Below are 288358 nucleotides of genomic sequence, written 5' to 3'. Positions count from 1 at the left end.
CAATTGTCTGCAGCCAGAGGCTGGGGTGACTTTGTTTGTGGGTCTTGTAGATTGATCACTGGTACCTTTCTTTCCTTGCAATCTTGAGCAGCTTTGTCTAGTTCTATAAGGATGGTTCTCCCGTCACTGTAAGCTTTCTTTGCAGTTTTCAGTAACAACTTCTTCCAACTAGAAGGTGACTACTCTTCCTCGTTTACTGCTTGCACACTGCACTATCCCTGATATAATTTTATTTGATACTTTTCTCTTTTTTTTTTTTCGGAACTGGGGACCGAACCCAGGGCCTTGCGGTTGCTAGGCAAGCGCTCTACCACTGAGCTAAATCCCCAACCCCCTTATTTGATACTTTTACAGGTAGCACTTTTTTCTTAAACTATTCTCCATTGTGCTGATATCTTGTGATGTATTGTTCTTCTTAAATATTATATTTGCCTTGTCACTTACTGTGTCATAAATTTTCAAAACTTATTTACTGTTTCTATTTCAGACAATGTATACATTTTATTCATGTATAATATCCAATATATTTGTGGTCACCTGAATTAAGTACTAAATAATTATACTGAGAAAAGTAGATGATTGTGTGTGTGTGTGTGTGTACATAAACATAATTACATATTATAAACAAAACTAAAGGCATATCAATGGGAAATTGTACAAAACATTGTTTTCAGCAACAAGCCAAAATTCTGAAGTGCATTCTCCAGGGCTGCTCAGAGCTCTGCCAGTGGAAGTCAGCCAGCTTCTCAAGGTATAAATCAGATCAATAAAGGATCCTTAAACTGCCTTCTTCTCTTTGTTTGTTTCATCCTGCTCCTCTCTCACACATTCTCCATGTCACTTCACTAAACAAACTCAGTCTCTCCACCTTACATTAGAATCTGTTTCAAATCTATTCCAAAATAATACAAAAAATTCCTATATCAAAGTCATGTATTTCCTTCTGCATACTGACAATTCCTCACTGTACTAGTTGATATTTCATTTTGGTTTGTTTGAATGATTGTTTGACACCGAAATAAAATCCAGGCAGGATTTGACATTATTATTTTTCTGCTTCTGCTTCTGCTCTCTGAGGGCTGAAATTATAAGCTTTCTCAACATATCCTGCTTCATGTTTTATTTCTTAAAATGTAATCACTTGCCCTTAATTTTTATCTCTGACATTTTACCAGCATTCTTGACCAATTTTGAAGCACAGGACAGAAAACAAATGGTATGTGTTGAATGCCTTGATATGGACTCAGCAGCAGTGACTAAGGTAGTAAAAGTTCGAAGTAAACCTGTAAAGAATTAGTTGTTTTCATACCTATATTAATATTTCACTATGTTGTAAATATACTAATTTTATTTGAATATATATGCATATGGTTATTATAAGAGACTAAGAGAGTTCAGCAACCTGACCTGAGAAAGTCCAGAGTATTGCAACACAACTAAAACACAACACAAAGACCTGAAAATAAATTTTATAAATGTGTTAGAGGTCTTTAAATATGAAATGAATAAATCTTTTAGTCTAATTGATGAGAACATAAACAGCAAAGCATAATACAAGACAAATAAAATGGTTCACTCCTGAAAGTAAAAATATTCAGTAAAAAATAAACAAAGCAGACAAATAAATAAATATTGGGCTAAAAAAATTTAGGAGCTCAAACAGGAACCTCAGAGCCAAGACTCACCAAGAGAATATTCCCCTGGTACCTAATACTCCAAAAGCTAAATGTGCAGAATAAAGAATATTAATAGCTGCCAGGGAACCACACCAAATAACATACAAAGGCAAATCAAAACAACCTTGAGATTTCACCTCACACCAGTGAAAATGGCTAAGATCAAAAACTAGAGGTGACAGCAGATGCTGGCGAGGATGTGGAGAAAGAGAAACACTCCTCCGTTGTTGGTGGGATTGCAGACTGGTACAACCATTCTGGAAGTCAGTCTGGAGGTTCCTCAGAAAATTGGACATTGAACTGCCTGAGGACCCAGCTATACCTCTCTTGGGCATATACCCAAAAGATGCCCCAACATATAAAAAAGACACATGCTCCACTCTGTTCATAGCAGCTTTATTTATAATAGCCAGAAGCTGGAAAGAACCCAGATGCCCTTCAACGGAGGAATGGATACAGAAAATGTGGTACATCTACACAATGGAATATTACTCAGCTATCAAAAACAATGACTTTATGAAATTCATAGGCAAATGGATGGAACTGGAAAATATCATCCTGAGTGAGGTAACCCAATCACAGAAAAACACACATGGTATTCACTCACTGATAAGTGGATATTAGCCCAAATGCTCAATTACCCTAGATGCACAGAACACATGAAACTCAAGAAGGATGACCAAAATGCGAATGCTTCACTCCTTCTTTAAAAAGGGAACAAGAATACCCTTGGGAGGGAATAGGGAGGCAAAGTTTAGAACAGAGGCAGAAGGAACACCCATTCAGAGCCTGCCCCACATGTGGCCCAGGCATATACAGCCACCCAATTAGACAAGATGGATGAAGCAAAAAAGTGCAGGCCAACAGGAACCGGATGTAGATCTCTCCTGAGAGACACAGCCAGAATACAGCAAATACATAGGCAAATGCCAGCAGCAAACCACTGAACTGAGAACAGGATACCGGCTGAAGGAATCAGAGAAAGGACTGGAAGAGCTTGAAGGGGCTCGAGATCCCATATGAACAACAATGCCAAGCAACCAGAGCTTCCAGGGACTAAGCCACTACCTAAAGACTATTCATGGACTGACCCTGGACTCTGACCCCATAGGTAGCAATGAATATCCTAGTAAGAGCACCAGTGGAAGGGGAAGCCCTGGGTCCTGCTAAGACTGAACCCCCAGTGAACTAGATTGTTGAGGGGAGGGCGGCAATGGGGGGAGGATGGGGAGGGGAACACCAATATAGAAGGGGAGGGAGAGGAGTTAGGGGGATGTTGGCCCGGACACCGGGAAGGGGAATAACGTTTGGAATGTAAATAAGAAATACTCAAGTTAATAAAGATGAAAAAAAAAAGATGGAATCACATAGAAGTACACATGAAAAGGCAGAAGGGCCTGAAGAGATACGCTACAGACTCTAAGAGACCACCAAATCCAGCTGAAAATCCTGTAAGTAATTAAACTTTCTATTGATACACATGGAGAAAAGAAGACATGCCATGATAAAAACAAATTTAAGCAGGATCTGTTTATAAACCCAGCCCTACAAAAGATGCCAAATTAAAACTTCAACCCAGAGAGGCGCATCATGCCTGAGATAAAGAGAGGGAAAATAAAACCTCCAAAGGAAAAAAAATCAAACATACACTGCTCAATAATAGCCCTCAATATCAGTGGTCTCCATTCTAAAATGAAAAAAAATAATGCACAGACTAACAGAATGGATGTAAAACAAGGGTTGACTCTTCTGCTGCATCCAAGAAACACACTATAAATACCATCAAGCTTTAGATAACACCTCTGGTAAAAGATATTCCAAGAAAATAGACCTAAGAAACAAGCTTGTGTAGCCACTTAGGTATCTGACAAAACAGACTTCAAAACAGAACTAATCAAGAGAAGGGGAAGGAAAGGATACAACAGATTTCTCAAAGGAAAAATCCACCAAGAGGACACTGCAATTCTTAACATCTATGTACCAAATACAAGGATATTGACGTTCATAGAAGAAAATCTACTTCAATCACCTATTGCCCCTCACACACTAATAATAGCTGACTTGAATAGGTGGCTATTTTTGACAATAGTTAATTTATCTATAGAAAAACTGAACTGAGAAATGCTGGAGGTAACTGATGTTATAAACTAAATTCAACTACAGAACATTTCACAGGAGCGAAAAGGATATACTTTCTTCTCTGTGCCTCATGCAACTTTCTCCAAATCTAACCAAGCACATACTCAGACACAAAGCAAGCTTCAACAAATACAAGAAAATTGAGGTACTCCTGCCAACCGCACACCCTACTGAGTGGCCTGGATTAAACTTGAATATAAACACCAACAGAAAGTCCACAAACGCATGGGAACTGAACAGCAACTCCTGAATTTAAAAAAAATGTCAAGACAAAAGTTAAGAAAGAAATTTAAAATGTTCTAGAATTGTATGAAAATGAAACACCTCATACCCAAACTTACGGAAGACGATGAAGAATGGTCTAAGGGGCATGTTCACGGGCACAGAGTGTGTTCAAAAACATGGTGGGAGTCTCATACCAGTAAATTAGTGGAGATGACGGATTCATTCTCTGGGAGAGAGAGAAAGGGAGGAGCAACTTTGGGGATGTAAATAAACAAAATATTTAATTAAAATAATAATAATATGTAAATGTAATAATAAAAATAATAAAAAATGTAAAAAGTGTATACCCCAAACCTCTAGAAGGAAAAGAATAAATCACATCCCAAATGAGTAGGCGGTAAGAAATAATATACTCAGGGCTGAAGTCAATAAAATGGAAACAAAAACCTCAAAAAACAATACAAAGATATAGTGCAATGAGTGCTTTTCTTAGAAAAATCAGTAAGATTGAGAAATCTTTATCCAAATTAATTAGAATGCAAAGCCAAAATCCAAATTAACAGAGAGAAAGACAAATAACAAAACACAATGAGAAAATTCAGAGTACAATAATGACATACTTTCAAAACCTATATCCCATCAAATTGAAAATTCTAAAGGATATGAATAATTTTCTAGATACATAACACTTAACAAATTGAATCACCAGGAAGGCATCATCAATAAGCCCTAGAGAATTAGAAGTAGTCATTAAAACTGTCCAAAACAAACAAGCAAACAAACAAAAAAAGCCTGTAGCCAGAGGGTATTAACATAGAATTCTACCAGACTTTCACAGAACACTTAATGTTAATAATCCACAAATTATCCCATAGAATAGAAACAGAAAGAAAATTGTCCATTGTTTTACAAAAGACATGTACCCTGATGATCAAAACATATAAATACAGGACAAGAAAGAGAACTACAAACCAATTATTCTTATTAACATTGCTGTAGAAATCCTCTATAAAGTATTGGCAAATTAATCCAAAAGCACACACACACAAAAAAAAATCACCACGATCTATTATATTTCATCTTAAAGGTGCAGGGATGGCTCAACCTATGCAAATCTATACATGTAATCCAGCATCTAAACAAACCAAAAGACAAAATCTATAACATCATCTAATTAGATGCAGTTAAAAAAAGACTCAGTTAAAACTAAAGATCACAGGCCCTAGGTGAGTGAATAACACTGTTTGCTTTTAGATAGGCATGGCATTGAAGGAACTCACAGTGACTTTCCATTATAGCCAGAGATCAGTGCTCAGCCATCATCAGAGAAGTTTCCGCCTGCAGCACATGGGAACAACAACAGATATCCACAGCCAGACAATAGCAGCCATAAGTGTTTTCATCAAACCCTTCACCCCAGGACTCAGGGGACACTGTGAACAAGGAGATTCGAGGAGTTTAAGATCCAGAGGGTTTGGAGGGTACCAAGGAAACGAGGTCTGTGTGCATGTGTTCACATGAACTCACAGAGACTGTTCACAGGGTCTACATCGCATGAGGTCCTAGAATTGAAAGAATTGGACAAATACCCCTCCAATCCAAAAGCAATCTACAACTCACTACCACTTGCAAACAAAATTTAATTTTCTCCAAGGGAGTTTCATTGGAGAAGCAAATTGCTCTTAAGGCTAGGCAGCATGCCCAGTAGTAAGTAGACAGTCAATAGGAAACAAATGCCAATGACATTTATGGAGATTCTTTGTCTCTTAATATTGTGTCTGTGTTTCCTTTTGCAAATATGTTTTATTTCTTATTTTCTTTTTATAGGCATTCCTTTGCATATTTACTTTGGCTTTTGTTACTCTGCTTTTGTGGTATCCATGCAATTGAACCCATTTATTGTGCCTGTTTTTTGTTTGTTTTTGTTTTTTGTTTTTTGGTTTTTTTTTTTTTTTTGCTCTCCTCTTAGCTGGTTTTTCCAGTTTTGATTTTTTAATATTTTAATTTAATTACTTAGATGTCTGCTTGTTTTCTTAGGAAAACCTAAATGTGAGAGGATCCAGTTGAGAGGGAGTTGTACAGAGGATCTAGAAAGAGTAGACAAAAGGGAAATCATCTTCAGGATACATTGTAAGAAAATTAGAGCTATTTTATGTTGCATATAGTTTTATGCTCTACCCACTTTTACTGCCGGAGGTGTCTGGGCTACCAGTCCCCACCTGTCTTCCCTTGAATCCTGAGACAAAAGACAGACACACACTTGCCTTTTGGATGCTGTTATCTCCTGCCTGGAAAACCGTGCAGTTACCAATTTTTTTCATTGGCTTTTTCATTATTTACATTTTAAATGTAAAACAGTTTCTGGTTTCTCTTCTGGAAAACCCCTATCCTATCCCCTTTTCCCAGCTTCTATGAGAGTGCTCCCTCACCTACCAACCCACTCCTGCCTCCCTGCCCTGGCATTCGCCTTCAGTGGGGCATCAAGCCTTCACAGGACCAAGGGCCTCTCCTCCCACTGATGCCAGACAAGCCATCCTCTGTTTCATGTGCTTCTGGAGCCATGGGTCGCTCCATGTGTGTACTCTTTGGTTGGCATTTTAGTCCCAAGGAGCTCTGGGGTATCTGGTTCGTTGATATTGTTGTTCTTCCTATGAGGTTGCAAACCCCTTCAGCTCCTTCAGTCCCTTCTCTAACTTTCTGACTGGGGACCCTGTCCTCAGACCAGTGGTTGGCTACGTGCATCTGTCAGGCTCTGACAGAGCCTCTAGTTACCAATTTCTTATCTAGGTCTTTCTACCTGCCCTAAACTTCAGTTGCTAAATTCCCCAGACCACCCACCTGTAGGAGCAGCCTGTGTGGCCACTTCATTTCAAGATCTCACATGGTTGCCCAATTCTCCTCTTTTCAAAGCAAATCTGCCTCCTCCAGGGACCTGGAAGTTCTGCCTGTCCCTTCCCTCCAGCAGTTTGTTCACTGTTTCATTTACTGACAAATCAGGAACCAATTGGGGAACAGGACAGCATCAGAAGAGCCCCCAACATTTTCAATAAAAGAAAAAAAACGTGCATATTACAGATGATAGGGCAAACAAATGTTAAACCTCTTAGCTAGCTTGGTAGAATGAGACATGTCCAGAAATGTCTAACAGTGATTACATAGCATTTGTCCAGCATATGAGATACAAATCCCATGTGCTCTTATGATTTTAAAGCCTATGATACAAGAAGAATTCTTAGACACACAATCCCATGAATCTGAAGGAGGGCATTAAAAAGAGATGGACAGTGCCTCCTCATTTCTTATACAATCTAAGTTTCTGTACAATTTTCCTTAAAACATGGTTTTGTTGGAGTCCATCTTATAATGTTGAACTTATTATGTGTCTTTTACAATCTTGTATCATTTATAAACTATAAAATAAAACCATTGGAATCAGCGGGAAGACAGAATGCTAGGCAAGATCTTTGAGTAAAGAGGCATATACTTGTGAATTTGCTGTTTGGGATTTTAATTTAATAAATTTCAATCATCCATTGTAACCTGTGAGAGAGAGAGACCAGGATTGAGGTTCAGAATAAAATATTTTCTATTCAGTTTTTGAAGGCCATTATAATCTGCTGTCAACTCAGTAGTTTTGTAAGATAGAATTAACAATTACTAACATTTTTACCAGAAACAAAATGTGTCTCATGTTTTAAAAATTTGTTTGTACAACAGCAAAACTATTATTAATGAAAATATTTTTAGTTCATTTACAATAAATTAAATGATAAATATAAATTGTTTTTAGTGGCTTTATTTCTAATTTCTAGCTTTCATGTATGCAAACAAACTACAGAAATAAGAAATTATTTTAACTTTATTCAGATAATTTTTATAAAAATATATTTATGATAATGTACCTAAAGTAAACTTTTTAAAAGCTTGGAATGCATGATATTAAACCCACTAATATTGAACTTTCTTCCTCACACATAGATTTAAAAGTACATTCAAAACTCAGGTCATATTAAAACTCAAAGCTCCACTGAAATTCAGAGTACAATAAAACCAGTTGAGAACAAACCAAATAAATTCCATTCAGAGCCAACAGAAAATAAATAAACAAAACAACAGGTTCCCACATCATCAGAGCTGCACTCCTGAGCTGAGATCATCAATTACCCTTTAAAACATAAATTAAATGAATAAGAACTCAGTATAATTACAGAAAGAAAATAGCCTGACATTTCTGGGGAACCTATCGCCTACAGGAAAGCCAAAGTGTTTATCTGGAGTTTTAACCTGGCCATTAATGAACTGTTAACTTCTTAAGTATAGTATCAGGCTCATGAAACTCAGATTGTTGGCTGCAGTTTGAGTATTAGTTGAGCCCATCCTCTCTTGTGCTCGAAGCTTGGGCCATAGCTGGCAATTCTGTTTGGGGAAGTGGTAGAACCTTTAGGCAGTCTTACTGGAGGAATTGGGTCATCAGGTTGAACCTTTATATTTCATAGCCTGGTCTTAATTAACTTATTTTCTACTTTCTGCTTTTGATCATTCAGTGAGTACACAGCCTACTGCTCCTGCTATCAGAGGCAAGAACTCATGCTGCCATGCTTCTTTGCTATAATGACTGTACTCTCATACCACGAGGCAAAATAAAATCTTTCACTCTTAAATTGCTGGTCAAGTGTTTAGTCACAAAAACCAAACAAACAGACATAAATATTCACTGTCTTTCTATTTTAGTGAGAGTAGAAATGAAGTATAATGAAGACTTTAATAAAAAAGATAAACTTCTTAAGAAACAATTACAAGTTATTTCAAAATAGACTGGGAAAGCATGCAAATAATTTTTTAGGATGTGGCATCTACCTTATAATGTGAACACCAATTATGCCATTCTGTTGAATCCATATTAAAAGCACTTCAGACAATGTTATATGTGCTCAGGTTGGAGCCAAGAACCTGGGACAATTTTCAAATCAAAATTGAAATGATTCATTATGGCTAAAGCATAACGAATAAAACCCAGAGAACTGACACACCTGCCCATGGATTATATGTGTGTGTTTCCATGCACCATGGAGATGATGAAGGTAACATCCAGTTAAGTATTGAAGACATTTCCTTGACACAGCCTATATGGTTTGGGTCCTGCAACTTTAACTCAGAGCAATGAGGAAATGAAAAAAAAAAAGGACAGAGATATAGGCACACACACAGGAATTTTGTGTGTAATGTGGCAGATGTACTCAGGTAGCTTCACCTATTACCTCAGCCAACCTCAAAGCCCAGAAAATGGAAGGGGTCAATTACCCTCAGAAGGAGGTCCCTGTATGTGATAAGTCTCAGGTTGAAACACTTGTAAGAGGAAAACTGCAATTGCCAGGTTTAGAAGACAGTCAGTCAGTCAGTCAGTCAGTCAATCAATCACAACCCTTCATACTTGGATCTTTGAAGAAAGCTTAGCCATTCCTTGAGCCTCACCATGCAATGTTTTGCCACTCCTGTAGAATTGAGGCATTGGACTTCTAGACTTGGTCATACCTGTGGAAACAATGCCCAGTGCTTCAAGACTTCAGTCACTCATGGCTTCCTCTCCTCCCTTTAAGGGAAGGGACACATCATATGTGTGTGCTCCTTACATGGTGAAGGTGATTACAGTGGTGGTCAGCCAGGAACAAGAGGCATTTCAAAAGTGAAATCAGCAAATCAGTCAGAGCATTGGTGATCAGGCTTTGCACAGTTGTCATGGGACTCCAGAGACAACTGCATGATCATTTGATTGGAAAGGATGGTAGATAAAATAAAAGACAAATAAGCCAGCTTTGCCAGCACCTGTATATTTTGTTGTCGCACTATGAAAATAAAACCAAAGAATTGTAACTTAAACAAATTCTGAAACTGGGCTCAGGATATTTTAGACACATCTTTTCTTTCTTCCTGTAATTCTTGAAGCTCCATATGCAGATTAGTTTGAACTGTCTTGCTACTCTAGTAAAAATATGCTTAAAATTAAATTAATACTTCCTGTGTATAACATAAATTAAAAACTGAGATTCATTAAGTATTCTAATGCACCCTACTTCTAGTGTCAGTGATTTACAATGAAAATTATTTGAAAAATGCTGCCTGGAGTCATGAATAAAATATTTTAGCATAGGTCTATAAAAATATGTACTTAGAGACAATTACTGGAAATCCATATATATGTATTTATTTAATATATATTTTCTTAAATATAATATAAATGATAGAATTCAAGGTGTTACTATTCACAGATGATATGATTGTACACACAAGAGACGATCAAAATTCTACCAGAACTCCTACAGCTGATAAACAACTTCAGCAAAGTGGCCAGTTATAAAATTAACTCAAAAAATAAGTAGCCCTCCTTTATACAAATGATAAATGTGCTGAGAATGAAATTATCGAAAAAGATCCTTCACAATAGCCACAGATAATATAAAATATAATGTCGTAACTCTAAGTAAAGAAATGAAAGATCTGTCTTACAAGAACTTCAAGTCTCTGAAGAAATAAATTGGGACCTGAAGGAAAATGGAGCTATCATAAGGATAGGCAGAGCTCATGGCTGTTCTCAAAGGCATTTGAGAAGAGGTAAACACATATCATCAAAGCTAATGAAAATGGTTTGTAAATCTGCTCAATTTACTGAATTCCTTGAAGGAATGACCTAGTCTTTCCCTGTTCCCCTGAACTGCTCTTGTAAATTTGGCTTGATCCTTTTAGACAGGATTAGATGGCCTTCTCTCTGTCCTTGCTTTACAGATTCTTTTGCAAGCTTACCCATTGAGGGAACATAGCCAGCTCATGCACGTGCTTTGACACTTTTAGAGAATCGGACTTGATTGAACTGTGCATGCCTGTGAAGGAAAAGCATAAGTGGAACAGCCAGCAGCACTTCTTTTCTCAATGTTTGTCAAACAAGACAAACCACCACTTGTCAATGTCCAACACCTAGGGCAGAAGTAACCCCACGCATTCTAACTATTGTTTCCTCAGACTTAAGGGACAGTTTTACTTTGAGAGGAAATGCCATGTTCAATAAGTCATGGTTAGTTGACATATTTAAGGGAATTATTTTAATTCTTAGATTTCCTGTTTTTTTTCCATTCTTCTAATGATATACATGTCTTTTCTAACAGATCATTTGACCTTTTCCCATTATTCATTATAAATTGTATAAAATAATATGACATTTTCATATAATATACTGTGATCACATTTGCTCACTAATACCGTATTATCCCACCTCCTCATTCCTGGTGGTTCCCTTCCTCTTGATAAATACTCCACCTTCTATTTTCTGAATTTTATATATTACTTTAATCTAGATTTTACTGGTGGGATTCGACTTTTTCAATCTAGCTTATTTTGCTTACTTTGTTGAAGTTCAGAACTCCCAGTCTATTTATTTTGCTATAAATATGATTACCTTTTCTCTTTGTATATATCTATCTCTGATCCTCTAACCCCATAATATTTGTACGTGTTATATTGCTTTTTTTCCTTACTTAAGACTTAAATAAATCTTATAATATTCAGGAAATTACAGAATTTACATGTTTTCCTCAAGATTATAGCAAAACTAAATACTTGCTGGTAAAAGGAGACTTCCTAATCAGTTCAGCTGGTTCATGCTGTGCATGGAGCCCCAGGAATACAGACTTCAAGAGTTACCTTCTGGGATCTGGTAGGCTTCCCAGAAGCACACCTCAATTTGAATAATCCATAGATTTGTAAATAATCTCTCACCCGTATAATTGTAAGAAACACCATTAAATCCACTGCTCTCCTATGCTATGGTGGGGATATTTATTTGTTCTGTTCGTTTTCTAGGCTGAATAGATGTTGCATCATGGTACATGTATGTGCACCACATAGTCTTTATTCTTCCACTCTTAGGTTCCTTGTCTGAGTGTTTAACTTTGAGATTGTAAAATGTTCTAAAATAAACATGAGTATACAAAAATTAATATGCATAATGTATTAATGTTTATGGACTTACTGGAATTGTTTAAACATTGTATCTGCCAAATTTTTATTAAAACCTGTATTTTAATTAAACTCTTTAATTAAAATTTTATTAGGTTTTAAGAATTTCATCAAACGAGTTCTGATCATACTTGCCTATTTCACTTAGCTCTTCCCGGATCCAGGCCCCACTTCCACATCCTCTCAGCTATATGAATTTTTTTTTATAAATCAACGTCAATTTGTGAAGCCTACATATCCCAATGTGGCATTCCGCTGGAATTTAGTCAACTAATAAGGGTTACACTACTTATGAAAAGGGAATCCTTTTCTCCCAGAAGCTAACAATAACCAATAGCTCCATGGCTATGGGTGGAAAGTTTGCTCAACTCTGTTTTCCTTTCTTATTATTTATTGGATATTTTACTTTTTACAGTTCAAATGTTGTCCCCATGTCCATTTCCTCCATCTCCCATTCCCTGTCTCCCTGCTTCTATGAGGATGCTCCTTCCACCTACCCACTCCCACCTCAACACTCTGGCATTCCCCTACACTGGGAAAACTGGCCTTCACGGGTCCAATGGTCTCTCTCCTATTGATGCCCAATAAGGCCATCCTCTACTCTCTATGTGGCTGGATCCATGAACCCCTAGATATGTACTCTTTGATTGGTGGTTTAGTCCCTGGGAGCTCTGGAAGGTCTGGTTGGCTAATATTGTTGTTCTTCCTATGCGGTTGCAAACCTCTTCAGCTCCTTCAGTCTTTTCTCTAACTCCTCCATTGAGATCCAGTGCTCAGTCAGATGGTTAGCTGCAAGCATTCTCATCTGTGTCAGTAAGGCTCTGGCAGAGCCTCTCAGGAGACATTCATATCAGGATCCTGACGGCAATCACTTCTTGGCATCAACAGTAGTGACTGGGTTTGGTATATGGAATAGATCCCAGGGAAGGGCAGTCTCTAAATTGCCTTTCCTTCGGTCTTTGCTCTACTCTTTGACCCCATATTTCCTCCCCTGAGTATCTTGTTCTACCATCTAAGAAGGACTGAAGTATCCACATTTTGGTCTTCCTTCTTTTTCAACTTCATATGGTCTGTGAATTTTATATTTAAAATTCCAAGATTTTGGGCTGAGATCTACTTATCAGTGAGTGCATACCATGTATGCTCTTTTTCGACTGTATTACTTCACTCAGGATACTTTGTAGTTCCATCCATTTTGCCTAAGAATTTCAGGAAGTCATTGTTTTTAATAACTGAGTAGTACTCTATTGTGTAAAAATACCACATCCAATTTCTCTCTTGAATTACATCTGGGTCCTTTCCAGCCTCTGGGTATTATAAATAAGGCTGCTATGAACATAGTAAAGCTTGTGTCCTTGGAGTGGTTGGGCTGGGTCCTTAGGTAGTACTATGTCCAATTTTTTGAGGAACTGCCAGACTGATTTCCACAGTGGATGTACCAGCTTACATTCCCACCAAAAATGGAGGAGTGTTTCTCTTTCTCCACATCCTCAACAGCATTTCCTGTCACCTGAGTTTTTGATCTTAGCCATTTTATGTGAGGTGAAATCTCAGGGTTGTTTTGATTTGCAATTACCCGATGACTAAGGATGTTGAACATTCTTTAGGTGCTTCTCAACCATTTGCTATTCCTCAGTTGAGCATTCTTTATTTAGCTCTGTAACCCATTTTTAATAGGATTGTTTGCTTCTCTGGAGTCTAACTTCTCGAGTTCTTCGTATATATCAGATATTAGCCCTTTATCAGATGTAGGATTGGTAAAGATCCTTTCCCAACCTGTCGGTTGTTGTTTTGACCTATTGAAAATGTCCTTTGCCTTACAGAAGCTTTGCACTTTTATGAGGTCCCGTTTGTTGATTCTTGATCTCATACCATAAGCCATTGATGTTCTGTGTCTATGATCCACTTGGACTTGAGCTTTGTATTATGAGCTAAAAATGGATCAATTTGCATCTTTTACATGCTGACCACCAGTTGAGCCAGCACAAATGCAAGAACCTAAGCAACAGAAACCAAGGCTACTTGGAATCATCAAAACCCAGTTCTCCCACCACAGCAAGACCTGGATACCCTAACACATGGTAAAAACAAGATTTGCATTTAAAATTGCATTTCCTGATGATGATAGAGGACTTTTTTAATTGGATAATTTATGTATTTACATTTCAAATGTTATCCCCTTTCCCCTTCTCTCATCCTCTGTCCCCCACTCACCCTGCTTCTATGAAGTCTTCCACTACCACCCAGCCACTCTCATCTCAACACCATGGTTTTCCCCTACACTGGGGAAAGGGAGTATTTACAGGACCAAGGGCTTCTCATCCTATTGATGCCAGACAATGCTATCCTCTGCTACATATGTAGCCATGTGTCCCTCCATGTGTACTCTTTGTTTGATGGTTTAGTCCCTGGGAACTCTGGGGGAGGGGTCTAGTTGATTGATTTTGTTGTTCTTCCTATGGAAATGCAAACCCCATAAGCTCCTTTAGTCCTTTCTGTAACTCCAACATTGGGGTTCCTTTGCTCAGTCTGACGGTTAGCTGCAAGCATCCTTATCTGTCTCAGTAAGGTTCTGGCAGAGCCTCTCAGGAGACATTCATATCAGGCTCCTGTCATCTGGCACTTCTTGGCATCACCAAAAGGACAGGGTTTGGTGGCTGCATATAAAATAGATCCCCAGGTGAGGCAGTCTTTGGATGATCTTTCCTTTACTGTCTGCTTCACTATTTGCCCTTTATTTTCTCCAAAATTTGTTCCCCTTCTAAGAAGTACTGTAGCATGCACAATTTGGTCTGCCTTCTTCTTGAGCTTTATATGGTCTTCAAATAGTTTCTTTGGTATTCTAAGCTTTTGGGCTAATATTCACTTGTCAGTGAGGGCATACCGTGTTTGTTCTTTTGTGACTGGGTTACTTCACTCAGGATGATATTTTGTAGTTCCATCCATTTACCTAAGAATTCATGAATTCATTGCTTTTAATAGCTGAGTATTACTCCATTGTGTAAATGTACTACATTTTCTATATCCATTTGTCTGTTGGAGGACATCTGAGGTCTTTCAAGCTTCTGGCTATAATGAATAAGGCTGTTAAGAACAGAGCGGAGCATGTGTTCTTGTTATATGTTGAAGCATCCTTTGGATATATGACCAGGATTGGTATAGCTGGGTACTCAGGTAATACTATGTCCAATTTTATGATGAATACCAGACTATCTTAGACATTGGTTGTACCAGCTTACAATCCCTCCAACAATGGAGGGGTGTTCCTCTTTCTCCACATCCTCGCCAGCATCTGCTGTCGTCTGAGTTTTTGATCTTAGCCATTTTGACTGGTGTGAGGTGAAATCTCAGAGTTGTTTTGTTTTGTATCAAATGTTGACCATTTCTTTAGCTGCTTTTTGGCCATTTAATACTTCTCAGTTGAAAATTCATTTTTTTAATTTTGAGCTCTGTTCCCAATTTATAATAGAATTATTTGATTCTCTGGAGTCTAACTTCGTGAGTTCTTTGTATATATTAGATATTAGCCATCTGTCATATACCGTATTGGTAAAGATCTTCTCCCAATTTGTAGGTCGGGGACTAAAATCAGGGACTAAATAAGGTTGCTTATTCTCTCCCTATCTATTCAATATAGTACATGAAGTCCTATTCAGAGCAATTAGACAACAAAAAGGGGTCAAAGGGATTCAAATTGGAAAGAAAGAAGTCAAAATGTCACTATATGCAGATGATATGATAGTATACTTAAGTGACCACAAAAATTCCACCAGAGAACTACTAAGCCTGATAAACAACTTCAGCAAAGTGCCTGGATATAAAATTAACTCAAACAAATCAGTAGCTTTCCTCTACTCAAGGGATAAACAGTCTGAGAAAGAAATTAGGGAAATGACACCATTCACCATAGTCACAAATAAAATAAAATACCTTGGTAAGACTCTAACCAATTGTGTGAAAGCTCTGAATGAGAAGAACTTCCAGTCTCTGAGTAAAGAAATTAAAGAGGATCTCAGAAAATGTAAAGATCTCCTATGCTCATGGATTGTCAGGATTAATACAGTAAAAATGGCCATCTATAGACTCAATGCAATCCCCACCAAAATTCCAATTCAATTCCTCTTAAAATTAGAAAGAGAAATTTGCTAATTAATTTATAATAACAAAAAACACAGGATAGCAAAAACTAGTCTCAACAATAAAAGAAGTGGTGGGATCACCATCCCTGACCTCAAGCTGTATTACAGAGTTATTCTGATAAAAACTGCATGGCACTAGTGCAGAGACAGGCAGGTAGATCAATGGAATAGAATTGAAGACCCAGAAATGAATCCATACACATATAGTCACTTGATCTTTTTTTAATTAATTAATTTATTTTTTTAAAGATTTATTTATTATACAGTACACTGTAGTTGTCTTCAGACACCAGAAGAGGTTGTGAGCCACCATGTGGGCTGGGAATTGAACTCAGGACCTCTGGGAGGGCAGTCAGTGCTCCTAACCACTGAGCCATCTCTCCAGCCCTAGTCACTTGATCTTTGACAAAGCATCTACAACCATCCAATGGAAAAAAGACAGCATTTTCAATAAATGGTACTGGTTCAACTGGAGGTCAGCTGTAGAAGAATGCAAATTGACCCATTCTTATCTCCTTTTATAAAGCTCAAGTCTAAGTGGATCAAAGACCTGCATATAAAACCAAATACTCTAAAACTAACAGAGAAGGAATTAGGGAAGAACCTTGAACACATAGGCATAGGGGAAATTTTCCTGAACAGAACATAAATGACTTAAGCTCTAAAATCAAGAATATACAAATAGAAAATCCAAGATGGTTTCTATGAGGACAACATCTTGAGCTAAAGATACGTTAGCAATGCCGATGAATGGCTCAGTAGGCTGAATGAGGCTCAAGTGTATCTAGCTAATGAAAAAAACATTTTACAAAAAAACCTTAAGCACTAATGTTTACATTGATCTTTCATTCTTGTGTTCTGTCTTAGAGTTGACACTATAAGTAATAGTTTGTATCTTTTGCTTTTCATACTGGTGAAAGGCAACTATTAAAATGATACAACTTTCATTTCCTCCAAAAAAAAAAAAGAATATACAAATAGGATCTCATTAAATTGCAAAGCTTCTGTAAGGCAAAGGACACTGTCAATAGGGCACAATGGCAACCAACAGATAGAGGACTGAAAGAAGGACATAAATAGCTCACTTAACAAAATACAGGAGAACACAGGTAAACAAGTATAAGCCCTTAAAGAGGAAACACAAAATTCCCATTAAGAGTTATAGGAAAATACCACAAACAAGAAAAGAAATTGAACAAAATTATCCAGGATCTAAAAATGGAAATAGACAGGATCTAAAAATGGAAATAGAATCAACAGAGAAATCACAGAGACCACCCTAGAGATACAAAACCTAGGAAAGAGACCAGGAGCCATAGATGCAAGCGTCACCAACAGATTACAAGAGATAGTAGAGAGAATCTCAGTGGGAGAAGATACACTAGAAAACACTGACACAACAGTCAAAGAAATTGCAAAAATGTAAAAAGCTCCTAACCCAAAACATCTAGGAAATCAAGGACACAATGAGAAAACCAAATATAAAGATAATAGGCATAGAAGAGAGGGAAGATTCCCAACTTTAAGGGTCAGTAACTATCTTCAAGAAAATTATAAAAGAAAACATTCCTAACCTAAAGAAAGATATGCCATGAGCATACAAGAAGCCTACAGAACTCCAAATAGATTGGACCAGAAAAGAAATTTCGTCCATTACATAATAGTCAAAAAACCAAGTGCACCAAACAAAGAAAGAATATTAAAAGCAGTAATGGAAAAAGGTCAAGTAACATATAAAGGCAGACCTATCAGACTTACACTAGACATCTCAACAGAGACTATGAAAGCCAGAATATCCTGGGCAGATTTCATACAAACCCTAAGAGAACACAAATGCCAGCCCAGGGCACTATATCCAGCAAAACTCTTCTTAACCATAGATGGAGAAACCAAGATATTCTACGACAAAACCACATTTACACAAACCCACAAACGGTAAAAAGAATCTTTTAGTGCAAAAAGAGTATGTAAGTCCCATACTCTTAAAAAGAGAGGATTTCTGGAAAAAATACAAGAAAAAATAAATAATTATATAATAACAAAACAAATCAAATTTTCACACATAATAATTAAGAATTGAAGATGTTTTTCAGATAGTGTTTTTGCTCAGGTATTCTATACTTTCTGAATATAAGATTATCTTACATTCTTGGCCATGTGGGCATTCAGGAAGTAGATTCACACATAGGGTATTCAGTTTAGTATTTTGCACATGCTCATGCACTAAACGATACAGTGCCTTTTGTCAAAAGATAATAATGCAAATTTAGAGCTGAGCAGAGACATAATTTAAATAAGCAATCAAATTCAGTGTTTTTAAAGGGGAGAGAGAATCACGTCTCTAACTCAAATCTAGCTCATCATGAAAAATATGGGCTTTTTTAGACTCTACTCACATAAACAAATTTTATCATTCACAATAAAATATGAAAAAATATATGATGAGTGCTGGTCCTTCTTGAAAGCACAGTAAATAATCTAACACTGCACAGTAAAAAATGAGGACAGTTCATCAGGAAGGGGTGCTTTCAGTGGCTTATTGTAAAAAAAATAAATAAACTTGTTTTCTAAAGCTTCTCCACATGCTACAGGCTAATTTATTATTCATTATTGTTTACCTCCAGAATTTTAAATAGTATGGTTAGAAAAGATTTTGTGCTTATCAGGGGTTCTAAATCCTTAAATTTTCAGCGCTTTGCATTTTCAATTCTTCATATACTAAGAGAAATAATATGTTTCTGACTCTCTCCTTATTTTTGTTTCTGTTCAGAGCTGGTACAGAGGCTGCTACAGAAAGGATTATTGAAACATGTCCTGATTCTAAAGCATGGCTGTGATAGAGACCTGTGATTCAGGAGGAAATAAGAATAACTCCTGTGCAAAGCGCTTTTATTGTACTAACTGGGCCCATGTGATTATTATTGTGAAGAGAGTGTCCAGTCACCTAAATATTGAGTTTCTAGCACTGCTTTATTGAATAAATGCATTTCTCATTGTGTTTCTCAGAAGCTGGCTATAAAATGTCAGTGTATCTGTATCTCTCCTCCAGGGACGGTGGGTCACTGTGGCAGGAATGTTTGACTGTCAGACAATTTACAGTACACCTAGCAAATAACTTCACACTCCAAACTTTGAGGATGATCTGGACATTGAAATATCTATTTGAAGTAGTTTTTCATTAAAATTGACATGATGCTGCAATAATATTTAGAGAAATGTGCCTACTGTACAATGGCATATATTTGCAATTCTTTTTTTTTAATTAACTTGAGTATTTCTTATATACATTTCGAGTTTTATTCCCTTTCCCGGTTTCCGGGCAAACATCCCCCTCCCCCTCCCCTTCCTTATGGGTGTTCCCCTCCCAACCCTCCCCCCCATTGCCGCCCTCCCCCCAACAGTCTAGTTCACTGGGGGTTCAGTCTTAGCAGGACCCAGGGCTTCCCCTTCCACTGGTGTTCTTACTAGGATATTCATTGCTACCTATGGGGTCAGAGTCCAGGGTCAGTCCATGTATAGTCTTTGGGTAGTGGCTTAGTCCCTGGAAGCTCTGGTTGCTTGGCATTGTTGTACTTTTGGGGTCTCGAGCCCCTTCAAGCTCTTCCAGTTCTTTCTCTGATTCCTTCAACGGGGGTCCTATTCTCAGTTCAGTGGTTTGCTGCTGGCATTCACCTCTGAATTTGCTGTATTCTGGCTGTGTCTCTCAGGAGCGATCTACATCCGGCTCCTGTCGGTCTGCACTTCTTTGCTTCATCCATCTTGTCTAATTGGGTGGCTGTATATGTATGGGCCACATGTGGGGCAGGCTCTGAATGGGTGTTCCTTCAGTCTCTGTTTTAATCTTTGCCTCTCTATTCCCTGCCAAGGGTATTCTTGTTCCCCTTTTAAAGAAGGAGTGAAGCATTCACATTTTGATCATCCGTCTTGAGTTTCATTTGTTCTAGGCATCTAGGGTAATTCAAGCATTTGGGCTAATAGCCACTTATCAATGAGTGCATACCATGTATGTCTTTCTGTGATTGGGTTAGCTCACTCAGGATGATATTTTCCAGTTCCAACCATTTGCCCACGAATTTCATAAAGTCATTGTTTTTGATAGCTGAGTAATATTCCATTGTGTAGATGTACCATATTTTCTGTATCCATTCCTCTGTTGAAGGGCATCTGGGTTCTTTCCAGTTTCTGGCTATTATAAATAAGGCTGCGATGAACATAGTGGAGCACGTGTTTTTATATGTTGGGGCATCTTTTGGGTATATGCCCAAGAGAGGTATAGCTGGATCCTCAGGCAGTTCAATGTCCAATTTTCTGAGGAACCTCCAGACTGATTTCCAGAATGGTTGTACCAGTCTGCAACCCCACCAACAATTCTTTTTTTTTCTTTCTTTCTTTTTTTTCTGGAGCTGAGGACCGAACCTAGGGCCTTGCGCTTTCTAGGCAAGTGCTCTACCACTGAGCTAAATCCCCAACCCCTGAGCTAAATCCCCAACCCCATATTTGCAATTCTTATACAACATTTTCAGATGTGGTAAGGCATCACTGTGTGTGTCCATATCGAATTTGTTTGCTTGAAAGTATAATAACTGGGAAAAAGTATGAATTCTGATAAAAAAAAAGTAGTTGAAAATCAGCTTGTTTTGGAAACAGAAATAAGTTATAGTAAAAAAAAACTTTTTTTGTGTGTAAAGATTAAATTTGAATGCCAAGAGAGACCAAAACAGTACGACTAAGGGAATGAGTCAGCCTTTCAGATAAGAAGAGGGAATATTTTAACCAAAGTCTGAAGAGTCACCGGAAGTCAACTGTATTCCTTACTGGTCTATAAGAAGACATGTAAAAAGCATTCTAAGCCAAGACAGAACAGCATTTAGTACACAGAAAGATTAAATCTCCCATCCACTCTTCACTTGTTTGCTTGCTTCTCCAGTCATTTAAGACCTATTAACATGGTCGTGCTAGTTTTTCAGGCCTTACAGTTCTATGCATTGGAAGGTATTTTCTAGCATCTCTGGTTTATACTTGCGATGTCAGTAGCAATCTCCTCCTGTTATGGACACAGAAATATCTTTATACATTCTTCTTTAAGTCCCTGGGGATACAACAGCTGAGACATTGTATCACTCTATCTGAAGGAGTATATATTTCCAGATTTTTAGACACAAACCATTTAATGAGTTTCACAGAAGTACTATGTCATTCTTTTGTTGAATGGTAAAGCTTGGGAACTTCCATCTAGAGGGTTTAAGGAAGCTTGGTACACATACATCTTATTTGGCCATGACAAATTCATGAAGAACTTAATTAGGAATTCTATCAGGCTTGCATTTGAAACTTGAAATAAAATGATTGATAAAACTTGTGATAAATGCTGTCACAGGAAGGTATTCTGTTACACTTTTCTTGTGTTAATGTGAGTCTCTTTGCTACAAGCATGGGTTAGGGTAAATGTATATTGCTATCATAATTTTTTAAACAATATCAACAGTTTGGGTATTCTGTCTGTTGATTGTCTCTTGAAAATACTTAGCAGAAGGTGAGCAAAGTAGACTTGGGGACAATATCCACCTACTGTTGATTACAACAAACTTTAGACAAATCCTGCTCCGGATTCAAAGTGACTGCATTTTGTAATGTATTCAGCAAGCTTCAAATCCCAACATGTCCTCCTGACTATTCTGTTTCTGCCACTCTTCCTCATTGCTTTTCAGTGAATCCCAAGTGTTGTTCTTAATTTAGAAGCCATGTACCCTTTCGCCTTTCCTGTCAATTCCCCTGCAACCATAACCCCTTCACTGTTTGACTTTCTCTCTTCTGCTTTGGATGGAGTATCCCTATTCCAATTAAACCTGTCAGTTAAGTTCTGGATTAGACCGTCTAAAAACTTGACCACTACAATTATTTATCTCCTTCCTATTTCTCTGCAAGGAAACAACAGCCTGTACTAAGAGGCATGCAGATGCATGAGGAGTGTATAGATGGTGAATTTGATGAAAATATCAATTAGACTATATTATTTTATTTGTAAACAAAGGAAGAGGACACTAGCAAGTTGTCCCACATTTTCAGGCACCAAGAGCTGTTATTGACAGGATTGGTGAAAGGCAAAAGCAAATATGTTTGTAATTTTTGGTGTATTTATTTGAGGGATATTCAGAAGGATATGAATGACAGAGAAAATAATATCAGACTTCCTAGTCAGCTATGACTTTTCTCACAGGAAAGGGGTGGGGAGAAAAAGGACTGTGTAAAGCCAAACAACTAGGCTCAACGACAGAAAAATAGGAGAACCAAGAGGTCATATAAAATGCTACATCCAGATTAGATTCTCATCTTGGGTAGTTTCCTCATCCTGTCTTGATAAGAAATGTCTACTTTGTCAATAAAGTTCATTTTCTTTGTACTACCTTCATTTTGGTGTTCTTTCCCTTCCTTTGATCGTTTGTTACTTTTTCTAGACACTTTATTCTTTGGCTGTCCTCCGGACATAAACTTGCTTTACGTTAGGATCCTTGTTATAGAATCACATAGAAAAAATTACTACTTTTTGCCTTACTCAGCAGATGTGGGGAAGCCTTTGCAGCTTTCTCTGTCCAACAGGGCCCCATACATTAGCTGAGCCTGAGACATTAGCTCAGGTCAACTGGTTTCATAATGGAAATGCCATTGATAGTGTAAATCCCAGCGCATAGAGAGCAGCACCTGCCAAAACTAAAACAAAGACCTAATCCATCAAAGCCCATAGTTTTAGGAAAGTCTCTAAATTTACTAATTTTGATTTTGGCTTCTACCATTCTGCTTCTAGCTAACAGTTCTTGTTAACCGTAGTATGTCAATCTAGACAAACTTAAAAACTCACTTGGGGCTAGGTTTGGGGATTCTGAACACTGAGTGCAATTGCCAGTGGCTATTAAAAACTCTTGATTGGCTTTAAACCAAAGACTTGTGGGATACCCCACAAGACCTTCCCTTGTGTGTTCTTAGGCTTCCATAAGCACTTCAGTGGTAGTCTTTCTGGTGGGTGTTTACACTCCTCCCAAGACATAGCATTCGTCATTAGTTAGAATGGAGTTTTGTGCATGAAAATAATATCTGTGTTCTTGATGGTTCCCCCCTTTATGTTTTATTTGTCTTGTTATATATTGTTGCAGTTATCGTGGAGAACATAGAGAAATTAAAATATTATAGAATGAACATATGCATTATTATTAAGTGTTTCATATTAGAGATCTTATTAGCTCTTCCCAATTTATAATCAACTGTTTTTAAATGAGTGGATATATGTAGATGACAAGTGTATTACTGTTATATTCCAATATTTGCTTACTATCCTGTTACTTTTATTTAGTTTATTTATGTTTAGATGTTTGACTACAGAGGTGATTTAGATAATATCCCTACTTTATTGTGTTTACAAACTATTAGATTTATTTTTTTTATTTTCCTTCATTTCATTTTCTATGTACAGAACATTAATCTAGGATCCTATTCATGCTAGGCAAGCACTCAAACCCTTGCTCCTGAGTTATGTCTCCAGCCCTACTAGCAGGATTCCAGTTAATGAATAATAATAACTAGCTTTGCGTATCTTTTTTTTTTTTTTTTGGTTCTTTTTTTCGGAGCTGGGGACCGAATCCAGGGCCTTGCGCTTCCTAGGTAAGCGCTCTACCATTGAGCTAAATCCCCAGCCCCAGCTTTGCGTATCTTTACAGGATCCGCACAAGTTGCACTTGTCAACATTTCATTGTGGAAGTGAGAGGGGATCATTTGGGTTCAATCCTTCTGTAGGGACTGCTGAGAGTTAAATGGTGGCTGAGGGGGAAGAATGTCACTTTCTCCAGTGGTATCACCAATGGTAAGTTGATAATGCTCCAGAAAATAACCTTCACTTATGCTCATGGAAGTGATCACATAGAGTTCAAAAAACATACATGAAATTGGGAAGCACACTTATTGGCAAGGATATACTTTTCAACAAGAAAAATGGGAGGAGAGAGAATTTAATATGAGATGAATGGAACAAATATCCACTATGGAAATGTATGTATCAATGAATAAAATAATAAAAAGGCACTTGAAATATTATGATTGATTTACAACCTACCAACATTCTCAAGAATTGATATATGTCCACCATCTCCGTCAATTTGAAGCATGTAAGGAAACCTAAAATTAGTTTCTAGTAACTGTAGATATTTTATGAGTTAATAATTTTGAAAAAAAGCTTGGTTTTACACAGATACACAGATACAATAATCATACAATTTTATAAACTATGACTGTATGGAGTGGAAGAATTTATAAATTTAAATATATAAAGTCACATCCTTCTGAATAGAAAGATTAAGTTTAAAGCTCATTCGTGTCAACTTTATATTATTATATTAGAAATGTATCTAGATATGAGACTGAAAAAGGCATCAATGGAAAAAGGCATTATGTATTAAAATGAGCAGACTGAAAATACTTTAAAATATCTGTATCTGCTCCTCTCTGACTTACTCTGCATGAATGGATAACGATCAAGATCCTGGAAAGTTTTGTCTTTAAATTGGTTACTTCCCTCATGTGCCTATGTAAGTTATTCAGCATTGAACTTGACACTATTTGTACTCTACCTCAAATGAACTTGAAACTTATATTCTAAAGCTGAGCCTAATCAACACCCCAGATTTCTTTTCACAACGATGAGTTAAACTCCTTAATAAAGATCTCAAATTGTACTAAATACCCTCTTTACTACAGTTCTTTTCAAAATAAGGCACATGTATATTGTTCTCACACTACAACCTGACTATAGGATTCTGAGTAATCTTCATGAAAACTCCTATGAAAGAGAGAGGGAGAGAGAGGGGGAGAGAGAGAGAGAAAGAGATGATTTGAGATCATTAGCATAACTTTAGGAACATCACTTCAAGTCAGAACACCTCTGTGGAAGTGAAGGATAAATATAGAAACTTCATAAAGAATGCATTTTAGAATATTGATATCTTAAAATGTTTATACTTTAAAAAGTGAATGGTAAGAGTAACTTTAAATTATCATATAATCCAAGGAAAGGAAGTTATAAGTTTTCCGGTAAATATGTAATTTTAGTTCCAGCCACCACAAGGTTATTATTTAGTTACAGTAGCATTTTGAATCCCTTTCTTTAATATGTATTTATTAAATGGGTTAAATATTTTATTTATTTATTTAGTTGGCATTTATAAAGATTCTTGAATATTTAACTCAAACAATAAGTAATTTTATGTAAAATTCTTTCAATTTGTACTATCTCAGTAGTCATGTTAAAATATCATGTACCACTGGGCATATGTGTTCATTTCAATCACACAATCAACGAGGAGTTTTCAGGAACACTGACCCACCAATTAGTGCATAGAGTTTCATGCTCTACCACCAATACAAGCACTTCTTGCTATGTGACCATTATTCCATCTTTACAATTCTGAAGTTTTCTGACCATATATTGTTTAGTAAAATGTACCAGGAGAGACTTAAAGAACTATAGGAAACTAGTCTGTCAATAACGCTTGTCTCATGCCTACCAATAAGAAAATCTGCTATGTGATCAAATGCATGGAAAGCTTTGAAATTATTAAGGCAGCTCTCTTTGTGTCACTAAATACGATATTCTTTATTTATTGTTGAGTTTGCGGAGTTTCAATCTACAATGACCTTTGTATCTTTTCTGTTGTGCTATGTGATTTTGAACAATTGCAGAGAGCTAAATATTTATAATTTATCCTAAAAGCTTTGTTCAATATTACACAAAATACTATAGAATTGCCAAAAAAGGACAATAAGTTTATCCAGGTAAGAACTGACACTTGAATATAATTGGTTATTTCAAAGATATAAAATAATTTCAGATGTAACTTTTGGGGCGAAACATCAAGCTTACATCTTTTATAAACTTACCCCATGTTTTAAAGTAGGTGTAGTAACTTTAGGCTCTGACAATTTTAAAATTTCCAGTTTGTGAACCGTGTATATTTTCAAAGGCTCAGTTATTTTAATCTGCTTCATGTAAAGCAGTTTGCTCGGTCTTCTTGTAACATTCTCTGGCTTTCAAGATATGTGTTCTGTCATTTTTCTCTTTCATTTCTTGTTGGAATTTCTTGTATTCATACATAGGTGAGGATTATTCTCTTACATATACTGTAATAAGAATATATTTAATATATGAAGTATTTATTAATATTTATGAGAATGTGTTGCAGTTTGGCTCATACAGAGTTACTTCCAAGTATGTACAAAGTCATGGATTGGATATTTGACACTGTGAAGAAAATAGGAGAAAGAGACAGAGACAGAAATGCAGGAAGACAGAAGCAGAGAGAGAGAGAGAGAGACAGACAGACAGGGAGAAAGAATTAGATAAATGGTAGGTGATAGAAGGATAGAGAGAAAGAAGATAGAGAGCAATCTGAAAATCTATCTGGAAAGACCTTACCTTCCTGTTTCTCTAACTTTTGATATTGGCATATGATCTGGGTTCTCACTCTTAAATCAGTTTTAAAGTTTGACTACCTTGTAACACTGAGAAGTTACAATGACATATTTCAAAAAAGAATCTAAACACATAAAGAAAAGGAGATTACCTACAAAGCTATTGCTTAGAATTCAAAACTCCAAACCTTACACATTGCAGGCACTTTTCAGTGTGCTTCAAAAGGGGCTTAATTTTGTATGCATAGAGTAGATTCTATTATATACATTAAGCCAACTTTATGACAATAGGGAATATTTTTGGGCTTAAAAAATCAATAACATTTTTATTGGAACATAGTCCCTAGTTATTGTCTTGCATTATAGATGATGGTTTTAGCTATCTTCGGGTGAAGATGTGATTTATTATTATAAAATGGTCCTCACCGCAGCCTGTGCTCTTTAAAATTGATAGAAACTATGGTCCTGCAAGGAGAAAGTCTGTGTCTACTCAAAGTTCAAATGGCTACTGTTCAGGACTTAGTGCTGATTTGAGTGATGGAAGCAATTCCCCTCATGGAGAGTTGCTCTTTAGAGTGAGATCTATGTGAACTGGAGTTCTAAAATGCCAGAAAACCTTCAAGTGAATTTTTATGTTGTTATTTGACTTAACGCACCACTTAAATATTTAGACAAGCCACTTCTTGTACAAACAAATATGTCTTTGCTTATCTAGTAGTTAAAAATAATGCTGATCAGTAAACAGTGGGTACAATTGTTATGATTATTCTGTTGAGAGTTCTTCCATATATACTTGAATCAGTATATCTGAACAGTTCTTCAAATCTATCATAGCAGGAAACAGGTATGTTTAAATGTGGTATAAATAGATGAGACAAAAAGACTGCCCAATTTGACTTTATAAATTTTGTCTATTGTGGTGGCAAGATTTGAGCCTGTAGCTTGAATATTATAAAATTCAAGAGGTAGTCACATTTAGTCTTTTAAAAGAATAACTTCCCTAAACATGGATATATCTATCAGAGTAGACATGGCAATGTAGCCAACCTCACAGTGATACACAATAACCAAAGATGTGGTTTGATTAAGAGAACATTCTGTACATGATTGGTACACAGTGTGTGCATGAAGTAACCTGGGCAGGCAGATCCCAGGGAGATGGGGTATTTCATTTTAAACTAATGTATTTTTAGATCATACAAAGTTTCTCTAGACATTTAAATGTGTCTGTCAGTCTTTCAGCAGATCTGGTTTGCTGGCTTTTCTGAATGCTCTCTGATCATAGACTACAAAAAGTAGCATGAAAAGAAGATTTCCTCTAGTTCAAATTCCTTATGGTTTAAGAGAAAACTAAAGATCACTTCCATCAATACATCTCACTCCATACAGAGATAGAAATAAATATCACAATAAGAGTCCAATTTAAAATATGTGGATTTCCTCACAGTGTTTTCTTTCCCAGTTTCCATTCTAACCCTCTTTAGCTTATTAATGGGTTGGCAGCCACCTCTCACCTGAAGATTACATGAAGCGTCATAGGGAACTGACCTTACAATAATAGAGTCTTGGGTTTTGCCTCTTCAAGTCCACTCTGCTATAGGGATTCCACATTTTGATCTTGGCTTGTTAACCTCATTAGCAGTGATTCTCAACACCTGTGTTTATAGATAGTTGGGGACTTAAGGAGCATGACATTTTTGTATCTGAACCAGGCACCTACCCACACCCTAAAGATATCTATCATGACCCAATAAAGCACAAAAGGTGAAGCGATGACCTGAAATGGGGTAAGTATACACTAAGAATAGGTTGCTATGGGGAAATTACATGTATGTATTTTATATGGCTTCAAACAACAGAGGTTTGGGCATCAGGCAAAGGAACAGGAGTTGAAGTTAATTTCTTTTGTCTTTCCCTTTTCTCATAGTGAGGTTGATGGGGTTTTGTTTGCTTTCCTAATGAGCTGGTGATTTATGCATCTTGGAGAACTGCTATTTCTATGCCCTGTGTGTATGATTTTAGACTTGTAAATCTGATTTTGGTGCACATATGAACTCAAAACAGATGTGTGCAGCTGGGCAGACCCCTTTGCCATTGCTTTTCCTTGGGATGATAATCCACATGCCGAGATTTCAAATGAGTTTAATACACATTTTCTCGATTAATGGAAAATGGCAGAGTGTGGGAGACTGAAGCAGTTCGTGCTTTGCTTGATTAATTAATAAGGGACTCTCTTTTCCCAGCTTCGACTCATTATGCTAATGAAGTGTCATCAATTAAGGTTTTCCCTTGACTATTGAATCTGCCAGGTAGTGATCAGTGAAAATGTTGCATTCCTTCCCTGTCTGGGTGGAATTACACCTTTTTATGAACTGCTCCTGCCATTACCTGATGTTTGTTCTATTTTCTCATTATTGCCTCTTTTTCCTTGACCTTGAGAGAGGTGACTGGGAAGATCTTGGAATGACCAGGATAATGTGGTATTTGGAGGATGGGTCAGGAAAACGTTATAACAGAAACATATACAACAGTCTTCATTTGGAAGCTATTTGTAATTATTAATGCTAGAGTAAACAATTAATTTCAAGTTGATGTTGAATGTCCTAGAGTATGTCTTTGACTTTTTTACCAAACTGGAAACCTGGCTCTGAAGCCAGCCACCATTTGTTTTGCCATTATTTACATTAAGGTTAAAAGAAAAGATGTTTCTCAGAGAAAATATCCTCATAGACAAAGGGATACATTCAAAATGTTTTAGTCTCTAATGTCTCTTTTATGTTTTTAGTCCTGTCTCAAATAGAGGGGTGTGGGAGGGTGTGCCATAAATGTTTAGTCAGATCTCTGAAGATCATCTTGTCCATTTTTCTGCCTAATTACCCAGATGAGACTGAAGATCAGGAACATTGCATAATTTCACACATGTATTTTCTCTTTAATTATTTCTGGAACTTTTGTATATACTTTCCTCCTTTTTAAGATTTGCTTTGTAAGTGTGTGTGTGTGTGTGTGTGTGTGTGTGTGTGTTTCTGTGTGTGTCTGTGCACATGCGTGTGTTGTGGGTGTGTGTATGCATGTGTTATGGGTGTGTGTATATATGCATACAAGGTGCTGTGACAACCAGAGAGGGCATGGATACCCTGGAGCTAGGGTTATGGGCTGTTGTGAGCCGTCCATTGTTGAGATGGAAAACCAGCTCAGATCCTATACGTGAACAGCCAGCTCAGAGAACACTCTTTAAAAAAAAAGATGTATTTATTTATATGAGTACAGTGTAGCTGTCTTCAGACACACCAGAAGAGGGCATTGGATCCCATTACATATAGTTGTGAGCCACCATGTGGTTGCTGGGAATTGGACTCAGGACCTCTGGAAGAGCAGCCAGTGCTCTTAACCACTGAGCCATCTCTCCAGCCCCGCTCTTAACTGCTGGGTATCTCTTTATTCTTCCTATGTATAATTTCTTATTTTGAAATGGTAAATCTTACAGAATTATATGCAATGTTGTATGGCAGTAGAATCAGCATATCTCTTACATTTTGCTAAAAGGAGCAATCATATAGAATTGTACATAAAGGAGTTGAATCTGCAGTTTGGTTCTCAATTTCATTATGGAACCAAACCTCATAAGATAAACGACTGGGCGCACAGCTGGTGACCCTTTCATGTCCTTTGTAAACTGGTCCATGCCGTGGGGGATTTGCATACATCTGAAGCATTCTCAGGAATCTCATTCTGGCCCTCAAGTATTTCAGTTGAATTAATCTTGAGCCCTGGGTATAGGCTACTTGTCTGGATTTCTACTCTCACAGAATACTTCCAGAAGAAAATAAATCTTCTATTGACTTGTTCAAGAGTTTAGCAACAAAAATACCCCACTGATAATAAGTGATACCTTATTTCATAAATTGTCATATTTTATCATGTATATACAATCATTCACAGGGCTTCAGATGAGAAAATGAGGGCTGGGGAGATGGCTCAGCCATTAAAGGCTAGGCTCACAACCAAAAAGATAAGAGAAAATGATCCTAAAAGAGGCAACAAGGCCTCTTTTTTTTTTGTTTAAGTGACCACGGGGCATAGAGCTGTTAAAAAATAGATGAACGAGATAGTATAGCAGATATTGCGTTTCTTAGGAAGGGGCTCATAAAATGTACATGATAAGTCAATCAGGACTTCCATGACATACGGAAGCTCTAAGAGGAACAAACTGTAATAGAATTAACGCGTTGGGAAAACTTTAGCAGGTTTTGGTTAGCCATTCATGTGCTTCTTCCAGGGTGGGAGTTGCCGGGGACCTGTCCCTGGTGCTGAAAAGACTATGCCTCAGGTGTGCAAGGACGCCATGGAACTGTGGACCTTGTTTTCTTCTAGATTTCTGTTTCCAGGGGGCAGCACTGCAAATAAAAGTGATTATTTTCTAGATATTGCTTCTTTCTTAAGCATTTGGGCTTTAAAAATAACAGCTTTAGTGGTAGTTTGCACTACTAATAATTTGGCAGAGAGCCCGTGGGCAGCACCCTGCGAGCGAACTTGAGCCTCGGGACCACAGGTAAGACCAACTTGTCTGCTGCAAGAGAGCTGCCTGGTGAGATCGGGACACACAGAGGCAGAGTTCATCTAGGACCGGGCACGTCCTGTGTTTGCCGGAGGTCCCACGCCCGCGGATCCCAGCCAGCAGCAGCTCTCTGCTCCCAGACCCCTTGGGAAAAAGGCCTCACCGCCTGGTCAGGTGGGCACTCCTGAGGCTGCAGAGTGGAAGAGACCACCAAAACTGCCCACCCCTGCCCACATCCCTGGCCCAAGAGGAAACTGTATAAGGCCTCTGGGCTCCCGTGGGGGAGGGCCCAGGAGCGGCAGGACCCCTGCCTGAGACACCGCCGGAACCTGAAGGAAACAGACCGGATAAACAGTTCTCTGCACCCAAATCCCGTGGGAGGGAGAGCTAAACCTTCAGAGAGGCAGACAAGCCTGGGAAACCAGAAGAGACTGCTCTCTGGGCACACATCTCGGACGCCAGAGGAAAACATCAAAGGCCATCTGGAACCCTGGTGCACTGAAGCCCCAGGAAGGGGCGGCACAGGTCTTCCTGGTTGCTGCCGCTGCAGAGAGCCTGTGGGCAGCACCCCACGAGCGAACTTGAGCCTCAGGACCACAGGTAAGACCAACTTTTCTGCTGCAAGAAAGCTGCCTGGTGAACTCAAGACACAGGCCCACAGGAACAGCTGAAGACCTGTAGAGAGGAAAAACTACACGCCCTAAAACAGAACACTCTGTCCCCATAACTGACTGAAAGGGAGGAAAACAGGTCTACAGCACTCCTGACACACAGGCTTCTAGGACAGTCTAGCCACTGTCAGAAATAGCAGAACAAAGTAACACTAGAGATAATCTGATGGCGAGAGGCAAGCGCAGGAACACAAGCAACAGAAACCAAGACTACATGGCACCATCGGAGCCCAATTCTCCCATCAAAACAAACATGGAATATCCAAACACACCAGAAAAGCAAGATCTAGTTTCAAAATCATATTTGATCATGATGCTGGCAGACTTCAAGAAAGAGGTGAAGAACTCCCATAGGGAAACACAGGAAAACATTAATAAACAAGTAGAAGCCTATAGAGAGGAATCGCAAAAATCCCTGAAAGAATTCCAGTAAAACACAATCAAACAGTTGAAGGAATTAAAAATGGAAATAGAAGCAATCAAGAAAGAACACATGGAAACAACCCTGGATATAGAAAACCAAAAGAAGAGACAAGGAGCTGTAGATACAAGCTTCACCAACAGAATACAAGAGATGGAAGAGAGAATCTCAGGAGCAGAAGATTCCATAGAAATCATTGACTCAACTGTCAAAGATAATGTAATGCGGAAAAAGCTACTGGTCCAAAACATACAGGAAATCCAGGACTCAATGAGAAGATCAAACCTATGGATAATAGGTATAGAAGAGAGTGAAGACTCCCAGCTCAAAGGACCAGTAAATATCTTCAACAAAATCATAGAAGAAAACTTCCCTAACCTAAAAAAAGAGATACCCATAGGCATACAAGAAGCCTACAGAATTCCAAATAGATTGGACCAGAAAAGAAACACATCCCGTCACATAATAGTCAAAACACCAAACGCACAAAATAAAGAAAGAATATTAAAAGCAGTAAGGGAAAAAGGTCAAGTAACATATAAAGGCAGGCCTATCAGAATCACACCAGACTTCTCACCAGAAACTATGAAGGCCAGAAGATCCTGGACTGATGTCATACAGACCCTAAGAGAACACAAATGCCAGCCCAGGTTACTGTATCCTGCAAAACTCTCAATTAACATAGATGGAGAAACCAAGATATTCCATGACAAAACCAAATTTACACAATATCTTTCTACAAATCCAGCACTACAAAGGATAATAAATGGTAAAGCCCAACATAAGGAGGCAAGCTATACCCTAGAAGAAGCAAGAAACTAATCGTCTTGGCAACAAAACAAAGAGAATGAAAGCACACAAACATAACCTCACATCCAAATACGAATATAACAGGAAGCAATAATCACTATTCCTTAATATCTCTCAACATCAATGGCCTCAACTCCCCAATAAAAAGACATAGATTAACAAACTGGATACACAACGAAGACCCTGCATTCTGCTGCCTACAGGAAACACACCTCAGAGACAAAGACAGACATTACCTCAGAGTGAAAGGCTGGAAAACAATTTTCCAAGCAAATGGTCAGAAGAAGCAAGCTGGAGTAGCCATTCTAATATCAAATAAAATCAATTTTCAACTAAAAGTCATCAAAAAAGATAAGGAATGACACTTCATATTCGTCAAAGGAAAAATCCATCAAGATGAACTCTCAATCCTAAATATCTATGCCCCAAATAAAGGTAACCTACATATGTAAAAGAAACCTTACTAAAGCTGAAAACACACATTGCACCTCACACAATAATAGTGGGAGATTTCAACACCCCACTCTCATCAATGGACAGATCATGGAAACAGAAATTAAGCAGAGATGTAGACAGACTAAGAGAAGTCATGAGTCAAATGGACTTAACGGATATTTATAGAACATTCTATCCTAAAGCAAAAGAATATACCTTCTTCTCAGCTCCTCATGGTACTTTCTCCAAAATTGACCATATAATTGGTCAAAAAACGGGCCTCAACAGGTACAGAAAGAAATAATCCCATGCGTGCTATCGGACCACCACGGCCTAAAACTGGTCTTCAATAACAATCAAGGAAGAATGCCCACATATACTTGGAAATTGAACAATGCTCTACTCAATGATAGCCTGGTCAAGGAAGAAATAAAGAAAGAAATTAAAAACTTTTTAGAATTTAATGAAAATAAAGGTACAACATACCCAAACTTATGGGACACAATGAAAGCTGTGCTAAGAGGAAAACTCATAGCGCTGAGTGCCTGCAGAAAGAAACAGGAAAGAGCATATGTCAGCAGCTTGACAGCACACCTAAAAGCTCTAGAACAAAAAGAAGTAAATACGCTCAGGAGGAGTACAAGGCAGGAAATAATCAAACTCAGAGCTGAAATCAACCAAGTAGAAACAAAAAGGACCATAGAAAGAATCAACAGAACCAAAAGTTGGCTCTTTGAGAAAATCAACAAGATAGATAAACCCTTAGCCAGACTAACGAGAGGACACAGAGAGTGCGTCCAAATTAACAAAATCAGAAATGAAAAGGGAGACATAACAACAGATTCAGATGAAATTCAAAAAATCATCAGATCTTACTATAAAAACCTATATTCAACAAAACTTGAAAATCTTCAGGAAATGGACAATTTCCTAGACAGATACCAGGTACCGAAGTTAAATCAGGAACAGATAAACCAGTTAAACAACCCCATAACTCCTAAGGAAATAGAAGCAGTCATTAAAGGTCTCCCAACCAAAAAGAGCCCAGGTCCAGACGGGTTTAGTGCAGAATTCTATCAAACCTTCATAGAAGACCTCATACCAATATTATCCAAACTATTCCACAAAATTGAAACAGATGGATCACTACCAAATACCTTCTACGAAGCACAATTACTCTTATACCTAAACCACACAAAGACACAACAAAGAAAGAGAACTTCAGACCAATTTCCCTTATGAATATCGACGCAAAAATACTCAACAAAATTCTGGCAAACCGAATCCAAGAGCACATCAAAACAATCATCCACCATGACCAAGTAGGCTTCATCCCAGGCATGCAGGGATGGTTTAATATACGGAAAACCATCAACGTGATCCATCATATAAACAAACTGAAAGAACAAAACCACATGATCATTTCATTAGATGCTGAGAAAGCATTTGACAAAATTCAACACCCCTTCATGATAAAAGTCCTGGAAAGAATAGGTATTCAAGGCCCATACCTAAACATAGTAAAAGCCATATACAGCAAACCAGTTGCTAACATTAAACTAAATGGAGAGAAACTTGAAGCAATCCCACTAAAATCAGGGACTAGACAAGGCTGCCCACTCTCTCCCTACTTATTCAATATAGTTCTTGAAGTTCTAGCCAGAGCAATCAGACAACAAAAGGAGGTCAAGGGGATACAGATCGGAAAATAAGAAGTCAATGTATCACTATTTGCAGATGATATGATAGTATATTTAAGTGATCCCAAAAGTTCCACCAGAGAACTACTAAAGCTGATAGACAACTTCAGCAAAGTGGCTGGGTATAAAATTAACTCAAATAAATCAGTTGCCTTCCTCTATACAAAAGAGAAGCAAGCCGAGAAAGAAATTAGGGAAACGACACCCTTCATAATAGACCCAAATAATATAAAGTACCTCGGTGTGACTTTAACCAAGCAAGTAAAAGATCTGTACAATAAGAACTTCAAGACACTGAAGAAAGAAATTGAAGAAGACCTCAGAAGATGGAAAGATCTCCCATGCTCATGGATTGGCAGGATTAACATAGTAAAAATGGCCATTTTACCAAAAGCGATCTACAGATTCAATGCAATCCCCATCAAAATACCAATCCAATTCTTCAAAGAGTTAGACAGAACAATTTGCAAATTCATCTGGAATAACAAAAAACCCAGGATAGCTAAAGCTATCCTCAACAATAAAAGGACTTCAGGGGGAATCACTATCCCTGAACTCAAGCAGTATTACAGAGCAATAGTGATAAAAACTGCATGGTATTGGTATAGAGACAGACAGATAGACCAATGGAATAGAATTGAAGACCCAGAAATGAACCCACACACCTATGGTCACTTGATTTTTGACAAAGGAGCCAAAACCATCCAATGGAAAAAAGATAGCATTTTCAGCAAATGGTGCTGGTTCAACTGGAGGTCAACATGTAGAAGAATGCAGATCGATCCATGCTTATCACCCTGTACAAAGCTTAAGTCCAAGTGGATCAAGGACCTCCACATCAAACCAGACACACTCAAACTAATAGAAGAAAAACTAGGGAAGCATCTGGAACACATGGGCACTGGAAAAAAATTTCCTAAACAAAACACCAATGGCTTACGCTCTAAGATCAAGAATCAACAAATGGGATCTCATAAAACTACAAAGCTTCTGTAAGGCAAAGGACACGGTGGTTAGGACAAAACGGCAACCAACAGATTGGGAAAAGATCTTTACCAATCCTACAACAGATAGAGGCCTTATATCCAAAATATACAAAGAACTCAAGAAGTTAGACCGCAGGGAAACAAATAACCCTATTAAAAAATGGGGTTCAGAGCTAAACAAAGAATTCACAGCTGAGGAATGCCGAATGGCTGAGAAACACCTAAAGAAATGTTCAACATCTTTAGTCATAAGGGAAATGCAAATCAAAACAACCCTGAGATTTCACCTCACACCAGTGCGATTGGCTAAGATCAAAAACTCAGGTGACAGCAGATGCTGGCGAGGATGTGGAGAAAGAGGAACACTCCTCCATTGTTGGTGGGATTGCAGACTGGTAAAACCATTCTGGAAATCAGTCTGGAGGTTCCTCAGAAAATTGGACATTGAACTGCCTGAGGATCCAGCTATACCTCTCTTGGGCATATACCCAAAAGATGCCTCAACATATAAAAGAGACACGTGCTCCACTATGTTCATCGCAGCCTTATTTATAATAGCCAGAAAATGGAAAGAACCCAGATGCCCTTCAACAGAGGAATGGATACAGAAAATGTGGTACATCTACACAATGGAATATTACTCAGCTATCAAAAACAACGAGTTTATGAAATTCGTAGGCAAATGGTTGGAACTGGAAAACATCATCCTGAGTGAGCTAACCCAATCACAGAAAGACATACATGGGATGCACTCATTGATAAGTGGCTATTAGCCCAAATGCTTGAATTACCCTAGATGCCTAGAACAAATGAAACTCAAGACGGATGATCAAAATGTGAATGCTTCACTCCTTCTTTAAAAGGGGAACAAGAATACCCTTGGCAGGGAAGAGAGAGGCAAAGATTAAAACAGAGACTGAAGGAACACCCATTCAGAGTCTGCCCCACATGTGGCCCATACATATATAGCCACCCAATTAGACAAGATGGATGAAGCAAAGAAGTGCAGACCGACAGGAGCCGGATGTAGATCGCTCCTAAGAGACACAGCCAGAATACAGCAAATACAGAGGCGAATGCCAGCAGCAAACCACTGAACTGAGAATAGGACCCCCGTTGAAGGAATCAGGGAAAGAACTGGAAGAGCTTGAAGGGGCTCGAGACCCCATATGTACAACAATGCCAAGCAACCAGAGCTTCCAGGGACTAAGCCCCTACCCAAAGACTATACATGGACTGACCCTGGACTCTGACCTCATAGGTAGCAATGCATATCCTAATAAGAGCACCAGTGGAAGGGGAAGCCCTGGGTCCTGCTAAGACTGAACGCCCAGTGAACTAGACTGGTGGGGGGAGGGCGGCAATGGTGGGAGGGTTGGGAGGGGAACACCCATAAGGAAGGGGAGGGGGGAGGGGGATGTTTGCCCGGATACCGGGAAAGGGAATAACACTTGAAATGTATATAAGAAATACTCAAGTTAATAAAAACAAAATATATAGAAATAAAAAAAAAGAATCGACAAATGGGATCTCATAAAACTGCAAAGCTTCTGTAAGGCAAAGGACACTGTGGTTAGGACAAAATGGCAACCAACAGATTGGGAAAAGATCTTTACCAATCCTACAACAGATAGAGGCCTTATATCCAAAATATACAAAGAACTCAAGAAGTTAGACCGCAGGGAAACAAATAACCCTATTAAAAAATGGGGTTCAGAGCTAAACAAAGAATTCACAGCTGAGGAATGCCAAATGGCTGAGAAACACCTAAAGAAATGTTCAACATCTTTAGTCATAAGGGAAATGCAAATCAAAACAACCCTGAGATTTCACCTCACACTAGTGAGAATGGCTATGATCAAAAACTCAGGGGACAACAGATGCTGGCGAGGATGTGGAGAAAGAGGAACACTCCTCCATTGTTGGTGGGATTGCAGACTGGTACAACCATTCTGGAAATCAGTCTGGAGGTTCCTCAGAAAATTGGACATTGAACTGCCTGAGGATCCAGCTATACCTCTCTTGGGCATATACCCAAAAGATGCCCCAACATTTAAAAAAGACACATGCTCCACTATGTTCATTGCAGCCTTATTTATAATAGCCAGAAGCTGGAAAGAACCCAGATGCCCTTCAACAGAGGAATGGATACAGAAAATGTGGTATATCTACACAATGGAATATTACTCAGCTATCAAAAACAACGAGTTTATGAAATTCGTAGGCAAATGGTTGGAACTGGAAAACATCATCCTGAGTGAGCTAACCCAATCACAGAAAGACATACATGGGATGCACTCATTGATAAGTGGCTATTAGCCCAAATGCTTGAATTACCCTAGATGCCTAGAACAAATGAAACTCAAGACGGATGATCAAAATGTGAATGCTTCACTCCTTCTTTAAAAGGGGAACAAGAATACTCTTGGCAGGGGAGAGAGAGGCAAAGATTAAAACAGAGACTGAAGGAACACCCATTCAGAGCCTGCCCCACATGTGGCCCATACATATACAGCCACCCAATTAGACAAGATGGATGAAGCAAAGAAGTGCAGACCGACAGGAGCTCGATGTAGATCGCTCCTGAGAGACACAGCCAGAATACAACAAATACAGAGGCGAATACCAGCAGCAAACCACTGAACTGAGAATAGGACCCCCGTTGAAGGAATCAGAGAAAGAACTGGAAGAGCTTGAAGGGGCTCGAGACCCCATATGTACAACAATGCCAAGCAACCAGAGCTTCCAGGGACTAAGCCACTACCTAAAGATTATACATGGACTGACCCTGGACTCTGACCTCATAGGTAGCAATGAATATCCTAGTAAGAGCACCAGTGGAAGGGGAAGCCCTGGGTCCTGCTAAGACTGAACGCCCAGTGAACTAGACTGGTGGGGGGAGGGCAGCAATGGGGGGAGGGTCGGGAGGGGAACACCCATAAGGAAGGGGAGGGGGGAGGGGGATGTTTGCCCGGATACCGGGAAAGGGAATAACACTCGAAATGTATATAAGAAATACTCAAGTTAATAAAAAAAATTAATTTCTGAATATTTTATGCATAACTCAGTAGCCGTTAGTGAACGGATAAAGCTTTTGACTGACATTTCTATCTAATTTTAGGTCATAAACTTATATCTATGAGTAGTAATCCCTTATCCTCTGGCAAGCACAGAACTACCTTTAACTATGTAGATTTGTCTATTTTAGATATTTCACGTAGGGAGAATCGTTCAGTGTGGCTTTTCATGACGGGTTTTTTTTTTCCCAAATCATAGTTTGGGGATTTATTTGCATTGATGTGAACCAGTGCTTCACTCCTGACAGCTCTGTTGTGTGAACATATTGCATCCTGCTCATCTGCTCAGCAGCCAGTGGGCAGTTGGGCTGCTTCTGCTGTTTGGTGCTTTCATCCATGTGCAACTTCCCCTGTACAGACATTTTCAACTTTTCAAAGCCTGTGCCCGGGAGAAGAAATGCTTGGCTAGATGATGCTTTATACATCTACAGGAACTTCCAGATACCTTCCCAAAATAATGTTCCTAAGCATCCTTTTAGTTTTCCATCAGAGGATGAGGGCTTCGGTTTGTCCACATCCTCACTGGGCTGGTTAGTTTCTACTCTCAGCGTGGCACAATCTATAACCACCTGAAAAGAGACAGTTGGTGAATCATCCAGACCAGCTGGCCTGCAGGCATATCTGTGGGAACTGTCTTGACTGCCGATTGGTATCTGAAGCCCCAGCCCCTTGGTCAGGCCCTGAAATACATGTACAAGCGAGAACGAAGCCGGCGAACAGACAGAGCAGGTGGCAGGTGCCTTCGCTTCTTTCCACTCTTGACTGTGGGTGTGATGTGACCAGCTCTCTCAAGCTCCTACCCCTGGACTTCCCTACACTGATTGGCTGTCACCTGGAATACTACCCCAGCTGTCCTCCCCTGCGCTGCTTTTGATTCGGATGGTTTTTCTTGTTGTTGTTATTTTGTTTTGTTTTGTTCTGTTTTTAACCACAGTAACAGGAAGGAAACTGGAAACTAAAATACACCGGACAACCTAATATTGTGCGTAGAGTGTTAATGTTAGAGAAAAGGACACTTTTTAAACAGAAAGGGAGTTATAAAGTGGAAAACTTCCAGCTTCTTTGGAGACTCAGTTAGGTTATAATGGTGTTTTGCGGGGACACACAGGTGAAAAGAGTTTTTGCTAAAGCATGATGATGATCCGTGAAAGGATGCATGATGCTTAGAAGGAATAGTAAACGTGACCCCACAGAGCTCGAGCCTTGGTTCACGTTGCTCTCCCTCACTAGTTTGGCCAATGACATGCGTGTATTGGTTTGCCTTATATTGCATTGCTGCGCTCTGTCTGTAGTGACTTCATAGAGAGACTCCCAAAGAACTTTTCCTGAGGTCCCCGCAGCCTTTTGCTGCTTCCCCAGACTCTGCCAATTGGCCAGTTTTGTGATTTCTTCTGGACTGAACTGTCCTTGTTGATGCGTGTGCGGGGCCTTCCCAGTGGACTGGGCTGCAGCTCCGGATTCCTCTGTGGTGTTTGCTAGTGGATGGGACTGAGAACAATGAAGATTAGAATCACCTCAAAGAACTATTTCTAAGCAGGTCCACTTCCCTCGTACTTAACTTCTCTGTTACCTGTGGTGGGTGGTGGGCTAGAGGGGAGGTCGAACCCTTATTAACGTAGGTGGTAAAAAATATATAGCCACAACCTAACAAGTGTAAAGGTATGTCTCATCCTGGTTTTGATTTTAGTTGCCTTTCTCTAATGACTGATTTTTTTTTTTTAGCACCTTTTCTGGTATGTATTGGCCATTTTTATTTTCATGGTGAAATGTCCAGTTAAATTCTTTACTCATTTTAAAAAGTACTTGTTTTTTTTTCACTGTGAAAGTAGAAAAGTTATTAACATAGGCTGGATACACCTTCCTAGTCAGATACAGATTTCCCTACCCTTTGATGGGTTGTCTTTCTATTTTTTCATGGTGTGAAAGATGATTTTTAGCGTCCTTCCTGAATTTTTTCCAAATGCCTACTCCCTCAGCAATTGTTCAAGAGTTCATTAACAGACTGTGAGAGGAAGTTCATTAACAGACTGTGAGAGGAGGTTCATTAACAGACTGTGAGAGGAGGTTTGGGGCTCTGGAGGTGGCGCCTTCAGTACGGCCCTTGCTCTGAAGGCCTGGGTACCTGAACTCAGTCCTTAGCACCTACATTAAAAATAGCCTCACAGGGCAATGCAGACAGGTGATCCCAGCACTGGGGAGCAGAGGCAGGGAAATTCCAGGGTCGTGTTGGGCATCCAGGTTAGCCGCAGCGGTGCGTGCCAGGTTTCACTTGAGACCCTTTCTAGCAAGACAAGAGGGAATGCTCTTCAGAAAGATACGTGACCTCTGGCCTCCACTTGCACGCGCGCACACTTGAAATTGCGCAAACACACATTATCATGTATGCACATAATACTGCCAGAACCGTTGCTTTGAATAGGTTGTTACAGAGCAGTGGACTCGCTTCATAACATAATTAATGAATACCAAATGAAAGAAAATTCTAAGTACATTGACAGTAAATACGTACATTTGAGGCTAAGATGATCTGCACCCTACAGAAGAGGCACACATGCCTCTGTGCTTTGCCTTTGCCTGCACCAAGCCTGTCTGCCTCTCTACACAGAAATTCTTATTTAAAATGAAAGTGAGGAGCAAACCAAAACACAGGCTTGAGGCTGCTTCATAGTCCAAAATTTAAGTTTGTATTTTCACAATCTATTCTTGGTCAAGAAAATGCATTCATTTTACACATACACACCTTTTACTTATTCACGTTATATCTGGCTCACTGCCCTGCTCCCCCCTCCCACAATCCTTCCTCCACCCCCCTCCCCTTCCCCTCTGAGCACGTTGGGGCCCCATGGCACATCAAGTCTTTGTCGGGGCTAGGTTCATGCTCTCCCATTGAGGCTAGGCAAGGCAGCCCAGCCAGAACATAGCCCTTGAACAGGTCACAGCTTTAGGGACAGCCCCCACTTCAGTTGTTAGGAACCCATGGAGACCAAGCTGCACATCTGCCACATACACATACACACCTTTTTAATGAGGAAGATGTTGCCTTCTGTAAGGGTTGCCCGGTGTAACTGGATGGCTGCATGTAAAAGAATGCAAGTAGATCCATATTTATCACCATGCACAATTGGATCAAAGACCTCAACATAAAGCCAAAATGCACTGAATCTGATAGAAGAGAAAGTAGGGAACAGCCTCGAATGAATGGTATAGGTGACAACTTCCTGAACAGAACTCCATTAGCACAGGCACTAAGATCAAAAATAGGACCTCATGAAACTGAAAGGCTTCTGTATAGCAAAGGACACCATCAAAAGGATGAAATGGCAGCCTATAGAATGGGAAAAGATTATAATGTAATATAATAATATATAATTTTATGAAATATAAAATTACATAAAGAACTCATGAAACTGGATATCAATAAAACCAAATAATCTAATTTAAAAATGAGTGACAGATCTAAACAGAGAATTCTCAATTAAGGAATCCCAATGTCTGACAAAGAGTTAAAGGAATGTCCAACATCCCTCAGGGAAATGCAGCATCAAAGCTTTTTTGAGATTCCATCTTCTACCTGTCAGAATGGCTAAGATCAAAACCACAAGTGACAGCTCATGCTAGCAAAGATGTGGAACAGGGAACACACTTCAGTTGCTGCTGGGAGTTTCCACTATGGAAAGCAATGTAGCAATTCCTCGGAAACCTGGGAAATCAATCTTCCTCAGGACCCAGCTCTATCACTATGTACCCAAAGAGCACTCCATCCTACCACTAGGACAATTGCTAACCATGGTCATAGCAACTTTATTCATAATAGTCAGAAACTGGAAACAGCATAGATGTCTCTCAACTGAAGAATGGGTGAAGAAAATGTGGTACATTTACACAATAGAGTATTACTCAGCTGTTAAAAATGACATCATGAAATTTGCAGGCACTCATTCTGAGTGGGGTAACAGACTCAGAAAGACAAACACTGTATGTACACACTTATAAATGAATATTAGCTCTTAAGTAAAGGATAATCATAGTACAGTCCACTGACCCAAAGAGGCTACATAACAAGGAGGGCTCTAGGAAGGACATATGAATCTCCCAGGGAGGGGGAAGTAGAATAAATTCTGCAGGTGGACTGAGGGTGGGTGGGGATGGGAATAGGAGGGGTTGGGTGGGGGAGGACGTAGGGAGAGAGAGAGAGAGAGAGAGAGAGAGAGAGAGAGAGAGAGAGAGAGAGAGAGTACAGGGAGAGGCGACTGGAATTGGAGGGTGTTTGGGGCCAGGTGGAAACCCCATGCAATGGAAACTCGGAGGAATCTATGGGGATGACCCTAGTGAGGACTCACAGGAATGGAGGCTACGGAGCTGACCCAGCCATCTTCTGTTCCTAGGCGAGGCTTCCAGTGGTAGAATTGGGACACCAATCCTGCCACAAACCTTCAACCTACAGTCTGTCCTGCCTGCAAGATGTGCTGGAGCAGAGGTGACTGTGACTAACTGCAGAACTAATAGACTATTAGACTCTAATATGAGGCCCATGCCACAAGAGGGAGCCCATGTCCTACACTGCCTGGATTACCCAAAGCTGGAAAACCCAGAAACCTAGGGTAGAACCAAACATGACTGGCAAAACAAAACCAAAAAAAAACCAGGAACGAAAACGAACAAACACCCACGCGACAACTGAACAAGGAACAGAAACCAAAGAGAAGATTCCTAATGACGTTCTGCTGTATTCACAGCCCAGTGCCTTGCCCAGCCGTCTGTAGAAAGCCTTCATCTGAAGCTCACCGATGCCAAGCACAGCCAAACACTGGGCAGAGAGAAGGCCTAGGTGGGAGGTCTCCACCAGGTCCCTCTCCTTGGAACTCAGGGAACCTGTAGAAGAGAGGGAGGAGGAATTGTGGGAGCTAGATAGTCCTAGGACACCAGGAGAATGTGGCCGTTGGAAGCAACTCAGCAGGGCTCATGGGGTCTCAGGCAAACTGAAGTAGCAGTTGTGGAGCCCGCACAGGTCTGTGCAACATCTTTTGCATATATGTTATGGTTGTTGGCTTGGTGTTTCTGTGGGATTCCTGACAGTGGGGGTATCTGACTCTTTTGCCATCTCTGGGGGAACCTTTCCTCCTTCTGGGTTCTCTTTCCCAGTCTTGATGTCAGGATTTGTGCCTGGTCTTATTGTATCTTGTTGTGCTGTATTCTGTTGCCATCTCTGGGAGGCCAGCTCTTTGGGGGCTGGGGTGTGGGGTGGGGCAGGACTAAGGGTAAAGTGTATCTGGGGAAGAGGGGATGGGGGCTGGGAGGAGTGGGATGTATCATGTGGGAGAACAGGAACAGAGCTGTGTTTCCCTTAGTGTGAGGTGGGATAAGCAAACGGATCTAACGAGTGAACCAAGATGAGTGCCTTTCCCTTGAAAGTTTTGAGTGTGTTTATCCAGTCCTTATATCAGGTTGAGAAAGTATCTTTAACTCTTACGGTCCTTCACTGAAGATGTGTTTTCCAGATCATGGTTCCCACCATATGTTTAAAGCCAGGGAAACAATCTCCCTCTTACGAAGAACGCCCTTCATCTGCCCGGGTGCATAGACATGCTGCCATCACTTCCCTGTAGTCTGGAACCATGAACCAACTCTTCTATAAGTGGCTTCTTCGAGTATTTTTTTTTAATCACCAGGGAATTTTGGGTTTTAGTTTTACACTTGGGAATCCTCCCAAGTACTTCACTAAGTCATTCCAGGAATCTGGTGAGGTGTGCACCGGGCAGGGAACAGATGTTCCTCAAGAAAACCAGCAGCAAGACAGCAGCCCTGGGCCTCACTTGGAGCCTCCTGATCAGCACTGGAGGTTTTTTTGTGAAGGTTTTTTCCTCTACCAAATGTTTCATGGTAGGAAACTAGATAAATGAACTTCTAGGCTCTTTCTACACAGAAAGAGAAGTTTTGTCTGTGGTTCTTTATCCTGGGCTGTGCAAAAAAAAAAGGAAGGAAGGAAGGAAAGAAGGAAGGAAGGAAGAAAGGAAGGAAGAAAGAAAGAAAGAAAAGAAAAGGAGAGAAAAGAAAAAGAAAAAGAAAAAAGAAAAACAAAACAAAACAAAACAACAACAAAACCCCAAAACAAACCTTCATGCTGGTGTTTTTAGGAACCAGCCTGCAGAGGTCTTATTGTGCCACCTAGTGTCCATTATTTGAACTACTCACAAATAGGCCATATGTGCTCTAAAAAATAATTTACATAAGGGAATTGCCATGAGCTGGTGAAGTCGAAGGTTATTTTAAGCCTAATGTATTCTGTAAAACTGGATAGCCTTGTGGAGTGGAAAGATAAGTAGGTCAGAACAGTCAGAGAAGTTCAGGTGTGAACACAGCAGGACAGTATTTTAAAGAAGCGTCATGAACTACAAAGTTTGGGCAAATGTTAGATATAGTTACTGTTTTACAGTGACTGGTCCAGACCTTTGATACAGTGTTGCTGTGTCATAAGATGAAGTCCCACCCCAGCAAAAAGAATTCACAAAAAGCTGCACTGCTGAAGGAAGAGTCCTGTGGTCAGTCGTTTGCCATTTATTTCATCTTGGTGAGGGGACAGAACTGGCCTATAGGAGCCTCTTCTGCTAAAAAGATCCATAGCTAGACCAACAGGGTAACTAAAAGCAGGATGGATGCTGAGGTCTTTGGCTTTACTTTATGTCTGTCTTTATTCTTACAATGATGAACAAGGCTGCACCCTGAAGCAGAAGTGGTCATCTCCCGAGAACCAGAGTGAACTTCTCAAGTGAGGAGAGCCATGAGGTCTTCTCAGACCAACTTAGAAAACTAGAATTGAGGCTGCAACCAACCGACCTCAGGTGAAAGGCTAAGGCAGACTCCCGAAGGAACCTTTCACTGAAGCAGACACAGGTGAGAGGATGTTCTGCTAAAGCAAGCGTGTGAAATGACACACGATGAAGGATTCTTTGCTAACAACACACAGGTATTGGTCCACCTTACATTGAGCTGTGTTTGTTGGGACTCCATAGAGAGAAATCCACCCAAAAACTTATGGTGGCTTGCCCTGACTATTTTTTGCAGCTTCCACAGACTTGGGCTGATTGGCAGAGTGATGTCAGCTGAGATGGGTACGTGTACTGAGGCAAGTCACACGCTGTGTTAGAAATTCTACAAGTCTGATTAGACAGAGTTCCATGATTGTGGAGAGTTAGACTATCCTAGATACAGACCAAATTATAACAGGCTGGCTGCACTTCCCCAAATAGCCATTCACTGTTTACCTCTGTGTCTAACTTAACAGTTTTTCAACTACCAGGTAAAACTTCAAAAATGCTAACTTAGCAGACTACTAGTTACCACCAAGCCAAAAGCCAAGGATATAGTCAGTTGGCATCCGAGATCTGCTGCTGAGATTCCCTGCTTTGCTTTAACTTGCCCCTGGCATATTTAGAAAGTAGCTTGATTGATGAAGTGTGTGTGGGGGGGGGAGGTCAGAGGTCGATTTCAGATGTCCTTCCTGGGGAACCACCCATTTTAGTTTATCTGGTTGTATGCTCATTTGTTTGGAGAGAGCCACTGGGATTGGAGTTGCTGATTAGGCTAGACAGGCAGCAAGGCCCCCGAATCCACCACTGCCACCCCAGCTCTACACAGGGATTACAAGCACACACCTTCATGCCTACCTTTCTGCATGGACACTGGGGACTGAACTGAAGTCCTCCTACTTACTTACATGTCAAACGCATTACCAACTGAGCTGTCTCCCCACGCCATGCCTTCTCATTATAAAAGTTAATGCAGCCACTTACATGTTGAAACATGAAATTTGGGGCACATGGATTTCATGTTTCAATGGGTAAAGTGCTTACTGAGAAATCATGAAGATCTGAGTTCAGATTTTCAGCACCCAGGTAAAAAGCTAGGTAGGGGGCTGGAGAGGTGACTTAGTGGTTCAGAACACTGGCTGCTCCCACGTAGACACCAAGTTTGATTCCTGGAACCCATATGGAGGCTCTAAATCGGCTGTAATCCCAGTTCCAGAGGATCCGATGCCCTCTTCTGGCCTCCAGATGGCACCAGACCCAGACGTGATACACAGACATACATATAGGCAGAGTCCAATACACATTAAAAAAAAAAAAAGTTGTTGTGTGATCAGGCATGGTGTTGTGCTTTTGAAATCCTAATTCTGTGAGGCTCCCAGGGGCTCACTGGCTCTAATCTTGCTCTCTTAGTTACTTTTCTATTGCCATGACAAAACATTGTGGCCAAGGCAACTTCTAAAACAAGGGTTTTACTTTGAGGCTCATGGTTCAAAGGGTTAGAGTCCATGACCACCATGCGGGAAACAGGGCACAAGGCAAGCATATTGCTAGAACAGTAGCTGAGAGCTTACATTCTGATTCACGACCATGAAGCAGAGAGAGCTTAATAGGAATTCACACACACACACACACACACACACACACACACACACACACACACATCATAGTAATTTGCCATTGTATTATTTTAACAATTTTAGATTCTTCCAATTTGTTGAAAGAAAATTAGAAGCCATCCTTGCAGAAAAAAGAACATTCAGTTTTAGAATCAATCTTGTTTGCTTCTGAGAAGTGTCACCAACCATTTTAGTATCAACCTATAGTCCAAATAGGGTGCTAGGAAGACACACAGCCTTGTCATGAGTCTGTCACCCAGAAAATTAAGATCTCTTACTTTGTACCATGGTTTGTCCCATAGAGAACCTCAAGAGCAAGCCGTATGTCAGTTGAAGGCTGAAAACTGAGAGGTCAAATGGCTACCTAAGTCACACAGGTCTATTTCTGTTACACATTATCTTTACTGTGCCAGGCACAGTACATTTAATTGACATGTTAGTCAAGATATTTCATGTAAAGTTTTGGTACCTGTTAGATTCTAGCTGCCAGTGACTTTGAGAACAATGCTATGAGATTCAATTATATATTCATTTTATTTGGAAAAAAAAGAAAACCTCAACCAGATAACCTTCTAAGGTTCTAGACCAAGGAGGGAGTAATTGGACAAATTAATGTAAGATCTGAAGGGCTTGTTACTTTGTCAGAAATATCTTGGTATTATTTTTTTTAGAGACTGACAACTTCCCTTATCATCAGTGTATATTTTTGGAATAGTAGGTGGTGGGACTGGGTCACATGAGAGCCACCAACCTAATCCAAAGCTTTTGGAGGAGTTAGGGTTTCTGTGAGCAACTCAGATCTCCTCACCGTCATTTTCTTAGGAAATGGCTTCAGTTCGCACCTCCGGCTTCTTCAGAGTTCTAGTGCACAGTCTGAATCACGAACCTCGCTGCCACAGGAAACACACGTCTTATCTTTAAGTGTGAGTGCGAGGAACTGTATCTGGCTGCAGTTGCTGTATCAGTTCTCAGTTCTGTGGCCTGGAACTAAAACTAGGCTGATTCTACTATCTGGTAGGGTATTTCTTCTTGGTTTCTGGTGGTGTCCACTTTGCTGTGTCTTCTCATCATGGTTGAGAGAGTAGGCTCTGGTGTGTTTGTCTCTTGTAAGAAAAACGGCTTCATCATACTGAAGCCCCTGCCTTCTTTTACTTGATAATCTCAGTTAAATGTCATCACCTCCTCACACAGCCCTGACTCTCAGCAATGTCACGGAGGGTCAGGACTTTAGCATATGAATTTGGAAGGAGCCAACCCAATGCACGGCACGTACTCAGGTACAGGAGTATGAAATTTCATTTTAAGCTTTCAAATAAATCAAGATTATCTTCTGCCTAGAATTTCTAGGCCCAAATTTTGTTTAGGTAGACTGGTTCAATCTTTCTAGAACCCCAAGTCCATGAATTAGAATAACACCATTCTTTCCTTTATGTATGAAACTTTCATTTTCAAAATAAAATAAATTTCATTATGATCTATAGTTCTCCTAATAAAGACTCCTGGGGAAGTTTTGGGGTTTCCAGGTAAACGAATTCCATTTTCCAGGTAAACTGTTACAAGGTATTTTTTTTAATTGGACAATTTCTCGTCTTTTTTTTTTTTTTCTGAATGGTATTTTTCAGCCTCAGAACTACCAATGCACAGGTTTTTGTTTGGTCACTGGTCTTGTTTATTTATTTATATGAACATTTTATAAAGCTAATGAGGGGGGTCTCTCAAACTAATGAATGGTTATTCCTAGAATAGTTCATTTCTAAGTGAAGCTAACAGCACTTCCTGTTAGGCTGAGTATTGTACATCTGTGAAACAAGAATACACAAAAAGTACCTTTCTGGTCAGTACTTTAGATTTTGATGTACAGAATGCACTTAAGGTCTATTTTTTAATTGCTGTGGCTTTGGGGAAGTCCATAGACTACAAAATAGAGCTTTAATTTTGCAGTAAGAGTTTATATTGAAAAGAGTAGAGGGTATGTATCCAACATTTACTAAATTACTTAAAGAGAATTCGAAGGCCACAATGAGAACATTATAATGACCTAACAGCGTTCTGCGTGAACAGTAATTATAACTAAGGGTTGAAAATCTCAATGAAAAGAATTTAAAATCTTTTACAGATTAGCTATTCTAAGCAAGGCCCCTCGAGTAGCTTCATTAATTGAAGGTGAGTCCAAGTATCAGCTACTGAGTACTTACACATTATAATACAATCATATTACCTACAGTTAATGTAACCCAAAGAGAATACTGAAATAGGGGTCATCTTTAGCAATGATGTCATACAGGCTTTTACTTAAGGTCACAGTATGTTTATATCATTACTTATTCACCTTAGCAAAAGAATAAGACAGTTGTTACCACAGTTTATGGAACTTTAAAACACTTTAAGATTACATTTATTGGGCTGGAGAGATGGCTCAGCCGTTAAAGGCTAGGCTCACAACCAAATATATAAGATTACATTTATTTATCATACGTACGTGTGTGAAAAATGTGCTTGTGGGAGCACATGTAGACATCAGAGGACAAGTTATGGGAATCAGTTCTCTCCTTCTACCTATGGGTCCTGGGAATTGAACTCAGGTTCAATGGCAAGTGATCTTACCTGGTGAGCCATCTGGTGGTCCTGGCCTTTCTTCTCATGACGAACTCTAAAAAAAAATCAACTTATTTTTTTGACTTTTCTTAGTCAAAATCACATACAAACAATAATTTCATAATGTTGGTTAAAAAAATCTTGTCATCAACACTCATAAGAGTCACATGCATGCTTCTACACATATGTATTAGTCATAGTATAGAACACACACAAATAGAAATTTTAAAAGATAAAATGAGGTAACCAACAATTTAAGTTCTGAGCTGGGTGTCTTGGCAAATACCTGTAATCCTAGCACTTGGGAGACAGAGGCAACATTTATTTCCAAGTTACTCTTGAGTTACACGGTAGAGTTTGGGTCCAGCCTGAACTCCAAAAGATCCTGTTTCAAAAAGCTGAAAATAAATAAGAAATTTAAAGGAAGTATACAACAAGAACACAATGGATATGCTTTACTAGTTTGGAGACTTTGGGTTTTAACATTTTATGACACAGTTATTTGAGTTTGGTTTTTGAAAACACAATAGATGTAGACCAGCAAGATTGCTCAGTGGTTAATAAAGGTGTCTGGAGACCTGAGTTTGGTCCTCTGGGATCCACATAAAGGTTGAGAGCGTAGACTCAACCTTTGAGTCACCGAGTTGGCCACTGAGTTCCACATGCACGTGTGTCCCTACACATAATACTACCATGCAAATAAAAGTTAAAATTAAAAAAAATACAATAGATTTTAAAGAACTATTTTTTACTTACAAGAAATATGTATTTCATAGAGTTCTCATATGCTTCCCATCCAGTTTGCTCTAATGCTAAAATGTTCATGTTTGAATGTTACGTTTGCTATCATTAATGACCCGATATTTATACATAAGGTTCAGGGCCTGTTCAGACTTCCCCTGGATAACTGAGAGGGATCACAGGGATACTGCTGCATGTTTAGCTGCTTAGACTAGCTTTGGCTACGACAGTTTGTCGAATTTTTTTCTTTCGATCTTAACAGTTTTGAAGAGTTCTGTCAGCTTTTTAAGATTTATTCATTTTATTGTTTTGTGAAAGAGTGTTTTGCCTGCATGTATGCATGTGCACCATGGGTGAGCAGTGCCTGAGAAGCCAGAGAGGGCTTTGGATCCCTTGGAACTAGAGTTACCAGTGGTTGTGAGTCACAGGGTGGGTGTCAGGAAGCAAAACCGAGGGCTTTTGCAAGAGCAGCAAGTGGTGAGCTCTCTTTCTGTCTGTCTCTGTCTCCCCAGCCCCGATGGGTCAGATATTTTATGATGCCCTTCCTCTAACTGTTGTCTGAATCAACACCCCTTCCCCGTTATTTTGGGACTATGGAAAACCACAGAAGTGCAGTGTGATCATATCAACACTATTTACTGGCAACATGACTTGTCACTGAGGTCAGACCACAGAGTATCTATGTCCGAGTGTTCAGTGCTGACCAACATTCAGCGTTGAACTAAAACCGGAGTACTTTTCCACAGAGAATGCAGGGGCTTTACTCCAAGTGCTGAGTTTGTATTGTGATTCACCTCTCTGTGCCTGCCAAAGATCAAACAGTATCTAAATCTGCCAGTACCCCGTCAAGCACAACTGGATCTGCTAGATCATATGACTCAAGTGACACAGTGACTTTCTTACTAGTCTAGACCTGCTGAAGAGTCTTCTCTTCTCCCCACTGGGTACCAAGCCTGCTCTCTCCCTGACCTACTTTCTGTAGGAAGGGCCAGATGGAACCATTTATCTTTCACCTTTAGAAGTTGCATCCCAACATCCACATTTGGGCTCCCTTCCCTCTAGAGTTTCATCGAATTAGAATTTTGGAGATACTCCATACCCATGATATTGAAACATTACCAATAGGTCAAGAGTGGTTGCTATTAGCAAGAACAGGAGAAAGAAACTGGACAGGCAGTGTAGGGAGGCGTCTTGCAAAGGGGCAACTCAGTCTCTTGCCCTTGGCAAGCAGCTCAGAGCTGGTCAGAAGCTGGGGCTGTTAATAGTAGTTCTGTCATGGCTGGAGGCCAGAAATGTCAAAACCATTCAGGGGTCTTGGCTCATGTTCTGGTTTCTTAATCCTTTTTCTTCTCCCTTGTATATAATAGGGTGGTTCACTTTGTCAAGTTCATGTGATCTAGTATCACCTGGTAAGAATCTCAATGGAGGGCTGTCTAGGTCAGGGTGGTCTATAAGAAAATATGGGAGAGTAGTATTAATTATGCTAAATTATGGGAAAAGATATGCCTAAGTGTGGGCAACACCACTGCTTACGTTTGGATCCTGGATTGCAGGAAACATGATACAGTAACCCGAGTACAGGTAAGAACACATTCATTCTTTTTCTACTCTTAACTGCAGAAGAGACCGGGTGCTTCAGGTTCCTGCTGCCTCGACCACCCTGCAATGATGAGCTGTAACCCCAGAACTATGGTCCAAAAACCTCCCCCCGTCCCCAAGTTTGCTTCTTTTCTCTCTACCCCCACGCCCAGCAATAGGGAGCACAGCTAAGAGGAGTGCCAGCCCAAGGAGCAAGATCCCGGGAAGCTATTTGGTCTGAAGGTGACCTTCCCACGCTTCACCCCAGTAAAGCCTTACAAAGAAAGGCCTTGGTGGCACTCCCCTCCTGCCACACACGCCTCAGTCCTTTCTAGTCCCACCCTTAAATCCATTCTTCCAGTTTTCTGGAAACTCCTTGGCTTTGGTGCCTATTGGATTTCCAGGCCGTTAGCCCCCTTAGCTATGGAATGCTGAACTTAAGGACATTCCTCACTTTCTCCCCATTTCTCTACTTCCTGCGTATCGTCACCAGTTTGATGGCTATGTATGAGATTCTGTGGGTGGGAAAAGTGAATGTGGAAGCTGCTATGAGCTAACGCACAACCCAGAGCCCAAGGGCTAATTTAGTTCCACTGGGGCAATAAAGCTTATTTCTGGTCTTGCTGGTTAAAAGCAAAAACTCTTGATTTTTTTTCTTTTCTTTTCTTTTTTGAACAGGCATGGGGGAGGGGAGCATTTGCTAGATTCATAGTTAGAAAATTATTGATAGAACTATAAATGGAATTAATACACAATTGGGTTTGAGGCTTCAATGCTACTGTCCAGGATCCACTTGTGCTCTGTAGATGATAAATATGTGAGCAGACAGGGATATGGTAGGTAGTACCACTGTTGTAAATTTCAAATCTCTGGCAGGGCACTAATCTTTGCAATTACTCCTAAGGTGTTATTTTTCTAAGTTACTTATTGCCTGACCAGAATTCCATATCTTCTTTAAGCCTTTGGATACTTCCCATGGTATATCCATGTTGGATACTTCCCATGGTACATCCATGTTGGATACTTCCCATGGTACATCCATGTTGGATACTTCCCATGGTACATCCATGTTGGATACTTCCCATGGTACATCCATGTTGGATACTTCCCATGGTACATCCATGCTGGATACTTCCCATGGTACATCCATGCTGGATACTTCCCATGGTACATCCATGTTGGATATTTCCTATGGTACATCCATGTTGGATACTTCTCATGGTACATCCATGTTGGATATTTCCCATGGTACATCCATGTTGGATACTTCCCATGGTACATCCATGTTGGATACTTCCCATGGTACATCCATGTTGGATACTTCCCATGGTACATCCATGTTGGATACTTCCCATGGTACATCCATGTTGGATACTTCTCATGGTACATTCATGTTGGATACTTCCCATGGTACATCCATGTTGGATACTTCCCATGGTACATCCATGTTGGATACTTCCCATGGTACATCCATGTTGGATACTTCCCATGGTACATCCATGTTGGATACTTCCCATGGTACATCCATGTTGGATACTTCCCATGGTACATCCATGTTGGATACTTCCCATGGTACATTCATGTTGGATACTTCCCATGGTACATCCATGTTGGATACTTCCCATGGTACATCCATGTTGGATACTTCCCATGGTACATCCATGTTGGATACTTCCCATGGTACATCCATGTTGGATACTTCCCATGGTACATCCATGTTGGATACTTCTCATGGTACATCCATGTTGGATACTTCCCATGGTACATCCATGTTGGATACTTCCCATGGTACATCCATGTTGGATACTTCCCATGGTACATCCATGTTGGATACTTCTCATGGTACATCCATGTTGGATACTTCCCATGGTACATTCATGTTGGATACTTCCCATGGTACATCCATGTTGGATACTTCCCATGGTACATCCATGTTGGATACTTCTCATGGTACATTCATGTTGGATACTTCCCATGGTACATTCATGTTGGATACTTCCCATGGTACATCCATGTTGGATACTTCCCATGGTACATCCATGTTGGATACTTCTCATGGTACATTCATGTTGGATACTTCTCATGGTACATTCATGTTGGATACTTCCCATGGTACATTCATGTTGGATACTTCCCATGGTACATTCATGTTGGATACTTCCCATGGTACATTCATGTTGGATACTTCCCATGGTACATCCATGTTGGATACTTCCCATGGTACATCCATGTTGGATACTTCCCATGGTACATCCATGTTGGATACTTCCCATGGTACATCCATGTTGGATACTTCTCATGGTACATCCATGTTGGATACTTCTCATGGTACATTCATGTTGGATACTTCCCATGGTACATTCATGTTGGATACTTCTCATGGTACATTCATGTTGGATACTTCCCATGGTACATTCATGTTGGATACTTCCCATGGTACATTCATGTTGGATACTTCCCATGGTACATCCATGTTGGATACTTCCCATGGTACATCCATGTTGGATACTTCCCATGGTACATCCATGTTGGATACTTCCCATGGTACATTCATGTTGGATACTTCCCATGGTACATCCATGTTGGATACTTCCCATGGTACATCCATGTTGGATACTTCCCATGGTACATCCATGTTGGATACTTCCCATGGTACATCCATGTTGGATACTTCCCATGGTACATCCATGTTGGATACTTCCCATGGTACATCCATGTTGGATACTTCCCATGGTACATCCATGTTGGATACTTCCCATGGTACATCCATGTTGGATACTTCCCATGGTACATTCATGTTGGATACTTCCCATGGTACATCCATGTTGGATACTTCCCATGGTACATCCATGTTGGATACTTCCCATGGTACATCCATGTTGGATACTTCTCATGGTACATTCATGTTGGATACTTCTCATGGTACATTCATGTTGGATACTTCCCATGGTACATTCATGTTGGATACTTCTCATGGTACATTCATGTTGGATACTTCCCATGGTACATTCATGTTGGATACTTCCCATGGTACATTCATGTTGGATACTTCCCATGGTACATCCATGTTGGATACTTCCCATGGTATATCCATGTTGGATACTTCCCATGGTACATCCATGTCGTCCTCATACTTTTACTTCATGTAGTGTGGGCACTTCTGGGTGGATGGAGATTAAGTGAGGAATGGAATTTTACCTGGATCTGTCTCACAGTGGATTCCCAAAGCCACCAAGTTTAACATAACAGAAAATGATCTACTCTGTTTTGAAGTAAAATATTGAATCCAGAATCTTTATCTGTTAGACTCATTGCAAACATATTTAGCGTGGTAGAATTTTGAATATTCCCACTTTGAGCCTTGTTACTTTCCTGGGATTGTTATAATTAAATACAACAAGCCAGTGGGCAAACAACAGAAAGTTAAAGTTTTGGAAGCTGAAGTGTGAGGTGTGATTGCTGGTAGGACTGAGCTTTATCCAAAGAGTCTGTGGATAACCTTTTTTTTTTTTTTTGCTTTTTTTGCTTTTTTTTTCAGGTAACTTCCATCATTCCTTAGATTATAGTCACAGCCTTTCAATCTCTGTCTTCTTCCTCACATGGCCTTATTCCCCCTGCTGTTTACATGTCTTATAGTGTCTCCTCTCAAAACACCAATCATTAGCTTTACAAGACATCCTATCCAACATGATAACACCTTACTAATTTCATAGACAAAGATTCTTTCCCAGTAGTCAGATTGGGAAGTTCCAGATGAGCGTAAACTGGGTGGTGACCTACTATAATCCTACTTCCTTAAACTCTAAAATCAGTTTGCTTATCATTTTATGCCTTACATTATCAGCACCTGTGTTTCTTATCTTTTAAAGAAAAAAATAAAAGGAAAAGAACACCTCAGCTTAATTGTCTCAAAAGACATTCATTCTATAGTTTATCCTCTTATGTCCTCATCTATCTAACTTTATCTCCCAGGTGTCTTTAAAAGAACACAGCGCTCACCTGAAAGGGAGTAAGATAGTTTATTCTGGAGCCAAATAAATATGAGGCACAATGGTCAAAGAACACAGACTTGGCTTATCTCAAATATGCTGCAGCATAACAGCTCTCTTGTTTTGTTTTGTTTTTGTTTTTAAATAGTAACAGAATTAATAGTAACAGTAAGCCAAAGGTACTTCTAAAACGCACCAGGTAGACGGTAGAAATGTTTGTTCTAGGTCTCAGGTTTGTTCTAGGTGTGATCTGATGTTATTCTGGGCTTAAGAGTCTGTAGATCCCAAGGATTTATCTAATAGCCACAATGAGGCTGGCAATAAATGGTCATGAAGGAGAACTGAAGATAGCCCAAGGCAGTGCAGTTTGCTCCTAATCTGTAACATTGTAGCTTTCCATAATCAAGGAAGTTAATCAGTCAATCAGCCTTGTGGGATGTTCAACACTAGTGTACTTCCCTCACTCAAACATCAGTTTAGCCCTATCCTTTAATATTTAACTGCAGGCAAAAGTGATCTTTTATAAATGGTCTCATAAAGAGAACTCAACAAAGACCAAGTTCAAGCTTATCAATCTAACTTGGCTTTTTATGATCTGACTTCCAATTTTACCTATTGGTTCTGCCCCTGAACCTCTTGCAGGCTTCCGAAATGTCCCTGCCACACCACTGCTTCATACTTGGGTTTTGCCTCAAGGCTGGAGCCATGCTTACTAACTCACCCACTCTCCTTGGCTTCTTTGCCTCCGCTGTCAGATCTTGGAAGTTTATTGATGTCAGCCCATTGGGTTTATTCTTAAATAAAATCTATCACATGAGACAATATAATTTAAGCTGACGCAGAGGGCTGTGCTTGCTCAACTACGACCCCACAGCCCGGGTCAAGGCCACAGGGGCTTGGCAGGCCGCAATGGCACTGAGGAACTGAGGCCAGCCAGTCCCGAGGGTGAAGTTCTGAACCGAGGGAAGCAGTACCCGACATCCTAACTCCTTGGATTCCCTCACTACCAGGACCTTCCAACACACTGCCCGGCCGCCGGCCGTGCCCAGCCTTCAAAACACCCAACACCGGTCCCTGAAACCTGGGTGAAGAGCCGCCCTTGCAAGCAGAGCCCAGACATGCGCAGTGGGCACATGGCGACGGCTTTTCCAGGCTCTGAGGCTCACTCCGCTCTGCGCAAGCGTACTCCCTCTATTTCCAGCCCCGCCCTTCTCAGGTCCCCTAGCCTCTCGCCACGCCCCCTCGACGCAGGCCAAAGGTCGCGGGGCGGGCCACAGTGACGCTTACGGAAGAACTCTGCGGACCTCGCGAGGTGCGGGGCAGAGCAATCACGGCTCCAGACGGCGGGACCGCAGGGCCCTGCGTGGCCGCGAATGAGTCGGGGAATCATGCCCCAACCCGGAGCGTGGCCGGGAGCGGGCTGCGCGGAGACGCCGGCGCGCGAGGCAGGGGCTGCGGCGCGGGACGGCGGGAAGGTGACGGTCGGCGCGCAGCCCCGGGCCGCGACGCGATGCCCGGCCGAGCAGTGAGTGAGCGGGACAGGCGTGGGAGCGGGCTGGGGTCGCGTGGGTTTCCTCTATCTCAGGTCGGCGACCCCGAGCAGTAGGAGACGAGTTTGACAGAGTTGTAGTATGGAACCTGTCACAGCTCGATCACTCAGGCCGCCCCACTCCCGCTTTGACAGCTGTCCATCCCTGAAGTTAGGGAAAGCACTAGGAGTTTGGGAAAGAAAACTGGAGAGGCTTATTTAATGACCAACTAGCTCCCTGTAGCTCTTTTCCTCTAACCCAGCTCGGAGGAAGTGAGGTCGCCCCTGAGGTCACCACAGAACTGCCCCGCGATGCCACCACTTGAGTTTCCCACCTGTTGGACAGACTTTGGCCACAGGCTGGCCCGCTCCGTTTTACCCTATCAGACCCTGGCTAGGTATTCCTTCCACCGGTTGCTTTTAAACACAACACACACATACACACAGACACAGACACACACGCGCACGCGCGCGCGCGGTTTTAGAGCAGTTCCTTATTGGCTGTGAAGAAGAAAAACTAAGTTAAAAGCGATTACACTATGGAGGGTTTGGAGGTGTCTGCTGAGTTGGTGGCATAGTTATAGATGCCTTTGAACCTACAAAATTAAAAGTGCTGACAGTCAATTTTCTTATTGGCCCAAAAGTTAAAATATAAGGTGTGTCTAGATGGACCTTTAGAGCGCTTTTAATTTCCTAAGAAGGGGTCTTTCGAAGCCTCGTTAAAGAAGATGTGATTTAACAGCTCATTTGCGAGGTGCTTTGCGGTGGGGCTTTGGCCGCTTTCATTTACTGAGCGCCCAAATGTGATGGTAATTATTCGCGTAATGAGCTAATGGTTACTGGGGAAAGGTATAGAGTAGGGGCCTTAACCTTCTCCCAGAGCTAGACTACCAATTAGAGTCAGTGACATTGACTGTTAGCTTTGGGATTTGGAGAGCTTTTAGCTCTTTATTTGGATCAGCATTATCTAAGCTTTGGGCATAGTTGCTAGGTCTTCTGTAGTTAATCTAGATACCCTGGTTTTTGATGAAATGCCCTGATTCTTAAATAGGGACACTTATTTTTCATTATATTGAACTCCATATACAGGAACATGTGTGAGTTGGTCTAATCAGTGGCTGCCAAGTTGAAGCTGTCTAGGTTAGAGATGTTTCTTGCCTCTGCTCTTCCTTTGTTCCTAACTGTTCCTACTGCCAGCCTTCCTTCGATGAGCCTTTCCTTGATGCCCCACCTTTTAAGTCCCGCACCTCCGTCTTACCCTAGCAGTTTCACATGCTTTGAAAGATACCTGAACTTTTGAGGCCAAGTACACACAGTTGTTTGGTAGGTTTCCTGGTGTGGTGGTTCTCACGAACACCTTGGGGATTGGGCCTCAGAGGGAAGGAGTCTTCACACTGCTGTTAGTCTTAAAGCTGAAACCTAGGTTCGACATCTCACACTTGAGGAAGCAGGTGCAGACTCTGCAGGGGCAGCTTGTGCAGGAAGCCAGGGAGAGACAGGTAGATTTTAAGACCACATTTCCTGAGCCTCCCTCACTCCAGCCCCTTCTTTCTGACCTCCTCAGCAACACTGGACAGAGAGGCATGGTTTCTAAGGCCAGTGGACTTCCCACCCCCATGTTTGTAATCAGTATGTTATTAGCTCAGTTTCTTTTTTCCTTACCGCCTGTGTTGGCCTTAATTATCCCATTCTCTCTTGACTCTTCAGGTGGGGAAATGAGGCTAGTATAACTCACACATGTTACAGTTTAATACGTCACACCGCTAGCTTTGTCTTTCTGAATCAGCCTTTATGAGTAGCTGACTGGGCTATTTCTCTCTGTGGGACTTTCTTAGGGTCCTGTATCATAGAAACAGTACATAGTTGACAGTATAATATATGTATATCTGATATGTGCAGCTTAATAGTTTGGGTATAAATTTAATACTGTTAAGAATGTGCTTTTAAAATCTGTGTTAGGCTCTGGGGTCAGAACTTTCCTTCCACTCAGAGTTACTGAAAATATTTGTACCTTAAAATAGGAAATAATAAGACTGGATATGACTTGAGATACGCTGTGGAGTCATTTTTGTTATAGTTGAGGGGAGATTATGAATGTAAGTCCTAGGCAGTCTACAGGTGAATTATGTACTTGGGCTGTGACGCTGGAGGGTTAACACAGCTGTTCTGATTTCTTTTTAATAAGCTCACTGCATTTCACAAGAGAAGGAACTGGGAAAGAGGGACACCTAAACCACATGTATACACTGCCCGCTGCACAAGCCCCCAGCGATGGCCCACAGGAAAAGTTGGGTCCCGTTTGAAGAGGCCTTACATTACCAGATTAATTGACTTTTGCAAGCTCACTGGCTGCTCACAGGTCTCTTCTGCTCTGTCTGCTGCTCATCTCCCCATCCTTTCATGTTTGAATTCTGCTATGTCTGTGGGGAACCCTTAGACGATCTTACCACACTATCTTTTTCAAGGAAATGGCCCAACCAGAAGTGGTCAGGGAAGTCACAGGCTACTCCATGCACCTTCTCGGTCTACTTGAGGATGGAACTGAAGTTTACTCTGAGATTCATGGTGGCTGTGCTCTTGTGTGGAGGTATACCAGTAGTCTGTGAAGCCCTATGAAGTTGAGGGCAAATTTGTGTTTCTAAGCTAAGGTATAGATTCTTGAAGGGTCTGTGAGCTTGCTACTCTGTAAGTGCTAGGCTGTTTTCAGGGATTCCCAAGGCCACTTTTATGTTTCCCATCCTTGCCCAGCCTAGCTCCCAGAGCGGGGTAAGAATGCATGTAACTGAGAATATAGTGGCAGCCCTCTCCTTCCCTCACCCGAGGAAGAGCCCACTTAAGGAATTGTCCAGGATGTTTCCAGACCTCATTGATGAAGGTGGCCATATTGTCCTTACATGCTTCTGGAAATCACATGGAACAGCATGAGCTGGACATGGACAGTCCCCTGGCAGAAGTGGGTGGAGTTTGGCCTAGGTGCTGGTACTTTCCTGCATGTGCTGTGTTGTTTACCCTATCTGCAGCTACCAAAGCTGGAGAAAGGCTAGGCTGAGTAGTCTTTACTTTTCTGTGTCTGTGGGAAGACATGTTGGTGTCACATTGGTTGACTCCAATTTACCAATACTGTCTGAGCCATTAGTCGCCAGGACAGACCCAGTTAAATATAAACTGCAGGGCTCCAGTTCAGACCTGAATAGAGCTGCAGTCGATGTTCTCATTCTTAGACAACTAAGGCTGCCTTGTCAAATGCTCATACTACTTTGAAGACTGGAAAAATGGCTAGTGGTTAAGAGTACTTGCTGTCCTGGTTTAGGTTCTCAGCATCCACACAGTGTGGCTTGCAACCCTCTGTAACTCCAGTACCTGAGGATCCAGTACCCTCTCTGGCCTCAGGCTCTAGGCGCACACATGGCATACAGATATGCATTTAGGGGAACACTCATGCACATAAAATAGTAAGCATCAAAATAAATACTTCTTGTTTAAACAAGAAAGTATTGTCTTGTAAGCTGTGTGTATACATTAGAATTGGTTGCTTTCATTTCATGTCTTGAATCAGAAATTGAAAATGTGGCTTCATAGAAATCTGCTTCACTGAGCTCTGCCTTTAATTTTACAGTTTTTTTGGAAGTACTATAATTTTGTTTGCACTAACAAGCATTTGCAAACAAGTCTTAACTGGATTTAGTAGTTTATTCTTGTAATGCCAGCACTCCAAAGGTGGAGTTGGAGCAGGATCAGGAGTTCAAGGCCAGCCTCATCTTCATAAGACGCTAGCTCAGTCCCCCTTCCACAACACACACACACACACACACACCCCTTTAAGAATTGTTGATATGGAGATCTCTGAGCAAAATAAGAGTTACTAGTTATAATTTAGTGCGCACTAGAGCTTGCTCAATTTGGCGTGTTGGCTTCAGAATAGAGTAGTTTAGTTTATGAGGAAATGGGTAAAAGGTATTTATTTGGAACTTGAAAGCAGATCCTTTCAAATAATGCCATGGTGCTAAACTAAGGAAATCTCTAGGACTTATTATCATTTTGGTTTTAAAATTTAACTGTACAGTTGACGTGTAACTAGCATGTCTGGACATGGAGCCATTTTCCACGTTAGTATTTTCTAGCTGTCCTGTTTTATAGGAGAGAAGTTTTTGCTTTGGTGGTCATCTGAGTCTTTGGGGTTCGTGACCTCTCTTCCTTGCCAGAGTGGACATGTCTTTCCCAGTAGAAGTTGCCATTCCTTTAGCTCTGTCAGCATTGATGACCTTATCTTAATTAATACCCCTTTCCTTGCATTGTTTCATTATCTTTCCTTCCCATTAGAAAAGAGATCAGACCTCTAGCAGCTCCACATTCCCAGCACAGCTCTAATGCTGATTTGCAGTTGTTTTCAGCACAGCATTTGTCACTTCACACATCAAGACAGTAGAACAAAACAAAACTGACAGAAGGTAGCCCCAAGACAGATGGTCAGGTGAAGCCATTTTAATTTTTACAGTTCCAGCGAATGAATGCCAAAGACTTGGGCATGCTAGGCAAGTGCTCCATCCCTAGAACACTTTACATATACACCCCTTCCCCCTCTCTGTTTCTGTCTGGTCACCTTAGGTGGATGGATATCTCATCCTGGCTCTCACAAGCTTTCCTTTCCGACTGTGTTGAGCTTTATTACTTAAAGTTGGCGTTTATCTGTTCTCCAAGGACACACAGCTTTGGTTTCATTTTTGAAGGCTCACATTGCAGCTCACCTTTGGTGGCCAAGGAAATGAACAAATACTGGTGCTAGGATCTAGGTGAGATCTCAGGTTGCTGAAGTGAGTGGTAGATGTGGTGGGCTCTTTGGTTTCTGCTTTGCTCCTCTTGTGAGAACTGTCCTGAGTCACCGCTCTTTCTGCCCTCCGCCGTGCACTTGGCTCTCTTGCTCTTCTGCTCTTTCTGTTGGTTCTTTTCCTATTGCCCCGTGTGTGAGCATTTGATTTGTAAAGTGACTGTTTGGATTGCCTTCTCTGGGCACTGGGTTGTGAGGAGACAAAAGGGAGCTAAATGCTCATACAGGCTAGCCACAGAATTTGCCTGAAATGCAAATTTATCATGGGCGGTTAGGACTTAGCTGGAAGAGGAACCACAGATCATACAGCCTTCTCACTGAAGCTGAGAAATTTGAGGGCAAGATTGGGGAAGTGTCATCTGAAGACAGCTTCTGAGAATTTAAATATATTAAGAAAGTGATTTGTTTCAATGACTATTTTAGAGGATCAGAATTTCTCTGATAGGTGTAATTGTTGGTTTGACAGAAGATGTTATTAAGTTTATGAGAGGAGAATGAAAACACATGGTCATATTTTATTTTTGGCTTTTGATCTGTTGCTCCCACGCATCTGTTTGCTTTTAACTTTGGAACAAACTCTCTGAGTGATGTCATGCCTTTTGCTTTAAATGTTACTGGATCATATGATACTTGCTGTCTTACTATCACACCTATATGTACACACTAGAGAAAATAGGACAAGAACTGACCACTAGGCAACTTGTTTATTAGTACTTTCCACATTGGTAGATATATGAAAATTAATAGTAGCTAATTTTTTTGAGTACTTGTTACTTTAAATATATCTTTCTTACAGCAGTCCTGTGAAGTAAATACCCCAGGAACAGTTACACACAGAGGTAATAAGGACTGGGATGAAGAGCAGCTAACTTCTCCGTCTGACTGGGTACCCACAGTAACTGTTGCTCCCTTAATGTGCCATGAAGCTTGAGTCAGTCTACGTAAGCAAAGAGGCAGATCAGGATTCTGAGTCTGTTGGGACAAGAGAATGCCTGTAGCAGACCACCTGTAAAAGTGCAGGTAGTTGTGGTTAAGTGTTTGCACTGAATTCTGAGTAGTGCATAGGGGAATAATCAAATTCATGTTGGAGGGAAGGAGTGGGTAAGCTACATTCATATATACGTATGAATGACAAGGTCCTTCTATACTCCAGGCTGATCTTGATATCAAGATCTCCATTCACAGCCTCTTGGATTATAAGCATGTACCACCACATCTGCAGGGTGCAGATTTAGATGTTTATTCTCTCATATGTGGGAAACACTGGATGATTTCATGAGGTTCTTGTTAGATTTTCTCTGCAATTTGCTCTCTTATTTCCCTTCTTTGTCTGTCTCTTCTGAGACTGTCCTTTCTCCTAGCTCTATCTGCTAGGCCATGTCCAAGGATGACGAGATTGGAAACAGAAGTACCTTGCTTACTTACTTGGTTACATATATCTGAGCCTGGCACCTCTTCCTTCCTGGATTCCATTGTGTTTGAACCTCCTCTTTCTCTGATCTGCTGTGAGGATGGAGTAGTGTCATGGAAAATATGGGGAGTTGGAAGTCTGCACACTCATATGTGGCATCTCCTGCTTTTTAAGCTTGTGTTGATATTCCTTCAGATGAACTTGCTCTTCTGGTTCCTGACCCTCAGATGTCCCCCTGGCTTCCTAGCTTCCCTCAAATGGTTGCCTATCCAGCATCCAGGGCTTCCTTGCTTGTACCGTTTCCCCTCTGCTTTCTACTGGTCTTTCACATACACACTTTGTATCTGTCACCTTTATTGTTATTTTGGGGTGAATATTATTTTCAAGGTGCTGGGATTAATTGGAACATGCTGGGCAGCTCTAGCCAAGCCTGTAAGCCTACAAGGAAAGGGAGGAATTTCAAAGTGGGAGCCATATTCATTGTCTTTTTTTTTTTTTTTTTTCCGGAGCTGGGGATTGAACCCAGGGCCTTGCGCTAGTGCTCTACTGCTGAGCTAAATCCCCAAACCCCTATATTCATTGTCTTTGCTTAGAATTTTACCCCCTTCCTAATACTTGCTAGTTCACTGAAGAGACACTTTAAGAAGTGACTATAGTCTTAAAGAAGTTGTTCATTAACAGTAGCCATTAAAGCGTGTGGGAATGTAGCAGCATCTGGGTGGTTGGTTAGTTAGGGTGAGGGAACAAGAGAATCCTTGAGGAGAATTTTTGGCTTAGGGGGCTTGTAATAATTGATTCTCTCTTTTCATGTTCAGGGTAGTTGCTGTCAGATTTACTTGTAATATGTTATAAAAGTCAGCATTCTGTGTAAATGCTTCTGTCAGCACTATTTATGTTCTTGGAACATGAAGGAGTCATTCAGAGCTTCACTGATTAAGATGCATTACAGTAGATTTGAGTTTAAATGACCTTGGAGTCATATAAAGTGATGTATGAATGGTCTCACTTAAAGAAAGGGATTCTGCAGTAGAAGAAAGTGCTACGATAGAGATTCTAGGACCCATATTATCACCGTGGCATCCTGTATGTGAAAGCAGTTAAATTCCATGTCATAGCATTTCATAAGCAGCTAGCTAATGTCACACAATGGGAAATGTCAGTGCAACAAGAGTTTGAAAATATCTACTTTGGTGTGATTTCAGCGAGGAGGACATGTACCGTGCTGCAGATGAAATAGAAAAGGAGAAAGAATTGCTAATACATGAAAGAGGGATATCAGGTATGTGTGGAATTGTTTTGTCTGTAGACTTTCTTGTACATAGAAAACCTAGTTAGATCATCATGTCTGCTTTCATGAAATGCGGCCTGTAATTCCTACAAGTCCTCTTATACATCCAGTCTCTTACATGAGCTGCTCACTCTGCTGAAATAGACCTAGGGAAGACTGCCTGCACCTTGACTCTGCCGTCTCTCAGCTTGTTTCTTTGCATTCTCTAAGAGTTTGGATTTGAACACATTTGTCAATTTCAATTGCAAGATGTTTTGAGAAGTTAGCTGTAATATATCCTTGCAGAAGGCCATGTGTATCTAATGACTATGGCAGAATGACCATGTGCTTGAGAACAGCAGTCACTGTGTGACTGTGCAGTCTGTATTGCTCTGTTTGGCTTGGTCTTCTCGTTCCTGGTGTGCACTTGCTGCTCCCCATGGCTCCCTGGCCTGTGGTTACAAGTGAAGTGTGTCCTTCCTTTGCAGGTCGGCCTGCAGAGGCTGAGTAGAGATCTCCCAGAGTGCTGTGAATGGTACTCTCACTGCTTGGCTGGTTCACATGCTCTGCTTCAGTATTAGAACTGGCTTCTGTCCCTGTGGCTAACAAAAGCATTATTGTAATTAGGATACATAAGGTTTTGATAATGGTTTGAGTCTTCCTCCAGAGCTAGTCCATTTCCCCTATGAAGCCAGCAGGGATGTTCTATAATAATCCTCCTTAGAGCTTGGTAGGATGCTCAGTCTTCATGACTGTGCTGCTCCAAATTACTCAGGCCCAGACTGCTGTTTGGACTTGGCTCTCATGCTCTTCTCTGTTCACCATTTGATAGTGCTGAGACCCTCCTCTTCTCCTCCTCTACTCCTGAGCCTTGCTCGGTTTTGATTTGATTTTCTTCTGTCCAGCATTGTTCCCACACAGTGGCCAAACATTTTTGTGAGTCTGGTGAAGGGCAGCTTCAGTCTCACAGTGCTCCTCATAGTTCAGTCCTGTTGAGCTCACTGCCCTTCCTGAGGTGCTGTAGGAGCTCTGCCTCCTCCATAGCAGAGCAGAGTGCTTACTGAGACCAATAGGAATGGTCTGATCCTTTCTGTGAGTGAAAAGACATCTCTGTGTAACTTAGCTCCATAAAGGCTTTCCACACCTTGACCTGTCGCACTTTGTAAATACAGTTCTGCTGGAGCTTTTAAGTTTATGTTTGACTTGGTAGCTTTCATGCAAGCTGATAGTTGTGAAACCCTGTGCCCCTAAAACTCTGGTGATTTTCTACCAGACTTGTTGTAGAAGTTTGATATTCCAGTGCTAGTCTGTCCTCTGAAAGTTCCAGCTTCCTGGAGGAGCCCCAGTTTTGTTTTTTTCTTACTCTTTGAGGTCTGGTTATTATATTTGTTGTGTACATGAGGCTTAAGGACCGAAGCTTACTTATCTGAGTGCCTGCTCACCAGTCTGGTTTTTTTTTTAATTCCCTTATTTAATTTTTTTTCTTTTTTTGGTTTTGGCAAAAGAAATAGTTTTCTTCCTTGTAACAGCAATGGGAGCTGGTATAGTTTACAATTAGACGGAGGGTGTCGTACCCAGTGGACTGATGAGGTCAGGCACTGCGTCATGTTGTGCCTCCATCTCCTAGCCTAGTCAGCATGTGGGGATTGCTGTGTCCTCCCAGACACAGAAACCCAGTAAAATTCATAGATACTTGTATCTGTGCAAGTACTTCCTTTCTCCAAGCCTCTAACCTTATGCAGACCTCTGATCCAGGATAGGATTGGGCTTCTGGCTTGGCCTCCTGCTTTTATAAGACCCCTGGGCCAGCCTTAACTCTGTGATCTGAGATGGTAGGATTCCTCAGCCCTGCCCAGAGGTCAGGTCTTAGTGTGTCTGGGAGTGAGGACAGCAGAGGAGAAGGCAGGAAGGAAGACTTCTTGTCTGGAAGCCCTTCCTCTGCTTGTGAAGTACCTTCTCTCCAGGCTTACATCCCTCCCTGACAAGAACTTATGGCCCAGAAGGGTCCTGACTGCGTATTAGCAGTTCTTCCTGTTGGTGGGGGATGTGAGTGGAAAGGCAGATGCGTGAGTACTTCCTTATTCTAAGTAGCCTCCAAAAAAACTATCTCTTGAGTTTCAAAGATGAAGGGTGTTTAAGGGTTGGTTGTGTAACAGTACTCGTTTTCACTTCCAGATTAACCACAATGTATTCCACGCAGGAATCTATCTGTGCATGGATTATGTAACCTTTTGTAAAAGGTTGTTTTTTTCTTTGAGAAATGGTGAACAATGAGGTAGTTTTTTGAATAAGCAGTTTTTACTGTTTACTTAAAAAACACATTGCATTCCCTGAACTCTGGGGAGTCTTTGGTGTTCCTCTGTCACTGGCTTCACTGTGCTCTGGCTTGTAAGTGCTTGTATTCCTTTCCTCTTCGTCTATAGCATCTACTGGGGTGGAGTCCTGTCCTCATTTCCTCATATCTCCATTCCTGGCACAGTGTTTGACATGGTTAGAACAGTGAATTGTTGAATTGAGTGAAACACTTATGTATAAGATATGTAGGCTCTATATGTGTTTAGGTTCACTTCCTAAAGCAATTGCTAATATCTATATTCTTAACAGTTTAAAAAAGAAGCCAAGATGAACCTGAGCATTGCCCTAATTTCTTTTTGGAATAACAAACTGTCAAATGCACACATATACATAATCATAGGCATATATCAAGAAATCAAACCTTATCCACTAAATCAAGAAAAGTCTTACTTAAAGCCCTAGGTTCAATCCCCAGTACACACACACACACACACACACACACACACACACACACACACACACACAGAGTACACATACATACATAACACACATACACATACAGTATATACATACATAACACACACACACACACACACACACACACACACACACACACACACACACGAACAAAGAAGAGGTTGTTGGGAGGAGAAGTGAATATAAAGGCATTTTTTATAAAAAAGAAAATCCGTAACATTTGTTTGTACTAATTTTGGTGGACATCAAAGGTGCCTGTAGATTAACCAACACTGAGTGCTTTGATCCTTTCTGGCTTATAACAAAAACTAGTCTTTTAGGTAAATAGCAAATGGAATTTTTTGTTAAATGTTAGGTCTGTCTAATAGATATGACAGAGATAATGGAACTATTTTTCATGGTTCATATGCTTGCATCTTATTATTAAAGTGTTCACAGACACCCGTGGGTCCCGTGGGTCCCGTGGGTCCCGTGGGTCCGATGAATGTGAGCTGGGAGGTTCCTGCAGCTCCTTGAGCATGTGAGGAAGGACTGCCACCTGACCTAGGGTTTAAATGAACAGCCTGACTAGCTGTTGTGTAGCGAATGGTCTGGATGGTGTGGTGACAGGGGAGACCCATTAAGAGACCACTCTGGTTTATGGAGGTGACATGGGCAGTAGTGAGACTCAGGGATTTTCAAATAGAGAAAGTAAGGCATGAGGAGAGGACTCCCCTCAGACCCCGGAAATCAATACCTTTGTTTCCCTTACACTTTCCTTGGTTACTTGTTTCATTTCATTGTTGCTGTTTGATTTTTCAGCAGAACCCAGGTTAAGTGTGGCTCCTGAAATGGATATTATGGACTACTGCAAAAAGGAATGGAGAGGAAATACCGAGAAAGCCATGTGCATGAGAAAGGTACGGCCAAGGCACCTATTGAAGTTCTTCAACCCTTTGCCATGGGTTACATATCATAGCGGGGTTTTAGACATTGGTTAAGACAATGCCTATAGTAAGGCAATGCTGTAAATATCAGCGTTCTAATTTTAGAGATGAGGAAACACTGCACAGATAAGGACTTGTTTGGAGTCATAGTACTAATATAGAAGCAACATCAGCTCTTGAGCAACTTAATTCTCTGAAGAACACACAGCTGTGCTGTTGTGAGTACAGTCAGCCACTGGTGGCTGTCTTGGAGACAGTTGGGAATGCCCTTCCTAGCTGGTGCTGCACAGGCCTCAAGGGTAGGCAGAGGCAGTTTTACATCTTCTGCGCATGCGTCTGAGTCCTAGGTATCAGATCCGCTGTACTCTCCCTGCAGGGGATTTGAACCATTTCCTTCATTTAAGGTGTGCCAGGAGCTACCTTCACTTCATTCGATTGCATATACTGACAGCCCTAGAGAAGCCTCCAAGACTGTGATGTGGTATTGAAACTGCAGCACACCCTATGGGCTCTACCTACAGAATGTACTTATTATTCCTTATTGGTAGGGAAACTATGTGGCACTGTTTCTGTTTGACCATTCCTAAGCTAGTGACAAACTTGTACCTAGTACTTAAGGTTGTGTCTTTTCGTTCCTTTTTTTCCCCTTGGATTATTTGTATTTTGAATTTGAATATACTACTTGTATTTTAGAAATAATTGGCCAATCTTTTATATTTTTATCATTTATTTGTATGCGTATGGGTGTTTTGGTTCCACATATATGTGTATCATGTGTGTACACTGTCTGCAGAAGCCAGAAGAGAGGATTGGATTCCCTGAGACTGGAATTAGCTATGATTGTGAGCCTCTTTGTGGATGCTTAGAATAGGACCCAGGTCTTCTGCAAGAGCAGCCAGTGCTCTTAACTTTGGAGTCATTTTTCTAGCCAAATTTGATAGAATTTGATAGAATCATGTTTGAAAGTGTTTTAAATTTTTCAAATTTTAATTAATTTCCCTCATAGCAGCAGCGGTAGCTGCTGCTTCTCCTTTTCTTCCTCTTCCACCTTTTCCTCCTCTTCCTCTTCTTTCTCCTCCTCATTATTATTTTAGGAAATATTACTCATCTTTTAGAGTTCAACTCTAGTCCCCAAATCAGCCTTAACCCCAATTCTTATAAATCTGTGCTGTAGGCCCTTGCATGTGAACTACAGAATAGCTTGATTCTCAGTCACCAAGGCCGTCTGCTAGTCATGCTACCACCGGCTCAGGGTCTCCAGCTTTCCACCCAGAAATGCAGTGAATCATGAATATATTTTCTTACCTGCCCTAGAAATAGCATCACTAATTAATAATTTCATCCTGTTGTCTTAGTCTCTTTCAAAGATCTGTTTTAATGGTTGGCATGTCTAAGTTCAATACCGAAACACTCAGGTTACCCGGATAATGCCATATTTTAGAACTTACGGGAAAATCATTCGTCTGTGGGATTGGTTTCAGGGAAAGAAAGATTTGACCATTCAGTAATCAAATGAAAACACCCTATTTCCTTAGGTGCATTTCCTTAAGAGCTGTGGTGTAATCTGAGCATTTCCACTGCCTGTTAACAACTTTGACTCTTGATTTTATTTTAGTCCTTATTCACCTAATTGTCTGTGTTTTGATTTGGATATTTTTTGGGAAGTGTTTATAAATTCAGATTAATTTTTTTGAAGCATTAGATTCATCTCTGAAATACTAAGTTACGGATCTGTAAGATTCTAATGGACCTGAAGCTTTTGATCTCCTGCTGACATAGCTATGGTGTGTGTCAGGTTGTGGCACATCACTCTAGTGCTTGTCTTGAGGCTGTTATAAACAGACCTGGACTATCAGTCAGGAAAGCGCAGTGCATGCAGTCATGGCGTCATTGCACTTGATAGCTGCCTGTGCCACTGTTCTGTGAACAACAGTGTGCCGTGTTACGCCAGCAGCAACCTGGTACATCTCACATTCACTTTACCTCTTGATTGTATTGTCTCATACTTGGTTTAATACCTTTGTTTTCCATTGTGGCTAGTTAGCATGCTTCCCCTGCTAATACCCAGTAAGAGACTATATAGTCCAAGTATATAATAGGATATACCAGCTAGGTTTGTGCATGTGCACTCTGGTGTGTGCACAATGATGGCATTGTCTAGTGACATATTCTTAGAATGTATTACCATTGCTGTGTTACTTAGGCCTGTATGTGTACACATACACTTTGGAAACTCAGGATTTATGTATATTTTTAAAACTAGAGATAGAAATATTGCCTGCCTCCCTTCCCAGTCTCTTTATTAAATCATTTGGGATAATTAACCACACATTAAACCTTTCCGAATGTCAGCAGTGAGTGAGTGCTCCCTCAGATGCCTAGGAAGGGATCATGAGAGTGGCTAGTGCTGGACAACTGGTTTATTTTGTATGTCAGGTCTGTTGCATTTGTTATAGATCAGTGGTTCTCAAACTGTGGGTCACAACCCCCTTGGGGGTTACATACCAGATATCATGCATATCATATGTTTATATTACAGCTTATAACAGCAGAATGACAGTTTTGAAGTAATAAGGAAATAATTTTATGGTTGAGGGTCACCATAACATGAGGATCTTTATTCAAGAGTCATAGCATCAGGAAAGTTGAGAAATACTGTTATAAATGCTGAGATTTCAAAACACATCAATATTTTAAGGTAAATGGAATCATAATCAGAGATTGGAATGCCTTACTGAGCTATTCTTTCTTGTTTACCATTTCCCAATAATTTAGGACAATTATTTCCCATAGGGATGGAACTTTTCATGCTATCTTAAGCCAGTAACCACCATCTGAACTCTTTGATATTTTCTCCCAAGGGCTATGAGGAAGTTTCTCAGAAGTTCACTTCCATAAGGCGAGTCCGTGGCGATAATTACTGTGCACTGCGGGCCACACTGTTCCAGGCTATGAGCCAGCTGGCTGAGCTGCCCCCCTGGCTGCAGGACCTGGAGCTCATACTGGTATGTGGCTGCATGAAGTTGAGTCTCAGTGTTTCAGGAAGTTCTTGTGAGAAGACTTCTCTTTCTGCTCATGTTGCCTGATGGTATTATATGCAGTATATGGATTGGTTCAGTTTACATCTGTAAGATGATTTTATATGTATAAAAATGACTAGAAATTGTTGCTGTGAAATTATAAACAATGCTGTCTTTTATCCCACATTAGATCCGGTACCGTAGTGCTCCAAGATACCTGGTAGATATCTTCATCTCAGTCAGCAAAGCCTCTCACCTGCTTTGCTCTGTATCATATCACACTGCCGATGGCTTCTCTCTGAGCCTGGCAACAATCTTTCTACCCATCTAGTTCCCAAGGCAGGTTGCCACCAGGCCAGACATATACATCCCAATTCCATGGTGGCCTAGTCTCCAGCCACCACATACTCTCTTGAACTTAAATCACCACATGAAAGAACACACAACATAGTAATCTCTGATCCGATTGATAAGATATAATTTCCCACCTAGACACACAAAGCCCTGTACACATCCATCCCTTAAGAATATTCATAACAACCTGTAAATGTGCAGAGAGGAATCTTTATATCTGCCTCCATCTTCTCTCAGCTGTCTCTTCTCTCTTGGTTCCAGTCTCCTCCTCTCTCTAAAACTTTTCTCCCACCCATCCTTCCCTCCTATCCAATGACAGGCCACCCACCTTCACCCACATAATGACATCATTCTACAAGAAACAATGAGTATTTTCAAGAAGAAAAAAATGACAAAACTTAATACACTTAAGCTGAATTAAAGACTTAAAGCTGAATTAAATGTTTAGAATTCATAAAAAACACATAGAAAAACTTGACTTTATTTTAGTGTTTCTGTGAAGTAGGTTATATAATTTTTATTGGAGTCCATTCAGGTTTTAGAGGCATTCAAAAACAAATAATATGTTTCATGATGAGATGTTAGTGTTGCATGGAGAAACCTTTCCTGGACCTGGCTATCCTGCTTTAAGTCTACCACATGGTAGAGAGCCCCTGGGATCTATCCCAGCAGGCATCTTGATATAAGAAGGTCTCTTGCTGACGTTTTGTGTAGTGGTTTATGAAAGGAAATTCTTTAAGCTTGGCACTAGTGGCTTTGCCTTTCTTTATTTGCATGTGAGTTGAAGGGCTTTAGGGGACCGAGGGTGGACAGAGTCTTAACTCTAGCTCAGGCCGACTTCAAACCTGTGGTAATCCTTCTGCTTCAGTCTTGTGAGTGCCGGGATTACGAGCCAGCATGCCTGGCTGATAGAGCCATGGTAAAGCTGTTACTTCTGTGTGGTCTAATACTCATCAATAAGGGTTTCCTAGGGGAACAGAAGTGTCTGAAGTGAGCCTAGTGAGTGAGTGACAGTGCTAACTAATTCGCTTCTGTTGCACTTGGGCTTCTTACACAGGCATGGACTGTGTGCTTCCAGCACTTCCAATAGAGGGAATAAATGCATTTTACAACTTAACTAAAGAAAGCAATAGAAGTTTTAATCTATTTTTAGATGGTATTATTTTGAGAGAGACTTTGCCTATAATACTCTTAAAAAAACAAAAGAAAGTACTTTGAAAATTATTACCAAATCTGTTTGGTAGTTTTAAGCCTTTACCTTTGGGGGCTTTTTAGATTTCTGGGCTTATTTGACACTAATTTTACATTTTTATACTTTCTAAGAGTTTTTGGTGCAAATACTGTCCTAAGTAATTAAACATAGACAGTGTACCCCAGAAAAGTAAGCAGTGCCTCCTGCTAACAGGGTTGGGTAACATCACCTACCACATGTGAAATGGATCAGGTAAGCAAGGTAGGATGTGACATGCCTGGACTCCAGCACTTTTCATGCTGAGGAAAGAGGATTGTGACTTTAAGCTGTTCTGGGTTATGTAGTGTAGCCTTTTCTTGAGAGTGATCGGTTGTGTTTGATCTTGATCAGTATTAAAATGTGTTCCTTGTAGGAGTGATGAGGCGGTTGTGTGGTTGTCCTGGCCTAATTGGAGTAATGTATGGATAACTGTTAAATTCCCAGTGGCTCTGTGTGGTGTCCCCTTCTCCACAGCATCACGTGTTGGCCTTTCTGAGGCACTGTCACTGAGATTAGTATTCACATTGATTGGATTTTGCTTCTGCTCAATATCTGCTCAGGAAAGTACTTTTGTTCTCATGCCCTCAGAAACTTGGTGTGGTTTGGACCTTTCTTGGCAGTTTGTTTTATTGTTCCTAAGACTTGTGTGAAACACCGGCTTCCAACTCTGCGTTTGAGGGCGAGGAGGGGTGTACACAGAGATTCACTAACTGAGGGATGGTGCAAGCTGTCTGCTTCCACTTGCGGACTCTGTGACCTCAGTGCTGCCAGCATCAAAGGGAGATAGCTAGGTTCAGCACTAGTTGGTTGAGAATGACTCCTGGACAGGACCTTCTGTTCTGTTGCTGCTCTGGCCTTGCTGCTCTTGTCCTGCCTAGGCTTTCTGTGTGCTCTTATTCTGTCCAGAACCCAGCCTGTTTGACCAACCACAGGCAGGCAGATTATCTGACCGCAGCCCCAACCTGGACATAGCTGGTCAAAGCTGGAACAGCCCCTCAACCTGTGAAAAGGGAGGAGTATCCTGTATATTGGGAGCTTTTTAGTTTCTAAGTATTTACTGTATTTGAAAGATCTATGAATGGATGAGGTCTGTGACAGCACTTGCTACAGAAAGACACTAAAGCTCTTCGTGACTTCATTTTGGGGATGATGCTTTTGATACTTGCAGTTGCTGTGTTATCAAGATTATAGGTATTTGTTATAGACAACAGTCTGCTCTCTAGGCCAGTCACAAATGATGTGCTTAAACTACCTAGTGATCCTTAAACATTTACCACCATCATTTCTTGCTTTGGTCTTCCTCCTCCTCCTCTTTTGTTGTCTTTAGTTTTCTTTTCTTCCAGACAGTTTCTCTGTAACCCTGGCTGTCCTGGAACTTGCTCGGGAGACCAGGCTGACTTCAAATGCACAATCTTTCTTGCTTGCCTCTCTTAACTCGAAAAGAAGGCAGGCATGTGTGCCTACTAGAAAGGAATAATGATTTATGTGGACCCCATGTGACCTAGGAAAGCATTTAAAGTTATACTTACTACTTCTGAATAGATAAATCCAACTCCATTGTTCTTTCGTAATAGTTCCTTAAGCTTTTGTTATCATGTGTCTGTGTGAGCGTGTATATGCATGGATGCTTCAGTGAGTGTACGGAGGTCTGAGGACAGCTTTGTGGAGCTTGCTCACCTTCCTCATTTACATGGGTTCCGGGATTGAACTCAGGACAGCAGGTTTACATAGCCAGTGCTTTTTCCCCACTGAGCTGTCTTGTTGGTCCCCTTCTTTTCTAAGTCTTATTTTTTGTACTTTTTTCTAAGATTCCCACTTGTGGAAGTATACACGCTGTACCTGGATGATCACTTAACCAACAGACTGACCAGTGAGTGACTGAGATGAGGAAATTAACTTGTTTCTTCCAAAAGTAATTGAGTTGACTGTTGTACCTGATCCTTAGGTAACTGTCCAGTGTTAGAGATCCTGCAGCTCTTCTCCGGGCTGCCGTCTATGCCTTTCCTACCTTGTACATCCTGGACAAGGATTTTCTGTTGGACATAGTTCTTGGAGCCATGTTGCAATTTCACTTTGGTGCCACTTGAGGGCACATTAGATTCTGGTGATGAATCTGAAGACTAAATTAAACTGCCTGTCCATGTCTCAGGAGTGCAGAATGGGGCTGTTGCAGCTTTAGGTAAATGGTCATTTATCACAATAAGATATGATGGCTTAATGTCTCTCACCCTAAACTGATGTAGAGCCGAAAGCCATCATATGGCATCTGTGATTGTCATAGACTGAGAAAGTACAATCAGAATTACTGTTTATGAAAGAGTCTCAGAATCTTAGGTTCCTGTGGAACTGAACATGTCTTGTTCTAAACTGTTTATTACTGTTAAACAAGTTCAGCAGAGGGCATTAAGGATATGATTTTTTGACTCCAGGGGCGAAATCTCTCTCCCCCCATTTTTCCCCATTTGTTTGTTTATTCATTCAGTGTGTGTGTGTAGGTGTGTGCACGCGCCTCTTCTGTTGAACCATCTCACTGGTGGTAAAATCTTAGCAGTGTAGTGATGTGCCCATACCCAGCCCAAGTCAATGATTTTCATCCTGACACACCTAGGACTCTTGAGAAGATATAGTTTCTCATGCTGCCATCGATTGAATTGTGGCCTTCAGATTCCAGATTCTAATGATGTGTAGGGACAAATGAAATAGTCCAGGAACAGGAACAGAAAGTAAGGATCATAATAGTTGTCTGTGTCTCTCACATAGGAAGGTTAGTGCTCCCCCAGCCCCCACAGCTGTGGGTCTGACTCCTCTTCTCCATCTTATGCTGTGGATTAAGTGTGTGTGTGTGTGTGTGTGTGTGTGTGTGTGTGTGTGTGTGTGTAAATATTGCTTAACAGGCAGATCTTGTGATTTTAGTGGGTTGTTTATAAGTATCAGAAGTTAGGCTTTCCTGTTGTGTCAGGAAAAGGAGCAGCCTTTGATGTTTACCATGGGCCTTCTGTGCTTACAATCACCTTACTGAGCCATGAACTAATGCATGGTAAGGCTGCCAGAGTCCCCAGAAGCCAGAGTTACTATGAAGACCCAGTATGGATTCTTCCTTAGCTTATCCTCAGATTTGCCCCTTGTCTGTCCTTGTCTGTGGTTGGTGTTCCATGGGTTGGACTCTGTGGATAGCATTTAACGTCACACCCTTCTATGTGGCAATACTTTCTGAGTTTGTGACTTCCATGTTCACATTCTTCACCCTTGACCCATAGGATACACTTGCAGGAATTCTTGAAATAAAGTGGGTTTGTATGCAGTGTATGAAGGCTTTGTGGTGTCTTCTTTTAGGTAGTCTCAGATATCTTGCAACATTGACACCTCTTTATCTCTGTTTTTCTGATATTCCAGTTACCGGAAAAGCTGATAAACAAATATACCTGGATCAAGCAGTGGAAACTTGGACTGAAATTTGATGGGAAGAGTGAGGACCTGGTTGAAAGAATCAAGGAATCCCTTGCCCTGCTAAGGAAGAAGGTTTGACGCACGTAATTTTTTGTCTCTGATCAGTGCAAAGCTTTCTCTTTTGTTGCCTCAGCAGATTCAATGTTCTAGTCTTTCTTTTTTCTTTTTTTTCGGAGCTGGGGACCAAACCCAGGGCCTTGCGCCTGCTAGGCAAGAGCTCTACCACTGAGCTAAATCCCCAACCCCTCAATGTTCTAGTCTTATTGATTCATATTTATTTTTTAAGTTTATAAGGAAGAAGGGTCATTTTGGCGCATGGTTTTCTTTAGGGGTCAGAATTTGCCTGTTTCAGACAAAATAATTTGGGGCTGGGGGAATTGTATAGTCTATAAGTGCATGACAAGGAACTGAGTTTGGTTTCCCAGAATTTATATAAAACTGGCAGATATGGTGACATGTGATTGCAGCCCCAGCAATGGAGAATAAGGGGACAAAAGGATTCCTGAGGGTCACTGGCCATCCAGTCTAGCCTAACTAATGAGTGACAGATCATAGTCACCATAAGCATGATATACACATATACCCTTATACATGTGCACACATATACTTACACACACACTGAAAAAGGACACTTTAAAAGAATATTAATATTAATTCCTCTCATGAGTTTTTTGAGTAAAATGGAAAAACACCAACGTTCTGTTTCTTGGTGGTGGTGCTATATAGAAGTGTCTTAGATAACATTTAATTTTTCAAAGAAACCTTAATAAATATAATTTTTATTTTAAGTCAATATTTGTAAGTTTTAGGATTATCATTTAGTCCATATTCCTTTTAAAAGATTTGTTTGTTTGTTTATTGTATGGGTATATGTGTATATGCATATGTATATATGCACACATGTGTATCTGGATACCTATGGAGGCCAAAAGAGAATGTTGGTTTCCTGGAGCTGGAGATAAGGTGGTTGTGAGCACGGCATGGACATCCTCTGAGAGTAGCAAGTGCTCCTAACTGTGAGCGCTCTCCCATCCTTTATCTTACATTGATATTCTCAGTGAATACTGTGTATTTATGAAGTTCTTTCCAGTTATTCTCACCTTTTAAAAGTCTACCCATATGTGTTTAAAACTTTTTCAATAAGTAGATTAGTGGCTTGTCTTTTGAAACCATCATGATGTTGTCTGAAATAGTTCATGGATAGCTTGGTATTCTAATTTCCTGTGGCCTGGTGTATATAGTTCACCCTTCCTGTGGGAGAGGGAGCTGTTGTTCTCCTGGCCTATTGGAGTGTAGTGGTTGGGGGCTAGAAGCTGCTGGCCTGCTAGAGTGAAGGCAGGCTGTAACTCTTTGAAGGACGGACTGGTGAGTTTGTCAGCTTAGCTATAAGTTGTAGTTTTCTTTTCAAGATTTTTAAGGGTGAAGGTGTTAGGTTTTATTTTGTTTGTTTGGTTGATTGGTTTTAATCTGTGTTGACTGTAGCTGGACTGTCCTGGGGGAATGTGTTGTGATGCCAGTTTACAGTGACATTAACGTTGTTCAGTAATTGGTGCAAGCGGCTGTCAGCGCTTCTCCCTGTCATACTTGGCACTAAAAGTTGCTTAGGTTCTTCTTCCTTTCAACCAAGAAAGTGGGACGGCTGTGGCGTCATCTCTGTTCTGCAGCCTGCAGGGACACCCTGCAAAAGCCAGATCTCGTGCTCCTAGCCAGCACCATTAGGTATTGGAGAGTTCTGTATAGTCAGAATCACTACACTTTCAGGTTTAAACTTCAGACTGGTGTTTGAAAGCAATGCTAATTAGCACTTATTCATAAGGATTGGTATTTAAATTGACATCTGTCTCTTTTTTTAATGGTAGCTTAGCAGTACGCATATTTACAATGTTTTCTTGTTCATTTAAAGAGTTTGCCTATTCCAACCTCATAGATAGCAATGAATAGCCTAGTAAGAGCACCAGTGGAAGGGGAAGACCTTGGTCCTGCCAAGACTGAACCCCCAATGAACGTGATTGTTGGGGGGAGGGCGGTAATGGGGGGAAGATGGGGAGGGGAACACCCATATAGAAGGGGAGGGGGAGGGGTTAGGGGGATGTTGGCCCGGAAACTGGGAAAGGGAATAACAATCGAAATGTAAATAAGAAATACTCAAGTTAATAAAGATAAAAAAAAAAAAAGAGTTTGCTTATTATGTGAAAACCTCGATCTTTAATTAGTAGTCAAGAATTCCTGGTTGGATTTATTGATTAGACACTCATGTATATTTTTAAGACATTATGCGATAAGTTTAATAAATTAATATTCAGGAGACCCCACAGTCTCCCTTGGCAGTCTTCCAATTTGGAGGCTTGCCTGTGTTTCTGGGGTTTTTCTAAAACCTTCAGGTGTAGCAGTCTTTGCTGTTTGCTAGTTCTCACACACATACTCTGTCAGCTGTGTGGTTGTTGGTGTTGCTCTGGTTGTTTGGGAAGGCAGAGGATCAGCATCCGCTTCATATCAGAGAAGAAGCTAAACAGGGGCTTCATGTAGTCTGAAGAACACTGTTGCTTGAGGTGGGAACCTGAAGCTGTTCACATTGGCATGTTGCTTATGGCTCCATCTTTTGAAAACCATCTTGTAATGGTACAAAAGTTAGCGAGGGATTTTCAGACCAAAAGTTCTAATGGTGACAACTTTCTACTGTAGTGGGTCAGCCTGGCTGCAATGGAAGCCGCTGAAGCAAGGCAGACAGCCTGTGACGAGCTGTTCACAAACGAGGAGGAGGAGTACAGCCTCTACGAAGCTATGAAGTTCCTGATGTTAGCCAGAGCCATCCAACTGTATGATGACAAGGAAAAGGGAAAGGAAGTTCCTTTTTTCTCTGTGCTCTTGTTTGCCCGAGACACATCAAATGACCCTGAACAGCTCCTGAGGAACCACCTGAACCAGGTGGGACACACTGGTGGCCTTGAACAGGTGAGTGGTGTCTACTGTGCAGGTCTATCATTTTTCCATGTCTTCATGATGCTTTCATTATCGTTTAAAACCATGATGCACTTCACAGAACATGTGATTCATTGACTGTTAGCATGTTTCAGTCTTCATACATTTTCATTACTCCCAAAGAGAACCCTGTATTCAAGGTCAGTCCTCTGTCTTTTTGACTGTGTACAGTCTCACAGGTATGAGCCTCTAAGGGCTATGACTTAATGTGGTCATCGGCCACTCATTTATTGTCTTTGGAGAAATATCTTTCAAATATTTTCAATTTTAAACTGATGTCTTCTTATATACATTATTAAATTAACATTAAAACTTTCATGTTCCAAGTATAAGACCCTATCAGATATGTACTCCGTTCTTTATTATCCTTCTCTTTGACTAGGTTCAAAGGGAAGAGAACGTTTGCAACTAAGCCATTGCTACTCATTGTCTGGGATAGTGGATCCAGCTTGGTGTTAGGGCCCATCTTTTCCTGTGGGCTCCATCAGAACACTCATTTGCTTTTCCTTCCCAGGTTGAAATGTTCCTTCTTGCCTATGCTGTTCGCCACACCATCCAGGTGTACCGGCTGTCCAAGTATAACACTGAGGAATTCATCACAGTCTATCCCACTGATCCCCCCAAGGACTGGCCAATGGTGACCCTCATAGCTGAGGACGATCGGCACTATAACATCCCTGTCAGAGTGTGTGAGGAGACAAGTCTGTGAGGGACACATGTGAACAGCCAAGTGATGTGCATGTACAGCTCCTTTGGGGGCTTCAGATCTGCAGGTGTCCAAGGACAATCCGGGAGAACTCTTGGGCCCCTGGAGCCAACTTTGGACCATTATGTTCTGAAGACTAGCTGTTGATAATGAGAATTAATTAGCCAAGTCTTCACTCATTGTTCTGTTACGCAGTGTGTTTCACTGGGGGCTTCAGCATGTGCCTTTGGAAGGTGCAAACTATGTCTCCATAAGGCATATGCCTTTGGGTCAGAGGAAACTGTTTGGAAAGAATCTGTCCAATGAAAGTTCTGATGGTAAACTGGTTTTTACTTCTCTTTTTAAAACAGTAGTTTTGTTTTTGATTTTGATTCCTTTTCTTTGGATTGGTGGTGATGGGTCTCATTGCTGGTCTTCCTATGAGATATGTTTAAATGGTAGTGTCCTGGGATGAGTAGTTACAGTATCTTTTGATAGCCTGTTTTTGGAGGGATGGGCAGTGAATGTATATGCCAATTAATAGTATTTTGAGTAGATTGTCTCTTAGAAGACTAAGAACAGGGTCCCAGAATAGTTTTTTGAAAGCTGGAAGAGGTTCAGAGGAGAGTGGGGAGGAGTCTAGGCTCTGGTTGCTGAGGCTTTGGTGCCCTGGCATTGGGAGATCTCTCTGCACATGTGCTCTAGTGTTGGGGTTGTGGGTCACAGTGATTCCAGTGTTTATAGAGGTGGGAATCAAAACCTGTCACTTCAGTTCAGAGGTGGGCGCCCCTTTCATGCTGTTGACGATGCCATGTCCTGCTGGGCACATGTAACTCATCCTGAGACAGGATGTGACCCAGCTGACTATCTGGGATCTCTGATAAGTAAGTCAGAGCAGAAGCGCGTGCTAAGCTAGGAGGCAGCCGCCAGGTTGGCTAGGATAAGTTTGTGTGCATGGCATAAGCCATGTTCCTGACTTGAGCAGGGCCAACTGGGGAGATGTCCTGAGCATGGGCTGCCTTGGGGCCTTTATTTCCCTTTGGGAACGTAGCCTTTGTCCGTGGGGACCAGACACATCCTTCTTTAGGATATCATTTGTAGCACCTGAATCAGTTCAACATTTGTTGTTGATGTTATCCTAATGTGTTGAACTTATTTTGTGATAGTTAAAATTCTTAATTTAACTCAGTTTCATATAGATAAGCAACTTTTTTTGACAAACCTTTAAAATATGAATTTTTGTTTCAATAAAAATTAAGTCTTATGTATGAAAACTCAGGATATAAAAAGCAGTCAGACCCTTGTAGTATTTCTTTCATTGCCTCATGAGCAAAATCACCACATTTCATTAACTGTTTATTGATTAGAGTGCTGGCATCAAATGCTGTTCTGAATGTGTGTGAGTGACTATGCTGAGAGGCATTGTGTTGTCACTGTGAAATGCTGTGATGCCCTTACCTAAGAAGGCCCTGAGCAGCAAATTAAAATTAGGAATAATGACCTATTGTGGACTTTGACACTTTATTTTGTTGCTTGTAATTAAATAGCAGGTAACGTCTGCCATTCATGTTTGTACAGTTTTGGAAGAAGAACTTGAAATGTTTAGATATTCCAGCAGGAGTGACCTCTGCCCTTTGGGTGCCTTGAAACTGACCATTGGGTTTATATCACCATTGAAATTTAGTAATGCTCTTGGTAATAGTCACAATTATCTGCATTTAAAAGACAATGAACTTGAACTCATTTTCTGGGGAACTTCTTTATATTTCCTATTTCGTTCTTGTTTGTTATATTATTAGGTACAGTTTCCTTGTATTATGTCCCATGTCAGATCTTGCTCTCCTACACTGGTTGTGGATGTGCAGTACCCATGGGTTCACTCGTGCGTGAATTCGTGACAGCAGCATTAGTGCCTTTAACTTAGTATTTGGGTCTGTGTGAATGTGATCTGAGACAGTCGCATTTCCTTCTGTAGGCATAAGGACATATTCCCAGTGCACAGGGGTTCATCCTGTTTTCCTGTAGGCCTCAGACACTTTCCTTATACTACAGAGTAGGAATGTTTGAGGAGCTTTTTCTTAAAGGGAAATGGCATTGCATGTTCTTTGTTTATTTTTTCTTCCAGTTTCAGGACTTATTAGGTAAAATCTCATACAAATGTGAATTGATAAAGTTTTTGTTGTGGTTTTTGTCTTGTTTTTAATTTGGTTGATTGGTTCTGAGTTTTTGAGACGTAGTCATCCTTGCACTTGTACCTCCTGAGCGCTGTGATTATAGGCATGAGACACCACACTAGGTGAGTTTTCACTGTGAGTTCTTGTGTGTTACACACAGCTTTTTTCTTTTGATTCTCTAAGTGAATCTGTGCAATCTTCCTGTCCCCTCCCACTCGCCCTATGAAACAGTAGTCTTATTTCTGAAGGTCTGTTTGACATTTCTGAGGCGACGTAGCACTAATGATGACCCTCTAATGGTGGATGCATGCAGGACTGCCATACTTCCCGCCATGTCTTCTTTTGTGTAAGATATAGTTTGATCAGTTTATTATTTTCTTAAGCTTACTTTGCAGGTATTCCCCTTTGAAGGGCAGAGAATATTTTTAGAAGCAAAAGCCATGGAAGAATCTTGCTTGCGGGGGTATAAACTAGATAGTGTTGCTTTAAGATGTGCTGTTTCTTAAAAAAAAAAAAAAAGCAGTAACCACAGTAGAACTAGAAAACCTTCAATGTGTGCCGTTCATCTCAGAGCAACACCAGATCCCCAGAGCAGTGTCACTTACTGCTTTAAGAAAGTGTGATAAACTGTGAGAGGTGAGCTTTTAAAAGGTGAACTTTAACATGATGAATACCTTCATTTCTTCTTCTGTTACTATAACAAAAATCTCAGACAGAAGCAACTTACCAGGAAAAGGTTCTTTTAGCTCACTGATAAGGATGTCTACCATGGCAGGCAGGGAAGTCAGGCTGCAGGACCTTGACATAGGTAGTCACATGACACCCACCACCAGGAACAGGGCAGTGAGTGCAAGCTGCTGCCTAGTTCTTTGTCTGTTTACACAGACCAGCATCCCGGCCAGGACACGGTGCCACCACTGAAGGCAGTGAAGATAATCTGCAGGCGCCCGAGAGGTTCCTCTCCCATGTAAGTCTACTTCTGTTAAGCTGGCTGGCACTGAACACTAACTGCCACACCATGTGATCCAATAGATGCCCAGCCGACCTGTGCTTAAACATAGGCCTGAAGGAATGCAAAGTTACCGAGAATATATTCTATCAATTCCCTTCCCCAAATTTAAGTCCGTTATTTTAAAGTAAGTGTGATATTTAACACTTAACTGATTTTAAAAATCTCGTTTTTATCTCTTCAGAAGAATAGGGAGAATCTGGTCTTAGCTCTGCAGCAGTCTAGTGAATGTGTGAAGTAAAGACATTCATGAGCCATGAAAGCACCAAGGTCACATCACAAGGTCACTGGTTTAGTATACAGCTTATAGTTCTACACCCTCCTGCTGGTTTTCCCAGGTCATTAATACTAGGAGCCAGGAGGGCTTAACAAAGACGAGGGAAAGGCTGTTCGTGCATAGGGCAAGCATGCATACCAGCCTACAGGATGCATACAGCATGCCTTGGTGTACATGCCTTGTAACTAAACAGCTTGGGGAGTCACCATTCTGAGAGGACCGAGGCAAACTGGTGCTGTGTAAATGGAAACTCACTAGTGGAGAAGGTGGCATGAAGCACTTTTTTTAAATCCCACATAGAATGACTTTAAGTTAGCACCATTCGTTGGATTGACTGTCATGTCTAGGTCATTTATTAGATGTCTGTTTTAGGCCTCTGATCCTTCTGTATGGTTCTACATTTTGAATACTCATAAGGGCATGTTGGAACAGTAATTGAGGAAGAAACTGACTCAAGTTTTATCTCAGTATCATGATGTCTTGGGTTTAGTTTTGCATCAGGAATTAAACTGTTAAAACAAAAGTTAGTACAAGAAAAGGGCAGTGAGCTCAAAATATCCACTCTATCATCCTAATAACCGTGCGTACTTGAGCCTTAATGTGTCCTGTGAGATCGCAGCAGCCATTCGATGCTGTGACTTCAGAGTAGGCCGGGTGAGTGTAGGTGGCGAACTCCCTTTCATTTCTGTTCTGTCTGTGCAGGGCTTTGGCTTTGTAACCTGAGTTTTAGTAGCCTGGGGAGGATGGCCTCCCAGCTTTAGATTCTGCCTGTGGGGTAGGTGCTTTCCTTCCTGGGATCATCATGACGGGAGCTTGCACTATGACCTTACTGTGCTCTTGCCACCTTGATTAGCAGAGCCTGCTCTTTGCTCACTGGCACATGGCAGTGTTGGTCAGATGGTCACTGCCCTGAAAACATAACCTTGTGATGTGGGCGGTTTGGGCTCTCGCTTCCTACTGTGAACTCATCTCAGATGCCTGGCTGGTGGGGTGAGAGCCTCCTGTTGCCTGAGCCTTTGTTTCTGATCCCTTTAATATACTCAGATGCCAAGGATTATGGAAAGAACTAAAAATAAACTTAGAAAATAAAACTTAGAAGCCTGCTCTGTTGCTGTGGTTAAGTGTCTGCTTTTAAGGACTGTGACAGGATAGGACCTGCGTGTTAACTTCCTAGGATCCTATTGTAGGCCTGTGCTGTGCGGTGCGAGGCCAACTCTGACATCTTGCTGCCTCTGTGGGTAGAGGGATAAAGATTTGGTGTGTTACTGGGCAGCGCTGAAGTTAGAGGACATGGCGTGACCAGCACGGTGCCTAAAGGTGTAAGTTTTGGCTGTGGGTTTAGGTTGAGGGACGGTTGCACTACCCACTCTAAGCAAGAAGAGCTTAGCTTAAGTAAGCTACTTAACCCTCCTAAAATGGTTCTGTATGTCGACCTCGCAGTGTTTCTTAGGTGGTAGTGTGGACTCCATATGCTGCCAGGCCACAGATTTGGAGAGAGATGCCCTCTGCCTGTAGAACATCTTCCAACGATAATCCTTGTCAGGAGTCTGCTGAGGGAAGGCCTGCTGTGCACAGGCCGCCTTTCATCTGTCCTGACCATTCCAGTTGCTGGGAATGCGCCTGGAAGGAGGTTAGCAGCAAGAACTTGTGGGAGACTCTCACAGACAAGAGGTAGTGGAAGCCGGGGAATGACCTTTTTGACCTTTTAGGAATGGAGAAAGGGCAAGCCCCAGTGGAGATCTGTGTAACTGAGGAATGAATAGGTTTTGTAGTTTTCAGAAGGCCTGAGCAGTACTATGTTGCTAACAGGTAACAAGACAAAAAGAATGACCAAACTCAGTCTATCCTGAGTAAGAGAATGCTGTAACTCACTGCTGAGCTCTTTCTCTCTAAAGTTGGCATCTGAGGAAGGAGATGGGGCCGAGATCTTCGCTTATAACAGCTTACAATCTGCCCTACACTAGCCTCACCTCCCGGGCCAGGCCGAGGCTTAGCTTAGTTCTACCCCTCTTTTCCTCACCTTGTTCCCAGTTCAGGGCCTCTCATCGACAGCTGCCTTGATGTACTAATGTTTTACCTTGTCAGCGCCTCAGAATCCAGTGACACCCAGCGTTCTGATAGTGGAGCAGCCTGAAGATGACCCTTTCTCCCCAACCAGCCTTGTTTCCAATATGGCCAGGTCTGAGCCAAATGAAGACTTTTGCTACCAAGCCCTGTCCTACTTGGGTTCTGCCAGGCTGTCGAGTGCACTGCTATGAAGATCCATCTCCATGAATTCTCTTTTGTCCTTTTGTGCCCTCCTGGACATGAAGTGTCAATGAAAACTTTGTAGATACCCAGTGCCTAGAGTGGAAGGGCTGTCCCAGGAAAGCAACATGCTCATCACCTTAATGGACTCCAGAGCTTTCTCTGGTACATAAGGAAGGGGTGGAGGCTGCTGGCAGTGGGTGTGCAGGTTGGAGGACACAAAAACCAGGTGGTAACATCTAGTCCTGAGGCTATGTGGGCCTGGAGAAGAGCCTGTTCTGCTGCTTCTCTGGCATCTAGTTCACACCCTGCTTGATTGACCCACTTGGTAGGAGAGAACCAGTCCTTTGGTAAGACCCCTCAACACACACACACACACACACACACACACACACACACACACATTGAAAAATTAGTATATTTTAAAACAAAAAATAAGATTCCTGGGGGGTAACAGGAGTGGGAAAAAATACACCAAGTACCTGCCTTCCTCAGTGCTGCCCTTGGTAATGTCAGAAGAGGGTGGTTGGCTCCTCGGTGCCTGAGGCTAAGCCCCACAGGAAGGGATGAAGTGAGAATTAGCTGGAGGGTACAGGACTAGTGGGGCCTTGATTGTGAGTGTGTGTGCGCATGTAGGTGATTGATGCCCGAGACTCATCTAGACAGGCAGAGATATCATGGAAATGGGAGAGTGGTGCAGACTTACCCTGTGGTGTCCTCCTTCTCCAAGGAAAGCAACTGTTGGGTCAGTGCATCTCTATATTGCCTGTAGGATAGCCAGGTGACTAAGTGCACCTTGATGCTAGCCAGATAGGAAGACACATATGTCCCATGTGCCTTGGTGGAAACAAAGAACTTGACCTCTTAAGATTTCAAACATGCAACCGGCAGGATGATATGTGTCTATAATCAGCATTTGGAAAGGGAAGTCTTAGGAGTCTCAGGCCTTCCTTGGTTAGTTAGCGAGACTGAATTTCAAAAGGTGAAACAAAGCAAGGGAAATTCACAGCATAAGCCAAGTAGAAGATGTAATTGAAAGAACAAGGAAGAAGAAAACCTCCAGTCTTAAAGCAGAAGGATATCTATGACCACAGGGATTATGGGTATGTGATACTACTAATAAGACAATAAAATAAGAGGTATTTGGGTTAAAATGTCACATTTTGAAAAGCAGAGCTTTTCCTGAAAAGTCTGCAGCGTGAGCAAGGCTACAGAGGGCAGGGGTTAGAGATCTCTTCTCAGGCCTGACTAACACTGGGATTTTCATAGTATGAGTAGGGCAGAGAAGTTGGAGAGGGTTCAAAGAAGACCGGGCTAAGCCCGATGAGAAGTAAAAACCATCCATCATAATGCAGGAAAACAATCTGAAAAAAGTAAGATATTTAGCTATGACAAAGTAGGAGAAAACTCTCGAGCAAACTTAATGTCAATCTGGGGTGGGGAAGTCGTAAAGGTTAGGAAGTAAAGCGACTGTGAGTAAACGGACTGATAGTTAGAGTAAGAAAATGAAGACACTGGAAACAGCCTCACTTAGAAGCAGAACTGGAGTATGAAACCACCTCAACAGTGTTACTGGTAAAGTCCTCCCCAACCTCAGCAGAGCAGAAGCTGACTGTTTACATGGCTTCTGTTGACTTCCTCAGGGCAGGATTCAACAAGGACACGGAGCCTGCAGTGCTGCACATGTGGAGAAATGACTTCCAGTGGACTTCCTTCCACTGAAGCAGGGCAGTGTGGGGTCCTGTTAATGCTCTGAACCTAGGTCATTTTCCTTTTGTTTTAAAGCTAGATCACACATAAAGTCAGCATTGCACCAGGAAGGAGTCTAGACTAGGAGTGAGCAATGCTCAGAGGCCAGAGGTGTAAAGGCCTGTCCTGGACCCCAGGCCTCCAGGCTGGGAGTCAGTGAGCGAAGGAACGCTGGTGGGGACAGCTCTCTTGTATGGCTCTGTCAGGTCCTTGGAGCTTTGACACCTTAGTCACACCAGCTCTAGACAGTCCTCTCAGTGCGATACCACAGGGCAAAACAAAAGCATTGATTAAGTACAAGGAACAAGGTGCTTCAATAAATCTTGTGACAGCCCTGTAATACACCTGCTTTATGGTAACATGGCTGATCCTGTGGAGTGCTAGCTCCTGTGATGTGTGCCCTGAATCTGTTCTGTGACAGGAAGGTGATGCGAACTTCAGAAGCTAGCCCATGCAAGTCTGGGTTCACAGCCTTACACTGCAGGGAGCCAGAGTCCACCTGGCCTCATGCTTTCTCTCCAGTTGTAAATGCTGCCTATCCTGGACCCACGGTTGGAAACCAGTGTTTTGGGCTTTTATAGCACTTAGCACTGTGCGTGACACTGAATTTCCATGAAGTTTTATTTTGTATAACAATTGATACTGAGTGGGGTGTAGGAATGGGTTCATTTTCCCGCTTCTGGTGATTAAAGAATTAAAAGGCAGGAGAGTTTGAAAGTCAAAACCAAAGTTTATTTGAAGCACAAGGACCTGGAGGACCCTCTTGGGGTTCTTAGTCTCATTAATAAGAGTTTTATTAAAACGGATCAAGTAGAAACTCAAAAGACAAGTTTAGAAGCGTTTTAAAGGAAAAATCCCAGAGCAAGCAGGTTATAAATCTTAGGAGTTGCCTAGAGGAGAAAGGGGAGGAGAAAGGGGAGGAGAAGGGAGAAATCATGTTATTCTGCAAAAGGTGGGGGAGCTTTAGGCAAAAAGCAAGCAACCCTGAAATGCTAGAAAAGGCAGAGTTAGCCTCATGCCAGAATTTTAAAGAAAACAGTAAAAAGGAGTTGGACCGTTTGGAATAAGGACTTAGCTGAGCTCCATGGCAGCTGTGTGAGAGACAGGAATTTGGGGAAGTAAAAGTCTGTCTCATCAAAGGGATTTATTTTGCCAGATGGCTAAAGTTGAGTCTGCCTTCCTAAAGATGCTCCCACCTTCCTGGTGTGGTCCCTGGGTCAGGCAGTTGACATTCACTCCTCATGTTGGGTAACGTAGGTGTTAAGAGATTTTATCATCTTGACCAGGAGGAACAGTTTTCTCTTAAGGGGACTTTACTGCTGCTGTTTGGGAACTGTTTTTACCCGTTCTGCCCTCCTCCCCCTTCTCCTTGGACATCAAGGACTTCTTTCTGGAATGAAAAAGCTTCCGGTTCTTGTGTGTGATTTCAGCTTGTGTATTAGTTGACATTTGTTTCTACAGAAGTAGATGTTGTCTTGCTAGTAAGTGCACTCGGAGTTACTGGCCCAAGCGAAAAGAGGTACTGTATAAAAGCTAACTCTGTCCACGTGTCTGGTGGATAAAACATCCACTGAGTCTCCATGTGTGTCTGACTCCAGCTTGAAAAGTGCATCTCTCCTGGCCAGCTTTTGAGAGACCCTGTTTGGTTGGTTGCAAATGAAGGAAAGATCATCATTGGACTGGGGATGCAGCTTAGCAGTTCAGAGTGTTTGCTCTGAAATCACAAGGATGAGAGTTCTGATTCCAGCATCCATTTAGCAAGCCACGGGGGTCAGAGACAAGATGGGTGGGTCTTGATGGCTTCTAACTTAGCCAACAATATTTGAGCCCCAAGTTCAGAAAGGGACTTCATCTCAAAGGAGAGAAGACCACTTGATAGGACACCTGGATTCTCCTGGTCTCCACTGTGTGCAGTTTGTGAATCCCCACACTAAAGCATACATACACAAAAACACACTAAACAGAAATTCTAAAGAGTTATTACTAAGTTTCTGTAAGGTGCGAGTTACAATTCAGGAACCACTGTACTTGGCAAGAATTTGTTTTCTTTAGTGTAGGTGCTCTTCCCAGTAGGCAACCACCTCAGTTCACAGAGCTAATGGCCACCCTTCTGTCTTGTGGTGGGAAAAGTGAAGTTTAAGGCTTTGTCTTCTCATTATTTTCCCCTTTGAGATCAGGCAGTAAACTGCAGTTATGTTTCCTGACTTGTAAGTGGGGTTCAGGTTGTTGATTACAGTCCTCTCTCCCTCTTGTTTAGCTTTGCTGTGTTAATTTTAGTCACTAGCAGGGCACCCAGGCCTTTCTTGAGATTTCCACTACATCCTGTTTCATGTGTGGTTAGATCAGCGGATGAGTCACCTGATGTTTTGCTACTTCGAACGACGAAAATAGAGGCTCAGAAGAACCACACAAAGAAGCATCTCTCATGGCTTCCAGATACACTGCTTAAAACCATGCTTTTTGATGCTTCCAGTGCTTTTTATAAAAGAGCCTTGTGGAGGGTTGTGTGGAAAGGCAGACAAACTCTGGGTTTGCACAGATAACACTGAAGTCCCCTCACCTTCCCAGGTCCTACCAGAGACAGCATTATACCTTTGGTTACAAAAGTAAGTGTGCGGCAGCACTGAGAACATCCCTCTGCTGGTGGAGCACAGGCTTCATTCTGAGCTTGGTGGTCAGCTTTCCTGAAATACCCTAAGCCAGGCACCTGGCTGGGGCTCACACAGCAGCACGTGACGTCCTGGTCACACTCCATTCAGAGCTTTACTGAAGCAAAAAACAGTACAAGGAAACACTTCTCAAGGTAACACAATTTAATTAGAAGAGGCCAGATGTGGTGGTGCACACCTCTAATCCCAGCACTCAGGAAGCAGGCACATGGATCTCTGCAAGTTCAAGGTCAGCCTGGTCCACATAGTGAGTTCCAGGACAGCCGAGGCTATGTTGAGACTGTCTCAAAAAACTAAAAATAGATAATTACAATAATATTACTATTTCCTATTTTGTAACACATTTCTTGCTGTAGTTTGGGGAGAAAGTTGCTGAATCCAGGAAAAAGTTCCTTTCTATCTGTGATTTCAGAGGAAAACATCTCTAAACAGTACAGTTAGGAGGGTGGGAGAGCAGGAACTACAAGTGGAGTCTTTGTTTCCTCTCTGAAACAGGTACACACACCCAGTCACAGCGCACTGAGGGAATGATAAAACTCTTAGTTTAAAGATAAAATGCAGTAACTTTCCCCACGATCAAGGGCATTGTCTCAGTCTTGTCAGACCCAGAAAGGGGCTGCATTATAAGAATGCAACGGCGCTGATGGAGTTTAAAGAGCTTAAGTAACTACTGCGGTCCAGAGCAGGTGCTTTCGTTTCTCAGGCCCTCTGTGAACATTTCCAAGCCAAGCTATCAGTTAAGACCAAGAAACAGATGGTCCCAAACCAGAGAAGAGTGTCTTTGACTTGAGAGAAGCCCAGGATGGGCAGCAAGAAGAGGCTGACCAGCTCTAACCCACAGATGCAAACAAGCAGCTTTGCCAGTGAAAGGATCCTCGGTGGTGAGTTTCCTGCCAACCTCAAGCCTCTCACACCCCCGAGCCCTGCAGTGGGGAGACTTTGTCCTTCATGAGTCACAGCAGTCCTGTTCACTCAGTTCCAGGGTGCCTTAGAGAGGCCCTGTGTGCCTGGACCCAGTAAACAAGGGCAGAGCCAATGACAGGTGTGCACTTAGGAATGACCCTCGAGTGCCCCTCAGAAAAGCAGGCTTCTTTTAGTCCCTCAGAGAAAATCCTCACTCTAGAGAGGCCTCATTTGGGCCATCCCAACTCACTTCTCAGTATTTTGAGGAAAACCTGCCTTTGAACTTTAGGTTCTATTTGTCACTTAACCCCAAGAAAGCCATACCTGGTCTTCCCACTGTCCTCGAGGATTTCACAGACATGGTCCTTTTCAGTTTGTCAGCTGAACAAAATGTTTAAAAACAACCCTCAGCTGGTGAGGTAGAAAGGCTGCCCTTAATGCCCTTGGAAAGAGGAGAAAGGAACCCTTCCCAAGTCTGGCGTGGAATTCTTGGTTTGAACACTGAAGTATGCCAGCCCAGGGTTCTGCCTTAGGATGTCAGGTGACAAAACAGGCCCACAGAAGGTGTGTGTGGCGGAGCCTGCACTACAAGGGCAAGGTCTGCTGCCAAACTGCAGCTCCATTGCTGAGGCCTGGGCCTGGCACTCCATCCCAGTGGCTCAGGAAGTCTAATACAGCTGATGACCAGTCATCCTGATCAAGTAAGGTGGCCTAGGGCTTTAAGCTACATGTTCTAATTGCGCAATAAAGAGATACTAGCTGTTCTTGAATTTACAGGGAATACTTTTGCAATTTAATATTTAATCTCCAACCCCAGAAGCATGAAAATAGCCACACATTTTTAAAAAATATTGCTGTTTAATTTTCTAGTCATGTACTTTAAAAAGCCAATACAATTAAGACTTTCAGTTATCTTTCAGCTCTGCCCCTGAAGTCACCCACAAGCAGCTGCAGAAGCACACAGGACTTGTTCCCATGGTGGGCACATGTGAAGGGCATTGGGTATCTAGAAATGGGAATGCAAGCCTGTGTAGCTGACAGGCAGCCTCTGCCCTGACAGTCTTAACCTGAGGGTCACACGGCACCGAAGTAATAAGCACTCGAGGTCTGCCTTCTGCCCTTCCTCTGCCCTTCCTGCCTTTGCCTGTCTGCACTGGTGGGTCTGTTTTCTCCCGAGGTTGCCCATCATGAAAACTTGATTTCTTGGCATCTGTAGGCCCTTACATTCATACACAAAGGACGTGTAAAACGGCTGTAACATACAGCGGTCACTGGTACACACAAGTAAGCTGTAGGTATGTGGAGCACGGAGGCAATCACTGAATTGTATTAGAGACATTTTATTGAAAATGCGAAAATAGGAAATGTATTATAGCCTAAAATAAATTACATAACATATACAGCATATATTTATATCTTTAAAATATTTGTTTTGTTTAGGTTCTTTCAGTCTAGTTACTTTGACTAAATCAGGAATTTAGTGAACTGTATCCATAATTTTTTTAAAGGAAAAAACCCGCTTTCCAAAACTTAGAAAAATATACTGCACTAAGTGGATTTCCAATGCATTATTTCTGGGGTATCACATAGTGACTTTGATACTTGTTTATAAAATGTCTTGCTTTATGGTGTGGAGGGGAGTACCATATTGTTACCTGTCCTGCAGAGCTATGACTGAACGGCAGAAGCAGGTAACACGTCTACATCAGAAGTTACGAGACAAGAACCTGGCATTAGAATGCTAGATTACGACTTAAAGCTCTGCTCACTGTAAAAACGGAAATGGACAGTTAGAACGCTCCACTTCTCGCTCTAGTGCCATCTTCAGGGAAGGCGAGTAAAAGCAAGCCTTCAGGGAAACTCATGCGGAAGGAAGGATGCTGACACTGGCGCTGCACTCCCATGACAACGGAAAAGTCAGCTCATGTATATACACTGTGGGGCGTGGCAACTCAGCGAAACCAGGAAAACAATGAGATGCTGGCGATCAAGTCAGTTTGTGACTGATCCAATTTCTACAGGAGATTAAATTTCCCATTATGTTGGCCCAACATGGCTACCAGCTCTTCCTCTGGGAGCAGGGAGACTGTGGGCTGCAGCCTGGGGCCCACCAGTGGGCGCTGCAGACAGTTCTTGACTCTAGAGTGAAAAGGGGTGTGATGGCCACCGGGTCACGTGTCTTAGAGCCACATTATTGGGGAGCAAGTCAAGAGAGGCTGAGCTTCAACCTGTTGATTCTTAGGAGACAAACACGAACGGAAAAGAGTCTGGCCCAAGAGGCAGCGGCACAGCCCAAGTCCTTTGGTTCCAAAGTGGAGATTGTCCAAGGGGTAGAAACGTCGGCCAAGAGGCAGCTCTATCTTTTGGGTTTTGTGAGGCAGGGGCATGAAGTCAGCAGTTCTGAGTTACAAAGCGACAGTAAAGACCTTTCTTCAGGTCCCTGCATCGGTGAGCATACCCAGTATGCTAGAGAATTTATACGAAACCTCTAAATCAAGGCCTCTTTCATAACCAAGAATAAAAATTAAACAACAGAAAACAACTTGGTGGGAGGAGGAGGGAAGAGACGACTGTTGTCCTGACTGTCCCTGTAGTGCCCCTGGTGGCCCGTGCTTACTCATTTTCCTCTCTCATCTCTACGATGTCTGTCACCTCCTCTGCTGGAGGCATGTCGGTCATGGCCGAGTCTTCCCCCTCGGTGGCTGACTCATTCTCCATCTTCTTTTTCTAGATAAAAGAAGACAGGTCAGAGCACTACCGTGAGTAGGAGTCCCCTGTGGGGATGTGGACAGGACACACCACCACACTACTGTGAGCGGGAGTCCCCTTTATGTCCAAGTTGAATCTAGCTCAATATGTGCCTTTTACTGTGTGGTTGTTACCATACCTGTTGTGTGCTAGGTACTGTGGGGGACTCTGTCCCTCACCTCTTTGGAATGTAGCCTGGGATACCATCTCCCTACAGCCCTTTCAAATGGAGGCATTGTTCCTCCCAGCTCCTAAGCCCCAGCCCCCAAGCCACAAGCTTTGAATCTTATTCTCTAGTCAGTCCCCTGTGACAGCTCTGGCTTCACTCTGTCCTGTTGATTGCATATCCTTGTTCCTGATGGCCTTGTCATGTTGCTGCCATACAGGCTGTTGCAGAAAATGGCAACCTCTTCCAGCACTCTCTCTTCAGGACCTGATTCCCAGCACTGCTCTGTCTGTGCTCCTGTGGCTCAGCCTTCTGGACCCTCTCACCCTCCCGTATTGGCTTAATTGTAATGCCCAGCAGTTACAGTCATGTCCTTCCTTGCTTTTCTTGAGTCCTGTTACAAGATTAAACCTGGACCTCAGTGGGACCCGTAAGCAGGCCTGGGCTGTAGTGCCCACTGCAGGGAGCCATTTCCTCTGTGGCAGGGCTTTCAACCCTGCGTTTCCCCTGCTTGGTGCTCTCTGGCTTCCTCTGTCTGCTAGCCTTCCTGTGGCCCTTCTCAGGGACAGCCTGGTGTCTGACCTAACGACCCAAGCACAAGCAAGCATGAGAGCTCCATGACTGTCCCCAAGTGTAGTGGAGGCTCCCATCTGAGCGGCCCACTCCCTTCCGTGTGCACTGGTCAGTTGGCTGTGCTGTCCCTCCTCCCACTAGTGAGTATCCCGTTCATTGGGTCAGTCTCCAGGGCAAACACTGCGCTGGACTTTACCCCACTTTAATTAGTTTTCTGAAGTTTCCTTTTATAGCCTTCTGCCCATTACTTATGGCCTTCAACATTTTTACCCTTTTCTCCTGACCCCCAACAGCCATGGGGCACATGGGCAGGGTCTCCTTTACCCCTCAAAGCCACCCTTCACAATGAATTCCACCGTCTGTCTCTGTCTCTTAACAGTTTTGTTGCCTTCTTTGTCCCCACAGCCTAAAAGAATACACATCCGGGCTCTGCCGTGGGCCCCTGTCATCTGTCTCCACTCCCTGGTTAACCACATAAGAAACAGGGTTTCTGATCCCAGAGAACTCAAATCATGGAGAGGAAAAAATATTTCCCATTGCAGTTTGAAAAGCTCTGCCTTCAGGACAGACTGGCTCTGTGCTTTCATGACATGGAGTCATGTGGTGTGGTAGGGATAGGGTGGCCAAGCAGGATGAGAACAGACTTCCTGGAGGAGAGCTGATGAGGGAAATTACTTGTGGAGGCAGAGAGGTCCCGGTTGTCCCCAAAGCGGTTAGCATCGCTTCTCACCTGCTTCCGATACACATAGCATGCTGCGAGGGCAACCATGGTAGACTCTCCCACAAACCCTGCTAGAAGGGAGCCCACACCTAGTGTGGCTCCATGCACCCTGAAAAATGAGAACACAGACATATTTTGTTAGAACCAAGTCTGACATGATTATGCTGATGACAACTCAGTCGATATTGCTTAATCTCAAGAAGACTGCAGACCAGTGAGGGATGGTACAGTAGTACCCTCCACTGGCCTCAGGACAGTAGCTGATATTGATACCTTTGAGGTAGGCCTGTGCCTTTCTTCCACCCACTGTTCTACACATTCCTTACCACAGGAATTGAACCCGGAGCGTCTAGCGGTTTCCAGGCTAGTGTGGATCTCAAAGACTCAGTGGTGTGGGCAGACAAGCATCCTGAATTTCCAGTCTAATATGCTTGGGGATTTTACTTTGTTACACAGGGTATTTTACTAGCAAAGGACTCTAAGCCGTGTGTGTGTGTGTGTGTGTGTGTGTGTGTGTGTATGCATGTATGCCAAATGCCGGGAACACATACCCCAGGTAAGGCAGAACCACAAGGCTGGTGATGAGGACGATGATCCGCAGCACGGAGCTGGGTGCCAGAACAAAGGTTTTCTTAAGTGTCATCAACCATCCAGTGAGATGAGCTCTCACAGTCACTGTGAAGAGAAGGGTGTGTAAGCTGTGTGGCCTGCTTCCACTCTGCTCATCTACCCTTTTCTGCTGGCCCAGGATAGCAACTCTGAACACTAACTATGGCTTCAGGAACTCTAGCCTGTCTGGGACCCAGGGCTGGTCATTTGTCTCCCTGTGGTTGCTGATCCCTACTTTGGAGGCTAACTGGGGTCAGGCCCCATACCTACCCGGCTCCCTGCCTCCCCAGTCCTGTGTCTAGCAGGCCAGCTGCGGGCAGGTGCTTTGCTACACCATAATAACTGCCATTCTGGGGGCCTGGCTGTTCCCCATGATGACCTTTCCCCTACCTGCTATTCTTTCCCCAAGTCTACCTCTGACCACCTTCCTCTGGAGGGAAGGCTTTGAGAAAAGAGGCTGGGCAAGCACAACAGCTGGGACCAGAAGCCATCACTCTTCTGTTGTCTGTGGGAGTAGTGGAGAAATGAGAGTGGGCCTGTCCTATTTCCCACCATGCCTACTGAGTCAACCTTGACCACCTTACTCACTGGCATTTCCTTTCTTGCTCATGTCATGGTGCCACTGCTCACTTGGTGTGTCCCTACTGTACACTGACAGTGGACATCATATTTCCCACTCTGTTCCTTACCTGGCACTGGGAAGAAGGAGAAGATACGCAGAGGAATGACACAGAGTTCTGCAAAGGCGAAGTCCACTCCAATGATGTCTATCAAAATCTTCTCAGAGACGTTGGGGGTCCAGAACATTACAAAACAGAGCTGCAGGGTGGGGCAGGACAACAGTGAACCAGATTGGAAAAAAAGGGCATAAGAGACATGACATGTTAAACATGCTCACTGGGTGTCACCAGCACCTCAGGTTTGCAGCCACACATCCCTGCCTTGCTCTCATTTGCCAGTGTCTGGTGGGGACTGGTGGTGGCATTGGTCCATGTGCTGCACTTGTGCCAGAGGAATAGCCAGTGTGGCAACCCACTGTAGATGGCATCTGAATAAGTAACTGGACTAGGGAAGGAGACCATCTTGCTTTCACTGAGGCATAGCTAGGGTCTTTCATAGCTTGCTCCATCAGTTCTGGGCAGACATCTGTTAATACGGCTTTTACAGCCTTAGCAAAATAACCTGAAAGCATTTGGATGATTTATGCCACCCAGACATGTAGTTATATGCAGCTTGCTAATTTTTGATGTTGGGACGGCAAGGGAAGTAACAGCAGTCACAGAACCATGGGTAAATATGAACGCTTAGCAGACTCTAGAAACTGAAACCTTAATGTGACAGAAATGCAGAACTCAACTTCTGCTTCCTTTCCCCCAGTTAGGAAGTGGGGGAGTACAGCCCATGGAGGTCTGGCTAAAATCTGCCTGTAAGCAGTTCATACACTGCACCCCTGACAGCTTGGGATTGTGTCCCTTAAGCTATCATCAGATTCATCTCTGGATAAGGAAAACTGGTGCCTGGCAAGGCTGAGGACAGAATTCTGGGGACTCCAGGCAGGGGGACATGTTCCTTTCCTGAAAACACAGGAAAACAGCTGAGTCCCAGATGTTAGAGCCAAAGAAGGATCTGGAATTCCTGAAAGTTCAGGCTCCCCAAGAAGCTTTCTAACCAGTGAGACTCGTATAAGTGACATATCTTAGTCCTGTGTTAACACTGACAGCTGCCAGTGCCCTACTTATAAACATGAACTCACCACCAGTGGCCCCCAGACTTCCACAACAGCCTCCAGGTCAAAACCAAAGAACTTACGACAATGCAGAAAGAAGAAAAAACCTGTCTGTCATGCTGACATTCCGGACAGACGGGTGACGAGACTATTCATGAATCAAGAACAGAACAGAACTGTTCCAGAGACTCATGGAACAAGAAAGCCACGGATCAGGAGGATGAACATAGGCCTGAGAAGGGCATTAGCTGACATGGGGTCAGAAGTCAGCCGCGTGACAGAGCTGACTAATAAAGGTAGGAGAATGAGACTAGATTCTGATAGATAGCAAGTGTTCCAAAAAGAGGGAGCAGTAAAACTTTCAGAGCTGAAAGGAAGTTCAAGATGGAAAGGCTACCTTCAGGAGGTAGACAGTGCAGGCAGAGCTGGCAAAAGACCTCCAACAGGATTCAGGGAAGTTGACTTCTCCCCTAGAATTCTCAACCAGACCCACTGAGCGATATTTAAAAGAAAGGCCTTTTCACTGCTCAAGGCCTTGAGACGGTTGCCTTCTGTGTTGTTACTTGTCTTAGCTCCAACAAAATACCTGACCAGGGCCCCTTAAGGGTGGGTTCTTTTCGTTGGGTTTGACGGCACAGACCATCACTGGGGATGGCATAGGAAGAGTGTGAGGCAGCTGATCCAGTCAGGATCCAGTCATGCTCACGCTCAGCTTGCTTTCTCCTTTGTCATTCAGCCAGGGACCCCTCAGCCCACAGAATGATGGCCTACCCTAAATGTGTGTTATCTCACCTCAACTATGTAGACAATCCCTCACAGGCATATGCTGAGGTTTCCCTTCCCATGGAGTCTACATTATGCCACGTTGACAATATTAACTGTCACACCCTTCGTACACACTTTTCCAGAATGTACCATCTGCTAAATCAGGAGAGTCAGGGAAAGAAAGAGAAAAACACTTTGACAGGAAAATGGGGGAAACTCTCAGGGGAACTCCAGGGAAAGAGGAACAGGAGCAAGGCAATAATCCCAGGCAGGATGTGTGAGGTGCACAGGCTAGCAAGTTATAGGGCAGGTGAAACAAGAAACCTGCTGTGTCTGGATGCATTACAAGAGACTTCCACAAATATGCAACATGGAACTAAACAAGGGCTAAGAACTTGGAAGGCTAAGAAAATGATAATTATTAGTTGTTAAGGCGGGAAAGTGGATATGACATTTAATGGCTGTTTAAATATTAAGACTTGGCTATTATAATTCATCCAAAGAATTTCTCATAGTATCATAGTTCACCAGTTATAGTCCACCCAAAGGAGAAATGGGTTTAGGGTGGGGGTGGGGTGACATGCCTCTAGAAAAGAAGACGGGGCTGGAAAGGGAATGGATGGGGCAGTAGGTTGAGACATGCTAGTTGCGAACAATCCTAACAGAACCAACTTTAAACTTGTTGATTTTACAAGCCTTAATTTAAAAATGTAATGATATAACTTCAGAGAGCAATGTTCAAAACATGCCATTTCTAGCAAATATTTATCTCCTTTTCCTAAAATACAAGCAAGTCTTGTCTAAAATAAAACTGAATATATATTGGAGAAGGAGTTGCCGTCATGTGAAAATACAGAACCAAAATAAAGCATCATTTGCACTTGGGTAATTTAAGTTTCATGGGATTAGCCTGGCCACAATGAGACATTAAAAAAACAAAACAAAAGCCACCACCACCAAAGCCTTAGCAGATCAAGCAGAAGTGTTTGACTTTCCACATTCGATAGGCTTTTCCCGTGGGTTGTCAGCATCTGGTCTGTAGCAGTAAGCACTACTCAGTAGTCACACCACTCACCATAGGGATTCATACCATTCCGACTCCCTCGGATCTAGAAACTTGGAGCTTGGGAACTTTATTAGAAATTGCTGCCGTGTCTGGGCCGTAGACACAAGTAATATCACACAATTTAAAACCAGCAATGGGGAAAGGTGGCAGGCCACTTGTCCATGTTATTCAGGTAATAACTTCCAAATAGCACTGGGTATGGTGCTGGAGACAATTTATCCCCAGTCTATGTCACCTTCCCGCATCAGATCAAAGATTCCCTCCATCAGTGCTGCTTCATGTTAGGCCCTAAACACTTCCCACAGCAGTGAAGTCATAAACCACCCCTCAAGTCTACCACGGATGTGTGCATTGATCCCTCCTAGATGAGCCGTTCAGTGTTTCCTTAGTGGGTAGAATGTGTCACAGGAGCCATATTCTGCACAAAACTCAGACTCCCCAGAGAATTGTTACTGTGCTTTTTTTTTTTTTTCAGTCAGAGTTGACCTGAACATGAGACAATGCCTCAAATACAAGTTGCAAGCTCTCTGGGCTTTGCAAAAATCATTGTAAAGTGGCTTTTAAATCACAATACACCAAAGAAAAGGAGGGTGTAATTGCATGTCAGATACATGGTAGAAGCATGCTTGTGCAGCAAGTGAGTCAGGTAATTCTTCCCTGTGGCCTTCCCATGTAGACGATGCTGACCTTGAATCCCTTGCTGCCTTGTAAGCAGCGATCTCCCTAGGGGAGGGCAGTTACTAGGCGGGCAGATCAGAGCATGACCTAGGTGTTATTCGTGCACATGCAGGGTCTAGTTCTTTGTATTTTTAGGAATACTGAAGTTAAAAGTCATTGTTCCAGCTAGCAGAAGGCCATCAAAGAACAGGAACCCTACATTTGGGAAGCCTCTTTCTCCCTTTCTCTGAAGTCTCTGAAGCCGGGAACTTCAAGCTTCTAGTAAGAAAATGGTGCTTTGCTTTTCAACCAGTCTTCCACAAGGGAATATCTGCTGCACTCTTCGAAGGGGCCATGTAAACAACTCAGAAGCAGAGAGTGTTTGCTAAAAGCTAGGACACCAACCTGCAGGTCAGATTTCATGCTCTAGCATGATAATTAGACCCAGTGTTTCAGAACACAAGAACAGGGAGCTCACTCAACAAGGGGTATTTTAGGAAATGTCCTACCAAGTTCAACCAGCGTAGTCGTAACTCAGAACATGTCCTCCTGGTTGACCATGACACGCTGTGCTCATCAAATATTTGCACAGGCCAGTGACATTGACTTTTCCAAACCAGAATGAAAACCTAATGAACTCCTGACAACAGACATGATTTTTGCCCTGGAGTAGCTGCAGGGTTGGATTCTCTTCTGTAGTGTTTGCTGTCAATATCATCTCATTAGGACGGAGTTTTCAAAATGGAATAGCCCAACCCGTGCCCAGCCTCGGGTTGTGTATTGTCTGACCAAAAGACCCAGAGCTCCTTAGAGAAATAACTCAGTCTATGACTAGAGCTTAGAATAAGACGATCATCATCCCGGAAGATCTACGGTGCTAGGAAGTGAGGAAGTGCCCAGAACGCAAAACAATAGGACTGGAGTCCCCAGTAGCCAAGACAGGAATGTGAGCAGCTTAGTAAAATAGCTTTGCTATGACCTCAAGCATAAGGTGAGCATCTAAAGCCCATGCTGATAGAAACGAGTAAGGGGCAGTGGGGACTAACTTGGGAGGAATCCTAGACAGCCCCTTAACAGTTCTCTGGTGGAACACACCTTCCAGCCCATTCGGGTGGACTGACCAAGGACAAACCATGTCACTGCACACACAGAGAGGGAGAGCTGCCAAACATCATTACTGGGCCAAGTGATCAAGGTCAACAGTGGGGAAGTCTGGGTAATGGAGTTTAAGAGGCCAGCTGTTCCCTTAGCATGTCAATTCAGAGAACACAAAGCCAGGATAAGAGAGGTGCATCCCTTGATGGGTGTCTTCAGGGTTCTGCTCTTTAGTATTGCTTAGTGATATGGCTTTTGAATTTCCCCAAGCCAATGGTTCTACTTTTGAGGAAGTCACAAAGTTTTCTCCATGGCCCAATAATTAGGATTAGCAATGAAGGAGAGATTCTGATCTTTGGAAGTTAGAAAAAATAAAAATGTCCTGGAGTGAATTACCTGGTCCAGCTGGGCATGGTGGCACCCACTTTTAGTCACAGTGCTCAGGAGGCAGGTGTGAATCTCTGAGTTCAAGGCCAGCCTGGTCTACAGAGCAAGTTCCAGGATACCCAAAGCTATACAGAGAAACTCTGTCTTGAAAACAAACAACAACAAACCTGAACCAAGGCATCACTGTTATCTAGAGCATTTACCAGATATGTAGTGCAGGGTGCAGTGGGGTTGAAATCTCCCACTGTGAGGACCGTGCTTACATATACAGATCTGGTGTCACGGTGACTAGGTGTTTCCTGTAGCCAGAAGAGTTCAGCCCGCCTGGGGTGAATTCTTACCACTCATTCTAAATATTTTGCTTCTGGGCAAGAAGGCCTCATCTTCTAGATGAAACCTTGCCCTTTGCAGGACCACTGTGAGCACCACCCTCCTTAGACATATCTGTGTGCAGAGTTGGGACTGGTCCACACAGCCACAGTGTTTAACTGAGCAAGGAGATCAACGTGAAAGTGTAGCCAAGGACCTCTGTGCAGCTCGCTACCCTTGACTCGTCAGTGTCTGCTGCTATGTTCCTATGGCTTCCTGGGGGTCCAACTAACATCATAGTGGACTCATCTAGATACAAGTGAGACTGGGATTGATTTCATTTCCCTGTTCATATTTATCCAGTTTCCACAAAGCATATTGATGAGAATGGGTGATAGAATTTGGCTAGGCAGTTAAAGATAGGAAAGACCCTAAATAAAAGTAACCAGTTTCTTTCTTAGCCTCTTAGCTAGAGATGCCAGGAAAAGGAATGTCTACACCAAAAATGCCTTTGGTTCTGTCATGACCAAAGGTGTGAGAAGGCAGTAAGGGGTCTGTATTTCCTTATCTCTTTCCCCTAAGGGACTATTCTTTCCAGGAAAGCACACTAAAGTCAGGAGTGAAGCTTCAAGGCACTGGACTGACCAGCTCTACCCACCTCCATCCACCATATCCATAGCTATGTGGCTGGTGATCCTCCTTCCCAGGATCCTCCCCGCACAGCTCTGCTGCCTCCCTCGCTTTAGCTCCCTATGATAAACGCCTTCTTCCTAAAATCACCCCATGTGCTCTGTGAACTTCATTGCTCTAATTCACGGGACAAGGGCTGGGCTTCTCATCTTAAACTACACAGAGCAAAAGCTAAAAGGTGCTCCCTCAAGTTCAAAGACATCCTGATACTCCCATGTCCATCTCCCCCGCCCCTGTTAGAAACAGTTTTAAATACAACATGCTCCTGTTTACGTCCGTGCAGGGGGGAAAAGTGGGTCTTCATGTATGTTTTGTCAGGGACATGAGGAGTCATGTTTGGGAGGGAGCAGACATCAAAGGAGGCTAAAGGCTCAACTCAACAGCCAGTGTCCTATGTGCTCATCTCAGCTAAGAAGGAGGAAGCCAGCTATCTTCCAGTGTGGAAGTGCCGGGTGACAACAGTGTGTGAAAGTCAATGCCATGACTGGCTGCAGCACATCACTGTCAGAGTGACGGGAGCAAGGCTGGAGCGAGCCATCTCTAAAGGGGATTTATGAAAAGCCACAAGAGACAGCATCTGAAAGGGCGGTGGGAGAAGGTGGCTTCGGTAAGCACCCCGCTGGGAAAGAGAAGGATAGGACATAGGGAGGAAGACCCCAGGAGGAAGGATCACTGACAGCAACATATGGTGGGCAGATCAACCTGGCAAAAATCTCAGCCTGTGGAAAATAACGCCCGATTATATACATCATGGAGTAAAGAGGTCTTGCTTGGTTTTCTCTGCTGAAGCACTAGAAAAATCACATGGTAAGACTCTGACGTGGCATCTGATATTCTCCACTGGGCCTGCCGGCAAACACAGCCATTACACAGTTATTGTGAATAATCAGCCAAGGAGTTGATGCTACCATTTCCTTTTATAGTGTATCCACATGAAAATAAGCATCTTCAGATGTAGTTTTATGATACCTCGCTTTCTACAGAGTAAGGAGACAAAATCATCCCTCTGACTGAGGTCTGATGAAATGGTCAAGAACTCATTCTTCTTGAGAGCCCTGTTGTCATTTCTTCTGTGACCCCAGATTCCTGACAAGTCATAAAAAACCGCTTGGAAGAAAGATGACATTTCAAACAGCAGGGGGTGCCAAGCACCAACCAGAGCGGGAACTGGGTGTCACAGGCCTGCCAGCTCCACAAGGAGTATCTACAGAACGCTTGATTCCAGGTCTTAGCAGATCTGAAGGATGTCTAGAAAGTTCCACATGCTAGCTTCAGTGTAGTTTTTCAGTAAATTCAGAATTTGGAACTTAGGGGATGGGGCGTAACGAATACATTCAGTTGAATGAGAGTTCTGTGGATGGGAGGAGGTAGTGCAACCACAGGAATATACCTCACTGTAAATCGCAGTGGGCAAGACGGTAATTTTGTATGATGCATATTTTACTAGGACTAATACGTTTTCAAAGGGGGCTGAAGAGAGAGGACCAGAGGTCAGATAACCAGTGCCCATCTATGATTCTGTGAAGACTTGTTGACAACCTAGAGTCTCAGCCTTTGGGAGCAAAGACAAGGGATCTCTTGTGAAAGCTGGCTGACTAGACTGGTTGGGACTGGCCAGCTCCAGGTTCAGCAAAAGATCGTACCTCAAAAAAAATAAAGTAGCCTGTTGTGGTAGCACACACCTTTAAGCCCAGCACTCAGGAGGCACAGGCAATGACTCTTTGAGGCCAGTCTGAACTGCCAAGAGAATCCCACAACTACCAGGGCTATAGAAAGAGACCCAATCACTCAAACAAAACAAAACAGAAAAGCAAAGCCAAAGACCAAAGAAATGAACAAGAACTTTTGGGGGCTAGAGAGTTGACTTAATGGTTAAAAACACTGGCTGCTCTTCCAAAAGAGCCAAGTTCAATTCCCAGCACCCACACGGTAGCTCTCAACTATCTGTGAGTCCAGTCCCATGGGATCTGGTGCCATCTTCTGGCCTCTGAGGGCACTGCATACACGTGATGTACCGTAATATATTCAGGCAAAAACCAACACACATAAAACAAAAATAATAAAATAACCTAAAAAGTAAAGTGGAGCAAAACACTTAATGTCAACCTCAGCATGAACACACACGCATAACATGTCTGCATACACCTGTGACCCCACACATACAAGCACACATGTATAAATGCCACCAAATTTTGAGAAAAAGGAAAAAATTATAACAACGCAACATGCTTGAAGATCTGTTTTTTCAAAGCACATGTGGATATGTACAGTCTACTATGAGGAAGGTTTGGAGACCAATTTTTATAGCTTAAATGCTTCTGAGTCTCTCCAACCAATCAGGCAAACTCTCGAATCTGCAAGGGATGCCTAATTAACAAGCTAGACCCTGACAGCTTCCAGAGAGAACCAACCAGGCGGGGAGAGAGACAGTTCTGTGGGAACAAACTCTGAGCAGTTTGTTACCTCAGGCCAAGAACTTTCCATGTTATTTCATATAGTCCCTATACCACAGATCCTCTACGACAGGAACCCCTAACAGGCCCTCTCCCTATGTCCAGGATGCCCTAAGGCACTGCAAAGAACCCCACCCTGTGCTTTGGTATCAGAAAGCTTCGGCCTCTGTTCATTTACCTTCTCTCCCATTCCTTCCCCTACACACAAGGGAGTCATTTTCTTCTGCAGGACAACGGAACAGTGAGGCAACAGGCTCCACCTCATGGTGCGGGGGAGGGGCCACGGCAGAAACAAAGGCTGACACAGCAGCCTTTGTCCCAGACAAAGGGTCAGCATGGCACCAAGGCTAGGACCAGGCTGAGTGACAGCTGCACGGGAGGGTAGTTTAGCAACAGGGAGGAAGACTGGGTCATTCACAGGAACTCAACAGCTGATCAACAGCAAAGCCGCCACCAGAACAGAATCACCGATAGTGTTTTTTCAACAACTTGGGTGTTGACATTTTCTAGTGTATGGGGTCTCAGGAGAAGAAACAAGCTGTACTAAATAGCAGCTTCCCTGGAATAATGGGCAGGGGATTATTATAATTTTATTTATTTATTTTTTATTATTAATAACAGCAGGTGGTCCTGCTGTGGCCAGCAGGTGGCACACATTACCTGTTAAACAAGAGTAGCAGACAAAATGGGAGTCAAGTGAGGAGCCCTTGAATCACACCAAGCCGCTCTGAGAGGGGGAAACGGAAGACATGAGATACCTTGCAGACCTCGATTCCGGCTTTAGACCCCTAAAGATCCCAGCTGGGCATTTTTGATTCAGTGCCTCTTTATCAACCAGTGGTAGGTGGCTCTCCTAGGGAACAGACATGATGAATACCAGCATGTAGGTGACCTTGCTGCCTTTCAAAGGTGGAGGCAAATTGGGTGTGCAAAGGCAGAGCTTTGAATCCACTAAGCCCACCAGTACTGGATGACACAAGCCTATCAGCATTGGAAGTGATCTATGACTCAAAAGAGGGATCAACTGTCAAAGGGAGACCTGCGCAAAGATTCCCCTTTTGACTAAGACCTTCAGAAATTCAAATTCCTCCTCCGCAGGTCTGGGTGGCCTCGGCTGAGATGGCACTCAGACATCAGGGCCGACAGGCCAACTAGCTGTGGAGTGAGCACAGGCCTGGGATGACAAAAAAGACTACAGGGTCTCAGCAAGTGCCCGGCTACCCTCTCCTCTCCAGAGGCTCCAATATCTGTTCACCATAAACTGTTCTGGCTGTGGCCTCCTGCAGTAGCAGCCTGTACCAGATTAGGGCACAGCACTGCCTTAAAGCCCCAACGAGCACACAGACTGCATGAAAGGGTCTGAAGCCTCAGCAGACAGGAGGGATGCGGAACATTCTGTGATAATTAGATGTTCGGAGGCTCAGATCATGCTGCCAACTTGCTGAAAGATTCCCAAGTGACAGCCTAGGCAACGCCAGAGGCAGGAGTCCAGTAGGATCCCAAAGGAGGCTTCCAGGAGGGGCTGGCTAAACTGCCCAGGTTGTGGCTGCTTGGATCTTGCTGGGCTTGGGCTTATTCTGGTGCCCCACGGCTAATTTATAAACACCTGCAGCCTTAAATTAGTGACTTGGTCGGGTCAGACCTGTTTATAACTTGTGTTTCATTTTCTTACAAGAGTGACAAGGGAAAAGAAGAAAACACCATGGGCTGAAGGGCTGTTCTTTCACATTCTCCTGACATTTATGTGGTCCTCACAGAGGGTCCTGTGTGACATCGTGAACATGTAAGAAACATCAATATGAGCCTTGACTATCAGACTACAAAATGTATCTTTAGGACAATGAACGTGAATCTTTGTATTTACCTCGTCTTGTAAGACTTTATGCAAATGTTCAATCCTCCTCACCCAGTAAAATGTTTGTTTACATAAAAACTCTACACTAGGAATTTGACAGTCACAGTGACCCTTATCCCTTTGAGCAGTGACTCTCTTCCCCATTCCTCTTTCCTGGGCACAATTCTTTCCACACTAGCCAAATGAACAAGATTGTGAGATTGGACCTATCAGCCAATGGGAGAAAGGCTCAGCCACCACCTAACCAGCCAATGGGGAAAGGCACAGCCATCACCTGACCAGCCAATGGGGAAAGGCACAGCCATCACCTGACCAGCCAATGGGAAAGGCTCAGCCACCACCTGAGTTAGTATGCACTTCCTGTCTCAGTGTGCTTTCTTCCCAAGCACTCCTTGACCAAGAGTGAAGTTTGCCTTCATTTGGAGTAGTTAGTTCTTTCTTTGTGACCCTAAGTTTATTTCTAACAATGCGGGATCCATTACCCTCTTCCCTTTCACAGTGGCTACCCTTTGTCCACAAGGAACCTGCCCCAGGACTCTTGATGTATGAAACTGTGCACAGTACCAGATCCTATGAACACTTTTCCCTGTGCCTATACACCCAACACCGTACGATATATAAACACAAACAGCAGGCAAGTAACAACTCCTAAACTTAACTACACAGTGTATTCCAGCAACACACGACACGATTTATGTCCCAATGGTCTCTCTCACACTGTCTCAGTGAAGTGTGCTCACCATGTCATGGTGATGCCTAAACTCAGGACAGGTCTCATCTTCCTGCCTGCCTTCCTTTCTCTCTAGAGAATCCTACTTCCAGACACACCCAGGGGTGTGCTTTAATAACCACCCAGATGTTTCTCAAGCCACTGAAACTGACAAGATTATCCCTGACAGTGACTAACATGCGTCTAATGCATGCACAGCAGCAACACTGGACAAAGGGTAGATTCATGTCCTGGGCAGGAATGAACAAGATGGCACGGGATTTCACTGTGCTACTCAGAACTGTACTTACAAACTTTCTGGAACTTTCCATATCACTTTTTTTGGGCTGTGGTTGACCACAGGTAACTAAAACCACAGAAGGAAAATATGTGGCTAAAGAGGGACTACTGTACTTTATTTTTCTCTAAAGTACCTGTTAGTACCTGTAGTTGGAGGTAAGAGGACCACCCAGAGATAATATGCACCCCTTAATCCCCTCAAGCAGTAAATAGACGTTCTCTGGTAACAGGTGGGATTCAGTGAAGGACTGTGAAGCAAGTTTATCTGAACGGATCCGGAATGCTTCAGGTTCTTGCTGAGGGCCAATGCACTCTTCAGGGGTCAGTTAGGATCCCTCTCCACACAGAAGGAAGGGCCTCTGGCAAGCGGGTTTTCTTGTCATTTGCCCCATATGCTGTTTTCTAGTACTGTCATTCTTTGGGGGCTCAGAAGCGATGACACGATCCCCAAGAATGATTCTGTGGTACTGTTCTGACCTCGTAATTGAGTCTGAACAATTGGCCCATCTGATCCAGAGTTCTTAAAACAGAACCATGGAACAAAGCCCAGGGGAACTCCCTCCCCAGCCTGGATTCTAAGAGCAGTTGCACGGGGTCATGCTGAGGCCCTGGGAGCTCAAGCCAGACACCCTGTCTGCTGACCCAAGACAGTGCCGATTACTTCATAATGTTCCTAACCAAGGGATCTCTCACTTCAGCAAAGGTTCCCAGAGGCAACTTAGCATGGCCCAGACACTCTGGGCCTGTATTTGGGCTGGTTTTACCCTAAGCAGCTGAGGATGAGCTGACTTTCTGACCCTCTCTGTTTCTACCTCTGCAGTGCTAGAGTTCCAGGCATGTGCCACCATGCCTAGTTTATGTAGTGCAGGGGTGTGGCTCTGTGTGACTGGGGAAGCATCCCACCAAGTAACCACATCTCTAGCCCTGCATTTCCTGGTTTCTGTGTAGACAGGCTGGCTTCAAGCTCACGAGGAGATCTGTCTGGTTCTGCACCACCATGCCCAGCAAGATAATATTCCAAAAAATTTAGATGCATTCTATTTTGCTGGACCCTCACCTGCTCTGAGCAAGGAAATCAATCTGTTTCAGGCTTCCAAGGTGAGGAGAAAAGCTCTTACAAGAGCAGCCACTGAACCAGAAGCCTTGACACAAGACAAGCCAGGCACCACACCCTGCAGTCTCTCTGACAGTTCTTGGGGCTTCAGTGGGGTTGGACTCAGCCCCACTAGAGCTGAGAGCTTCTTCCTAACACTGTACTCTCATCAGCCTGGGTTTGGTTTTTGCATTTAAATTGCTCTAACAAAATATTTTTTGTCATGGCCACAGAACATCTTCAGGCATGCTTCCTGGAAGTATATTATCTTCCTGCTTCTTGCTCTGTGACAACTCAAGTGATTCCTGGTTTAGGTACTTCTCTCTATGATTATTCTGGTCTTCAGCATTAAAGTGAGGGTACAACAGAGCCTGCACAGGGGACTTGGTAGGTAGTGCTATGCCTTGGTGGCTGATGTATTGAAATGTAATCTCCATTGAGAGGTTTAACGTGGGTGGATATATAATCTGAACAGTGTTTCAGGAGGGGCTTTAAGGAGCTGATTAGTTACAGTGGACCCTGCTTGGAGAAAGACCAGACCCAAGCATAAATGTACTTCTAGCCTCCTGCCATTTGAGGACCCTGACCATAGAATCCCAAGCCCAAATAAGTCTCTTTTCATTAGAACTTATTAAATTTATGGACCATGTTATTAGCAATTGGACAAGTTACAATACATTTTTGTAAGTGTCAAGGTATCATAGGATTTCCAAGGACCCAGTAGAAGTACACTAAGTATTCAGTTAACCAAAAGAACAAAGCCAAGCAGTTTCCTAAATTGAATATTGGTGACTGTTGCTCTCAGATTTACACAAACCGAGACACAATGGAGCCAAGACACAATGGAGCTCTCAAGGGCAGTCAGAGTGCCTCCTGCAAACTGAGTGTAGTCCCTGTAAAGGCAGAGCCACCTGCAGTCTTAGCTAAGGGTCAAAGACGCCTCATGTAACTGAAGAGGTAGAGGGCTGAACTGTGGAGCTCTGATGAGTCAACCTCGTGGCCTCAGGTGACCACGAAAGGATTGCTTTCTCTTAGGAATATCAGTAGGTTACATTGCCAGGGTTACAGTGACTGAAGGTTTACATTTGGATGTCTTAGAGCAATAGGAAGGGAGAGGGGCCCAGGTATAAGAATGGAGTCAGGATGGGTGATGCCAGGCCTCCCTACAGCAGAAGAACCCATGGTAACACCAAAGGCTTCTTGTGTCTGTATCCAAATGTTCCCTTTTATAAGAATACCAGCCACACTGGATTCGGGGCCAAGCTTGCCATAGAACCTGAACCCCATTTCCAAATAAGGTGGCCTTTTTGGGACTGGGGTTAACATTACAACATCTGAACAGACGCAAGTCAACCTATGGCAAACAGAAGAGAAAATTCCAGGTGTGTTCCTGGTCTCCCTCCTTTCTATTAACTCAGAAAGTTAACAGAACGCCTAAAGTTCAAGAAAGCAACCTATCTAATACAGGTTCCTGCTTCAAGTCCTTGCCTTCACCAGGGCTCAGGCAGATCAGAGTGACATGATTCTAATGTCCTTTTGTGTGTGTGTGTGTGTGTGTGTGTGTGTGCGCGCGTGTGTGTGCAGCCGGGAGTGTATGTGCAGACACACAGCAGTAGTTGACGGACACGGTCTCTCATCACTCTCGACCTCTGCATTCTCCTCTCTGAACCCAGAGTGGCCCATTTGGCTACACTAGAGAGCTCCCCCACCTCTCCTCCTGCACTCCAGTGTGAGCAGCTGTGCATGGCTTTCACGTGGGTGAGATCAACCTTTGCTCTTCATGACTGTGTGGCAAAGCCCTTTAGCCACTGAGCCCTCTCCCTACCCCCTATTTTAACTTCTCGCTGAAGAACCAGACCCTCAATTCCAACAGATCCTGATCGCAGATGTCCCTGGATCTATATGCCATCCTTCTCCGTCTGCCTTAGGTGGCAGCTACACGCTCGGCCCATACCTGCCTTCTTCCCTGAGCGGCTCTGGCTAGTTGAAGCCGAGGGCTCGGTTCCTATGTGAACAATGGGATGCAGTGTGGAGGCCTGGCAGTCCTCCAACCTTGGCATGACCCAAGTGCCTTTTCAACCCTACTGAGAGCTGCATTCCACACTTGCATTCTTAACACGGGTCAGCTCACCAAAACCAACCTTAGCCAAAAACATTATGTCTAATTTACTGGTTTCTAAATTATACATCTTTATAAGTTCTTCTGAAGCTCACAGCCTGTACTGGAAAGGCTCACAGTGTCCCAGGGAGTAAGGGAGAGCTCCTGGGTTTGGGGCTCCTCACCCTGTATTATAGACACCTGCACCTCTGTCATTCTGTCTTTCTGTGGCAACCTCCCGTCTCTGACAGTCGACCCTTCCTCCATCTGTCTATCAGTTTGTCTCCTGTCCATGCTCCTTGATTTCTCAGTGTCTGAGTTCAGGGGATGTTGGGATGGCTGCAGAGGCTGTCCCCAGAAGTGCCTCACTGGCCCCACCTGCCAAGATCCATTTGGATGGCTGCCTCTTTCTACTGTGTACAAAGGGGTTAGAGGGCCTCTGAGTTAGCCAAATCCATGTTTTGCATAGATTTGTTTCCACTTCTCCTGGGGAAGGGGGCCCCATTCTTGGCGCCAGCTCCCCCAAACTAAAGCAGTGGGGAATCTAAGAGGAGAAATGCCCAGTGCTCTTAAAGGGCCCTTTGTGAGCTCAAATGGAAGCCGGTCCACTGTTAGCAGCCGAAGCTCTTAGAGCTCCACTTCACCATGATTTGTTGGGTCGGAAAGAGTTCAAGGGAGAAGGGATCCCCAGACAAGGTTTGAGTTAGTAAGAAAACCCTGTAAATTTAGCAGCCTGACTTACTGGCTTTTATTGAGCTGGCCTAGGTTCTGGAAACAGGTGCTCTGTCACCTTTTTGTGATACTTCTGCCACTCTACGTGAGCAACTTTTATTTCAGCCCTAAATCTAGAGCCCAGCAGGAAGTATGACAAGCTTCTGGGCAAGTGTATGGTAGAGCCTTGTGGGCACGCATGTGCTGGCTGCATGGGCATGTGTGCAGTAGGGATTTTCAGCTCACCAGTTCCTTCTCCAGCCAGAGAAGTCTCCTCACTGCCTGGTCCAGACCACCCTCTCCTCATGCTCACAACACCGTCTATTGAGACAAACAGCCTTCTAGGACACACTGGTTGTCACAGGACTTAACAGTCACAAAAGTAAAAGCAACTGTGGCTCTACAGGAAGGTTCTGGCAAAGTGGCCACTGCTCATGGCTACCTATTCTTTGAGTTTGGATCCTTATCTGGACAGCTCTGGTTTGCACTTCAGCCTCTCCTGTATGGCTACGGTACAGCACCCCCACAGGCAACCATCCTTTGACACAGTTCCTGTGAATTTTTGTCCTCTTTTCTTGTGGGGGATCCAGTCAACGTGCTAACCCCAGTCTACTCCCCCCTTGCTCTTAGGGGCTAATTATCTGGCGATCTACTCCTTTGAACTGGATCTTTGAGACCCACCAAAGATTCCAAACCTGCCTTTTATCTCACTGGATCAGGTGGTTTGCAGACGAGGCTGCTTTCCCATGAAGCATGATCTGAAGGATAAGCAGCATCAGATGCTAACATGTTACAACAGCAAATACTGTTTCCCTGCCTCACACTCCTCCTGAGTTCACTTCCTCACGAGGAGCATATGCCTTGGTGAAAGGTGGCAGCCGACTGATTGATTCAAGGGTTATCATGGATGGGTAACGTAGCCCCTAGGTTACGTACACTTGCTTGTGAATGGCTGAGGGTAAGAGGACCAGTAGATGTGCAAGAATTAATGTGTGGTGTGATATTACAAGGTATTAAATATGTACACACACTGACAGTCAAAGGTTTGGTTTAGAAAAATCTAGTTTCACATTTTCTATAAAAATTTTCACATAGAAAATTTAGCATCAATTCCTCCAGCCAAGGTGTTGGATCAATAGACTCCATTGAGCCACAGATTCACATACTGTAGCGTTTAATGCTGAAGAAACTCTGTGCTCGAGCAGAGTCACATCCTCTCGTCTGGGGACTGGGGAAGCTAATGGGACAGAGTTCAGGCAGCTGAGCTCTGGCAGGGCAATAGCAATAGCAGGGCTATTGCTGGGCAAGTGGGTGAATCACTTATTCTAAGTTGCTTCTTTTTCCAAAATTAAAGTCTTTTAAATCTTCATCTCCAAATCCCCTTCCCATAAGGGCTTCCACATCCTTATTTCTTTTTTTTTTAAAGATTTATTCATTTATTATATATAAGTACACTGTAGCTGTCTTCAGATACACCAGAAGAGAGAATCGGATCTCTTTACAGATGGTTGTGAGCCACCATGTGGTTGCTGGGAATTGAGCTCATGACCTCTGGAAGAGCAGTCGGGTGCTCTTAACCGCTGAGCCATCTCTCCAGCCCCACATCCTTATTTCTAAGGTGGACTCGCACCGAGACAGTTCCACTTATGTATGTTTTCTTGATCTGGGATTAAATATAAGAAATCAACATCTGCCTGGGAGAGAGATAATGGCATTTTTCCAGATCCTGCCATTATCTTAAACTTGCTAGAGATCAAATTCACTGAGATTCAAATTATTGGCCATGAATCATTGCCCTCTTCACTCAAGCCCAGCTATGGGAAGCTAAGCCCACATAAGAGGAGGCAGGTTGAGGAGCCTGGCAGCTGAGCCATCGGGCCCCGAACTGTTGGCTCCGAGCAGATGAGGCCCAGTCCCACAATCTGGCTTCCAGTCATCTTTTGACTCCAAGTCATTTAACAGCCTCCAAAAGCTGAGGTCTGTTCCTGGAACAGAAGCTTCTCTGGTTTTTTCCTAAAATACCCTCTTGAGTAGTTTCAAAGTTGCTCAGTGTTTTGCTAACATTTTAGGGAACTATGGAAAAACTGGCACACCATAGGAAGAAAGAAGAAATGCCAACAGGGGACCAGGTCACCTGGGGTCACTGGTCAACTCCAACTTCAGATGTAGTCAGAAATTCTCTCCAAGCTGGGAGCCTTGGGTTCAGTGTGTGCTGCCCCACCTCACAGGGACAGGTGGCTGCAGGGGTAGGGGTGGTGGTGATGGGGTCCAGGTTATGATGTTGTGGCTCAGTGGTCCCAAAGGCTTTCTGTGACTGTATGTTTTGTGTTGTCAAGCACGACTCAGCTGCTGGACCAGGTAGTAAGCTATACGTTTTGCCTGGCCACTGGGGGTCTGAAGCAGGGACCGCTTCTCGAGGATAATCAAGCTGAATAGTTCTGAGGACTATGGCGACAGGGCAGTTACTGTCCAGCTGTCCTCAGGAAGATACTTCAGCTCTTGGTCCTCTGTACTGGCTGTTAACGATGACTGCAGAACACACTCAGGCCATCAGTATAGAGTATGTATAAATGGAAATTAAGTTCTATGGGACTCTAGGAGTAGTACAGCTGCAGCAACAAGGGAAAACGGAGCTAAGTTCAAAAGGGCCACATTCCTTAACCCCTTAACAGTCCCGTGGCACAGCTGCTCTGCTGGTTGGCTTGTTCCCCTGCCTTTAGTAACCGATTAAACTACCAGTCTCAGATGGTACAGTGCTTCCTTTGGCTTTTACAGCATGTGCACAGTCCCTCACGTTTTCTGAAATTCTCTTCCCACATGGGAGCTTGGTGATACTAGGATGTGTTGTTGACTTAAGAATGTACACCAAGACTCCTGGGAGGCAGAGGCAGGCAAATCTCTGAGCTCTAGGCCAGCCTGGTCTACACAGTGACTTCCAGGCCAGTCGTGCTACATAGAGATAGACTGCTAAAAAGAAGAGGAAGGAGAAGAGGAGGAAGAAGAAGAAGGGAAGGAAGAAGAGGAGGAAGAGGAGGAGAAAGAGGAAGAGGAGGTGGTGGAAGAGGAGGAGGAAGAGGAAGAGCAGGAGGAAGAGGATATATATCCAGGCACCAAGAGCTCAGTGTTGACCACTCCCAGTCACAGAGTATCCTCTGCACTGATAGAGTTTATGGGACTCAGGAGAGGCCCCCATAGTATGGCCAAGTAAGTCAGCTGTATCAGAACAATGTAATCAGGAAAGGCATTTCTACCAGAGAAAATATACTAATGCAATTCTGGAAAGGGCGATGGCATCTACAAAGCTGACTCGAGGTTTAAAAGATGAACTGGAGATTCTATAGCAAGAGAGGAGCATTGGCTGGAGGTACAGCTCCCAGACAGAGAGCTCGTCTCTCACGTGCAGTGGGTGGCACGGGTATGTATGACAGCAGGTCTGCAATCCCAACACTCAGGAGATGGATCGATCCCGTAGGGCAAGCCGGTTAGCTACAGGAGCTGAGTCATGAGGACCCAGCCAGGTTAAATGAGAGACCCTGACTTAGTAAATAAAATAGAAAGGGGTCCAGGAAGGGGATAGTTACACGCACACGAATTACTCAAATTACAGTTGTCCTTGTTGATCATGTTTGTGGGTCTGAGAAGCAATGTAAAAACTTCCACTCCTAGAGTCAATGGTCTTGGACAACAGTCATTAATTAAGACAGTCAGGCACCACACTGTGGAATACAGGATTGTTTCCTTTAAGATCACAATCTCCCTCTTTGTGAGCACACCCACTCACGCCGTGACAGAGAGAGCTTGCGCTCTTCCCCATCCCCACTCTGCTTACCGTCAGTGACAGTGCCATGCAGACGAAGGTGAACTTCTTGATGTGGGCCGAGGTGACCGTGTTGTTCGTGTTGGCCAGTTTATTGCTGGGGTTATTCTGGGAAAAGAGAATGGCAGAGATGACAAGGCGGGCTTAACCTCGGCTGAGCCCCCAGATCACAAAGAGCACCTTGTTTTATCTGACGTGCCTCGAGTACTGATTTCAAGTGGCAGCTCGGAAGATGGCTGTCACACTGGGTCTCTAAAGCGGCTGTCGGGTTCATGCCCAGAAACATTAACCAGAGGGAACTCTGGGCTCTTTCAGTCCTCTGCCCTTGGCACCAGGCTGCCACCTCACCCTGAAGGGCCTTGGCTCCGAAACCTGCTTCCTGACTCATGTGTCCCCTTTTGGCTTCAGCAGACCCTGTGCCTGGCCACCAGAGTTGGTGTCTCCTTAAATGCCATGGCTCACTGACCTCTGGGGATCCTCTCTCTCTACCAGAGGAATAAAACTCACCTGAGCTCTTACAGACTGCTCTGGACCCCACAGTGCCCGCCCAGCTTTATTCCCACCTCAAACGGGCTCCCACCCATCCCCACATCCAGGCCTTTGTCTCTCCCCGCTGTTGGATTTCCTGGTTTTCAGAATATCCCTCCCCTGGACACACGTCACCTTCCCAGCCAACCCGCTTGTGACTTACTGACAGTTTCTTGGCCTCCCTCCTTATGATGCAGGAGCTGCCTGGGTAGACAATTATGTCCACATATGTTCAGACCCCTGTGCACCTCTGCAATGAAGTACTGCGCCCCTTGCCCACTCTCTAGCACCATCTTCCTTATGAGGGGCAGAACATCAAAGGGCATTGGCTACACTGAGCTGTAAGCCTGTAAGCAGGTGGTTCGTGTATCCTCTCACAGGACACCAAGAAGTACAGCGAGGGAGGAAGCCTGCTGAGGCTGTGTCAGCCCACTGCCAACCAGGCTCTTAGAAGAGCCTTACTCCGAGAAAATCAGAGAAGAACCCCGCTCTATAACAGATCGGATTAGCTCCAGAGCCTAGGAACAAAGGCTACCCATGAACCCTGGCTCCACCATAGCTGTATGGGGGTGGGGTGAGGCAACTTAGCCCATGCTGCCGGCCGGTATGAGAACTCTTCATGGGTAAGAGGACGACGCACCCACATCTCTGCAGCTATCTCTGCAGACGCAGCGGAAATGAACCGGCACAGCAGCACTAGACAAGCCTTTCATTTTATTGCCTGAGGAGCTCTTTGAGAGGCAACAACTAAAAAGAGAGAGACATTGCACACACGGCTTATATTTCACCAGAACCACTACAAGGCATGTCACACGTCTTAAATCTCTTCATCTGGAACCCACAGAGAGGTGGAAGACTCCAGTAGTCAAGACAGGGGATGCTGAAGCCCACACAGAGAGGTCTGAGGTACTGGTGGCCAGATGGCCTTCCCAACCATGGCTTGCACTGCCAACTGGAATGTGTGGCAACAATGGGTGAGGTTTTAGAAGGATCCCAAGTAACTCTAGTTTCTGGCCAGAGGTAGGCTCATTAAAAAAAAAAAAATCATAGCTTCTAACCTGTGATTAAGGGTAAGACAATGTTTGTATTGGGTGTTCTTGCTGAAGACAAACAGGGTGGTATTGTTAAGTTTTATTATTATAAGGTAGCCAAAAGCAACTTCAGATAGGACAGTTCCAGCCAACACCTCACCCATTTCAGTACCTGCTTTCTTGTCTGTAAGTTGCATTAAATAATCTTACTTAGCAAAGGGAGAACAGAAATTTAGCAAGGACCAACATCTGTGTTGTTTTCTAGGACTCACTACACACATGTTCCTTGAAATGAAAGCAGTGGTCCTATGTACAGACTACAGTAACTCCGTAACAGAAGGTCCAGCTCTTAAAGCAACTCGGACCTTTGTACTCAGGGGTCTGCATGAAATAACCACGAGTGTGCTGCATCCAGATGTGTGTAACTGGCAGTGGGTGGGAACCAACAGACAGCTGAGGGAAGGCCTCAGCAGCACTGTCCTGCGTAAGATCACTGGCCCATCTCAGCTTAGGACAACTGGGGGGCCCTGCAGATGAGAGGAGAGTCAGGCTTTGTGATGAGTGTGTGTACCCAAGAAAGGAAGGAGAGGGGAAAGGAAGAATGGCAGGAGGCTGGGCAGTGTGGAAGAATGCTGCCATGGGAGGTGAGAACAGAATGTGTGTGTGTGTGTGTGTGTGTGAGAATGTTCAGGAAGGGGGTGGGCTGATGATGATCTTTGTCTAGACTTGGGGGATACCCTGGACTTAGGGTGTGATGTGGGATGGAAGCACTCGGGTACCTGTCTAGGAAGCTGTATTCTACAAGTCTGGCCTTTGCATAGGAGGCCTTTCTGAAGCCGGCATTGTGAGCTCTGGCCTGGCCTTGTATGGCTTCATGAGTCTTTCCTGCCCACAAGAAGTTGGAGCGAGGGCCCAGGTAGGATGGGGAGCAGGTGCAGTGACAGTTAGGCACCAGAGCCCAGCTGCCCATTTTGACCTGCTGGAGCCCTTGGCTATGGGGCCTTTCTCCTCATAGTTACTAGCGGATAAGAAAAAATAGAGGTAGCAAAGGCTCTGAGCGACTGCTAGAAAAAATCAAGGCAGAACCTGCTACAAGTGTCAGGCTGGTCATTCCTCTCCCACTTTTCTCTTTGAATGCATTATATACCACCGTATAAAAATAGTATGCCTTGCTAGCCATTCGTTTCAACAAGAGAGGTATAATTAGGTAGACATCTATTAAATGACAAGCAGGACAGTCTCCACAAAGCCAAAGATGACATCAGAAGGGTTAGATGCCTCCCCTGGAGGGACCAGCAGTCATGAGCGGGCGGAGCTGCTGGCCACTGAGGGTTCTGGCTAAACTGGAGAGTGGAGGTACGGAGCTGGAGAGAGAGAGCTCCAAGCACCCACATCTGACGTCCTCTAGGCTCTAAGGGCACCTGCATGCACCTGGTGCACAGACTCACACGGCATATACATATATGTTGATAAGTATACCTTAAGAGAACCCCCAAATGGGAGGCAAGCATTCCTGCACAACACTGTGCATATCTCCCTGCCACAGAAAGGCAGCCATGTGACCTCACAGGAAGTCAAGCCCCTGCCTCACATGTCTACAACTTGGCCATTGAGTACAGCACCCACAAGGTACGGCACAGACTAGACAATAAGCCACAGGAACAAAGTCTAGTAAGCTTCATTTGGGAAGTTATTTACTTTCCCTCCTGAAAATACTGAGAGGAATACTGAGAGGAATAATGTGATGACAGGAAGATCAATATGGAAAAGCATTACAGAATCTACAGCAAGAGAAGCCTCACTCCCCTCTGTCATTCTCAGAGGAAAACACCCAGGGTTTCTCCTCGAAGACCCCTGCCCATCAAGTGACAGTGTTATGACATGTGCTTCTGACACCATGCCCTAGAGATCTCACCTTGTCAAAAGCAGGGTAGACAGCACGGATTTCTGTCAACCAGCCATATGGCATGTGACCCACGGGGTAGGTAGCTGTCAGAATGGCCACTGCCTGTAAGGGAAAAATAGACAGCATCAGTGTGGGCACCAGCAGGAAGTCCTCCAGGATCTGCCAGGGCACATGACAATACATCTAGCAACACATCTGTCCTTGTATTCACTAGTCACATGACAGTCTGACACAGAGAGGATGCCTGGCAGATAATGTTTCCACATGACTCTGATGAAGAACAGGCAACGTCTCCTTGCTTGAAAAGCCAAGGTTTCAATCCAGCTTCCTCAGACCCCAGAATCTTGGCTGTTCGCATCGGACCTAGGCAAGCCCCCAAGTCACTCACAATCTTACCTGTGTTTTGCATGTGTGTCTAGGGCACATGCGTGTGTTCACATATGTGTAAGTGCATGTGCTGCATGTGTGTGCATAGGTCAGATTGGCACTGGGCACCTTCCTCGATTACTCTGCACCTCACACACTGAGGGAGGGCCTCTCCCTCACTCATTCATTTGGCTCACCCATCTCGTCAACTTGTTCAAGGATCCCGCATCTCCACCTCCCAAGCTCTGGGATCACAGTTGGAAGCTGGTGACACGGACTCTGGTCCACACTGAGCTATCCCCTGAAGCCCAATATGGGTCCCAAAACAACACTAGGAACAGCCTTAGGTTGGCCCTGCTTCTCTTCCTCCATGCTGTCCCTCAGCATGGCACACACTTGCCTGTCAGTGACTCTGTGCTACCGTCTCTCCAATGCAACACATTTCAGGCTGCTTGGTCCTAGGGGTCCAACTGAACAGTTTTATTCAGTAAAATCAATAAATATTCCATGCAGGGAAGGCTCCTGACAGGTTTCCATGAGCAAAGGGTTTTCTCTTCCTGCGTGAATGGAAAGGAAGTCTGGCATCTAAGGCTAACCTCTGGCAGTTGGCGTTCTAACTCTGCGGAGGAGGAAGTCAGGCTCCATGTGTTTTCACGGACAGAGCAACTGTGCCCAGCACACGAGGACATGATACAGGCCACAGCTGTGTGAGGAAACTTGGCGTGGCGTGATGTGGCATGGCATAAAAGAGCATCATGGTTAGGCAGGCCTAGATCCAAGCCTCCCTTCTGCTCCCATGTGAGACGGGAACTTAGACTCCCCTCTCAGTTTCTCCACGGAAATGGCGCTGGTAATATTAATCACATAGGGCTGATGGGAAATGACTAAAATGCACATGAATGCCTAAGGTGTAAGCACACAGCACAGACCCATGAGCTCTTTCTCCCCTACCCCCTACCCCCGTTGAGTTTCTATGCCATAGCTGGCAATTTGGAAATGCCTAATACAAAATCTGTCCTCTTTTGGTTTATTTAGGCGAAGATGGGATTCTGGCACACAATCAATGGGGGTTCCATCGTTTTACTGGGGAAATCAGTATCTGACTGACAGAGCTGCTGTACTGTAACAGCCACCCAAGATGACATCTGTGACTCAGATACCAAAGTCCAGGAACAGACAGGGGCCAGAGAAAGCATTCTGCTTTTGATTTATTACAGGCACCTTCTCCTGGCCAACAGCAGCTCTTCCCAGGACATGGAAACTGGCAGGATGCTCGGGGCTGGGGCGCTGCTGCTGGTGCAGCCGAGGCCAGGTGTAAACAGGAGGCCTTAATGAGAAGCCACAAGCCTTCCTAAAGGATCAGGGGTGCCAGCAACAGAATTAATTCTCCAGAAGGCAATGGAGGAGGAACAAATGAGGTCACTCTGTTTGATCCCCGCTCGCAAGAAGGAACGGATGAGCCAACCCTTCCAGTGGAATGGCAGCCAGTTTCCAGGTCCATTTCTGGAGCTTTGAGTCAATGCACACAGGAGAGCCTCATCTTCAGGAGGGCTGGCTGTCAAAGAGCCCATAGGTGACATGGCCCAGGGGCAGAGAGGTGAGGATAGGCTGTGTCACTGTGGAAGCTCTGGGCACTGATAGAGTTCCTACAGGCTTGTCCCATCATCCTTTGCGGCCACAGTGAAGAGGCTGCATGCTGACACTATGGAGAGCTAGAAGGGCCGTGGGAAAGAGGTCAGGGAGCTAGAATGTTCTCACTGTCCCAGCCTCTAGCAGGTTCTGTCTTGTCTTTCCCTCTTATGCCTCAGTTCCTCAGGTGCTAAATGAGAAAGATGAAGATACTGTCTTCCACAGTCATAGAAATGGGAAATTTCTAAAGTCGCCCAATCACGGCTGCCTTTGTCATGGTGTCATATGATTTAGCACTGCCTGGGCTCTCGCGGTGAACTGGGAATGAGTACATATCGTTTCTCTCCCCTGACATGTGCTTACGTACTCACAAAGTTCCCTACCTCTGTAGCAGCAGAACTGCCACCAAGATCCCGGGACACAAAGAGGTTGACAATGGGCCGGCTGATGCGCTGCGTGGCCAGAATCAGAGCCAGAGGCCACCAGAAGCTCAGCATCTTTCTTATGGTTGCGTCGCCCTGTGTTGGCAAACAGAGGTCAAAGCTCATTAGGTTCCAGAAGTAGAACAGGAAAACAGCTCAAAAGCCAAAGCTTGTTCTTCAGACACCAATCGATAGCAACTTCACCATGCTTCACAGTAACACACAGAAAAGCCCCTGTAGGCATGCCAAGTTGAATTAAAACTAAATGTACAGTCTTATTAGAAATTAATCCAGACGGTTGGTAGCTGCCATGAAATCAAAGCACGCAGTGGATGAAGTCTGATGGATCCCGACCACTGTTTTCCATATGCAGAACCAGCTTCCACACAAGGTGGAGCCCAGCTCCAGGGCCTGAGAGAGCAGGTTTCAAGTGAGTCTCTGTTTATGTCATCACAGTGGCTGGCTTGAAGCCACGTCAGTAGGAGGTAACTCTGAGAAATGAAAGCTATCATAAATCTACTTTGGAATCAGTCAATATACACAAATGTGTCTAATTACCACAGAACTATTGAGTGCATTTACAGACTCCCACCTCCAGATCCTCCACAGGAGCCACACACACTGTGCAGGAGCCTAAGCGGAACAAATGCACACTGAGAGACAAGGCAGGTCTTAGGACGTCCACAGCCAAGGTGTGTGCTAACTTTCAAGCTTGGCTTCTATTTCGAAATGTAGGTTTTGTTTCTTAAGAGGTTAAGAGTTACGTCATGGAACCCTCTCAGGCATTTTGATTTCTTTCCCTTTGCTGGAGGCAGAAGATGGGAAAGGAAAGAGAGGGAGGGAGGGAGGGAGGGAGAGAGAGAGACAGAGACAGAGACACAGAGAGACACAGAGACAGACACACACACAGGGAGAGAGAGAGAGAGAGAGAGAGAGAGAGAGAGAGAGAGAGAGAGAAACAGAGAGACCAATTACCTTGGTCCTATCAAGGTAATTGTGGCTGGCCAAGTGGTAGAAATACCTAGGCAGGATTTCCATGACACCTCGACCTAGAATGAGGTACATGGCCACCGCAGTTACTGTTGTGATGTGGTGAAGGCACTGTATGGTTAAGCTGGGGCAGGGGGTGGTGGTGGAGGGTGGTCAGGGTTAGACATGATCTTTCCTGTCTGCCTTGGCGCTAGATGGAGAGAAACGATGTCTAATGTGCGTGGTAGGAGGAGTAAGCATGCACACAGCATAGTACTGCTCCTAACTTGTGACGGGACGTTTCTCCAAGGAGGCTTCCTATTCCACACCACCAAAACTGGAGACCTTCAGGTTCTCTGCAGCACAGATACTGTCTCGGACTCATTTAGTTTTTCGTTTGTTTGCTTGTTTTTGTCCCCACCCCCACCATTGCTCCTGTGTTGCTCTTACTTGCCTATCGAGTTAGAGGCCATATCTTAAGATTTTCCATCACACTGTAGTACCTAAAGCTCTGGCCAGTCCCGAGGACACGCTCAATTGAGAAACTGAGTGAGACAGGCCATTGCAGAGAATATATATAAACAGAGCCCGGGGCTACAATGTTTAAAACAACAAGACACGAGCACAGAGGTCCCATAAACCCTAAAACCTTCTGGACCATGAAAGAGATTTCTACAGAGGGTACAAGAAGGTCCAAGTGCTGGGTGAAAGCTGTTTGAAACTAGAGGCCATCTCAAGATTCCTGTCACAGTGTGGTGCCTAAAGCTCTTCCCAAAAGCCCTTGAGCTGACATGACACACTGTCTCCTCTTTGGTGAGGAGGAAGCGGGGTGGTCACTTCTACGGTCATTCCCGTCCCGAGCTCACACTACTCTGACTGCTTTCCCCTCAGAAAACCCCGAGCATGTGAGGTCTGGGTTTTCATTTCATGTTCTATGGGTCTTAGTCAGACTGGTTGAGCAGGGAAAGACTGCCCTGGGGGTTAGGCAGAGAGAGATGGAGGGTAGGGAGAATCAGAATAGGGCGACAAGTATGACCATCACTTGATACATGCAAATACAACAATTACACAGCGAGTCCTGTCCCTTTGTACAACGAGCATGCGCTAATATTTCAAACAGTCGAAAGGTGCACGCACCCCCAGCTCTGGGCCGCTCCTGTCAGGGATGATGTCGTGGATGTTCCTGTAGTAGCCCAGGCACAGCGTGGTACAGCGCACAAGTGCACCCATGTACAGAGACAGGATGGGGATGAGCAGCGGCTCTCGGCATTCCAGGTGACTGTGAAGTAAAATGGCTACGAACACAACCTGCGAGAGGGCAAACAGGGCAGGTGAGCAGAGCGAAGGCGCGTGGGCCTCGGTGGTCAGGCCATCCTGAACCCAGTAGCTGATGCAGAGAGCTGATCACAGGCTCTGACTCCATTCTGATCTCTCAGATGCAGATGCCAGGGGTGGACCAGGTTCACAGCCATGGCTCTGTTAGATCCACCACTGAGGCTCCTTTAAGGCAACTGCACATCCAGTCAAGATTACCAACTAAGAAATACCTAGAAACTTTGGCCTCTTATCTCCCTCTCCAGTGGCCACTGGAGGCTTTTTCCACACCAGAGCAAAAACCCTGATGCACAGGGCAGATGAGCAGGAACATTTACAGGGCAAAACTCTCTAAAATGCTGTTCTGAACACTGCTGGAAACGTGACGGAACAACCTAAATTGAAAAATACATAATTCCAAGCTGGGAAAGCTATTAAAATATCAACCACACGTGACTACAATGCCTGTTTGTTTATCCAGTTAGAGCCCTGGATGTCCTGTACTTGGAAGTAACAGGTTTTGTATTTACCATCTACAACAATCCAAACCACGGTGGTGATATTTAGAGGTTGAAAACGGGTTGTGTGGTTGGTAGAAGTGACCGTAGTCGGGAGAGACTGAAGTCATGATGAAGTGTAAATCTCTCTTGGATGGCTTCAGTCTCTTACAGTGCATTAACCTTCTCATCCTGCGGCTGCCAGAAATGGGGCCAACCTCAACACTGGGTCCTCAGAACATACAGGGCATGGATATGGGGCTAGGAGCAGGCACCTGAGAACATGGACTGAGACAGAGGCTGGGGAGGTGTTCACTCTCACTCTCTCGTTCCCCCAGGCTCACACACATTTGCCGTGCCAAGAGGACATACTGGGGAGTGGCGGAAGTAAGGACGCCATAATGTCCCCATGCTGCTTTGAGTCCGACCAAAGGCTCGGCAGCCTAGGTGAATGGGTCAGAAGCTTAGACATTTGGGGTTGTGGACACAATGCCTCCTTACTTTGTTAACTAGTCAGAGCTCTCCCGGATGCCCTTTTATGCACACTTGGAGTAGGTTATCTACAGCAAGCTCTGCCTTTTTACACTGTAAACCCTATGGTGATACGTAGAGCCTGAGACCTGGCTGTCTGGAGTGAGAGTGGGAAACTCAGTCATGTCCTCGAACCCTTACCTGTCAGGACAGAAACCTGAGGAGCAGGGCTGTGGACGGAGTACCTGAACAAGAGGGAGAGGGAAGTGTGCACCAGAGAGGTGTAAGCGAGTGGGGGTGACAAGATAGTGGTCCAGGGAGCACAAGGGTGATGGGTAGATGGGCTTGTCCAGGGGAGCTCCCAAGGCCAAGGTGAAGCTGCCGTCGTCAGCCTCCCCCTGAAACTGTACCAGGCTGAAGCATGCAGTCCAGCGCCTGTCACAGGCCTTAACTCTTCATGGCAGACCACATCACTTGCCAACTCAAAATAACACCTGTGCCCTCTTTATTCTAGTCCAGGACTCCAGTCCTGCATCTGACACGGCCACCAAAAGCATGTCGGGTCACTTTTGGAAGGAGGCTGCTGTGCTAGTGGGGCGTTCCCAGCGAAAGCATGTGCCCTGGTACCCAGAGTCATTCCCAGAGTGACTTCATGGGGCTGACAATCTAGTGGAGAGGACAGACATACTAACCAAACGACAGGCCAATGAGCACACACTGCCTGTCACAACAGAGTCCCTGCAGAGGGGGAAGCATGTCTGGGGGTACTGCCCTATCTGAGGCCTTTACACTGAGCAGAGGTGGGAGGAACAGGAAGGAGGTGGGGGGAACTGAGGCAGAATATTTCTTCTGGCCTGGAGAAGCTATGGTAGCTGGACTGTGAACTAGAGAGGAAGGTGGGAAGAGGACAATGCTAGGGCTAGACAGGCAGGGGTGTCTGTGGGGCTCCAGCTCCTCACCAGGCAGCCTGAGTTTAGGTTTGAGTTGCAGGCATCCAGAGGCTGAGGTGGTCAGGACCTTAGGGAATAAGAACAGCAGGGAGCCAGGGCTGCTGGGTAGACGTGAGTGAAGAGACCGTTCACTACTGTGGGCAGGAGGGGATGGCTTTCAGTCAGAGTAAGGGGCAGCCACAGAGGAGGCACAGAGAAAGGAAGAGATATTAAGGGCTAGGACATACATAACCCTTCATAATAAAGGGAGACGCCCCCAGGGTGGCGCCTACATCTCTCACCAGGTGACTGCACTCACAGACTTCTTGCTGTAGAAGATCTCCAATACAGGCTCTGGGTGTATTTGGAGGACCTGAGTGTGAGTGTCAGCCAGGGGCCCATAGGTAGCTTTGTCTGGAGAAGGTGAGGCTATGGATATTTAATGAGGGCATCCTGATCATGCTGTAGATGCTATGAACTTGGGAGACAACGTTTTTCTGTTCTATAGGAGGGCCTATTTGATGCAGATTTAGAGGCTGGGCATCCTGGACAGCACGGTGCAGGCTCCAGTGGGACCCCTCTGCCTGCCTTGGCTGTGTCACTGTATGGCCGATGGTCATGGAGGGAGTATGTGCGACAGGAAACTTGAACTCATGAAACCAGAGAGACTGGAATCCTACACTTCCTCCAGGGGCAGCCCTCAATGATCTAAGGCCCCACCTCTTACAGAGACGTCTCCTGTGTGGGAGACGGGCGGGAGCGGGTGGCAGACCATATCCAGACCTTCACAGGCATGAGTTAGTTTCCCTATGGACAGAATGAGGCCAGAGGTCAACTGTTTCCTAGAGAAGGAATCTGAAGTGAGGAGCTGCTGAGGTGTCTATGGGAGCATGGGGACTGCCTGCGGGGTCAAAAGGCACAAGGTCCTTAGGAAGAACATCTGGGGGGAACCAAGGGAGGCGAAGGCAGACCTGCGCAGGGAACACACAGAAAGGGAAGTAGGAAAACTTGGAGGCAGTGAGTGGAAACCGTCCTAAGAAGTGGCTGTGCAGTAACAAAGAGAGAGACAGGATGTGGCTCAAGAGGTACACGGGGCTCCAGAGAAAGATGCTTGCTGCTCTTGTGTTTTCCGAATCTGTGTATGTGCCCAGACAATCTCCAGAGGGACAGAAGGGTCACAGAAAACCAATTAACAACACTCCTGGGAAAGCAGGCTAGATCACAACCTCAGGTGCAAGCAGAGAGGGTGGCCCTGGAAGATCCCACCGCTCCAAACAAGGGGGCGTGGAAGCTGGAGGTTTAACTCCGTAGGACGCGGCCACAAGAAAAGAATGTGGTTGCTTGGATTTTCTCTGTGAAGTGAGAGCGGAGGTCCTCTCCCAGGAAGTGTACAATAGCACCCTAGGGTCAGCCGAAGTCACTGAGCCTGTACACTTTGCTGCCAGCGCAGGTACAAGGGTCTGGCAAGGTTAGGGTGTTGCCAAAGGCTTAGTTGATAGCGGTGATGCTGAGAGGGTTTTCAGATGACCTCAGAAGGCAAGGGTGGGCTTCAGCAGAGGGCAGGGCATGGGAGGTACCAGGAAGGACAAACAGTATCAGGAGAATTCTCACACTGATGCTGAACAAAGTAAAGCCTGGGTGATCACAGAATAAAACAGACCAGTAGCATTTTCACAAAGTCCCCAGTGATGTCACTGACTGGGACACCCCGAGTGGAGGTGGAGAGCAGGTCACATGCCTTGACTTATATGGTTGTGCGAACCCATAAACTCTGGGGAGATTTTTTTTTTAATTGGGAGTTGCTGCTAGAGTTCCGAGTATTATTAAGCAGTTTTTCTCACTGATTCATTCTCTCGCTCATTCATTCGTACTCTGAAAGCTCCTGGAAAATGCTGCCCCTTCCACTGAAGTTTCTGACTGCTCAATCAGAACTGCAGTGGCTGTGGAGAAGATGAAATATTGCAGGCCCAGGGCCTAATTACAATTTGTCCAGGGCTACCCTTAGCCTTGAAAATAGCCATTCCTTGCCCTCCTCTGGCCCTGCTGTCCTGACACTAACAGATAGAACCTTTTGGGATGTATTAACAAATCCCCGTTCCCACTAACTAAGGTATCTATGGCTTGCAGTTGGGTCCCCCCTTTGCTGTAACCCACCTACATACTCTTCCCCCCCAAAGGATTTATAAAGTATTTATGATTTTCTTTGCTGTTACTATAAAAACATCTTTAAACTAGTACCAAACCCAGCATGGAATTTGGGGGTAACCTAAGCCTGTATTCTTGGGCCATGGCTGCCATATTTAGCTTCAGAATAAACGATCTCTTATTCCCTTGGAGGGAGGGTTGTGTTTTTGCATTGACAACAGCAAGGTAGATAGCTCAGGATGCTCTGCCTGTGACCTATATGCAAATGATCTGATTAGGTTCCAAAGGCTTTTCAGGTAATGATCAGAGCAAAGCAGAGAGGGGCAGGGACTGGGGGGCCCGGGAAGGGGGCAGAAGAGAAGACTTATGAGTGGGAATTATATTTATCTCCCAAACAAACTGTGGCAGGAACTCAAAGAACAAGGTTTTAAATAACTACCAGGAACAGCCCGGGGCCAGACAGCATCTGAACTCAGCTCCCTTCCCTTCCCCAACCAGACTATAGTTTCCAGTAAGCAGGGGCCAGGATCAGGTTAAAAATGAAGGAGGAAAATGGCTGTAGGCGTGTGGCAAAGTCTTTTCCATAAGCATGCTTGTTTTGTTTTCCCTTCCCTAGATGCCTACTATATTTAACTCAGGCAGAGCTAAATGCCTTTTCCCCCTTTTGGCTTTCTTTTGTCTTTGTGCCTTTGAAACAACACACATCTACAAACCCCCGATGAACTGCTGCTGCCGTTTGAAAGTCGAGCTGTTTCTTTCACTTCAAATTAAATAACAAGTGGAGAAGACGGCTTAGTCTAGTTCTCTTTAATAGCTGTACAGGCAAATTAACAAGATATATCAAAGAAAGATGCTAGCTGGTATTCAGGCACATGCACACCCACATATGTTAGCAAGAATTATTTTCAATTACTTTTCCTAGTGATCTATGGAGTGCAATTAATTTGGAAATTAATTTAATTCTTGATCTTTAGGGAGGTAAACCTAACAGTTTAACTAGATGATTTCCAAGCAGTGGCTTAGCGATGGGGGTGTACAACCAAGAGGAACGCAGGCGCGGCCAGTAGGCCGAATGGAGAATTTTGAAGTGTGAGATGATGACAGTCTACCTCTCCCTCCAGACACACATCATTCTCAAGCCCTGCCCCACCCGCATAGTTGAGTTTGCGCCCACTGATGCATTGCAGGGGTTGTATCTTCTTCCCAGAAATGTAAGGAAAGGAATAGAAAGCCGGGGCGGGTGTCAGCCATGAGAGCTGCCCTTCCACTCAACCAATGTGGTCAGACAGTGGAATCAACTTCCCAGTTCGTTTTAAAATGTGGGCGTGCTGGCTAGTTTTACGTTAATTTGACACAAGCTACACTCATCTGAGAAGAGGGACCCTCACTTACAAAAGTACCTCCACAGCATCTGGGCTGTGGGGAAGCCTGTAGGGCAATTTCACAGGGATCGATGGGGAGGGCCTCGTTCATTGTGCGGGGTGCCACCCTTGGGCTGGCGGTGGTTCTGAGTTCTGTAAGAAAGCAGGCTGGGCAAGCCGTGATTTACAGGCCAGCAAGCAGCATCCCTCCATGGGCTCTGCATCAGCTCCTGCCTCCAGGATTCTGCCCTGAGTTCCCATCTTGACTTCCCTCTATGATGGGCCGAGGTGTGGAAGTGTAAGTCACATTAACCCTCTCCTCCCCACTTGCTTAGGTCTCTTGTATGGTGTTCCATCACAGAGATAGTAGCCCTAATAAGACAGTGGGGAAATGATGTGTAAGAGAGAGAACTTCGTGGGACCCAAACAAGAAACCATGTTTAAGAGTAATCCCAAGTGCTTTGGGGTTTGAGGCGGAAGGATCAGTGTTCAAAGTTAGCCTAGGCTATAGATCATATATATAACACATAAATGAACAGAAACCCAAACAAAACATCAAAGTAACAGGGCAAGATGGGCTAGTAGGTAAAGTGCTTGCTGCTCAAGGCTGGTGACATGAGGTGCAATTCCCAGAACCCAGACCAAGGTGGAAGGAAAGAGTTGACTGCACAAAGCTGTCCTATGATCTATCTCCACGTGTGCTTGGTACGTGTGCCCTACCCACAATTAGAAATAAAGTTCTAAAAAAAGGAAAGAGAACAGGGAAAAAGAATAATCCCATGAGTCCCAAGTGCTCACTCTGGAACTAAGTGACAGACTATGTTCTTTCGGGCCCTTCAGAGGGCAAAGTGACATGTATGACTGGCCCAAAACATGCTTGATATTACTCTGCTATCACTGTGTGTGTGTGTGTGTGTGTGTGTGTGTGTGTGCACCCTCACTTGTGTATGCACATGGTGGTGGGGCCAGAGGTTTCTGTGGATGTCTTTCTCCATCACCCACCATCTTTTGTTCTGAGACAGGCCTCTCACTGAACCTGGAGCTGGCCGGGATCCTCCCGTCTCCACCTCCCCAGTGCTAGGATCACAGACAAACACATTTTACCCAGGACTGGGGTTCTGTCCGCTGGTCCTCGTCCTCGCTCAGCAGGCTCTTTAGCCGTCGAGCCATCTCACCAGCGTCCTTACTAACCACTGCTCGTTCACACACCTCAGAAACGATGGTTCGGGCCTTACAAACTTAATTTGAGTCCACACAGCTTCCATCCTAGCAAGGCTGTACAGACTCTGATCACATGATATCACCTTCCCTCACTCATCAAGCCACCACCAGCATCCGTATGGGGTATGAGGCAAAGGCTGGGAAGCACCACCCTGACATAACTGTGAATATGGCTCCACACTCACTTCCGCCTAGCTGGTCATTCATCAGAAGGCCACTCTGAGAAGCTGTGACAGACACACAGACCATAGTTACCTGAGCTATGACATCTGAGATTGAGGCACATCCCACCAGGAAACTGTATTTGTGTTTTAAGAGAATGCCAGCATGAGTCCACGCCTGCCGGAAAGAACAGAATTTTCAGTGAGAGACATGGCTGGGATTATGGTGTTTCTTACATTATGGCTTCCTAGAATACTCTGTACCTCTAAGGGCCATAGTGGTGGTTTGGAAGTCTTTGGCTGGTATAAGTAACTTCGTGTGGTGGCTAGCTCCCTGTTAGCGTTTGAGTGGAGTAGATGGTAGCATGCATTTATTCAGTAGCACTGCTGAGGAGGTCGGCTGACCGGTTGGGTTGGTCTCTTTGACTAACAGGAGCGAGGACACAAGAGCTCCCCTAGAGCGCTCTTGATCCCCAAATGGCTTTTCCTTCCAGACAGCTTATTAGAACGAGGCTTCCAAGGTGGTTCTGAGAGAGTGAGGTCATCAGCTTGAGAGCAGATCAGGGCTCTGTGAGTATGTGGTCTCCTGGATCTGGCTTGGCTTTGTGTGTTTGATGGAGGGTAGGAGGAAGGCCCTAGAATAGGCAGCCCAAAGCTTAGCCAGCAGGAGGTGTGCAGGTTGATGCTCACAACAGGGTCTGTGTAAGAACTTCATGTGTTACTTCAATGGCTAATTGGACCGACAGAGTGTGCCGGTTAGATTTTTGTCAACAACTTGACACAAGCTAGGGTTCGTCTCCGAAGAGGGAACCTCAGATGAGAAAAGGCCTCTCTCAGAACTGACTACAGGCAAGTCTGTGGGGAAATTTTTTGATTGGCGATTGATACAGAAGGGTTTGGCCCATTACAGACAGTGCCATGCCTAGACAGGTTGGCCTGGGTGGTATAAGAAAGCGGGCTGAACAAGCCATAGGAAATAGGCCAGTAAACAGTGTCCCTCCATGGTCTCAGCTTGGTTCCTGCCTCCAGCCTGCCTTGGCTTGCTAAACAACAGACTGCAATCAGGAGTTGTAAGATGAAACAAACCCTTTCCTCCCCAAGCTGCTCCTGGCCATGATCTTCGTCATAGCAGCAGAACGCACACCAGAATACCAGAGAAGTAAGACGGCACCTGCACTGTACACAATGAGCAAATCACCGGGCCTAGGCTGAGATCCTGTGTAGCAGCTGCTGCCTTTACTGCTGTTCCCAGCTCCGAGGTCCCAACATGTCAAATGGTTTTTTGAAAAATGTGCTAACATTTGTACTTTGTAGGTTGTCTTGTTGTCTTAATGCCATCTGGGTGGAAAGTTTCATGACTTCTAAAAATTACCCCCCCCCAGCTAAGTTATCAGGATTGTGCTGCAGGCATATACATGTGCGTGTGCACACGTGCAGACGTGTGTGTAGGTGAATGAGGGAGATATGAGTGCTTCTTATAAATGTTCAGTATTACAAATCGATATCTAAGGATAGGTAGATGGATTGATGGAGGGATGGATGGAGAGAGAGAGAGAGGGGAAGAGAAAGAGAGAGAGGCCTAGAAGAATTCAGCTAGATATAGATATTAATAGATTGGTGGATGGATAGATAGATGGATGGATGGATGGATGGATGGATGGATGGATGGATTAGTGGATAGGCAGTTAGGTAGATAGATAACAAAGCCTAGGATAATTTAGATAGAGAGGGCGAGATGATAGATAGATAGATAGATAGATAGATAGATAGATAGATAGATAGATAGATATAGATAGATAGGGATGGAAGCATGGATGGATGGATGGTAGATAGATAACCAACCAGAGGTTGGGACCAAGGTCTAAATATAAAATTTGTGCTTCTTATACAAAAGAGTCTGAAGTAAGTCTCTCTATAGTATTTAAAATATTTTTGTGTATGAATCAGTTTCCCACCCATGAAATTGAGTGTATAATTTCCGAGATGTGGTACCATTCAGGGACCTTTTGGTTTTTGAGATCTAAGTCTGGGTTTCAGGGTGAGAGATGCTTAACTTGTACTGAGTTTTAAAAATGCTGTTGTGGCAAATAAAACATCTGGCAGGGGACAGAAGGCAAAGCATCTAAGAGTCTGCCTTCTATGAAAAGCCACGGGTTCTCAGAACTCACTATATAATTACCACTCTCCGTTTAGATCCTCACTTCCGTTTACAGGAAGGACAGAGTGACATCAGAGGCTCAGTCTGTCCAGCCTCAACTCCTTCAGCATGGAGACTTGACTCTAGGCTCCTGTGTAGATGCGTGGGGTGTGAGGACAGTAGAGTGCCTTTGACCTGTCCTTGGGTTCACCTGCATCAGCTCCCAGAGGCAACACAGCTGGCCAAAGTAGGGAAAGGAAAACGCAGGCACAGCTGTGCCCTGGGGACCCAAGCCTCCACCAACAGTAATTTACAAAGGAGCCAGTGGAAGACTTTATTATTAGGTATTAAATGTTGTTAACTCTGCATTGTCTCTATACCACCACACCAAAACGAAACTGGATCCATTACAGTTCTTGGTTTCGGTGCTAAGACTGGTAACTGAGTGATGGCATCTCCCGTCAGGATGTCCAGGAGAAGCACACTGTGAGACCAGCATGTTTGCACCACACAAGGGGCGAGTATATGAGAATGCTAGCCCTCATCTCCTAGTACTGAAGCCTATCATAAAAAAACACGTAATAACCTAATCAAAATGTTCAATTCTGCTTTCTTGCTGTCTGCAATAGCTTATGGCATATATATATATATATATATTTACTATAAATTGATGAGACACACTGGCTAACAAGCCCAAGGGTCAGTTGGAACCCAGCAAAAAAATTAAAATTAATTTAAAATTATACACACACACACACACACACACACACACACACACACACACACACCCCAGACAATTAGAAATCCCTCTCCTGGATGTGTACTCCAAAGAACTGAAAGGAGGGACTCAAAAGGCTATTTATATACTCATGCTCATAATTTTAATCACAGCAGCCAAAAATGGAGACTTTAAATGAGTAGATAGGCAAAATGTATTTTATCTATACAAGGAAACATTATTCTGACTTACAAAGGAACGAAACTCTGGCACATTCTGTAACATTGAGAGAACATTGACAATATCTAAAATGAAATCAGCCAGGCATGCGAGAAGGAACAATGCCTGAGTCCCCCTCGTGTAGCACCTTGATGCAGTCACATTCATAGAAGCAGAAAGTAGGACGTGGTTTCTGGGATAGGGCACTGAACAGCTTTCGCGTGCGACATAAAAGGCCCTGGAAACTGACTGCACAGAAACACGAACGCTCTTCTACTATTGAACCAGACACACTAAAACACCTAAAATAGAGAATTCTACAATTGACACGCTTTGCCGTTAAGGAGAAGGAGAGCCCACAGTTTCCTCCACTTACCATGGCATCCATAAAAGGGAAGGCAGCGAGATACAGGAAGGCCCTTCGTGTTTTGCTCCCCACAGACTCGTCCACATGATGTAGCTTGTTGATGATGTAGTACCCTAAGTCACTGTAGGCTGCAAGGGACCGAAACAAACGTTATTTAAATATTTAGGAAAGGGTAGTTTACATGAATTTTCTCTTAAAGCCTTAAAGTAAGTTTAAATGTCTTACCTGCCTTGTAGAAAGGTCAGAAAAGCTGTAAGAGAACCATGTATAATCTCATTCTTCTACGGGGGTGGGCGTGGCTTAGTTACCCAGTGCTTTCATTAGTGTGTGAGGTAAGCATTGTGCCTTTCACCATGCACAGGAGGTCAGACTACATACTCCCCTATAAACAGCTATCTCTGAACGACATCGTCTCACTCATCGAAAGATGCTTAGTGAACTGACTTCCTTCGTATCTGCTAAATACTGATTTACCCAATTTCTTATTATGCATGTGCGATAGTATTTGGTATTGCAACAGAATGCTTGATGGAAAATAAATATTTAAATATTATTAGGTATTCACCAAAAGAAAATTTATAGGATTTAGCATGTGTTTTCCACAGAAGTTTTAAAGTGAGCTTTTAACGCTTGCCAGTGCTCAATGCCACTTCTTGGGCCAATGCTGGAACTGTCCTATACAGTAGAAAGTGATATTCAGGAGGTGTTTTGGGGGTCCTCCTGTGTCAAGACGTCATGGTGTGAGGCTGAAGCACAGAGGGCATCCAACACATACATGTGATGGTTGTATACAAACCCAACAAGCCAGAGAAAGAGAGGCAGGACTTGAGGACCCAAATCCTCAAAAGGACAGGCTGTGCTAGCTTTGATCTCACAGACATAGGTTAAGACAAAATGAATCAAAGCTGTACAAGGCTTGCCATGAGCTCTGCCAGTAGATGTTCCCACGTAAGTTAACGCTCTCATAACTGTGAATGTGTAAACAGGTGATGCCCGGGCATGGCACTGACATTATACATACGTGAGCTAAAGGGAAAAAGGAAACCCCCATGTCAGAGTCAGGGGCAACCAATCGCCCCACAGATTTAGTCAGTGGAGATAATGCTCCTTCGTCAGGATCAGTCTTGGGTCACAAGGATTTTGTGGTAATGCAACCTTGAAAACGGCCTTTAGGAACCTGAGATGTATCACTGCGAACCTCAGAGCTCATACCGGGCAAGAGCTGAGTTCAGGGGGAAGGAGCTGAGAGGGTTCTGATGTCCAGAGAGCAAGGCAGGACTGAGTTGAGAACCAAGAGACAGCTTCAGAGATAAGAAAGGCATTGGAGAGTGGTGGCTCTGTCAAGGCCATGGAGGGACAAGCAAAGAAGCCCGGGGAGAGGACATTCTGAAGCAAAAAAGGAGCATGAGAAGAGGAGGCTTATTACAGCCAGGAATGGGAAGGAGCCAGCTGTGCTCCGACCTGTCACTTGGACCAGAAGCCCTGACAGAGATGAGAAGCAGACAGGTGGCCTGAACTGACCCTGGAAGGCAGCGTGAGAGATTTAGTGAGTCTGTAGTGAGGTAAGAGGCACATTCAGACCCATGCTCAGCTCATGGAAACTCTAAGCTGGAAGGCAAGAAGAGTCCTGTGTCTCTCACAGTCTACGCTGGGATCAGAGCCATGGCCTCTTTATGCCTGATGCTATTTACTTGTGTATGTGTTTCCATGCAGTCGACAAGTGTTCACTTGGGCAGGGTCTTGCAAGGAGACCCCCCTAGTCTGGAAGAAATGCCCGGAATAAAAAGGCAATGGTGGGCACATGCAAGAGCATGGGGCCGCTATGAATAGCTGCGAGTGAAAATCCCTGGTAAAGGTTACAGTCCACAGAGCATGCCAGCTGACAAGACCTGACTACAAGGCTGACGCTGAGGACTATGGGATAGGGGAAGGCTGAGGGCCAGAACAGTGGTGACATGAGCAAACCATGTTTCCCTGAAGTTCAAACATCAAAGTCCTAACCCCTCGATCTCAGAATGTGAACTTATGTAGCCACAGAATTATTGCAGATATAAGATGAGGTCATACTGGAGTGGGTGGGTGTCCAACCCAATATGACTAGTGACCTTGTGAAAGGGAGAGATTGCATACAAAGACCGCTATGTACAGGGGGGAAAGAGTCCTTGTGAGGGCAGAGACTGGCTGATGCAGCTCCATGCTGAAGGCTGCCAGGAAAGTCTCAGAACCAAGGAGCTGGCAAAGGGCAAGTTGTTCCTCAAAGTGCTCAGAAGAAAGCAGGCCTGTCTGTACTTTGATCTCATACTTGTTGCCTACAACCTGTGAGACTGTGTATTTCTGTCATTTAAGCTGCACAGTCTGGAGTATTTTGATACAGCAGCCCTGACCAATGACTACAGGTTGGTTCCGAGAAAGGTGTTTTCGTTTTAGACTCTGGTTGGGGCCGTGAATGTGTGCAGCTCACAACAGGGCATGTGATCTGCACCTGTTGCCTGGGCACAGGGAAACCAATGGGCATGAGCGTCCTGACTCTTGCAATGATGTATTTCGGCTAAAGAAACAAGACTGAGCCTTTTTGTAGGGTATCTGGGGTAAACATAAAACAGTTAATGATGGCTTAGGGACTGTGGGATTCTTGGGCCTGTCTCCCAGCTCTGTCTCTAGAATGTATGTACTGCCTTATTTTTCCAGCTCCAGGGCCTGCCCAGCTCCCTGGGCCCAGCTTCAGGAGCACTTGGGACTCAGGGGTCCGAGGGCTACATTTTTCTGGTTTCTACTTTAGAACCTTCCTGTTTCAGCTACTACAGAGAAAACTTGGAGGCCAAAGAAAGCTTTCCAACCTCAGGTTTCCTTATTTATCCTTTATGTTAGCGGAACCTGATTAAGTCAGCAGCTGTTTCCACTCTAGATATGGTGCATAAACCCCTGGAACCTGTTTGCACCCTATCTCTCCCATTCCCCAACTCCAGTTTCCTGTGCCAGCCGCTGAGCATTTCCAACCCAGCTGAAGCTGGAGGCTGTGGTGATTTGTGTAAGGTGCTTTGCATAGGGTCTCTAGTGACCACTCTAGCTGCCTCTCGGTAAGTATCAACTTCTAACAACTGCTTTACCAAGGTTGTTCTAGGGCTGGAGAGATGGCTCAGTGGTTAAGAGCACTGACTGCTTCCAGAGGTCCTGAGTTCAAATCCAGCAACTACATGGTGGCTCACAACCATCTGTAATGAGATCTGACACCCTCTTCTGGTGTGTCTGAAGACAGCTACAGTGTGCTTATATGGAATAAATAAATAAATCTTAAAAAAAGATTGTTCTGTGACAAAATTAAACAAAGCTTCTGAAGAGACACAAAAAGGTTTTATGACTGCAAACAGTAGGGGGACACTGGATTGATCTATGAACTGGCCAGAGGCTTTAAACCAGATCAAACAAAGAGAGGAAGGCCCAAAAATTCATAGATCCTACAACCCCAGCCAACTGAAAATGGCCCTTTCTGCAATCAGTGGTTCTCAAACTGGCAGGGCTAACAGTTACTGGCACTTATTGCAAACTATAAAATATTCACTTCAACAAAAAACAGCCTACAGAACACAGTCTCTGGGAACTGAGACCCCGTCCATTTAAGTAAATTATAATACATGCCTTTCCAGGATGTAAAATTCAGAACGCCCATTCTAATTCAAATTCCTAAGGTATCAATGTGTAAAAGTCTCCCCAGGACTATGTATTGACCCTACTGAGTCCTATTTAGGGAGTTTTTTGTAGGAGCTTGTGAGTCCATCCTGGTTTCTAATGTATGCATTGCTTCCAAAGAGTGTGTACTTACTGACTGATAAATTACATTTAAATCTCTTCAACAAATATGTGTTGCATGACTTATTCATATGAGGCACCGTGCCAATCACCCAGCTGTGAAGGGGCAGCTTTCTGCATGAGGGCTGGACACTGATATAGAAAAGACCCCACTGGATTCTGTATTATGCAGTGTTTATCTGGAAAGCCCAGGGATAGGAGGCACACATATGGATAAGGCCGTGGAGAAGAAAGATCCCAGGACCATGCATAATAATATAGACAAGTAAATATTAGGTTATCACATGGGAGTGAAAGCCTCAGTGGTATGACACTTGGCAAAGTGGGACTCACAAGTTACTCTGGATGTTGGCCTCTCACCCAACCGTATGTTTACTGCTGAGTGAAAAATTCAGATAGAACCCAGGTTTTGATAACTATGGATTAAAAACATGGATGAGTCCATCATGCCCCAAGGGAGTGATTGTATAAGTGTCCTAAGTTCCTCTTTACAGCAACACTATGATTTTTCAGTTCCCTTTACCACACACTATATTGTTTATATACACACCCTGTGGCCCTGGGCTGGCCAGCAATGTGTTGCAGTCAATAGGGTGCAAACGGCGTGGTGGTGTAGTGCCTCTGACTCCTGACTTCAGGATGCTTGCGTTTCTACCTGCCACCTGGAGTCCAGCCACAGCCATCTAAAAAAGCCAGGCAATGGGGCAAAGCGACCCGACAAGGACGGATGCACAGTGAGGAAAGGAGTTCAGCAGGACCCACTCTCGGCCACACCTAGAGAGTTCCCTCAGTATTAGTACACCCACATCCTGATTTCAACTGACAGCAGGGGTGTGGACCCAGAAAAGTCCGGAAGGATCACCCGCCCAGCCGTGATCTGGAGAACGAAAGCAAACTTTTGCTCTGTAAGTCACCGAGTTCTGGGTGGCTTTTGTTTTCTGTTCTGTTTGGTCTTGTTTTAAGTTGAAGTCCCAGGAGGTACAGCCTGGGCTCAAACTCACTCTGTAGTGAGGATGTCATTGATCATCTGGTCTCCCTGCATCCACCTCCCAAGTGGTAGGACCACAGGTGTGCAGCATCACATCTGGATGTCAGATCCAGAGCTTTGTGCATGCTTGGCAGTCCTCCACCTGAGCAACATCCCCTGTCCCTGCGGTGGGCTCTCAGATAATAAATGACACTGCTTATTCCTAACGCTCTGACTGATGTGGCTTCCCAGCAAGTCTTCATAAGGTGAGTCTGTGATTCATGAATAAGTGGGAAGTCCGAAAAGGTAAGACACAACCAACCTAGAAATCACTAGAGATTATTTTAGTTACCCATGGTAAGAGTCCATGTGTATTCCGTTCCCTGCTGGCTTCCTAGGCTCCTTCAGACCATGAATCTGGCTCCCGCTGGGAACAGACATACTGAAAGCTAAGTCCATAGCAACAGTTCCTCTGTCCGTATGAACGAGGAGGTCAGAAGCCTCACAAAGTCCTTGGAGGTAAAAATAACTGGGGCTCAGCCAACACTACAATATCAGGTCACCGACCTGTCCTCACGACAGGGTGGATATTACCCGCACCCTGACTACCAGGCTTAATTCAAGGATGGTGGTGGTGAACACTGTTTCTGCAGTTTTTAATAAGCGGAGCTTCTGGTGAGTCCAAGGAAGAAGTCACAGCTATGATTAAACTCCAAAGGGATGCTAAGTGGCAGCCACCCAACAAATAGGCTTGAAGTTCCTGCAATTCTAGCTAGAGCCAGGCTGTGGGTGTGTGTGGAGCTGACAGGAACTTGACAGATAAGGAGTCTTCCAGATTTAAAGCCTGCCAAATCTGACACAGTTCCAGCTGTCTACTCTTTCGCTCTGTGGGATGAGGCCTGAGATGGTTAGGTGCCGCTAAGGAAGAACAGGGACCATCTTTCCCTGACGAGCCCCGCTGTTCCTGGGGAACAGCCTATGTGGTTGGTAGAATCTGCTCCAGCTATGTCAGGGAACCGGACACGCATGTGCAGAATCGTCAGGGATGAAAACAACAAGTGTGGTACTCAAGGAAGAAGACGATGTTTTAGCTACTGCACATGCAATGAGAAGAACCCGCGACAGGTTCCTCCCTTTACTGGGACAAGAACAATTAATAACAGATGGTGCCACAAGAGTGTCTGGGGACCACAGTCTTCTAGCCACTAACTGGTACACAGAGATCAGGTTGAGGAGCCTATGGTGCCAGCTTTTCAGATATGGACATGGTTAAACCTGAAGCCCCTCTGAGGGAAGATGATCCCCGGGGGCTGGCAGATCACTAGCACCCGTACTCCAAATACTGCCATGTTCCAGGTCACTCAGCTGACAGTCACACTGGTTGTTACAGTCTCTGCAGTCTCTGGAAACATCACCGAGTGACACACAGTATTAAAAAACAAAAACAAAAAAAACCCAACAAAATAAACTTAGAGACCTGACTAAACAAGGTATCAGTTCACATCATGGACATAATACATAGCTACAAAACGCAGCTGATTTTTCTAAATTTGAAATAAGATTTTTGGAGACCGTGAGGTTTCAAAGATGCACATTTAGAACCTAGCAACCTCTGTTGGTTAAAGCTACACTTAACACACACAAACACCAGAGTAAACACGGATAGTCTTGGGGAGTCACAAAGGAGCCGGGGGTGATAGAGACATATGGGGTATTGGGCACCCCATCACACTTCCCTCAATGGCGTCCTCTCTCTTCACTGCTCTTCCCTGATGCCTGACCATCTCCCAACTCTCTCTGACTCTCTTTGGTTTCCATGTGTCCACTGGATCTCTCCCCAGGCTCAGGTTCTAGGCTCCTCTCCCTTGTTACCTGATCTGGCTCTAACGCCTGTCAGCCACCCCCTACCTGTTACATTCAGGTCTAGACTCAGTTTGCCCCATTTCCTCTGTTTTGTAAACACATGGCTATGACCACTTTCTCTTCATTTCCTTTACAAGCCCTTTGTGCTATTGCTTCCAGAAATCTGCTTATACCAGAACTCTAGAAATGGACACTGACATCACACACACGCACACACGCACACACACACACACACACACACACACACACACACACACACACGCTTTCCCACTGGCTACACCTACTTAGGGCAGGGTACAGCTGGCCATTGTGTCTTTAGTACACATTTCCTTGTAGTTATTTCGGGTTCTGGAATGCCAGTATGATCTACTCAGTACACATTCCATTAGGTACGGAGAGAGGTGGGACTGGGTCGTGAAACAATGGTAAGTCTAACTCTCATTCTTCTGCAGTCCCAGGAGTATAATTTATGGAATAATATCTCACCATGCAAAGAGGAAGACAGATACCAGTTACACAAAACAGTGCATTGCGCACAGGTAGAATGACCCACATTCCATTCTTAACACTGCCACATAGGAAAATGGATGACTCCGCCAGTGAGAACATCCATTTAGTGTAAAGGAGGCCTCGTGCTGGGGGTGGTGATGTCTTAAAGAGTGAAACCAACTCATAAAGAGCAAAGTGAAAAGGAACCATGAATTTGGCCATTAACTGAAAAGAGGGCAGAAAGGTATGGCAGGGCTGAAACTGAATCAAAGCTACACAGAAATAGTAGATATTAATAGACAAGAAAAGTGACTACCGGGAACTTAGATACAGCCAGCCAGCCCTCCCTCCCACCCCACCCCTTTCTCTTTCGGTAGTACTAGGGATTGAATTTAGCACCACACAAATGCTAGGCAAATGCTCTACTACTGGGCTAAATCCCAGGTTTAGTGACATGTTCGAGGAAACGCTCAAATTCTCAACTCCATTTTATATAGACAAATGAAGAAAAATGTAGAAAAAGTTATTTTCTAATAAATTCATCCCTTTAGAGACAGTCTATGAGAACTTCCCAGGCCCAACCTCAAAAGAAGGGACCCCTCCTGCTTGGTGCTTTTGGATGGCTTTATAAACACACACACACACACACACACACACACACACACACACACACACACACACACAGCTACAGACAGTGCCTTGCTGCTTCACAGACATGAACCCTTGAATTGGGATCCCCCATTAACATGTAAAAAGCTGTGTGGCACTGTACATCGATAGCACCAGTTGGGGAGGAGGAGTCAAAAAGATCCATGGAGCTTGCTGGCCTGCCAGACCTCACAGATCGGTGACCAAGGTTCAGCGGGAACTCCTATGTCCACATAAACAGAAAAGCAAACAAGCAAACAGTGTCAGGTGGAACAAAGGAAGATACCGCATGCTGACCTCTGGCTCCATGCACACAAATGCGTGTGCATGCGTGCACTCAAGCACACACATACAATGTGCATGTGGACACACACACACAAACATACAAAATAAAATGGGACTTGAGAGAGGTAGGTTCATTAGAGAAGAAACAACACGTAAAGAAACAAGCAGAACAGTTTTGAGAAAACAGTGTACAGAGAAATTGCATTTATGCCTGGACCTCTGCTGCAAATCTCTACTCCAGCATTAAGCCCAATGCACCGGGGCATGTGGCGCTCTCGCTGACATGTTGTACCCAGGGGAATGTATACGGTCAGAACAGACGCTCCCTCAGTGTTGGCCCCTGGCACGGATGACTAGGAAGGCTTGGGGATCACACCATGGCTTCCTCATTCAAACTGAGCTGACTATTTGAGGTTCTCACATCTCTGTCTGAGCTCCCTGTCATAAGCCTAGCTGAGGGATGACTGGTTACAGCCTCACTAAGAGGTGAGAGCTGGCTTTGTGTCCTCTACAACTGCAGGATACTGAGAGCAGAAAACCGTACAGGCGGGGATGGTCGCTGATGTGGGAAACAGTAACTCGTGGGCTGGGCGGGCAGAGGGAGAGCCGTGGTCCAGAACACGGAGGACAAGGAGACTGGGCAAGAGCTCACAGACTCGGAAAGAAGAACAAGGAAAGAAGATGCACAAAGATATGTGATGTACAAGGGCAGACACGGGACAGACCAACGCTCGGTTGCCAGTGAGGCAACGGAGGGAAAATCCCAAGAATTTCAAAGTAGGCGTTCAAAACCAACTGCTGTGTACTTCCCTGGAAAGTGGGAAAAGTGTTTGCTTGATTGAAAGAACAGAAGTATTAGCTCTAAAAATAGGTCAAGTGTAATAAAATAATTATTTTGTGTAAGGGGGATAAAGAAAGAGCACTTCTGATTTAAATTTAAGATCTTACCATTTTCAAATTTCCATTTTTAACATGGGGAAACCAATGGGCTGGGGCTATACCTCAGTCAGGAGGATGCTTGCCTGCCATGCTTGTACCTCTGTGGTTCAGCCCCATTGCTGCATAACCTGGTGGTACAGGCCTGTAACACCACAGACAGCTCAGAAGGGTAAGACCAGAAGTTCAAGGTTAATCTCTGCTATGGAACAGGTCAGAGGTGCTGTGTATTCCTGAGATCCTCTCTCGAGAATACAATGCAATACAAGACAATGGTAAATCTTAGACTCAACGTTTTCCTTATGGCTACCATTAACAGTCTGCTCGGCTTTTCTCTTCCCTGGTAGTCTCATCCAACTGAGGCCGAAACAGGGAAAGCTGGATTTATTTAGTGCACAAATAAAAAGACTGAGAGCAAAAAGAAATCACTCTACTTGTTTAGACAGGACCCTTGTTTTACAATGTATGGCATTTCTCAGTATATATTCTCTCATTGGAAATGACCCAGAGGCAGCAGCAGAAACGTTTTCTCCAAACACTCACCCTGAGGGCATAAGTGGATAGAAAGAAAGGCGCTGCCTGCTACTCCCTGAGTCCTTAAGCACAACTGAAATAGTCATTTCAGGGCCCAGCTGGGTACACCATCAGCCAGCCTCTCTCCTCTGCACTGCTCTTACAACAAAATCCTCTGCCGTCTTAGAAAGGAAAACCATGAAGGCCTTTCCCCTGTTGACTTTCCGATTTACAATTACGTGAGTAAACATGGGCTTTCTGCGAATGAATACACCGTAAGTGGTTTGGGTTAATCCTCTGGCTCCTTTACTTTGTGACATTCATCCTTCTCATACAACCGGCAACCATTTAAGGCACACAATGGGCTTAGGAAGCAACACTCGCACACGAAGTGCTTTGGGCAACCGGCTTCCGTAGCTGTGCCCTGCACATTTTATGCCAGTTAGACAAAGCTATTTTAAAGTTGGGATACTCTGAAACTGCACCCCATGAAGCTGTAGAACCACCCAGAAGGCAGCAGAGGAGGCTCCACCCACGTACAACAAGCTTTTCCGGGGTCTTCAGAAACCGGTACACAACTGCTGTATTAGGATCTAGCTTTCTTGTTCCACAGACAGGTTTTTAGTCATGCTTTTGAATAAAGGAGCACATAGGAACCCTGGAGCAAATTAATTTCAAAACCTGCCATTGACTGGCTCTCAATACTGAGAAGCATGAGTTCAAAGTAACAGCCACCATACCTTTGTTCTCTTGCTAATAATTTGGGCGTGTCTGCTATCTTGTTCACCTCCTAGGCACAGCCACCTATTGATAAAACCACTCACTCTCTCACCCAGGGCATCTGAGGCACAAAACTGCAGCATCTCAGAAAGAAAATGTTTGGAAATGCCACTGATCTAGGAGCGCAGACTCCACTCCTCCTTCTGTCTGAAATTTTCATGAGGAAGGTTTAATAATTACTAAGGAAGCCACTTAGCCTGTAACTGTATTTAAAGCAGTTTAGAAGAAAATGAAATGACCAAAGCGAAACGCTCAGATGGCAGGAGCCTTACCTATCAGGGTGTGGAAGACTGCAGCAATGGCACCGGCCACCACCATGCACAGGACAGCTTTGGCCCTGTCTCTCTTGCTGTTCACAAACACCAGGCCCACATTCTTGAAGTCACTCATGGGTCCCGTGAAGAACTTCATCAGAGAATACGCCAGCCCATAGCTGGCCAGCATCTCTACTGCATCTTCCTTGACTGCAGCAATGCCCCGGTTCAAGGCCTGGGAGGGAGAGAAGAGCCAACGTAAGCATGAGACACAGCACCACATCTCTGCAGAGACCCACCACCAACATGGGGCTTGGTGGATGTGCTTCCCAGGGAAATGATGGGCAGTGTGCAGTGAACCAACTCCTGAGTTTGCAGAAAAACTGGCTTTCTGGTTTTGTCCACCTGCGAGGTGATACCTGCCCACTGGGGAAAGTAATCGACCCAACAAGTGTTTGCTAGTGTCGAAAGATAGGTCTAAGGAGTATCATTTCAATGGTGATGTTTTGAAACTCCTAGCCTGGTGTAGTAACTCATGCCTGTAATCCCAACACACTGGAGGTTTTTGAGTTCTAGTCCAGCCTGGGCTACTTTGCTCATATTCTCTTCCGCATGCCCCCTTGACCCCTTTTCTCTGGTCCTCGTCCTCCTCCTGTCACGTGTGTGTGTGTAGTCACATCTGAATCCTCATAAGAGAAGCATGCAGCATATAATATGCTATCCTTCCTCTCTCTATCAATCACCCTCTCTTGTTCCCTGCTATCCCTCCCTTCTCACAACAGTTACCTGTTTTTGACAATAGACTTGACTGTTAGGGCAGTTTGAAGTTCTTGGAAAGATGAGTGAAAAACGACAGTGTCCTCCTTGTCCCCGTGCCCCATAAGCCCAGCGACTCCCCAACCATCAGCATCCTGGCCCAGAGAGGAACACTGGCTATAAGAGGCGCCCTGTATTGACACATGGCCAACAAGCAACTGTAGTCAACATGAGGAGTCATGCTCTGTGTCCTGATGACATCCATCTGCCACCACAGAGTCATCCTTTAAAATAATGACACCCTAAAGCTTCTACCCGTGTGCCCATGCTTCCAACAGACAGACGCACAGACATATTCATAAAAGCCATGTTCAGTCCGCTGGCTCAAAACAGAAGTGCATTCTCCCTGTCTGCCCCTACTGAACAGATAGTGGCTCATAATCTTCTCCATAAACAGTTGTGGCACAGCCTAAGTACCACTTTGTAATACTCTTTAAAGATGACGTCAGAGCACCAAGTGAACCAACAAGTTTGTCAAAGAAGAAAAAGCCAACCAAATCCAAGATGGCTCCTCAAACATATAATATTTAAGAATTGCCATACTAAATGCGAACAAAGCAACTCATTCAATGTTTCACTGGCTCTGAGGCTGTGAATTGTAAAGTATGCTATTTAATTTATGTTCCACTAAGCAGGGATGAGACCCTTCCAGTTATGATTGGACGTCAACTGCTTATGAAATGTATTCAGACCGCAGCCATGCTATGGTGGGTATGTGTGTGCATTCGCACAGGGGAGCACATGCTGGGGCATTTCCTCAGTCTCTAATAACACACACTATCTGTTTAGGCTTCGCAGGAGGACAGACGAAATGAGCAAGACTCCCGGGCTTCAATTCCTCACCACACTGCTTCATCATCATTACTAGGGATGCTGTTGAGGCAGGGGGTGAACACTTAGGGAGCAAATCATTCAAGTAAGGCACTATTGGGAGGTGGGAGATGCATTTGCAGGGAAATGCCACATTGTGAAAACAATTTCAGAAAACCTTAGAATAAGAATGGATGACAACTGTAAGAATTGATTCTTCTGCTGCCAAAGCTGGAATTATAAAGATAGCTTTTTTTAAGTCTTCTTCTTTTTTTTTTTTTTTCTTTTTTTCAGAGCTGGGGACCGAACCCAGGGCCTTGCGCTTCCTAGGCAAGCGCCCTACCACTGAGCTAAATTCCCAACCCCATAAAGATAGCTTTTGATGACTGTCCTTCAAATTCATTTCTTTTTCCTTGTACTTGAACTTTCCTGAAAGAACTGTTTGTACAACAGTGATAACTTTTTTTTTTAATGAAACAAACTTTTCCTTCTGTCAAAATGAATCAAATACCATCACACCACAGAGCAAACTAAAAACCAAGAGATGGACTCTCTGGTAAGGAACCTTGTGTTTGATACACGGGCTATTGCTGGGCTTCAAAGCTGACCAACTTGATCACCTACCCAGTTGGTTCAGGACGAATCCAAGGTGGATATTGGTGGTGCCCATCAGGTCTCATAGATCCCCAGGTGGCAGGAACCCAAGAACAGACAGGCACTGGTTATGAGGACCCGCACCCTGTTTCCACGGTCACTCCTGGTACAGTTCCCCACAGGGCCTGGAAGCAGACTCCAGCAGACTCCAGTCCTTGCTTCCTCTCCCCAGCACGCTATTCTGCTTGCTCCACCACTTCAGAAAGCGTACGCTCAACAATTCAGTGTGCAAAAATCCGTTCATTCAGGTCTTACACCACTAAAGTCAACTTGGAACAGTTTTGAATAGCTTTTTTAGCCTCCCAGAGCCTGTACAATCCAATGTCACACCACGGAACGCCTGCTCAGGTCTCATAATTGGCATAGTTGAAACCTCCCCCATCCAGCTTTCCTCAAGTCTATTATTTTGAACTTTTAAATGTGTTTTTTAAAACACATGTATTTATTTATGTATGTATGTGTATACACATGATAGTTTATGTATGTGTGTACACATGATAGTTATCTATTTAGATAGATAGAGGTAAGAGGGCATACTGCAGAAGTGAAAGGACTGAACCACACTTCTTAGGTGGGGTAGCAACACCTTGTCCTGCTGGGCCATCTCACCAGCCCGTGAACTGCCTGTTTCTAGAGCATAAAAATGTGTTAAAATTTAAATGACCTTATCTAGCACAAGTTTCAAACACACTTAGCAGTATACCTATATAATGAAGGAACAGACGATCCACGTGTTTTCTCAACAAACATTAGGTCTTTTTGTTAAAAAAACAAACAACAATCAGAACCCATCAGCCATGGCTGCACTTTACATTCCCACCAGCGCTTCCGATGTGAGTCTTAAACCTACAGCTGCAGCAGGCAGGAAGAAGGGCATAGCAGGGCATAGCTCACGACAGCTGTCAGCAAGGTCGAGTGTCAGTAAGGCCAACGACTATGGCGTGTTGAGGGAAGAGCACGGGGTTTGCACAGGCAGACTTCAGCCAGAATCTGCCTCTATTACTTAACTGCTGAGTGGGTTACCCGGAAGAGAGAGAGGCAGGATGTGCTCAGAGCACCAGGCAGTTAGTACACTAGAAGGGACACTGAGGCGAGGACTTGTAATTATGAGATGCTGTTGCCTGTGAGACGTCCTACTGATCTAATGTTGATGGTGAGGGGGTTAAATGCTTCGTTGAAACAAAACGTATCCTGATCCTAATATGAAAAATGCACAAAAAGTTCAGACTTAAGAACATGAGCTATGTTAATATTTCGGTGCTTTTTACTCCCGTTTGTAGCGATTTCTTCCAATCTGTTCAGTTTATTAACTTCATGATTTTATCGATCATGGAAACACTGCTGTGACAGCTCAGTCATTCCATGGACTTTGTTGTACAGGCTTTAGCCTTTGCTACTCTTTACCCATCTGTAATAAGATTATTTTGTTTCACTTTATGGCTTTGTTTGCACACTGGACTTTTTACTTAATCTTCCTCACTCTTGTGAGAGCTGGATCAAAATGAACTGTTCCCCTGAACAGTTTACATTTCTCCAAACCCACATACGGGACACACTATCCATCTCCATCTATTTGTGATGGCTTCTTACCATCCTTAGGCTTCAACATGTCCTGCAGACACCTGCTGTCTGTACATCTGTCTCCACCCCTCCTCCTCTATCGTTCCTTTCCAACAGGTGTACGCTCACTTGGCCTCTGTCTCCCTGAGCTCTGGGGAGCAAAGATCTGCATTTACTGCTTTGTCCCCAGAACCACAGCTTGGCAGGGTACCATGCACAGCAGAAGGATGGCCAGACTGGAGAATGAGCTAACTGTGTATGAAGTGTAAACATCCACTGAGTTGTGAACTGAAGAAAACCATTATGCCCGTGAGCTGAGCAGCCCTAGGAGGAACTCATCTAGAGAGGCCGAGGAACCTCATAAGGTAGTCATGCAGGTGACCCCAGGAGGAGGAGCCATCTGGATGAGGAGCATCAGGAAGGCTGAGTTCTTGGGGGAGGGGGCAAGGAGCTCTGAGGAGCAAAGAGCAGACAAGGAGGGTTGACAAGAGCAGATCACCCCAGATAGGTGGAAGAAGGTAGTTCTATGACAGGAGCAGCCTAGAGGGAGAAGGGCACAAACAGACCAAGACCTCTGACTAGAGGTGGCGGTGTGGAAATGTAAGGTAGTGCGGCCAGATAGAAGCACATAGTTTGGAGGCAGGGCATGGTCTTGAACCTGGGTGTGAGGCGAAGGGGAAAACAGATGACCGATGAGGTTCATGGTTGGAGTCACTGTTGAGCGGTGCGGTGCTCACTGAGATGGGGACAGTGGCTAAAGGAATTGGCTGAGTGGCAACAGCAGTTAAAGCTAGTAGACTGTGTGAGCTCCTCTGGGAAGGCTATAGATAGAAAGGAAGGGAAAGCCAAGATTCCTCCCTGTATGTCTATGGGGATAAAAACCAAAGCCTGCCAAGGGCTCGAAGGCCTGGGTCCTGCTGGCAGGTGAACAGGCTGCAATGCAGAGTGAGGGTAGGTCAGAGGCTTCTGGCAACGCTGCTTGGAACCCAGCGATATCTCAATCCAAGTCCAGAAAAGGCTGCTGCGGCCTTGAAATCCAGCTCAAAAAGTACCTAGGAGTCATCGGGATGGACGAGGCGTTCATGAAGACAGAATTAAGGTTCACCTGCTGGTTCCTAAACCTTCCCAGTTTCCCAAAGCAAAGGCACTTCAGCTTAGACTGCAGCCAGACCTAACGGTTCCCTGATACATGTAAAGGTGACACTGCTCTTTGTTCACAGTTCAGCCCTCGCCCCACTCGGAGCAGCCCTGGTCTTCCCTCATACTTCAGGCCCCAGCAACAGAGTGGAGCATGACCTACAGGCTTAGCAGCTTCTCAGAAACACTGGTGGGCTACAGGCACTTTCGTGTCTCCTACCATCGTCCAGACTCATGGCTGCCTATGTGCTGTTTTGCTTTGATACACCAAGTATGCCAAACCATGGGACATTTATTAAAAAGTAAAAACTCCTACCTCCCCATCACACCCCTGGGGAAATGCCTATAAAATCTCACAGGTCTGAGCAGACCTCTCGAGGATGAACTGTCTAGGACAGGAAATCCTAAAGTCCCAACATTGTTAACTTGGGATCTGGAGATCAGACATGTCTGCTAAGCTGCAGACAGCAATCCTTCAGGACAAGTCACCCACTCTCTCAAGCCTGCTGTCCTTCCACACCCACAACAGCTCAGGCAGTTCTTAACCCCGAGAAGTCGTCTGCAAATACCTCTGGGACTTAATGCTTGGCCATCCAGTCTACTCTTAATCGGGCGCCTGCAAACCTCAACCTGGAGAACTTCTGGAACCTACTACAGAACACAACGTGCTGCTTTGACAGCCTCAGCCTCCGTGGGGCTGAGCAGCTTGGCCATTTTCAATCCCACCTATGGGAGTCCCCACTCACTTTAGAAGGACCCAACCTCCAGTTCTTCTGTAATAAGGTCATCAGGTGAGACTAAACTTCTGACTGCTTGTTCCCTGACACAAGAGAACTGAACAAAACACTCGTGTCACTGGCCTTTCCTCACCATCCCACTGCTGTTACAATATAAAGGCCAGCCTCATCAGGTAGGTCAGGGGATATCTACCCAGGGCCTGGCTTGGATATCCTCTAAACTTCTGTGCAGCCTTGTTCATACCCACAGCTTTCCTCTCCTGTTTGACCTGGCTTCTCCCTATCAAAGTTTATATGTAAACATCTGAAAAAGAGACCTCTTGACTCTGTATTAGATACCCTCGTTTCTCCACTCCTCTCCTTCCTGCTCTGCCACGCTCTATACACAGCCCGGGTCCCACAGCTGCACAGACAATGTGCGCTGTGCTCACCTTGAAGCACAGTCTGACTGGGCTTATTTGCTATCGGTTTTCTTGCACATTCTTAATACCCTGAATGTCTGAATATAAAACAGGAACAAAGATTAAAGCTCTATATATGATCTCATACATGACCATTAATGGGTAAAATCCTAGCTTTGGGCATGTTTTTATAGGTTACAAAGGAAAAAACCAATAACAATTCTTGGTAGATTTATATGGGCTTAAAATATGCAATGTGATGGCAGGTAGATGGCCATGTCCTTGTGGTTCTGATATTCTCTGAGTAGACAGACAGGGTGTCCCCCGATAGTTCTGCCCCATCACACTCTTGCTCCACAGACTAGCTGGCTCTCAACTGCAGTCACAGGGACACAAATAGAATGCAGCACTGGGCCACATGATCAGCCTCCTAAGTGTAAAGCTCAGAAGCCAGTTTTCTCCAACTCCCCTCCCCCCCTTTCATTTGCTTTGGAAGGCTCTGGAAAACAGGGCAAAGTATTCCCTGACAGAGTCAAATCAGGCTGAGGAATTTAGTTATTTAAGAAAACCAAGCTTGGAGGATAAGACCTAGAGCAAACGGGAGAGCTGGCTGACAGCTGGATTGCTGGGCTGGTAGTCTGGGGTGGAGGTACAAGGTTCACCCAGTACACAGGAGACCTTGGTTCAACCCCTAGAACAGCAGACAGACCAACAAAAATAGAAGGCGAGTGTGCCATTGTGGATCTCCAAGTTCTGACGATGGGATGGGGGAGGGGACAGGGTACTCGAGAGGGATGGCTGCGAGTACCTAGAGCTCGGGGCTCAGACTGCCCTGAAGTCCAGGGTCTTATTGGAAAAATCAGCTTACTGTTCATTCAGAAATGGCTTTTAAAATTCTTCTACAAGGCTTCCAGTTGAGGTTTGATATTCAATGCTAAAAGCTTCATTTATTTTTTTTTTATGTATTTTTTTTTCAGTACGATGCGCCTCCATTTGTCTCGCCTTGGATTAGAGCAAGTAGTGGGGCTTACAGGCTAGACAGTCATCTGTTTTGGGTGGAGATAGCCCAGCCTGTTTTCTAAGCCCTTTGATAAAAGATGGTTCCTCTCTCTAAAGCTGCAGGGTGGTCTGTCTCCCCACCCCCACCTCCGTGACATCATGAAACTGTTTAAGCGTAGTTTAAGAATCTTTCCTGAATTCAACATCTTCAGGAAGGTGATATTTGCATAGGGCACAGCATGGCTAGGCACAGCCACCTGTGGGGTCAGCTTCTTCTAATTACTGGGATGGCCAGCCATTTGGGATGGTAAGTCTTCCCCAGGAGCCTGGGTTCCTGTATCCTGTAATTTTCCACTGTTATTGTTCTGTTTGTCTGTATTTTAAAAAGTGGTTTGGGTTAAATTGGATCATTTGTCTCCCCAGTAGTTTTCCAGATTCATTTTATTTTCTCAAGGATCTATACAGCTCTGTCTAGCTGGAGTTCCAGCCAAGAGCTTGACACCCACACATGAGGCTGTGGTTTGAAGGGGACAGTGGGCAAATGAGCCTAGTCTCTTCAGCAGCCAAGAGGGCTGTGCTCTGTATGGCCATACTTAGTACTTGCTGAGAACCCTGAGATGACATGGTCCAGACAAAAGGCGACACTGATGTCACTGCCCTTTGTGACCCATAGAGAAGAGCTTACAAAAAACAGAGTCCAATTTGAGAGGCAAAAGCCGGCAGATGCCTCTAAGTCCCTGGTCTATACAGCAAGTTCCAGGCTAGTTATAGCTATACAGCGAGAGCCTGCTTCAAAAATATAAATTAATGAGTGAATAGATGGGTAGATAGATAGACAGACAGATGCTAACCACAGACGAGGTACAGTGAAGTGTGATCTAACTCAGTGTGCTCCTGTCTATGTTCCCATAGGTCTGGGGTAATAAAAAGCACTTTTAAAAATGACCCTGTTAATATGAAAACACGATGGGACATATTTTAGGGTCTCAGAACTCTTTCCAGCTCTCCCGATCCTTTATTTAGATAAGAAGATCATCCGCTCAGCCGTATTTAACAGGGAAGTTTTGACAATGGAGTATTACTAAGACAGTTCTAGTGCTAGCTGTTTGCATGCCTACAGTCCCGGCCCCTGGCAGGTGGGAGACAGATGATCAAGAGGAGCCCAAGGCTATCCTCCAGCTACACGTTTATCTAAAAAAAAGAAGAAAAAAGAAAAAAAATCAGAAAAGAAAAAAATGGAAAATTCTAGGGTCCTTTTATAAAACACCAAAGGTTTCTTGTGCTCTTAAAAAACAAATCTTATTTTTTTTTCACCATGGTGTCACATGTTTATTGAAACATTCTTATATCCCTGCAGCTTTTTACATTATTCAGACACATTCCTGGTTAATATGTCAACAAGATACTCATTCATGCCAGATCTAAACAGTAGGAGGGCGGGGTCACTGTTCGGTTGGTAAAGCACCATGAGGGCCTACATAGCCCTAACATCTGAGCAAAACCTGCTGGTTGGGCGTGCACCTTTAATTCCAGGCTAGGGAGGAAGACCAAGGAGGGTCCTTGGGGATCGCCCATCAGCCAGGATATAGCCTATTGTCGAGCTTGGGTTCCTTGAAAGAAAGCTCTTGTGTGGAGCCCACGGCGCTCTAGTATCCTAAAAGTTACAGGGAGAAGCAAAGAGTGTAGACAGAACTGGAGGCCTGCGTGGTATTGACACCTTGCCCAAAGGTCGTAAGGCATGGGAGGTCAGAGGTTGTCCTAGGGAGAACGTATTGCTGCTATGTCGTCAAGGTGCTGTCTAAGTATCTGTACACATCAGTGCTGCCTGCAGCCGTCGTCAGGGAAGCCTCTGAGAGCAACTGACGCAGAGATTCTTAACTGGTCTCAAAGGGTTGAGAATAAGCGAGGATTAAATATTCAACCCTGAATGGAGCATCTATATTACCCCACCCCAAGGCTCATCATGGAAGAGGGGACAGACAGAATGTAAGGGCAGAGGATGGTGAGGAAAGCTGTGAAATGTTGTCCTCTGATTCATGGCCACTGTGCTCAGAGCTCCCAGGAGCTGTGCTTTGCTGCACAGGATTCTATGAGCCCAAGCCGAGCATTCTAGCAGGCAGTACTACCCCACCCCACCCCCAAGCAAAACAAAGAACAAGCAAACAGCAACAGCAAAGAAACCTAGGGAGGGAGGGGATACGGGTGTGTAGAAGGCTCAGTGGTTAAGAGCACCGTTGGCTCTTCCAGAGGACCACTGCCTTCAGCTAGCCGAAAGATGGATTGTCAGTAAGGAAACCCCGAGCCCCCAAGCCACTGTGGAAGGTTTAGCAGGGTATGAACTTCTGCAAGGGCACAGAAGATCTTCTGATCTTTATGGGCTGCAGAAACATGCAAATAGCCAAGACACTCACTCATATACAAAACTAAAAGAAAAGGAAAGAAGAGGACATGACCAAGGGAGAAAGGGATGTCTTTCTTGGAGGTGGTGACCCAGAAGAGTATGAGGGGAGAGATCAGGTTTTGCAAAGACACAGTGTTCATATGTAAGATATTGTTGAAGAATAGGTAAAAGATATTCTGTTAAAAATAAGGTGGACAGAGATTGACACACACACACACACACACACACACACACACACACACACACACACACGTGGGGGTGGGGGAGGAAGTCCGTCAAATAAGCAGAAAGCTAATTGTGGGTCTCTATGAGCTCTCCACACTTGCTCTGTCCCTGCTGGCCAGATTTTTCCTGATTACTCTGCCACTTTACTTTATCCACTTTATCCACTGAGTAGATAGCTACTCAGAGTCTCCACTCCCTGCTGTGGGAGAGCCCCCGTGGGGGACCCTGTTCTAAGGTCTTTTGTTTTTTCTGATAATTCTATGACTCAGAACCCAAGGTTAACATCTACTTCAGAAGACTGTTTATGGAGTTGTTATTGTTTTCTATTCTGCCTATGTGTTGGGGGAAGGGGGAAGTGTTCTTTGCATGTGTGTTCACGTATATGGAAGACTCAGGTCAGTATCAGGTAAACTTTTCAATCTCTTTATTTATTTTATTTTTCGAGTCAGGAAGGAACGGAGCCACAGTAGCTAGTGACAAAGCCCAGATCTGGTCACTGTTCTGAAGACTGGGCTCGGTGACTCTCCCAGGTTGACACTCTTTTAAACAGCACGGGCCATTGGTCCCTGGAAAAGGCACCCACAGAGGTTAGCACAACCCCAGTCAAGGCCTCACTGACTCCAAACAGAGGGAGACTGTGATGTCCCCAGGGATAGGAGGATGGTGGCTTGGCATCACCTGGCTACAGGGTGGTCTGTGGGTTATGGCCTGTGCCCTTGCAGAAGTTCATACCCTGCTAAGCCTTCCAGTCGGTGGGCTTGGGGTTTCCTTACTTTCAGCCCATCTTTCTGGCAGCTTGAAGCAAAGAACAGTAAAGTTCCGCTCAAGGCTGCCCTCTGCCCAAACAAGACTATTTCTGTCTTTACGGGTCCTGTGACATTGATGCTCAGATTGGACCCCAAAGGAAAAAGAGCTTACATGCAGAAGTGTTAAACCTCCCCAGGGAAAAATGGAGATTCCTCTAGAGAACCACTTAGGACAACAGTGATACAACTGTATACTAGAGAACAAGGCTCTCAATCTTCCTTAGTAAAACGTCTGTCTGTATCATGTATTATTTAAAACGGATCTGTCAAGAAAAAAGAAAGAAAGCTGAAAAGTGCATATTCTTTCTCTGCGTCTCATGGACACATGCTCCTGTCCTATTAGACTAACGAGCTCATTAAAGCTATATCAGACTCATAAAATATCTCTCAGGAGATGGTTCTTGAGAATACTTCAATTCTTAAAAAAAAATTCCTGTGAAATTCTTGCAAAAATTCTTGTAAAAACTCCCAGAAAATTCTTGGGAATACTTCAAACAAGTACTCTTTAATTTTTTTCCCCGTTGATCGATTTATGGACTGTGTGTGAGCACGTATGCCTGTGCCGCTCAGAAGATAAACGAGGAATCTGGCTCTCTCCTTTATACGGGGACCAGTACCAAAGTTGGGTTGTCAGGCTGGGAGGCAGGCGCCATTACCTCCTGAGCCATCTTTCCAGCCCCTAAAGCAAGAATTCCTCAATGAGAAAGCAAACCACGGTATTTGGCTCTTCAAGGACAAACAGTAAGATCCAAGCAAACGGAGAGCAGCAAAGGACAGCAACAGAAACCCATGCAAGATCTCGCAGGATTTATCTCTCAGTTCATGGAGTCAGAGTTAGAATCTAACAATTTGGGTTTTTATTTGGACCTAAGCCAGATGCTTTTTTTTTTTTTTACTTCACACAGGAGAAAAGACTAGAAACACACAGTGCAGTCCAGGAAGGAGCCTGATACCATGGACAGCCAACTGCAGAGAAGAAAACTCCAGAACAGATATCACTGGGGCCTGACCAGGAAAATTATGCCACACTCAATGGGAGTTGGGGAAATGAAAGAGCCATTGATATCAGATTAAAAACTGAAAACGACTGATGACATCTAGCCCTACCGAGATAAGGCATAAGAGGAAATTTTACACAGTGTTGGCAGGCGTCTGAACTGCCGTACCTATAAGGAAAAAGGAATGTGCAAGAAGTATTAAAATCGAGCTTGGCGAGGTAGCACAGGCCTGCAACTCAGGCACATGGAGCCTGAGGCAGGAGGATTGGGATTTGGAATTAGCTTGGTCTACAGAGTGAGACACAGTCTCAAAAAATGAAAACAGAGCAAACACAGAAAAGAGGAATAAACTTAAAAATGTTACTTACCGATCGATCCAGAAATGGATGCAAACCAAAGCCCTGTGGCAGAACAGCATCTCATAGGCCTGTCTGTCACAAGTGTGGAACTGCAGACAGCCGACAACAATATGACCAGCCACTGGGAGGGAAACACTAAAGGGTATGGTGGCTCCACCTTAGCGAGCACAAGACACAAAGTAGGATGGGGGAAAAGCTCAACATCTTGCGCCAGTAGCGAGTGTGAGCAGAAGTAAGCAAAACTCCGTGTATGAGCAGGGAGGGTTAGAGAGCGACATAGGACTAGCTGTGAATACTGGCTGATTTAGGAGAAGGGCCAAGTTATTTTAACTTTACTCATGATGGTTTGCATATGCCTGGCCCAGCGAGTGGCACCATTAGGAAGCGAGGCCTTGTTGGTGTAGGTGTGTCACTGTAGTGTGGGCTTTGAGACCCTCATCCTAGCTGCCTGGAAGCCAGTCTTCTGCTAGCAGCCTTCAGATGAAGATGTAGAACTCTCAGGTCCTCCTACACCATGCCTGCCTGGATACTGCCATGCTCCCACCTTAATGATAATGAACTGACCCCCCTGAACCTATAAGCCAGCCCCAACTAAATGCTGTCCTTATAAGATTTGCCTTGGTCATGGCATTTGTTTAACAGTAAACCCCTAACTAAGACACGTATTAAAAGACCAGAGGGTGCTTCCACTGGCTTAACCCCGGGGGAAAATACAGCGCTTTATCAAGGCACACAAAATCAGTGAGGTGCTTTATTTCCTGGCGTGCAAATGTAAACACTACCCTCCATCAAGCAAATGTTGATGCACTGTTGACACACTCTCAATGCTCACCTGGATGCTGTGTCTAAGTGAAGTCCTCCCTGTTCAGCTTGCTCAGAAAGCACCATGATTTCTGACATCTGAGGCTAAACCTAGGAACTGTGTGCTATTGCAAAGCCTGCAGCTCCTCGGACCCTGTTCCTTCTCTTTCTGGCTTTAGGGCCTAAACTGTGATTTGTCTAAGTCAGGTAAAACAAGTGTACACAAGTGTAAAACAAGTCTCGAGAGCACAAAGGTATCTGGCAAAGCCAGCCTGCAGGTCAACAAAGGCTTCCCAGAGTCCTACAAATTTTACAGAGCTATCAGTGTTGCCTACATGGAAACTATGAGAAACCAGGTATGATGGCTCATGTGTGTCATTCCAGCACTTGAGAGGCAGGAGGACTGCCATGAGTTTGAGGACAGCTGTACTACTTAGTGAGTTTTGCAAACTAGCCTGGGCTACAGTGAAACTGTCTACAAAAGCAAGGTATGGTGGCCTGCACCTGCAATAGCAGCATTCGAGAGGCAGAGGGATTACTGCAAGCTCAGGGCCAGCCTGGTCTATAGAATAAGATGCTCCCTCAAATGAACACATAAACGTACACAAACCAATAAAAAACACTACCACCAAACAAACATAATCGATCTGTGAACCCCACTCTTTGAAGATCCTTAGCTGTCTCCCAGCTCATCTGAGGAACAATGATGGCTTCCTCTTATCTTCTGGGAACACAGTCAAGTTGTTCTCCCTGCAACCCCTCTAACCATTTGGTGCCCAATGACTACTTCTGCCACAGTGATGGTTGGCAAATTTGATTCACTCATATAAGTATTTCATTCATTAAGCTATACTTAATGACTAGGCCTATGTGTCTAGCATCAAAATCATGTTTGCCACAGACAGAGAACATCTTATCTTTTTATGGCCAACGGACCATAAATAAGCTGGGAGTCAGGAAGGCATACTGTGTACACTAAATGTATATGCATCTTTCTTTGGTTGCTTGGTTGGTTGGTTCGCTGGCTGGTTGGTGTCTTGAGATATGTATTCCAGGCTGGCCCTGAACTCCCTCTGTAGCCAAAGATGACCTTGAATCCCCATCTGTCTGCTGCTACTTCAGGAATGCTGGGATTGCAGACACGAATCACAACTCAGCCCATTCTGTACATTTCTTTATAGATCTAGCAAACTTGAGAGCCAGGAGCACATTTACTGAGGATTACAGCATATCTGTAAGACACTAAGGAGGACAGACTCAGTGAGTGATGAGAAGCCAGGGGAAGGGCAGAGGGAAATATACAAGAGGCACAAGCATTGATCAAAGAGACAGATGTGGACATGATAGCTAGTGGAGACCCACAGTCAGGATTGCAGCTCTCGATGACTGGAATGGGCAGGATAAGCCTTTAGAACAAAGGTCTATGGAATGTGCCCAGAGCAGCTGTGCAGAAAAAAAAGAGTGTGTCATGCTTTAAGAGGTCACTGGGGCTGTGTGGGTGTGACCACATCTCAATCCATCTGGTATTATATACATAAAACAGTATTTATTCTAAATGCAAGGAGTATTCCAACTCAGCGTTGACATGGTTTAACTAGCATCACTCTAGAGTCTTCTATGGCTTAATTGTAGTCTTTAAAGGAAACTTAACAGCCTCTGATGACATTCATGTTTGGGGCAATTAGTCAGACTCCTGTTGTATTTCCACAGTCCTGGGACTGGACGGCCGAAAGAACCTCCTTTCTAAGCTATCTACACCCTATTTGGCCTTCAAAGCTTCTTTTGTATGTATACGTCCTATATGTGCAGGTACATGTATGTGTGTATGTCTGTGAATATGTGTGCACATGTGTGTGAAAGCTGGTGGTCAACTTGTATGCATCATTCCTTAAGCACAGGCCACATTATAAGAAGGTTTGTGCGTAGGGGATGGATATGTGCTGAGGGGGAGGGACTTTGCTTGTACATGTGCATGTGGAGGCCAGAGGTTGGCTTCAGGTGTCTTCCTCTATCAGTCTCCACTCTGTTTTGGGGAACAGAGTCTCTTACTACACTGGATCTCACCATTTCAACTAGAGTGGCTGGCCAGTGGACCCTAGGGACATCTGCCTCCCTAGCCCCAGGACAGCTAGTAGGCACCACCAAGAGGAACTTTCAGTTCAATAGTATAGGACCCAGCAGACTGTCGCAAGCTCAAATGCACCCAGATCCTCCTATGGTTCTAAATATACAGAACTAAACTGTCTCCCCCTAGACATTTGCTCCCATTTCAAGATGGAAACACAGTACACAGAATACAAGCGACAAGCTCTCTTATCATCTAGTTTTAATCCCCACGAAAATGAATAAAACCTGAGTCTTGTCTCATATGCCCTGCATTGAGTGTTTTCTTGGGTGGTGCAAAAACTGAAGAATTCGCAGAGAAAAACATGGATCAGGAAAAACAGGAAGTCCCAACTTTGAAAAACATCCAATCTACCTTCTATGCAAACCACAGAAAGATTAGACAAACCAAGTACTTGTTGACATTGGCTGTAAACTCTGCAAAAAGGATACAGCCTTAAAATACACCTGGAACAAGACCAAGTCACCTCCTCACTGGCCTTTTCTATCCCTTTGTAAATTGTATTTTAAAGGAACTGCTATGCAGGAATCTAAAAACAGCCCTTAAACAAACTGTAGGAAGATGCCACTGATGTCAGGTACCTTCCTATGCGTGCTCAGGGGTCTAGCTGGGCATTTCTCATGAGTTACCGCATTTAATTAGATCCTTCTGAGATGCTAGCAAGGTAGTCAGACTTGGCCCCTGTGAAAGGTGGGAAAGGGAGTCTTAGTGAGGAGAATAATCTCTCAAGGCTGCAAAGCGTCTAAGAGGCAGGATTAGAATTTCAGCCATATGCTTCATTTACAGTCACAAGCTGGGTACTGTAAGTGTGTGACCTTTTTGAGAGTAAGCATCCTTAGCCTCATATACAACGGATTTGGGGCTAACCCATTCAGTGACGGTTTGAATGAGAATGACCCCCATAGGCTCATGTGTTTAAATGCTTGGTTCCCAGTTGATGGTTCCCAGTTGGGAAGGATTAGGAGGTGTGGCCTTCTGGGAGGAGGTATGTCACTGGGTTTGGAAGCTTCTAGAGCTCATGTCATTCCCATTTGCTCTCTTTCTGCCTCACGGTTGTGGATCAGATGTAAGCTCTCAGCTACTGCTCCAGCACCATGCTTGCCTGCCAGCTGCCATGTTCCCCACCAGGATGGTCATAGACTCCACCCAACTCTCTGGAAATGTGAACCCTCAAACTAAAACTGCTCTCTTTTGTAAGCCACCTTGGCCAAGGTACTTTGTCCCAGAAATGGACAAACAACCAAGACACATGCCTTTCACCTTCTTGTTCTTCCCGAACAAGAACAGTAGACAAGCGAGGGTTTGAGGCAAGACTTCAGAGTCTAAACCCTGGCACATGGGAATCTCAAGGCCCTGAGCAGAATTCAGTGTGTAACTATGCCTCAGGGCTGACTAAATACTAGTCACGAAGACCTGTGGCATAAAACCACAGCACACATCTGCTGGAATTAACTTCCTTTTTAGACTAGCTATAGGTGATAGCCAAAGTCAGACCACAGGCCATATGGGTCACATTGTCTAACTCTTAGTGAAATCCTGGGTGGGTGGGTAGGGTTTGAGGATGGGGTAAACCAGACAAGCTGGGTCTTCTAGAAGGTACCATTCTGCTCTAAACTGCCTGAGACGTTAGTGATTCTAGTCCAAGAAAGGAGACAAGAACAGAAGAACTAACTAGCTGCTCTGTAATTTCCATGAAAAAGACTAAACTTGAGAGACAGAGACCTCGATCCTGCCACTTCGCTGGGGCCCCAGAGGTAGTAAACATATCCTTATTTGATGTTCTTCTTTAAACATCGTTTCCTTGCTCAGTAACAGTAAAAACTGGGGACAGAGAGATATTCAGCAGTTAAAAAGCACTGACTGCTCTTCCAAAGGTCCCCAGTTCAATTCCCTTGTGGCTCACACAATCTGTAATGGGATCCGATGCTCTCTTCTGGTGTGGCTGAAGCCAGTGACAGTGTACTCATATACATAAAATAAATAAAATCTTAAAAAAGAAAAAAAAAGAATTCAAACTGGTTTTGAGTCAATGCAGCTAGGAGCCAACAGCAGTGAAGCATCTCTCACTCAACAGTAACCCTCTTCAGTAGGCCTGGGAGAAGGAAATACACACAGTATTTGCGGGCACATTGGTGGCTCACACCTCTACTAGCATTCAGCAGGTTGAGACCAGAGGACTATCGCAATTTCAAGGCCAGCCAGGAGTATATAGTGAATTAGAAACCAGCCTGAGCTGGAGATCGAGATCCTGTCCTGAAAGAAAACCCAAACTAAACCAAATCAAACCTGTTTCCTTCCTCTGGGGTCCCCAAAAATCTCCATAACTTTTGCTGGGGCCTCCTGCCTGATTCCCTCCACATCAGGTGAGGTCAACACCCAAGTGCACTAGGAAGGGACCTAGATACGTGCAGATACGTGTCAGACCCTGTACCTGCTTCTGTCCAAAGCGAGGGATGTGGAGCTTGGACAGGCTGCCTAAACGGTGCTTCCTGCCTTCTACGAGGCAGCGTTGACATAGAACACAGGAAAGACGCTGGGATGTTGGGAGCATGCTCTGTGCTCAGGGAAGGATCTTTAACATAGAGAGAGGGTCGTAGAGAGGAGTCAGAGAGCAAGTGAGGTGAGGGGTCAGGAAGGGAACAAGGAGAAAGAGTTCTGGGGTCCAGGTGACAGTCCTGTGGCCCAGGAGGGAGTATTTAGCCAAAAACGGGGTACAGAGAATATAGGCTAAAAGTGGTACCCATGTTGACCTCCCATCCTTGAAATTATGTAAGACAAAACAGAGTGATGCTTACTATAAGGAAGCCTCCAGAAGGAAAGGGGCTTCTTATCCCTGTCTAGAGAGGGACGGATGTGTTGGCTGGGTCTTGATGTCTACTCTTATCTTGGCCCTGGAATCAGACTAAAGACAAGTACCTAGAAGATACTGTCAGAATCTTTAGACCCGACATGGCGTCTACCCCTGTCACTCAGCAAGCCAACATGGATCCCACATATATACAGTAATGGCTCCAAGGACCCAATTTCTTCTGAACTAATGACTTGGTCCCTGAAGCCTGCTGGTCTTGGTGACTGTGCCAAGTACCTCAAAAGAACTCAAGAGGCTAGGCCCAGGCAGGGCAGGCGGCCAGGTGAGATAGGGATCAGAGACCAGCAAAACCTTGGGCTGAATGGCTCCCTGCAGAATAGCTGGGTCTGGAGTGAGAGGGTGAGTAGCCAGGAGTCACCCAGAGGATGAGGCAGCAATGAGACAGGCAAAGGTCAGGCAGCCAGCACCAGCAGCTGTACAGGGTACGGGATGAGAGTTCCACTGTGCTCACCATCACTGCCTGCCTCTACTCCTCTGCTCTAGGGAAATCTGGTCCTAAATGGGAGCACTTTGCAAGAATGGCCCAGTGGCAGGCCAGCTGTGTGACATTTGGCAGCTGCAAGTTAGGAGCTGGGAGGTCCAGCCCATGTGTAACCAAGTCCTCTCCCTGATACTTGCTGTCCTTGCATCTCTGTGCTGCTGACTGTTGAACAATGAACGGAGCCGCCACCCACTGGGGGAAAAATGTTCTCCTCTAAGTGGAAGAAGCAATGCTAACCAATGAGCCATTCCAGCTTGCACAGCAAACGCGTTTGCTAGGCAAACGCTTATCTGATGGCAGACTTGCGTTGGGGTAAACAGAATTACTATCTCTGGGATCTGTTTACACTGGCCAGAGCCCACTCTGAAGGACGTGGACAGAGTAAATGCATCTGGGCAGCACGCGGCGCTCGCTCCTGTCAAGCAACAGCTAACTGACAGCAAACTCAGGGAGGGGGATGCAGAGGTCAGGAAAGCACAGTTGAGTGTGCTGCAGGCACCTGCCCACCCTGGGGCAGCAGAGCCTGTTTGCACAGGACACTTATTCTCACCACAGTGAACACCCAGGGTAGGCTGAATTACTCAAGCCTGAAGCGTGTGCTGCTGTTTCCTGTGTACCCAGCGCTGGCAATGATGTATTGGGTAGCAGCCGTGGAGGCACACAGATAGGGAGGTAGCATTACTGGGCAGCCTTGGTCATGAAGATGAGCTAGTGACAGCCAGGCCATCACAGGAAGGAGATTCTGGGGGTGACCTGTTAAATGCCTTCTCTCGCCCTCTCTCTCTTCTTCCAATCCTAATTACTTAAGAGCTCTCCTACCATAGCATCTTCCTTCCGCTCGCTATTAGATCACAACCTGAAGATAAATGTCCCCAGATTTATTAACTGCTCTCATCTGGAAATGTGCTGTAGTTAAAATCCACCTCCCCCCAATCTCTCATAAAACTAGTTAATTATCTTTCCCACTTAGGTGACAGGCATGATAAGCAAGCGAAAGGGCTTGCCACAATGTCTTCATGGAGTAGGCTTGTTTTTATTTTTTAATAGATGGCCTTTGGGTTTGTAAATCGAGGCTCAGGGGGAACAAGTTTCATCTTTTTGGAATTCTTGCGAGAAGGTTTATTTAGCATCATGTTGTCCCAGGGCTTTGAAGAATGTGAACTACATTCATTCACTTCATGGTGAACCCAACACAGGGCTTTCCTTCTGGCCCTAGAGGGCCCACTCCTCTGCCTCTTTTGCTGGGCCTGTTTCCCCAGGTACAGGGACTAGAACGCGGTACCTATGACTACAGTGTGGCCTCATGCTGCTTGTCTGAGCAGAGCGGAAATGCCCGAACCCAACCTGACCTCACTCACCAGTCCTCACCGCCAACAGTTGCTCTTTTCTGCTCGAATTCTTTGGATTTGTTCACGGAAACATTTCCATTTCTCTTGTGGCATGGGATTGGCTACTGAAACTTGGTTGTTGGCTTGAAGTTACTACCACCAAATATGAAAACATAGCAACAAGAGGGTAGGGGGAAGCGAGCCTTCAATGCTGGCAGGAGAATCCAATCCTGATGCTATACACTTACTATTTCAATAGGAAAGGTTCGAAAAAAGAAAAAAAGAAAAAAAAAAAAAAAAACAACAAAACCCCACAGCTTTTTTGTCAACCTCTACAGGGAGACCTTATAAGAGCACTCTGGCAATTAAACTCTATCTATAACCTCTAAATCATATGCACTGATTAACAGGAAACAGAACCTGAAAGAGGAATGGTAAATTCTTTACAGAACCCCAAAACCTCTTCAACCAAGAAACTGTATCAGTAATGGCCAACAGAACGCTGAGGAGCGATTGTCCTGAGGGGAGTCTAACCTGTGGCATGGGTCGCTGTTGCCTTTGCACCCCGACAGCTCTCTAGTGTCCTGTTCCATGGAGCCTTTTACAATCGTCATCACTGTGGACACATACTCCTTCTACATGTCAGAGGAGATAGCAATGGGGAAAAAATAACATTTTTGACGTGCTGCTGTTTTTCTAACAAAGTCTGTATGTGTGTCTTTTGGGAATGCGACTGGACATGCAGTGTAGAGGAGTTATCGGAATCACAAGGGACAATCAGGGTTTCTAGTTTGCTTTATCTGTCTTTTATCTTTACGTAGGACTTCCCCAGATTCTATGAAACATCAAACCCGAAAATTTCTATGATCTCCCTGAAAACAAACAGCAGTGTTTGCAATCCCTGCCAACACAGAGCCCGGTGACTACCAGCGTTCACACTTCTTGTTTGTTTGTTTACTTATGCATTACTGGAGTGTGAACCCAGGGCCCTGTCCACACTAGCTGACACTGTACCACTGTACTACACTTCAGCTTTCTTATAAAAACTTGTTTTAGATATAGCCTCTCTTTCATCATGTTTCCTACACTGGCCTTGAACTTGCAATCCTCCTGCCTCAGCTGAGACTACAAAACTGAATACATACAGCCACCAAACCCAAGTTATGGATGCTAAGAAGTTCACGCTGACAGGAGCATGAATAATCCTAGTTTTGGACATTGACAAGTTAATGTTTTGAGAGTTATGTCTGAAGAGACATCGCTTCCACCAGATATGGACTGGTACCCTGTAGAGAAAGCCCCTGAGGCCTGAGCAGATGCTCAGTGGGTAAATCGCAGGAAGACCAGAGTTTGATCACCTCAGCACCTATGAAATTCTGAGTAGGCAAACTGAATATAGTTCTCAAACTTGCAAAGAGGCAGGGAGTTCCTCAGAGCAAGCTGGCTAATGACTGGCTGAATCAGAGAGCTTTGGCTTTCGGTGAGAGACCTTACCTCAAGAGATAAGGGAGAAAGCAACCAAGGAAGATACCCAACTGCAACTTCTTCTACATACACACAAGTGTACCCACCCCCAACACACAAAAACATGTAGACACACATGCATGTACACCATTCACACAAAATAAGCACTAGATTAACTGTTTTGAGCTATAGAATGACTACCTCAGAGCCTTCCATATGTTGTGAATGTCCAAATAAACAACACATTAGCGTTTCCCACAAATCTTTGCCTGTAGAACCCTGTCTTTTTGAGATTCATGTCCCATTGGCATTCCTGGGACACTCTGCTGCTCTCAGTGACTTCTGATGAAGCAAAGCTGGCAGTGGCCAATCAGACAGGAGGAATACGGAAACTGGATGTGCACACCAGCACCCAAAAGCCTGGCTTCCAACGCCACCACCTTCTTGTCCTGTTTCCTGCCCCCACCCACTCACCCCAAGACATGAATCTGTCATGAAGGTGACCTGGGACACCACAGCCAGCGACTTTATTCTTATAAACAGGATGGGGCCTGCCACTGAGTGCACATGCCATGGGTGTGTGTCTAACTATGTGCCGACGAAGACTGTGACCTGGGCCACGGCACAGATGGGCCGTTTCCTCCTGTAACGACTGTTGGACAGTTTGGCGGCCATTTCCTCAAGAGTGTACCCACTCCCGCCATTCCCATTCTCGTCTTTATGTCAACAGAGCCCATACCTGGGGTACAGTCGTCATGGCGACTCTCTCTGACCCCAGACATGCAGGTTCACGGTCTACCACATAGATGGTGTCCTGGAGACAGGGGGCCTGGCCGGAGTCCTCATCTCAGTGTGTATGGAACAGACCCATCATATACTCCCTGACACACCCAAGGCTTTCCCCTCCTTTTCCTTGTGGCCATCTTCCTCACATCTTGGATATAACCATGGCTATGTCCCTCTCCTGCACCCCTCCATTCCCAACTCACTCCATGCTAGATCCCCATCATGTTTACAGCCCCAGGCCCAACGCCTTCCTGCACAATGGTTTCCAATGCCCCACTGCTCTCTCAAGCCATCCCTCAGCCTCCTCCTGTTCCTTCTGGTCTACCTCCCGTTTCACCTTGGAGGAGCCTTCTGAAGCTTCGGTATTCCACATGAGTCTCCTAGCACGACTCCCCCTCTTCTCTAGAGTACAGCTCAGGCTTGGTCTCGCCCTCTACCCCTCTCCTCACCCTCATCTCCTTCCCCAGCTCTAGACTCCAGGTGTGGCACCTCCGTTCAGACTGTAGACTTGTCCTTCCCACTCTCCCTCCTGCTATTTTCTCCTAGCTACGGCATGCCTTTGTCTCACCTGCCCTGGTCCCCAGGCTAGACCGGGTACCTTCATCCCATTCCCATTCTTCCATGGGGCGTTTGATGCCATACCACTCATGGCTTGCCGAAGAGGCCTCCAAAGGAAGCAGACCCACTGGAAGTGGGGAGATGAGTCAACAGGAGGGGTCCTTCCTCTGACTCAGTCGAGGCTCAGTGTGACTCTAGAGTGGGCACTGGACTCCCAACGCCAAAACAGAATTAAGATCTGAAACCAAGATTTTAGCTGGCAAAGGAGCCCTCACAGGAAGTGGGTTTGGGATGCCAGCCCAAGTCGAGCCGAGGGCGTGGATCAGTTCACCCTCTAACGCAGAGCCCGCTACTCCGATTTCCTGCACCACAACAGCTTCTAAATCTCTAAAGGAAAGAACAGCTGATTGTGAATTTCACGGGGAAGGGGTTCTGTTATGAAAGCATAACATCATTAACTCATTAAAGGCCAAGCATGAAACGCAGCCTCGATGAGCACAGACAAACACAAAGGCACTAAGTTCAGAACTAACTTGTGTGGAGTCAAGGGCAGAGCCCCCAGTGACAGGGCTCACGGCATCAACCGAGTACCGTACTCGGCCACTTAGCACATTATTTCTGGAATTCAGGATTCCCCCCCTCTGACTCTAAAAATGAAAACAGACAAAAAGCCCTTCATGCTTAATCTTTACTTTCCTCTCTGAATCTTCTAAGGAATTACTTCAGGATGAACATTTAAATTTAATTTTCTGCAATGAGAGAAAAATAAAAAACCCAGGATGAACTAAAACCTTTCAGATTGTCCTCATGCCGTGTTGGCCTCTTCTTCACCTGCCCCTACTGGGAAGGACGCTGCATTCGTAACACTGTAGATTCGATACTCTCATTTCCATGGCGACAGAAGGCCACTTCACAGAGAATTATGATTTCATCAGGGCACCCCGAGGTGAAGAAAGTAGGCGGGAAACAAATGGATTATAAAGAGCGAGTGATAAATCATGTTTGTGTAAGGACAGGCCATGACCTCTCCTGTGGAGCCTACGCAGCCTTCCAGATGAGCTAACTCCCATGCCCCAAGCTTCCAGAATTACATTCTGAACACTTTACTATGGCTGGTAACAGAATAGACACCTGGCTTTAAAGAGTTACAACCCTACCAGTGTGACTCAGGCACTTGGTGCACATGTGCACACACAAGACAAAGGAAGGTGAAGGAAGCCCCACGGTCTGAGGCTAGGCCTAGGGTTCCCCTCTGACAACTCCGCTGGCCTCTCAGACACATCGCACACTCTGAAGGAAGGCTCTTCGTGCAATTGCTGTGGGAGGCAGGATTGCTGGCTTCAGCTCACAGAAATCTCAGTACATTGTAGGCCCTTTTGAATTGCCTTGTGGGTGTGTACCATTGGAACAACAGCTTAACAATGTTCTAATTGTGTTATGCACAGTCCCCAAAGACAAGGGAACAATTAACCTTGAGTGATAGAGTAACAAAGAGAAGTTTGACTTCCAACCCAGTACACTGCCATCTCTCTAGCATTCTGATACATTTTTTTTTTTTTTAATTTCAAAAGGAACCAACGGTAAACCTCTTTTTCACATTCCCAGGGTCTGGTCAAGGAGGACCTAGGCTGTTTTCTCTTAAGTTCCTGTTTACTGAAAAAACAAATGCCTGGGCAGTTTAAATCCTTTCCCAACCTAAACACCAAGGCAGCTACTGGTGCAACCAGGCCCCCGGCTTAGAACAGACCTTCACTTTCATTAGAGCTATGTTAATTAAATATGATCCATCCTAACTCAGTTTCTTCCTGTGTTCATAGTCCTTCCAGGCCTAAAGACAACAAGGAAAAGAATGACAGCATTGTGGCCCACTAGAGGTACCGGAGTCAAGGTCGAATACTCCCTGAAAGTTCCTTCTTCCCTTGTTTATTCTTACAGGTAGTTTTAGGGATGTGATCGTGAAAATATTGTTTGGTTGAGAATATTTGCCTGTAAAATATATACAAAGGGCCTCACAAAGCTTGAATATTAATAAGGGAAAACAGGTTTTTGTTTAATGTTTCCTTAAAGTAAAACGAGAATGCAAACTTACTTGGTTTTCTTCCCCTAGATAAAAGCAACTCGAGTGTCAAAGTTGAGGCGAATCTTTCCTAAGGGGCCATCTTCTGCAGCGCCCCATTCTTTGCTCAGGTTAATGAACTGTTTGTCTCCGCCACTGTATGCTCTTGTCACTCCGAAGCCCATCGATGGACTGTGTTCTCCAGCCTCACCCACTGCCTGTGTTGTATCTCTCACGGCCCCTGGGTTCCTTGCCCAAGACCATAGAGTCCAGCAGTGCCTCTTGATCCGGAATGCCACACACAGACGTTTGCAGGACCTGCCCAAATGGTATTTTAAATGCTGACCACATTGTGGTCTTCAAGCTTTTAGGGGACAAAGACCTCACTGACCAAACTTGAGACCCTCTTGCCTACATACTCCAGGATGCCACCTTCAGCCCGGCTACCCTAATTATAACAAAAATCCTGATGGAACCCTAGAGCCATTGACCCGTGACATCTGGCCAAGTTCCTCACCCTTTACCGTTCTGCCAATGGCCACCTTCAGACCATCCATGTTGGCTTAGCAAGCAGCTCCTGCTCAGGGAGTATCTCCCAGCAAGTCCAGGCCACCTACCTACTCATCACTCTGCTCCTTGACTATGAATCCTTCCTCCTCTTTGCCTTTGGAGTTAAATATCCCACTGGAATTACCTGGGCAACTCCACAATAGTCCTGAATGAGGTCATCCTTAAATACTAGTCATTTTTCCCCTGAACTCTTCTTTAGTACAATTCTATTCTCAAGTAACTGGCAGTGTACCAAGAAAGAGACTTGCTACAACAAACTCACTTAACTACAGAACCAAGTGCTGCCTACAGGAACGGTATCAGCTTAGTACTGATCTGGTTTTTATTCCACATAATCATCCTGGTCCTATCTGTATGGGATTACATAGGTCCTTATTAGCGCAGGCCATTTTTCAGTGCATAGGTATAATTTCAGATGATACAAAGGTTATTAGAAACAGGCCCTCAGACATATATGTGCATAGAGAATTCAAGCAGAAACAGTGTGCAGATTTCTCATATAAAATGTCACCCGAGTTTCCTGGGGGGGGGGGGGGGGGGGGATACTGAGTTCAGTTGACTACTAAACAGTCATTCTGGGCCCAAATGCACATTCAGAGGAGTCACAGAGGTAACACGTATGGCCAGAGCTTCCCTATGTGAACAGAAGGCAGATTCCAGGGGCCGGAGAGATGGCTCAGTGGTTAAGAATGAACGACTTCTGTTTTTACAGTCTCCAGCACCCACAGTGGGTGGGCATCTCATAAATACCTGTAACTCCAGCTCCAGGGAGCTCCCATGCTTCTGGCCTCCTTCACAGATACCTTCTGTCATATGCTCATACCAACCCCACGCCCCTATATATATAATTAAAAACAAATCAGAAGAGAAATGCCAGTGATAGGAGCTACAGTCAGGCAGCATACTAGCTGACCTCAGACAGTTATCCCTTGGATCATTTGCAGGATCCCTAGGTTACCAAACCCCACGGAAGTTTTCCCTCTAGCTCTGGCTCCCCACCAGGTGACGGGGCTAGACACTAACTCAGGTGAGAAGGCAGAACGCCATGGAAACGGGAAGAAAGCTGCAGCCCTCACAAACACCTTTTATCAAAGCTTTGTTATTTTCGGAGGCCCCACTCTTTCTGAATGCTCCCTTCAAGTCCACCTGGCTGTCCCCGCAGTGGAGCCCGTGACAGGACGGTCTGTTCCTAAGAAAACCTCAGAGTCTCAGCCACCCAAGAGCAGGGCAGTGACACTTCGTCCTCCCACGAGCTTTGCCTGACGTGATGCTAACATGTGGTCCAATATGGAAAGAGAAGCTTTCTTTTGGGTTGTGACAAAGATGGGCTGAGGGGCTCTTTTTGATTCTGTGGATCGTTAATACACGTATTATTGTGAGCTCTCATCGGGTATGGGTTCTAAATCCAAAAGCAAAATAAAACCACCTCCTTTATGAATCTAGGGCATGAGGTTTTCTAAATTCAAATATTTCAACAGACAAAATGTGCCAATGACTGTAAACCCAAGCATGGGTGAAAACAGACATGGAGTGGACACAGTGGAAGGGTGGTATCTAGCGGCTCACAGTGAACGGCAGAGGAGCGTTTAAGAAAGAGCAAAGGTGTGTCTACACTACCACAGGAACATGTCTGGGGTGCTGTCGATCTCCTTCCAGATCTCGATACAGACGCTGCGTCCCCCAGCCTCCCTATCTTCCCATGCATCTCACCCCTGAGGAAGCAGCAGGAAGACAGGCTCTGCTTAGGAGGCTATGACACCTGCTACACTTCCTCGGTCTGGGTTCACACACGTCAAAGACTGGAATGTTGCTTACTCCTCCGAGGGCATCTTATCTAGGGAGTCATCAACGTCACAGACATTGCTGCATGACCTGCAATGTCAGCATTCAGCTGAGGCAGGCTTCAACCAGACAGAGGTGATCTCAAATGTTCAGTGTTAAAAAACCAAACAAAACCAAACAGTTTGTAGCAGTGGGAGTAGTAAAGTTTAAAAATGTAAAGACCAATGCAAAGCAGGTGTGCATGGGTGCGAGAGCACGCAAGTGGGTTTGTGTGTGCCTGTGCATGTGTGCCTGTGCGTGTGTAGGGCAGAGGACAGCCTTGGTTCCTCAGGGATCTCTTCCTTCTTTGACTACGGGGTCTCTCCCTAGCCTGGAATTTGACAGACTGGTGAGGGATCACCGGGCACTTTCCTGTCCACCTCCCCAGGGTTAGGATCACGAGTTTGCATCATCTCAGCTGGTTTTGTTATTACTAATCATACAATGGATTCTGTGCACCTGGAGGGGGTGGGGCACACACACACACACACACACACACACACACACACACACAGATCAGCAGACAACCTGTGGGAGTTGGATTTCTTCTCCTACCATGTTAGTCCCTGGGATCAAGCTCAGGTCATCAAGCTGGACAGCAGATGGCCTCTGAGCTATGTCCCTGCACTGCTCTACCCCACAACCTGGAGTTTTAAAATGTGGGTTCTAGGGATTGAACTCTGGTAGTATCTTGTCTCAGCATCCACTCTGACGGGTCTCTTCGCCTCTCCCTGTCTATGTCCCTAATACTGTTCCATCTATTTATTTCCAGCAGAAGCAGGGGGAGAAGGCATCTCATTCATACAAACACATCCATGCACACTGGCTTTCACAAGATTGCCACCTTTCTAATGGATATGAACCAGCTCCTGACTCTCTCACAGGAAAATAAAACCTCTCCATGGAAAATGGTGGTCCAATACCACAGGTGGTAGACAATACCTGAACAGAGGTTTTAACCACGAATTAAATTCATTTTGCTTCGGGAGAAAGCTAATTTCTTTAAATCGTCAGATGCTCCATTCAAAAGAGCAATTACACAGAAATGTATTGAGGTTTAAACACATGGAAAGCATCTTCCCCCTCAAGTCGCCGCAGCAGAGATTTGAGGAAAAGGCAGGTGAGGAGGGGCCTGTACCAAGGTCCAGAAGCTGAGGTGGTCTCAGGAGGAGACTCTGGGGAGTTCCTACAATCACCTTCCCACAATGGAAATACTGAAATCACACAACATGCCATACTTCAGCCTTGTTTGTGTGACTTGTAAGGCAAGTGCACATTAGTCAAAGTCAACTGGACAGGAAATAGGCCGATACACTAACCAGGCAGCCATACCTGCCTGGGACCCCTCCGATGAAATCAGCTCTCCCAATGCGGCCCAGCTACATGGAAGGAGAGCTTTTCCATGTTGAAATCAACTGACTGGGATTCTAGTGCAGTCCCGTGTCACCTGTGCTGTGGGAAGGGTATTTCTGCCAGAGAGATGCTTTCCATAGTCACTGAGAGTGACTTAGAAAGGGAGTAACCATGCATGAAACCTCACCTCTACCCAACCACTGTAACTCAGCATATAACACCAGCGCGTGTGTGTGTGTGTGTGTGTGTGTGTGTGTGTGTGTGGAGAGAGAGAGAGAGAGAGAGGGAGAGAGAGAGAGAGAGAGAGAGAGCGCTGCCTATTAGCCACATTCCATGGTGTCAATTAAGATGATCTGAGTTTCTGGAGAAGTGTACCAATTCCAAACTCAGTCAAAACATAAGCACTCCGCGAGATTAATCAAAAATTAATTTGATGAATTAGTATTTTTTTTTTAAGGTGAGACGGTAAACTGTGTAAACCTGGCTAGCCTGCAAGTGACTATGTAGACCAGGCTCATTCACAGAGGTCAGCCTGCCTCTTGCAGGGATTAAAAATATATGCTATTATGGCCAGCAGAATTGGCATTTTGTAAGCAGTGTATAGCACTTCTCAGACAGTTTTTCAGCTTGGATTTAAGTATAATATGATGTTGTATGATGATATCGATAAACGATAAATTTTCTGCACATGAGCTTCCATTCTCAGCGTAGGGCTCACGCAAGGCTACCTAGAGCAGTACTGTTTGGGTTGTAGAATGGGATGACATAGGAGTTTACCATTATACAGTACAATAAAACATACAGACACTATACATGAGCTTTCTGTGTCACTTATGGACCATCCTGTTAAAGGATCATAGATCTTTGGATTCCATTAACATGTAAAGTTACACTCTACCACGATGGGGAGAGGAGGCAGATGAATCCAGGAAACAGAAGGGTGAAGAGACCAGTGGGCTCAGTGTTGCTAATAGGTGACAGCAGGGCAGAGGGATTCTTGGAGGCAAGTCCAAGGGCAGAGGCACCGGATCAGAATCCAGGGGCATTCTGGGAGGAGTTTCACTAAACTTACTGGGAGGAGGACTCTGAGGTCAGGCCAGGTCAGGATAGTTACAGGAAGCTAACACTGTGAACACAGCTCTAAGAGCCTTAAGAAAATCCGCTCCAGGGTGGGATTACAATCATATAAAAACCTACCAGTTACTGCCATTCAATAAATGTATTGCATTTCAAGGTCTGCCAAGCCTGCATGAGAGGCCAACATTATATGGCTGATAAATTCATTTCAAGTTTACTCTGAGGCAAGTCTCTGCTATGAGTCCCTGGGGGGGTCAGTCATCTACCAAAACGTCAAAAAACCAACAGCAAGAAAGTTGAAGGTTGGGGTTGTGGATTTAGCTCAGTGGCAGAGCGCTTGCCTAGCAAGCGCAAGGCCCTGGGTTCAGTCCCCAGCTCCGAAAAAAAAAAAAAAGAAAGAGAAAAAAAAAAAAAAGTTGAAGGTTGCCAAAAAGGAGGGTTCACATTCTTGTACAGCCAGGAAGATGGTTTGTTACCACCTCACTTTTATTCCTTTCCAATGAAAATGGAATGGCAAAACGTAGTCTGGACTCCAGTGGAGCTTCAAGGAAGCAGGCCCAGTCGGCATCCAGTGGCTGTGAATGAACAGTGATTTCTGATATGTGAGTGTGGGTTGCAGGCGAGGGCTGGGAAGCTTCAGAAACGGCACCAGGGCGACATGTGATCACAGGCCATGCCCTCTGAGGCTGGTTAAGAGCACTCTCCCTCTCCGCTCTTCCAGAGGACCCAAGCTAGGTTCCTGGCCCCTATACCCGGTGGTCCACAAACACTCACCACTCTAGCTCCAGGATCCAACACTCTCAGCTGGCTTCTGTGAATACATGAGCACACATGCACATAAACACACATAAACACAAACACACACATGCTTAAGTTAAAAGAAAAAACTAAACTAATAACTAACATTAACTTTCTGCAACGATCACAGGGCAACTTCAGTATTCTCAGGGGAACTCTGAAAGGACAGAAACGTCTCCAGCTGAGTGTGAGCAGACTTTAAAGTGCTGGGTGATAAGGAGAATGTTCAATTCTTCTGGCAACACCAGACCCAGTCAGTAAGCGAGGCAATGAGGGCTCCTTCACATTAAGGCTCTCTGGTGGAGAGTTTTAATTTCCTTGAAGAAATGGCTAACATTAAACCAGCTCCTTCTTGCTTCTTCCCCCCTCTGCAAGAATAGTCAACTTTGCAGGGTAACAGCATTCAAACGGGGTGAATAAGTATCATAAATATTTTTAATTTATTCTCTCTTTCTAGAAAGTTCTGCCTGCCAACATTTCGCTATTCAAGAGGTGGTTTTTATTTATTTATTTATTTGACATGTGAGTGGACATGTCACATGATCCCTTTCTTCCTTCATTCTGAAGTGTCAACTAATGAATTAACTTCAGGCCTGTACCGCCCAGTGCAGATGCCAGCAGCCACATGCACCTGCTGAGCATCTGCAGAGCCTCTGTGTAAGCTTCTATAAGCTACACATAAAAACACATTGGGATTCAAAGACAGAGTTAAAAAAAAAAAACAGAAGAGGCAATCTCCACAATCATTTTATTTTGAATTCTTGCTGAAATGCAGTATTTTAGATACTTTAAGCTAAATAAAAGGTACTATTAAAATTATGTCGACTAGAAATTTTTTTTTCTTTCTTTTGGAGCTGGGAACTGAACCCAGGGCCTTGCGCTTGTTAAGCAAGTGCTCTACCGCTGAGCTAAATCCCCAACCCCTCGACTAGAAAATTTTAGCTTTCACGGGCAGTGCATCTGGCCTTTCTGTCGGACACCTGGACATGAGATGCTTCCGTGGGGGAGGCAGTTTTCCCAGCCATCTGAGCAGAGCGAGTCCTTCACACTTCAGAAATAGCACACAGCAGAGACACATGATGACCCTCCCTGGGCCCATCTGCTCAGACATGGATTCAGCTATTATAAAATCCCTTTCCTGTGTCTAAAAAGGTGGCTGCCTTTACTTCTCATGCCTGTTTGGTATGCGCAGAGCACTGGTACGAACCACAGCGGTAAAAGCTGCACCGGCTCGGGGAATTCACGGCCACAGGTCTCTGAGTTCATGAAAGGCATGAGAACTACTTTTGCCCTTTCCATGCGCCCTATGTACCTGCCATTATGAGGGCCTAATGCTGTGATTAATTTGAGGTTATCTGGGTTTAGTCATGCTAATCACTTCATCGTATAACTTTACGATGGTAAGTAAAGGCGAACTCCAAGTTACACACCCGGGATTGACAGTAGTTGTTGCAAAGAGCAAAATATGAACTTCAGACTGGAATCTCTGCCCGGATAGTCCAACAGCAGAGTCTATATGATTGATACTATAGTATGAGGAAATATATTAGGGTTGTTTATCCTATTGGGCCTAAGTGCTTTGAAGGCATTTAAGCACCAATGCTTTTATCCAAAGGACACCGGGACTAACAGCGATAATGGCTCTGTTTTAAAAAATGAATAAATTGCTATGCAAATGTTACATGGCAGAAGAAAAATGCAGCATGGGGTTTGGGTGGGTGCCCATCTTACAAATAATCCTGTAATTGGGAGACTGATAGAAAATAAGTAGCTATTGTTTAGCAAATTGGAGATCACAACTCACAAATGACTTGGGCTTGAGGCCTCGGACGGGTCAGAAGCCATTTCTACATTTAAGCACGCTCCTCCTCTGTGGTGTTTGTTGGCTGGATAAATAGCGGGTGGACAGGAACCTGCTGAGCCAGTGGGTGGTATGCAGGAATATCTCGCACTGACCAAGAGTCATCCGGGCTCTCAAACAGCGGGGCCGGAGCACAGGGCAAAGCAGGCTCCATAAATACGAAGGGCAATGCCACATGTCTGCAGAACCACCTTCCAAGGGCGTTCAGATGCAATATAAACAGCACAACACTGAGAAGTGACAAAGATGGAATTTCCCCAGTCTGTTTAAATGCAGGTACATATGTGTGTGTGTACATGTATGCATACACACCAGTATTCAGTGTGCTGCACGTGAAGGTTAAAAGACAACTATGCGTGTCAGCCTTTACCTCCAACCTTGTCAGACATGGTCTCTTGGTCACTGCAGTGAATGCCAGGTTAACTGACCAGATCCACAGGTCTCTCTTTGTCCTAGAAGCTGGCTTTGTAGCAGGGTTCTGGGGATTTGAACCCTGACCCTCATGCTTGTATAAAAAGCACTTTATCCCAACTCCAAGTTGGCTTCCTTTCTAGATTCCTTCTTAGAGACAAAAAGAGGGGAAAAGGTTAGAGGGTTACCAAGTAGATCTAGTCTAGAAATGATTTGTTTGCTACATACTTACAACTCAGTCCAGTTTGGAAATCAAAATCAAAACTGAACTAGAAGCATAAAGGGCATCAGATACCAAACTGTCTCCCCGACTCCCCAGCCCGACATTAATAGAGATAGATAGGAGAAGTAATTTCACAAGATTAAGCTACATTTGAATTAAATGGGTCTGATAATGCACGTCCACAGTAGTTCCAAACTGCAGCTGCCCTTTTTACCAGAGAACCAAGCAGTGTGCAGTATCAGGAACGATACGCTACAACACGGAAATGGGCGGTCATTTCCAAACCCCGGGAGTTAATAAATACAATGAGAGCCCTGCAGTTTTGAGACCGTGTAATCCGTGATATGTTATAAAAGGCCCCTCAGCTCCCAAGAAGGCAGTCTCAAGTCCAAGGTCTGTTCTGAATTGCTGCTCCAGCCAAGAACGGGCCCTGGATGCTTCTGTGTTTTCCCCTGACTCCCACTTCAGCTTAGCCTGATGAAGATTAGACCAACATCCCAAGCCTCTAGTTTCTAACCATGAAAGTCCAGTACTCTCGCCATCACAACTCAGCCGAGGCTACGCTGAAGAACACGAGATAAAGAACACACGCGCAAAGCCCGGTGCCATGGGCACGCCTGTATGAAGAGGAACAGCAGTTTAAGTCTACATAGTGAGCTGGAGGCCAGCTGGAAGCTACGAGGACAGTCTCAAAGACGGACCTGGAGTGGGCAGGGCATGTCAGTCACAGGCACATTGGACAGTTCTCCTGTTTCTGAAGCTTCTGTAAAGCCCAAATGGAAAGTGGATGACCACAGAGCAAATATGAAGGTGCTTTCCTTGTTCGGCTGCCACTGTGGAGAATACCAAGCCGTTGGGTTGATTGTGGCAGGTGGGGCTGCAAACATCTAGGTGACTCTCAAGAGTCCCGTGGCTTGCTCAAAGAGCTCAGGCAGGCGCTGGCACACGAGGTCTACTGACTCAGCAATTCCAGCCGCTCTGATCACTGCTCTTTGTGCTGGCACACAGAGGGGGCCTTTCCATCCGACCTCTGTGTAAATCTCAGTGCTTCCCACACAGTTCTTAACTCCATATAAGGGGCTCGAATCTGTGGAACAGATCCCATCTGCAGTGAGCTGACTCATCCTAGAGAAATGCCCAATTCAAAGGTCAGCCCCTATACCGTCCATCCTCAGGGGACTGACAAACTTAGGTTTTATCTTTTTTTTCGAAACTAAATTACATTTCAAATACCAGTGCCACCAGGTTAATTAACATAAACGGCCAGAATACTAACTGCAGATCCATGTAAGCGACCTTAATTATTAACAGCAGAGGGTAAGACACCCAGGCCAATTTTGCAGACTGACTGAATGTACGCTTGGTTAGCCTGATAAGCAAAGGAGAGAAACCCGAATGATAAAGTACACACTGATAAGTGTTTTTCCATGCACAGGAGTACTATGCTTTCTTGGCAAACCACTCAGCCCACGACAAATTAACTAAGGTGCTGTTCCCAGCAGCACGGACTCACTGTACCATCAGTTCTCCAGTGTGTCTGGATTGAGTCTGTATAGAAAACAGAAGGCAAGGAAGTTTACTTTTCTCTAACCTGCTAGCTGGCTGATGAAAGGCTCAGAGGCCCAGAACATAGCAGAACTATTCAAGGGGATTAAAAACCCTGGATGTATGTGTGCGGCCTTGTCACCTCACGGACTGGAGCCGTGGCACAAAGGAGAAAGAAGCCTTTCACAGACAAGTGCCAAGAGGTCAGCATTGTGTGCTCCGGCAGGGAGTGTGCTTGGGTCTCCAGAGTCCCTGCCGTTCTTCATTCCTTCCTTTATATGGGAAGATCATGACTTAAGCATATTTTAGTAACGGTAACACCTTTTACTATGTGCCAAACATTCAAAATGCTTTCCATACGGTCACAGGCCTCCTAACACATTTTCCCAAGACAAAGGCCTGTGTATGTAAAGGCCAGGCTGTGCAATACCTAGCTATATAGTAAACTGGAGTGCCTACGTGTGCCCAGGTACAAGCTGATGTCCATACAATGACCATGCCACCCAATGACACATTCTGAAGAAGGTAACCTGACTGAAACAAAACATGATTCTAGGAAAACTTTAAACTATCCATTTGGGAATCTAATGGTGGGCTCTCTGCCAGTTTCGGGCTCTCTGCCAGTTTCTGGCTCGCTGTAATTTTTAGAAGTTTTATTATTATTTTTAATTATGAGTAGGCATAGGTTTTTGCACGTGGGTGTGCAAATGTTGAGTTAAGGTGCCCACAGAATGGATCCCACTAGAGCTGGAGTCACAGACAGTTGTGAACTGCTTGACATGGGTGCTGGGAACGGAACTCAAGTCCTCTGGACGAGCAGCAAGTCCTCTTCAGAGCTGAGGCAACAACCCCTTCACCTTCCTCCTCAGCGCTTCGTGTAGCTGCTCAAGGTCTCCTGAGCGGGATGTCATACTGCCACTTCCCTCAGCAGTCAGACAGGTGCCCGCAGCAAGCATGGACCCTGACCACTTTAATCACACTCACCTGAAATGTAGACGCTAAAATTCAGATGGGATGATCGCAGTGGAACTGAAGCATTTTTAAAGACTGTTTCTTGACTTTTATAAATGACCAGCAAGCATTTAAATACTAATGTGTGAGGGGCTGTGGAGAGATGTTTCAGGGTTAAGAGTGCTTGTGGCTCTTTCAGAGGACCTGGTTTTGGCTCCCAGCATCCACACGATAGCTCACAAAACAAAGAGGACTTTTGCTTTGTTTGTAACTACAGTCCCCGGAGGTTTAATGCCTTGGCCATATGACTACCATCGTATGGCATGTGGCACCCCTACACACATGCAGGTAAGATGTTTGAACACATAAAACAAAACAAACAAGTCCTTTTTCCTTTTTAATCAAAAATACTAATTTGGGCTGGAGAGATAGCTCAGTTGGTAAAGTGCTTGCCACACCAACATCCTTAGCATCCCTGGTCCCCAGGATCTATAGGATAAGACCAGAAATGGAGAGATGTACTCGTAGCCCCAATACTGAGAGTGAGACAGGCACCTGTGTTCTTACGGTTGAGTTTTGTTACATAGCCCAGGCTGTCCTCAAACCAAGTGGCTTCTGAGTGCTAAAAAGGCTACAAGCTATAGGCAAAGAGGGGAATCAACTCCATACTTAACTAGCGCCCGCTTGGCTTCTTCTCTGCACAGAGCTGGTGAAAGTGGCAGAGTGGAGGTGCTCTGGGGCAAGAGGCCTCCAACACCGAGCTGCTGGCAGCTTCTCACTTCCTTGATTGGGTTTGTTGCTATTTGTCTATTTCTGTTACACTCAGTTATTTTCATAAGTTAGTGACATCAATTTTTATCTCTAAGACACACACATACACATACACACACACTCCCAACCCACAATGTTTACATAGCACAAGCCATTAAGGAATTTCTTTTCAGCCACTTCCTGCCCCCACAGCTTAAAGATGTTTGGTTTGGCCTCCTTTAGGCGGTGGTGGGCACACGTTCCTTCCTTCCTATCCCTGTCCTACCCCGTTGTGCCCACCTTGGGTTATTCTGGACTGACTGGTGTGCATAAACAGCAGGAGTCGGCAGGATCCCGGAGGCCAGCCATAGGTATTACTGTAGTTCTGACCGGGCCTGGCATTAGGAGAACTCTTGTCCCGTGAGTTTATGCATTGAAGGACATCCTCAAGGCATAGGAAGCTTCACATGCAACACTCTCAACTCCTTGGCAGTCGAGGCAGATCATAGCTAGATGCAGAAGCGTCCCTCTCAGACCCAGAGGGTGCCAAGCGAAGACCGTAAATCACATAATGACAGTCCTCTGATGTAGGAACCGGTCACCTTGTACTCTGAATCACTTTCATGGGTAGGTGGGTGTACTCCTGGCTGGTTATCCATCGGTTATGACGATATTAACTGTCAAAAACACTAACCTTATGAATTCTACCTTATCACCCTACGTACGAGAGGACAGCTTATATAATTTCTCAGGTCTCAAGAGAATACAAACATGCAACAGTCTCCCCAGCTGCTATTCTCCCTCCCCCTCCCCCCTCTCATTTTCAGACAGGATCTCACTATAGGGTCCAGGTTGGCCTCAAACCCTTGATCCTCCTGCCTCAGCTTAGTGGGCACTAAGATTGCAGGTGAGTGTGCAACAGCTTTTCTTATTTAGTTGATTCTCAAAGAGGTTCCTTTCCAAAGGCTGGTTCTTGAGACATGCGCGGTATGGCGTGTGAAGGCTGTGCTCTGCCAGCCTAGCAGAAGTGGTTTTAGGAATGCACTCCTGCTGACACGCTACACGCGAGCGGGCAACCTGCCCAAACGCACTACCCAAGCATTTGGCAGTTTATTTATAAAGTGGGGATTTGACACTTTTTCCCTTCCTATCTCAGAGTCTGTAGTATATTTGTAGGACTTTGACATTTTTCGGTAGAAGCTGAGTTCTAACTGCATAACGTACTCAGCTTTTGATAAGTTGATGGAATTATTTCTAGAAATCGGAGTTCCGAGACCGAAGAACAAAGAGGGCATGGGGCAGCTCTTCACAAGAGTATTTCTGGCTATTATGGTGTAGTGCAGGGTGACAGTGGATTGTCTTGTATTCAAGGCCTGAGAATGATGCAATCTTGGGTGGGTCACTTTACTTCTACTACTGACCCCTCTCCCCCATGTGCCCCACCCCCATCTCCATCAGAGAGTGGCCGAGAGAAGACACTGAAACACTTTTCCTGGAGTCATTGTGAGGTCTGGTATTAAGCACTGTCCTTAGCTAGAATCTTTCTGAATTCCCCTGCCTTCCCTCATTATAACTGACAGTATGGATCAGTGAGGGCTGGTGAGATGGCTCAGTGGAGATGAGCACCCAGCCCCGAGCTTGAAGACCTGAATTCAATCCCTGGTACATTCACGATGCAAGTGGAGAGCCTGCAAACTGACCTCTGACCCCAACACTCATGCTGTGGCATGCGCTGTCCCTTCCTCCCCTTGCCCAAACAATAAATGAATGCAATTAGAAACAAATATAGGGAATCATCAGCGAATAAAAACGGCCCTCAAGGTCCATGCTCAGAAAGGGCACCTTCTTTGTGGTGACCAACATGGATCTTCCCCAAGAAGAAAGCCCTTAAGAAATGTACAGCGGCTCTGGGGGAAGGAGCTGTGTAAGCTTACTCTCCTTCTAACCTGGATAGAGTGCAGGGATCTGTGCATGGTTTGAATAAGCTATGTTCTCCAATCACATGTCTAGCGTCTGGGCCATGCAACGCTCTCTCCCATGAGTACTTTCTCTTTCTCGAGGGTTTCGTTCCAGGGTTTAGAACTGCAGTCTAACAGTAAGCTTCTCAGGAGGTGACCCTGGTCACATCTGCTCTGCTGCTCTGTCTTGCTGCCTAACGCACAGGTCAGGGGCCTTTTAAAAGTATTAATAATTAATTGTATTTATTCTTATTATGTTATTAAGATTAATAATAGTGTGGAATTGGTGGTAGTTTAAGGAGGGGCTGAGGATGTGCCTCAGAAGCAGGACCAGCCCCAGGAACCACGAGAGGAAATGACTAAATGAAGTTGGATGTGCAGCAAACCCAGGCAGTATGCTTTAGTCTGTAAGTAAGGTGCATGCATAGAGGACCACCCGGTCTAATCTATGGTGTGCCAGATCCAAACAGACATGGCCCCTCATTTTCCTTCGAAATTACTGGCCATTGCGTTACTATTTTGGAATATGGCCTTGTCAAAGAAGACCTCACTGAAATACAAGATGATTTAAGGGAAGGATATTGTGGGTGTATCCAACTGACAAGTTGGTTGGGGATTTAGCTCAGTGGTAGAGCGCTTGCCTAGGAAGCGCAAGGCCCTGGGTTCAGTCCCCAGCTCCGGAAAAAAAAAAAAAAAAAAAAAAGAACCAACTGACAAGTTATCAGCTGTCCCTGAGCAAGAACCCAACATCAACGTGATTAAAATAAAACAGCAGTTGTCATCTGAAGCAATAGAAAATGAGGCTTAGGGGTACACCCATAAGCTCAGCACTTTGGGGGCTGAGGAGGGAGGGTTACAGATTTGAGACCAGCTTGGGCTACAGTGAATTTGAGCTCAGCCTGGGTTAAATAGCGATTTTTAGGCCAGCCTGGGCTTTACAGCAAAATCTCGCAAGGAAAAAAAAGGGACAAAAAAAAGAAAAAAAGAAAAAGAAAAAAGGGGGTAGAGGAAAAGGGATGGGGGTTCCCAGCTTTAAAGATGAAGGCCACCCAGGCAGCATCCTTTAAATCAGGAGCTCCAGGAAGCCAATGGAAAGGCTGAATGTAAACCCTTTCCAGTTTCCTAGTTGAGATAACTGCTCTCAAAAGAAGTGGGTGGGCTAAGAGCCCGTGCTCTGCAGGGGTCCTTTGTAACACAAACCCTCTTTTCTCTTTGTCTGAATTGACCAGGCACAATCCCCACGGTGTGTGTGGTTATTGAAATTTAAACTGCTTTAGACTATTGGTTGATAGCACAAATTCTGGGGCAAGACTACTCTTCAATGTCCCTCTGCTATGTACTCGAACAGAGTTCCTTAAACTCTGTGGCTTGCTGTATGTATGTATGTATGTATGTATGTATGTATCTATCTATCTATCTATCTATCTATCTATCTATATCTATCATCTATGTGTGTATGTATGTATGTATGTATGTATCTATCTATCTATATCTATCATCTATGTATGTATGTTTGTATGTATGTATGTATGTATGTATGTATGTACGTACCTACCTACCTACATACATACCTACCTACCTATTGGCTCATGGAACTGTAGAAAGTATTAAAAGGCTAGGGAATATATTCTGAGAATTACACCACTGAGCTATCTGGTCACTGTGTGAACACTGCATACAGCCAGAAGCTGTGGTGCACATCTGTAATCTCAGCAAGAGAGGAGGCAGGAGCATTGAAATTTAAAGGCCAACCAAGACCTCGTCTCGAAAATGGAGGAGGGGAATGGTCTGGAAAGATGGCTTGGTTAGTAAAGTGCTTGCTAGGCAACGAGTTTCACCGCTATCACCCACATAAAAATCCAGAAACAGTAAGTAGCACATGCCTGTGAACCTAGCACAGCAGAAGGTGGGTCCCGAGCGCTCTCTAGACAGACAGCCTAGCTGAATCAGAGAGTTCAGATCCAGCTCAAGAGCTTGTATGAAAAAGGAAAATGAACAGAGATGGTGGAAGACACCCAACGTCAACTCCTGGCCTCCACATACACATATAATTACATGAACATTCACACACACACACACGCACGCATGCACACACACACACGCACGCACACACGCACACTCTCACACACTCACACACACTCTCATACACACACTCACACACACACTCACACACACACTCACACACACTCACACTCACACACACTCTCACACACTCACACAGACAGACACACACACATTCACACACACACTCACACACACATACTCACACAGGCACACACACTCACACACACTCACACACACTCTCACACACTCACACACACTCTCATACACACACTCACACACACACACTCTCACACACTCACACACACTCACACTCACACACACTCTCACACACTCACACAGACACACACACTCACACACACAGTCACACACACTCACACTCACACACACTCTCACACACACACTCACACACACTCACACACACTCACACTCACACACACTCTCACACACTCACACAGACAGACACACACACATTCACACACACACTCACACACACACTCACACACGCACACACACACACTCACACACACACTCACACTCTCACACACTCACACAGACAGACATACACACATTCACACACACACACACTCACGCACGCACACACACACACACTCACACACATTCACACACACACACTCACATAAAGCAACTGGAAATAGAATGACTACAGTGTCACTGTACAATATAATCTTAGGAGAGCACTGCCAGACCTGTGGTCTACAGCTGACTAAAACTCTTCTCCAGCCAGGACTGCTCACAGCTGAGGATACTACAGCATCTGCACAGGGTCATCCTGACCTGGCCCTCGCTCACTCCATCACAGGATCAAGTCTTTCACTCCTGCGGTGCGAGGAGGGGAACATGCTCATCTAAGATAGTCACAGAACAACAGCCTTTCCTTCACATGCCTGTGTGAGGGTCCCAGTAACTGAGGGAATGCACTTACTTTGGTAGATGGATGAATCACTTTCATCAACAAATTAACGCGTTTTTCAAAATTTATTCTTTAAGAATTCCATATGTGTATGCAATGAAATGTGATCATATCTGCCTTACTGCATGGCTCCTCTTCCCCCCCCCCCAAAAAGGCACTCAATAATTAGTATTCTCTATTTGTATATGAATGTGGGGCCATCCACTGGAACATGGACAACCTACCAGTGTCCACCCCCACGCCTAGAATAGATTCTCTTCCAATAGCTATCAATTGCCAATAGCTCTCCAGCTAGGGTGGGATTTCACAAGCTCCTCCCCCATCCTTGCTGGGATTCTGGCTAGCCTGATTTTTGTATGGGTCTTATATAGGTAACCACAGCTGCAACCAACTTCAAGTACACAATCGCCATGTCATGTCCAGAGAGAACATTTCACAGCCTTCCTCCCCAAACCTGCAATCCCTCCTCCCCAGCCTGCACAGCCCTCCTCCCCAGCCTGCACAGCCCTCCTCCCTAGCCTGCACAGCCCTCCTCCTCAGCCTGCACAACCCTCCTCCCCAGCCTGCACAGCCCTCCTCCCCAGCCTGCACAGCCCTCCTTCCCAGCCTGCACAGCCCTCCTTCCCAGCCTGCACAGCCCTCCTCACCCTGCATAGCCCTCCTCAGCCTGCATAGCCCTCCTTCCCAGCCTACACAGCCTTCCTCCTCAGCCTTCACAGCCCTCCTCCCCAGCCTGCACAGCCCTCTTCCCCAGCCTGCATAGCCCTCCTCCCCAGCTTGCACAGCCTTCCTCCCCAGCCTGCACAGCCCTCCTCCTGCCTCCAGCCCTTACATCCTGTCTGCCTCTTCTTCTGAGATGTTCCCTGAGCTTTGACTGGAAGGTTGATGATGATGGTATCTCTCACTCAGAACCAAATCCTCAACACTCACTAATTCTTGTACTTGTAAGACACATAACTGACTCTGGTCTACAAAAGAAGCTTCTCTACCTAGAGGTGAGAACAGCCGGGGGTCTACAGAGATAAACAGACAAATTTTACAGAGAAGAGCCAGAGACTTAAGGAGAGAAGATCGATTCTTTACAAACGACACTTTACTTTTAAAACTTTCCAATTTTGGAAAGGAGGAGGAGGGGGAGAAGGGAGAGGAAGAGGAGAAAGAGGAAGAGGAGGAGCTTGGCCCACTGAAATACCTAGTTTTACATTTTTCACCAGTTTGAAATTCTAGGTGTGCACTCTACTCAAAATTACAGTGAGAATTCCCAGCAGCCCATCCCCCTCCCCACCCCGCCCCGCTCCTTCCAAGAAAAGTGACTCTTAGATCAATGATCTCCAAACACCGGGCTTTAAAAATATTTTCTAGCTTAAGAATTCAGCAGAGTACCTTCCAAAATTGAGCATAACTCAAAAACTAAAAACAACAAAAATAATATGAAAGTTCTAAAACATGCTGTTGTAGGCATAACTCATGTTTCCATGGAAACTCTGACATCTTTTCAGGTGCAAATAAATAATATCATATCCACTGTTGTGATTTGTTAAAAGTTCCCAAAAGAACCCCCGTTGAAGGAATCAAAGAAAGAACTGGAAGAGCTTGAAGGGGCTCGAGACCCCATATGTACAACAATGCCAAGCAACCAGAGCTTCCAGGGACTAAGCCACTACCTAAAGACTATACAATGACTGACCCTGGACTCTGACCTCATAGGTAGCAATGAATATCCTAGTAAGAGCACCAGTGGAAGGGGAAGCCCTGGGTCCTGCTAAGACTGAACCCCCAGTGAACTAGACTGTTGGGGGGAGGGGGACAATGGGGGGAGGGTGGGGAGGGGAACACCGATAAGAAAGGGGAGGGGGGAGGGGGATGTTTGCCCGGAAACTGGGAAAGGGAATAACACTCGAAATGTATATAAGAAATACTCAAGTTAATAATAAAAAATAAAAAATTTAAAAAAAAAGTTCCCAAAAGAATTTAAAGAAAGGGAAATTTTTTTTTCTCTATTACAGGCAACTAAAACTTCAATAACTGAAAGTTGATTACCAAATTATTGACTGAGATCAAGGGTAAGTGACCCCCTGGGCAGAAATGAAGTACAAAAGGCATATTTAACATCTAGGCTGGTTCATAGAATCATCAAAAAAAATCGTTAAAGTAGATTTCTAGGTAACCGAAAACTGCTGAGGATCAGGTTGGACCAAGGAAGCTACCAATAAACTTTCAATCACTAAGTTTAGTTCTGTCTGCTCTCTGTCTGCTGCCTGCATAGCTCACTAGACACTGGAAACACCCATGTTCAGAACATCTAGAACAATGCTGGCTGGAGCCAGGTTCAAGGGAGGATAAAGACCTCTGACCCAGGGAGAGCAGTGAACACCCAGGGAAAAATAAGGCTTTGACTGAAAACAGCAACACCCACTTTTTTAGAAATGTAGTTTGTGATGATCACGTCCAGGCTCCCTTCCAATCCCCAAAGAGAAGGTTGGTAAGCATCAGCTCCAGGGATCTCACAGGCTGCTGTCCCAATGCTGCTTTTGTGGCCATGGGCCTGACAAGCCTACTCCCTAGGGCTGCTCTGGTGACAGGGCTGCTTTTCCTGTGGTCTCAGCTGGATCCCAGGTAACACAAAGACCAAAACAGTTGAAGCTGATGGCTCATCTGCTTATTTTAAAGCCTGTGACATACCCTGGTGCAGATGTCCTGGTGCAAGTAAAACTCCATTCCATTCTCAGGTTGTGGCATAGACACGTGTTTTGGAAATTCTAGCAGAGCCTTAACACTAAAAAGAATTAGCTTGCCATGATCCTGCTCCTTAAAAGTGAGAACACCTTGCCCTGGGGTGCTCAGATCTGAAAAGTCTTCACTCGTACAGAGGCTTTAGCTATTTGTGATAAAGGGAGGGCTAGTAAAGGCACCAGTCGTTTAGTGGAGCATGGTGGGCTGTTAGAGTAGGGATGGAGAGAGGGGGGGGGGGGGGAGGCAGACAGGGACAGAGACAGAGAGATAACTGCTTGCTTTTTCTCTCCTCTGGGTATAAGGCCCAGGATAAATTCAGAAGTGAAATAAGCAAGGATTATATTTGCTGCTGAACAAGCTCAAGGACACTCAGGGACCTTCCAGGGTAGCTAAAACATTCCTTTGCACAGAACTGGGGGGGCTGTGCTGGCTTCTGGCTCCCAGGCCAAGTTAAAGTGACCTTTAGACCCTGATGAGCTTAGGATACTCTGCAAAGCCAGAACTACATGTATAATGGCATCCTCCCCTAGATGGGTCCTTCATTCAGAGAACCGTAAGCACTGGTCTGTCTGGTCAGCAGAGACTGGGAGGTGGGGGAGGAGGAGGGATGGTGTCTAGTCCTCAGCCCCGTTCTACCTTCTTCCTTTTCTGAGGACTCTTTCAGCAGCCTCAGTGTTGGCAGCAGGAAGGAATTAGGGAACCAAACATAATCTTCATGGCGATTCCGAGGTCACAATGACAGGCACTCACTCACACCCGGCCTGTGTTCACAATACGCTTACCCTCCATGAACCTCACAAGGATCTGTAAAGAACGAAGGTGGATAGAAGGGTCTTGTACAAAATGTGAAGAGGGACTAACAAAACAGTTAACCACATGTGTGCTGTTAGCCTGCGGGGCACAGATAAGAACCAATGTCCAACCCGGTGTCCAACCCTGGACAACTTATCTGACATCCTTGACCTTGGCCTCCCCACCTGGGGAATGGAGATAATCACAAGATCCCTCACAGGCTACAAACACTCCCGCCTTGCATAACTGGAAAAAGGACAATGCCGTGCTGGGAGAGGGAGAGCTCATCTGTCCTGGGGCTTTGGAGTTGGGCGGGGGAAGACTATCTGTTTCTGGGTTTTTTGCGGGGAAGTGGGTTTCTGCAATTCCTAAAACCAGTAAAGAAGCTCTGAGTACCTAGCCCTGAGCAAGTCCACTCAGCCCTTCCTGCACTGGGCTCCTCTTGAGCAGATAGGATGACATAGCTGCCTCCAGGATTACTAACAGGTTTAGTACAATGATCACTGCAGACACCACAACCAGGGTCCAAGCAAAGCAGTATTCTCAAGACAGCGGAAAGGGAAAGAAGAGGTATATGGTTTTTTGTTTGTTAGTTTGTTTGATAAAGTCATTGACATTGATGCCTCAAGTGGAACTCATCGGCATTTCAGATGCTCTTACAATGATTCATTTTTTGGACACAATGTTTTTTTTTTGTGTTGTTTTGTTTTTAAATCTGGCTTTGTGCAGAGTTTGTTAAATTTTAAAAGGCTTCTACATCTTTAATTCTGTTGAGACTAAAGGAGGTGATGTTGCCAGTAGAGATGAATGTTAGGTCGTTAGAGTGATTTGTGTCCTGGCTGAGTGTGCCCCATTGTAAAGGGAACCCTTTGGAAACCCTGACAGTCGCACCCACAGCCAGCTTGCTGCATGCTAAGATGCTGCTCCCTCGGGTTCAGCACTATTGACTTGAAGATCATTTTTACAGCTGGGTCATTAATCTTCATTGGCGTCTTTGTGTGTTAGGTGGTCAGAGGAGCACAGATCCCACACTCAGCCTTAATGGGCACCTGCTGGCGCATTCTGTGTGTTTGGACGCTAGGGTTCTGGCAGCTGTCTCTCCTGGCTGGTAATTATTTTCCTGTTTGTCTTTCTGCTTAAGCAGCCACTCTCTTTGTCTCCTGCCAGGATCATACTCACGGACAATCCTCTCCAGCTCCAGAAAATCCTGCCATGTCAAGCCATGCTCTTCCTAGAGACAAAGCTGACCCACGCCACTACCCAGGGGACCCCGGAGGGACATGGGAGGAAAAAGCAACAAAGCAAACAGACTTTAAGGGGTTTTGCTCCATTCTAAAGGGGCCATTTGGTGACTAAACCTTTGCACACTTTCTGAAAAAGAGAGTTTTAGAAATAATTTAATTGTGTAATAAATCACTTAATGAGCATAACAAACCACTCCTCTGTGTGAATTTTTCTGCCAGTGTACACAAACTGCAGGTGTGGCAAAAACCTGGCCAAGCCCCTCCTGTCCTCTGGGTTGAGATGATGTTGGCCATGGAACAAACCACTCTCCACGTGAGGCAAAGAGGACCCCAGACCCAAGCGCCAAGGAACTCTGTTTCTGTAAACACCGCGCTCTCTTTAAACAATAACCCGTATTAAAAATGAGTCAGTAAAACCTTAGCAGTGACCCTTGATTAGATTTTTGACCCAGTTATCCTAACAGATATCCCCAGTGAATTCTCATTTTAGTGTGTTGAACCTCTTATGCTGCTTTAGTGGCCACAAAGATCGGAAAGCCAAGGTGCGAACTGCACAGGGGAGTGAGTACACGCAAAGGAGCCCTGTGGCTAGAACAGGCTGACGCCGACCCACTGGAGTGCTTGTGCTTGTCACTTCCTGATTTGAACCTTGGTGCTGAATCCCAAGCGCTTGGTTCAGAAAACATCCAGACTGAGCTCTAATGTCCAGAAAGGAACAATAGCTCTGTGTTTATCCTTAATGCTGAGGGAAGACAAACGAGGGGTGCTAACACAAAACTTCTAACTTAGCACATGACCTACCTGCACAAGAATATGGCTCAGAGTCTTTTTTTTCTTTTTCTTTATTGGATATATTTCTCTATTTACATTTCAAATGTTATTCCCTTTCCTGGTTTCCTGTCCATAAGCCCTCTATCCCCTTCTCTTCCCCCATAAGGGTGTTCCCCCCATTCATTCCCCCTTACTCTCCCCCCCCCCATGGCATTCCCCTGCACTGGGGGTCCAACCTTGGCAGGAATAAGGCCTTCTCCTTCCACTGGTGCCCCAACAAGGCTATTCTCTGCTACATATGAAGTTCGGAGCCCTGGGTCAGTCCATGTATAGTCTTTGGGTAGTGGTTTAGTCCCTGGAAGCTCTGGTTGGTTGGCATTGTTGTTCTTATGGGGTTGCAAGCTCCTTCAATTCTTTCAGTCCTTCCTCTAATCCCTCCCAAAGGGGGTCCTGTTCTCAGTTCAGTGGTTTACTGCTGGCATTCACCTCTGTATTTGACATGTTCTGGCTGTGTCTCTCAGGAGAGATCTATATCCGGTTCCTGTCAGCCTGCACTTCTTAGCTTCATCCATCTTATCTACTTTTGGTGGCTGTATATATATGGGCCACACATGGGGCAGGCTCTGAGTGGCCGTTCCTTCAGTCTCTGCTCTAAACTTTCCCTCCCTATCCCCTCCTATAGATATTTTTGTTCCCCCTCTTAAGAAGGAGTGGAAGCATCTGCATTTTGGTCATCCTTCTTCTTGATAGCTCAGAGTCTTACGTGATGATTTTATTCGGGCATATGTATGGGGGGTTTCACATGTTCAAGCTCTGGGGTATGCATATAGCATGTACTAGTGTACCCACACATGTACATATATGTGTGCATGCATGCAGAGGCCCACGGTTAACATCCGTTACCTACCCTGATTACTCTCCATGCTACTGAGGCAGAGTCCCTGGCTGCACTGGAGCTAACCAACTCTGGAAAGCCTAGCTAACCATCCAGTCTGCCCTGGAGATCTCCTGTATGTGCCTGCCAAGCGTTGGATTACAGGCAGCCACCATACCTGCCGCTTTTCCGTGGCTCCTGGGGATCCAAACTCTAGCCCTTATGCTTTATCCCCAGAAACAGCTCCTTAGGCTCCTGCTTGGTCTTCATAAAGAAAGGTCTATCAATTGCTCTGCCAAGGCCAAGTATCTAACCTCAAACCTTCTTTTTTTTCCCCTTCAGAATAAAAGGGGGTTCTGTTTGGCTTATTCACCAGGGTGGCTAGACTGGATCAGTCTCCAAACTCAGATTACCTTCAGGCTGAGAGTGGGGTGGCAGGCACCCAGCCCTGGGTTTCTTCCCCAGAAGAAAATGACAGGGTAGCTGAAAGCAAGGTGGAGGTTGTGGCTCTCACATCTCCACATCTCAGCCTCAACATTCCAATCGTGCACCACAGGTAAGAAAGCTTGTGGACGGCGTGGGTCTAGCCTTCATTTGGATATGGGAATAAGTGTAGAAATACAAGAGCATTCCAAGGCAGGGGCCAGGCATGCACTGACAAAGGTGCCATCTCTCTAATCGACAGCAAGCAGAAGCATAGAGAACGGCCAGCACCTGACCCTTCTGCCACTGAACTCCATAACTGCCCTGGCTGGGCCTCCATAAACACACAGAACTGTCTGAGGATAAGCGAGCGAGAGAGGAGAAGGTCTTCATGTTTTAAACTGAGGGCTCCTGGTGTGCTCTGGACGGAGATGGCATGTGCATCTCCACCGTACCTCACCAACATACCAGGCCTTCACCATACCAGCACCAACATACCCTACATATCCAAGGCTCAACAAGTGGGCCGTGTAACTGCAGTCAGGGAGCCTCATGGCATTGGGGGTTCTTCAGGTCGACCCCTAGGGTCTCATGTACATAGCAAGTGCTATAGCACTGAGAGATGTCCCCAGCTGCACAGTGGTTTTAAAGCAATACATTTATTTTTTTCTTACTATATCTACAATGAAGACTTTTCAAAGGAGCACTCTGTCAGTATATAGGGTGTAGGTGCCCACCATTTTCCACTTGGGCTTTGGACAGAAACACATTAAGAATGTTCTTTTTTTTTCTTTTTTTTTTTTTTTTTTTTTTCGGAGCTGGGGACCGAACCAGGGCCTTGCGCTTGCTAGGCAAGCGCTCTACCGCTGAGCTAAATCCCCAGCCCCTTATTTCTTTTTCTTTTTCTTTTTTTTTTTTTTCAAGAATGTTCTTCTTGTTGGCTGCTGCTGCTGCATTTTCTGAACTGTGCGTTTTGTTATCAGTAACATTTCTGGTCTGTTCAGTGGCCCATTTAAAGCAAAGGTCAGCACTTTTGAGTGACTACATAAGACTGTTTGCAGAAGTGGCAAATGACTGTATTTTCAAGTTCTCTCCTTTAATTTCTACTGACTTCCAGTGATACCAAGACCGCCACACTCAATGTCTTTTCCACAGGAGGACCTAATACCTACAGGTGTTACACAGCCAAGGTGCACCCTGGAAGGTGACCTTCTCCAGAAGGAAAAGGAAGAGGAGGCTTCTGAAGGAAGCCACAGGAGGACTCACAGCTTTTCAGCATTTGTAGACATCTGAGGTTTCATAACTCTATACGCTGATGCCCTAATCATGATGGTGTCACCTTCACCCTATAGCACATGACTAGAGCTGTCTTACATGTTTCCAGAGGACATATGCCTGACTAGTGTTCATGAGGACAATAACTGTTACTAAGGGACAGACAAGGCTTTGGGTAGAATCCAGAAAAAAGGCCTGAGGGATACAGAACTATACAATATTTTGTTTTTTAAAAAAAAGAAAGAGAGAAAGAACTCAGACCTTTGCAATGTTTGTAAAAAGGATCCTAGAAAAAGCAATGACTGCATGAGTATGGACGATATTTTTCTTTCTTAAGTTTTATTCTTACAGCACCATACAGTATAGATAACAGCCACCACCTTTTGTGGCATTAACCTTCAATTGTACTATTTTACCACAATCCCTCTCCAATAACCCACCTCACTTCCCACAGCCCCTGCTGCTGTGTGTACTCTGTCTCTATAAATGTGTCACTTGTCTCTCTGTGTCTGACCTACTTCCTTACCACAGTATCTTCAAGGGTGATCTCTGTTGTAATGTCTGGCACTACGAGGTCACATCCTAGGATTCTAGAATCAGGTGGAATTCCAAAGCTCCAGGACAATGCACACTCAGGGATGACATCTCCAGGCAGCCGAGATGGAAGCCAGGAGCATGGCACAATACAAAATCGGAGGCTTCCTTAAAATAGTAAGAGCTATGCTTTTTTGTTTTGTTTTGTTTTGTTTTGTTTTGTTTTGTTTTGTTTTGCTGTTTTGTAAGCTGATTGTGCCATTCTTTTTTTTTTTCTTTTCCTAAAGATTTATCTTATTATTTATATGTAGGTGCATGCATCTGTGTATGTGTTTGTGCACATGGGTGCAAGTGTCCTAGGAGGCCAGGAGAGGGTATTAGATTCTCTGGTACTGGAATTATGTGGCTGTGAGCAACTGGACACAGGTGCTTGAAATGAAACTAAGGTCTTCCGGAAGAGTAACATGCACTCTGAATCACTGAGCCATTGCTCTAACCCCGTGATTTGGATTTTGGAACAGAGTCTTGCCCTGTAGCCCAGGCTGGCCTGGAACTCTTAGCAATCCTCTTCCCTCAGCCTCTTTCTTTTTAAATTGGATATTTTTTAATTTACATTTCTAATGTTATACCCTTTTCCTGGTTTCCTATCCCCTATCCCATTCCCCCCTCCCCCAGCTTCTATGAGCGTGTTCTCCCACCCATCCACCCCTTCCTACCTCCCCACCTCTCTACCCTGACATTCCCTTACACTGGGGCATCGAGCCTTGGCAAGTCCAAGGGCTTCTCCTCCCACTTGTGCGGTTCTCGAAGGCAAACTATCAAAATGTCAAAAGGCTGGACCCACCCGCAGGAGATGGTGTTAAACGAAATAAAAGGGATTCGTGTTTTACAAAGAGGCAGTAAACTCTAAGAAATTTCTACCCCCAGAAGATAATAAAAGGCTAAACAGGCGAGTCCTCACTAAAATTGGGTGGACTCCTAGCAAACAGACCCATAAGAGGCTATTCGCTGAGAGGAAACTGAACACACCATGCTAGCCTGCTTTGAGGTAACGATGGTAAACAACTCATTCGTGTGCTCTGTATGGCGCTTTGGTCACCTGAGACCCGCATGGTCACAGGGTGGGACTTCTTCCTTGGCTGAGAGCCTGGCCACCATGTCCACACCTTCGAGGCTTAGAGACTGACTGGATGTTTCAGGCGGGAGTGAACCACATCAAAGGCACAGCTCACTGGCACATCAGAAGGCCAGGCACCGAGGCAATGTCCAAGCAACACCTCAAAGACACCGGCCTGGAAGGTCTGAGTCAGCTGTGCAATCAGTAGTGTGGAGCCCTGGGTGATCCTGGGTTCAGTCTTAGGTAGCTAGGATGTTGAGGCATCTAAGACAATAACCGTCTCCTAGGGGAATCTGGATGTGCCTCAAGTTGGGACTGGTTATCTAGTCCTGCAGAGCATCAAAAGCTTTAGTTCAAAGATTCTATGGAATCACTCAGGTAACCTTCGTGGGCTGGGCTAGGGAGAGAGACAGCCTGCAGGAGTAGGAATGCCACTTTTCTTCTCTAGCGTCTATCTGAACGATAAGCTCAGAAGGGACCTTTCTATCCTATTCCACCTGCTTGTGATCCTGGAGGGAGCACCGTGTTACTCTTCCCTTCCTCATTCCGTAATGCCCAGAGCAGAATGTCCTGAACAGGTAGAACCCATGCAGAGGAAAGTCGTTCTACCTGGGCACAGCCCGTGTTCAGCGTGCTCTGTTCCATACCTCTGCTGATGTCCAACTGCTTTGGTTTAGAGAACTTCAAAGGAATTCGGAGCCTTGAGCAGAACTGTGCCCAGATGCCCTGGGGGGCAATGAGAACTTCACAAGAGGTGATTTGGTAGATATGGAACTGCCTGCTGCCTCCAAAAGGAGCCTGGGTAGAGCCTCTGGAGTTCTTATTTTATATGATGCACAAGACAGCAACAGGAGCGCTCTTCCCAAACAACTCAATGGGTGGCCGAAGACGAGAGAGTGTTCTGAAGCAAGGATAGCAGGATCCTAAGAATGGGGTCGGTCAGAAGATCACCTGAGTGTAGAGGTAAGGAATCTCTGCTGACCCACTGTCTTCTGCTTACTTCCTCAAGGGATCCTGGCTCTTGGCTTATTCTTCAGGGAAGGAAGGATAGATAGGGCTACCATTAAAGAAAGATTACATAAGGAGCAGTAAGAACAGGGTGTGGTGACTCACACCTTAAAGCCAGCAGTAGGGCGGTGGGGGCAAAAATACCAGGACTTTGAGGTCTGCCTAGGCTATATAAGATCCTGCACCCCCAGATAAACAAAAAGTAACAGTGCCTTTAATTCAGGCACTCCGGATGAGGAGGCAGGCTGTCTGAGACCAACATGGTCTACAGAGAGAGCTCTCTTTCAGCCGCAGCTGTGAATGAGACTCCGTGTCAAAAACAAAGCCAAGAAAACAAAACCCCTCCAAAGAACACAGGAAGAAGAAAGGTGCAGCGAGTGTAGATTAAGGGTTACAATAATGAGACCCTGACAGGCAGCCCACAAACCATGTGTCTCGTACTTAAGGAACACAAGCTTGGGCATGAACTCTTTCAGACTCGGGGTGTGAACTCTTGGAGTGGGCACTATGCTTTCTCTTTCCTTTGTCCTTTAAATCTAAGAAGAGATAGAGGGGAGGAGCAGAGTGTTCTTGAGTCACCTACAAGGACTCCCCTGGAGTCAAGTTCTCCTTCCCAGGGGAGCACAACAGACTTGGCTACAGAGTAGACCGGCTTTGCTACTTGGCAGCCACAATGCGCCTCCCACTGCAAAGCAACCATCGCCTCGTTCCCCTGAACTCGGAGGTAGACGAAAGTCTTCTTAAATTTTAAATACATCCTAGCTGGCAACCTTAGGAAACTGAGTCCTACAGCAGCCATTCTTGACAGTAAGCAAACAGGCTGGCCTATTTTCAAAGTGCACAGCTACACCCCACCTGCCAGATTTCTGAGTTTACTTTTTGACTGAAGGTGAGTTTCCAGCAACGTACAGGACTTCCTCCCCTCTGTGCCCTGGCCACCAGGGTAAAGGAAACAAAGTTCTGTTCAGGAGTCTTTCCTATCCAGGAAGACTACTGCACTTTCCAGCTCCATTGCAGCTTCTTGGGCTGCAGACCGGCTCATTGGAGAAGCAGCCATCTGTCTCAGGCACAGCTCAGAAACCGGAGAGCTCAAAGGCGACCTTCGATTTCCTCCATTCCTGATCACAAATGAGAGCCATCCCATCTAGGCACAGGTTGTGGCTTACGGACGTGCCCTCTCTGCCTTTTGTTTAATAGTGGCAGAGGGCCTTCCTGGTTCAGGACTCTAACACATGCCTTGGACTTCGAGGGTTTTTCCTGTTTGAGTCTGAAAGCTGTACCCCTTGACTTCCTAACTCCGTTCTGATGTAGATCAAGCTCTCTGTCTTTACCTCAGACAGCTGTGTTTCTGGAAGCTTCTTCCAGGGAACACAGGAGCCATAGTGTTCGGAACCAATTTTCTCCTTAAAAAAACTTCCCCCAGGAGGGGAAAATTCTCACCCATCTACATATTATTGATTTCTTCATGAAGTTCTACTCCTGTTTACCTAAGTGGGCGAGGGGGGAAGGAGAATGGAAGGCAGCCAATAAAGAAAGCCTTTGTCTGAAACTCAAATTTCAAAGACTTTACAAGTTATCTGACCACTTAGCATCCAGATTAATGGTACTGATAAAAACATGTCTCTCAGTGACTCCACTGTTACCTTGGGAACAGATAGAAACAGATAGATCATAGGTGCTGATCTATGTCTTTACTTAATTAGCAGACATGGAAGAGTTCAGCTCAGATGAGGAGGCAAGTCTAAGGCTTCTTTTCCCATCTCCTTGTACCCGAAACTCCACTGTACCTAGGGGTGAGGCCGTCATTGCTTTTTTGAGACAGGGTCTCTCTACTTAGCCTTACCTGTCCTAGAACACATTAAGTACACCAAGATGGTCTTGACCACAGAGACCCAATGTCTATGCCTCCTGGGTGCTGGGATTAAAGGCCTATGCCAGGAAGCATGGCTGTCTGGTTCACTGCAAACACTAAGAGTGGTTGTGAAGAGAAGACAGTGCAAAGAAAACCAGAAGGGAGATGGTTATTTTAAAAGTTTAAAGTCTGTCACACAAATGTCTAGGAATACTATTCCCAGCTGGGCCTGTTGGTATTCTCCTGTAGTTCCAGAATTTGGGATTGCAGAAGCGGGAAGATTGGGAGTTTAAAATCATTGATATAGCAAACTCAGAGTTATCTAGGGCTACATAATCCTGTCTTAAAAACAAAACAACACACACACACACACACACACACACACACACACGCAAATCACTCCTATGAGTCAGGTGTGTAAGACAGCATTTCTAACTGTGTGTGAATTTCCCATCACGCTATATAGAGAAGAAAGGAAGCAGAGATGTCTACAGCACACGTCTCAGGCACGGGCAGAGAGCAGCGACCAGTGCAGAATGGGCTGAGACACAAGGACCTGGGGGCTTACCTAATAATAACTCAGTTGCATGTAATTTCTAGTCCCTCAACTTTTAAAAGGATTTCTTCCTCCCTCCTTCTCTCTTTCTCTCTCCCTCCTTTCCTCCCTCTGGTTCTTCCTTGCTGGAAAATGAGCCTCGAGCCTATGCACTTTACTGCTGGGTAATATCTGCAGCCTTTCTATTGTTTCTTGCATAGGTCAAGGGATGATAACCCCAGAGTAAATAGAAATGCTTAGGTAGTCAACCGATACTGTTTTTGGTTATTTCTACAAAAAACATATCATCGGACACCAATTACTAGTACAAAGCAACATACACACACACACACACACACACACACACACACACACACACACAGTCCTGACACCTAATGAGAAGGGAAGCCCTGGGCTCTGGCTGTGGTCTTACAGGCTGTCTTATGATCCACCCATTTTCATCAGCACTGTGCAGTTCACCAGGACGAGGAAGAAGCCAATTACCATTCAAGGCAGAGCTCCCATCACACTGAGGGAAAGAAGCAAGCCCCCAAGTGAATGAATAGGTGGCTAGTAACAGAAATCGTGGGGAAGGTGAGAAAAGAAAAGGCCCTGGCTGGTTCTGACAAAGACTCCTTTGTAGTGGAGGCCAGTGATGTGCTGTTCATGCAGGGCTGCAGAAGAAAGGAACTACCCTTGGGTCCTTAGGGACCGCCACCTACAGCAAAGGCAAAGAGCACACTCACAGAGTCACAAGGTGAACACAGATGAGACAAAGGCAGGCAGAGGCTTCCTGGGTCCTCCTGCCATCTGGCTCAGAGCAGGTCTGTTCCTTCAGATCCTAACAACTGCTGTGGGCGTGGTGGGGAGTCACAAGCTGCCGCTGCCCAGGCTCCCAAAGCCTTGGGGCTGGAAGAGTCTGCTTGCTCTGGAGCCCATCTCCCTGACAATCTTAGGATAAAGAGATTTTTCTCCTACTCAATATGGAAGGAACATATGCTTTCAGACAGCCACCATTCACTACAAGACTCTAGGAAATCGACAGTAGAAAACCCAGTAAGGGTTTTTATTCAGTTTTTCGGTTTATCGCTGGTTCTAGAAAGGAGAAAATCTTCATCACTTATTGCACCTTTCTGCAATAAGCTGTAATAGTTACCAAGACCAGACTGCTGTGTTATGGAGAAGACTGAGTTACAAATGACTTTCAGTCCGTTGAAAGATGGCTGGTTACATTTACTCCCTCCTCCTGCCTCTCCACAAACCCCCACATCATGGAACCGGAGAAAGAGAAACAAAGGTGTTCTCTTTCATGCCTCTGTGATGTCTACTCCCAGGAAAGACTGCAGCACACACATAAGATTATTCCTCATTGTGGGAAACCACAAACATAGGCAACTCTGTGGAATTCAGAGCTGCTGTAAGGCTGGCCCACTGCCCTGTCTCCTGGAAGGTTACAGGATCAGTTCAGAAGTCTCACTATCACCTTCAGGGCAAACCCATGCTTCCCTTTCTAAGGTCTGTTTTATACCCCACTCCTTGTTTAACATAATCTAGCCTATTTCAACCAAGTGTATAAATATTTTAGTTCAGGCTAATGGCGACCTCAAAAGAAAACCACCAAAATGCTGCCAAGGTTGTGTAACCAACGACTTAATAATCTCGGTAAGGAAACATTTGCTCTTAAAACAGTATGAGGCAGGGAGAAGAGCTTCCGTTTACAAAACAGAGCTGTAGATTTAAACATACCACACTTACTTCTGCCCCTCCCCCACCAGACTTGCACCTGCACCCTAGTGGCAACTTAGCATATTAGATTTCTGCTCTGTCCGATCGATGGGCACACAGGTGAGTCCCAGATACATTTCTCTTTCATTGCCTCCTTGGAAGCTGGGGGAGGGAGGGTGCTCTGGTTCTATTTCTGACCGCCCTCTTTCTCTTTGTGCAATAGTGAGAAAATAGAATCCTCACACTAAGAGGTTTTTGTCCCTTCTGTGTCACCCACACACAGACTGTCCCCATGAAGACCACTGCTCACGTTGCCTGCACAGAAAATGACTGCCATTTATTTATTAAGGCGCACACTAGATACAGGAGAGGGAAGCTCCAGGAAGGGCTTCTGTTTGTGAGCCTTACATCCATCACCACCTCCTACCTGGCTTCCCTGCAATGGACCCTCTGGGATTAAAATCTGTGCAGACTCTGAACTTCCCTCAAGAGAAACTGCCTCAGAAAACACATGCTTTACCTCACTGGAAAAACCTTCTCGCCGAACACAATAATAAAATTGTATTCAAACCAAGTACGGTGTCCACATTTGTGATCAGCAACCTCAGAAGGCTGGGGCAAACTTGAGGTCAACCTGGGCTACACCGTTAGACCCTGTGTGCTGTGTGCATGTTGCAGAACGGCTGCATAAAGCAGCCGGTTTCGGCGGACATTAGAAGCAGATGCCAGACCTACATACAAGTCCCGGCCATCCTTCCCTGCTCAAAGTATCCTCGGCTTTCCTGATGTACACCCTGAGCTTACCATGCACACCGGGGTTACCAGGGTGTGTCTGTGTGTTTGTTTAGGGAAACATCTGACAAGTTTGGCTCACTGACCCTTCATTCATAGAGAAGAATGGGCTCTGTGTGACAGAGATGTGTCTACACTATCTCACTATCCTACACTGTCTACACTATCCTCAGTGAGATCACACTGGTCCCAGACACTTCCACGGTTTCCTTCACTCTAACTTATGCAAGCCCACCTGAAGTTCCTACTGTGTGCAGAATTCTATAAGAGAAGACCTCTACAGACAAGGAGAGTGCAGACGACATCACACAGCAGCCCTGCCCTAGGGCATCATGGGAAGATGGAGGAGGAACAGTGCAAAACAGTCCCTATAACCCGGAGGCACGGCTGCTCTTCTCAGAAGGTTGGGGTGGAATCAATGGACTCCTCTGCCTCCTCTGGGGCTGGCTGCTGAGGAGAGGGAAGGAATTCATCACAGCAGCAACCAGGGCAACTCAATCTGAAACTAATGAATGCCTGGCAGGAAAAAAAAAAAAACCTTTAAACAGACTTGACTTATGAAAACGTGCTGAAAAGCAGGGGACTGCGCTGTGTGCCAGAAGGAACTGGCAATTAAAGTCCAGAGAGCCCGCATCACTTTTTTTTTTTTCACACTACGATTACATTTTAAGAAAGTGGTACATACGCTGCGTATGAGAGGGAACTGTGCCCACGTTAGCCTAGGAGAGGATGAAGAAGGGGCAGAGAGAGATGGGGCACAAGTCAGAGTCGTGCTTAGGAATGTTAAGGACAGGTGGGGGAGGGGCGGAGCCTGCAATGATGCTACTTGGTTCTTGGGGCAACTCAGGCCTTAATGGTGACCTGGAGCAGCCCTCTCCTCCTTCATCATGATTTTCCATGATCCCAAAAAAGGGAAGGAAGGGGGCTTAGGCACCAAGAGCATGGGAGGCTAGCTTGCAGAGAAGGCTATCAGCAACCTGAGATCACTGACTCAGGTCTCTGTACCATCGCACTGGTCAGCAGACTCCACAGTCCTGGAGGGCCCCTGTTGGGAGCATCATGCAGGGTGAAGGTACTCTTGTCTTAGAGGGAAATTCAGACAGGTACGTGCAACACAGACATATGCAAGCACACAGCTCTACCCCTAGGCAGGCCATTGAGAATGTACTTTGCAAACTGGAAGTGGTCTACACAGAAGAAGTGTGTGCCCAGCAAGGAAGTACAATGCACACTTTGTCACATACTGAAATAATGCCCTAGGGATGGTGGCACACACCTGTAAGCCCCCCACACTTGCTCATTATGGAGCTCATTGTGAGGAGGATCATTGTGAGCTCAAAGTCATCCTGGGCTACAGAGCACATCTGAGGATAGCCAGACTACATGAGACCGTCTCAGCCAAACACAACAATGAGACAAAGACTGTCTATCCCTTCTGAAATTAAAGTGGCAAAGCAGTGAGCAGTAAGCATTTGCTTTTGTTTTTGTTTGTTTGCTTGTTTGTTGTTTTCTTCTTGAGACAGGCTGTTGGGTCTCTATCTCTGACTGGCCCGGAGCTCACTGTGAAGTCCAAGTTGCCCTCAAACTTGCAATTCTCATCTTCAGCCTTTTGTGTGCTGGGATTATAGGAGTGAGTTAACACACCCGTACTTGTTTTCTGTGCCTGCAACTGAAAACTTATATATGTTTTTCCACTGTAGGTGACATGATTGATTTTACATATATATGACATCATACATTACATTTGATATCATATATATCATGTATAAGAATTCCTCTTATTAATGGATATGGTCTAATTATAGAAAATGTTTCCTTCTGTCCAGCTTCCTAGTGTGTAATGAATCTAGCTACAGGTGATGCTTTCTGCATTATTTTTGCAAGGAAAGGGACAGGTGAGCTTAAGTCAAAGGTCACAAGCAGGTCATTTTACATTTACTCTCAGTAAAAACACAGCAATAACATAATAAGAATAGACCCCCAGTGCCCCCTGAGGACTAACTGAGGAAGAGGAAATGTGAGAGGGACACGGGCCTGGAAGTCTGCTGGTTGTGTAGGATAGGACTAGGTCACAGAGCGGGGAACGTGACTGTCAATGTCTAGGTAGCTACTGACAGGGGTCACGAGAACAAACATGTCTCTAAGAAATGAGATTCATTTTCAGTGTTAAAACATCTTGAATGGAAGGCTGGAGACCACTTAGCGTAAGAGCACTCGTCACTCTTCCAGGGGTCCTGGCTTCTGTCGCAGCCTCCACTGGTGACTTATGGCCATCCATTAGCTCCAGTTCCAGGGGATCGGAGGCCCCCTTCTGACCTCCGTGGGCATAAAGCACACACGTGGTTTACATACATATACTCTCACTATATATACATATTTATATGTATATATATGTTTTTTTTTTAAGAAACTTGAACCCTTCATTGTGACCCCAGCAGCAGGAAAGATGCTGTTCCAAAAGCTGGCTGTGTTACAGGCAGTGAGTTATAAACCCTCTAACCGCCCTACCCCAGCAACCTAAGCATGATGCCCCCAGGGGAGCTGTTTTGCAACTTTGTGCAGAGGCCATACTCCTCCCAGGCTCCCAATCAGTCCCACCCCCATCCCTCCTGGGAGGTCCATTTCCCAGCATCCTCCAGGCTTCCCAGCCTGGTGGACCTGTCCCCTGGGAGGCTGCCTCCCACTCACTTCAGTAAGAGGTAAAGTGAGTACGTGTATGTGTGTATGTTTTAAAATGATCATTGTCACAACTGTGAGTTCCATGCATCCGGAGGGCATTCTGATTTTAAATTAATGCTACCTCTATGAGCCCAGGCACCAACTGGTTCCCCAGACTCCATCACCCTCCTCATATGATAATCAAACTAGTTGTTCAGGTTCAGAAGAACAAGACAAACTTTTTTCCTTCTGTAATACTACTTGCTTCTAGGCCGACTCCTTTGATGGTGGGGCTTTCTACTGCTGCTCACGGCACGTTTTGTTGTTGTCACAGGGTCTCACTGTATACCCTAGGCTGGCCGATCACGTTTGATCCTTGCCTGTCAGCCTCCTCGGTGCTGGGATCAATCATAAGCAAGTGCTACCATGCCAAGCTGGGCTTTAACAGTCAGAACACACAACCACGGCAGAGTGGCTTAGAAACCAAGTCACACAGCTAGGCATGATGGCAGACACCTTTAATCCCAGGTGGAGCTCCGTGAGCTCCACAGTAAGACCTTGTTTCAAAGAAAAAAGAAAGAAGCCGGGGTGGGGGTGGGGGCGGTGTTCTGTATGACTTTTATGATTGCAACCAGACCATAAGGTGCAAATAATACAGACAAATAAATATGGAAGGGTAGCCGCGGAGGCTGGCCCACCAGCGGCTGTTTACACAAGCATCTAGGCTGCAGAAGGACAGATAAGTAGCTATACTGACTTAATTCCAGATGGTATCTCCCTGCTGTCGCCAGGCTCTAAAGTCCTAATACAGCCCAATACCAAATAATCACAAACAGTTACACATCTTCCATATCATTTGTTCATGAAGGCATCCATGGCTGGAAACTGAGTGCATCCTGGGAAAGCAATTTTACAGTTTAAAGGAATAAATGAATATTCATAGCATTTGTACTTAGGGGGAAAAAGAACTCTAAAAAGACCCCATTTACATTTATGAAGAATGTAGTGGAGTGCTTGAGTGCTTGTGTGCATGAGAGAGAGGGGGAGGGAGATAGTGGAGAGGGAGAAGGAGAGGGAGAGCTATCAAGATCTAGATACTAAGTGTGTCTTTACAGCATCAATCATTCATCTATAATTTGTATTCCTTTAGTCAATTAACAAAATATTTTCAAAATCTATTAATTAATTAATAATGGCTAGCATAGAACAACCCTTTTACAAGTCCTATTTAATTGTGTGTGTGTGTATTGTGTGTCTGTGTGTCTGTATGGATGTGTGTGTGTGTGTCTGTGTGTCTGTATGTGTGTGTGTGTGTCTGTGTGTCTGTATATGTATGTGTGTGTGTGTGTCTGTATATGTATGTGTGTGTGTGTGTGTGTGTGTGTGTGTAGGTCAAAGCTTAACTTTCTAGTGTTAGTTCTCTCCCTGCACCATGGGGTTCCAAAAATCAAATTTGGGCCATCTGGTTGGTAGCAAGTGACTACACAGAGCTGTCACCAGCCCTAGAACAGAACTCTTCATCCTCACTTAGCTCTCTTTAAATTCAGTGGCCCAATCAGCCATCCTGTCCAAGGCAGAGCCATGGTCAAGTCCATCTGAAGCTGGCTCCTGGCTTCTCCTCCAGTCTCCTCCGCCACTCTGATCCCAATAAGGTCACAGCCACCTAGCTGGTGATAACCATAGTGGCTTCCTGATTGGTTCCCTTCACTCATCAGCTACACAGAAACCAAAATGATATGTCAAATAAGCATGTCCAAACACACTGAACCCTTACTAAGAATGCTTTTTGTTCCATACTGTGCAGGACAAAGGTCAGACTCTTGGGTCAAGTCCACACTCCTGCCCTCACCAGTCCAGCCATGATTCCTCAGCCATCCTCACTTCCTGCAGGCCCAGCTCCAAATTCAGTAGACACGTGTCATTCTTCAGCTGGAATGTCGCCTTCCAGAAGAGTTTCCATACTCTTCAGGTCTCGGCATGAACAGAAGGCCTCCTTGCCTCTGAAGATGGAGGCAGGGCTCCTTCTGGACCCTAGGGCATGCCCACCCTTCTCTGCCCTTCTCTCAGCCTTGATTCTGTTATTTGATGGTTGCTCTACTAGGCTGACTCACTTGAAGGCAAAGGCTGCTTCAGTCTCCTTTCTGGATTCTTTTCCTTGTGGAAACCAGGCCTCTTTAAGCGGTCCAGGCTGGCCTTCATCTCCTAGGCTCCAGAGAGCCTCCTGCTCTGTCTGGGACCATGGTACAGCTATCTCATTGCTGCCACTGACTATCTCTTTGCCTGGGACATCGTCAGTATCCAAGAAACACTCACAGCCTCTACTCTTCTGAACCTCCACGCCTCAATAACAAAAACACGCCAAAGTAACCCCTGACACGCCCCGGGAAGGCAGCCACAGGTTCTAGCTCATTAAGCAGCTCCTGTATTATGTCTCAAAGCACTCTGGTGTGTTCCTGTCAGAACTGTTGATAAAATTCAGAAACACTTGACATTTGTAGTGAAGATCACAGTAGGGCTGGTGGCTTATGGTGGTAACTGCCATCCCAAATCCTGTATCAAACAGGATAGCTTATAATGAAAAGGAAATTCAATTTAACTGATCTCTCACAAAAAAAAAAAAAAAAAATCACATTACTCAAATTCTAGTAACACAATTAGCACACATGCAGATGAGAAAACCCAGTCTTAAATATCCTCTCCACTAGGCTGGGGGAGGGAGCCAATATGCTGTAATATCCAAATGTTCCAAGCACCTGGCACTTCCTGCTTCCCTGAACCCCTAGCCCAGCTGGCTCTAGTTTCAGAAATCTCCTTAACGAGACCCACTGGGTGGACACGAGGGGAAAATTATCTGCAGAGATAAGCAACAAGCCCAAGTCTCGGCAAGACTGCTCTCCACACGGACAGCGTCTCGTAATTCTCAGAGCACATCAGTAGTCATCTGTTTGCTATGCTCTGCCCCCAAGACAGTTAGATCACCTCTCTGTCCCCACCACTTGACAGTGGGAAAGCCATAGACACCAAGTTCATGTCTCAAGGTCACAGACCCGGTGAGGACAGAAGCAGAAGTCGAAATCTGGTGTCCCGGCCCCCAGGAGTCTGCACCGTTCCCATGCAACATGCTTCTTTGGTTCCACCTGCTCCACTTCTCAGGGAAGGAAGGACAGGGCCGCAGGGGCAGCAGTCACATTGGCATGGATGGGAAACCCCTCTTCTTCACAGTACAAAGCTCCCACTCTTCACTTCCCCGATTTCCCAGCCCACATAAGAGGCAACCGCAGGAAACGCAGAAGATGCAGTACTCATCGCAATAGGGAGGAGGACACGCTACCCTTCCTATTTCCTCTGAATATCACTGTTGTACTTCTCTACAGAACCACCTACATCTCTCTTCCAGGGAAATGCACCTGACCCAGAGACCCCACCGGCAGTGTTCCTTTACATGGCAAAAAGGTTAAAAAGAAAGAAAATACAGAATTGGTTTTTAAGTAATATGATACCCTTAATCAACCAGCATTTTAAAAGTGCTTTTAATAAAAGGAACCATGGAGTTCAAGACCACGTAGCTTGACAGCTGAAATGCAGAGTTTCGGTGTTGAAGTCACAGGCCATGAAGTAGCTCTCAGGCAGGAAACCCTGACTCCATGCCAGGGACAGGGCAGCTCCCGAGAAGCATGGCAACTGCAGAGGCCTTGCACACATATTACACATGCATGTGACCAAAGAAATAATCAATGTACACGAAGGCTTCTACACACACACAAGACAGTTTTCACAGCATTACCAGCTACAGGGATGAAACAGAATCAACCTAGCCTCTGAGGAATGGTTAAATAAATTACAACATGTCCACATGACCAATGGCTGGAAACACCAACCTTCAGACTTCCAATGAATATTTAAACCAAAAGGAGTCGCCTGTCCTTGTAGAAAGGGGAAGACACCCGGTACATCTCTTTCTGAAGCAGACCTAGGTGGGGAGCATCGGAAGATGAGTGTTTTCTAGTTGAAGTCTGGCTTCTGTTCTTGCCCTTTGGAGGGCAGGTTCTCACTGTGTAGCCCTGGCTGGCATGGAGTTCCCTAAGTAGATGGTGAGTGGGAAGTAGGGTGGGGAGGCCGGAGTCAGACCCTCCTGCCTGCTCTGCCTCCCCAGTGCTGGGATTAAAGCACCCCCCCCAGACCACCATGCCCAGCTGTGGTGGTCTGAATATGCTCAGCTCAGGGAGTGGCACTAGAAGAAGGTGTGGCCTTGTTGGAGTATGTGTGTCACTGTGGTATGGGCTTTAAGACCCTCATCCTAGCTGCCTGCAAGCCAGTCTTCTCCTAGAAGCCTCCAGATGAAGATGTAGAACTCTCAGGTCCTCCTGCACCATGCCTGCCTGGATGCTGCCATGTTCGGACATGATAATGAACTGAACACTGTAAGCCAGCCCCAATTAAATGTTGTCCTTATAAGAGTTGCCTTGGCCATGCTGTCTGCTCACAGCAGTAAAAACTAAGACACCAGCCTTTTCCTTCTTTTATAATAAAAGGGGTTTCTGAAAGGTGAATAAAAGAAACAGGTAGGGTCTTGAACAGAGATCATGAGACCCATACTTTCCCAGTGCTTATGCTGCTTATTTAAACTTCTTCATTGAGAAAAAAAGTTACTACAAGTTGTCCTTGGAAGGGTTCTAAAGCATACGTGTCAGTAACGTGGCGTAGATCCATACTGTACAACCACCACCAGGATCAATTCCCACAAGTTTTTTTTTTTTTTTAAACACCTCATACTGAAATTCTACACTATACCAGGCCAATCCCTGCCTCCCTGGCCACCCTTCTCACTCTCTCTCTATGGCTGTGGCTAGGGTAGGTATCTCTATTAGTGGAGTCTCATAATTATATTTGTGTTTGGCCTATTTCACTTTACAAAATGCAACACCCATTATAATTTCCTTTATTTGTAAGCCTAAATAATAGTGTGTGGTATGTGGATGGACGAAAACACATGTAGATCGTATTTCACATGCATTTCCAAAATACATTTCAAACTTGAGCTGCAGTTTGAAATTGCGGTATACATTTTCATAGACAAGTAGCTCCAAATCTGCTCATTCGGGGACTGAGCACACATGTATACATGTTATTCATGTGAGCAGGTACAAGGACCGATACTGGATTCAGAATAGCAACTGCTTCCAGTGCAAGTGTACACAAAAGGGCACCAGGAAACTTGCTGAGTGGATAGGATTGTTCTGGAGCCTGATGGCTGTGGATCTGCCCCACAAGCATGCATTTGTCAAATTGCATGGAGTTATATGCTTAAGAGTTGTACGTTCCATGTGTGCATAAATTACACGTCACTTTCTGAAGGAGAGAAAAGCATTCTCCCCCGCCCCTCTGAAAGAAAAGGCAGAGTGAGGAGTTCTGAAGAAGAGTCTACAGTTCAGCCTCTGATGCTTTCGGCTACCTTCACCTTGGGGGCTGGCAGTGGGTCTCTAGCACCCCTAAATTTCAGCCCAGCGACCTTTTTCTTCACCGCATAAGCGCAGTTTTGCCAAGGAAAATCTGTTAAGCACACTGTGGGCTAACTACCCACACTGTTGCAACACCTGCCCAGGCTGATTGGTAGGTTAGAGCGTGCTGCTCTCCTGCCCAGGAGCAGAAGTGAGGTGCATCACCTTGCAAGTCGGGCTCCAAGACAGGTGTTCCTGATGATGCAATGCTGGGTCTGAGGCCATCCCCTGACCCATGAACAAGTCTTAGGACAACAGACTGTGAGGTCTGAAGAGAAGGGAACAATACCTTGGCCTTTATTATCATGGCATTGGACATGGCTCAAATCATGAAGTGATGAATGCTACCTCTTTTCCTACTAACTCTGGCTACATGATGCCTTTGTATGCAATATGTCTCCATAGATGACAAGTTTAGACCACACCTAGCCAGGACGAGTTTCCTGTTAATCTAAGTAGTGAACCATTCCTAAGTCAGACCTTTTTTTTTTTCCAATTTGCTGTGTAAACTCTCTTCCACACTGCAGGACCCAGGGGCTGACAATCAGAAGCTTGTTTATGCCAAAGTGCAAACTTCTTATCTTCAAGTCAAGAGTCTTGGAAACACAGAACAGCTGCCCCTGAGGCCAAAGGCAAACCAGAAGAGGCCAGCCAGGGACTCACATGCTCCCCTGCCCCACTGTTCTATTTTTGAAAAGAGAGCCGTGGAGATGGAGAGTTTTCTACTACAGACAAGTCACACTATCGTTTGAGCTGAAGACCCACTGTGCAGCCGGCTCTCACGGAGAATTGCTCCCAAGGCTCCCATAACCTGAAACCTCAGGGCAAAACCACTCTCTTCTGGGTGCCTCAAAATAAGCCATATTGGTCCCACATTCTCAACATTATTATCAGGATAATCATGCCGCTGAATTCTGCCCTCCCGTGCTTGTATCCTCTCGCTTCTGGGGGAAAAGCTTCTAGGCTCAGACCTGTTTCCCAAACACAATTTCAACTCTGTCCTGAAGAATCTCGGTGTAGTTTTTCTAGCTATGCTTGGACCGTCTAATCCAGGATCCCCACTCTTTACATCCCCACCCCACAAAGACCACCCCTATCTCAGCAAGGGTGTGGCCGTATGGAAGGGTTGGGCGGAGCCTCACATCTCCTGTTCTCCCTGGTAAGCTGTACCCTTTGTCAGCCCTTGGGACAGTGAAATCAGCCCATGCTGAAAGACTAGTGAGTAGATTCTCATTGAACAAGGACCCAGGATGTTACAACCAATGAGAATCTCACCAACCTAATTCCTATGAAAATATTATTTAAAAAAAATCACACACACACACACACACACACACACACACACACAGCCGGAGCTGAGTGTAGTGGTGCATGATCTCAGGGCTGGGGAGGGCCGGCCGAGTCAGGAAGCATGTGAGTACCAAGACAGCACAAAACAAGCGTAACAATGAAAAAGCAAAACTCTAAAACCAGAGAAATAATTGTCAACTCCTCCCAAGGACCCTGGACCAGTTCCTGATCTAGATACACATTCTGCAAGGTGACTGCTCATCTCAGAATAAACAGCCCCTTTCCTCCGACAAACAGTCAGGTTATTTTCCTTCTCAGGACCGACTTCAAAATCAGTTCTGGCATGAAGAAGTGATTTTTCCCACATCCAGTGAGAAAGCTGAAACCCTGCTTACTTGACTGAGATAACTCTTAAATGTTGCCAATGTCCTTTTCAATTGTCTGTTCTCACAGCATCACTGTGGAGTTTGGAGGCTGTACTAGGAACAGAACGCTCCCAGAGCCTTGGCAGTAGCAAAAGCAAATCAAGCTGAACCTAGGTCTGCAAGGCTTGGTCTGAAGCCTGCATCTACCCGCACGGTCACCTGGCTTTACCTCTGGAGTGTTTAGGGGGAGGGTGGGGGGCACCTCATGTTGGGGAGAGCTATAGACGAACATCTTGCTGTTTCAGGCACCGGATGAGTGCTCAGCTGTCATCCAGGCTGTCTGATTGGGCAGCATGGAGTTAAGTTGTGCCGCCCTATCAGATAGCCTACTCTGACTGCAAAGGCGTTTCAGGTGGTTTACCTGTCATTTATTTTGTATTAGTTGTGTGTGTGTGTGTGTGTGTGTGTGTGTGTGTGTGTGTGTGTGTGTGTGTGTGTATGTGCATAAGTGCATGTGTGTGTATGCGCATAAGTGCATGTGTGTGTATGCAAGTGCATATGTGAAACCCACTCTGTAGACCAGGCTGGCCTTGAACGCAGAGATCCACATGTGTCTACCTCCCGAGTGCTAGGATCCCCACCATCTGGCTAATTGTTGTTCTTACTACTTGTGCTTATGGGGGGCTCCTTTTCAGAATATCCGAGTCTGGCATTGCACTTAGAATACCCGCAAAACTCTGAAAATAACTAAGGAGTCATAGGAGGGATTTAAAGGAGGTGAGAAAAACCACAGTGGTATAAAGGTTAAAAGGGACTAATGGTACAGGAAGGGCTTAATGCAGAGGCAGACAGAAGGGCAAGGCTGGTGATGAAACATGGGGAGGGGTAAGTAACATCAAAAATATTTCAAAAAAGTCTACTACTACAGAAGTTATCATATATACACATATACATATATACATATATACACACACACACACATTATATATATATATATATATATAAAATACATACACACATATACACATATGTGGAGTTTAAATGGAGTTACCCTATAACGGGTCAACAATATAATCCTTCTCTAGAATGATAATAAAAACTCTAACGCTCGCTCGGAGCAGTTACGTCCTTTGGAGCTGTTTGTCAGTGAAGTACCACAGACTCCCAAACATTGCAGACTTTCCAGCACCCTTTGTTATCCTCCAGGACTTGACAGTGAGACCCTACTGCCGAAGATGCCATCCACTTGAGTCACTGAACGTGGAGAGATTTACCGGGTACTCACCAGGAAGCTTTATTCCTACTGGCTAGCTTTCACTGTGCTGGAAGGTGCTATTCAGAGTAGTCAGGGAGAGAATGAATTACCAGTCTTACCCAGTTGTGACCCCTATGACTTACATCAACGACCAACCTGGCAAGACACATCCACCGGTACAATAGCGGCAAGAGTGTCCTACAGTAGTCAACTACTTTCTGACTGGATCCAAGTCCTACTCCACAAGATAAAACTCATACTTGGCACCCTTATCAGGTGAAGAACCTGTGTCTAGACAGATCATAGGCACTAGAGGAGAGCCTATTACTATTACTGCTAAATATACATAGTATAGTAAACCAATTCCTAAGGGCAAACTGTTACGCTATAGATTAGCTCACCTTTCAACCACCGTCATCAGAGATGCTTTCTTTTGCAGTAAATAGTGATTCACTCAAAGACCCCAAACTAGTCAAGGTGCAGAAAACAAGAGAGTGTGGAATGCTCAGGTCCAAATGGGACATTGATATTACACTCCTTCTTCCAGAGCTCAGGAAGAGGGGCAGACAGAGTGTGTAAGCGTCTGAGGCAATGGAGGACTATAAACAAAGTGTTTTCTGGACACAGCAGGGCAAGTGCACACATGAAGTCGGTGTGGTTATAGAGACAGTATGTGCAAGACCTGCGATAGCTCAGCATAGACTAAATCCCAGCATGGACACAGTTGACAGGGAGAGAGAGTCAGTTTCTTCATGATAGTGACCCACAGTAGTCGGTGGTCTGACCACTCTCCAGTGGAAAGCCACACATCTAAGAGTGTATGGGTACCACAAACTGTACTTGGTGGTTTAAAGATTTAGACAGGAAGTTGAGTGGGGAGGGATGGAATGATGTATCCAGGAGGCATGGGGGAGGGATACATACATACATACATACATACCTGACATGTGTGTGTGTATGTGTGTGTGTGTGACTAAAATACAAAAAACAGTTACTTCACTGACAATGACTTTAGACCTCTCTAGAATAAAAACAATGAACAAAAGAATCCATGTCACTAGAGGCGACCAAAATCATTTATTCTTTATTTTGCTTGGCAGTCTAATGAGTTTTGGTTTCCTGGACACAGACTGGACCCAAGGCAGAAAATTTAGAAGCAAACTCGACAAACTGGCTATTTGAATTGCACTTTGTCGGTGTTATTAAAGAGGTTGGGTAGGCACACTGCATAAATGTCTGGTGAGAAACAATGAGAACAGCAGATACATAACCTAAAACAGGAGAAGGAGGAAGAGCAGCAGCAGCAGATGCATTTAAGGGTTTCCAAAGTTCAAAAGAGTAGTGCCCACAAATGGCTGGCGTGACATTGTAGAGTATTTTGAATGTCACTGTCATGGGCAACCTTGATTGCCTAGAACAAGACAGACATTCACAGACTGCCAAAAATGCTAAACTAGGTTTTGTAAACTACAATTCATAATGTAGAAAAACAGACATATGTTGTTCAATTAGATTAGTTTTCATAATTAAGAAAATATTTCGTACCTAAAAGGACAAGCTTCAGTTATTAAAAAATTTTGCTAGTGTGGGACACCTGTACCCAGATAACAGTAAAGAAAGTAAGCCTTTCTTTAATCTCCAAGGTGACTAGTAGAGCCACAGGTACTCACAGGAACACCTGACATCACAGGTACTCACAGAACACCTGACATCACAGGTACTCACAGAACACCTGACATCACAGGTACTCAAACACCTGACATCACAGGCACTCACAGGAACACCTGACATCACAGGTACTCACAGAACACCTGACATCACAGGTACTCACAGAACACCTGACATCACAGGTACTCACAGAACACCTGACATCACAGGCACTCACAGAACACCTGACATCACAGGCACTCACAGAACACCTGACATCACAGGCACTCACAGAACACCTGACATCACAGGCACTCACAGGAACACCTGACATCACAGGTACTCACAGAACACCTGACATCACAGGTACTCACAGAACACCTGACATCACAGGCACTCACAGAACACCTGACATCACAGGTACTCACAGAACACCTGACATCACAGGCACTCACAGAACACCTGACATCACAGGCACTCACAGAACACCTGACATCACAGGTACTCAAACACCTGACATCACAGGCACTCACAGAACACCTGACATCACAGGCACTCCCAGAACACCTGACATCACAGGTATTCACAGAACACCTGACATCACAGTACTCACAGAACACCTGACATCACAGGTACTCAAACACCTGACAAAACATTTTTTTAAAGGGAGACATCCCCAGTATCCCCAGATCTCTCTGGCATAGTATATACTGGGAATTTTACAGGGTTTATTGCCTCCATTCACATATGACCATAAGGAGTTAAGTGTCCGTTCCACACATACACCTCATCATGACCACCTCCATCACCCACAAACCCTCCACTACAGCATGATCACCTCCATCACCCTGCCACACCCACTACAACATGACCACCTCCATCACCCCACCGTACCCTCCCCACTACATCATGACCATCTCCATCATCCCAAACCAAACAAGGAAGAGTAGAAAGAATGCAAACCAGACCACTTACCACTAGCATACAGTGGAGCATACTCCATCTCCCAAGGGTTCCCATATGGTAAATGACATTATACTCTACACCACAAAACCACTGTTAAGAACTTGATCTATTACTAGAAAGAGGCGTGGATATGATCGGCATGTATGAAGGACAGGCATGGAAAGAAGCAAGCTAGCAAAGTGCCATTTACGCTGCTCACCAAACCATGTCAACATGTAAAGGAAGAGACCCACCAACCGCCGGCTTACACCTTGGTGGATCTCCAAACAGCCCGCTTTCCCAAGTAACCTGAAGAGAAGTGCTTTAGTGCGGACGTACTGCTGAAGAGAACTGGAAGCACAGCAGACAAGTGAGCAAGAACACTAAGGTGGCCACACTGTCCTTGACTAAATATGGACTGTAAGAAAAGTGCAACCTCATTTTCTATGTAAGAATGACAAGCTGAAATAGGCACAAAGGCATGCCAGGCAGCGAGCCCAGGGCCCTAGACAAAGCACAGTATGCAGTTGCTACACAGAGACGTCTACTGAAACTTTAGGTTGCAAAAGAACAAACAAGAAACTTCAATATTTGAACAACGCAGCTACACACAACAGACAGACTGAATACGAGTTCATGTCAAATGAAATATTATGCTGCCATTTAAAGCCATACTTAAACACATTTAGGGCTTTTGTTTGTTTAGTTGGTTTTCTTTTCTCTTTCTTTTAGGGGTGGTTGTGGTGGTATAGTTGAGGACTGAACACAGGGCCTTTGAGTATTCTACACAATCAGTCCATCACTGAGACACCTTCCCAGCCCTATAAATACTTCTAAATTACTTAGAGAAAATGTTTTTGTATTCTATAAAACATTATACAACACCCCCCAACTCCCATCTCTCTCAACTGGATTTAAAAAACTAGTTGGCAAGAGATGTCCAAATCATTAAAATTTTCTCTTCGTAGTGGAATTAAAAGTACCTTTCTCCTAGCCCCTGATTTTCAGCATATTTTCCTTTTTATGAATTGAGACTCATCCTCATGATGTGGCCTCAGCTTTCTGAGTGCCAGGGTTCCAGGCATGTCCTAAAGTACCTGGCCATTTTTCCTTTTATAATTAGAAAATTTCACTAATACAGAACAAACCCAAGGGGTCTCTCCTACTGTCACTTTAGAAACTTAGCTTGAGACTGGCACTTGAGTTTTTTGGCACGTTGACAGGGTACCCATAGGTTGTCAGATCACATCAGACAAACCCACCTAGCAGGTTCCCAAATGGCTCAGTGAAGTGACCCTGAATGAAGGAAGAGTCCTTTCCAAGAGAGGCCTCAGTCACACACTGACTCCTGCCCTTTCTATCCCTATCCCTCTTGGTCCAGTGGAAGAAAACGATTTTGCAAAGGAATGAAGATATATTTTAGAAAGGAAGAACACTTCTGCAATAGGGTTTTACTGCTGTCAAGAGACACCATGACCATAGCAACTCTTACAAGGGAAAACACTTCACTGGGGCTGGTGGACAGCTCAGAGTTTTAGTCCATTATTGTCGTGGTGGGAAGCACGGTGGCATGCAAGCCGACATAGTGCTGTAGAGGTAGCTGAGAATGCCACACTGGGCCTGGCTTGAGCATCTGAGACTTCAAAGCCCCACCCCCAGTGACATACTTCCTCCAACAATGTCACACTTCCTCTAACAAGGCCACACCTCCTAACAGCGCCAATTCTTATGATCCTAAGGGGGCCATTTTCATTCAAACCACCACAACTTACTAGTTCTTTTTCCTGGCCCTTTCATTATCTCCTCCTCTGCTTTTGATGATGATAGCTCGGGACATCCTTAACTCAGAAATGTAACTCTAGGCTTTCTACACTAGGAAGGGCTTTCTTAAGAAAGGCTGTGCTGGATCTGGGGACAGGGGTCAGTAGTATAGTATGCATACTGCTCCTCCAGAGGACCAGAATACAGTTCCTGGCACCTTCATCAGGTGGCAAACTCTACAAAACTCAGTGAGCCTTTTACAGCCATTTGAAATACCTGCTTGGCATAGGAGCACATTACCTGTAGTCTTAGAGCTGAGGCAGGAGGATCAAGAGTTGAAGTCAAGCCTGAGCTACATAACAAACTCCTGTCTTCAGTTGGGGAAGGGAAGGACAATCTGGCACTAAGTAGAATAAATTTCAGCTTGAGACTGCTGCAACATTTTTTACTCAAGTTGCCCTTAAGATTTTTAAGTGCTGTTAAGTACCTTTTATAATAGTTATTTATTCTATATAACTTGATGTGCTAGCTGGTTTTTATGTCAATTCGACACAAGCTAAAGTCACCTGAGAGGAGGAAACCTCAATTAAGAAAATGCCTCCCTAAGATCAGGCTGCAGGAAAGCCTATAGGGCATTTTCTTAATTATTGATTGATGTGGGAGGGTCCAGACCACTGTGGGTGGGGCCATCTCTGTGCTGTAATACAGGGTTCTATTGTAAGAAAGCAGCCTGAACAAGCCTGAGGGGCAAGCCAGTAAGCAGCACCCCTCACAACCTCTCCAAGCTCCTGCCTCCAGGTTCCTGCCCAGTTTGAGTTCCTGCCCCCCCCCCCCCCCCCGAGTTCCTTCAGTGAAGGCTACAATGTGGAAGTGTAAGCCAAATAAACCCATTTCTCCCCAACTTGCTCTTCTTGGTCAGGGTGTTTCATCACCGCAATAGAAACCCTGACTAAGGTACTTGGTGATCCTGGCTTCAAGAAAATCAGGGACTTTTTGTACCTAGTAGATCAAACAAGACATTTAGATAGTGTAAAAGAAACAAGCTGGGGGTTGGGGATTTAGCTCAGTGGTAGAGCGCTTGCCTAGCAAAGCGCAAGGCCCTGGGTTCGGTCCCCAGCTCCGAAAAAAAGAAAGAAAAAAAAGAAAGAAAGAAACAAGCTGTTTAAAATATATGCTGGGGTGGGGGTGGGGATGGGGGTGGGTCGGAGCAGTACTGCTCAGTGGGTAAAGTTCTGCTAACAAGCCCGGCGGCAAGAAGCCATCCAAAGGGGGAAGGAAAGAAGTGATTCCACAAAGTTGCCCTTTGACCTCCACACATGTGCCTCGACACGCACATGCACGCGTACATGCACACGTGCACGCACACGCGCGCACACACTCACACACACCGACCAGTAAATAAAATTCTATAATAAAATATACCCTAGCATTTTTTTATACCCTAACATTTTGCTTCTTTATTTAGTAACCTGTATTGTTCTGTGGTAGAGGCTGCATTCAACAGCTTTATAAAGAAGGTATTGGCTGTTTCTTACGCTTTCTCCTCAACCAAGGCCTAATCCAACCTTAGTAAAATTAAGTATTGTTTCCGCTGAATTATCTGAATGATTCATCTCTTCCAACATGGACTTCTGGGTTACAGTCTCCATTTCCCGGGAGCATACGTTCACAATCTCTCTTTATCTACTGGGACTTTCAAGTTCACAATATGGAGCTAGCCAGATGGCTCGGCTGATAAAGGTGTATGTGTGGCCTGTCTTTCTCACTAAATAAATGTAATAAAAAATGTAAAGGTCCAAAATATGACAGCAAAGATTAAACTTCGGCCTAGGGTGAGATCTGGGGAGCTAGAACTTATTTCTCAGTTTCAACGAATCCTGGGAAAATATCCCTGAGCAGTCTTCACTGGTGAAGGCTGATCGTCAGAACCTGCAAGGGCCAAGGTGGGTGTAGACCTGAAATTCAGGTCTGCCAGTTACTATCTATGTAGTTCTTGGACATGAGATTCACCGTGCCTAGACCTCTCATTCATCCCTCAAATACAAAATGCATAAACATAGCATGATGTTTTAACCATGTACTTGATAATCAATGACTGTAAGTGATTAATGTTTTAGACTATCAACCAGTAACAATTGGGAATAAAAGGATGTATATGTATATGTATATGTATATAATCAAAAGCAGTTTCTGTGAAAAGTGAAAATAGATATTTCTTTGCTATAATGCTTATGTATGATATTTTAAAAACATGTTTTGTTTGTTTTTGAGACAGAGTCACACTGTGTAGCCCTGGCTGACCTGGAACCCTTTCTGTAGACCAGGCTTGCCTGGAACTCACAGAGACTCACCGGCCTCTGCCTCCCTAGTGCTGGGATTAAATCCACACCTGGATGAAAAACAGGTTTTGTAATTGCCAGAATGCTCCATTGTATCACCTCCCCAACCAGCTATAAAATGACAGAGAACTCCATAATGTTTATGGAGTGAATCAGGGAACTAGAATAGACTTATGGGTCTCTTAAGGGGATCTGAGACTTGCTGTGTGGTTCCTTTTTGTGATCACCCATGTTCAGTGACCACACTTTTCAGTGGAATCTAAATTTCTACCCTCAAAGTTCTGCCACTGGCTCTGTGTAAATCGCAAACTCGCCTTTATACTCACAAACAAAACCTACTCAAGAAACACTCCATACATCATTCCCCACGGAGAGGTGGACTACACCTGCCATCCAGTGACTGTCTAAAACTCCTCACTCCCGCCTCCACTCCTGAACAGACAGAGCCCCGTAATGAACAAAAGAGCATTTATCCCACTGCTTTGAATGGGGAAAAAAATAGCCCATTTGCAAAAGTAGCTCTATCTTACACTTTTGAAAAGATACAGCTCCCATCCCAAAAATCCTCTCCCGGGCCTTCGGATGTAACTGCAACTGCCTGGAAGCCCTGCAAAAGGGTACCAGTGCCTCACCGCTGGAGAGCCTGCAGCACCAGATAGGGAATGACGCCATATGGAGATAGCATGAAAAAAGAAAGGACGAGAAGGCAGCACTAGAAATGTGCTCCGGTCCAAGAAGGTAAAAGGAGGGGGAGGGAGAGAAAGAAAGAGAGAAAGAGAGAAAGAGAGAGAGAGAAAGAGAGAAAGAGAGAAAGAGAGAGAGAGAGAGAGAGAGAGAGAGAGAGAGAGAGAGAGAGACTAAAGTAAAGAGATAGTCAGTGGTCCACTATGCCAGGTACCTTCAGGACACCCCTAATCCTTACCTAGGCTACAAGCAAATATGTAAATTTGGAAGTACGTGGGAAATCTACTTGGAGCCATTGTAGAGCAAATTCTCCCACCATCACCACCATCACCAACCCTGTGCAAGTAAAAAGCCAGCACTAAATGCTACTAGAAACTACATGGAGTTCTTGGGCCCCAGGTTTACATAATCACAAATTACATAATACTCATCCCCAGCACGAAACCCCCTTCTATAGGTGAAGTTCCCCCATCATCCCGTCGCTTGCCATTTTCCAAAGAACGCTGGAAAAGTCTCCAATATCTGCGAAGGGAGAAGATGGGGTGCTGCAAAAGTCATCCTCATAAGCTGCAAAGCCGTGTCAAATGGTCCAGGGTAAAGGGGGCTCGGAGCAGGTGACTCCCTTCCTCCCGCATCCCTCAGCGCCCGGCATCCAAGGCCGAGGCTGGGCGAGCGGGGCGCACCGGGCGCGGCCGGGCTTACCTGCTCCCCGAAGTCGATGGCTATGTTGGTGATGCCAAGGGGCACCAGGAACCGGATCAGGGGCCAGTAGTGCGTGAGCGCCGGGAATTTCACCATAGTCCCCGCCGTGGGCTGACCCCACACTCATCTGCCGCCGCGAGGGCACTGTGCTGGGAGGCGCGCGGAGCGCGGCGCGGGGACGGAGGCCGCGGCTGGCGGGGCCTGGGGCGGCGGCTGCTCGCGGCGGCGGCGTCCTCTCCAAGCGCGGCTGCTCTAGCAGAAGAGCCGCGAGCTCAAGTCCATCCCCGCTGCCCTCCCACACAACAAAGATCTGCCGGGGAGAAAGAGAGGAGGGACAGGGACAGCGGCAGTGGCGGCGGCGGCGGCAGCAGAGGCTTCTGCTGACAGCGGCTCCATTATAAGCGCTCTGGGCCCGGAAATAAATAAATAACCGCGCGCACGAGGCGCCTCCGCCGCCGCCGCCGCCGCGCGGAGGAAATCAGGGGCGGGCGGAGGCGCGACACCGCTGGCGACCCGGGGAGGGGGCCGGCCGGGCGCCGCCTCCCGGCTCCGCTGCGCGCGGCCCGGCCGCGGGGGGCGCTGCGCTCGCACGGGCCGCTGCAGTCCGCACCCGCGTGGGACCCGGGCGCCGCCTGGGCCGGGCGCGCGGAGCGAGGAGGCTGGCGGGCGGGGACTCGGGGCCGCACCGCCTGGGTGACTCGACACCGACCGCCCCACGCCGTCCGGTGAAGAGCGTCCGGGAAGGCCGCGTGAGCGCCGTCTCCAGAGTTGGGAACCCGGCGCAGAGCTCCGGGGACTGCGGGGCTGGAAAGGCCCCGGCGTCTGGGTGGCCTCTAGGCGGGCAAGAAGCTGCTTTAGGGTGATGGGGATATCGCTGCATCAGAGGGAGAGAAGGAAGGTTTACCCGAAGGAGCATCTCTCCTGATGGAGATCTGAGGCCCCTGGGGTCCCTGGGGAAAATACACTGGGTAGTAGGGACTGACCGCCCGGGGCTGGGTTTCTGTGATGCTCCACACGGGTTTCCAGCTTTTGCTAGTAACGTGCAACTGTTTACCTATTTTAAAGCCAACCGGTAAATCTGCTTTTAAATTGAAAAGAAGGGGGGGGAGAAAATCTGCTCGGCTGTGTTATAATATGCCCCCAGTGATTTCCTGATAAATCGTTTGCTGAGCTGAGACTCTTACCTAAACCTGAACAACTTGACAAAGCCAGCATCAGCCGGTGTCCCAGTGTAGTGTATGAAAAAAAGGCTCCAAGGCAGTGACAGAAGCATTCTAAGCAGGGCGGGGCTGGCCTCCATGAGAAGCATACAGTCACAAAAAGCCACTTTATAGCAGGTCGCAGGTCTTGTGCTTGCTTTGACTCTCTGTTCTTACCTTAATTTTTTACCTTAATATTTATTTTATTATTTTATGTGTGTGGGCTTTTTTTTTTTTTTTTTTTTTTGCCTGCATGTATGTCTCTGTATCTTATACTTGCCCAGCACCCACAGAGGCTAGAAGAGGCCATTGGATCTTCTCCTGGATTACAGAACTTTGTGAGCTGCCATGTGGGTGGTGGAATGGAATCCAGGTCCTCTGGAAGAGCAGCCTGTGGTCTCAACTGCTGAACCATCTCTGTGTTCAGAGATGCCCTCTTGAAATGATTAATTTCTGAACGAGGGGGTCTTGGGTTTTCATTCTATTGCAGTTAATTTAGGCAGTTTGTTCTCCTCTTATCTTCTTCCTATGCATCTTTTAAAATAAGCATATGGGGTTAAACTTATGTATTGCTTAAAACAACCGAGTATTTTGTTCTGAGAAATAAACCCATTCCCTTTGATTATCTCTAAGGCTCATGTTAATATTGTACTTGAAGGTAATTGGAGGCAGGAGGATTGCTGTAAGTTCCAGGCCAGTCTTGGCTACATAAGGAGTTCCAAGCCTGCTAGGACTCTAAGAGAGACATTACCTTTGAAAACTAATTAAATACATAGGTAAGCAAATAAATAATGGCTTGAGACATTAACTTTCTGGTGCAGATTTTCCCAACTGCATTGCAAGTATTAAATATTTCCATATTTGATGCCTTTATCCCCTTCGGTTCTATACACTGTGATTGAGGTCCCTAAAAATCAGGAAACCAATTTACCCAAAGGACCGTGTAACCCCAAATTACATCACCTAGAATTAAAACAAAACTTTGGTCATTGTTCATTTCGTTTAATATGTCAAACAGTTGCCCTTAAAAGAGATTTTTTTCCAGCAAAACAGGAAGTTCTTGTGTACAACACCCTCCCCAGGAGCAATTCCTGAAAGGTGTGTTTCTGTGTAGTCAGTTATTAAGCTAACCGGACTATTTAAAGGAGTTCACGCAGGGAGAAAGACTTCTGTTCTAAAGCAAATATGTTCTGGTAGTTTACCCATTCTGTTAGTCTAGCTTTTCATAAGCTCATTCCAATTAAAGTGATCTGCTTGTGCTGACCTTTGTCCGGGATGTGAATTGATGAGGTCCTGGATCAGTGCACCTGAAGGCCAGTTTGCTCTCGCTGGTCTCTGGATGAGGGCTGCCACAGCTCAGCTGCTACAGTGGCATGCACACCCACTTCGGTCTGAAGGGGATGGTGAGAAAAATCAGTCAAAGGCCATTATCCTTTGAGTGATTTTTAAATGTCTCCTTAATGAGTATGTTGGTGTCATCGTTGATTAAGGACAAGGATATCTTTTTTAGACTTTAAGGGAATATAAATTCAACTAACACCAGGGAAACTTAAAAAAGGAAATGAAGTATTTAATTGGTTTGTTGTTGTTTATTGTTTTGTTTTGTTTTTCACTAAAGTATCACAGCCAGGGGGTTGAGAAATGGCTCAGCAGTGCTGACTCTCTCTGGAAGAGGACTCCAGTTTGGTTCCCAGCAACCAAGTCTGACGATGGCATGCCACTGCCTGCATCTTCTACTTCTGCAGGCACCTACACTCGTGTGCACAGTGCCCCTCCCCCAGTGCACGCACACTCATAACTAAAAAGAAAATAGATATTTAAAAAATAGAATCACAATCAAATAACAGATTGAAAAAGGAAGCCTTGCCCCTGCCCTGTTGTAAAGGTAGTTGCCATGTTGTCAACAATATGACACGAAAGCCCCAAATGTAAGGGATGGCGGTAAGAAGTTCTCTGAATTATGCAGAGGCTAAAACACCTCAGCGTGAATTATGTCAGCTATATCTAGAAGCTATCTTCAGAAAGGTACAGCTTTTTCTTTTTTTATTTATAAATTCTTAGATCTGATCACTTCCGGCCCACTGTCATCACAAGGTTTATAGAAAAAAAGGTATCCTGAGAGAGAATATAGGATCAGTGGTTAAACAGTAGCTGCATTTGCATGGTATGAGTTTGAGCAGGAACTGTTTTCCTCTTCCAGTCCCCTGTCTTTAACAAAACAAGCATGTATAAATCTGTAAAGAGAAAATGGTTTTTAAAAAAGGTATGGCAGTCCAAGTGAGAATGTTCCCATATGATCAGATATGTGAACTCTTAGTCCCAAGTTGGTGGTGCTGTTTGGGGGTGGGGAGGGTCTCGCCCTCCATTTCCTGTTAGGTCTCTCTCCCTAGCTCACCATGCCAGACACAGGTTTCTCAGCTTCTTACTAAGCCACCAGGATGGCCTGCTGCGATGCCATCCCACCGTGGTAGACTCCCAGCCTCTGAAACCGTGAGTCCAAATAAACTCTTCCTTCTCTAAGTTTCCTAGGCCACAGTATTTAGTAACAACAACAGATAAGGGACTTACATCAAAGATACACAGAAAACATGGAGGAGCAAGGCAGCATTGCTTTTAGAGTAAGGGACTAGGTTTTTTTGGGGTTTTTTTTGTTTTTGTTTTTTTGTTTGTTTGTTTGTTTTTGTTTTTTATTTTTATTTTTTTTTTGAAAAAAGAGTTTCCTAAGTGACTAGTGATATAACATTATGGCATAAGGTTATTGCTAAGCCCACACCTTTATTTCTTTTTCAGTCCACAGTCTTACTATGTAGCCTTGACTGGCCTCATGCTCATGATCGTCTGGTCTCCTGAGTGCTGTGATTACCATCTGTAGTGCCTATATGTAGTACTAATTGATCTGAAAAAAGAAGCTAGTGCAGAAGAGTAAATGCTGCATACACATCTGATTCGCCTTTTTTTTTCCTGAATTAATCTTAAATTTGTAAGTTCAAATCATCCCGCAAAACATTTGCTGCAATGACTGACTGAATACCATGCTTAAGGTTGATTATCTGGGGTGGGGGCTATGCGACTGAGCATCCTTTCCCTCAGGGGTCTCCTGACATCACACTGAGATGATAACAATGAAGACAGTCTGGCAGCAGATGCCATGCAGGCTTGCGTATGCTTGATTTATGGAGTCACCGACGTCGGTCATCACGACCATGCTGTGCCCTGTGTTGAGCATAACCAAATTAGCCGTTTGCTCTGATGGAAGACTTAGTCCCAGGGATTGATGCCTGGTATTCAAGTGAGTCATATGCACCCTAAAATAGAGGAGACCAGATATACATTCCGCTGGGCCGGGTGCCAACGGGCTCCACGGCTGATTTCAAACGGGGGAAGAGGCAATTTCTGTAGACTGTGTTCATATAAGCATCCGCCTACTGGGGAAGGTTACTGCCCAGGTCTCAGTGTCCAGAGACAAAAGAGAGAATGTTTGCTTCTTCCCAGCTGGAAATTTCATGCATGCTGTCATCCTGTTGTTCCAGGCCACGGCCTGATAATTAACCTGAGTGAATGATCAAAATTAGGTTTTGTGCTCCTAGTGTGTGCCAGTAGTTGGAGGCAGGAGGGGAGTAGCAGATTATCCCAAATTAAAATTGGAAGCAGATAAGCCAGAAGTAGCCAAATTAAGCCTAAATTACAGTTCCCACTTTTCACGACTTCTTTAATAATATTTAAGGGACCACACAGATGCCTCAAATTGCTGTACTGTTAAAAGGCCATGGGGACGATTTCTACCTACAGGTATGAAGTGATCTGAAGCAGAATTTGTTAAGTTGAAAAGCAAGGTGCAAAAAAAAAAAAAAAAAAAAAAAAAACTGGCAAGTACTTGGGTGCAGTGGGGGAGAGGGAGGAGGGAAGGGGGAGGGGGAGAAGTGGGGTGAGGGAAGAGAGAAAGGGGGAGAAACTATGTGGAAGTATTTATATGCAAGTGGGCCTGCTTTTATTTGCAAATTGATGCTGGCAGAAAAACCCAAGATTAATTAAATGTGTGTGAGGGAAGAAAGAGACCGGGGTAGAGTGAATGGAAGAAAGGCTTCCCTAAACGCACCTTATTGTCTGATTTAGGCTTTGGAAACCTTCCAGTCTTATACATTGAAGGACCAGAAACAAAAGAAAAAAAAATATGGATAGAAAGCAAAACCTCTTGTTTATCCCCTTTTCCCCACTGGGAAAAGGATTTAGGGTAACTCCAGTCAAAGCTCAGTTATATGCTTAGATGACTGTCTTGGATTTTTTTTTTTTTTATTTCTCTATAATTGTTAACCGGCAAAACATTCGGAGAGACTCTTGCTAGGTTAATGATGCAACCAGTTGGCTTTGTGTGTATTGGTAACTATTAACCCACTCCTGCCCTTAACAATGGTGTAAGACAAAAGGCAGTTAGGGGTAGAGTCTATTGTTGCTCAAAGATGTCCTGTCAAGGACTTTGAGGACTTTGGAAGTGAGGTAAGTTAGCTGATCAGTTGCAGATTTGCTCATCTGGAGAAAAGTAAAGGAGGGGCTTCTGGGACTCCTGGTTCCATAGACCCCAGCTCTGGTAATTCTTTATGGACTGAACGGGACAGAGATGGACCCTGAAACAGACGTGCAGTTCTTCAGTTTCTTCTCTTTAGTCACCTTCAGTGTTTCACTGACCACAACATTTAAAATGCCTGGGGTTTAAGATAGTCAAGGACGTTGTTTATGTTTGAGAGCTTGCTGTCTCTCTGGGGCTTATTGCTTTTTAAGTTCTTTGATAGCGACATGACTTTTATACAGATTTCTTGTGTAACTCACTTCGATCATGTTTTCTGTTTTGTATTTGATAAAGAGAGCTGCTTCAGTCCCTGTTCCTAATGCATAATTCTGCACAAAGTATTCCATTCCGATGCAGGACTTAATCGCCGTGATTCTCCAAGCATCTCCTATTCTTCCCCATGCCCTAGAATAATAAGAGAAGTGAACGCATTTGTGTTTGAATTGAGTCTGCCTTAAATTGTCTTATGGGTAATCTCCCGTGTAACAAAGTGTTTCTGTTACTCGGTTAGTGCTAATCAGGTTCCTGCGGTCTTATGATAACACACAGAAAGACTCCCTAGAAACTCCAGTTTCTAAGACTTTATTCTTTTTTCTTTTTAAAGATGTATTTATTTACTATATACGAGTACACTGTAGCTGTCTTCAGACACACCAGAAGAGGGCATCAGATCCCATTACAGATGGTTGTGAGACACCATGTGGTTGCTGGGATTTGAACTCAGGACCTCTGGAAGAGCAGCCAGCGCTCTTGACCACTGAGCCATCCCTCCAGGTCATCTTAAGAAAGAAGACATAGGGGCTGGAGAGATGGCTCAGTGGTTAAGAGCACTGACTGCTCTTCCAGAGGTCCTGAGTTCAAATCCCAGCAACCACATGGTGGCTCACAACCATCTGTAATGAGATCTGATGCCCTCTTCTGGTGTGTCTGAAGACAGCTACAGTGTACTCATATGCATAAAATAAATAAATCTTTAAAAAAAAAACAAAAAAAAAAAAACAAAAAAAAAAGAAAGAAGACATAGACACAGGCTCTTTGGCTGGGCACTGCATTTCAACCTGATCTACTTTTGCTCTTTAGAGCTACCATTTCTAAGAGAAATAGTATCAGTTCATCAGATGAGTGATGTCAGCAGACTATGTCACTTGCATACCACACAGTTCACCCCTATGTCCCTAAACTCCACCAGACAGCCTTTTCATACTTGAAGTTATTCCTGATTTCAATGCATCATTTCCCTACTAATTACAGGTTTTGTTTGTGTCTAAAGAGATGGTCAAGGTGCTAATGAAGTCACTGTGGATCAGTTAACCTTGTTATAGCTCATCTAGGAGCATCTTTTGTGTGTCTGCTGTATGGTAGGCATATTATAAGATGCCGGATACATATATTATAAGATGCTGGGTACATATATTATAAGATACTGGGTACATATATTATGGTACTGGACAAAACACAGTTCCTTTCAGATGGGAAAAAGGTGAATGACGTTTCTCTGATTACTTCAAAACTCAGTGATAGTGCTGGTCAATGCAACTGGGCATTCGAAAGAAATAAAAGGTGTGCATTTAGGGGCTAAAAAACAAAACCCTAATTCACTGAACCGGGCAAATACCTCCAATGCCAGCCCTCAGGAGGCTGAGTTAGGAGACTGCACATCAAGAGCATGCTGTAAAACAAACCTCAGTTCTTTATTTGCAGATAATGAGATAATTTACACAGAAAGTCCCAGAACTCCCCAAAGGAAGCTGTCAGACTAATAATATACACACTTACCAAAGTCATAGACTACAATACATCATATTAATCCTCAGAATAATCCTACAAGAACCGCACTATTGCTCTGTATGTGTAGGCTGGGGCATTAGTACAAAGAGAAACCAAATACAAACAACCCAAAGTGTTATGCTGGTGGGCAGCAAAGCAGTACGCCAAACAGGGTATTCCCGACCTGAGAAACACCGCGACTGTTTCTCCAGGGTTCTTAAGCTTCGTGTATTTGGAGTGCACAGTTTCAGTTCTTCCCCGCAGTTTGTCACTCCCACTCCAGAAAGGGTTCATTCCGGGGAAGTGCCATTTTTACAAGAAGGCCAGGAGATTTTGAGGCTGGGCATTCAGGAAACTATGGATACACGGGCTGTATGTTTCTGTGTGCATGCAGGAGTTCTCTGTCCACAGAGGAACCACCTTAAGGCTCTCAGCAAATGCCCGCAACCTCACATAGCACCGAATTTTACATCCACTGGTTCATCCTTGACGTACACACATACCTGTGATAACACTTAACTGTAAATTAGGTACAGGAAGAAATTAGCAATAACAAAGTAGAAATAATTGTAAGAATATACTGTGATAAAAGTTTTATGAAAGTGGTGCCTCTTTCTAAATTCCACTTTGTAGCCCAGGATAGCCTGAAAGTTGCTATGCAGCCCAGGTTGTCCTTGTTTTGGGATGATACTCGTATAACTAAACCCAGCTGGTCCCAAATTTAAGCTCCTTCTGCTTCTGCCTCCCAAGTGCTTCTGGGATTACAAGCACCTGACACTGAAGCAAACTTCGAGATAGCTCAATCACCAGCAGATTAGTCAGATGCTGGGAGAGGCTGGAGGGACTGGCAGCATCCACCGCTGAAAGGGGAAGAGGTATCATAAAAGGCTGGTCCCATTGTGAAGCCCAGAGCAGAACTTAAGAGTCAGATCCTCTCAGTGGAGAGGGCCTGCGGGAGTGTCATGCACCCAGCTGCCCAGCCTGGGTGAGAGTTGTGTAGAGGTGGGGTTGGGGGGTGTGGCGTCAAGCCAAGCCTGCACTGTAAGTCCAGATCTCCATGGTGGCACTCCTTGAGAGCATTCATGGTAATGAGCAAAGGTTCACAGAGACTAGTGAGAGATGTGAGGGCAAAACTATTCACTTCCCATTTTATTGTTATCATGACGTAACTCATGAGTCATTTTCCCCAGGAAAATTGCTGTTCACACTGCACTCATGAGTACATACAATCCTTGCAAGACCCCATGAGGGGTGGAGGGGGACATCCTATAGGTAAGAAAACTGAAAGATCCAGAGGTTAGAGGCAAGCTCCCAAACCTTACTACTTGACAGGAATTACTTTACAAAGGCTGGTACGCTTCATTTTCGTTTGTTTCAGACTGCCTGTGCTGCCGTTTTGGGAGAAGAGACAGCTGACGTCAGACTGTGCCGGTGCAAGGCCCCCAGCCAGAACAGCGATGGGACAAGGGGCTTTCACAGTGACCACAATGCCACCTTCTCATCAGTGCTACATCGTTGGTGACGGATTCTTTGAGTTGGTTTGGGAGTTTGCTTTTTATCCTTGTTAGCACTAGGTGTCCACTTGACTTAGCTTAGAATCAACTGAAAAAGGAATCCTAATTTAATCATTTATCTTTTTCCGGTTAGTCTGTGGGGAGTTGTCTTCTTGTCTTTGCTGATGTAGGAGGGTCCAGTCCACAGTGACTGGCACTGTTTCCCAGGCGTAAGCAAATAAATTCTTTCCCTAATCTGTTTTTAAGCACAGGTTTGTATTGGTTTGTTTGTTTTATTTTGTTTTTCTACAGCAACAGAAAGGAAACTAGAACACTTTGCATCTTTGTTTCTTTTTAAGACAGGGTCTCCTGTAACCCAGGCTGGCCTTGAACTTACTGTATAGCCCAAGATGACCTTGCTAGAACACCTTCCATGTGTTGGAATTACACCACACCCAGCCTCCAATGTTTGTCTTTATTTTGTTATTATCATTATTTTGTTCTTTTGTTTGTTTATTTTGAGACAGAGTCTCACTATATACCTCTAGCTGGCCTGGAACTCACTGAGCAGAGCAGGCTGGTTTTGAACTCACAGGGATCTGCCCTCTGCCCTCTGCCCTCTGCCCTCTGCCCTCTGCCCTCTGCCCTCTGCCCTCTGCCCTCTGCCCTCTGCCCTCTGCCCTCTGCCCTCTGCCCTCTGCCCTCTGCCCTCTGCCCTCTGCCCTCTGCCCTCTGCCCTCTGCCCTCTGCCCTCTGCCCTCTGCCCTCTGCCCTCTGCCCTCTGCCCTCTGCCAAGTTTAATGGTGCATATCATTTAAATGAATTCTATATAACAATTGTGTTTGTTCCTCAACTACACGAAGGTATCTTGCTTGGTTCTTTGGCTACCATGTCAGAAATCAGTTTAAATAGTTGGTTAGGGTATGAATACAGGTTGTCTCTCCTGATACTCATGTTAGTATTAAATCCCCACTGTGAAAATAGAAAGGGGAAAAGTTTAGATCAGCTTTGGTGTTTATAGATGATGCTTTTGTTACGTGATGAGGGTTAGATAAGATCATCGGTTTGGTCCTCCACTGAATCCTTGTGTGCTCCCTCTCTTTTTGCAGTGATGTGCCCTGTGGTCATCTTGGCACTCTGTTACCATAAGACCTTAACCAGACTTAGGTTCTCCATCTTAAGAACTATGAACCCAAATCAACCTCTTTCCTTTATAGGACACCTAGCCTCAAGCATGTCCTTATAGAAATAGAAAACAGACTTACAGACTGGCTAATGTAAAGAAGAGAGGTTGATTTCGAAGGTACAGGCATGTTCTGTGGAACTCATCAAAAACAAAGCGGCCTTCAGAAGGGAAGGGATCTGAGCCAGGTAACATGATGTGGCTAGGATTCTCTCTGCATCCCCAATCACCATTTATTCTCCTCCTCCCCCTCCTTGCTTCTTCCCCTTCCTCTGCTGCCTCCTCCTCCTCTTTCCCACCCCATCCTGCTATCATCTACATATCTGGTCCAGATCATGGGCATACAGGGACAATGCCCATCTCATAGTGTCCTTAGGTCTCTTTTGCTACTATGTCTACATTTGAACAAAGGGGCCCCTGAGTAGTTCAGCTTGGGGATTAGTCGGGAGGTGTGGTCATGCCGTGACTCTGGGTACTCATGATATCCACGTGTACCTCTCAGCTGGTGTGTTATACATGGCTTCGTAGCTTTGTATATACACATTGTATATACACATTGTATCATGTGTAGACTTTCAAAGATACTCTGCCTAAGAAGGCCCAACTTTTCCACTTAAAACTGCATACTTACTCCACACTCTGCAAATAAACGGCAGCCCAGGGTTACATCCAGCCTCTCAGCAACATTCAGATCCTAACACCAGGGTGCACATTCAATCTTGACATTTTCCATATAAAGAAACATTAATTCTTTGATCTTATAAATTGATATTCTTTAGTTGTAGGAATTAGCAAGTGGATATATTTGGAACATATAATTAGGTGATTGTAAAAATCACTTCACTGAAATGATAGTGGAATCAATTTTAATGTATTTTCTTTAACCAAATATTTCAAGATTTTATTATAACAGCTACTAAATATGCAAATATCAATGAGATGCTTTGCATTTTTGTTTTCCTATGAGTGTTCAAAGTCTTGCATGTATACACATGTGCCTGGTTCTCTTCAATGTCTGGTTGGCTGGTCTTAGGCTGCACTAGCCATGGGATTAAGTCTTAGTCAATGGACCCCATCTAGGATCATTCCGTCTGTAGAACAGAAGTGCCTTTGCCCAGAGAAGTAAACACCCTAGTTCAGTTGTCTGGTTCTCTAAGCCTGGTGCCAGATGCCCAGAAGGTTGGGAAGGTCAACTGTCTGGTCCCAGGAGACTTTGGCTAGTTCAGAAGTCTCTTTCTCTGGTAGCTGCATAGGAGAGGAGGGAGTGGTCTGGTAGGGCGGAGTTCTTGGGTCCTACTATCTTTGCTAGGACGTAGAAACATGGAGAGTGCCCATAGTTAGTCAGTAGGTAGCCCTGCTTGTCCACGCAACTGGCAAATGGTAGAAATAAGATTGTAGTCTCTGATCCTAAAGTCAGTTCTCTGCACTGCTAGTCTCCCTGGCTCCTTGGTGTTGACTACAGACATTGCTTCAGGCTACAGGCTGGGACCAGAGGCAGAAGCAGCATAATGGCCTTGGGTGAAAATGGGGCTGGGGTTGAGGCAGACTAGGAGTTGGGAAAAACAGGGCTCAGGAAGAGCCTTCAGGTGTGGTCAGACCCAAGGTGGCTGCTACAGCTGGGCTGCCTGAAGGGAGACTTGTTTTGGATGGAGATGAAGTGCCAAGCTGTTTGCTTTTCAGTGAAATGCCCCACCCAAGAATGTTCCAGTCATCCCTCTAAAGACTCAGCCCCCTCCAGAGAGGGTCTGGTTTCCCTGAGTCAGTAATTTGGTCTCCTACTGTCTAAGGACTCTGCCAATTTGTCTCCAAAAGTGTTTTGCCCTTTGAGCAGATGGAGCTGCAACTACCTCTGAGTTGGTACCAGTCCCTTTGGTCCCCAGTGTAGGAACTTTCCAGATCTGTCATGGCACTGGGGCTACAGGTAGGCACTGGCTTTGAACTTGACTCATCTAACTGGTCAGCCCCAGTTAGCAGAACTGTGTGCACATAGCAGGTACCTGTGAACTTGGTGACAGCCAGCCAGCTCTTATCTGCCAGGGTGTGGTCACCTACATGCCCAGAGAACTGACTGTGGACAGTCCCAGCCAGGACGTAACAAAAGATATCTTGCCCTCACTCTTGTGCCTGGCAAGGACTCTGCTAAGTACTTTCATGTGTGTTTGCCAGATTTGTTGAGGATGGGCTGTCCTGATGCTCTCAGTCAGATCATGTGGTTAAAAAAAAAAGGGTAAATCAATCATTAGTTAAGAGTTCTAGTCTAGTTTCCATTGCCTTTCTCAGAGCTTACCTAACTTTCTCCCACAACATTTTACACTCTAAAGCTTATGTAATCCATATAATCTTTTAAAAATTTATTTATTTTATGTTCATGAATGCTCTATCTGCATGCCAGAAGAGAACATCAGATCCTGTTATAGGTGGTTGTGAACCACCATGTGGTTGCTGGGAATTGAACTCAGGACCTCTGGAAGAGCAGTCAGTGCTCTTAACCACCGAGCCATCTCTCCAGCCCCAACATAATGATCTCTAAAAATATAGTTGAATCTGTTTTCTGAAAAATAGTAATGGAAAAGAAAAGGAAAACATTCAGATTAAGAATGCCTGTGCATGGCTGAAAGGTCAGCTGAGATGGGAAAATCATAGGTTTAAAATCAGCCTGGGCTTCCAAAAGAATTCAAGGTCAGCCAAGGCTAAATAAGAAAACCTTGTCTTAAGAGGAGAGGGGAAAGGGGGGAGGGGGAGGGGAGGGGAGGGAGAGGGCTGTAGCTTCATTGTGGAGTACTCACTGTCCTCACCACCCATAATCAGCTTCTACACTCTATCCTCACTATAGCCCCCGCCCACCAGAGAGGAAAAGCTGCATTTCAGCATCTGAGATGATATGTTTTATATACATTTTTGCCTGTATATAAAAATCACGGGGACTTTTGAAGGGTCTCATGTAGCTCTGAAGTTGAAGATATTAAACTCTCCTGATTCTTCTGTTCTACCCCCTATGTGTTTGGATTACAAGCGTGCACCTCACACCCAGTTTATACAGTGCTAGGGATGCAACTTGGGGCTATGTGCCTGCCAGACAAACATTGTAACAATGGGCCTACATCCCTGACCCAAAGTGGTGGCCTTGGGATGCTCTCTGACGTAAGAGATTTGTGTGTCCTAAGAGTGAGGGAGGAAGCGCAAGTGGCAGCTCAGGGTTTGGCTTCGGCTGAAACTAAGGGCATCGTTTCTCAATCTGGGCAGCAGAGAAGCAGCAGCCAAGCAGGTCCAGAGATGGAGACCAAGAACTTGAGGGGTTGTGTCAGCTTTAGGGTGCTTGCTGGATTCCAGGAGGGGACGAGAGGACGTGTGTGGATCTAGTGGTTGGAAGCTGAGAGAGAGCAAGTGCTGAGCTTTGATTCTGGGACCTTCAGCAGGAAGCTGCTAAGGCAGATCATAAGAGAGTAATGGGTTTAAAGTCTAAGAACCAAACCCTCTTCCCCAAAGCGCACATGGGAAGGGGGACGGGCACTCCCAGGAGTTCAGGGTGGTGGGAGAAAAAATATGTTTTCTTTTGAGACAGCTTTACTTACAGCCTTCCTTGGCTGGCCTTGAACTCTGAATCCCACTTCAGCCTCCCCAGTGCTGGGACTGCATTGTGTACTACTATACCTAGCTTAGGGGATGGTTATTTCAATAGCAAATGGAGAACATGGCTAAGAGGGCTAAGGAGCTGGAGAAGTAAGGACGGAGAACTGACCGCAATGTGGATTTTAAGACTTTATGCAGCCAACAAGATGATGATTCTCGTCTTAGAAATGAGGAAGCTAAGACTCAAAAAAGGCTGAGTAACTTGCCCAGATGGGAATCGGGGTTGGGAGTTCCTCAAAAATTAAAAACATATGACCCTTCGTGCCAGCAGTGGCTAATGTCTGGAGCATGTGAAGTCAGTTGATGGAGAGACCTCAGTCCTCTGGTGTTCTCTGCAACTCTGGCCACAGTAACAATGATATAGAAGGAACCCACCACCCATCAACTGATGACTGGCTAAAGAGGATGTGTAAATATGGAATGGAAAGTAGGATTCAACCTTCTAGGATAACATGGATGAACCCAGAGTACATTGTATTGCATAAGCCAGGCACAGAAAAACACCTCACAATGCCACTTGACTGTAGAGTGTAAAAGTGTTAATTATAGAATCAGGAAATAGCATGGCGGGAGTGTTGCTGTGTCTGAAGGACATGAAATTTCAGCTACAGAAAGAGGAAGGTGTTGGAAAGCTATGGAGCAGGTGAGCTGACTAGTCTGGTAGAGCACCCATTGCTTGCTGTGTAGGCCTGAGGATCCCACAGCAGCTAGACAGTGCCAGAATTGACCCCTAAGGTCAATTCTGACCTCCATGATGTCACCACAGTACAAGTCCACCCTCACGCATGCTTCTTATACATACACAAATTACAAGGGTATGTTTTAGAGCCAAGCAGGGCGCTACCTGCTTATGATCCCGATACCTTGAGTGTAAGTAACTCAAAGCCAGAGATACCCCAAATCTCTCGTGCACCACGGTGACTACAGTTAGTGTAATGTTTCATGTTTCAAAAGAGATAAGGCACTGTTCTCACCACAGAAGATAACTGTGAAATACTGCATACATCCTACAAGCCGATTCAACATTGCACGGTATAACCATATAGCAGAACATTGTGTCATACCAATAAAATGCATAATTACCTTAATCGTTTAAAAGGTTTCCTTTTCTTTTATTCTTTTAAAGAAGTGGTCAATAGCAGAGGTTGGCCTTGATCTTCTGCCTCCACTGGGGTTACTAGCATTTGGCACACTTCCAGCTAACACACAGTTTTCCTTTTGTTTCTGGGGACGGGACTTGAGGCTGGCTTGGAACTCACTATATGTGCCGGTCTCACATTAGTGGTAACCCTCCTGCCTCAGCAGGGATTATAGATATATGGCACTATGCCTGGTCCTGGCACCAAACATAGAACTTAAAGCATTATTAAAATTTTGTATTTATGTTTCTATGTGTGTGCCCACTCGTCTGTGTATTTACTACATATCACATACATACTACATACTACAGGCATGAAGGTGCCCATGGAGGATAGATGAGGACATCAGATCCCTTGAAGATGGCTGTGAATCAAACCTGGGTTCTCTGTGAGAGTAGCGAGTGTTCTTAACCACTGAGCCATCTCTCTGGCTCCTTAAAAACAGGGCTTTCCAACTTCTAAGCCTGTGCTCTACTGCCAGACAATGTACCACCTGCCCAAGAACCTAGCTTAAATCACAGTGTCAAATGATGTGGTCAGAGCTCAAACTCGGGTTCTCTGGCCCCCGAGGCTTCCTGCTGTGTGACCTAGACCACTGCCCTCATAGTGCCATTCCTACACCCAGACTGTGAGTCCAGGGCCCCTTCCTCCAACTGCTGTGTACACTGCGGCAGGGTTTCCACAAAGAAGCCTAGCTAAGCTCCATCTGGAGAATTGCAGATCAGTGCAGAATGATCAGAGAGTCATTTCAAATGAGACTGGGAAAAGAATAAACGCGGCCTGTTAAGCAGTGGGTTTTTACCACTTAGCTTCCATTTTAGCTCAAGATTGCTTGAAAAACTTCCTATTAGCATGAGAGAGGGAAAATGGCTCAAAATAAAAGTGTTTATTCCAAAAACTGCAGGGTAGGCTCCGAGCCCCTCTCACAAATTCGAGGCAGCAATGCAGATTGTGGGTGAAATCTAAGCTCTTTTGTGTTTATTTCCTTCTCTCTCTTTCTCTTTCAGACTTATTACACTTTTTTTTTTTTGAAAAACACTGATCAGAATACTATCAGGTTAACATAAATAACCCTTAGCCCTGTAGCAGGGTATCGAGTCCTCGGAAAACTATTAGAAGTGAGAGGTGTTTTCTTCCTTGAGAACAAAGGAAACAAGGAACTTCCCTATTCCATAGATATTATTTTCAGGCTGTGTGTTCTTAAAATTACTTAATATTCTGAACATAGATTTTCAAATCTGGAGTTTTCAGACCAAAGTCAAGTGGGCTTAGAATAAGCTGTACAGGCTATTAGTACAGATAAAGTGTGATGGTTTGTATGTGCTTGGCCCAGGGAGTGGCACTATTAGGAGGTGTGGCCTTGTTGGAGTAGGTATGGCCTTGTTGGAGTAGGTGTGTCACTGTGGTCATGGGCTTTAATACCCTCATCCTAGCTGCCTGCAAGCCAATATTCTGCTAGCAGCCTACAGATGAAGATGCAGAACTCTCAGCTCCTCCTGCACCATGCCTGCCTGGATGCTGCCATGTTCCTGCCTTGGTGATAATGGACTGAACCTGTAAGCCAGCCCCAATTAAATGTTGTCCTTATAAGAGTTGCCTTGGTCATAGTGTCTGTTCACAGCAATAAAACCCTAACTAAGAAAGACATAAAGGTTTTGGTTTTGTGTGCGTTTTTAAAGTCATACATAAAACATGAAAGGCTGTTCATTTCGGTTTAAATTTATTTCATCAGGGCCCATAACAAGTAATCAAAAATTCAGTGTCTTAAACCAGATGGAATTTATTCTGTCACTGTTTGAGAGACCTGAAGTATAAAGTGATTGCCACACACTCTGAGGGCTTCAGAGGAGACTGTGCCCTTTCTCTTTCAACTTGATGTGGCTAGAGGTCTTCCTGGTGTTGGTGCAGAGGCCAGCCTCCGTTTGTCTCCACGTGCCTTTGGCTAAATCTTTGCTAAGTCTCCCCTCCCTCCCCTCCCATTCTTTGGAAAGGACACGGTGATGAGACTTAGGAAGTACCCTTAATGCAGGAAGAACTTCTCTCAGACCACTAGCTTCATTGTCTGCAAGCCTTCCTTTTTAAAAAGAATGGCCACAGCTGGAGGTGGTGGCTCATGCTTTAGTCCCAGCACTTGGGAGGAGAGGCAGGAGGATCTCTGTGAACTCAAAGCCAGCTCAGGACTACACAGAGATACCCAGCAGTATCTGGTAAGCAAAATAAAGTAGAAAATACTGATCAGATCACACTCCCTGCTGGAGGCCAAGGATCTGATCCGTGAAGCTTGGGGTGTCACCGCCCACTCCACCATAGAGCATCCTGGCGCAAAGTGGTGGGAAGGAATGGGGGCTTTCAGCTGGACTTCCTCACATGCCCACATCCATGTTTGTGCACACACTTACTTTTACAAGCGACAGGCTGAGCATCCCTAATCCAAAATGATTGGGGATCAGAAGTGTTCCTAATTTGGTATTTTCTTCGGTTTGAGAATATTACATGGATTTTACTGGCTGCACATTTCTGACCACCAAAACTGAAATACTCCTAAGCTCAAAATTGCTTTTTGATGCTGGGCCTCAAGTCCAGAGAGCATGAGGTATCATTGAGCTACACGCCTAACCCTATAGACTTGCCCCAGTTTTTATCTTGTCCCCCTTTTAGGGACGGGCTTGTTACGTAGGTGAGGATGGCCTCAAACTTGTAATCCTCCTGTCTTAGTCTCTTAAATATTGGGGTTCTAGGTGTATCCACCATGCTTGACCACACAATTTAGAACTTTTTTTTAACTGGACCTTGTGTAGCTCAGGCTGGCTAGGAGCTAACTCACTAATGGGATGATGCTGGCCATGAACTCCCGATCCTCTTGCTTTTACCTCACAGATGCTGGGATGGCAGGTGTTACCACATTCACCTCAGAATTAGAAACTTTTTGAGTGCTATATTATCATTGCAGTATTTAGAAAGTTTTGGAAAGCTGAGGTGATGGTTCAGTTCATAATGCTTGTTGGGCAAACATGAGGACCCAAGTTTGGTCCCCTAGAACCCACATAAAAAGGCCAGTCATAGGCAAGGATGTGGAGCAAGGGGAACACTCCTCCATTGCTGGGGGGAGTGCAAGTTTGTACAACCAATCTGGAAATCCATTGGTTTCTCAGAAAATTAGCAATAGTTCTACCTCAAGACCCAGATATACTACTCCTCAGCACATATCCAAAAGATGCTCCACCATCCCACAAAGACATTTACTCAACTATGAGCAGCTTTATTCATAATATCTAGAAACTGAAAGCAACCTAGATAGATGTCCCTCAACTGAAGAATGGATAAAGACAATGTGATTCATCTACACAATGGAATATTACTCAGTTATTAAAAATAAGGACATCATGAATTTTTCAGGTAAATGGATGAATCTTGGGAATATTATCCTGGGTGAGGTAATCCAGACTCAAAAGGACATGCATGGTATGTACTCACTTATAAGTGGATTTTAGCCATAAAGTACAGGATACCCATGCTATGATATACAGACCCAAAGAAGCCATATAACAAGGAGGGATCAAGGGAGGATGGTTGAATCTTTCTCAGAAGGGGAAATAAAATAGATATCACAGGTGGAGGGAGGGAGGGAACTGGTGGGAGAGGGGATGAGGAGGGGAGTGGTTGTAGGGATCAGGTGTATGGAGAGCAGGGAAGAAAGAATGGAAATTGCCTGTGTGTGTGTGTGTGTGTGTGTGTGTGTGTGTGTGTGTGTGTGTGTATGTGTGTGTGTTTGTGTGTGTGTTTGTGTGTATGTGTGTGTGTTTGTGTGTGTGTTTGTGTGTGTGTGTGTGTGTGTGCAATATCTAGGCTGTGCCAGAGCCTGGGATGGGGGGAGGCCTCATGGTGCCTATGGGGGTGACACTAGATGAGACTTCTAGCAGTGGGGGATATGGATCCTGAAGTGGCCACTTCCTATAGCCATGCAGAGCTCTCAGTGGAGGGAAAAGGACCGCAACCCACCCACAAAACCTTCAACCCAAAATGTGTCCTCCCTACAAGATGTGCAGGGACAAAGATAGACCAGAGAGTGAGGGAATGGACAACCAACGAGTGCCCCAAGTTGAGACCCATCCCATGGGCAAGCACCAATCCCTAATAATCACCACGAATGATACTCTGGATACTCTGTTGTGATTGCAGACAGGATCCTAGCATAACTGCTCTTGGCAAGGCTCCACCCAGCTGCCAATGGAAAGAGATGTGAGACCCACAGCTAAACATTTGATGGAGCTCAGGAAGTCTTGAGGAAGAGTTAAGGAAAGGGAAGGATTTGGGGTCTTGAAGAGTACAGGAACTCCACAGGAAGATGAGCAGAGTCAACTAGCCTGGATCCTTGAAGCTCCCAGTGACCAAAGGGCAAGCATGGACTGGACCTAGGCCCCCAGCACATATGTACCAGATGTGCAGCTTGGTTTTCATGTGGGTCCCCCAAGAACTGGAGCAGGGACCATCCCTAAATCTGTTACTTGCCTGTGGATCCTGTTCCTCTAACTGGGCTGTCTTGCCTGTCCTCAGTTGGAGAGGATGCATCTGGTCCTGCAGGGACCTGATATACCCGGGGTGGGGAGGTGATAGCCAGTGGGGTGGCTCCCCCTTCTCAGAGGAGAAGGGGAGGGGAAAAATGGAGGAGGACCTGTGTGAGGGGCACTGGGAGAAGAGAGGGAGTGATATTGGGATGTAAAGTGAAGAATTTTTTTTTTAAATCCACTCATTAAAAACAACAACAAAAAGCAGCCTTGGGAAGGTGGAGACAGGATCCCAGCAGCTTCCTAGTTAGTCAGTTTAGACAAATCAGTGAATTTTAGACTTCATGAGAGACACACTGCCTCAAAGTGTAAAGTGGAGATCATTTGACAAAGACACTGATGTCAACCTCCAGCCTCTATGGTATGAATACACAAATATAAGCGCATGTGCACACACACACACACACACACACACACACACACACACACACACAGAGGGGGCTGCAGGGAGAGGTTGGATTTCAGATTCCAGCTCTTCAATCTGAATCACAAACATTAGGAGAGGCTTGCAGAAACAGCTGAGGAATCGTGGCTGATGTGACTTATTCTTTGTTCCCACCTTATGGGTTTGTGCATCCCCCAGCAGAGTGGGGGAGAGAAGGTTGCTCAGGGTCAGGCATTCATGACTGAGAAGTGATTGCCATCAACTGGTTCTGAGGACTTTCCCCAGCCCGGCCTCAGTCTTTCCTTGTGTAACCTCGAAAGTATAAACTAACATTGGAATGTCACTGGGAACCATGAGGTGCCGAGTGTGATGACCCTAGCACACTGACCAGATGATCTGACAAATGTCAATGTCCCCTCTGCCCATGTAGAGCCAGATGCCTACATCCCCTTCCTGGTGCAATTCAGCTTTCAATGGTAGTCCCTGGAGCCCTCAGCTACAGAGGAGTTGAGCTAGCTCCCTGCTTCTTGCTTCTGTGGGCCAGGCTTGCCAAGGCCTCTGCTCCCTAAGGATGCTTCAGGCCCACTTAGCTCCGGCTCTCACTGCTTGTACTCCCGCAGTGCAGTGCCCTTTCCCACGGGCTTAGAAACCTCCGTGATCCCAGTCTCAGCAACCACTTGGCTCCATGAGACCTGGAGGAGGTTCCCCAAACATAGGACAAGATAACCCCAGGTGATGACTTAAACATCTCTGAGCTAATTAATGGACCAGCCCCAGAGCTGAGTTTCTGGCAGATGTAAACCGGATTTAAAAGGCAAATAAGTAAAGGTTGTGAGGATAGGAGTAGACCTATTGCAGAATTTATGGACCGAATGGATTGTTGAAGTTGGGGGGGCGGTGAAAAGGCCCTGGAGCCTGATACAGCCCTTGTGACTAACTGGTCCTGGGCAACCAGGAATCTGAGTGTCCCATGTAGATCTTCTCTTCAGCTGTAGCAGGTGATGGCCTTTGTGATGTCATGGAGGAGCTCTGAGCTTGAAGCTGAGCAATCCAGGTAACCCGTCCAAGGTCTCTGAGCTCTCCTATAAAAGCACAAACAAAGAGAAACTTGGAGGCTATAGGTTATTGGAAATATCAATGTCTTGGTGGGGCAGTGGTTTCTTTTGCAAGTAACATAATGGGGCATCTATAAGGCTCCTGTCTGTTGGCAGCTGTTATCTTTGATAAGAGGTGAACAATAAAGGTGAACAAAGAGGTGATCAAATTAAGGTGGGTGCTACAAATTCAAGCCATCATGGAGGGCTTTGAAACTCATCACCTCTGGGCTTTTATTTACAGAGTTGGGCCAATATAGTGCTTCTCGTATCTTAGTGCACTCTCTTACCATTGCCCTGCGGAGCTGGTTAAAACATAGACTTGCCACCAGCCCTGTGGCTGCCCCCAAGTTCTCTGTGATGCCATGGTGTTCATCAGAGGACCTAACAGAGCTTCAAGTGCTCAACTAGGACCTTGTCACCCATGCACTGTGATGACAACAGCTCTGTACAGGATCTACTGAAAGCTGTCTGCTGCAGCATCTCTCTCTGTCTCTCTGTCCCCCCTCACCCCCATGCCTCCCTTCCTGGAAACTCCACTCCCTTAGATCAAGGTCAGCACTAAACAGACTTTTTTCTCTAGGATTGCCCTAACAAACAGGTGGGATAGCAAAGAGAAACAACTGCTCTGGTGAAAGTCAGCTCTTCAATCAATAACCAGGGATGGTTGGGATGGGAAGAGTGAAGGCTGCCGGACTTTAACCTGCACAGACTAGACACGTCACTGTCACTCCGTCTAGTTCCGGGTCACAGTCTAGCCTATTCCTTTGTTCAGGTCTTTCATTCCCTAATCTCCCCGAGACCTGACCTCTGCGAGGTGCCTCCTCACTCCCTTCCTTTCCAGGATTGTCAGACCTCTGCCATCCCATTGGCCTCCAGGGAAGTCTCTCTGTCTTACAGTGGTGGTTTTTCTGTCCTTGGCCTTCTTTTCTTTCACTGGGCATCCTGGTGGCTGTGAACTCTTTGAAGGAAAATGTGGAGACTTTAACTCAGTCTTAGGGGCTCTCCAGCACATACACCTTGCCCAGGGATGGTTAGAGTTACAAATTACCATTCTAGCCGACCAACTAAACAATAACAATAACTATGGGTTTATTGAAGCTAAGACTCATTCCTGATCCTCATTTAACCCTTAAAACCACTCAAGTATTGGCTCTTCCAGCTGCAGCTGTGGCCTCAAGCATGGAGACCTCAAGGGACTTGTCCCAAGCCATGCAGGGACCCATGTCCCATGTCTTGATTTAAAGAATAACAATGCTCATTGTAATGTTTCTTCTTTCCTCTGATGTTGAGAAAAGATCTCACTGTCAAGGCTGACTTGGAACTCACGGTGTAGTCCAGGCTGGCTTTGAATGTCATGGTATGCTGAAATTACAGGAGTGAGCTACCTCGCTTGGCTTTGACCAGTCTCTGTGTGTGTGTGTGTGTGTGTGTGTGTGTGTGTGTGTGTGTGTGTGTGTGTATGTGGTGTGACGTGCATGTGTGGTGTGTGAATGTGCATGTGTGTGTGCGTATGGTGTGTATATGTGTGGTGTGTGTGTGAATGTATGTGTGTGGTGTGTGAATGTGTATATGTGTGTGTGTGTGTGGTATATATGTGTGTGTGTATGTGTGTGTGGTGTGTTTGTAGATGTAGTATGTGTATGTGTGTGGTGTGTTTGTGGATGTGGTGTGAGTGTGTGTGTGATGTGTAGCATGTGTATGTATGTGGTGTATGTGTGTGAGAGAGAGAGAGTGTGTGTGTGTGTGTGTGTGTGTGTGTGTGCACGTGAGCACATATGAAGGTCAGAAGTAGACTTTGACTGTCCCCCTTTATTGTTCTTTCTTATTTTTATTTTTAAAAATTGCCTTGTTTTATGCATACATATGTGTGTGTGTGAGTGTACATATATGCAGAGTTCCATGGAAGTCAGAAGAGGGTATCAGATCCTTTGAAACTGGAGTTACAGGAGGCTGTAAGCTGTCATGGGTGCTGACAACTGAACCTTGGCCCTCCTCAAGAAGTGCTCTGAACTGCTGAGCCATTTCTCTGACCCTTTGTACCTTGCTTTTGAGCTCATTGAACATTAAGCTCACCAGTTCCTGAAGACTAGCTGCTCAGCGGAGACCCTTTACCACTCCTTCCCCAGTACTGGGATCAGGTGAGCTTCACCACACTTGGCTTTTTACTTGGGTGATGGGGATTTGAACTCATGATTTTATGGCAAGCACTTCACTGACTGACCCATTTCTTCAGCCTTAGCCAGTCTCTTTAGATAGCTATGATCTTCCCTTCACGGGCTGAGACAATAGCAATCACATTGGATGTTTTCCAAGATTCTTAACGAAGTGGACTGTTGCATACAAGGTTGGAATCATTTTCTCTTTAAAGACCTCGTGAAACAGCAGTGCGGAGGAATGACTGACTGCTCTAGAGGCATCGAAGCACAATGAATAGGGGAGCTTTTGCCTGGCAAAAAAGCAAGTGTGATCCCCTGCCACACCCAGTTTGTTCTGAAAATCTCTTATCAGACCCTACAGCTATGAACTGAGCAAAATGGTTCAGAGATTTTTCTTTTTTTAAAGGACTCTGTTTCAGTAGGCAGCCTGTGGGAGTAGGCTGGGTGGGAGCAGGTCTGGAGGTGCTGTTTGCTTCCCTCCACTAGCATGGCTCCTTAATTCACTGTTACAGTGAAGGAATTTCAGTCAGGGCAGCCTACTGCTCGTTGTTCTGGAGGACCAGTAGTCAAGATCGGTGTGCTAGGAGATTCAAGGCTGAGGGAAGGGTCCTTCTTTTGTGCAAAGAGGACACACCCTTGCTGCATCTCACAAAGTGGAAGTGAAGCTAGCCCTCCAGAGCTTGGTTTATAAGAACACAATTCCATCTACCAGGATGGAGCCCTCCTGACTGAATCATTTACCAAATTCTCCTCCTCCTGCTGCTGTAACTGTAGAGGTTAGTTTTTTTTTCATAAAAGAATTTGGGAGAATATAAAGATCCAGGCCATAGCAGACAACTATTGGATTCTTTTTGAAAGTATACAAGACTCTCGCTTAGGGAGCAATGGGTTTCTAGAGCAAGACGGCTAGAATTTCTAGTGGTGCTGTGACTGCACCAGGATTAGAAACCAATGGGGGTGCCTTAGCGGAGTGCTGAACAGAGAAATGGCAGAAAGAAGAGAAAGGAACATCTTACTTGGTGATTCATCAAGGCAAACACCAACCAAAATACACGCAGAGACACAAACACACTCCGAATACCCAGGACATCGCCAAAAGCAGATCACTTTCTGAGGGTGGCAGATGAGCCACTCTCCTTTTCTCAAATCCAGGAGGAACAGGCTCACATGGGTTGTCCGTGTCACCCTGCCCATCATGTGATTACCAGATGATCAGAATGACCTGCACAGTAAATACGGAAATCACAGCCGTTTCCTTTCCCACATGGCACGCCATGGTCAGACCCCATGATCAGCATCTCCTTGTCCCTGCACCAGAATCAACCAGATCCCCAGGACTGCAGAGTTTCCTTGTATAAATAAGCAGACTATTAGAGATAACACTAATTATTCAGGAACCACGAGGGGAGGGAGGGCTCTGTGTGGGGCTGACCTCATCTATATTGTCCCCCGGGTGACACTCACCATTTGTCATCATGATAGTAATGGCGGCACACATTGCTAAGTAGCTGAAAATTTAAAAGGCCTCAGGGCAACATCTGAAAGATTGTGTGATTAAAGCCACTAGAACTATCTCGCTAGGTAATGGATTTATTGTGTCTGCTGCGTAATAGCTCCCCGCCCCTCAAACCAGATGATGTTGGAATTAACAATGGTTAGGTTTCCAATCTGGTAGACTTTAACATCTGCTAATTCCTCAGTCACAGTAAGGAGGCAAGCGTTTCCAGGGATATTTCTTTACTCTGACAGATGGGACCCAAGGTGTAAGCCCGAGTTTATTGATAGAGGAGTAGGGGAGTACAGGGTTCAGACCTTCATTGTTTTCCCCTTGAAACTAGGTAACTTTTTAACTGTCACTGGCCATTAAAGCCTCCAATTTACAGTGCAACCTTAAAAGCAGGTCTAGAACTAGTGAAATTAATACCTCAGCCTCCTTGCTGCTCTCTCTTTCTCTCTCTCCCCCTCTACCTCTCCCTCTCCCTTTTCTCTGTCCCCCCTGCTCTCTCCCCCTCTTTCTCTTTCTCTAAGAAGGGATCTCTAGCAGCCTAAGTTTGCTATGTAGCTAAGGAAGACCTTGAGCTTCTGAGCTTCTTGAGTGCTGTAATTACAAGTATGAAATAGCTCTCCCTACGGATCCCACCCTCTTTGGTAATCTAACTCCTCCTGGATCTACTCCCTTGCAGCTTTCTTCCAAGTGCTGAAGAAAATTGACTCTCTCAAAAGCTATCACCTGCCAAAAGCTCTTCACTTAGAGGTGGGGTCTCATGAGACCCTCCCATCCATACTGGAGTGTTAACTAGATTGTTCTTGGGTAGGTCTTGCATAGACAACCACAGCTGCTGTGAGGTCATGAGCGCAATGACCCAGAAGGCAGCATTTCATAGATTCCTCTTTGGTTTGTTCTTGCCCTCCCACTTCCATGATGTTGCATAAGCCTTGGGAGGGGGCATTATCTTATAGATGTCCCAGTTAGGGCTGAGCAATCCATAATCACTTAATCTCTGTACTAGACTAGGGAAAAATCTCCGTATCCACTGTGTACGGAGCGTCTTTGATGGAGGCAAGAGCTGTACTTATCTCTGAGTGTGAGGACAAGCAGCAGAAGCAGTTTAACACTATGTTCCTTTAGTAAAATCATAGTAGTAGCTTCCCCACTAGGGCCTATGACCTCTGCTGCAAAGGTTTACAGTCCAAGCCTTTACCTTTTGTGGAGTAGTTCCTAAGTCCGAGTAGAAAGCTGTTGGTTACCCCCGCAACATTTGCGCCACTATAGCAGCAATGAGCACACTTGCCAGACCTGCTGTTACTCTAGCTCATGGTTCAGTAGATAAAACTATTGATGACTCTCCTCCCCTAGCACAACAAGGAGGACGTTTTCAGCTCAGTGCCAAAGAGAGAGAGAGGGGGAGACAGAGACAGGGGGAGAGAGAGAGAGAGACAGAGACAGAGAGACAGAGAGAGAGACAGACAGAGACAGAGACAGACACAGAGAGACACAGAGACACACAGAGAGAGACAAAGACAGAGACAGACAGAGAGACAGAGGGAGACAGAGACAGGGGGAGAGAGAGAGAGAGACAGAGACAGAGAGAGAGACAGAGAGAGAGAGAGACAGACAGAGACAGAGACAGAGACAGACACAGAGAGACACAGAGACACACAGAGAGAGACAAAGACAGAGACAGACAGAGAGACAGAGGGAGACAGAGACAGAGAGAAAGAGAGGTGAGACCTATAGGCCAATATCCCTTATGAGTATAGATTTAAAAATTCTCAAAAAAATGCTTATAAACTGACTATAGACACACATCAAAATATCCACAATAATCAAGTCAGCTTTATCCAGAGCCTTTAGGTAAGGTTCAAAATGTACAAATTGATAAATGCAATAAATTATATAAATGGGGTTAAAGACCAAAACCATATAATCATTTCATTGGAGGCAGAAAAGGCCTTTGACAAAACCCAACAGTCCTTCATGATAAAAGTCCTGGGGAGAATAAGACTGGAAAAAATATACCTCAGCATAATAAAAACTGCATATGATAAACTCAAGCTCATGTTGAACATCATCCTGAACGTTAGCAATCCATCAGAATCAGGACAAGACATGGCTGTTCACGCTCTTCACTCCCGTGCCATGCAGGGCCGGGAGTTCTCCCTAGAGCAACAACACTGAGAAGGAGATGAGAGATGCAAATAGGAAAGGAAGATGTCACATTGTCCCTGTTCGCAGATGTGTGACACTATCATAAGAGATTCCACATTTCGACCTGAAAATCCCCAGTGCTCTCAGCAAGTATCAGGACACACAACTCACAAAAACCAGCTGCAAAAATACACCAATGGCAGAAGAAGAGAGAGAAGTGAGAGAAACTAGTCCATTCACAAAAATATACCAATGGCGAGTTTAATGAGAGAGAAGTGAGAGAAACTGTCCCATTCATAGTAGACTCATAACTAAGTAGCATGGGAAAAAGCCCAACTGAGGAGGTACAAGATCCCTACCACAAAAACTTTTAATCTCTGAAGAAAGAGATTGAGGAAGTCACTAGAGGATAGGAAGATCTATAATGTTCATGGCGTGGTAGAATTAAAATTGTGAAAATGATGATCCTATCCAAAGGAATCCATAGATTCAATGCGATCCAATCAAAATCCCCCACACATTCTTCACAGACACAGAAAAAAAATCTTAAAATTTATATGGCATCACAAAAGACCCAGAGAGCTGAATCGACCCTGAACAAATGGAGCCATGTTAGAGGGATTACCATGTTTGATCTCAAGTTAGAATACAGAGCAATGCAATAAAAGTACCAGGCTCTCACAGAAGCAGACATCAATTGACCCAGACACAAACCTGCGCAGGTATAATCATAGTTTTCCACAGAGATGCTAAGAATGCACACCGGAGGAGAGACAGCATCTTCATTAAATGGTGTTGGGGAAACTGTCCATTTGTAGAAGAATGAAATTAGACCCTTCTCTCTTCCTGCACACGAATGGCCTCCAACTAGACCAGTGACTTCAATAAGAAGCCTGAGATTCTGAGATTGAGTCTGGTAGCACACTCTACCACAGAGGCAGGGGTGACCTTCTAAACAAGATTCTGCTTGTTTAGGAAGTAACGCTGATAATAAACAAATGTGACCTCATCAAACTACAAGTATCCATAAAGCAATCAAGCCCAAGACTAGGAGAAAAATCTTTGCCAGCTATGCATATGAGAGAGGATTAATATCTAGACTACACAAAATGGGTAAGATTAAGAAAACAAGTGACAGCCGGGCATGGTGGTGCACAATTTTAGTCCCAGCTCTCGGGAGGCAGAGGCAGGCAGATCTCCATGAGTTCCAGGCCTGCCTGGTCTACAAAGCTAGTCTAGAATAGCCAGGGCTCTGCTCCATAGTTTGGAAAAACAAAACAAAACAGAAGAGAACAGATGATGTAATCCTTTCTAAGGGCCAGCTTAACTCCACTCCTGATGAGAAGGGGAAGCTTGCTTATGTTCACAACTGTACTCTGTAAAAACCACACGAAGATGCACCTCATGCCTCCACCGCATGGTACCTACCGGAACTCCTCTCCAACAGCATCTGTAGTTATGCTCTATGTAGGTGATTGTAGTCCAGGCCCTCATCTGCAATGGCTCTGCATATGACCTGAATTGGAGGAAGATCTTTCTAGATATATTTAAATTCAGATGAAGCCAGACTGGAACAGGTGGGCCTTAAAAGAAAGGAACATTTAGATTGTCTGCAGAGGGGAGACAGGACAGTGGGCTGGTGTCAGGATGTAGAAAGCCCAGGAACGGAGAGACCATTTGAATCTAGGAAGAAGCAAGGATGGGCTCTTCCCTTGGGCCTAGCAGGAGGGTGTAGCACTGTTGACACATTTTTCTTTTTGTTAAAACAGAAACATATTGGTTTATTGGTTAAAAATAAGTAAATAAAGCAACCCTTCCTTTGGGACGTACCCTCCCTCCTGGATTTTTAAGTAATACCTTTCCTTTGATCACTCGCACATTAGAAGCATTAGAAATGAGAAGACAGAAGTATTTGGCTGTATCTTCTTTTCTTGTGTATGCATGCCTGTGCATGCTTGTGGAAGCCAGGGGTCAGCAAACTTAGGTGTCATTCCTCAGGTGCCATCCGCCATGACTTTTGAGGTGGGTGTCTAGGTGGTCAGCATCCAGAGATCCACACGTCTTTACCTCCCTAGCACTGAAGGAACAAGGACGCAACACTGTGCCCAGCTTTTTATGTGGATTCTGGGGATCGAAGTCGGGCTCTCTCATGCTTGTGTGACTTTTTCTCAATTGAGCTATTTCCTCAGTCCTTGTTTGTCTTCTTTCCTTCCTTCCTCCCTCCCTCCCTCCCTCCCTCCCTCCCTCCCTCCCTCCCTCCCTTTTCTTTCTCCTGTAACAGGTCCTCCACACCTTAGCACAGCTGACACCATGATGGAAGGAACCTTCAGGCCATAAAGCTCAGCACTGAGGCAACACCGCCTGTCAGTGTGGAAGGAGGGGCCTTCTCCATCAAAGTCCATAGCTCTGGGAAACTCTCTAGAAGCACTAGTGTTGCCTTTTGGCTTCGTACTTCCACTTCTGGCTCACTGTTCTTGCTAACTGAAGTATGTTGACACTGAAAAAGGATTTCGCCCTTAAAAACTTACCTCTGAAAAGGCTCACGGCTATACCTGGGTCCTGAAATACACAGTGTAGTCAACCAGCCAGCTAATACAGACTTTGTATTGGCTTAAAACCACATCTAAGGGGTTGGGGATTTAGCTCAGTGGTAGAGCGCTTGCCTTGCAAGCGCAAGGCCCTGGGTTTGGTCCCCAGCTCCGAAAAAAAAAAAAAAAAAGAAAAGAAAAAAGAAAAAAAGAAAAAGAAAAAAAAACACATCTAATAACCCTGGTGGATAACCCACAACTCTCTGCTCCCCACTTCCTTCTTTTTGGTGTTGTGGATTGAACTAAAGGCCTTGTACATACCTGCTAAGCGGGTAGCAGCTGATCTCCAGTACAGGAGGATGGCTTTGACGGATTAAGTACTACTGCACACCAGGTACACCTAGCCCCTGGGCTCTGAGGAGGTCCAGGAGCCATTTATTTGGAATGTTCTCATTTATGGAACCATCCCACCTCTTGTAGAACCCTCAGGGTGCCTCTGGTGTTCTTTTATTTTGGGAGACAGGATTTCCCCATCTAGTCCAGGCTGGCCTTGAACTGCAGCCAATCCCTTCTGCTTCAGTGCTGTGGTTACAAGCAAACACCATCATGCCTGTCTTATCACAGAATGCTCAGCTATGCTGTTCAAGTCCTGCCTTGTCCTTCAGGAGTCAGAGGCCGAGATTCCAGAGGACTAGGTGTGGTGGTACACACCTACAATCCCAACACCCAGCAGGCTGAGACAAGAGGATTGTGGCAGGGTCCAGGCCACTAGACTGGATTTAAGAACCACTAAGGCGGGTTGGGGATTTAGCTCAGTGGTAGAGTGCTTGCCTAGCGAGCGCAAGGCCCTGGGTTCGGTCCCCAGCTCCGAAAAACAGAAAAAAGAAAAAGAAAAAGAAAAAAAAAAAAAAAAAAAAAAGAACCACTAAGGCATTGTGAGACATTGCGGGCAGATTGGAGCCCACCTTTGGCATGCACTTGTGAGAGAATTTTAAAGCAGGATAGAAGATGTGCCTTAAATGTGGGAAGGACCATCCCCATAGTCTGGAGTTCCAAGCAGAATGAAAGGTGGGACAAGAGAAAGCCAAATGGCCACCTTTCTCCTTTCTCTTTACCCAGATGTGGTCAAGTTCCTGCCTCCAAGCCTCCATTGTGGGCATAACGTATCCTCTTAAACCGTGAGCCTAATCTCCCTTTGCATCAGATAGGTTTTGAAATGTATGGTCTTTTTTTTTTTTTTTTAACTTATTCCTTCAGAACTTCATACACATCACTGCAACAAGAAGGGTGACCAGTAATATTTCAGATAATGTCAACACTTCTCGGTGAGCCTCTGGGATGAGGACAGAGGTGGGGAGACCACTAGTCTCTCTTCCCTAGTCCACACATGAACGCCTCTGTTGAATTGTGAGACAGTGGGGGACCTGATACCTCCATTTGCAGTGGGGTCTGCAAATGAACAGGGAGACTGGACAGCCCAATGGCTTGCTCCTGCCTTTGGGGGTTGACCTCTAGGTGACAGTGCCCTTCCAGAGTGGCTCTTCCATGGAAAAAAGCATCTGTGATTGCCATGGTGAAGCTGTTGGCTGGCTGGGCTCCACAGGCTCCTGTTTCTACCCTGTACTGACATAAGAGCTTTCTGTCCTTTTCCCGCTTGAGTTACCCTCTTTAAAGACTTCCTTGCTTGCAGGGCTGTAACCCAAGCTTTTGTGTTTACCTTTTCACAGTCCAAGGCCTCTGCAAATGCAGCTTCCTTCTATCTGTAACAGTATCCATTGCAGTTCAAGAAACACAAGCCCTTAGGAAGCCCATACTGGATAGATAAATAATATGCCTATTTGATGTGTATGTGTGCATGCATCTGTGTGTGTGTGTGTGTGTGTGTGTGTGTGTGTGTGTCTCCCTGTGTCCCTGTGTCCATGCATCTCACAGTGTATGCTTAGAAATTAGAGGGTCACCTTTGGGTGTCAGTTAAAACCATTACAGTTTATTCTTTCTTTTTTTTCTTTTCTATTTTTCGGAGCTGGGGACCGAACCCAGGGCCTTGTGCTTGCTAGGCAAGCGCTCTACCACTGAGCTAAATCCCCAACCCCTACAGTTTATTCTTAAAAGCATGTCTCTTTGTCAATGTGTAACTCGTGCTAGCTGGCCCATGAGTTTCTCAAGATCTCTGTTATTATTATTATTATTATTATTATGATTATGATTATTATTATTATTTCAAGATACTTTATTTTCAAAATGGGCCCCAACCTAAGTTTTTGGCCCATTCTGCCAACGTACAAGCTAAATGCTTGCTCAGCAGCTCAGGGGCACTCATTAGTATCAGGTCTGAGAAGTGAATAAAAATCCACATAAAATATTCAAAGTTTCCATAGGAACACAGCACGTGCGACCCCTATCTCCTAGCCTTCCATACTGCTTTGGTGCCAACCCTACTCTTACAAAGACATTCCAAACTAGCAGAAACTAAGTTAAATGGTTCCCCCCCCCCCCAAATGCCTTAACAAGCTAAACTTGCAGGTGAGAGCTACAAGACCTCTGTTTTGATCTCTCATCTCAACATAGGGATGCATAGAGATCACAGATGCTTGAGCTGCAGTGTGCGACTTTCCTCACAGTCATCAGGCTTTCAGGGCAAGTGAGCATACTTTACCTACTGAGCAATTTTCTTCCTCCCTCCCCCCTCCCTCCCTCCCTTTCTCCCTCTTTCTCTCCCTCTCTTTCCCTTCCTCCCTTCCTTTTCTTTTCCTTTTTCTCCCTCCCTCCCTCTCCCTTCTTCCTTTATTTTTTTTCTTTTAATGACATCAAGAATGGATGTGGTGAGATGAATGTTGAATCTGCAGCAGTCTAGTGGAAAGTTCTGCACTGTTCAACTAAGGGTTGGTGCTAAGCAGGTAGCATAAGAGTTCTCTTAGGAGAACTTTCAGAGCTTAAGAGAAAATACTTTGGTTCAAGTGTTTGGATGATAAAGGCCTGGTTTTTTGTTTGTTTGTTTGGTTGGTTTTGGTTTTTGTTTTTTTAAACTGGCTAAGGACGCCTGGCTAACAACCTGAACAGTGTCATCTGGGAGCCTATCCTGATGAGAAATGACAATGGCCAAGAAGACTGAGGGTCACCAAGGAAAAATGACTCCCTCTGTACTACACCTGTTGGATGGGCAGGCTCTCATTAAGTTCAAGGCTTTCTGCCTTGCAGCATGCTTTCTTGGGTGGAAAATGTGCTGTGTATACTTGCTAAGGCCTAGTAACTCAAGAAAATATTCAAGAGCAAGGAGTCTTCATTAGTCCTTTGCCTGAGGTGTTTTTTGTTTGTTTGTTTTTTGAAGATCATGTGGCAAACACATAAAATGTAGGTTTGTACCAAATGCAGTCTTTCTTCTTCCATGTTCCCCGTGAAGTGACCACAGTGGCTGAGTTTGGGGACCTCTACCTGCCCCCTTCCCTTTCTTTTTGGGTACCATAAGTGAACCAGGAAGAAGGCAATCCAGCTATGAGGGGAGGAGCTCAAAAGCTTTGCAGAGACAGATTTGAAAGAATTCCAGTGAAGTCCTGTGTTTAATGTGCGTGGTCACAGCCCCTTGCTTTTGTACTTCAAGCACCCAGACCTCTAAGGAACAGACTGACATTTCGTGGTGCCGGGGTTGGGGTCATTCGCTCTAACAGTCTGGGGATCCAAGATGTGGAATGCACAGAGTAAGGGTAAGACAGTGGAGGAGAAACCACTTGAGTGTGGTCTGTGAGTGACACATTGTAAAGAGAAGACTGTAAACCTCAGACATTGCCAAGCAGGGCTGTGTGACTCCATTAGTGTCAGGTCAAGTAGACTTTGAAGTAAGCTCTGTCAGCAGGTAAAATAAGCTATTCAAAAGGATCTCGGAATGATCCTAACTTGTAGACAACTGATAACAGGGCGAAGGGAAACTTGGCACAACTTGCAAGGAGAAGCAAGACGACCATATCTGAACTGCGGCTGTTCTCAACACAGCTTTCTCAGTGCGGACAGAATACACAGGCAGAAAGCAATCTCGGTATGCATGGGAAACATAGGAAGTCACTTGGCTGCTGCCGTTTCCCAAGTTGTCACCAACACACACACACATACACACACACACACACACACACAAACACACACACACACACACACACAGAGAGAGAGAGAAACAGAGACAGAGACATATACACAGACACACAGAGATACACACACACACACACAGACACACACATACACACAGACATACACACACACACACACACACACACACAGCCATGAGCTCAACAATTAAAGAAAAATCATGCCACCCTTTTGGCCCCCAGATGTGCATGGCACCCCCCAAGTCTTTCCAAAGTTTGTCATATTATTTTCAGATTTTTCTTTATATTGATTATGTGGATTCCTGGAGAGGCAGAGTAGACACGACGTGATGCTCCCTGCTTTTCCTATTTCTGCTTGGGACGACATGACACTTGCATCCCCAGTGGGAGAAAGAGGCCAGCATGCAGTGATCAGAGTGGGTTAAGAAATACCTAGGTTGCTCTCTGCCCCCAGACCCTGTGAGAGAGAGACCCAACCGCCTGGTCAGGTGGGCACTCCTGAGGCTGCAGAGCGGAAGAGACCACCAACACTGCTCACCCCTGCCCACATCCCTGGCCCAAGAGGAAACTGTATAAGGCCTCTGGGCTCCCGTGGGGGAGGGCCCAGGAGCGGCAGGACCCCTGCCTGAGACACCGCGGGAACCTGAGGGAAACAGACCGGATAAACAGTTCTCTGCACCCAAATCCCGTGGGAGGGAGAGCTGAACCTTCAGAGAGGCAGACAAGCCTGGGAAACCAGAAGAGACTGCTCTCTGCACACACATCTCGGACGCCAGAGGAAAAAGCCAAAGACCATCTGGAACCCTGGTGCACTGAAGCTCCCGGAAGGGGCGGCACAGGTCTTCCTGGTTGCTGCCGCTGCAGAGAGCCCGTGGGCAGCACCCCACGAGCGAACTTGAGCCTCGGGACCACAGGTAAGACCAACTTTTCTGCTGCAAGAAAGCTGCCTGGTGAACTCAAGACACAGGCCCACAGGAACAGCTGAAGACCTGTAGAGAGAAAAAACTACACGCCGGAAAGCAGAACACTCTGTCCCCATAACTGACTGAAAGAGAGGAAAACAGGTCTACAGCACTCCTGACACACAGGCTTATAGGACAGTCTAGCCACTGTCAGAAATAGCAGAACAAAGTAACACTAGAGATAATCTGATGGCGAGAGGCAAGCGCAGGAACCCAAGCAACAGAAACCAAGACTACATGGCACCATCTGAGCCCAATTCTCCCATCAAAACAAACATGGAATATCCAAACACACCAGAAAAGCAAGATCTAGTTTCAAAATCATTTTTGATCATGATGCTGGAGGACTTCAAGAAAGACGTGAAGAACTCCCTTAGAGAACAAGTAGAAGCCTACAGAGAGGAATCGCAAAAATGCCTGAAAGAATCACAAAAATCCCTGAAAGAATTCCAGGAAAACATAAATAAACAAGTAGAAGCCCATAGAGAGGAGACACAAAAATCCCTGAAAGAATTCCAGGAAAACATAAATAAACAAGTAGAAGCCCATAGAGAGGAGACACAAAAATCCCTGAAAGAATTCCAGGAAAACACAATCAAACAGCTGAAGGAATTAAAAATGGAAATAGAAGCAATCAAGAAAGAACACATGGAAACAACCCTGGATATAGAAAACCAAAAGAAGAGACAAGGAGCTGTAGATACAAGCTTCACCAACAGAATACAAGAGATGGAAGAGAGAATCTCAGGAGCAGAAGATTCCATAGAAATCATTGACTCAACTGTCAAAGATAATGTAAAGCGGAAAAAGCTACTGGTCCAAAACATACAGGAAATCCAGGACTCAATGAGAAGATCAAACGTAAGGATAATAGGTATAGAAGAGAGTGAAGACTCCCAGCTCAAAGGACCAGTAAATATCTTCAACAAAATCATAGAAGAAATCTTCCCTAACCTAAAAAAAGAGATACCCATAGACATACAAGAAGCCTACAGAACTCCAAATAGATTGGACCAGAAAAGAAACACCTCCCGTCACATAATTGTCAAAACACCAAATGCACAAAATAAAGAAAGAATATTAAAAGCAGTAAGGGAAAAAGGTCAAGTAACATATAAAGGCAGACCTATCAGAATCACACCAGACTTCTCGCCAGAAACTATGAAGGCCAGAAGATCCTGGACTGATGTCATACAGACCCTAAGAGAACACAAATGCCAGCCCAGGTTACTGTATCCAGCAAAACTCTCAATTAACATTGATGGAGAAACCAAGATATTCCATGACAAAACCAAATTTACACAATATCTTTCTACAAATCCAGCACTACAAAGGATAATAAATGGTAAAGCCCAACAAAAGGAGGCAAGCTATACCCTAGAAGAAGCAAGAAACTAATCGTCTTGGCAACAAAACAAAGAGAATGAAAGCACACAAACATAACCTCACATCCAAATATGAATATAACGGGAAGCAATAATCACTATTCCTTAATATCTCTCAATATCAATGGCCTCAACTCCCCAATAAAAAGACATAGATTAACAAACTGGATACGCAATGAGGACCCTGCATTCTGCTGCCTACAGGAAACACACCTCAGACACAAAGACAGACACTACCTCAGAGTGAAAGGCTGGAAAACAACTTTCCAAGCAAATGGTCAGAAGAAGCAAGCTGGAGTAGCCATTCTAATATCAAATAAAATCAATTTCCAACTAAAAGTCATCAAAAAAGATAAGGAAGGACACTTCATATTCATCAAAGGAAAAATCCACCAAGATGAACTCTCAATCCTAAATATCTATGCCCCAAATACAAGGGCACCTACATACGTAAAAGAAACCTTACTAAAGCTCAAAACACACATTGCACCTCACACAATAATAGTGGGAGATTTCAACACCCCACTCTCATCAATGGACAGATTATGGAAACAGAAATTAAACAGTGATGTCGACAGACTAAGAGAAGTCATGAGCCAAATGGACTTAACGGATATTTATAGAACATTCTATCCTAAAGCAAAAGGATATACCTTCTTCTCAGCTCCTCATGGTACTTTCTCCAAAATTGACCATATAATTGGTCAAAAAATGGGCCTCAACAGGTACAGAAAGATAGAAATAATCCCATGCGTGCTATCGGACCACCACGGCCTAAAACTGGTCTTCAATAACAATAAGGGAAGAATGCCCACATATACGTGGAAATTGAACAATGCTCTACTCAATGATAACCTGGTCAAGGAAGAAATAAAGAAAGAAATTAAAAACTTTTTAGAATTTAATGAAAATGAAGATACAACATACCCAAACTTATGGGACACAATGAAAGCTGTGCTAAGAGGAAAACTCATAGCGCTGAGTGCCTGCAGAAAGAAACAGGAAAGAGCATATGTCAGCAGCTTGACAGCACACCTAAAAGCTCTAGAACAAAAAGAAGCAAATACACCCAGGAGGAGTAGAAGGCAGGAAATAATCAAACTCAGAGCTGAAATCAACCAAGTAGAAACAAAAAGGACCATAGAAAGAATCAACAGAACCAAAAGTTGGTTCTTTGAGAAAATCAACAAGATAGATAAACCCTTAGCCAGACTAACGAGAGGACACAGAGAGTGCGTCCAAATTAACAAAATCAGAAATGAAAAGGGAGACATAACTACAGATTCAGAGGAAATTCAAAAAATCATCAGATCTTACTATAAAAACCAATATTCAACAAAACTTGGAAATCTTCAGGAAATGGACAATTTCCTAGACAGATACCAGGTATCGAAGTTAAATCAGGAACAGATAAACCAGTTAAACAACCCCATAACTCCTAAGGAAATAGAAGCAGTCATTAAAGGTCTCCCAACCAAAAAGAGCCCAGGTCCAGACGGGTTTAGTGCAGAATTCTATCAAACCTTCATAGAAGACCTCATACCAATATTATCCAAACTATTCCACAAAATTGAAACAGATGGAGCACTACCGAATTCCTTCTACGAAGCCACAATTACTCTTATACCTAAACCACACAAAGACACAACAAAGAAAGAGAACTTCAGACCAATTTCCCTTATGAATATCGACGCAAAAATACTCAATAAAATTCTGGCAAACCGAATTCAAGAGCACATCAAAACAATCATCCACCATGATCAAGTAGGCTTCATCCCAGGCATGCAGGGATGGTTTAATATATGGAAAACCATCAACGTGATCCATTATATAAACAAACTGAAAGAACAGAACCACATGATTATTTCATTAGATGCTGAGAAAGCATTTGACAAAATTCAACACCCCTTCATGATAAAAGTCCTGGAAAGAATAGGAATTCAAGGCCCATACCTAAACATAGTAAAAGTCATATACAGCAAACCAGTTGCTAACATTAAACTAAATGGAGAGAAACTTGAAGCAATCCCACTAAAATCAGGGACTAGACAAGGCTGCCCACTCTCTCCCTACTTATTCAATATAGTTCTTGAAGTTCTAGCCAGAGCAATCAGACAACAAAAGGAGATCAAGGGGATACAGATCGGAAAAGAAGAGGTCAAAATATCACTATTTGCAGATGACATGATAGTATATTTAAGTGATCCCAAAAGTTCCACCAGTGAACTACTAAAGCTGATAAACAACTTCAGCAAAGTGGCTGGGTATAAAATTAACTCAAATAAATCAGTTGCCTTCCTCTATACAAAAGAGAAACAAGCCGAGAGAGAAATTAGGGAAACGACACCCTTCATAATAGACCCAAATAATATAAAGTACCTCGGTGTGACTTTAACCAAGCAAGTAAAAGATCTGTACAATAAGAACTTCAAGACACTGAGGAAAGAAATTGAAGAAGACCTCAGAAGATGGAAAGATCTCCCATGCTCATGGATTGGCAGGATTAATATAGTAAAAATGGCCATTTTACCAAAAGCAATCTACAGATTCAATGCAATCCCCATCAAAATACCAATCCAATTCTTCAAAGAGTTAGACAGAACAATTTGCAAATTCATCTGGAATAACAAAAAACCCAGGATAGCTAAAGCTATCCTCAACAATAAAAGGACTTCAGGGGGAATCACTATCCCTGAACTCAAGCAGTATTACAGAGCAATAGTGATAAAAACTGCATGGTATTGGTACAGAGACAGACAGATAGACCAATGGAATAGAATTGAAGACCCAGAAATGAACCCACACACCTATGGTCACTTGATTTTTGACAAAGGAGCCAAAACCATCCAATGGAAAAAAGATAGCATTTTCAGCAAATGGTGCTGGTTCAACTGGAGGGCAACATGTAGAAGAATGCAGATCGATCCATGCTTATCACCCTGTACAAAGCTTAAGTCCAAGTGGATCAAGGACCTCCACATCAAACCAGACACACTCAAACTAATAGAAGAAAAACTAGGGAAGCATCTGGAACACATGGGCACTGGAAAAAATTTCCTGAACAAAACACCAATGGCTTATGCTCTAAGATCAAGAATCGACAAATGGGATCTCATAAAACTGCAAAGCTTCTGTAAGGCAAAGGACACTGTGGTTAGGACAAAACGGCAACCAACAGATTGGGAAAAGATCTTTACCAATCCTACAACAGATAGAGGCCTTATATCCAAAATATACAAAGAACTCAAGAAGTTAGACCGCAGGGAAACAAATAACCCTATTAAAAAATGGGGTTCAGAGCTAAACAAAGAATTCACAGCTGAGGAATGCCGAATGGCTGAGAAACACCTAAAGAAATGTCCAACAGCTTTAGTCATAAGGGAAATGCAAATCAAAACAACCCTGAGATTTCACCTCACACCAGTGAGAATGGCTAAGATCAAAAACTTAGGTGACAGCAGATGCTGGCGAGGATGTGGAGAAAGAGGAACACTCCTCCATTGTTGGTGGGATTGCAGACTGGTAAAACCATTCTGGAAATCAGTCTGGAGGTTCCTCAGAAAATTGGACATTGAACTGCCTGAGGATCCAGCCATACCTCTCTTGGGCATATACCCAAAAGATGCCTCAACATATAAAAGAGACACGTGCTCCACTATGTTCATCGCAGCCTTATTTATAATAGCCAGAAAATGGAAAGAACCCAGATGCCCTTCAACAGAGGAACGGATACAGAAAATGTGGTACATCTATACAATGGAATATTACTCAGCTATCAAAAACAACGAGTTTATGAAATTCGTAGGCAAATGGTTGGAACTGGAAAATATCATCCTGAGTGAGCTAACCCAATCACAGAAAGACATACATGGTATGCACTCATTGATAAGTGGCTATTAGCCCAAATGCTTGAATTACCCTAGATCCCTAGAACAAAGGAAACTCAAGACGGATGATCAAAATGTGAATGCTTCACTCCTTTTTTTTTTTTTTTTTTTTGGTTCTTTTTTTCGGAGCTGGGGACGGAACCCAGGGCCTTGTGCTTCCTAGGTAAGCGCTCTACCACTGAGCTAAATCCCCAGCCCCTCTTCACTCCTTCTTTAAATGAGGAAAAAGAATACCCTTGGCAGGGAAGGGAGAGGCAAAGATTAAAACAGAGACTGAAGGAACACCCATTCAGAGCCTGCCCCACCTGTGGCCCATACATATACAGCCACCCAATTAGACAAGATGGATGAAGCAAAGAAGTGCAGACTGACAGGAGCCGGATGTAGATCGCTCCTGAGAGACACAGCCAGAATACAGCAAATACAGAGGCGAATGCTAGCAGCAAACCACTGAACTGAGAATAGGTCCCCCGTTGAAGGAATCAGAGAAAGAACTGGAAGAGCTTGAAGGGGCTCGAGACCCCAAAAGTACAACAATGCCAAGCAACCAGAGCTTCCAGGGACTAAGCCACTACCTAAAGACTATACATGGACTGACCCTGGACTCTGACCCCATAGGTAGCAATGAATATCCTAGTAAGAGCACCAGTGGAAGGGGAAGCCCTGGGTCCTGCTAAGACTGAACCCCCAGTGAACTAGACTATGGGGGGAGGGCGGCAATGGGGGGAGGGTTGGGAGGGGAACACCCATAAGGAAGGGGAGGAGGGAGGGGGATGTTTGCCCGGAAACCGGGAAAGGGAATAACACTTGAAATGTATATAAGAAATACTCAAGTTAATAAAAAAAAAAAAATCTGAAATAAAAAAAAAAAAAAAAAAGAAATACCTAGGTGATGTAAGAGCCGACCTGCAAATACAAACATTTGTTTGCAGAAGTGTGGGGAGTGGTGGGTAACTATGCTAAAAGAGGCAGAGTTCAGACCTTGGGCAACCTTGCTATTTTTCCCTTGAAGCAAGGGAGAGGCAAGGCTGTAAAAGGAAAAGGAGATAAGGATTGGGCCTAATGGAAAATTATGGAAGGCAGCACAGATGTTAAGAATGTGGACTTTGGAGCCATACTGCCTGGGTTTGAATCCAGCTCCATTCTTACTAGCTGTGTGTCGCTGAGGAATTTCCTTGACCTCTCTGTGCCCCGCCTCCCAACTAAAAATGGGAATTGTGATGGTACCTGAGGTGTTTGTAATGATGAAACAAATGAGGTGGGTTATATTTCAAACATATTCCAAACAGTACTCGAGTTCTTGCTTGGAGGAGACACAAGGCAGAAGTCCTCTATGCGCATGCCCAGCAGTTGAAGTCAGCCGCGCAAAGGTATAGGCCCAGCTCTCGGGTGCCTGTCAGTGGACCCTTAGAACACAGACATCAGAGAGCATCAGGATGGGCTCTGGGGGGCCCTCTCTTCCCTAAAAGATGAGAAGGAAACTCCAGCCTAGGAAATGTTCTCTTCTCCAGGCAAAGCCGTATCTCTCACCATCTTTATTTCCCTGTTCACGTAGCTGTTGGTGTGTTGAACCTAAGGACTTCTTAAGTTCTTTAGTCTTTCCTGACTATGAAGAGGGATCACTGCAGCGCTGTTTGTAATCGTTAAAAGTTAGGAAGAACCTAATTAGGAACGGGTAGATTTGTATACATTGGGGTTTGGATGTTAAGCATCTCTGGTAAACTCCTGTATTGAATACTTACTCTACTTACTCCGCTCTCAGCTAGTGGAGCCATTTTGGAAGGGTGTGGAACCTAAAGGGGGTGGAGACTCACTGCAGGAAGTGGGCTATTGGGGGCGGGGCTTGGGCTTTTATAACCTAGTCCTACTGACTGCAGATACAAAATAGTCCGCCACCTCCCACCGCTGAGACCATGCCCAGGATGGACTGAATTCCTTCTAAACGCAGAGCTAATGTAAATCCTCCCCTTGCTTATGTTGCTATCACCGGATATTTTGCTTTTGTGGAATTGTGGGGAATACAATATGCCACCTTAGTTTTATGAATTCTCTAGTAGTTAAAATAAATAAGCGAATTGGTTTGCTACAAGTACCTACGTGGCAGGCAGATATCTAATTCTAAGTGAAAGTATGGTTGTGTGGCAAAGTGCGTGAAATTTTTAAAGAAATATTTATTTATTTTATATATGTAGTACACTGTAACTATCTTTAGACACACCAGAAGAGGATATCAGATCCCATTACAGATGGTTGTGAGCTACCATGTGGTTGCTGGGATTTGAACTCAGGACCTCTGGAAGAGTAGTCAGTTCTCTTAAACACTGAGCTATCTCTCCAGCTCTCGGCTCCTGTAAAATTAGAAGAACACAAAAAGTAGAATTAGATGATGTCCTTGAAAGCAGGAGCTTAAGAAAAAGAACAGGTTGGAGGGATGGTCCAATGGTTAGTGCCTACTCTTCTTGCCAATGACCAGAGTATATATACTTCTTAGCATCCATGCTGGGTGCTAGTAACTGTCTGTAACTCCAGCTCTAGGGGATCTGCTTCCTTCTTCTAGTTTCCATGGGCACATGCTCTAATGTACACATACTACCCGCCGTATGTAATTAGAAACAAAATAAATCAAAGTCCTCACTCCCCAACACACACAAACAGTAAATGGATATCTACCAGGCTCGGGGCTGAGAAAAAATATGACCTGAGCCTCGTGTATAATATTCTAGTCCTTCATTAAATATCTGAAGCAAAACAACAGTTAATTTTGGGAGGCAAAGTCCCTAATGTCCTGTACTTTCCCCTAACAAAACCTCATGCCCTTTGTAGAAATCTTACCAAGTAAGAAGTATTTTAAGAAGTATTCTCGACAATGGCTATCTCGAAATAACCATCGTCCTTTGCTGCAGTGTCTAAGTGTGGATTTGAAGTGTCATTGTGACAGTTTTAGAATATGCCTTTTAACGGAGTGACTTGTAACTTCCCATGTCATTAAATGTTCTTTAAAGGCAGGGATTACAGGCCTCTCCACCTCATCTTTGCTCTGAACCCTTGCTCAGCAGGGGCACTGCCTCCCTCCAACTGCCAGGGTCTATTTACACCACTCTACAATGAGATGCTTGCCTTTGGCTGTGTCTGGAGGAGGAGGAGGAGGAGGGAGAGGAGGAGGAGGAGGAGGAGGAAGAGGAGGAGGAGGAGGAGGAGGAGGAAGAGGAGGAGGAGGAGGAGGAAGAAGAGGAGGAGGAGGAGGAGGAGGAGGAAGAGGAGGAGGAAGAGGAGGAGGAAGAGGAGGAGGAGGAGGAAGAGGAGGAAGAGGAGGAAGAGGAGGAGATGATCAGCAGGGCGGCCACACAGCCGGGGCTCATGCTGGGGGAAAATGCCTCAGTTGAAGCCCACAGGCAAAGCATGATCAGTCTTGGTATTGAGACTGTCAAATCATGAACTTGCAAGAAACCAGATTCCTGCTGGGAGCTGTCTACAGTCTCAGTTATTCCGGAGGCTGAAACAGGACAGTTAGGAGTTCAAGGCCAGCCTGGGCATCATAAATCGCATAATGAGATCCTCCAACCTAGCAATCAACACACACACACACACACACACACACACACACACACACACACACACACACCCCAACACCACCACCAACAACAACTGAAACAGAAGTTGGCAGAATACTTGTGTAGCCTACATGAGGTCCCAGGACCACATGAACTAGGTTTAGCAGTGTGTACCCATAATCATAGCATTTATGAGGTAGAGGCAGTAAGATCAAACTCAAAACCTCAAAAGGCCATCTTTGGCTATATATGGAGTTCAAGGCCAGTCTGGATCCATCAGATTGGGGTGGGGTGGAATGACGGCGGTAGGGGAATGATATAAACTGTATATCCAAATTCCTAAAGGTCTAGAGATGGAAGGAAGCCAGGCGAATTTGGCCTTGGGTTTATTGTGCTGAGCTGTGTTAAGGGCATTATAAAATTTTATGTGGAGGACTGAGAGACGGGGTGTTGAATTGCCACCAAACCACTTGCCTAGCTTAAGCAGCCCCTGCTTTCAAGTACCAGCACCGCAAAGCAAAGCGAGTGCCACAGAGGACCACAGAATGTATGCCAAGAGGGCCAGGGCTGCCTAAAGAATTTCAGGGAAGGTATATACATTCTTTACCAAACCGCCAGGTCTAAGCTGGGTACTGTGCACAAGCCTGGAACTCTGGTACTCAGGAGGGAGAGCTAGGAGGACCACACAGTGAAGGCCATCCTAAGCCACATAGCCAGACCCTGACTCAGACAAACAAAAAGACAGGAAAGGAGAAAATGAAAACCAAACCTTACGGGATCTTTATTATCTTTGTCGAGAAGCGCGTAAGTCAGAGGGAGCGCCTGCTCCGTGGACCACAGTGAGGACTGTGGGACCTCCTCTATCTCCCACTTGCTCACTCGGTTTCTCGCCCTTTCTTGAAAGGCCAAGTCTCACACTGTATCCAGGCTGGCCTTGAACTCATAGCAATCCTCCTGCCTCAACATCCCGACTACTGACCTTTATACTTTCCCTTAAGGTGGATTAGAAATGGAAAGACAAACAAATTTGGCAGTTACCTTGGATCTATTGCCCCTTGTCATAACCAGGTGTGGCCTGCCCAGAACCCTATGATTCTGGGATTAGGGCAAATTGGGCTGATGCTATTTTGAGTTCAGTGTATATTTTGATTATAATATATTTGGGAATCGGGCATTGTTTCTTAAGAAAAAAAACCTCAAGTAGGTTGTCTGAAATAAAATACACTTAACAAAATTGATGATTACTGGTGACTTTCATTCATCTGTGCCAACACTAATATTTAATCTCTCAGTTGTCAAGCTGGCTACATGAACTGTTTCCAGCTTTGGTCACTGTGTATAATAAGATATGTAGATATTGTCTATTTCTGACTGTTTTCTATGATAAATTTCTAGGAAGAAATTATAGATAATGTCTACACATCTGTAAGCCCATTGTTATAGACTGACAGTTTGGTTCCTGAAAGGCCAGACCACTCCATACTCTCAGTGGTGTAGGGGATGCTTACTGTTGATCTTGAAGTCCCTGCAATCCTCCTGCCTTAGGATCTTGAGAACTGGGTATTATAGGCGTGCCCCTGTCTCTTAAATTGGATATCAAGACTCATAAGTTCACTCAGCTTCTGTAGCAATTCATTTCTCCTGGTCCTCAGAGTCTGTTTTCCTTTGGATTTCCTTTACCAGGGCTCAAAATTCAGGAAAGGAGTGGTTTTGGCTGGAGGACAGGCTTGGTGGGCGATTTCCCTAATATTTGCTCCTGTGGGAACCACAGAGCTGGCCCCCTCCCTTGGCTGCATTCAGTCACTTCCAGTCATTAGGGGGAAGACCTGACTGGTTCAGCACCTCCTACGCTGTGGCTAACACACAGACACAATCTTCCTTCCCAGGGGAAGGACAGCCTGTTATTTTGTAGTTGTGGCTGTCTTCTATCAATAGGAGACCAGGAACAATATACTCAGTAAAACCATGTATCCACACTAAGTGGCCGTTGCTCTTTAAATGCTAGAATATGGCTCTGATGTTCACTATTCTGGGCTGGAAATTCATCCAAATGGAGCGTGTTTCCGTGTCTGAAACTGATCCAGATAAAGGGGGCAGTCAGGCGGTCTCAAGAGGCTTAGTGATGAACTTACACTAGCCCTATTAATTTACATGTGGTGTATGCGTTATAGCTCAAGTACTGCTTAGTTCATTTTCTCATTAATGTGGTGAAATATCTGATACAAAGTACTTAAGGAAGAGCTATCTGGGCTCGCAGCTTGAGGAGGTGTAGTCTACCATGATAGGAAAGGCACAGCACTGAGAGTGGCTGCTCTCTTCTGTGGTGACAGGTAGGGAGGTGACTGGTACACTGCGTCTACAGTCAGGAGGCAGAGAGAGAGAGAGAGAGAGAGAGAGAGAGAGAGAGAGAGAGAGAGAGAGAGAGAGAGAGAGAGAGAGAGAAAGGGAGGGAGGCAGAGAGAGGGGAAGGGGGAAAAGAGAGAGGGGGGAAGGAGAGAGAGAGGGAGGTGCTGATGTACAGAACACTTTCCGCCTTCCATGTTTGTTCAGTCAGGGATGTTGGCTCATGGGCAGTGAGTGTTACCCACATGCTCTTCTCTTCCCAGTTAAGCCTTCCCTGCAGACACCTCACAGATACACCCAGATATGTTTGGCCAAGGTGACAATTGAAATTAACCATCACAACCTATGTATATACTTCTAGGATATTATTAGAAATAAGCGCATATATTTTTAAAAAGATTTGCTTGGTTTTTCAGTGTGTGTGTGTTTTGTGTGTGTGTGTGTGTGTGTTTTGTGTGTGTGTGTGTGTTTTGTGTGTGTGTGTGTGTGTACATGAGTGCAGGTTCCCAAAGAGGCTGGAGGCATCAGAGACCCTGGATCTGGAGTTACAGGTGATTGTGAATTCCTTGATGTGGGTACTGGGAACTGAATTCAGGTACACATTTTATCCACGAAGCCAGCCTGACCTCAACTGTTCCGAAGAAGCATTTCACGATGAACTACTGTGATTTTGTGTTTGTATGTACACTGACAGAAAGCAGGGATTACTTGCATTCCCCACCATTAGATTTCTACTCCCTCAGCATTTTAAAGTTAACAGTACAGCAGCCTCCCTTGGCTCTCAGGATAAGTGACTTCTTCACTATGGACTTGCCAGCTCTCGCTTCTTCAGGTCTCCTTTTAACCATCTAGACTGGAAGCCAGTATATTCCCACTGGCCTCTGGGCCTTTGCACACTCTAATACCTTTGCCTAAAATAGATTGTTTCCTCCCGGAATGGCTCCCGACTCAGCAGCTCCCACCCCACCCCTCTCCTTACCCAAGTCTAACTAGAACTGTCAAACTGAACCCAAGCGTCATAGCTTTAGGAGACTCTGTCCCCAGTGGCCCAGGCAGCGTCTGGCCTCTGATTTATGTTATCAGAGCACCTGGTGGTTTCTATTGGATGCTCTGCAGTTAAGCCCATGTTTATCTGGGTCGTTCATGTTTGATGTTAGTCTCTCATTTGTGTGTGAGTGACATGAAGTGGGGGAGGGGAGGGCTTTCTGTTTCTTACTAGCTTGAGCCTGACTGCCAGCTAAGTGCTGTGCAGACTGCTGCTGAACAATTACCCACCAGGTACTGGAATACTGACCTAATACCACTGATGATGCATGATTGGATGGATGGTGGTTGCGTATGTAGTATGCAGTCCCTTCCTGTGGTGGCTATTTCTTATGCCATATAAGAATGCTGTTAAGAATAATATTATTAAGCTATTCCAAGATACCTGTAAGGGAAAAGTACAAACTTAAGGTGAACCAAAGCACTGAAGATAAGTCTATTGAGTGACTTTGTTTCCAGTCACCTGAGAGAATGAAGCAATGATAAATCAAAGAAATGAGTCTACCCAACACAGATGAAGAGTTACTTACTGGAGAAGGGACTACACCAGAGATGACTTGAATAAGAATGGTCCCCACAGGCTCATATATTTGAATGCTTAGTCACCAGGAAGAAGAACTCTTAGAAGGACTAAAAGCTTTAGGAAGCATGGCTTTGTTGGAGGAAGTGGGTCACTGGGGTGAGCTTTGAGATTTCAAAAGATCAAGCCAGGTAGCCTATGGTTCAGAAGGGAGCTCTTAGTTACTGCTCCAATGCCTATCTGCATGTAGCTAGGCTTCCTGCTGTGAAGATAATGGACTGAACTCTGAAACTGTAAGCAAGCTTCCAATTAAATGTTCTCTTTTAGAAGAAAAAAAAAAGAATGCTGTTAAGAGAGGAGGCTATGAGAGATAGATGGACAGATGAACATATATGGATGCTGAAGGCTATCTATCTATCTATCTATCTATCTATCTATCTATCTATCTATCTCTATCCCACTGATGAAGCATTGTATTACTTTTGGGTCCCATTAAATCAGAGACAATATCTTTACAATTCCTTCATCCTACGACATCATAGACTTTAGCATGACATCACTTAGTCACTTTTTAGTGAGAAAAAAACATGAAACAAATAAAATAATAAATAAATAATAAAAACATATAATCCTTCCCCACACCCGCAATCTGCTCACACTCACTCCTACATTAAATGCATATACTGATTATGAGACACCCAGTTCCCAGGCATGTCCATATTAAAAGGGAAAATAACACTTGCCAATTTAGGCACAGAGTGGTAGTACTCACCTGCGTTTGTACCTTTCTTGTCCTTGTGGCCAAATACCTGGCACAAACAACTTAAGGGGAAAGAAGAATTTATTTTGGCTCATGGTTTCAAAGGTGTCAGGAGTGCTGCGGTAGGGAGAGGGTGGTGACGTTCACACTATAATAGGTAAAAAGCAGAAGACAGGAGAGGTCCAGGGCAAGACACCACCTCCTGGATTGTGCCCCTGGTGAATGGCCGCTTCCAACTTTGGCCCCATCTCCCAGTTTCTACCATCTGAGAAGGCGAATCCATTAAAGTGTTAGTCTGCTGATTAGATCAGAGTCTCCAGCATCCAGACATTTCCATAACATCCATTAGCTCAGGACCAAATGCCAAATACGAGAGCCTGTGAGGGCTATTTCACAAGCAAACCGTAAGGACTGCTGCTGGATGGATGAAGTAGGACATACCTGTAATTCTAGAACTTGGTTAAGTGAGGTAGGAGGATCACCAGTCTAAGGTCAACCTGGGCTACATAGACCTTGTCTTAAAATAAATTGAAAAGGGCTGGACACGTAGAGGAGCACTTTGACTATCATATTATGGAGCTCTGGGTTCTTCCTCTAGTCCTGAAAATAAAAGATGACTGTGAATATTGGAAATTCAAAATGAACTGCTTATTAAATGTCTGTCTACTGCAAGCATTTGTTGCTATTGACACTACCACTTCGTTATGAAAGGGATAGCCTGTGTCAAGCCTGATGTCTTCTTCCTTTATGAACTTGCTCTCCACCCAAAAAGATATGATGCATGTGACTCACCTGGTAGATGCTGGTAGTCTCCCTAAGCAGACACAGCTGCATGGTAGGACATAAGTGGAAGGAGCCAGAAGCCAGGCTCTGCTTCCCTCGGGCTGTCTCTGGCTCCTTGGCCACACTTAAGGGTGGAGAAGGCCCTGTTTGGTGGGCCTGCCTTCTCTGCTTGTCTGTTGTGGTCAGGATGTTATTGTTGTCCTTTCTGTGTTTTCAGGGAATAACACGAACACATGTTTATTCTAAGAGGCCTCTGCTGGGTGTTCCCGGTTCCAGAGCTACCACCTGGCCCAGGCCTTCATTACTCTGTGCTTAGCCATTGCCTCCCAACTCAGTCTCTCCCGACCAACCTTCCTTCCTGAACTCAATTCCATACAACACATGGGAACAAGGGACACGACCCTATTGTCATCCACTCCAGTCCTGGAATATTCTCCTTCCCTATTTTCTTCCACAGGTCTAAAACATTTCCATATTTCTTATTCCCATCTTCCTACTTTAGAACACAGACACATACTGGTGTCCCCTTTAAATTACATAAACTTGGGCCACTGAGATGGTTCAGTGGGTAAGGATGCTTGCTGCTAAGTGTTGCTGTAAAATTATAATAATGGCCTTCTTTTACCCTGCACTAATGCCGGAATCGTAGTGCCATATGGCGCCTGTTAGTTATTTTCATCCCAGTCAGCAAAGCATCTCACCTGCTCTGCTCCATCCCATATCACACTGCTGATGGCTACTCTCTGAGCCTGGCAACAATCTCTCTACCCATCTAGTTCCCAAGGCAGGTTGCCACCATGCCAGACATACACATCCCAATTTGGTGGCAGGCCCAGTGCCCTGCTACCACATACTCTCTTGAACTCAATTAAATCGCCACATGAAAGAACACACAGCACAATAACCTCTGATCCAATTGATAAGATATAATTGCCCACCTAAATAAGATACAGTTTGCTCATCTAGACATACAAAGCCCTGCGTACACCCATCCCTTAAGGATATTCATAACAACCTGTAAATGTGCAGAGAGGAATCTTTACATCCGCCTTTATGTTCTGTTGGCTGCTCTTCCTCTGGTGGCCTCCTCTCTAAAACTTTTCTCGTGCCCATCCTTCCTTCTCGTGCCTCCTTCTATCCTGTACCTACCTTCACCTGCATAATGACATCATCTTATAGCTAAGTCTGATGACCTGAGTTCAGTCCCTGGGACCCACCTAGCAGAAGGAGAGAATCAATTCCTGTAAGTTGTCCTCTAACTCCTTATGCCTGCAGTGGTGCGCACGCACGCGCGCGCGCACACACACACACACACACACACACACACACACACACAAATTTAACACACACAGTAAATTAAATAAATCAGGCTATATAAGCCCCTCAAGGGCAAGGGCTCCACTTATTTATATTTATGTTATAGTGTTTGTATATAGTTCACACACTCAGTCAGGTATTACAACCTGTCATTTGTCACAAGAGTCTTCAAAAGGAAAGAGATGCAGTGAACCTTTCTTTTGTGCTAATACTTCACTCTTTTGGAGTGCTCTTTCTTTGAACTACCTTAAGGGTACAATTAAGCCATCCTCTGCTGGTCAGAGCCAGGATGCAGATACTGTTAGCGATGTGGGTTCAGTCATACACATCCCTTCATGCATGGACCCCACTGCTCTGGTAGCTGTGATTCAAGCCAACACTTGTCTGTATAAGGCTTGCTTATGCTGGGAAGTGAGACTGAGGAGGTGAATACAGAATCAACTCTGGCTTGGTAACCTGGACTGGGGTCCCAGAGGGCAAAGTCATGTCTGAGATCCCCTCAGCTGTGTTGGGGAAGGCCCTGAACAGCAGCATCCTTAAGAGCTCGACTGACTTTCCCCATTCCTCTTTTACAAAAGACTCAACTGAAGCAACACGCTTCTCATTATACAGTTGCTTTCACTGTTAGAGCCCAACTTACAGGAAACATATGTTCTTATTCAAGGACCGTTTTCTCCGTTTGCATTCGGTAGTGTGATGGAGACTGTTTTAACACCTTGCCGATGTATTAATACAATCCAGTCTAATAAGACAATAAAGGATCCTTTGTCCAAAGAGCTTCCCCGTATCTTTTAGAAACGATGAGTGGTCAGTCTGGCTGGAATCATAGCAGCAGGAGCATTATTCAGAGCCTCACGTGCTGACCAATGACCCCGAGAGAGTATCCACAAGTCTTCTCCATAATCTTAAAGGCACTCCTCCTGTAGATTGGCTTTGTGGGAAAAAGCCACACTTACTATTTGTCTTTCTACTTTTTTAAACATAAATAATCCTGGCATTAAAGGAGTTCTCAGATGATCACTGCAAGGATTATTGTATCTGAACTCTCATCCCTTCAACTACAAAGCACCACTTCGAAGGGTCTCTACTGTACCTTGGAGCTGCCAACCCTGGGTGGTGACTCGAAGGCACTGAATCCCACTCTAGCCTGACCAAAGTGCAAAACTCATCATTTAAAACAATACCGAGTAGAATCTGAACAATTCAAACTATCTAGTGCTGTATACAATAGGTAATTCTTTAGTATTGTCTGGACAGAGAGGGTGCTGGGAGCAAATATTAGCTTAGCAGTTGTAAAGTATTACTTAGACAATTCGTTTCTGTAAACTGTTCCCTTTTTTCACTTAAAAATAGGTGGTAAGTCAATGTTTAATGGTTCTCTTCCCCCTTCCTGGGGAGAATTGCATGGCTGTTAGAAATAGTTATCTTAATTTTATGATGTGAGTGCCTGGAAACATACAGTGTAATAAGGAAAGAATGCTTTTGCTGGGCTATAGCAAGGTCATGGTCTTTGCTTAAGACAGGAATAGAGGGGTTGGGGATTTAGCTCAGTGGTAGAGCACTTGCCTAGCAAATGCAAGGCCCTGGGTTCGGTCCCCAGCTCTGAAAAAAAGAAAAAGGAAAAAAAAAAAAAAGACAGGAATAGAATGACTGCAGTGTGCTGCTGAAATCCCCCTAGAAGGTTGTCATTTCACCAGCAGTTTTACCCTAACTTTCTGGTCTCGAGCTTGGGACTATGCATATGCTAGGAAAAGAACCTGGCACTGGGCTAGCTATACCCTCTGCAGTTTGTTTGAGACAGGGTGTGATATAGCCTAGGCTAGGCCAGAAGTCATGTAGAGGCTGGCCCGTTTCTCCTGCTCCTCCTACCTCTGTGTCCTGAGTCTTAGAGCCACTTCCCAGGGTCGTATTTTCCACTTTAAGGCAAAGGAGTTGAGTATTGATTCGGCATTGCTGCCTGAGGAGCGACTGAGGAGTTGGTGGTAGATATGGAGGAGTACTGCTAAGAATTCCTCTGCAAGTATCTTTCAGTGCACGGGGAGGTAGGAGCAAAGTTTCCACTCGTCGGGTGAGTCACAATAGACCTTACATAGGAAGCTTGTCAGCATTGATGACTCACAGATGGGCCCTGGCCTCTCCTGAAAATTACTTCTCGATGAACAAAGGCACCATTAAATACTCCTGAGATCAACCACATTAACCCTTGGACTACGTTTCGTTTTGAGCATGTGTGTATGTGTGCATACACAATTCTCTCCTGTGCCTGTGTGTGCCTGTGCATGCACTTGTGTGCACACGTGTGTGAAGGCCAGAGGACAACTGTGCATGCTCAGCTTCTACCCATCTTGTTCTTTTTGAGGCAATGGCTCTCATTGCACGGCCTTGCCCATTTATTTGTCTAGGCTGGCTGGCCAGTAATCCCCAGGAATCTTCTTATCTTCACCTTTCTGGTCCTGGGGTCACAAGCATGTGTCAACACAGCCAGATTTTTCACGTGGGGTCTGGGGATGGAACTTGGGCACTCAGGCTTGTGTAGCGAGCACTTTACTGCCTGAGCTGGCTCCTCGACTTCCGTAATTGTGGTTTCTAATATGTGAGGGATAATAACTGCTCAGTGATATAAAACTTTTCCAGGGGAGGAAATCAGTAAGATGAAAGCTTTGGGACAGCGCTGATAAGTCATTGCTGTTGGCCCCTTTACCTTTATTTTCATATCTCTTTCTTAAAAATAGTCTGTTTGCAAGACAGCAGATCTTCCAGTTGGCTAGGGTGTTTGACAGCATGTCCTTAACTAATTTTCCTTAGAATACTACTGTATTCTTTTTATGGAAAGAAAAGGACACTACCAGTGGACTGGTTATATTATCCAGTGTTCTCCCAACAAACAAAATGAATAGCATGTTTAAGTATTTTATAGGTATATGAAGAAATTCACTATAGGAACACAGTTCATGTGATTATGGGGCCTGTGAGGCCCAAAATCTGTGGTTTTATGTCACTGGGATTAAGACAGGAGAGTCGGGACTGGAGTGATAGCTCAGAGCTTTAGATCACTGACTGCTCTTCCAGAGGTCCTGAGTTCAATTCCCAGCAACTATATGGTGGCTCACAACTCTCGGTAAATGGGATCCAATGCCCTCTTCTAAGTGTGCCCTCTTCTATAGCTGAAGACAGCTATAGCGTACTCATATACATACATAAACAAATAATTCTGAGAGAGAGAGAGAGGGAGAGGGAGAGGGAGAGGGAGAGAGAGAGAGAGAGAGAGAGAGAGAGAGAGAGAGAGAGACAGTCACTGGTGTCAATAGTACCCATGGTCTGCTGGAGAACTCCCCCTGCTGAGGCTGCAGTTGCCCATTCTGTTTAGGTTGCTTGTGCTGTGGGGATTATTAACATCTAGCAGGGCAATAGCTTCACTCAAAATTCAACAATTTAAATGCTCACCTCAACTCAAAATACCCAATAAGTTGACACATAAAACTAACTGGTCAGTCATTAGGGGAAAAAATGCAGGAGAATAGAGAGAGAAACACTGTACATTAAACTCCCCCTTTGGAGGTGAATCTCAATATATATGAACATAAAGGCCCTTAGAAGTTATGTGATGAAGATATCTTTTTATAAGCATATAACCTTGTCTGTCCCAAATTTATTTGTCATAGATGCTTCTTTATTAAAAAAAAAAAACCCTGTATTATGACACTGCTTTTATTCTAGTATTAGTGCTGCGAGGAATACAATCAAGCACCTTTAGGCAAATGCCTAATTTAGAGATGAAATGGATGACATTAGATTGATTGACAGAAGCTAGAACCCATCTACTTGGTGTGCTTGATGCTTACAACTTACCATTTGATGGTGGTCGAAGCCTGGTGCCACAGGAAGGGCAGCACAGGTATGCCGAGATGGAGATGAGTATACACAGAGATAGTTGAGAGGGTTGCGTGAAGTTCTGCTCCTGTTTCACATGCCCCAATTAGAAACTCTGTCGAACAAATGGCACTGTGAGAGAAGGTGGTCCTCACCCTCTCAGTTACCGTGGAGCATCCCCTGGACGGAAGACCAGCACAAACAGAACGATGTAAGACAGGGCACTTTAGTGTCTCCAGCTCCAACACAGAATAAACGTATGCTAAGGATGCAAAAATAGTGTGTAGTGAAGCTCCGTAGTACATGACAGTCTCATATGCACAAAGCCTGAGATCGATTCTCCGTCCCAGAAATAAAGGGACAAAGACAGTCTGTAAATTAAAAAGATAATCTGAGTACATGTTCCCCAAGAGTTCTTGTGTGGAGCTCAAGATGGAGACGCAGCTAGTGCTACCGTACTTCCCTCCCATACTTCAAAGGAAAGCCTCGGAAGCCTAGGTATTTGCTACAGGCTCAGTCTGCAGTGTCCCTGATGGGAGGGCCGCTGGGGGGGCGGGTCATAAGTGTGGAACCACAGCAGAGTCTCCAGCAAAGTTCATACTAAAGCAGACACATAAGCACAGACACACAAACACAAAGACACACAAGCACACAGACACGAAGACACATAAACGCAGAGACACACAGACACATAGACAGATAGGCACAGACACACAAACAGGGAGACACACAGACACATAGATACACAAACACATAGACACATAAGCATGTGCACACACACACACACACACACACACACACACACACACACACAGAATTACTGTCTCTCATTATGTGATAACCTGCATTACCCGAGACTCTGCCAACAATCAGGTCACTACCAGACATAATCCCTTGAGCTCAAGGATCAGAACTGTGAACCCAAACCTCTTTGTAAGTTATCACACTCATGTCCCTAGCTACAGTAAATAAAAGTGGATTAACACAGCCACGGTTTTTCCTTTTGTACAGTCACAGGCTTCAGAGACATAAGAAAATAATGGAATGTCTTATTTACCATTCTGGAAAAGTTGAGGAGGCCTATAGTCAAGTGTGTAGCCGTGGTAGGTGAGTCATGGAAAGTTGCATAGCTTGGTCTACAAAAGATTGCTAAGTCCATACAGCCAATCCACAGATAAGGATCAGGCTGAAGCAGTGACTGCCTCACCATGAATGCAATCTGTGTCATACCTTTCTCCTACCACATGCTCAGCAGTCATTTTCCCTGGTCTCAGATGGCAGAAGTGGCCATTGCAGAGAATCAGGCAGGCAGAGAACAGGAGTAGGAAGAGGGTTCAGAGGGGCTAGACATCTGCTAGCTGTTTTGATTTGGGAAAGATGCCCTTGATATAGACATGACAGGTGAGCTGTGTGCATTTGCTGGTTAGTTTTAAATGTTAACTTGACCAAACTAGAATCACCTAGGAAAACTATCTTAATGAGGAATTATCTAGATCAGTTTGGCCTATAGGCATGTTTGGGGAGGGCTGTATTGATTGTTAATTGATGAAGGAAGATCCAGTCAACTGTGGGCAGCAACATTCCCTAGGCAGGACACCCAGAACACTACACGAAGGGAGAACTAGCACAGGCAAGCAGGCAAGCAGGCAAGCAGGCAAGCAGGCAAGCAATATATATATCCTCTTTCTCTCTATGTTTTGACTATGGATTTGACATAATCACTTGCTTCAGTCCCTGACTTGACTTCCCTCAAGTGGTAGATTATAATCTGAATTTGTAAAATAAATAAAAATCTTTCCTCCCTTGAAAAAGAAATTGCTTTTGTCAGGATAGTTGCCCTAGATCAGAAATGAAACTAAAACGGCACTGAATTATGTAGTATAGTTTTCCCACAGTGAAGACCTGGAAAAGTTTGAAGCCTTTAGGACAAGAGAGGGATGGATGGATATGCATTAAAACAGTCAGATACCACTGGCACAGGTTCACATGCAAGGGAGCAAGAGGTCAGGGTTTCCTCCCATCTTATACTCTGAACAAGAGAGCAGAGTTCCAGGGTGCCAGAGACCCGAGTTTCTTACAACATGGTTTGCTTTGCTGCAGTGAAAGCTTTCGGGGCCCACTTTTTCCTCCCAAGCAATCTGTGCACAGGGAATAATGGTACTAAATTTGCTTTTTATCTCTTTCCAAATCTGATCCTTCTCTACCTCCTATCTACTGAGGCTTCTACTAGCACAGAGCTGGCTGCTTAAGTCTACTCTGGATGAAGTAGAGATGTTTTAGAGTTGTCATGGCTGCAATTCTATTCTCAGGGCCTCTGGTTTCCACAGACTGCTGGAATTCATGACCACTAGGACAGGAGACAAAACATTGGCTGATAGATTGCCCACCTCTCTCGATTCCTGCCCTTTTGGAGATGTAGTGGCTTCCTGTGGTCTTTCTGGAGATGGTACACATGATCCAGAGTCCAAGGCATTTAAGAGGAAGTCATGGCTGCCTTGGCAACCTGCAACCTTAACTTTGATCCTTCCTCCTTTCCATTCACTTGCCTCCTCATTCCTGTAACCTCTCCAGTGTAGTGGCGAGTTTTAGCAACATTGCTTTGGATCCTGGTGTGTTGCACATGCTCACCCCTCCTAGGAGCTATCTGGATTCTCGAATGGAAGACACTCTCTCTCTCTCTCTCTCTCTCTCTCTGTCTGTCTGTCTCTCTCTCTCTCTCTCTCTCTCTCGTGTGAGCCAGTCAATTTTAAAATGCCTTAGCTAGCTCAAAGGCTGGGCAGTTCTTATTGGCTAGCACTTAAAATCTTGGCTTAACGCTCTCTAATTCTATATTTTATCTTTGTTGTCCTGACTCTTTCTGTGCAGCTCCCAAGTCTCTGCTGCCCAAGATGCTTCTGCGCAGCCCTTTGGGGGCTGCATCCCTTCTCAGCTACATTTCAGATGATTTTCCTTCTGCAGCTCTAAATCTGATCTGTCTCCCTCCCAATTCCTGCACCATCTAATAGTTCTGCCTCTCTCTCTCTGCTCAGACATTGGCTATTGGCTCTTTATTGATTGATCAAAAACCAATTGGGGATAAGGACCTTCAGTGTTTGGACACACAAATTCCCAATTAATTCAAAGCATTAGAACCAATCCCCAACATTCCAGTGAGCTGTAGGCTTTACCCCAGCCTCTGTTTCCAAGAGAAGCAATGCCCATATAAAACCATGGAAGTCATACTGTCTTACTGGGGACTTCTATGAAAGATATGATGGGAATGAAATGAATACTTCATCAGAAAAAGGCAGTCTTCAACACAGCTGACCCATGAGCGAGAGTCATCAGCTGCTTTCTAAAAGAATTAAAGTAAGATCTGTGTCCAGATGGGGTTGGAGGCCCTAGGACAATCCCACTCTCCAATCTCCCACCCCCTGTCTGTCTGGGCACTCACCAACTCTTTTCGAACTTTTTCTAAGCTAACGTTCCCCCCCCCCCCCGTCAGCCATTTCTGTGCATTTTTAATGGACAGTGCTAGCCTCCAGCCAGGCTGAACATCCTGCTGGTCTGTCCCAGTTATCTCCAGGAACCAATTACTGCTACAGACTCCACTAACAAAGTGGCATGGGTTTGGATTCCATTTTTTTTCTCATAAATGCTGTAATTTTCATGCATGATTTTTTTTTTTGAAAATGTGAGGTGTGTTCGGGATACAGATATAATATAGCAGAAATGTTAGTAGTATCTTAAGCAGATGTGACATAAAGGCACTGTTGAAAGAAAAAAATGAAGCAGAAATTGTTTCTAGGGATGTCAAAAATGGCATCCAGAGGATGGTAAGATTATTGGCTTACTTTTTGTTTAAGTCAGGTTTTAAGAACTCAGTCTGGGGTTGGGGACTTAGCTCAGTGATAAAGTGCTTGCCTAGCAAGCGAAAGGCCCTGGGTTCGGTCCCCACCTCCGAAAAAAAGAAAAGAAAAAAAAAGAACTCAATCTAAGACAGGTGTGATAGGCACAGCTGCAATCCCAGTTCTTGGGTCATGGTGGTAAGAGGGTCAGGAGTTCAAGGTCAGCCTCAGTTACACAGAAAGCTGACATCTACAACCCTTCCAAATGATCAAACCAACTGTGCAGTTGCAGTTTTGTCACCTTGGCACATGTCAGGGATACTTACGAAGAGGAAACTTTAATTGAGAAAATGCCCTATAAGCCTACGCTACGGGCAAGGCTGAGGGATGTTTTCTTGGTGAATGATTGCTGTCAGAGGGGCCAGCCCACTGTGGTCAGTGCCAACCCTGGAGAAGAGATCCTGCATTGCAGAGGAAAGCAAGGTGAGCAAGCCACAGAGAACAAGCTAGCAAACGGTGCTCTTCCATGGTCTCTCCTTCAATTCTTGACTCCTGGCCCCTGCCTTGACTTCCTCCGATGATGTGCTGTAACTGATGAACCGAATAAACCCCTCCCTCTCTGGGCTGCTTTTGGCCATGATGTTTTTATTTCAACAACAGAGATCAAACTAGGACACAAAGAACCATACCCCCTCACCTCTCACCCAGTCTTTCTCCAAGAGAGAACTCCTGGGTAGATTTGTAAAACCACTCTACCCTGTACCTTTGGGTTTCCTGGATCCACTGGTCTCTTTTTCCGGTATGTCCTGCACTCTGCGAGTCTGGCTATGCTAATGATGACTCTCTTGTTTAGGATTGACTGTTGGACCCAGTCAGTGCCTGGCAAGCACAGGAGGTTGGTCATGACACTAACAATGCTTTACTGATACTTCTGCTTATGTGCCAGCCATGTCTTGCTTGGACTCTGTAGTAAGGAACTCTCTTGGAAGGTGTATGTGTTCTATTCTTTAAACTTCAGTGAGTGAGTAGAGCAGATTCATACATGCCTGTTAGAGCCACACCTACCCATTGTAGTTAGAAATTAACAAGAATGGGAAGGTGTTTCATTATGTCTTTAAATAGAAGAAAAGAGTTTCTTCCTCTGTACACGGGGATCAAGGAGACAGCATGGTAGCCGACACTTGAAAGCACGCCAGTGAAAACATCGTCCACTCTGTTTTCCAGTGATTCAGAAGATAGCTCTGGTAGACGGTCCCGTCTCCGGGTCATGGTCATGGTCATGACTCACAGTTATAACTGTGTGAAGCTGTGTGGATAGTCTGGTGAACAGGATACCAGAAAGCAGCAGGATATTCCACGTGTCGGGACAGAAATCCTGCAAACTGTGATAATTACCACTAAGTCATTTGTAAAACAGAGACACCGGAAAATGATTGCACTAGAAACTCCATATTTTCAAATGAAACCGGAGGTATTTGTCAGTTGTCTTTTGCAGCCCAGACACTATTCTGGGTTATTTACTGTATCGTCTGTCATCTTTGGATGGGCTTCTATCGTGACCTGAATCTTGCCTCACTGCGCCTCAGAGCAATCCAACAGACGGGTTTTGTTTTATCCTGTTTTTTTTTTTTTTTTTTTTCTTATTTTAGATGAGGGGATGACAACAGGAAACATACATCTGGAAAGAGATAAAGCTGTGACTGGAGGCTACACTTGGCTTCCAAAGTCCTTCCTGTGTCACCAGCCCACTGCTGTCTCCAGTGCTGTTGGAGAGAATTCAGGAACTAACAATGCATTCTGACCTGGCATGGCCTGAACCATTATCATCATCACCATCACCATCACCATCACCCTGGTTGGTGGCAGCAGCCAGGGCTTCTCCACTTTTTCTTCCTTCTGGTTAGAAGGCACTTAGTCATTGTAAGTCATTCCTGCCGCAGTGTCGCAGCGCACTAATTGTAGCTGGCAAGACAATCCTTCAGGGTAATGGTTGGCAGTTACCACAGCAGGAGATCCTAGGACCAACTTTTCACTTGAGGGAATAAAGGGAAGCCATTGCATTAGGAGATTACCTACCATGCTATGAGGTGGATCATGAAAGCTAGAGCAAAAGGGAGATGCTCATAATGAAAGCAATAACTTCAATTCGATCTTAAAGACTTGCCTCCAAATTGGTCCTCTTGGTAGGCAAAAGGCCAGCTAGTGTTTCCAAGTCCCATTTCCAAGTCAAGGCAAGATTTTTAACAAGAATGTGAATTAAAAGCTTATTTTCAACATTTAACACTCCTCAGAGACATCTTTCGTAGTGCATGTTGAATTTCTTTAACAGTGGCCCTGTCATTTAACTCCTTTGGGGAACATGGGGTGGGGGTTCTACCTAAAGAACACTCTGGGGATGGCTTCCTGCACTTTACCTCTCAGCCACTGTTAACAAACCAGTCAGGTGAACATGGTTAGAGTCTGCGCTCTGCAGAGATGCTGTGTGGGATGCAGTCTGGCCCTGTAAAATGAGAAGAGCGAGCACTGGGCTTGGAGATGAAGCTGCTTTGCCCATGTGGCATGGAGAACGGCAAATCCATGTGTTCATGTCACATCCCATATGTCCCAGTTTTCAGAGGCTCAGAGATGTGAGATCTCCTTGTCTAAGGGCACGTGACAATGAGAAGAATACTGGTATAAATGAAGCCTGAGCCAACTCAAAGCGTGCCCCCTTACTCTTGGACAGAAATGAACAACATAGATGATCTGATATCTACCCAGTGTACCTGGAGACACAGCCTATGGAGGAGTGGTGCACCAGGGTCCCTATCCTGAGGTTAGCTGAGGGCTCTGGAGGTAGACTAGGGACAGCATCTCTACTTATCCAGGACCCACAGGAGGCCTTTCATGGCACACAAGCAAAGAGAACCCTTGACATATCTATGTGTGATGGCCGTGGGACAGACTGGCTCTTAGGTAATTACCAGGAAGCACGCAGTGTGGGTAGAGGGTGAGCTTGGCCCTGCAAGTAGGAGTTTTTTCAGTGATTTGAGGGGATTGCTGAGGGGAGCTTGGCTCAAGTGCAGGTGCAGAGAGTGGCCTGGAGGTGGTATGTTCTGGAAATATTCCTTGGGAGGATGGCAGCACTTACTGGGCTCATCATATCCTGCCCCGAGGCCTGAGTTGTCCCCAAATAAAGTGAGTTCATAGTTTCCAGCTGAGAATGTTGGACAGCTACCAGCTATTGCTAGGAGCTGACTTTTTTAGAGCAGCCACTGTATCATTGTTTTTAATTTCTCAGTACCATCTGTTGGACTCTACTGTGTGTTTCTTTCCATACTTAATTGAGACCTATTGAAATGGTGTTCAATTTAGAGTTTTTGCCTCTAGGAAGCCGCTGAACATTTTTCCATTAATCTAGCACCACAGCAACTCTTGGTGCTCTCTCCTTCCCTCCCTCCCTCCCTCCCTCCCTCCCTCCCTCCCTCCCTCCCTCCCTCCTTCCCTCCCTTTCTCTCTCCCTCCCTCTCCCTCCTTCCCTCCCTCTCTCTCTCCCTCCCTCTCCCTCCCTCCTTCCCTCCCCCCTCTCTCTGTCTCTCTGTCACACACACACACACACACACACACACACACACACACACACACACACACCACACACACACAGAGAGAGAGAGAGAGAGAGAGAGAGAGAGAGAGAGAGAGAGAGCGCTATAAATGGCTTCATGAATTACAAGAGCTGACTGACCTATAACTTTGATTATAGTGCCAGAAAGTGCAGGCTTTAGTAGCCCGAACACTCTCGTAAGGTGTACTAATGACCTGCTTTGCCCAGTCCATAAGACTACAGGAGACTGCAGTCTTGACTGTGACAGGTTTCTCTTGTGTTAGAGATCTGAATGGCTCTCTAGTAAATGCTCACTTCTTCCCATGCTCCTCTCAGCGGCTCTCTCATTTGCTGTACCCAGAAAGCACACCTAGAGATCGGCTCCCCTGAATATCGGCCTCAGGGTCTGCTTCTGCTCTGATGGTTAAATCTGTCTGATGGCCATTATTATCTGCTCACACAAAGCAAGATGCTTGAAACATGTCAGAGAGGAGACAGAAGTCAATCACCTCCCAGTGAGTGACTTTATGCTTTTCCTGAAGGATCTGTTTCCTGTTCATATAATGTCTGCTGCTTAGCTTATTTTCCTGTTTTACCTGGGCATCTGTCTTGGATTCAGGTCTCAGCCTGTCTATGTTCTCTCTGATTAGGCTGCATTTTTGAATGACAGCTTCTGATTTAACCATAAGGACTTGGAGATTCCTCTGTGCTCTTCAATGTGGGGACCTGAAACCTGATCATGTCTGTGCCTTTTCCCTGTCACTTCTGCTCTGAGGTATCTTGGGATCTTGGGATGGCAATGGTGCTTGGCAGTCCACAATAGGCCTGTGTGGACTCACAGAGAAGCTAAGGCTTGCATCGTTGTGTAGGCTATCACTTCTGGACATCTCACAGCATTTCACATTGGACTTCAGGTTTCCAAGTCCTAACTCCCTCCAAATATATCACATCTGGAAAACTATATATATATATATATATATATATATATATATATATATATATATATATATATATATATATATGGTAGTTTGAAGAGCTTTGGTCTTCCATAGACTCAGGTATTTGAATGCTTGGCTCATAGAGAGTGGCACTATTAAGAAGTGTAGCCTTGTTGGAAGAGTGTCATTTGGGGGGTAGGCATTGAGGTCCTCTATGCTCAGATTTTACCTAATACAGATGCTGGTCTTCTCCTGGCTGCCTGAAAAAGACTGGTTCCTTCTGTCCTGGCTGCTTTTAAATCAAGGCAGAACGCTCAGCTCCTCCAGCACCATGTCTGACTGTACACTGACATGTTTCCTGCCTTGATGATAATGGACTGAACCTCTGAACTGTAAGCCAGCCCCAATTAAATGTTGTCCTTATAAAAGTTGCCTGGATATAAGAGTTGGTCTTGTCCCTTCACAGCAATGAAACCCTAAGACAATATCCATAATCTTTTATTCAATGAAACCAACCATCTGGATGCCATGTTTTAAGCTATGCTCATATATTTGAGTTTCAGGGGTGTCTCTGTTTCCTTAGGTATGACAGGCTTCAGGACATGCTATCCCTAGATTTGTCATAGTGGCATTGCTGAAACAAAAATAAGAAGGTGTCTCTCACCATCCTTACTCTGTCCCCTGCAGCAGGTTTGAGAGTGGCCCTTCTCACACTTGGAGGAAAGCATGTGTTTTTTTTAAACCTCTAAGGACAATGGAGCCCAGAAAATTATTTGAGCAAGGGGAACATGTTTTGTTCCCTTCCGTTAATTAACATTAGATCAACCCCCATTCACCCAGTTATCTTTCTCATATCTTCAGCATATTTTCATCAGACCTAATGTTCTCGTTTCCTTTTTGTTGTTGTAGCAAAACACTCTGATCAAAAGCAACTTGGGAAGAAAAGAGTTTATTTGGCTTACACTTCCAAGTCACTATCTATTCATCAAGGGAAGTCAGGGGAGTTACTTAAAGAAGAGCTTGAAGCAGAAACTATGGAGGAACTGCTTGCTGGCTCACTTTATAGCTTTCTCTGACCCATGCTCGGTCAGATATAGAGCCCAGAGTACCTCCCTAGGGGATGGTACTGCCCACAGTGTGCTGACCCTCTTTCATCAATTAACAATCAAGATAATCCCTTGTAGGCATATCCAATGACCAACCGGATAAAGACAAATCATCCAACTGAGATCTTTTTGGGTGATGTTAGGCTGAGCCAAGTTGAGAGTTAAAGTTAACTAAGACAAGATTTTTTTTTTTACATTGTGGTTTATTTGTGCTTTGGGGTTTTAATTTCTGAGTGTTCACATGCCCCTTGACAGCTATATTAAATATCCATACTCAGCGCTGTGAAGGCAGAGACAGGATGATCATAAGTTTCAAGTTAGTCTATGCAACATAAGTTGGTTCAAAACCAGCTTAGGCTCTACATAGTTAAATCCTGCCTCACATGCCAACCATACAAAAGGTTATGTTAAATAGATTTGTAGTATTTTCTGGTTTTAACCTGTTTTCTCTTATGGAAAGCCTTTGCTATGACCCTCAGCTGTAGGTAAAATATTTCTCATTTTTCTACGATTTCCATTTTTCTCTCCCTCCTTTCTTTTTTATTTATAGGGCAGAGGTTACATATTATCTTAAATAACTGTACAGTGTGACCAGTGTAACAAATTATGTTGTAATACAAACATGAATAGGCTTGAAGGAGGTTAATGCCAGCAACGATTGCAAAACTGAGCTGCTGGAAGTTTTACATGCTTCGCATTCGCACTCTCGAGTCTACTGCCTTGCTCTGCTCAGCCCAAGGTGTCTATCTTCATCTGAGGTATGGCCCTGAGATGAGTAAATGGCAGCCTTCCACAGCAAAAACACCGAGGGGAATCTCATAAAAGCATAAGAGTGCTTGGCATTTAAATTAGGCCAAGCTCTAGACCTGATAGTGAAGCTTTGTCTAGAGAAGATTCCTCAAAATCCACTCCTGTTTCTCAGATTCGGGAGGTGGAGAGATTTGGAAGGGAGCCTTCCAAATAAAGGGAAGGAAGGTAGGAAGCCTTGCTGATATCTCTCTGGAAAATGATCTGGAAAAAGCACCATGCTGGACAGTAGGCAGTACAGAGAGCATGGCCATCTGCTCAAACCTTCTGCTTTGCGTCTGGGGTTGTGGTGGCCTTGCAGGTTTCTTTGCCTCAGAGCTGAGGCAGCAGCTTCCCTAGAAGATTAAGAGGCAGGGAGGGGCTGAGGGTTTATTTGTGTGAGTTAATCCTGTTTCTGCAGGTGGACAGAGCGAGTCTAGTATTTCCCTCTTCTTAGTGTTGATCTGAGGAGGGAGGCAGACAGGAAAATGGTGGTGATGACTCAGAGAGGCTCCTCTGACTGCGAAAGCCAGGAAGGTCAGGTCAATGAAGTAGCAATACTTGACCAGGGGCAAGGAAAACTGTAGTTTTATTTTTAAGTTTATTATTAGATATATTTCTTTACTTACATTTCAAATGTTATTCCCCTTTCCGGTTTCCTGTCCATAAGACTCCATTCCCTCCCCCTCCCCCATGCAGGTTTTCCCCCTATACATCACCCTTACTGCCCCCCAATATTCCCCTGTACCAGGGGTCAAACCTTGGCAGGACCAAGGGCTTCCCCTTCCACTGGTGCCCCGACAAGGCTATTCTCTGCTACATATGCAGTTGGAGCCCAGGGTCAGTCCATGTATAGTCTTTGGGTAGAGGTTTAGTCCCTGGAAGCTCTGGTTGGTTGGCATTGTTGTTTTTATGGGGTTGCAAGCTCCTTCACCTCTTTCAATACTTCCTCTAATTCTCCCCAAGGGGGTCCTATTCTCAGTTTGGTGGTTTGCTGCTAGCATTGACCTCTGTATTGGACATGCTCTGGATGTGTCTCTCAGGAGAGATCTATATCTGGTCCCTTTCAGCATGCATTTTTTTTAGCTTCATCAATCTTATCTAGTTTTGGAGGACATATATATATATATATATATATATATATATATATATATATATATATATATATATATATATATATATATATATATATGGGCCACATGTAGGTCAGGCTCTGAATGGCCATTCCTTGAGTTGTTGCTCTAATCTTTGCTTCCATATCCCCTCCTATGGATATTTTTCCCCTTTTAAGAAGGAGTGGGAGCATCCGCATTTTGGTCATCCTTCTTCTTGAGCTTCCTGTGGTCTGTGGATTGCATCTTGGGTAATTCGAGCTTTTGGGCTAATATCCACTTATCAATGAGTACACACCAAGTGTGTTTTTCTGTGATTGAGTAACCTCACTCAGGATGATATTTCCTAGTTCATTCCATTTGCCTATGAATTTCATGAAGTCATTGTTTTTGATAGCTGAGTAGTATTCCATTGTGTAGATGTACCACATTTTTTAATCCATTACTCTATTGAAGGGCATCTGGGTTCTTTCCAGCTTCTGGCTATTATAAATAAGGCTGCTATGAACATAGTGGAGCATGTGTCTTTGTTATATGTTGGAGCATCTTTTGGGTGTATGCCTAAGAGAGGTATGGCTGGTCTTCAGGTAGTGCATTGTCCAATTTTCTGAGGGACCTCCAGACTGATTTCCAGAATGGTTGTACCAGTCTGCAATCCACCAACAATGGAGGAGTGTTCCTCTTTCTCCACATTCTCGCCAGCATCTGCTGTCACCTGAGTTTTTTATCTTAGCCATTGTGACTGGTGTGAGGTGGAATCTCAGGGTTGTTTTGATTTGCATTTCCCTGATGACTAAGAATGTCGAACATTTCTTTAGGTGCTTTTTGGCCATTCGATATTCCTCAGCTGAAAATGTTTTGTTTAGCTCTGTACCCCATTTTTTCTTTTTTTTTTTTCAGAGCTGGGGACTGAACCCAGGGCCTTGCGCTTGCTAGGCAAGTGCTCTACCACTGAGCTAAATCCCCAACCCTTCTGTACCCCATTTTTAAGAGGGTTATTTGGCTCTCTGGAGTCTAACTTCTTGAGTTCTTTATATATTTTGGATATAAGCCCTCTATCAGATGTAGGATTGGTAAAGATCCTTTCCCAATCTGTTGGTTTCTGTTTTGTCCTAATGACAGTGTCTTTTGCCTTACAGAAGCGAAAACTGTGTTTCAAGCAGAAGAAGGGAGATTCTAGCAGAAAGCACACAGAACTACTTTCCCTAGTAACAGAAGCCGGGGCATGGGCTTTAAGAACCCATGGGTAGTGAACGTACTAGTCAATGGAAGGAGAGCTAAGACCTCTGTCTCTGTTTCTCAGTGAAGAACTGCTCAATTCATGAAAAAATGAAAGCAAAACTAACAACAACAAACTGTGGAGACACATGTGAACACATATTTATTTCCTCAGTGTCCCACAGTCATCTCGACATGTTTATAAACATAAATCTTCCTATTTCTAATTTCTTTAATACATGTGTATAATTTTACAAAATGGAATTATGCTTTCTGGTTGTTTGCTCTTTTTGTTTCTCTCTTTTTCTTCTACCTTTTCTCTTCTTGGATGTGGCCTCCACTCTCCCATCTCCCAAGGAAAAGTGTTAGTTACCTTGTATGTCCCCATATATCCATTGTATGTCCACAAGACTACGCCTATGGACATGTGTAAACTACATATACACACACTGTAGAAACATTACAGCACACATACATGTAACTACATTAAATTTTCTCACAAAGATGGGTCTAGTGTATCTATGTGGTACATCTTCTATTTTTAAACTATACTTTTATTTTATGTATATGAGTGAGTGTATTGCCAAGTATGTGTGTCTACATCATGTGCATGCCTCATGCCCGAGGATATTGGATCCCCTAGAACTGGAGTTAGGATGGTTATGAGTTGCTATGTGGGTGCTGGGAATTGAATCCAAGTCCTCTGAAAAGGCAGCCCGTGCTCTTAACCACTGAGCCATCTCTCCAGCCACATCTTATCTTTTGTTCTTGTAACCATCTCTTGACCAGTTCCGTGGCCCAACTCCTGTTTACCTCAAATGACTTTAATAGTCTACAGT

General features: G+C 44.6%; 2 protein-coding genes and 1 long non-coding RNA gene across 8 annotated transcripts; 2 read left to right on the top strand and 1 right to left on the bottom strand.

Annotated features, from left to right (window-relative positions):
• Window positions 1–57922: 57922 nt before the first annotated feature.
• Window positions 57923–83267, top strand: Otulin (OTU deubiquitinase with linear linkage specificity). 4 transcript variants are annotated; one of them, NM_001302889.1, is given in 7 exon segments: window positions 57923–58146; window positions 65588–65664; window positions 69226–69323; window positions 72212–72355; window positions 77349–77474; window positions 80085–80354; window positions 80896–83267. In NM_001302889.1, coding segments are annotated over 7 exon segments (1062 nt in total). In that variant the 5' UTR covers window positions 57923–57994; the 3' UTR covers window positions 81091–83267.
• A 10147-nt stretch (window positions 83268–93414) lies between these two features.
• Window positions 93415–221468, bottom strand: Ankh (ANKH inorganic pyrophosphate transport regulator). 2 transcript variants are annotated; one of them, XM_087614288.1, is made up of 12 exons: window positions 215623–215945; window positions 145594–145810; window positions 135043–135161; window positions 131687–131770; window positions 124631–124801; window positions 122486–122620; window positions 120117–120209; window positions 116655–116750; window positions 97601–97730; window positions 96854–96977; window positions 96312–96411; window positions 93415–94821 (listed from the first exon to the last, which is right to left on the bottom strand). In XM_087614288.1, exons 1-12 carry the CDS (start codon window positions 215665–215667, stop codon window positions 94708–94710), a joined length of 1428 nt encoding a protein of 475 aa, XP_087470414.1. In that variant the 5' UTR covers window positions 215668–215945; the 3' UTR covers window positions 93415–94707.
• LOC120100754 (uncharacterized) lies at window positions 194992–201716 on the top strand. 2 transcript variants are annotated; one of them, XR_015674246.1, is made up of 3 exons: window positions 194992–195082; window positions 196700–196985; window positions 201426–201716. It is a non-coding gene; the product is annotated as an uncharacterized LOC120100754 (long non-coding RNA). The 2 variants fall into 2 exon arrangements; XR_015674239.1 differs by lacking the exon at window positions 201426–201716 and adding an exon at window positions 198016–198586 and having other exon boundaries at window positions 195006–195082.
• Window positions 221469–288358: the final 66890 nt, after the last annotated feature.

Source organism: Rattus norvegicus, chromosome 2, assembly GCF_021556685.1.
Source record: "Rattus norvegicus strain SHRSP/BbbUtx chromosome 2, alternate assembly SHRSP_T2T, whole genome shotgun sequence".
Taxonomy (NCBI): Eukaryota; Metazoa; Chordata; class Mammalia; order Rodentia; family Muridae; genus Rattus; species Rattus norvegicus.
The sequence above is the reverse complement of the archived record's forward strand: the minus strand, read 5'-3'. Positions and strand labels throughout refer to the sequence as shown.

What these genes read in the sequence shown, in the direction of transcription:
- Otulin (XM_087613490.1), top strand. Translation starts at nt 57,995, where the DNA reads ATGAGTCGGGGAATCATGCCCCAACCCGGAGCGTGGCCGGGAGCGGGC. An exon ending in AGGACCTGGAGCTCATACTG is followed by an intron (nt 72,356 to 77,348) that starts GTATGTGGCTGC and finishes CTGATATTCCAG; the next exon opens with TTACCGGAAAAGCTGATAAA. An exon ending in ACACTGGTGGCCTTGAACAG is followed by an intron (nt 80,355 to 80,895) that starts GTGAGTGGTGTC and finishes TTTCCTTCCCAG; the next exon opens with GTTGAAATGTTCCTTCTTGC.
- Ankh (XM_087614288.1), bottom strand. Translation starts at nt 215,667, where the DNA reads ATGGGAACCCTTGGGAGATGGAGTATGCTCCACTGTATGCTAGTG. An exon ending in TCTACCCTGCTTTTGACAAG is followed by an intron (nt 116,751 to 120,116) that starts GTGAGATCTCTA and finishes CTCTTTTCCCAG; the next exon opens with AATAACCCCAGCAATAAACT. An exon ending in CTCCTTCTTCCCAGTGCCAG is followed by an intron (nt 96,978 to 97,600) that starts GTAAGGAACAGA and finishes TTCTCTTCACAG; the next exon opens with TGACTGTGAGAGCTCATCTC.